Source organism: Lagenorhynchus albirostris, chromosome 3, assembly GCF_949774975.1.
Source record: "Lagenorhynchus albirostris chromosome 3, mLagAlb1.1, whole genome shotgun sequence".
NCBI lineage: Eukaryota > Metazoa > Chordata > Mammalia > Artiodactyla > Delphinidae > Lagenorhynchus > Lagenorhynchus albirostris.
Window position 1 is genome coordinate 63,674,884 of NC_083097.1, and position 288,358 is coordinate 63,963,241.

Consider the following 288,358-nt stretch of genomic DNA (forward strand, 5'->3'; position numbering starts at 1 on the left):
GTTGCTTTCAGTTTTGTTTCTAATTCAAGGAAATCATTTTGAGCATGAAATGTTAAAATGGATTATGAGGCCTTCGTACTAATGTAATATAGTCCATGTCTCTAAGTTCTGTGGAAAAATACACAGAACTTGTCAATGCTTCTTGGAAAAGAAAACCAACTTTTCTGTGATTTTCAGGTGGCTGAATTTTAAGTGTTCCTTGATCCCAGTTAAAACTGATTATGCTTAGGTTTAATATTGAGTATGCTTAGGTAAGAGAGTTCACCCAGGATATTCTCTGCAGACAGTTTTCAGGATCTTATGCAAGGTAAGGCAATGACTGAATTGTAGTTTGAAAAGAACAGGAAGATATTTCCAACATACTAATTGGTTCTGTTTTACCGTCATGAGCAGCATTCAGTAAGGAGTTAGTTACTGAGTATGGATGGAGTCACCGTCGCCACCGGTCAAGTCAATTCTTGGAAATGGACCAGACACATTCCTTCCACTGGCCCTTTGCTTGCTCATTTTGTCCTTTCTGCCCCCTCTTTTCCTCTCTACTTTTCTAACTCTTACATCTCTTTGGAAACCTAGCTCACCTCCTCTATGGAGCCTTGGCCAGCCATCCCAACCACCGTGGTGCATCCCTTTTTAGAATTCCTATGATACTTACATGGTAACAGTCATTTGGTCTTTAGTTTGTATGTAGATTATTCTTTATGTGCCTTACCTTCTTAGCAAAATTCTAAGCTCTATAAGTTCCAGAGTCATATCTTAGATCTCTGAATCACTGCTGGTGCCACCTCAGTACAGGCAATGAGCCCTGGATGACTGATCAACAACTCCATTCAGCATGATGGTTCATTTTAAACTCTGCAGAGAGAAGAAACCAGCATGCAGGGAAGAGAGCTGCCTTCAGATTTCCAAATCCAGACTCAGCCTAAAAGTCATGTTGGAATTCCTGAGATATCCCCACATAATAACTACCCCCTTAGCTTAAGCTAATATGAGAATGTTTCTGCTATTTGCTTCAAAGACACATGGAACTGACAAAATTAAATTAGGTCCTGGAATGTAACTGTAAAAGACAATGTACAACTTCTCAGATAATCTTTTTTTTTTATATAAATTTATTTATTTATTTTTGGCTGTGTTGGGTCATCGTTGCTGCGCACGGGCTTTCTCTAGTTGCATCAAGTGGGGGCTGCTCTTCCTTCCAGTGCGCGGGCTTCTCACTGCGGTGGCTTCTCTTGCTGCGGAGCATGGGCTCTAGGCCCACGGGCTTCAGTAGTTGTGGCTCAAGGGCTCTAGAGCATGGGTTCTAGAACGCAGGTTCAGTAGTTGTGTTGCACGGGCTTAGTTGCTCTGCGGTATGTGGGATCTTCCTGGACCAGGGCTCGAACATGTGTCCCCTGCATTGGCAGGCGGATTCTTAACCACTTCGCCAACAGGGAAGCCCCTCAGATATCTTTGACAATATCACTGTTTGGAGCAGGAAGCTTTGGGGGGTCCTGGAATAGATTAAATGACTTGGAAAGCTTTTACTGAGAGTCTTTTGAGTGTGGGGCAAGATTTTAGGTATGAGTATAGCAGATGCTTTTGGTGCCCCATGTCACATCCCGTTGGATCACCTCTAATTTCAGCCAGGTCTCCATTACATAATAGTGATCTTAGGAATGTGCCCTTTAAATACTTTCTGTCTTTTCTTGCTTTATTCTCTCACTTCTTCTTCCTAGGATCGCATTCCACCTGTTTCCAGACCTTGTTGAGGGGGAACTTGAACTAAGACAAATAAATATATAGGATATGATATTTGCCCATAGACATCTTACAAGTTTAGATGGAGTATTTGGACACACATTGTTGGAAACAGTAAAATGAAAATAAAAGGTAGACTTCAATTCAGTGACACACAAGTAGTACAGGGTCTAGTCCTTTATAGTTGATATAGATTTTATTAAATTTTAGTAGTAATTCTTACAGCTCTGATAACTCTAACCAGGAAGATTTGGTTCTTCCAGAACGATTATTTCTTTTGATATTTTATTAATCTCATATATCACTGAAGCACTCTGTTCTTAGCAAAGTATGAAGAGGTGGGATTGGGTACATTTTGTACTATATCCTTAGTGATCTGTAATTATATCCTGCCATTCAAATGCTATTCTATTCAACTTTACAGAGCTTAAACATCCCTTAACATTTTGCTTTTCCTAATACTAAATGGAACACTTAGGTCTTCATAAAATTATCTTGGAACATGTCATGGGAGTAACCAAATGAATTGAAGTTATTATTTTGTACTTGGGAGCAATTGTTTTAAAGGAAAAAGAAAAGGAATTTAATTTTTTGTTGCCAAACTAATATAACAATATTAAGAACAATTTGATGAATAAAAGCATCATCAATAGAGAAAACATACTAAACTTGTTATTTTAATTTTATAGATTTTTGTGATATGATGATGGCCATGATACGGATATATCTTTTACACGATTGTAGCATTCATAAAATTTTGTATTCAGTCCTTTATCGAGAGAATTTTGGAGCATTAAGAAGTCATCTTGAGAGATTTGCTAGTCGCATGTAGTTTCCTGGGATTATATACAGTCAGCAGTCCTTCATCATCAAGGCTATTTTCCTGATAACCTTTCTTGAATCACCTAATCTGTTTTATAGTCTCGTTTAGATCAGGGAATCTTGGTTTTCATATTTATGAAAGAGGTCACTATAGAATGCCTCAAAATAGCAAGCTTTCAAAATGTTTAAATTTTTTTTTACCTTTGTTGAAGAGAAATACGTATTACGAAAGCAGGACATTGTTTGGATTTGCATTTCAGAGTCTGGGCAAGACCCTTCTTTACTGCTACACTTTGATTTTTACTTTCTTCCAAATCCTATGATGATAACATCATCAGAGACAATGATGTGTCTTACTGTGGGTCTTTAAAATTCATTTTTGCTGTGCTTTCAGTGGTAGGATTTTTACTTTCTTCCAAATCCTTTGATGATAACTTATCATCAGAGACGATGATGTGCCTTACTGTGGGTCTTTAAATTTTATTTTTGCTGTGCTTTCAGTGGTAGGACCTTTTGCCATGAACACTCCCATCCTTCGATTCTAGGAATTTTTCTTTCATTATTTCTTTGATAATTTATTTGTTTCCTCTTCTCTGTTCTATTTGTCTGGGTCTCCTATTTTTAGCATGTTAATATTGGATTAATCATATATATAATTTCTCTCCTATTATTCATCCCTTTGTCTTTTTCTACTTTTGGTAGGATTTACTCATATTTATCTTTCAACTTCATAAGTGATTGTTTTCATTACTAATGTCATATTTTACATTTTTATTAGTTTTTTTTGGGTTTTTTTTTGTTTTTTTTTTCTTTTCTGCGGTACGCGGGCCTCTCACTGTTGTGGCCTCTCCCATTGTGGCCTCTCCCAGGCTACGGACGCGCAGGCTCAGCGGCCATGGCTCACAGGCCCAGCCACTCCGCTGCATGTGGGATCTTCCCGGACTGGGGCACGAACCCGTGTCCCCTGCATCTGCAGGTGGACTCTCAACCACTGCGCCACCAGGGAAGCCCTATTAGTTTGTTTTTAACAACTGAGGTTTACTGAAAATATCAAACGAAAGTACTTCATACACAGTTGTCAGCAGAACCCAAGCAGCTCAGCAGTATAATAAAAGGTGGTTTATCCAGAAGTCTGTTGAAGGGGGATGCTGCTAAGGATGCTTGAGCATAGCCATAGTACATTTGTGTTGTGTGTGTGTGTGTGTGTGTGTGTGTGTGTGTGTGTGTGTGTGTGTGTGAACTATCATCATATCTTTTAATTTCCAAGAACTCTTTTTTGGCATCTGAATATTCTTGTTCTATAGCATCATCCTCTTGTTTCACAGATATATTATCTTATTTAATCTCTAAGCCTATTAATAAGATCATTTTGAAATTTTCTTCTCTTCTTTTTGTTATTTCCAAGTTCATATTTTCCACATGACATTGTCACAATTTTGAATCTAATGGGAGAGAGTCTTCAAAAATGTAAGGAATATTCCCAGAGTTTAATCTCGTTACCTCTGATTGGCTCAAGTCGGGTTATTTGCTTATTCTCGAACCAGTCACTGTGTAGGGCAGTCACAGTTTTCCATTTGATTGGGAGTGGATCGATGTTCTTTTCTAGAGCTAGACAGAGAGTTGGCTCTATCAGAACTGAGAGTAAGATAGAAGTGGGCCTTCAAAGAAAACTAGGGGGCTGTTACTAGGAAAAGAACAAAGGGATATTGGATGGTCACAAAAATAGCAAATATGCTTAACACAGCACCTGGTACAGGGGTTTCCTCTGTAACAGCCTGGCCTAGAGCTCAAAAGTTAGTGTCAGGGGCTTCCCTGGTGGTGCAGTGATTGAGAATCCGCCTGCCAACACAGTGGGCATGGGATCGAGCCCTGGTCTGGGAGGATCCCACATTCCGCAGAGCGGCTGGGCCCATGTGCCACGACTACTGGGCCTGTGCTCTGGAGCCCGGGAGCCACTACTGCTGAGCCTGCGTGTCACAACTGCTGAGGCCCACATGCCTGGAGCCCGTGCTCCGCAGCAGGAGAGGCCACCACAGTGAGAAGACTGTGCACCGCAACGAAGAGTAGCCCCTGCTCGTTGCAACTACAGAAAGCCCCCATGCTGCAACGAAGACCCAATGCAGCCAAAAATAAATAAATAAAATAAAGTTATTAAAAAAAAAAAAAGCTAGTGTCAGAATTCCTGCAGTGACCAGCTACTCACAATTTCAAGGCAACCCAGTCTATTCCCAGATAATATTGCTTTTTTAAGAACTGAGGTATAGTTGATATACAATATTATATAGGTTTCAGGTGTACAACATAGTGATTCACAATTTTTAAAGGTTATACTCCATTTATAGTTATTATAAAATATTGGCTATATTCCCTGTGTTGTACACTATATCCTTGTAGCTTATTCATTTTATACATAGTTGTTAGTACCTCTTTATCTCCTACCCCTATCTTGCCCCTCGCCCCTCCCCCCTCCCTACTGGTAACCACTAGTTTGTTCTCTATATCTGTGAGTCTGTTTCTTTTTTGTTATATTCACTGGTTTGTTTTATTTTTTAGATTCCACATACAGGTGACATCGTACAATAATTGTCTTTCTCTGTCTGACTTTTTTCACTTGGCATAATACCCTCCCAAGTCCATTCATGTTGTTAAAAATGGCAAAAATTCATTCTTCTTTATGGCTGAATAGTATTCCATTGTGTGTGTGTGTGTGTGTGTGTGTGTGTGTGTGTGTGTGTGTGTGTCTGTGTGTTTATCTCCATTCCTTAGTTTGCTTAGATGGACACTTAGGTTGCTTCCATATATTGGCAATTGTGAATAATGCTGCTATGAACATTGGGGTGTATGTATCTTTTTGAATTAGTGTTTTCATTTTCTTTGAATATATGCCCAGGAGTGGAATTGCTGGGTCATATGGTAGTTCTATTTTTAGTTTTTTGAGAAACCTCCATACTGTTTTCCACAGTGACTGCACCAATTTATATCCCTACCAACAATGTATGAGGGTTCCCTTTTCTCCACATACTTGCTAACATTTGTTATTTCTGTTCTTTTTCATGATAGCCATTCTGACAGGTGAGAAGTGATATCTCATTGTGGTTTTAATTTTCATTTCTCTAATAATTAATGATGTTGAGCATCTTTTCATGTGCCTGTTGGCCATCTGTATGTCTTTTTTGGAAAAATGTCTATTCAGGTCTTCTGCTCATTTTTTAATCAGGTTGCTTCTTTTTTTGATATTGAGTTGTATGAGCTGTTTATATATTTTGGAGAGTAACCCCTTATTGATCACATCATTTGCAAATATTCTCTCCCATTTATAGGTTGTTTTTTCATTTTGTTGATGGTTTCTTTTGCTGTGCAAAAGCTTTTAAGTTTAATTAGGTGCCATTTGTTTATTTTTGCTTTTATTTCCTTTGCTTTAGGAGACAGATCCAAAAAAAAAATTATTGCTATGGTTTATGTCAAAGAATGTTCCACAGATACACTGCTTTTTAAGAAAGTCTTATATTGTACCAAAATATAGCTTCCTTTAGCTGTCATCTGTGACTCTAGCTCTGCCCTTTGGTGTACCCTTGAATTATGTGAAGGCAGCTCTTGGGTTCCAGGTCTTTCTTTTTGGAACCAACATCACCTGTTGCTATAGAAATTCCTAATCTGACAGCATTTTGAATCCTTTCTCCATCTTAGACCCTTTCTTTCTTCCTCTAGGTTTGTGCATTTTGGTATAGCATGAGTGGCCTAGATTATGAGTATCCACCATTTAGTACAGTTGATTCAAATTAGTTTCTGCATGTAATCTAAGAATATGTAAAGAGTTTACATATATGGTGCTTCTATTACAATAATTCCTAAACCTTTGTTGCATAAAAGAAACTTAAAAATCCTGATACCAGACCAACATTGGACTTTCTGGGATGGAGGATGGAAATTCTTGCACCAGTGTTTTGGTTTTTTTTTTAATAATAATTTCCAGTTCTCTGCTGAGATTTTCTGTCTATCTATCTATCTATCTATCATCTACTTGTTTTGGCTGTGCTGGGTCTTAGTTGTGGCATAAGGGATCTTTGTTGCGGTGTGCAGACTTCTTAGTTGTGGCATGAGGACTCATGTTGGGGCATGCATATGGGATCTAGTTCCCCAACCAGGGATCGAACCCAGGCCTCCTGCATTGGGAGCACGGAGTGTTAGCCACTGGACCACCAGGGAAGGCCCATAGCACCAGTGTTTTGTTAAGATCCCCAGGTGATTCTAATGTGTAGCCCAAGCCAGAAACTGCTTTACTATGTGACCGACCTCCTTAAAAATATGCTCTCAGTAGTTAGAGGTTTCTTTAAGGTGTGCTTTTAAGAAAATGAATTTGAGGCATATCTCCATTGTTTGCCTTCATCTAACCTTGTTCACTTTCTGTGAAGGATTATTCATCAAGTCACATCAGAGGAAGCAACCTGGGGCAAAGCAGTGATTTGGCCATATGTAATTATTGAGGTTTCTGGGAAAATTGTTTATATTAATCCTAGGTAAAACCATAATTTTTATGTAATTTTCTCAGTTTGTTTGATAACTCCTGGAGAACACTGCCTGAGTTTATTTAACTGACCTCATGCAGCATCAAAAGTAGCATTATGTTCTGGTGGGAACTTAAGAAGAGCTTTTGAAATTATTTTCAACCAAAAAAATGTAGCCTTGTCTTTTATGAGCGTGGATTAGAGGCCATCTGTGAAGCTGCTGAGTTTTACAGAAAAGCCTTCAGTTAGACTGACATTTATCTTGTAATGTGGCAGTAGAAAAAAATTCTGAAACATTTGCAGAACAAAGGCTAAGGCCAAACTTTCTCAGTATAATGTTTATAGAGGATAAATCTCCACAAAAAAGGGTAGATTTATTATTTATGTTTAACTACAGCGGCTATTGTGTGTTTAAAAATCTCATATTATGTGGAATCTAAAATATGACACAAATGAACTTATCTACAAAATACAAACAGACTCACAGACATAGAGAACAGACTTGTGGCTGCTAAGCGGGGTAGGGTGGTAGAAGGATGGATTGGGAGTTTGGGATTAGCAGATACAAGCTATATGGAATGGATAAACAACAAGGTCCTATTGTATATCACAGGGAACTATACTCAATATCCTGTGATAAACCATAATGTAAAAGAATATGAAAAAGAATGTATATATATGTATAACTGAATCATTTTGCTGCACAGTAGAAATTAACACAATATTGTAAATCAACTATACTTCAATAAAATAAATTTTAAAAAAATCTCATATTAAATAAAGTAGATTCACTGAGAAAAAAAGGAAAGGAGAGAGGTTGAGAATAAGAGGGAAAAAAAGGTAATGTCCCAGTTCAAAGACAGTCAGGCAGAAAGAATTCTCTTACTTGGGGAAAGGTCAGCTTTTCTGTTCTATTCAGGCCTTCAGCTGATTGGATGAGGCCCACCCACATTAGGGAGAACAGTCTGCTTTACTAGGTATACCTATTTAAATGTTAATCTCACCCAAAAACGCCCTCACAGAAATATCCAGAATAAAGTATGACCAACTATCTGGGGACCCTATGGCCCAGTTAAGTTGACATAATTAACCATCATACCTGTGTTAGTTTTCTATTACTACACAAAAATATCATCACAAATTTAACACCTTAAAACAACACATATCTGTTATCTCACAGTTTTTGTGATTCAGGATTTTAGCATGGCTTAGCTGGGTCCTGTTCTTAGCATCGCTCAAGGCTGCACAAGGTGGTGACCAGGGCCGTGGTCTCATCTGAGGCTCAACTGGGGAAGGATCTGCTTCTAAGCTCACTCAGGTTGTTGGCAGAATTCAGTTCTTTGAGGAGTTCAGTTTCTTTCTGGCTGTCAGCTGGAGGGCATCTTCAGATCCTAGAGGCTACCACAGTTCCTTGCCATGTGGGGCTCCCAACATGGCCAATTGCTTCCTCAAAGCTAGCAAGGGAGAGAGAGACTCCACTAAGACAGAAACTGGAGTCTTATGTAACTTAATCACATAATCATGTACACATAAGTATGTGCACCCTACATCTTTGCCATATTTTATTGTCTACAAGCAAGTCACAGGTCCTGCTCACAGTCAAGGACAAGGCATCACAAAAGAGCATAAACTCCAGGAGGTGGGGATCATGGGAGCCACTCCAACTGTGCACCACAATTCTCTATTTAGATTCAAGAATTGTTAACATTTTGCCACATCTGCTTTCTCCCTGTCCCTCTCTATATACATATATACATACAAACACATACACATGCATACACTTTTGTTGAACTGTTTAAAAGTACTTGTCATGATTAACATTACTCTCTAAATAAACATTTATCTCCTCAGAGTAGTACATTTTTACATAACTACAACACTATTATCAAGCTGTTTTCAAAAAATTAACAATAATTTCATTTAATCATTTAATATTCAGATCACGTTCAGATTTGCCAATCGTAAAACAGGTCTTTTGTAAATATTTTAAAACCAAGATTCAATACGTTTTCATGCATTACATTTGGTTATGTCATTTTAGTCTCTGTTAGTCTAGCTCAGTTATGCCACTAAACTAAAAGTTTTTTGAATTATACTGTACATATAGAAAAGTACAAAAATCATTGGAAGTTGTAGCCTGCATTATAAGCTAGAAAAATAAATAAATAGGTGTAAAGTTTGGAAAGGAAGAAAGAAAACTATCTTTATTTACAGATGATATGAATATATACAAAGAAAACCCCAAATAATCTATAAACTATTAGAATAAAGAAATTCATCAAGGTCTCTGGATATGAGGTCATTATTCAAAAATAATTTCTAGGGACCTTCCTGGTGGTGCAGTGGCTAAGAATCCGCCTGCCAATGCAGGGGACACAGGTTTGATCCCTGGTCCAGGAAGATCCCACATGCTGCGGAGCAACTAAGCCGGTTCACCACAACTACTGAGCCTGCGCTCTAGAGCCCATGAGCCACAACTACTGAGCCCGAGCACCTAGAGCCCATGCTCCTTAACTAGAGAAGCCACTGCAGTGAGAAGCCTGTGCATTGCAATGAAGAATAGCCCTTGCTCACCACAACTAGAGAAAGCCCGCGTGCACAATGAAGACCCAGTGCAGCCAAAAATAAATAAATAAAATAAATTTATATTAAAAAATCATTTCTATATACTAGCAACAAAAAATGAAAATGAATGTAAAAAATTTAATTATAACACAATCAAAAAACACCAAATTCCCATAAGCAAACCTAACAAAAGATGTAAAAGACCTCTCCTCTACACTAAGAAGTGTAAAATGTTGATGAGAGAATTAAAGACCTAAATAAATGGAAGATGTTAAATCTACATAGTTAATCTTTAGATTCATAATAATTCCAATTAAAATGGAAATTGACAAGGTGATTCTAAAATTTATGTGATACTGCAAAGAACCTAGAATAGTCAAGGTAATTTGAATAAGAAACAAATTTGGAGGATGTGTACTATAAGATTTCAAGACTTTCATTAAAGGAAGAATAATCAAGATAGTATGATATTAGCTCAAGGAAAGACAAATAGATCAATGGCATAAAACAGGGAGTCCAGAAATGTATGCAAACACATATTGTCCCTTGATATATGATAAAAGCACTACTGCAGTCATGTGGGGGAAAGTATTACCTTTTTAATAGATGGCCTTGGAGCAATGGGGTATTTATATAGAAAATAAAATAAAATTGACCCCTACCTCACACGACATACAAAAAGTAATTTAAGGTGGATCATAGACCTAGATGTGTCAAGTGAAACAATAAAGTTTCTAAAAGAAAACAAAGAAAAAAGTCTTTCTGTCCTTAGGAAGATAAATGTATCTAAAATATTAAACAAAAACATTAACCTTAAAAGAAAAAGAAAACCTGATAAATTGGACCTCATTAAAATAAAGACTGTTCATCAGAAGACACAATAAAGAAAGCAAAAAGAAAGCCACAGCTGAGAAGACAGCTTCAGTGCTTGTATTTGACAACTTTCTGAGTTTCAGAATATACAGAACAAGTACAAATAACCAAACAAAACAAAACCCAAGCTTTAGAAAAATGGACAAAAGCATTAACAAGTACCTTACAAAAAAGATATCCAAGTGACTAATAAACATATGTAAAGGTGTTAGACATCATTAGTCATAAGAGAAATGCAAATTAAAACCACAGTGAGATACGATTATCCACTCATCAAAATATCTAAAATTAAAAAGATGACAAATCCAAGAGTTGAAGAGGTTATGGAAATATTAGAATATCTCAAATATGTCATATATTGCAGGTAAGAGTAAGGCTGGTACAACTACTTCTGAAATTGTTTGGCAGTATCTACTAAAGCTAAACATAGGTCCACTCGATGACTTGGCAAGTCCACTCTTAGATTTATAACCAAAGAGAAATGAGTGCCTGTGTCCACCAAAGATATGTACAGGAATTATTCATAATTCAACACTAGAAACAACTCAAATATCCACCAACAGGAGAATCAAGAAACATAATGTGCTATATTCAGACAATGGACTATTATACAACTTAAAAAAAACTTGACACATGCAGCAGTCAGGATGAACTTCACAGGTGTTATGCTGAGCAAAAATAGATCAGACACAGAAGTCGGATGAAGTTCAGCACATGAAAAACTAATCCAATATGATAGGAGTCAGAATAGTGTGTGTGTGTGATTTTTAGATGGGAAATGGGCATCACGGAACTTTCTGGGGTGTTGAAAATGTTCTATATCTTGATGTGGGTGGTGGTTACAAGTTGCATATAATTGTAAAAAATCCATCTAACAGTATGTATTAAGATTATTACTTTATGCCCTTCACTGTATGTGTACACCACAATTTTTTAAAAAAAGTTTTAAAAGAAAGAAAAATATACAGAAGTTTATGACTGAATTTTCACAAACTGAACAGCCCTGATCTCTTCCCATCACTATCCCCCTCAGTGTAACCAGGATCCTGACTTAAAACACGATAGATTAGTTTTGCCTGTTTATGAACTTTATGTAAACTGAACTGTAGCGTAATGATTCTTCTGTTTCTGTTTCTTTTACTCATCATTATATTTGTGAATTTATCTATTCTCTTGTGTGCAGTTGAAGTTCATTCATTCTTGCTGTATAGCATTACAATAAAGGATTGTACCAACATTTATCCATGCCACTGTTGATGGGTATTTGGATCATTTCTAGTTTACGGCATTGACATTTTTCAGAGTCCAATCTAGTTTTCTTAAAAAATATTCAACACTCTGGTTTTATGATGGTGCGATTTGACTTGTTCCTTTATCCTCTGCATTCTAATAAATTAGAATTTGGGTCTGGAGGCTTGATTCAATTCAGATTAAGTTTTTTGGTGAAAGACTACATATGTAGTGCTGTGTACTTGACTCTGCCAAGTTTCCCTCCATGGGAGTTGTACCAGAGTATGCTGTCAAGTTTTTCAGTTTTATGGTGCAATTTTAATTGACATTTTTCTTATTTTTGGTGATGTGAGCAGCTTTTCACATATGTAAGATCCATTTGTTTTTTTTCTGTGACCTTTCTGTTCTTATCTTTTGCCATTTTGCTATCAGCCCTTTGCTCCTTTTCTTCTTTATTCTTCAGTACTTTTAATATATTATGGAGACTGAAACTATTTTTAAAAAGGTACGTGATTGCCCAAAGCTCAATCAATCCATGTGTTTTCTTTTAGTATTCTCTATGATTTATTCTGGGTTTATTAAAGGAGAAATGATGACTTTCCCTGCATCCTTTTCTACTGAAAAACTGGAATATATGAGATGTCTACTTTCATCCCCAACTATACATGACCTTGACAGATGCTGCATACACTACTGCAAATATAGGCTGGCTTGTTCTTTATATACCTATGACCCCTCGTCAGCTCCATGTCACATTGCTGCCTGTTCTGGAGCCCACATGGCATAAGCATGTGCTCTCTCTTCGCAGAGAGGCTTGCTCCATCTCTCCATATTCACAGGGATTTAAGCTCTGCATATGAACTATCTTCAGTTACACATATGACTTCCTTTCCTTCACTTACCCTGCGAGCTGGGCCCCCCTCCTGACTCCTTCCTCCTTGCCACCTGCTCTTCAGGACCAGCCCCCTTACCTCTGTTCTGAAGCCCTCAGGGCCGTCCTCCCTCTCCATCACTTCCCTCTCTCACTTTTGTCTACTTTCATTCTCGGCTTCACTGACATCTTTCCTTTCAGCTAATCTATAAATACATGTTCCCCCCACCCCCATCTTAAATCCTTCTCTAGAACATGTTTGCCAGGAAAGTTTCTTGTGTTCACAATGGGGATAGCCAAGTATATTACCAGGCAGAACACTAGGAGTTCTGGACTGGGCTAGAGACTCAGGGAGCATAAGAAAAACAGCACATTACTGAGCCTTTCAGAGAACATCTACCCGGAATGCTATGTAAACACACACACACACACACACACACACACACATATACACACACACACACACACACACGGCCTAAACTTTGAAACTACAGCTTATCCGTATGTTGGTCCAGATCAAATTCTTAGTTAAGGCAAACACCTCTAATCTTTGTCAGAGAATAATGATTTGTTCTGTCTCTGTCCAGAGCATACTCCTGAGTGGCAGGATGGGAGTGAGCAGCTAGTTTTAGGGACGGTGGGGTTTTCTTCCAATTAATGAGTCTCCCTCACTCCTGCAGACAGGTGTCTGCCCAAGGTCCCTACCATGGACCGTCCCTCTCACACTCTACCTTCTCTGGACCCATCGTCTCAGATGTTTTCACATTTTGATGTCTCCACATCTAGACCTCCATCGCAGCCTCCTATGATGAGCAACAGGCTGGCACATCCAGCTGCAGAGCCCTCAACATCTCTTCATGTTCCAGAGGCACCTCAAACTCCATCTGTCCCAATGGAGGTAGCGTCTCCCTGCTTGCTTCCTTTCTGAACTCCTTCTCTGGAGCTCAGCACTCCTCTCCTCCCTAGACCCTCAAGCTAGAACCCTGGGAGTCATCTTCTCATCCCTTCTCTTCCCTACTTTCAAAACGATCACCATGTTCTGCAAATTCTACCTTCTAAAACTCTGGAGATGCTTACGTCCTCTGCTACCCACTCTTCCCTCATCAGATCAGGTCCTCGTTGTCTCTCCTTGAGACTACTGTCTCTGTGTCTTTACCACATCTCTGCCTCTGTTCTTGCCCCTCTCCAGTCCAGTCTTGCTCTGTCCCCCAGCTTGCTCATTGTAAAAAGTAAATCTGAAATGACTCCGATTAATGACCGAGATTGATCCACTAATCTAAATTCTTTCATGACTCCCTGAAGGGCATGGGATAAAACTCAAACAACTTAGCAAGGCATCCAAAATTCTACATGATTATCTTGCCTTTGCTACTCTTCTGGCTTCATGTTGGGCCATATTTCTTAAATTTCAGGTTCCGGCAATCCTAGAGTGTTTCTGTTTTTGGAACTCCCCATAATCTCTACAACCACTGTGCTTTGCATGTTATTTTCTTTGCTTGGAATGTCCATAGTCCTTCCTCACCCTACCCGCCTCCACTGCTTGAACATCTGACAAATGTCTCCTCGTCCTTTATATCTCAGCTCAGGTGTCACCTTCTCTGAGAAGCCTCCTCTGACTTACTCAGCCAAGCTGAGGCTCCTTTTTCCCTGCCTCATCTGCTACCTGCTAACTTGTGCTTTGGCACCATCACTGTTTTCTTGCATGTTTGTTTCTCAAATAGACTGTGAGTTCCTTGAGATCAGAAACCATGTCTTATTTATCTTTGGATCCCTAGTGCTGCTATGACTTACAGTACATGCTTATGAAAAAGACTGAAGGAAGGCATCTTAACACTAAGTCTGCAGTGGGGCTGTAGGTGGGACGGTTGGGGCTGCTTTCACAGATACGATCTTGTTTGACCCTGGATGGTCAACTCCATGAGGGCAGATATACATCAGTTTTATTCACTCTTGTAACCCCATTGCTAAGCACCATGCCTGGAAAGCACTCAATCAAAGTGCTTCATATAGAAGCTCAGTAAATGCTTTTTTTTTTCTTTTAATTTTATTGAAGTATAGTTGATTTACAATTTTGTGTTAATTTCTTCTGTACAGCAAAATGATTCAGTTATACATATATGCAAATATATGTAAATATATATATTCTTTTTCATATTCCTTTCCATTATGATTTGTCACAGGATATATTTTTTAAATATCTATTTATTTATTTGGCTGTGCCGGGTCTTAGTTGCGGCACACGGGATCTTTGTCGTGGCATTCAGGATCTTTAGTTGCAGCATGTGGGATCTTTAGTTGTAGCATCCGAACTCTTAGTTGTGGCGTGTGGGATCTAGTTCCCCCACTAGGGATTGAACCCGGGCCCCCTGCATTGGGAGCATGGAGTCTTAGCCACTGGACCACCAGGGAAGTTCCTGTCACAGGATATTGAATATAGTTCCCTGTGCTATACAGTAGGACCTTGTTGTTTATCCATCCTATATATGATAGTGTGCCTCTGCTAATCCCAAACTCCCATTCCTTCCCTCCCCTACCTCACCTCCCGCTTGGCAACCACAAGTCTGTTTGCTATATCTGTGAGTCTGTTTTTGTTTCATAGATATGTTGATTTGTATTGTATTTTAGATTCCACATATAAGTGATATCATATGTTATTTGTCTTTCTCTTTCTGACTTACTTCGCTTAGCATGGTAATCTCTAGGTCCATCTCTAGGCCCATGGTCCATCCATGTTGCTGCAAATGGCATTATTTCATTCTTTTTTATGGCTGAGTAATATTCCACTGTAATATGTATACCACATCTTCTTTATCCATTCATCTGTCTATGGACATTTAGGTATTTTCCATGTCTTGGCTATAAATAGTGCTGCTATGAACATAGGGATGCATGTATCTTTTCTAATTATAGCTTTGTCTGGATTTATGCCCAGGAGTGGGATTGCTGGATCATATGGCAACTATATTTTTAGTTTTTTGAGGAACCTCCCTACTGTTTTCCATAATGGCTGCACCAATCTACATTCCCACCGACAGTGTAGGAGGGTTCTGCACATCCTTTCCAGCATTTATTATTTGTAGACTTTTAAAAAAAAATTAACTTTTTTATTTTATTTATTTATTTTTGGCTGCATTGGGTCTTCGTTGCTGCACACGGGCTTTATCTAGTTGCCACGAGCGAGGGCTGCTCTTCGTTGCGGTGTGCTGGCTTCTCGTTGCAGTGACTTCTCTTGTTGCGGAGCACAGGCTCTAGGTGCGCAGGCTCAGTAGTTGTGGTGCACGGGCTTAGTTGCTTCACGGCATGTGGGATCCTCCAGGACCAGGGACCGAACCTGTGTTCCCTGCATTGGCAGGTGGACTCTTAACCACTGTGCCACCAGGGGAGCCCTGTAGACTTCTTAATGATGGCCATTCTGACTGGTGTGAAGTGGTACCTCATTGTAGTTTTGTTTTGCATTAATACATGATTTTGAATGCACGAGTGATAACTCTGTTGGCTGCGCAGGTGCTAACATCCTAATACAGTTGAGGAACGGTGGTCTGGGAGAGGTTAACTAACCTGCTTAAGTGTGTTGGACAAGCCAAGCCTCAGAATGCCTGGCCCGCCACATCTCTTTAGAGAAGGAAGGAAGTGGGCTGCTCAAGGCAGCCGATTGACCAGGGGAGGGCCCTTGTCCCAAAGCGGCCAATCCTTACTGGGCTATTGTGAGGCCTGACTTTAAAAGCTGGAATAATCATATTATTGCTTGGGAATTTGAATTAAGAAATGTGGAAATTGAGGAGTTAGTTAGTAGTGGGATCCCAAAACAAGCCTTTGGGGATGGTAGGCTGGAGTTACAAGGGGCACACAGAGGAAATCAGACAGCAGGAAAGAAACCACAACTGACAACCAGCACAGCTCCATCCCCCCACCCCCTTCCCTACCCTGCTTCTGCTTCCAGATGGCCTTCACCTTCCTGTTGTAGTTTCTTAGGACAGGGCCGAAAGGAAGCTCATCACGCAAGATGAACTGTGCCGAAGCACAGCAGTAGAGGGCTGCTGCTCGCTCAGGCGAAACAGCGCCGTCTGTCTTGCTGTGGTAACTTTTATTAAAGCATTATCTAGGTTTACACTTTAAGACTTGTTTTCTTAACATTTCAGAAGTGCCAAAGCAGCAACCTATGTTTTTATTAATTATACAAGCAATAATTGGCTTTCGTGAGCACCTGCCGTGCTTCGTCCTTGAGCGCAAGAAGAGCACAAAGTTCCCACCATTATTTTGATTATACTGAACTAGCACAAGGACATCTCCTTGCGTTCCCACCACTCTGTTTATACTGAGGACATCTCATGGATCAGCGCCCAAAGCACTCAATGCTTCTTTTGCAGGCCCCCGGTTTGCCGGGGGGCGGGGGGGGGGCGCTCGAAGCATTCAGAACTGTTCACAACTCTGGCTTATTCGCATACCCCCGGTTTGCCGGGGGGGGGGCTCAAAGCAGTCAGGACTGTTTGCAGTTCTGGCTTATTCGCCAGCCCCCAGTTTGCTGGGGGGGTGGCTCATGGGTCACGTCTCCTTTCCATGTCCTCAGTTATCCCACTACACCTTCCCATGTCAATTTGTGTGTATCTTTACCGTCAATACCCTGTCCCACCCAATCACATGAGGTGATTCCAGTGAGGATCTGTTCCTTGTAACTAAGGTTTTTAATGAACATTCCAGATTGAAACCCAGGCCTTCTTTCCCTGAGTCCAGTGCTCTTTTCACAATTTCAGGGCTAGGGATGTTGCCTTTGTGCAGATTTTAGCAGAGGGCCATGCAAAAATGGTGCATATTAAATGTATTTAATGAAAATGAAAAGAGCTGTAACTGAGTATGAATGGGAGGAAACAGCCCGTAAGGAGCACCAAATCCCCTCTCAATTTAAGCTAGACCAGTAGGACTTCCCTGGTGGCGCAATGGTTAAGAATCCGCCTGCCAATGCAGGAGACACAGGTTCGAGCCCTGGTCCGGGAAGATCCCACATGCAGCAGAGTAACTAAGCCCATGTGCCACAACTGTTGAGCCTGTGCTCTAGAGCCTGCGAGCCACAACTACTGAGACCGTGTGCCACAACTACTGAAGTCCACGTGCCTAGAGCCCGTGCTCTGCAACAAGAGAAGCCACCGCAATGAGAAGCCCATGCACCGCAACGAAGAGTAGTCCCACTCACCACAGCTAGAGAAAGCCCGTGCGCAGCAACAAAGACCCAACGCAGCCAAAAAAAAAAAAAAAATATATATATATATATATATATATATATATAAGGTAGACCAGTAGGAGGGTCCCAAGAAACCAGAAACAGGCCTTTAACGGAGTGCTTATTTGTACAATGCATCCATCTTCTCTCTTTGGACCTAAATCCCTGGGTTTCCAGCTGCCCCCTCCCACCACTTCCACCTGCTACCCGGCTTGCCAGGCAGGCCGGTAGGAGAGGTTGATAGGTGGCCACCAGGGCACGTGGGCTTCTGCCCTTGAAGTCCCAAGGCTGCAGAGTGCAAAGAAATACCAAGATTATGGTTTCTATCCACGTGTGGCCTTTTGACACACAAGCTAATGAATATATTCCAGGTACAGATCGTTCTCTCCGATGAGCTATTTCTGCAGGTCTCCAACGAGACAATTACTGGTTCCACTTAACAGAGTGACTCAAGGGTGGATCTGACAGCTGGCTCGTATTGAAGCCTGGTTGTTTTCCTGCCCTCTTCCCCGGCTTTAGAATTTGTGTTGAAAGGTTACAGTACAAAACGCTGAAGCACCCCCACGCACCTGCCTATGGGGGAGCAGGCTCCACGGCTCCTGGTGGGCGCTCAGTGCCACTTTTCAAGGGCTGAATGGGCAGGTTCACGACTCTGGGCAGCGACAACACAGGCCCAGAGGGGTTTGCTCACCCCTGCGTTTCTCTGAAAAGATGCCTCTACTTGACGATTACCTACCTGGGGATCATCTTTTGAAACCGACTGAAGAGAGCTTATTTCATAATCAACATTTCCCAGAAATCACTCACAAGCCACAGGCTATGAAAAGAAACAGATTTTGACAAACTTCATTCAATGTACATTATTGTCAAAAGTTCGCAGAGCTGAAGGCCAGCCCTTTGAATGTTTTCAGATGTGATTTTCCAAAGGAATGTTTTTTGAAGCTACAGATACTTGGAGGCACTGATAAAAAGCAAGAGTGAGATGTTGTGTTGGAGCTGGATTTTCAGGGGCAAGGGGAGACAATCTGAAAAGTTCAAGTTCACTTTTTATTTTTACTCTAAGCTTGAAGCATCACTGAACTATGGAGGAGGTGACTATTAAGACCCAATCATAAATCAAAACCCTCCAATCTGGTTGACATTCCATTTAGACCGAACCACAAACTCTTTAAGAAAAATCATCCTGATAGACCAAGAAGTGTGACATTAGTGTTTAAGAGACTGTTGCCTTTATTTCAGAAAGCTTCCTGAAGTGAAAAGGAAATAACTGCAAGGAGGCATATGGCACAATCACATTTCTGATTACTTTGATGGTAAGTTTTCTGGGTTAACTTGGCCAGGCTGTAGTACTTGGTAAGTTAATCAAACATGAATCTAGGTATTGCCATAAAGGTGTTTTGTAGATATAGTTAACACCCACAATCTGTAGACCTTAAGTAACGGAGATGACCGTTAACAACGTGGGTGGGCCGGACCTAATCAGTCAGAGGTTTTAGAGCAAAAGCAGGTTGTTGTTTTTTTTTTCTGCCCTGATAATATTTTAAAATTGAAATATAGTTGGTTTACAATGTTTTTTCAGGTGTAAAGCAAAGTGATTCAGATATATACATATTCTTTTTCAGATTCTTTTCCATCTTGGTTATTACAAGCTATTGAATACAGTTCCCTGTGCTGCACAGTAGGGCCTTGATGTTTATCTATTTTATATATAGTAGTGTGTCTGTTAATCCCAAACTCCTAATTTATCCCCCCCAGTCCTTTCCCCTTTGGTAACAATAAGTTTGTTTTCTATGTCTGTGAGTCTGTTTCTGTTATGTAAATAAGTTCATTTGTATCATTTTTTTAAGGTTCCACATATAAGTGATATATGATATTTGTCTTTCTCTGCCTGACTTACTTCACTTAATGTGATAATCTCTAGGTCCATCCATGTTGATGCAAATGGAATTATTTCATTCCTTTTTTTTTGCTTTTTTGTTTCTTTAATTTAATTTACTTTTTTTTTTTTTTTGCAGTACGCGGGCCTCTCACTGCTGTGGCCTCTCCCATTGCGGAGCACAGGCTCCGGACGCGCAGGCTCAGTGGCCATGGCTCACGGGCCCATCCGCTCCGCAGTATGTGGGATCCTCCCAGACCAGGGCACGAACCCGCGTCCCCTGCATCGGCAGGCGGACTCCCAACCACTGCGCCACCAGGGAAGCCCTAATTTACTTTTTATTTGTTTTTTTACTTTTGGCTATGGGTCTTCATTGCTGCACGTGGGCTTTCTCTAGTTGCGGTGAGTGGGGGCTGCTCTTTGTTGCAGTACGCAGGCTTCTCATTGCAGTGGCTTCTCTTGTTGCAGAGCATGGGCTCTAGGCACACAGTCTTCAGTAGTTGTGGCACGTGGGCTTCAGTAGTTGTGGCTCGCGGGCTCTAGAGCGCAGACTCAGTAGTTGTGGCACATGGGCTTAATTGCTCCACGGCATGTGGGATATTCCTGGACCAGGGGTCGCACCCGTGTACCCTGCATTGGCAGGCAGATTCTTATCCAGTGTGCCACCAGGGAAGCTCATTTCATTCTTTTTTATGGCTGAGTAATATTGCATTGTATATATGTACCACATCTTCTTTATCCATTTATCTGTTGATGGACACTTAGGTTGCTTCGATGTCTTGGCTATGTAAATAGTGTTGCTATGAACATTGGGGTGCATGTATTTTTTGAATTAAAGTTTTCATCAAAAGCAGGGTTTTTTGAGAAGAAATTTTGTCTCAAGATTGCACCATCAACTCCTGGCTGGATTTCCAGCCTGCTGGCCTGCTCTGCAGACTTCAGGCTTGTCAGTGCTCACAATTACATGAGTCAATTACTTAAAATAAATTTCTCTCTCTCTCTCTCTCTCTCTCTCTCTCTCTCTCTATATATATATATATATATACATGAATTGACATATATATTTCACATTCTATGGAAAACTCAGACCAATTCAATCACATTTGTGTACCTGAGTAATAGCTGGAGTTTTTAAGATGGAAATTCAGAACCATTCAATCTGGATGAACTTTCTTCTTGCCCCTCTGAGTTTGTACTAAATGAATTGACAACATTCTTAATTTCAATTCAGATGCTACAAAGTCCTATCTGAGGGAAGTGAGAAAGATGTTTGGATGTCAGGCTGCCTGGAGATACACACAAGAGAACTCTAGGGAGTGAGAGGACCAGCAGGGAGCATTCACTGAATGAGACCCACAGAGTTCAGACCCGATTTCCACTCACAACCTGAAATCTTACTCCTTCCAGGAGTAAGTTTTGAGGACAGAATGTGGAGAAGTCTGTGCTACTAATGGCCTGTTGGGGAAGGACAGGCTTCCTAGTCTAGAGCGAAGAGCCAAACAAGAATATATTCCACAACAGAAGAACACTTTTTACCAAATATAATGACACAGGCAATGAGAATATAGGTAATATGGAACTAAATTACAAGCCCAATCTGTAATGTTAAAAAAAGGCTCTAAATGACAAAGTTATTTTCATGTGCAGACTGGTATTACTCTTTCCATTCTTTACAAGAGAGATCTAGTCTCTGCCTATGAATGAGTCACTTTCCTAAAATATGGAGTTCTTTCCTAAGAAGACCTGAACTCTGCTTATATTTCTCACAACCATTAAAGAACAATTAGCATTAACTCCTTCTAGCCTAATATTTTCAAAAACCTCAAGGACCCTTACTAGAAGCAAGAGGCATTTCCATACTATTCACCCAAATCTCTTAACCCCAGAACAAAGATGCAAAAATAGAAAAATGGAGAAGCAGAGGTCAAGTTATAATCCTGGTATCTTTCTCTTTTCCTTTCTACCTAGCTGTTCACCAAATCTGTTTCCTTTATCTCCTGCTCCACAGCTAGACTACAGCCTCCCTGCAGTTGGGTGTGGTTATATGACAAAGTTTTGGGCAGTGGAATGTGAGGGAAAGTCCTGTGTGCCACTTTGCAGCCTGCCCTCCCCGTCAGACCTCCCACATGTGACCCTCTATGCTCTTTCCTTTTTGGCAACAATCTTGGAAATCCCTAGTTGAAGATAGAAGCCACAGGATGGAATGACCTTGATCCCTGAATCACCACCTGGAGAGCTGCCTGCTGATCAGAAACACCTGTGTTGGACTTCATCCGAGCAAGAAATAAACTTCCATTGTGTTAAAGCACTGTGATTAGGGGTTTATCTGCTAAGGCAGTGAATTCTTAATCAACACAGTGAGTGAAGAGCATTGCTGTCACCTTTAATGTACTTCAGGGAAAGCCCACAAGTTTATTTTAATCTATTGATTGGGAATGTCATTTATAGCAATGTGGCTGATATAATGACATGCCAAATCAGCCCCAAATGCGGATGCCACATAGAACTTATTTAAATGAGATTGAATATACGATAAGTGAGATTGAATATATGATAGAAATTAAATATGACTCTTCAATTCTAGATTGCAATTCCCTCCACCCTCCAAGCGCTGTGCTGGTTAAGCCTTCATGGCCTGGAAATTTTTTATCAGCTGTGGAGAGCGGAGGCACTGGTAACCAGGGAGGAAAGTAGATGCAAGGTGGCTAGGGGCTGGGGGCAGCCAATTCTTTCCTCTCTGGGTGTTTTGCCTTCCTAGGTTTTCACACACGGCCACCAGACACACAGTGAATAAGAGAGAAATTAGCATGGTTTTCTCTACTCTGTTCTTACAGAATAAAACCAACTAAAGAACACTTCATTAAAAGAGTTGTGTGTTGATTGTCTTGTTGTTGTTGCTATTATTATTATTATTATTGCAAATAACTCATTTGTAAATTGATTGTTTAAAACTTGAAGCCCATTTCCCTAAAGAATCAATGTTATATAGGCTATGAGGTTTCAAAGATGATATACAAAATTTTATTTAACCCATTTTGTTATCTATCTGTCTATCTATCTATCTAAGTGTTGGGAAAGGCAGTCTCATATGTGCCTTTCAACCCAAACTGCTGTAAGGCACATATTTTGACCCCTGCTTAGGCATATAAATATGGGCCTCGGGCCTAGAACACTTCCTTACCAAGAGATAAGAGCCACATAGCCTGTGGTGGGTTTACCACCTTCCCTATCTCAGGCTCAATGCGGGCTCCTTTGTTCCGCTTAGGTATCTGCATCAGTGACCTCAGGCACACTCCCGGCATTCAGTATTTCAGACTCCACGGAGTAGAGGTCGGGGTCCTTCTAGGACAGCACAAGAGGGGTGCCAGTATGCCATTTGCCCTGCATTGGCTGCCAGGCGGACCTGCTTGCCATGGGGAACCATGTACACTATTGGAGCTGCTTTTGCTCTCTTTCTTCTCTATGTGAGTAAAGTGTTGTTCCGTCCAGTGCTTGACTGTATTGTGTTTTCCTTGGCAACTCTGATACTTAAGATGCTGTGGGCAGAAGCGTTTGGAGTTCTGTTCCTGGTGGCTGGCATTGTGATGATCTGTGCTATCCTCCATGCAGTTGAATTCCTCCCCAGGCATGGTCCTCCCCAGTGTATAGTCCTCCCCAGTGCATGGCATTCTGTTCATCCATCTGTCTATCGATTGATCGATCAATCAACCAGTATTTTTGAGATGTCAAAAACCAATATTTTTGAGATGTCAAAAACCAATATTTTTGACATCTTGAGGGCAGACAGAGGTGAATAAGATGTAGTTTCTGTCTTGAAACAGCTGTCAGGCAGAGCTGATGTAGCAAAAACACTGTTAATTGTAGTCTCATATCCATCTTCCTGTCTTACTTGACAAGACACCTCTGATTTTGTTGGGGTGGGGGCAATATACCAGCCCCAGGTGATAGATCAAGATTAGTTTTAAACCAGCGATCCTAAATTCTGATGTGCATGAATTAGAATTAGGCTCTAGTGCTAGGAGGATTTGGGACAAGTTTTGTTTTCCTGATGAAAGCAATGTGCCTGACATTGCTCCCTTTCTCTCTTCCTGCTGTGACCATGGACTTTGTTTCTGAAGCAGTATAAGCCATTCTGCAACCTTGAGCAAGAAACCAAATTGTTCTGAGTCAGCAAATCCCAATTTGTTTAAGCCACTGCCAGTTGGGTTTTCTGGTACTTGCAGCTGAAAACATTCCTAGTTGATGAAGGAGAGATGAGAATAACATATAGCTGTGAGGCAAACCGCATTTAAGGGCTGTAACAGACAGGTAGTGCTGGGTGATTCAGAGAATGGTGAGATGGAAAGCTTCATGAAAGAGGTAACATTTTGGATTTGGGCAGGGCTCTGAGGATCAGGTATGGCTTAAACTAGAGAATGCGGGGAGGGAGGAATTATAGGCAGAGAGAACTGCACAGGAAGGACATGTGTGTGGCAAAGCTTGGGTCTGTTTGGGGATTTGTGAGGAGCTGAGTGTGGCTTGTGTATAACATGTGGGGAGTGGAAATGGTAGATAAGTTTGGAGACGTTGACCAATGCCTTCTGCAGAGGACCCTAAAGGCCAAGGTGGTATTTGTTCTTAGCTGGGTGAGCTTTAACGAAGTGAGACAGCAACATAATCAGAGGTGCAGTTCAGAAAGCTGGTCTTGGTGGCCATGTTTATGAGAGAATGTTGGGGAAGGAGAGCAGATATGGAAAAACCACCAATTTAGGTTCCTCCAACTGTCTAAGTGAGAGAAAATAAAGACCTGAATTAGATATGGTTTTGAAAAAGAACAGATTGAGAGGCACAGTGAAGGTGGAGTAGGCCCTTGGCACTTGGTGGAGGCAGGGCCTATAACAACTACCTTCCTTGGTAAGGCCTTGTCCCGGCTTCTGGAATCTGGTTTATGGTCAGGCCATTTGAGATGGTTGTTCTCTTGCTCTCTGTATATCCCCTGCTCAACCACTCCCCGCTTCACTCACATGACTATCCAGTCTTCTTAATTATAGGGCTTGATTAGTAACTGGGTAACTGATGAGGCCACCTGACGTCAATGCCCCCTGTAAGTGGTAGCCTCCTTCTCCCCAGAGTACTGAAAGACTGCTGCCAGGTCCTGCCTGCCCTCTGCTGCACAGGGTGGGATGTCACTGTAGGACTTTGCTTCAGATATGTAAGATCCTCCTATCCAATAAACTGGTGATGTCTCTGTCTCTTTCTTCAGTCTTGAGGCTGGGTAACTACAAGGCTTGTGGGCCTGCAGGGTGCAGCCCAACATCTGGAGATGAGGTTTCTTCATGGCTTTCCCTCTGCCTGGAGCATACCTCTGCCTTCTGCCTGTCACTCATCACCTCTCTAGACCTTTCAATACCAGGCTCAAATCCCACCTTAAAAGAGCCCTCATGGGGACTTCCCTGGTGGCGCAGTGGTTAAGAATACACCCGCCAATGCAGGAGACACGGGTTTGATCCCTGGGCCAGGAAGATCCCACTTGCCGTGGAGCAACTAAGCCCGTGCACCACAATTACTGAGCCTGCATTCTAGAGCCTGTGTGCCACAACTACTGAAGCCTGCCCACCTAGAGCCTGTGCTCCACAACAAGAGAAGCCACCACAATGAGAAGCCCATGCACTGCAATGAAGAGCAACCCCGCCCGCCACGACTAGAGAAAGCCCGCACACAGCAACGAAGACCCAACACAGCACCCCCCACCAAAAAAAGCCCTCATGTCCATCAACAGAATGAACAGACTGTGGTACAGCCATACAGTGGAAGGTATTCAGTAATGAAAAGGAACAAACCAGTGATACATGAAACAACGTGGGTGAATCTCAAATAAATTTTGCTGAGTGAAATAAGCCAGACCAAAAGAGTACATACTGTGAAGTTCAGGAACAGGAAGAACTAATCTATGAGAAAAAAAGCCTAGAATAGTGGTTGCCTCTGGGGGATGGGGATTGACTAGGAAGGGATATGAGGGAATTTTCTGGGGTGATGGACAGAGGTTTGTGTCACAGTCATATGCTTTTGTTAAAACTTGTAGAATGCTCCACTTAAGATCTGCATTTTGCTATGTAAATTTTGCCAAAATAGAGTAACAAATATTGAAATATAGTTAATGATATACAAGCTGAAGAATCTATGAATGAAGCATACTGATACCTACAATTTACTTTTGAGATGCATCAAAATATAAGATGTATAGATGGATGTTTGGCAAAAAATGTGATAAAGCAGAGACAGCAAAGTGTTAACAATGATAGAATCCAGGTGATGGGTAAATTCTCTCAACTTTTCTGTGTGCTTGAAAGAGTTCATAATAAAATAAAATGCTGTTGGTGGGGGTGGGAAATGCCAGGTTTAAGTTATGCTAATTCACCTCTCAGAGAGTACTGGCAGTGCAAAACCAACCTGTGGGCAAGCTTTGGCCTTTTGAAGGGGGCTGTGACCAGAGGCTGAAAAAGGGGCAGTCTCATTCAGGGTCCCTTTCCCAAATGATTCTGGCTGGTAGATGGAGTAGAAAATCTTTGTTCTCTCCAGTTTTTCCTGAGTCCAGTATCACCATGTCTCCTTGCAGATTAACCCTCTATTCCTTCAAGTGTTTGTCTTCTGTGTGTCCTATGGCCCTGGGGCAAGGAGGTAGAGGACACCTAAAATTTGTCTTCCAATAAACACATTTCACATTTATTTACTTTTACTATTGACTGCAGAGTTATTTGAAATAGCACACAACAATGTGATTTGCTCTTTTTTTCGTCCCAAGGATAAAGAGGTTTAACAGAAATGTCAATGTACAGCAGCACCCCCTTATCCAAGGTTTCTTTCTGCAGTTTTAGTTACCCAAGGTCAACCACAGTCCGAAATATTAAATGGAAAATTCCAGAAATAATTAGTTTTAAACCTCACACCGTTCTGAGTAGTGTGATGAACTCTCACACGGTGGCCCACTTTGTCCCTCCCAGGACATGAATCATCCCTTTGTCTGCCTGTTAGGACTTAGTAGCCAATTCATTTATCAGATCAACTGTTCAGGTGTACATCACCCCTGATTATTTGGCTGAGTATAGATTTATCAGTTGAAAATAACTTCCCTCAATTTTGAAGGCATGGTTCTATTATTTCCGTTTTTCTTTTATTCCCTCTCTCCTTCCCTCCTTCCTTAAAGGTATCTCAAATTCAGTGGGTCCAAAGCCAAAATCAAACTCCAGAAAATCCCGTTACCTCCAACTTTTTAAAAAAATTTAATTTTACTTATTTTTGGCTGCATTGGGTCTTTGTTGCCGTGTGCAGGCTTTCTCTAGTTGTGACGAGCAGAGGATACTCTTTGTTGCAGTGCACGGGCTTCTCATTGTGGTGGCTTCTCTTGTGGCAGAGCACGGGCTCTAGGCGCGTGGGCTTCAGTAGTTGCAAGACACGTGTTCAGTAGTTGTGGCACATGGACCCTAGAGTGCATGGGCTTCAGTAGTTGCTGTGCATGGGCTCAGTAGTTGTGGCACGCAGGATCTAGGGTGCAGGCTCAGCAGTTGTGGCATATGGGCTTAGTTGCTCCATAGCATGTGGGATCTTCCTGGACCAGGGATCAAACCCATGTCCCCTGCATTGGCAGGTGGATTCTTAACCACTGTGTCACCAGGGAAGTCCCTACTTCCAACTTTTAAATCTATCCTTAATCAAATATTTTTACTATGCCCAATCCTCTAGTCTGAATTACCATCATTCCTCTCCTGAACTTCTAATTGATTTTCCTAATTCTGTATATTTTTAAATTGTAAAATATTTCAAACAAACTATGTGTGGCTTTATACTTTTTACTATATTAAAAAGTATGAAAATCTTACATACACAATCATAAATATATGGAATTGCTTTAAGTGTTTAGCATTCGCTGTTCCTATGCATGCCAGCAGCCTCTTATTGCAAATACCTGGGACTCTAGCAGCTGGAGCGTGTTCAATACACAGGTCAGGGAGCTGACAAACCTGGGAGCAGCCCCAAATCAACGAGTTCGGGATAAATACTCCGGATTTCCTCCCCTCCATTTCCCAGATATCTCAGCACTATTGAGTTTGTTGCCCAATGGGAATCTGCTCACTGACCTTGAACTGGCCTTCTTACCTTCTCGTTTTTACTTTTCCACATACCAATTGGTGCTTTCTGGTATCATCTATCAAATAAACTGCTTCATTCAAATTCTAGTCTCAGGATCTGCTCTGGGGGAAACCCAATATAAGACAGTAACATACTCATTTTGTCACTGGACTTGCAGGTTGTTTTGTTTTTCACTGTTACAAACAAGGCCGCAACATTTTTCTACAAACTTCTCAAGATTCATGTAGGAGGTTATCTCTTGGTATTGAGTGGAACTGCTGGGTCAAAGGGTATGTGCATCTTCATCCTTAATAAATATTGCCAACATTTTAACAGTCTGACAATGTTAAGTATTGGAGAGAATGCCACATCTGATGTGTATGGATGGAACTTGCTGTAGTTTCATTTATTTTTTAAAAATTTATTTTTCTGTTTTTGGCTGCACTGGGTCTTCGTTGCTGCACGCGGGCTTTCTCTAGTTGTGGCGAGCGGGAGCTACTCTTCGTTGCAGTGCATGGGCTTCTCGTTGTGGTAGCTTCTTGTTGCGGAGCACGGGCTCTAGGCATGCAGGCTTCAGTAGTTGTGGCACGTCGGCTCAGTAATTGTGGCTCGTGGGCTCTAGAGCACAGGCTCATTAGTTGTGGTGCACAGGCTTAGCTGCTCCAAAGCATGTGGGATCTTCCTGGACCAGGGCTTGAACCCATGTCCCCTGCATTGGCAAGCAGATTCTTTTTTTTTTTCTCTGCAGTACGTGGGCCTCTCACTGTTGTGGCCTCTCCTGTTGTGGAGCACAGGCTCCGGACGCGCAGGCTCAGCGGCTGTGGCTCATGGGCCTAGCCGCTCCACGTCATGTGGGATCTTCCCAGACCGGGGCACAAACCCGTGTCCCCTGCATCGGCAGGCAGACTCTCAACCACTGCGCCACCAGGGGAGCCCCAAGCAGATTCTTAACCACTGCGCCACCAGAGAAGCCCTTGCTGTAGTTTTAATTTGCATTTCCCCAATTACTAGTGGGAAGGTACAACTTTTTATATATTTTTGGCCCCTTGAGTTTCCTCTTCTCTAAATGGCTTGTTTCTTTTTCTTAGCAGTATCTGATATCTATAAATTCTGGATACTAATAGTTTTCTGGTTATGTTCCTTGCAGAGAGCACCACTGTCTTCTTGTGGTTGTAAGTCTTAGTCAGTATTGATTCCTATTCTTCTGTGTGATCTGTTTTTTTCCCTCTATGGAAGATTTTCGGACATTTCTTTTTATTCCTGATGTTCTGTAACCTAATTTTACTGCTAAGAGTAAAGGGCTCAATTTATCATTTTAAGTAGTTTTTCATGAAAATAAGTACATAATGCTACAAAAAATCTAATCACAACAGACATACCTAATGCAGAAAATAACACTCCCAACTTTGATACTGTCAACAGTTTGCAGCACACTTTTTCCCACACATGAACACTTACTAAATGTTTTGAGTATTATACACAATTTGCTTCTTTTATTTAGCAATTTTTGGCATTTTCCTGTCAGTACTTCATTCTTTTTAACTGCTGCAGATGTTACATTTTATAGACATATTGGTTAGTTATTTCTTATTAATCAACATTTGGGCTGTTTCTAAGTTTGAAAAAAAAAGTTGCAACAAATACTCTTGGGTCCATATCTTTGTTCAGGATTAATTTCTAGAAGTGGAAGTTCTGGGTCCAAACCCAGAATATTTTGAATTTTAATTGATATTGCTAACTTACACTCTAAAAAGATTGTACCAATTTATAAGGCAGAAAATGCTATTTTTTTTGGATACTTAATCTAAATCTTTGCTAACGTGATGGGTAAAACATGTTTTAATTTTCATTTTTTAATTCTGTGAAGTTTAGTTTCTAACTTACTAATTTTGGTTTCTAGCAATATTCATTCTCAATTTATTACCTCTTTGAATTTTTAATTTTAGATATTATGTTTGATATTAGATTCTTTTTTGTAAAGAGCAGCCAATTCTTGTTCTATCATTGTAACATGCCATGCCATCTCATTGAAGATCAGGAACAAAGTTTTTTAAGGTCTCAAACCTTCTCCTTTAACCACTGAAAAGGTAGTCTCGTACCTGCCTCTTTACTATCCCTGTGGAATATCCTGGATTTTTCAACTTATTGACTCCTAGTCTAAGTGAAGGGAATGTTTTTCAGAAGTGTGATATAAAGTAATTCACAGTCCCTCTTTTGATCTAATTTAAATAACTGAATGCTAGCTCTTCTGTTTATAATCCATTTCTGACCTTTGGACCCATCTGCCTAGCTCCTAGCGCTATATATAGGCTCTGGTTTCAGCTCATGCTACCAGGGCACTCTCCTACTTTGGGCTGTCTTGGTAGATATTCTACCCTAGGCAGGTGCTGGTCACCTATTCTTGACTCTTGATGGGCATTCAGGAAGTTACAGCAAGAAATGTTTCACAGATGGTATCTGATACAGTCTAGTTAAGATTAATGGGGAATAAAAGTACTTTGCTTAGAAATAATTATCCATAGATCTAAAGTCAACAAAAGTCTCTACAACAAAAAATACATAATTTTGCTGGGGGAGGCGGAGGCTTGAAATAGATCAGAAAACACTTTCACATTAATTGTTCTTTTCATATACTTCAAATTTGTACTTAATGCCTTTCTCCTCCTGGACATCAGAAGGAACACCTGGATATCTGTAAAAGAAAAAGATGTATAATTAAATATTATGCAAATACACTACACATGCAAATAGTAAGAAAAATTTCAAACTACAGAAAGTTAGAAAATAAAAAGTATAATTCTTCCTTTCCTTCTAACTCCTAGTTTTTCTCCCCCAAACTAACCACTGTTAGCAGTTTCTCTTTTATGTTCCCACTCTTGTCACCCAGCTAATATGAAATTTCTTAAGAACTTTTTGCAAGTCTTAAATTTGGTATCAAATCTCTTGTGTGAGCAAAGAAAAAATAAAACACAACCTTTAGCTGTTAGAGTGGAACTGAAGTTGTGTGTGGTGCATGGGGATTCCTTTTTTTTTTTTTTTTTTGCTGTACGCGGGCCTCTCACTGTTGTGGCCTCTCCCGTTGCGGAGCACAGGCTCAGCGGCCATGGCCATGGGCCCAGCCACTCCGCGGCATGTGGGATCTTCCCAGACCGGGGCACGAACCCATGTCCCCTGCATCGGCAGGCGGACTCTCAACCACTGCGCCACCAGGGAAGCCCGGGGATTCTTGATTTGTTTAATCAGTGGACACCACACTGCTCTAATTCCCCACTGTGTGGCTTATTTCATATCCTTTACTAGAATCACTGTTTATCTGATCTTTTCTACTCCTAACACTCACTTAGGTGTGTGTTTCCTTCAGCTTCTAAGTCAAAACCCAGGCCCTCCTTTGGGTATATACTTAGAAGTGGGATTGCTGGATCACATGGTAGTTCTATTGTTAGTAATTTGAGGAAACATCATACTATTTTTCATAGTGGCTGCATCATTTTACATTCCTACAAACAATGTACAAGAGTGCCAATTTCTCCACATCCTCGCCAACACTTATCTTTTGTAGTGATATTTGCACTTCCATGTTTACTGCAGCATTATCCACAATAGCCAAGATATGGAAACTACAGTGACAGATGAATATATAAAGAAAATATGTATATGTACAATGGAATATTATTCAGCCTTCAAAAAACAAGGCAGTCCTGCCATATGCAGCAACATGGATGAACTTGGAGGACATTATGCTAAGTGGAATAAGTCAGTCACAGAAGGACAAATACTGCATGATTCTACTTATATGAGAAATCTACAAGGGTCAAATTCATAGAAACAGAGAGTAGAAGGGTAGTTCACAGGGGTTGAGGGAAGGAGGAAACAGGGAGTAGCTGTTCAAAGGGTATATAAAGTTTCAGCAAGATGAGCAAGTTCTGGAGATCTTCTGTGTAACGCTGAGCCTACAGTTTAAAATAGTGTATTGTACACTTAAGCATTTGTTGAGAGTAGATCTCATGCTGTGTTCTTATGACAACAAAAAAATTATTTTTCATTGAACACCACTGCCCCCCCCCCAACAAAAAAAACCCCAAACCCGGGTCTTCCACTGAAGGCTGTTCTGACCACTCTTGTCCACTACCCTAATCTTGGTGCACTTCTGTAGGCTTGTGCTGGCTGTATCCACTGTGCTGGAGGTGAGGGGTCAGGAAGACTTGCTTTAGTCAGGCTTGTGTTTGAACCTGGTTCTGCTGTGTGACACTTAGCTATCAATAAAAAGTCGTCATCCTTATAGAGAATTTAGCACTGTGCCTGATATATTAAGTGCTCTGCAAATGTTACCCATTAATGATATTAGTTTGTTTTGTCCCCCTAACTATTTTCTAACCTCATCGTAGGCAGAGATAACATAGAAAACAAATTTAAGTCTCTTATGATACCCAACAGAATGCTGAGTAATAATAGGAATTAACCTTTTGTTGACCAATTAGAGATTATGCCATTTTGAAAAAATATATAATTAGAAACATGAAATAACAATAGCATAATAATATGTAAGAAAAAAAGGAGAATATATTTCAGAGGAAGAAGGTATGTTTGTATTTACTAACCATTTCCTAAGCTGTTTCTGTTCTACTGTTTTAGTAGCAACATAGTTTTTTCTTTGTTTAAAGAAATGATTTTACTAGGCCAACTTTAAACCACAATTTTACTTTCTTAGATGAGTCACCAAAAGCAACATTTACATTTGTGTGTGTGTGTAAAATTCTCAAGAGTATCAAGATTGTCAGCTAACAAGATAAAAGCAAAGTATCAAATCAAAGCTATTTCTAAAACCATGAATAATAATGATTTAGAAATAACTATGCTATGGGCTAGATATGGTGACTAGTCATGGTAATAATGTTTATTTTCTCTGTGAAACGAAAATTGAATTCTGCTTAAGATTAATTTTACTTTCCACAATATTCACATATTCAGTCTGTTTTAATAATGATAACTACCTCATAATCATAATTCCAAACTTTTCGGAAGAACAAACTGTCTAAGAGCAACCTTTGAACTCCAAGTTTAAGTCTAACAGGATTTGGAAATACCACCTATTTATTATGAACCACCCAGATAGATGGTCTTTTCTAGAATCTTCAAGCATTAAAGAAGCAAATGAATACAAATAATCATAAGATCTGAACTGACAAAGGAGCATGAGAATAATGCAGAGATGATTTGATGGAAGGTCTAAAATAGAGGTAAACAGAGTTCCTGGAACAGGTATCCATAAGAACCAAATCATAACTAAAAATGATGACTCTATAGGAAGCACAAGCTCAGGAGGAGAGGGATCCACAAATAATATGGACAAATATGCCAGGATCCTGTTGGACAGTCAAGAAATAATGGGAACAGAAGAGGAAACGTCAACCCATCTAAATCCTACTTCAAGTGTCTACTGGTGAGGGGCATCTGTCCCAGCTCTGGAGCCAATTACTGCCTCAAAGGCCTCTTCTGGTCTTCAATCCTATTTGACTACATGGTCACATGAAAGGTTGCTACCTAGAAGGAGAAGTCTGTTTGGGGCTCATTAAGTGGGAAAACTGCTGCTATAAAATATTTTGCTCTGATGGTTTGGTTGGATCCTAGTGTGAAATAGTCTGAGACAGAAAGACTTCTTCCAGGCAAGATGAATAAGGGCAGATTAATGGACAGGCTGGCATGGTGCTGTCAAAAAAAATGATTGCATTGACAATGACCCACTGGGAGAAAAAGGGAGACACAAAGTAAAACCATCTTACTTCATTAATATTCTGCTTTTAGACTCCTACCACTCCTACCACTCCATCTACATTTTAATTTATTCTCTTCTTTCTTCACAGTAGTCCTCTTTCATTTTTATTTCATTATACTCGTGCTTTTATTACCAGCAAGTTTGGTGTTAATAAAAGATACTGTGTTTGAACTGAAACCTATGTAACCACAAGAGGCCTAGGATAGGGATAATGGAAGACTAAACAAAGTGGGTAGCTGTGGGGAAAGAACGAAGGGGAGTAAAGAATGATCAGAACTCATTTCTGGACAGTAGGGAGCAATTCTAAGTTGCCCAATGTAGAGAGATTTGGAAAGAAAGCTCCAGAATTGAGCAGTGTTACAGATGTCCAGGGACAAAGCATATTCTCTTTGCTTCAGAGGTTTCCTTTTTCTCTATTTCATGAAAGATTTATACTACTTCATATCTCCCTTATCCCTTAGGGGATTCCCTCCATCCCATGTTAAAGAGGCTGTTACTACGTTGCTACAGGCTTGAAAGTACAGATGACTATGACGTGCTGCAGTGGAAGAAAGGACTTTTTGTTTTCTTCCATAGCCTTGTTTAGAATGTCCATTTTGGAGCAATTTCTTTGAATTTTGGCTTTGGATAGCAATTTCCTATCTCAGTCTATTCACCATTAAAAATTTCTCAGACATTTAAAGAAGAAATAATACCAGTCCTTCACAAACTCTTCTAAAATGTAGAAGAGGAGAGAACACTTCCCAACTCATTCTGTGAGGCTAGCACTATCCTGATAGCAAAACTAGATGAAGACGTTACCAAAAAAACCCTACGGACCAGTATACCAATATCCTTATGAATATAAATGTAAAAATCCCCAACAAAATATTAGCAAATGGAATTCAGCAGCATATAAAAAGGATTATACATTACTACCAAGTAGGATTTATCTCAAAAATGCCAGATGCGTTTAACAGAAAAATCAACTGATGTAATATACCATATTGATAGCATATTAAGTATTAATTATATATTTTGTCTTATTAATGACAAAAACCACATGATTATCTCAAGAGACTCAAAAAAAAAGTATTTGACAAAACCCAATACTCCTTCATGATAAAAACACTCAATGAATTAGAAATAGAAGAGATCTTCCTCAGTGTGATAAAGGGCATGTATGAAAGACCCACAGCTAACATCGTATTTAATGGATGCTTTCTCTCTAAGATCAGGAACAAGACAAGGATGCCTGCTCTTGCCATTTCTATTGAACATCATACTGGAGGTTCTAGCCAGGACAATTAGGCAAGAAAAAGAAATAAACAACATCCAGATTAGAAAGGAAGAAGTAAAACTATCTCTATTTGCAAATGATATATTCGGTATCTAGAAAATCTGAAGGAATCCATTTACAATCAGAATAAATGAGTTCAGTGAGGTTACAGGATACAAGCTCCATAAACAAAAATCAATTGTATTTCTATATATTAGCAATGAACAATCTGAAAATAAAATTAAGAAACAATTTGATTTCCAATAGTATCAAAAAGAACAAAATATTTAAGAATAAATTTAACAATGAAGTGCAAGGTTTGTACACTGAAAGCTACAAAACATTGCTGAAAGAAATTAAGGAAGATCTCAATAAGTTGAAAAGACATCAAATGTTCATGATTTGGCAGTTAATACTGATGTGATGGCAATACTCTCCAAAGTAATTTACAGATACAGGGCAATCTATCAAAATCCTAGCTTGCTTTTTGGCAGAAATTGACAAGCTGATCATAAAATTCATGTGGAAATGCAAGGAACATAGAGTAGTCAAAACAACAAAGAACAACAAAGTTGGAAGACTAGTACTTCCTGATCACAAAAGTTATTACACGGCTGCAGTAATCAAGACAGTGTGGTTCTGGCATAAAGATACACATGTAGATCAGTGGAATAGAACCGAGTGTCCAGAAATAAACCCTCACATTTATGGTCAACAGATTTTCCACAGAGGTGCTAAGACAATTCAGTCGGGGAAAGACAGTCTTTTCAACAAATAGTGCTAGGACAACTAGTGTGCTGCTTACCAAAGAATGAACTTGGACCTCTTCCTTATAGCATATATAAATTAAATCAAACAGATCATAGACTTAAGAGTTAAAACTATAAAACTCTTAGAAGAAAACACAGGAAAAAAATCTCTGTGAGCTTGGATTAGGTAATGGTTTCTTAGGTATGAAACCAAAAGGAAAATCGACAAAAGAAAAAAATAAAAAAATTGGACTACATAAAAATTAAAAACCTTTGTGCTGTAAATGATTAGGAAAAGTGAAAGTCAATCAGGAAAGTGAAAAGACAACTCAGATAATAGGAGAAAATATTTTCAACTCATATATCTGATAAAGGACTTGTACCAGAATATTCAAAGAACTCTTAAAACTCAGTAATAGAAAGATAAATAACCAAATTTTAAAAATGGGCAAAGGATGTGAATTGGTATTTTTCCGAAGAAGATACAGTATATAAATCTCAAATAAGCACCTGAAAAGATGTTCAACATCATTAGTCATTAGGGAAATGCAAATCAAAACCACTGAGATACCACCTCATCCCTACTAGGATAGCTATAACCAAAAAGGCAGACAATAACAAGTGTTGACAAGGATATAGAGAAACTGGAACCTTCGTATGTTGCTGGTGGGACTGTAAAATGGTACAGTCACGTTATCAAAAGTTCAGCAGTTCCTCAAAATGTTAAACTATATGACCCAGTGATTCTTCTCCCAGATTATACCCAAGAGGAATGAAAATATAAATCCCCACAAAAACTTGTACATGAATGTTCAAAACAGCATTACATTAACCAAAAAGTGGAAATAAATCAAATGTCTACTAATTGGTGAATGGATATATATAATGTAGTAAATCTACACAATGGAATTCTTTTTGGCATGAAGTACTGATACATATTACAACGTGGATGACCTTGAAAACAGTATGCTAAGTGAAAGAAGCCAATTCCATGAAAGAAGCCAATTCCAAGAAGGACTTCATATTATATGATTCTGTTAACATGAAATATCCAGAATAGGCATATCTATAGAGATAGAAAATAGATTTAGTGGTTCCTAGAGCCAGCAGGGGAAGGGAATGGAGAGCGACTGCTAATGTGTACAGCGGTTCTTTTTGGATGGTGAAAATGTTCTGAACTTAAGATTGTGGTGATGGCTGCACAGCTCTGAATATACTAAAACCATTGAATTATATACTTCGAATGGGTGAATGTTGAGATGCGTGAATCATTTCTCAGGAGATGTTAATATTTTCTTTTCTAAGAGTCAAAGAGCCAGAATTGTATTTGTTTTAAGTTATCAAGGATCTTGAAGGGTCATAGCTTTGGAAAGAGGTCTAATCGAGAGTGACAGGGTTTACAAAGGTATTTAATATGAAGCTGATTCACACAGTAATCTATTCTTTTTGTTAGTAGCAAAAAGAAAGGAAAGAAATGAGGGATAGCAGAGATCAATATCCACATAATGTGAGAATCAGCCATCTAAGCGGTACAAGAGAAAATAAGGTGGGACAAAGAAACACAGCTGATTTAAAAAAATATATATATATATATGAAATCAATGTGATTTTTCTAAGTAGTCACCTTTGGAGACTATAAGCAAAAGCCTGTACTTTAGCTGTTTAGAAACTTTTTAGAGTTCTTAGAATTTCCAGTTTTCCTTAGACCTAGTTAAGAGCCCAAGAAAATCAGTCACCAACTTCATTTGACTTGAGACCATTACCTATATTACTCTGTAAAGTAATATACTTTATTCTAAAGCTTGGCCATCCATTTATTCAGACTTAGCTCTGAATGCTGCTTTTAGGAGGTATTTCCAAAATCAAACTTGCACTCAAAGAATGACTGTTTTCAACTGAGTGTTTGAAAGAATGTGTTAAGAGCTAGTCTAAAAGTGTTGATATAATTAATCTTCTACTCTGCATAGCCAACAGCTGAAAAGCGCTTTTAAACTAACATGTTTTCAAAAGCAGACAGTTTCATGCTACAATCAAAGTAAACTACAGAGTAAATCAAGTGTAACATCTTCTTCCACCTCCACCACTAAGTTAGTACCTTCATCTTTCACCTGAACTACTGTAACTGGTCTCCCTGCTTCACTCTTGCCCCCTCCAGCCCATTGCCCATAAACAGAAGAGTATCACTCTCTATTCAGAACCCTCTAAACCTGCCCTGGGTCTGATCCCTCTTGGTCTCCCCCTCGCTCACAATGCCCACCATGGCTTTCAGGTTCAGGGAACACACCAGGCTTCTATCTGCCCTCAGTTCTCTGCGCTAGCTACTTCTGGTTTCTGGAATGCTCTCCTCAGCCCTTTGTGTGGCTGGCTTCTTGCCATTTAGATCAGGTGTAGACATCACTCTTCAGAGAGGACTTCTCAGACTACACAGTATCTACCACATCACAGTATTTCAATTTACCACACAGCGACTCTTTGGATGTTTATCTATTATTTGCCACCCTCCTCCTCTACCTTAAACGATGTAATCTCCTGGAGAATAGTGACATCATCTGTCTTGGTAAACACTGTATCCCCAATGCCTAAGACAAAGTCTGATGCTAAATAAGCACTGATCTTACAGAATGAACTAAAGCCTATTCTCTAGATTTCAGTGAAGTCATTAAAACCGGAACATTCCCAAGTCTTCAACATTAAAACATATCCAAAAATTCCTATAGTTTTTGTCTATAAAACACATTGCTACTTCAAATTCAATCTGAAGAGACATTCTCTTTTCTATAATTCTTAAGCAGGAAAGCCAAAGGTGCTTCAGACCAATGAATAACATTTTACTTACTCTGGGATAAGTTTATATTTTTCCAAATCAATTTCTGGAAAAAATGTGTCACTTTCAAATTCCTGCATGATCCTTGTCACAAATAGTCTAAGATGGCCTGGCTTGTTCATGGCTTCCTTTGAAATAAAACAAAAGGCATCAATTTCCTTATTTATCTGTGTCAAAAGTTATAGAAACTCTAATATTTTTGCTTTAATTACATACTGAAGTTAGTACTAGGTATTAGAGACATGCTACATATCTTTTTACCTCCAAAGCATGCTATTTAATTATCCTATTCTTTAGTTTGGGACCCTGCAAAGTATGACTTAGTTGGGAATGGCCCTAATCATTTATCAATAATTACAAGGGTGAGTTCAAACATACTCTGGGCTCTAGTTTGCTTACATGAACTCTTTTTTTCATTTTAAGCATTCAATTTTGTCTTTTATCGTTGGTTGTTGTTTAAGAATTAAAAACCCCAAATTATCTAGTTACCCTTCACAGAAAAATTTACATATGTATATATGGATAGGATAGTAATTTCATGAGACCTTGACTAATGAAAATCCCAAGGACATGCTTAGTACATATACATAAAATTTAATGCCTCAGTTTCTCAGCAGATAGTTACAATGCTAGTAGGTAATTTATTCTGTCTTTTGTTGCTAATGATTGCATTTGGCATTATATTGTTAATGACTTTTCTATTACTGCCTATAGTACTATTGATAGTTTATACAGAAAAAAAACTGCCCTGGAACAAATATCTTAAAATTCGAATACAAAGTCAGGAGTCCCAACTGCAACTCTAAGAAAGCAATAACTCTTGATTTTGAAATAGCTTTTGAAACAAAACAAAAACACATATACATATAAATTCAACTGTGTGTAATCCTTAAAATTCCATACAAAGGGCATAGAACAAATTTTACTTTTTATTTTCAATCCTATGGCTTACATTAAATCATTTATTCTCTTGCCCCGATCAAATCAGTATTCTACCAATTCTTACTATACCAAAAATTAGAAAAATTGAAGGGACTAATCACAGCAGCATTTGAAGATCTGTATCAAAGTTAATGATATATGGCCCAACTTTTCTTTTTCTTTTTTTAACATCTTTATAGGAGTATAATTGCTTTACAATGCTGTGTTAGTTTCTGCTTTATAACAAAGTGAATCAGCTATACATATATATATACCCCCATATCTCCTCCCTCTTGCATCTTCCTCTCACCCTCCCTATCCCACTGCTCTAGGTGGACACAAAGCACCCAGCTGATCTCCCTGTGCTATGCGGCTGCTTCCCACTAGCTATCTGTTTTACATTTGGTAGTGTATATATGTCCATGCCACTCTCTCACTTCGTCCCAGCTTACCCTTCCCCCTCCCCGTGTCCTCAAGTCCATTCTCTACATCTGCGTCTTTATTCCTGTCCTGCTCCATGGTTCTTAAGAACCGTTTTTTGTTTTTTCTTTTTTAGATTCCATATAAATGTGTTAGCATATGTATTTCCTTATTTATTTTCATTTTGGATGATCTGTCCATTGGTGAAAGTGGGGTGTTAAAGTCCCCTACTGTTACTGTATTGTGTTGATTTCCCCTTTTATGCCTGTTAGCATTTGCCTTATGTATTGAGGTGTTCCTATGTTGGGTGCATAAATATTTACAATTGTCATAACTTCTTCATTGATTGATCCCTTGATCATTATGTAGTGTCCTTGTCTCTTTAATAGTCTTTATTTTAAAGTCTATTTTATCTGATGTGAGAATTGCTACTCCAGCTTTCTTTTGATTTCCATTTGCATGGAATACCTTTTTCCATCCCCTTGCTATCATTCTGTATGTGTCCCTAGGTCTGAAGTGGGTCTCTTGTAGACAGCATATATACAGGTCTTGTTTTTGTTTCTATTCAGCCAGTCTGTCTTTTGGTTGGAGCATTTAATCCATTTACATTTAAGGTAGTTGTTGATATGTATATTCCTATTACCATTTACTTAACTGTTTTGGGTTTGTTTTCCTTCTCTTGTGTTTCCTGCCTAGAGAAGTTCCTTTAGCATTTGTTGTAAAGCTGGTTTGGTGGTGCTGAATTCTCTTAACTTTTGCTTGTCTGTAAAGGTTTTAGTTTCTCCATTGAATCTGAATGAGATCCTTGGTGGGTAGAGTAATCTTGGTTGTAGGTTTTTCCCTTTCATCACTTTAAATATGTCCTGCCACTCCCTTCTGGCTTGCAGCTTCTGCTGAAAGATCAGCTGTTAACCTTATGGGGATTCCCTTCTATGTTATTTGTTGCTTTTCCCTTGCTGCTTTTAATATTTTTTTCTTTGTATTTAATTTTTTTTTTTTTTTTTTTTTTTTTTTTTGCTGTACGTGGGCCTCTCACTGTTGTGGCCTCTCCTGTTGCGGAGCACAGGCTCCGGATGCACAGGCTCAGTAGCCATGGCTTACGGGCCCAGCCGCTCCGTGGCATGTTGGATCTTCCCGGATCGGGGCATGGACCCGTGTCCCCTGCATCGGCAGGCGGACTCTCAACCACTGCGCCACCAGGGAAGCCCTTTGCATTTAATTTTTGATAGTCTGATTAATGTGTGTCTTGGCGTGTTTCTCCTTGGATTTATCCAGTATGGGACTCTCTGCACTTCCTGGACTTGATTGACTATTTCCTTTCCCATGTTAGGGAAGTTTTCATCTCTTCAGATATTTTCTCAGACGCTTTCTTTTTCTCTTCTTCTTCTGGGACCCCTATAATTTGAATGTTGGTGCATTTAATGTTGTCCCAGAGGTCTGTGAGACTGTCAGTTCTTTTCATTCTTTTTTCTTTATTCTGCTCTGCAGTAGTTATTTCCACTATTTTATCTTCCAGGTCACTCATCTGTTCTTCTGCCTCAGTTATTCTGCTATTGATTCCTTTTAGAGAATTTTAAATTTCAATATTTGTGTTGTTCATCATTATTTGTTTGCTCTTTAATTCTTCTAGGTCCTTGTTAAATGTTTCTTGTATTTTTTCCATTCTATTTCCAAGATTTTGGATCATCTTTACTGTCATTACTCTGAATTCTTTTTCAGGTAGACTGCCTATTTCCTCTTCATTTGTTTGGTCTGGTGGGTTTTTACCTTGCTCCTTCATCTGCTGTATGTTTCTCTGTCTTTTCATTTTGCTTAACTTACTGTGTTTGCGGTCTCCTTTTCGCAGGCTGCAGGCTTATAGTTCCCATTGTTTTTGGTGTCTGTCCCCAGTGGCTAAGGTTGGTTCAGTGGGTTGTAGGCTTCCTGGTGGAGGGGACTGGTGCCTGTGTTCTGGTGGATGAGGCTGGATCTTGTCTTTCTAGTGGGCACGACCACGTCCAGTGGTGTATTTTGCAGTGTCTGTGAACTTATATGATTTTAGGCAGCCTCTCTGCTAATGGGTGGTGTCATGTTCCTGTCTTGCTAGTTGTTTGGCATAAGGTATCCTGCACTGTAGCCTGTTGGTCGTTGAGTTGAGCTGAGTCTTAGTGTTGAGTTGGAGATCTCTGGGAGAGCTATCGCCATTTGATATTACACGGGGCCGGGAGGTCTCTGGTAGACCAATGTCAGTCTCGGCTCTCCCACCTCAGAGGCTCTGGCCTGACTCCCGGCTGGAGCACCAAGACCCTGTCAGCCACACGGCTACTAGTGTTGGAATGCTCCTGCAGAGGCGGGGGGCAGCTGGGGCTCACTGCGGGGACAAGGACACTGGCAGCAGAAGTTCTGGGAAGTACTCCTTGGTGTGAGCCCTCCAAGAGTCCACCATTAGGCCCACCAAAGGGCCTGTAGGCTCCATTGCTGGTTTGCCTCAGGCCAAATAATCCTGGCCCACCTTTTCTGTACAGGGTCAGATGGTAAACATTTTAGGCTTTGTGGGCCATATGGTTTCTTACCTTTGTAGGCAAAAGCAGCCATAAACAACACTAAACCAATGGGCATGGTTGTGTTCCATTGAAACCTTATTTACAAAAACAGGCTGGTAGTCCCGAATGTTCTGTAAGTCAATGTGGTATGAGGCGGATAATGCAAAAGCCTACAGATTCTACTTCTTTATTATTTATATAAGTACAGATATATCAAATTATATAAATGTATTTAAGTACTTATATTGTTTAAAGAATACATTTTCAAGTGACTATGGTATTGAATCATTCAAGATGTGATCGGCACTCAGCAAAATAAACAACTTATTTTCTTAGAAATTCATTCTTGGCTGAAAAGATCAAAGGAAAATGTCCATTTTCCCCCTATTACAAATGGAGAATGTTAAAGATTGTAGAAACAGGAACCCAAGAAACAGAGTTTTTATAATGCCACCTAGGATCCTGGTATACTTCTTTCTAAAATAATTTGTGTTCATATATTATGACAAGCCACAAAGGGTAGGGGCTGATTTTTCCTCTCCATAAATGTAATCTTTCCTCAGTGTTATAAAAGAGTTATAAAATTCTATTTATTATCCTCAAAAATTTTTAAAGCTGGAAGTCATCTGGTATCAAGAAAAAGGAATATTTTCTATTTAACACAGTGTCTTCTCTTATGATACGAAATCATGTAACACTTTCCCCCTATCCTCACTTTATATGAAAATTGTTGAGGGAAAGTCTTGTGCTTTGAACAAGTTCACATACATCTAGTCAGTGTATCTCAACGGAGCCTTTCCTCAGTAAGGGACATAATATTTATCCTTGAGGAAAAGATGATAGCTTAGTGTATTTAGGCACATCCAGCGAGGAGAAGACAATGCAGTGCAAGTACAATTCTCAGGAAGGATTTAGAATGTTTTTAAAATTGGAAACATCAACTATTTTGAATTGAAAATAGACTGGTACAGACCTAAAAACTTACTTTTCATTTAGTTTGTATGATAGTATCAAAAAATGAATAGTGCAAATTGGCAATATGTCTAACTTCCAGGAGAAATAACGTGCTTCCTTTGCTCATGGCTTAATCTTTTAAAGTTGAGATGGCAGGGAAGCTGAAAGAAAGAGGGTAGACTATTTCCTTATAGTCACAGATAACGTTACTTACCTTATAAACAGAACTGCCTCCCACTATCCAGACCATGTCCACTGTATTTGTTAATTCTGGTTGCTCAATAAGTTTTAAGGCACCATCCAGACTTTTGGCAAGAAAATGAGCTCCCTGTGGAGGTTCCCTGAGATTACAAGAAAGAATTACACATAATTTCTATAAACCCCATTCATACTAGTCAAATAATCTGACTAGGAGGCAGTAATTATAAAATTAAAAGCATCGTAAATATGGAACCTTTCAATAAAAAGCATTTAACATCAGTATGGCTCATGGCCAATAATGCAACCCACATTTGTGTATGTATGGTCTACAATGAATCAAAAACAGAACCACTTGTGATACTGCATATTTGTGGTGGAAAAAAAATCACAACAGTAGTTGTTTCCAGAGGGATGGGGTAAAGATTCACTGGGAAGGGGCTTGAGGCAGCTTTCTGGGAGTGACAGTAATGTCCTATATCTTTGATATAGGGTTACATAGGTGCATATATTTGTTAAAATATAGCAAATGTACACGTAAGACTTGTACGTTTCATTGTACATAATATTTATTTCAAAAGAAAAAAACAGTAAAGTAATATTAAACTCTAGTTAATGAGATATATAATGAATTATTTAGGGGAAAATATACTAATGTCTGCAGTTTACTTGGAAAAGCATAAAAATAACAAGACTGATGGATGGTTGGATGGATGATAAAACAAGCATAGTATAAAATAATCTATGTGGTAGAATCTATGTTGTGGGTATACAGGTGTTTACTGTAAAATTCTTTCTATAGGCTTGACAGTCTTCAGGTAAAATGTTGGAAAAAGAGTGATATGTTTGAGTGACTTTAGTTTGGAATGATATTCAAACTCTTAATAAGTGGTTACCTTTGGGGTGTGGGGAAAGGATTCTCATGTTTCAAACAATATAGAAATAAATGAATTATCAAAAAATGAGCATGTTATTACTTTTGTAATTAAAAATCCCAAAGGGGAAAAGTCAATTAATTTATTGTTTATATTGACTAGCTCAGTCTCTCCCAACCTCCAAAAATGTTATTTTGGTGAGAGTTTGCAATTCCCTTTATAAATGAAGAAACATGCAGAATTGGCTTTCAGAGTAATTAGACACAACAGAAATTACAATTCAATGTCAAGTTCTTAGACTGATGCTTTTAAAAAATAATGTAATTGTCTTTGAACTAGTAGTTCTAACAATGATTAACTAAGAGCTAATGGGGACTACTCATTCTCTTTGCTGCCTCCTTTCTCACCTTCTTGATATCTATTTGACTTACTTCACTCTTTGTCATCTCTCAAGGAGTTAAGATAGCACAAAGAATGTATTTTGATTCAAAGCTGGAAGAAGACATGGAGACTAGGGTGAAGCTAAAGGAGCCAAGGGATCCCCAAAGGTATCAGGGCAGTTGCAGTGACTAGGATGGACCAGGCCATTCGAGGGGAGAACTGAATTTAGAAGAAACAGATTTGGAGTTGGGGGGAGAAGACAGTCTAGTTAATAAACCAAGTTTACAATGACTTTGAAAGAGTCAAGATGGTTTTAGTAACTGAGGATGTTTAAATCAGGACTGCTGACAGGAGTTAAGGTAGGATGTAAATTGGTGATTTAGGAACTGACATACAAGGAAAACCGAAAGAGGTATTCTAGAAGTAGGTGGATTACGGCAAAATGATTTAGAAGGTGGTATACGTGGTTGGTGTGGACTTCAAAGAAAGGGGACAATCTTTTTGTGAAGACTGTGTAACAATGGCTTGAGAATGATTCAAGGGATTAAGGTAAAGACTACTTCTTTGCCCTTTTGCAGTGAGTCTAAAGAGGAAAACAAAGAACAGATTAAGGATTTGTTTCAGATTTTAGACATAACAAAGACATTGAGGAAATGCTTCAGCACAGTATTGCTACTTAGTGGTATAGAAATGTTTCACAAGAAACACTTGACCCTAGATGGGCAGAAAATTAGCAAAAATTTGAGCCAATGGTTCATCAGCCTCTTCACAGCACAAATCCTAGAAACTAACACAATAAATACCATATGGCAAGCACTCAATATTGTTACTTATTTCATTGCTAAATTTTCTTTCTATAATTATCTCAATCTGATCCAGATTGGATTCCCTCACAAAGGACAGTTGGTATGTGGTAGCACACACACTCTACATCAAGAAGTGTGTGGCCATGCTTGATATTTTGCTTGTTACCCAGAATCTTGAATTCCCTGAGGGTTGGCATGAAGATTAAAAGAGATAATGCACATAGCAGGCACTCCAGTGATACTTCCATCCCTTTCCTTAAAAGCCCTATTCAAGGGAGGCTGCTTTCTACCTGATGGATAGCTCTATTACAAAGAAAATATCTAACAATTATTGAGTGCCTACTTGCTCTGACAAGTAGTAGGGTCAGGCAGTGCTTTATACTCATCATACCATTTAATGTTGCCAGCAGTCCAATGTAGGTACTATTATCCCTTTTTACAGATGAGGATGTTGAGGTTGAGGGATTAGGTTGCCAATAGTCACACAGCTAGGAAATGGCGGACCTAGGATTTGAGTTCCAGCAGCCTGACCTTGGGGCCTGAGGGGCACTTCTTATTCAGACAATAGGCTTTCAACTGGTGGTCATGGGCTACAAAGGTGTTAGATTCTGGTTCCCTCAGGCCTCAGATGGTGTGGCCTAGTTTAGGCAGAGCCCTCAGACCAGTGTTTTCCGGCCTTGAGCTGCCTCATTTGATTACTCTGGGGTATTATATAAACATTATCCTTTCCATTGTGCCTGATGAAAGAGGATGGCGGATAGAATTCTGCCCCAATTTCCCTGAGGACTGTTGGGAAAACCATTAAAAAGAAAAACCCTAGGCTAGAATCACATCTTAACCAGAATTCAGAAGTATGTTCACTTTAAGACCTTTAATACTCAGTCTTTAAAAATGTGATTTCTAACTATTAAAAATTGATTCAAATATGCTTCATCCTCATAATTGAATACTATGCGGCCACTAAAAATATTTATAGAAATTAATCTTTTAATATATTGAGTGGGGAAAAGGCAGGTTACAAAGTGTTGTTATGTGGGATGATTCTATTTTTATAAACTGACTACAGACCATTTATTCCATGAAAATTCTGGAACCCCTACTTTGCTAGGAGATATGCCAGGTGCTTGAAATAGAGATTTAAAAAAAAAAGCACTTCCTGTACCAAAAAGATTGTGATGGCAGGCAAAGAAATAGCTCAGCAGTGCCCATAAAAGTGAAAAGGACATGCACTGGGGATGTATGGAGGAGGCTAGATGGGCACAGAGGTTGTGCATCATCTGGCTGGGGTGACAGGAAGAATTCTCTTTGGAGTCTGATCCCTTAGCTGAGTCTTGAAGGAGGTAAAAGCATGAGCAAAACACAGAAGTGACAGGCCGCTATAAATATTATTGAGGCTTACATTAAGGTTATTTAACACAAGAAAGCTCCAGGAAAACTGAGAGAAGAAAAGTAGTCTGTGGTGAGGTTTAAAATACTAAAGGGTAGTATAATAGAGCAAGGTCCTGAGGACAGAAACAAAATGGAGTCTAGAATAAAACAGTGGAGGCGGGGGAAGGAATTGATTTTAAAAGCAGGGGATTCTTCTGTCTCAAGATTGAGGGAAGGAAGAACAAAGTGATACGTTAAGGTGAAAATAAGATCATGAGCCTGTCCATTGTGATCTCATTAATATTAATATTTTCAATAAGCTACAAAATTATCTAATTTTGGTAAAATAGCAAGGACTGGGGGAGTAGGACCTGGTATCTGTAGGGTACCTTCTGTGTGCCAGAAATTTAACATATAAAATATTAATTAACCCTCAAAATCACCCTAAGAAGTTGTCATTAATCCCATTCAGTAGGTAAGAAAGTTGAGGTTCAGCAAGGCTCAAGGTTAATAGGTGCCAGAGCAGGAATTAGAAGCCAGGCTGCTAAGTCTTTGCTACACCGAGTGTGTGAGTGGTGGGGAGAGAACTGAAGCTTTATGAAGAGAAGAAAGTTTTAATCACTGTGGAGAACATGATAGCACGACCATAAAAAATTATTCTGCCATGAAATGTTAGACAGCTTCATGGACTGAAGACAGTTTACAACATCTTATATCATGCAGGCAATTTTGGATTTTCTAAAGATGCTGCCAAAGCTGCAGCATTGCAGTAAAATTTCTTAATTTGGTTTTTGGTTCCAAAGACTTTAAAGCTTATTCATGTTGTAGCGTATATCAGTACTTCATTCCTTTTATTGTGGAATAATATTGCATTGCATGGATATAGCACATTTTGTTTATCCATTTATCAGCTGATGGACATTTGGGATGTTTCCACTTTTTGGCTACTATGAATGATGCTGCTATGAACATTTGTGTACAAGTTTTTATGTAATCATGTTTTCATTTCTCTTGGTTATATACCAAAGAGTGGAATTGCTGGGTCATATGATGATTCTATGTTTAACATTTTGAGAAAATGCCTGTTTTCCAAATGTGGCTGCATAATATTTCTTTTAAAGCCACAACTTGATTGTCTAGAAAGCTTTAGAAAGGCATTTTTCCTATACCTTATTAAGGGAACAGTTATGCAAAATGACTAGTATCTGGCAGCAAATTTTTGGATTACTTTGAGGATTCAGTTTCTTTTTACATTGTGGGGTGGTGGTGAAAAATTGAATATCTCTAAAAGCTTGCATGAGCTAGAGATTTACATGTATGTATCTCCCCCCTTTTATTTAGGACCTAGCAGTGCCTGGCACATAGCAGGTGCTCAGGATATGTGTGGAACTGACCAGCAAGTAGGGAAGCAGAAGGAAGGACAAAAAATAACTCTAATTTTTTTCTCTAACTGGTATCCCTATTTCCTTGGTGTGCTTGGTGATGAAGATTTTAAATTTTCTCTCGGCCTTAAAAAAAAAAGTGAAATGCACCAACAAATGTTACATATAAATACATAAGAAACAACTGAATCCAATTACATACACCATGGGGGGGGTCATAAAGAAGAAATAAGACTCATCATTTGAGGAGATAATGCTGGCCCAACTGAACATCTACCCCACTGAGATTTCTTTATGTTTGTTTTAGCTCAAGCTGGCCATAAATAAACTTGAGTAGTATTCAAGAATATGTTATTAAAGAGTCTCTGGGAATGGCAATACGGTCTGTGAATTTGGATTCTATGAAGTAAAGATATAATCAGAATATCCTAGCAACCAGGAGAAAGAGAACAGCATGAAGATCGGGGCAGATGGCAAGATGCACATCAACATATTCCCCATCACCCAAAGGCAATCAGTGAAATATTCTGGTATACTTTCTTCCAGGTTTTTAACCTATACCATTATAGGAGGGATTTAGGAGAAAATCTATATAAGCCTGAGTCCCCTTAGGCTACAGCTGTGTAGTGTTTTTCCTTCCGTGGTTGGATAGTCTTCAGGTGTTCACTTGCCTAGGCTATAGTACTGTTATCTAGACACTAATCTAGGTGTTGCTGTGAAGGTATTTTGCAGATGTGATTAAAGTTGATAATTAAATGACTTTTATCTGGGTGGACCTAATTCAAGGGGTTGAAAGGCCTTAAGAACAGATCTGAGGCTTCCTTGAAGAAGAAATTTCACCAGCGGGCAGTAGCTTCAGCCCCTTCTGCAGAGTTCCTCCCTGCCCTTCCTGATGGCCTGCCCTACAGATATCTGGACTTGCCTACCCAGCCCCACAACTGTGGAATTCCTTGCAATAAAATTCTTTTATCTATCTATCTATGTATCTTCTACTGGTTCTGCTGCTCTGGGTGAACCCTAATAATACCCATGGGAAAGGAATACTATGACCACCGTTATTAAGCAAGCAGTGCCCCAGGATGCTGCATTTTTTGTGTGATTATATTATTAGTTTAAGAGAGAATAATTACCATGCCAGTCCTAAACCTTCCCTTATGGTATAATTCAGGCTCCCCTCTCCCCCCCCACAGTAAACTCCTGTAAAACCCCTTGGGGTTCCAGAAGTTATTTTAGTGGGCTGGGACCAATGTAAAAAATAACAAAAAGAAACAAAATAGCAATCAGTTTGCACTACATGTAGAGTAAATGCCATGGAAGCCTCGGTGAAGGTAAAGCACTGGAGTTGACTTGATGATGAGTCTTAATGCTTTTACCTTAACTGCTTCCCCCTCCTCACCCTGCCAAGTCCCCAGGGCATTTCCAGGCATCCAGAACTATGTTACCTAATGTTAAATTGGTAAACAGGAAAATTCCTCCCCCAGGCCAACTAGAGACACTCCCTAGAATTCCTAGGAAATGCTTCCATTTCAAAACTTTGAAAATTTTAACCTTCAGATGCTGGGTAAAGAACAAAAGCACAAAATATTATTTGGCTGTTGTGGTAAACTAGAAATAACAGGGCACAAGACTAGGACCAGTTTTTAGCCCAATCCTAAAATTTACATCTTATTGCATTTAGGGCTAGGTACAGAGAGGGGATAACCACTTAAGTTTGGCAAGTTCCATAATATATGTATTTTGATTTTACATGAAACTAGAAAAGTTTATTAAATTACATTATATAACTGATATTTAAGTCTACTGAATAATGGTTCAAGGAAACGTGCAAATCTATTATTACCATAGTTAGATTTAATGTAATTTGTCAAGGTGATGAAATCAGTCACTTGAGTAACAGAATAAGTTACTGTCATATGGCATAAATAACTGCTTATTTTCTGTAATCACCTTTATGATATTAAGTAGCTTCATCCACAGTTACATTCATACTATTTTATTTTGTCCTATACTGACCTCTACCATAAGAAACGGAACATGATTTTCTTGTGGTGAATTTATGGTACAGTACTTACTTGAGTTCTCTACTGAGAACTATATTAATTCTGTCCTTTAATGGTCGATTCTTCTCTGGAATGGAGAACCAGGTTTTCCTACCCATAATCACCAAATTCTGTTTACCTGTAAAATCACACGCAAAAGATAAATATATTTTGGGAGTATACATATATATTTTTATATATTCATACATATATGCATAGATATGATTCTCATAGGGACACCTAGTGGATCTGCTTTAAAAAATTAAAATTTAAAACAGCTTTATCAAAATTTACCATTTGTCATCCATTATCTAAGTCTAGTAACTGTTACTTCCTTTGGCTTTAGCCAACTTATAACCAATATATAGTTTTCATCAACTGTAGTCATGTATATTATAGTAGTTAAGAGCAAAGATTCTGGGTTGAAGTGCTCAAATTGAATGTATTCTGTCATCTACTAGGCGAGTCATGTTTATCTCCTGTGTCTTATTTTCCTTATCTATAAAACGGAGATAATGGTAGTTCCTACTTGTAGAGTTGTTGTGGCGATTGAAGACTTACAATACTCAGCATCTAATATGTACTGTAATAACTGATATAACAGTATTATTCATATTTGCATACTTTATACATTTAAATTAGTCATTTTTTTAAAGACAGCTGCTTAATATTCCATGCAATTACCTTAAAACATTATCAATTGTGCCTCTGTGCATCTAGTTCAAGTATAACGCTTCTATAAAAACTATACACATGTAAAGCTTCCATTTTTGTTTAATTACTTAGGAGAAAAAAACCCTTGGGAGTCAGGTATCTGGATCAAAGGAACATACTCATTTCTATGATTCTTGATATGTTCTGATAGACTATCAAAAGGAGTGCATGTATGTTTTCTTTTTTTAAGGTAGTTTTGTTTTATTACTTTTTAAAAAAATTTATTTATTTATTTATTTTTGGCTGCGTTGGGTATTTGTTGCTGTGCGTGGGCTTTCTCTAGTCGCAGTGAGTGGGGGCTACTCTTCGTTGCAGTGCACAGGCTTCTCATTGCGGTGGCTTCTCTTGTTGTGGAGCACGGGCTCCAGGCGCATGGGCTTCAGTAGTTGTGGCTTGCGGGATTCAGTAGTTGTGGCGCACGAGCTTAGTTGCTCCGTGGCATGTGGGATCTTCCCGGACCAGGGATCGAACCCGTGTCCCCTGCATTGGCAGGCGGATTCTTAACCACTGTGCCACCAGGGAAGTCCCTGTATCTGTCTTCTTAAAGAATCATCGTTAGTTTGATTTTCTTTAAACAAAAACACTAAATTTACAAACTGCAAGTTGTAAGACTAAGCATTTTTCAGGTTTTGCTTCACTACTCTTACCAATTACCTCCAAGTGTTGGAAAAAAATTTTTTCCTCCAAGAACAAACAAAAAACCCCCTGTAATTCAGAGCACCCTTATACAATATGCACTATATTTTCAAAGACAGAGTTTTACGTGTTCAATAAGGAGATATCAACTATTAAAGATAATGGAGCTAATAGGTGAGGAATTCTGATGAGGAATATGGCACAGACCTGACCTAACAACTAAGGTAGAGATGATGAGTGAAGGACACAGGGAGGCGTTTAAAAAAAAAAAAGCCAAGACATCCTTGGTACCCTTTCATTCATTTATCCAAGTAATACTATATTTACTGAAAACCAGCAAACAGGTCAGGCATGGGATGCTCTTCCTATTAGCAGGCCATACTTAGGATTCTTGAGAGTGGTTCATGTCAATTTTTTAGCTTCAAGCTTTTGCCATCATGTCTCCAACTAGTGACTCAAGGGCCAAATTGAAGTACCTTTTATCTGTCCTGTTATAGTTATGCTGCATCTGCTCCTTTCTGATTTACTGTTTCCCTGTTTACTCTGCTATTCCTCCTCTAATGAATAAACACACATGTCTCTTAGGTTTTTTCTCCCTCATGCCCACATTCTTATCCTTGGTTATCCTCTTCTCTCCAGTGGCTCAATTCATCTAGTTCCCCGTGCCTGAAATTGTCCCGGATATACTACAAGCACTTTAAAATCATCATCATTACAGCTGCACACTATTCCCCATTCCTTTATTTTCCATGTCACCCAGACTCTCAAACTGAAAATCTGAGAGTTCATCTTTGATGCCTTCCTGCATCACCTTTGACTTTCTAATCTCCAAATGGAGTATCTTGTAACCGCTTTTTGGACTTTTGTCCTCTCCATTGCCATTCAGGCACTATCATCTCTTCCAGCAGCTATTTCAAAGGCCTGTTCTGGTTTCCTTTGCCAGCGCTAACCTCCACAGAAGCCTCTACCTAGCTTCCAATTTTGACCAATACCTGAGTTGTACGCACGCTCACATAAAATTTCAAAGAAATTAAAAAAAAAATGTTTAATGAATCTTGGGAACTGCATCCTCATTTATGTTAGGACAAAAGGTCCCAGACTAACATGAAAAACTTTTAATTTAAGTAAAATTTGCACTGGTAAGCTTCCTTAGGCAAGACCCTTCGCAAATTTGAATCACTTAAAAATCCCACATTACCTTCTACTGAAGAGGTTGTAGTCATTCTTTGGAAATACCTGTATTCATTCCTACAAGTTAGAGAAACACATGGAGTTACTCAGAATGGGATCCCGTGGGCTTCAGCTCTAACGCACCCGACAAACGGTGCGCTGGGGGGACCTCCAGGACTGGGACTTTGCTCTGGGGTAGGACGCGGGGGGAAAAGGCCTAGCGGGGCAGCTGGAGCGGGACGGAAATCAGTAACTAGCCGCCAGGCTCCTGACGCGGAAGGAAGTCTAAGCCTACCTCCCGCCAACTCAGGTCACGAGTCCGACCCCTTCTTTTCGCAGCGTCGACCCGGCCCGGCCCAGGTGCCCCGATTAAGCTCCGATCCAACACAATCGACCCACCTCCGGCCCAGCAGGTACCTGAGCGGGGGCCAGGGCAGATCCCCGTTCTTGCCGATGCCCATGTTCTGGGACACAGCGACAATGCAGTTTAGCGGACGAACCATGATAGCAGCAGAAAACACTTCCAAGCTAGCACGTCACACTGACCACGGGGATTACCCGCCAGCTCCGCGCGAAATTTTGGCCACCCCGCCCCCTCAGTCCTATTTGTGCAGGCGAGACCCCGCCCTCGTTCCGCCCCCCGCCCCGGCGCACTGCAGGGTTGCGACGTGCTCGCGCCCGCAGACGCCCTGGGAACGGCGGCCGCGGGCTCGCGCTCCCAGCTCGACCTGCTGCCGGGCTGTGGCTACGTGCTCCGCGATGTCGCGCCGGAAGCCGGTCTCTGGTGGCGCCGCTCCCGCCGGCCCAGGCCCTGCAAGGCAGGCGGTTTTGAGCAGATTCTTCCAGTCTACGGGAAGCCTGAAATCCACCTCCTCCCCAACGGGTACAGCCGAGAAGGCGGATCCTGACTCTGACTCCGCAGCGCCCCTAGCGGCCACTCTCCCGCCTCAGTTGCCGCCACACGTGGTGGGTTCGGTCCAGGGCGGGGCGGGGCCATCGGTGAGTGGGCGCGACCCTACGGCCGGGGGCGGTGCTTGTGGGTGGAGCTGGACGAGGCGGGGACTGTGCGCGAGAATATGCGAGATGGCTGGGCCAGGCGGGAAAGGGGCGGGGCTCAAGAAGGAGAAAGAGGGAAGAGGCAGGGCAGCATCCGTCATAGGTGCAGTTCAGACATTTTAGGGTAGTATTACACTTGGGGTGATAGATTTGAGGCTAAGGTCACACCGGCTCTTAATGGCAGACCTTAGCTCATTCTGATGCGGTTAGAGTCAAAGGATACATATTTTAATCTCCATCCTCTCCCCTCTCCCCCGTTTTTTTTTCTGGATTGAGGGTTGAAGAGGAGCATTATTTATTATTTGTATGTGTTTGGTTAGCTGACCAGACGAAAACTGCCATTAAATTTCTAGTTTTTAAGGCTGCAACAGCTTTGCTTAGTATTTCAAGCGTTTACGGGTCAAAGTCATGTGCAGTTCCCTGGTGACTGTACCCCTTGTAGTTCAGGTTATAAAGTCTGATACACAATTTGGGTGGATAAAGTTTCTTAAGATGATACAGATGTGATGGCTAGTTGTTGTATGCTTCCTGTTGCTTCAAAATCTTGTTTCCTTCATTTATGTTTCTTCCATAGATGATTGTTCCTCTCCTGTCTTTGTTTTTTGACCATAGCCTATATTTTCATGAATTCACCAAGATTTTATTTTATGCCTACCATTTAGAGGTTATTTGGTGAAGGACTTAAGTTTTTGACAGGTTTTCTGCCAGCATATAGTCCATAATCTTGTGGCATTTTCAGTGGTGAACATAAATCAAGTTTGAATGTGAAACAGTTAAATGACAATTAACATTTCAAAAATGATACTGTTTTAAATTATCTGTCTAAATTCAACTTTTCTAAATATTAGGTTTTTTTCTTAAAGGTATTCTATTTAACATAGGTAAGTAGGGTGATTCATAATCTGAGATAGGGGAAGACTGATCGAGTGAAGAAAAGTAGCAGCCTTGGTTCTAATTCTAGGAGGGCTTGAGGTGCTGAGGCTCATGACTTGCCAGTCTCCACCTTGTCTTTGAAGATGGTAAAACAGTTCACCCATAACTCTAAACAGATGATTCTATGAAGGGTGGATGGCAAGAACCTTGCTGTCATTCAGAAGTAAGGTTTAAATTATTTTGCATACATCAAGTTTTGAGATTAGAGATAATATCATTTTCTAACATAGGTTGCAGAAATCGATAGGAGTAAAAAGAGACCACTGGAGAGTGATGGGCCTGTTAAAAAGAAAGCAAAGAAAGTCCAAGAAAAGGAAGAAGGAAGTGATTCAGTAATGTCTGGGAACGCTGGTGAGTTCTGGGGCAATTTTTCTTCATTCTTACAAGTAATGACTCTGATATTCTCACATTCTCCTGAGGGCAGAGGAGACTGTTGGAGTATTGGGCCATTTTTTCCTTTGTGGAGAAAGGTCTCCATTGTGCTTGAGTAGACTAGCCCCTTCATAAGGGGTGGTGTGGGTAAGAGGTTGGGGGAGTGGAGGTAAGAGATGGAGTTCTGCAATTTGGCTGTAGTTCTCCCAATTTTCTCTCTTATTCCCTCTAGCAAATTTTTGTCTTGATTATAAAAGTAAAACGTTCTTGTTATAAAAATTTCAAGCAATACAGAAATGTAGAAGGTGGACAGTAAAAGACCTCATAATCTCTCCCTTTCAGTAAGGGCTACTGCTAATTTTTGGGGGTGCTGTACATTCTTCCAGGTTTTTCTGTTTATACACATCTATATGTACTCAAATAGACCCCAAAATAAGTTAACTAATAATAATATTTTATAAATTATATTATACTATATATACTAATTTGCAACTGTTTTTTTCCACTTAGCAGAACATTTTGAACAATTTTCAATGTCAGGACATGTAGATCTACCCTGTCCTTTTTAATCATGGAGCTGCTTTTTCTGTATGCTAAAGGGTTTTGGGTAAAACCACTACTCCTGAGCTGTTGGACTTCTAGGGGAGGTATTGGATACAGATGGTTGAGCAGATTTTTCTCTAGTTTTTGGCCTCAGACAATTTGTGATAGGGGAGGACAGAAAATGCTTCTTTCTTCATTATCCCTAGGAATTTAGGTAAAGAAAACGAGACAAAACCAAAAAAAAAAAAAAAGTTTCTATTTAGTGGATCAAGAGGTAAAGTTTGGATTTAGGGTTAACCTGAAAGCCTTAGTATGAAATAACTATAGAAATGGAGACGTATGGTTAAAGAGAAGGATAAATCTGATGATACCCTTTTTCTCCTCCTACCTGAAGGGGCCATGACGAGAGGCATGACTTGACAGAATTTGCATTTTCCAGGGTTGTCTACCTTTCTTTGCTTCATTACTCTACATAGATCTGATCTATTCAGTTTTTCAGTAAATTCGTCAAGCTGTTAATGAACCCTCTGTTTGCCTGCCATTGTTGTACAGGTTTTTGTAGTTCTTTTATTCTTCCAAACAACCTTTGCTGTCCTCCAGTGATAGGTGAGGTTGAGGGTTACCACACTTAAGTAACTTTTCCAGGCGCCCAGGGGAGCTGAGGTGGAAAAGGGGCAACAGACTTGGAATGTTTTGAAATAAGACCTTTGCTACCTGGTAAAAATCACACTCAGGAAGAAGAAAGAGCTTTCCCCAGTCAAACGCTGGGTGATTGCTCCACCTTGGGTTTTTTTTTTTTTTTAAATAACAGATTATTAAGATATAATCACATGTTATACAATTCACCCATTTACCATGTACAATTCAATGACTTTCAGTATATTCACAGAATTGTGCAGCCCTCATTAAGTCAATTTTAGAGCATTTTTATCACCCTCAAAGGAAACTCGGTACCCAATAGCAGTCACTTCCCATTTTCCCCAAGCAGCGCCTCCCTCACCGACCTAAGCAACCACGAATCTATTTTCTGTCTAAAGATTTGTCTATTCTGAACATGTCATATAAATAGAATCATACAATATGTGGCCTTTTTGTCTGGTTTCTTTCACTTAGCCTAATGTTTCCAAGGTTCATCCATGTTGTAACATGTATCAGTACCTCCTTCCTTTCAAAAGTTGTTTTGATTTGATTTCTTTTTATTGTGGTAAAGTACACGGAACATAAAATTTTCATCTTAACCATTTTTAAGTGTACAGTTCAATTAAGTGCATTCATAATTTTGTACAACCATTACCTCCATCCATCTCTAGAATTCTTTTTGTCTTGCAGAATTGAAACTCTATAGCCATTAAATAATAGCTCCACATTCCCTCCTCCCCCAGTCCCTGGCCATCAACATTCTACTTTCCATGACTTTGAGTACTCTAAATTACATCATTCCTTTTTATTGTTGAATAATATGCCATTATATGGATCCACTTCAGTTCTTAATTCTTCAATTTATAAGCTCATTTTTATACCTAGGATCCACAGGGGAAGGAAGCTTTTATACTCACAAGGAAACTTGATACATTTGAAAAGTGATTTAAATATGTGTTTTAAAAACAAATTGAATAATAATAAAAAGGTAAAACATACATTTGAAAAGAAATTCAAATATATATCTCTAAAAGAAGAGAAGTCACAGGAAACTAGGTAAAGTATATATTAGAAAAGTCCTATATTTAAGAAGAAAAGGAGTCATAGTATTCCTTCAAAGGTTCTTAACCTTTAACATTTGTGACATCAAGGTGTTTTTGGTGTTTTTTAATTATGGTGTTGATTTCCCTAATATGTCTTTTTTCCTCTGGCTGCTTTTACGATTTTATATTTATCACTGGTTTGCCCACATTTGATTTTTTTTAAACATCTTTATTGGGGTATAATTGCTTTACAATGGTGTGTTAGTTTCTGCTTTATAACAAAGTGAATCAGTTATACATATACATATGTTCCCATATCTCTTCCCTCTTGCGTCTTCCTCCCTCCCACCCTCCCAATCCCACCCCTCCAGGCAGTCACAAAGCACCGAGCTGATCGCCCTGTGCTATGCGGCTGCTTCCCACTAGCTAATCTACCTTATGTTTGGTAGTGTATATATGTCCATGCCTCTCTCTCGCTTTGTCACTGTTTACCCTTCCCCCTCCCCATAGCCTCAAGTCCGTTCTCTAGTAAGTCTGTGTCTTTATTCCTGTTTCACCCCTAGGTTTTTCATGACATTTTTTTCCTTAAATTCCATATATATGTGTTAGCATACGGTATTTGTCTCTCTCTTTCTGACTTACTTCACTCTGTATGACAGACTCTAGGTCTATCCACCTCATTACAAATAGCTCAATTTCGTTTCTTTTTATGGCTGAGTAATATTCCATTGTATATATGTGCCCCATCTTCTTTATCCATTCATCCGATGATGGGCACTTAGGTTGTTTCCATCTCCGGGCTATTGTAAATAGAGCTGAAATGAACATTTTAGTACATGACTCTTTTTGAATTATGATTTTCTCAGGGTATATGCCCAGTAGTGGGATTGCTGGGTCGTATGGTAGTTCTATTTGTAGTTTTTTAAGGAACCTCCATCCTGTTCTCCATAGTGGCTGTACCAATTCACATTCCCACCAGCAGTGCAAGAGTGTTCCCTTTTCTCCACACCCTCTCCAGCATTTATTGTTTCTAGATTTTTTGACGATGGCCATTCTGACTGGTGTGAGATGATATCTCATTGTAGTTTTGATTTGCATTTCTCTAATGATTAATGATGTTGAGCATTCTTTCATGTGTTTGTTGGCAATCTGTATATCTTCTTTGGAGAAATGTCTAGGTCTTCTGCCCATTTTTGTATTGGGTTGTTTGTTTTTTTTGTTATTGAGCTGCATGAGCTGCTTGTAAATTTTGGAAATTAATCCTTTGTCAGTTGCTTCATTTGCAAATATTTTCTCCCATTCTGAGGGTTGTTTTTTGGTCTTGTTTATGGTTTCCTTTGCTGTGCAAAAGCTTTTAAGTTTCATTAGGTCCCATTTGCCACATTTGATTTTGATGAGCCTTAGTCTAGTATTTAAAAAAATTCTTATTTCTTCATTAATCTTTATCCTGTTTGGAGTTCATTTAAAGCTTCTTGGGTTCCATCAGTTTATAGTTTTCATCAAATTTGGAAGAATTTTTTGGCCACTTTTTTCTCAAAATTTTTTTCTGTCTCTTCCCTTTCTCTTCTTCTGAGAGTTTATTAATAGGGATGCTAGATTACTTAACATTATCCCTCAAGTAAGGAAGCTCTTTTCATTTATTTTCCAGTATTATTTCCCCTTCTGCTTCATTTTGGATTGATTCTCCTGCTGCATTTTCAAGTTCAGTGATATTTTTTTCCAGTAGTATCTAATATGATATAAATTTAATTCAGTGAAATGTTCAGTTCAGATATTGTATATTTCATCTCTAGAAGTTCTGTATTGTTCTTTTTAAAAAATATCCCATTTTTCTATGTGAATTGTATTTCAGTAAAGCTGTTACCAAACAAAAACCTTCCATTCTGCTCCTCTTTATATTTTCCTTTTCATTCTTGATTATATGGAACATGTTTATAATATGTGTTTTCATGTCCTTATATGCTAATTCTGTCATCTCTATCATTTCTGGTTTGGTACACCTTGACTGATTTTTCTACTTTTTGCATGTTTAGTAATTAATTATTTGGATTGTGTTTTGTATTTTTGTTTTTTAAATTTATTTATTTTTGGCTGCGTTGGGTCTTCCTTGCTGCGTGCGGGCTTTATCTAGTTGCAGTGCGTGGGGGCTACTCTTCCTTGCTGTGTGTGTGCTTCTCATTGTGGTGGCTTCTCTTGTTGCAAAGCATGGGCTCTGGGCATGTGGGCTTCAGTAGTTGTGGTGTGTGGGCTCAGTAGTTGTGACTTACGGGCTCTAGAACGCAGGCTCCGTAGTTGTGGTGCACGGGCTTCATTGCTTCACAGCATGTGGGATCTTCCTGGACCAGGGATGGAACCCCTGTGCCCTGCATCGGCAGGTGGACTCCCAACCACTGTGCCACCAGGGAAGTCCTGATAATAAGTATTTTGAACTTTGTGTTGTTGTGTGCTGGGATTTGTGTTTCTTTAAAGAATGTTGAATTTTGTTCTGGCAAGTAGTTAAATTCCTTGTGGATCAGTTTGATCTTTTTAGGGATTGTTTTTAAGCTTTGGAAGAGAAGGTCTAGAGTAGCCCCGTTCTTAAGCCTTGACTTTTCTAGAGTTGGGAAAGGATGGATGGTTGCAATAGCACACCATTATATAGTATTTACACCATACAGAGACAATACATGTTAATAATCTTTAGATTATAGACAATAGTAAAATGTAATAAAAGTTTTAGGAAGCAATGAGGCCTGAGTATTTATTACCTTTGTTTTTTGGTTTTTTTAAGTAGATAATTGGGGTAGGATTTTTTATTAATTAATTATTATTATTATTTATTTTTGCTGTGTTGGGTCTTCGTTTCTGTGCGAGGGCTTTCTCTAGTTGTGGTGAGCGGGGGCCACTCTTCATCGCGGTGCACGGGGCTCTCACTATCGCGGCCTCTCTTGTTGCGGAGCACGGGCTCCAGACGCACAGGCTCAGTAGTTGTGGCTCACAGGCCTAGCTGCTCCGCAGCAGCATGTGGGATCCTCCCAGACCAGGGCTTGAACCAGTGTCCCCAGCATTATTAGCAAGCGGATTCTCAACCACTGCACCACCAGGGAAGCCCTCTGTTACCTTTGTTTTTTTTTTTTTTTTTTTTTAATTTATTTATTTATTTATTTATTTATTTTTATTTTTTTTATTTTTATTTTTTTACATCTTTATTGGGGTATAATTGCTTTACAATGGTGTGTTAGTTTCTGTCTTATAACATACAGAGTGAAGTAAGTCAGAAAGAGAGAGACAAATACCGTATGCTAACACATATATATGGAATATAAGGAAAAAAATGTCATGAAAAACCTAGGGGTAAAGCAGGAATAAATACGCAGACCTCTTAGAGAACGGACTTGAGGTTATGGGGAGGGGGAAGGGTGAGCTGTGACAGGGCGAGAGAGAGTCATGGGCATATACACACTAACAAACGCAGTAAGGTGGATAGCTGGTGGGAAGCAGCTGCATGTTACCTTTGTTTTTAATGTAATTCATTTAATTGTAAGTTTATATACTGTAACATAATAGCCGTGTTTTACAACTGGCTCACAAAGTTCTTGAAGATTTCACTTACCAGTATGAGCTGGCTCCCATTGTCTCTCTGTGTGGGCTAATTTTAGCTTCTTCATAGCAGTGGTGGCTGGTTTCCAAGAATGAGTATCGTGAGAGAGAGCCAGATGGAAGCTGTATTGTCTTTCACAGTCTAGCTTTGGAAGTTATATAGTATCACTTCTGCCATACTCTGTTGGTTGAATTAGTTACAAAGGCCTGTGTGGGTTCAAGGGGAAGGAACATGGATTCCACCTTTCAGTGCAGGAGTGTCAGCATCACATAGGAAAAACATATGGGATGGAATATATATATGTCTGGCTACGTTTGGTAAATAAAATCTCCCCAGATTCAGACTTGACTTTTTGTTATTATTCTTATTTTAATTACAAATAAACAGTGTAGAACTCTGTCTCAAATGCATTTTGATAAATACAAATATCCATTATCTTAATACTATATAAATGTGGGCTTTCCAAAATCAATTAAAGATATTATAAAATATAGCCAGAGTATATAAAAATAAGATACAATTTTTTAAAAAGACCCGGGAAATGTATCAGATATTATACCTTTAAACCATATGCAGGAAGTTCAAATTGAAATCTGACTTAAATTCATTTTTTCCAGTTTACCCTAGACCATTTTATAAAAGACATCGATTAATATTTATAATTATTTCACACTGCAATTAATATCCTAACATAAAGCTACTTAGTTATTTAAAATATTTTTTAAATTGAAGTATAGTTGATTTACAATGTTGTGTTAGATTCCGGTGTACAGCAAAGTGATTCAGTCAGACATATATATATATTTTTTTTTTTTGGATTTTTTTCCCTTATAGGTTATTACAAAATATTGAGTATAGTTCCCTTGCTATACAGTAGGTCCTCATTGTTTATCTGTTTTATATATAGTAGTTTGTATCTGCTAATCCCAAACTCCTAATTTATCCACACTGTGCCCCCCGCCCCCGGCCTTTCCCCTTTGGTAACCATAAGTTTGTTTTCTAACTCTGTGAGTCTGTTTCTGTTTTTGTAAATAAGTTCATTTGTATCACATTTTAGATTCCACATATAAGTGATATGATGATAAAAGATTTTGTCTGACTTACTTCACTTAGTATGATAATCTCTAGGTCCATCCATGTTGCTGCTAATGGCATTCTTTTTTTTTTTTTTTATGGTTGAGTATAAAGCTACTTAGTTTTAGTGAAAAAATCAAATTTTTTCATGGAATCAAATATGCCATTCCCCAAATTCCCATTTTTGCATTCTGTAATGACTACCTATTATACAGGGTAAAAAATTTTATCCAGCAAACTTTCCATTTTCATTTTATGCTCTTAAAAAAAGAATCACCTTTTGACGTTTAAAAACAACATGCCCTAATTTGGAATGAATATTTAAAAACAAGGGCACTAAGATTAAAAAATAAGTCTTTTAAAAGAAGAAGTTCTGCCCTTCACCTGGGTTTCTATTGTTAGACAAGATTTGAAACTGCCTCTTAAATCTATTTATTTTTCTTTTTAAGACTCTCCTCCTTGACTTGTGTCTTATTTTTATCTGCCTAAGCTTAAATATCTTCTTTTGAGCTTAAACCCTCAAAAACATTGGGTGTAATTTATCTTCCCAAACAGAGAATTCTTGAGACCCTGAGATCTATGAACATGGATTTGTTGATGTTTTTAATTCATTATAGATGTTTAACACATGTAGAGAATCATAAGCTTGATAAATTTCACAAACTGAAGTCACCTATATAACCATCACTTAGATCAAGAAACTATATTACTAGGACCCCCGGAAACCTCTCTGTGCTCCCTCCCACTGGCAACCCCTTCCCCCCACCAAGGATAACCACTATCCTGACTTCAGTATAGATTGGTTTTGCCTGAACATTGTGTTCAATTTAACTGATTTAAAATATGTTTGTAATATTCCAGAGGTTTTTCTTTTCCTTTTTTTAAGATGAATTATTTTATCTGTAAAACAGATTCTTATACAGATTAAAAAAAATCTGTTTATAGTGACACATATTTATATTTCAGCATCTACTCTGCTTCCTTCTAGATTAAAATTCTTTATTTAAAATATGATAATTCTTCTACCTCCTTGATCCTTCATAACCTAGGCCTAGAGGAGGAAGCCTGAGTAGAGAAAGTAACTATTATGTATTTACATTTTATGGTACACAAAAAATTAAAGCTTAAACAGTGAAGGTGTTAATTCAGTGAAAGATTTTTACTGAGAAGTTTTTGGCCTATTTAACATGTTGGGACAGCAACCGATGGCCTTATTTCTAGGGTATATCCTCTTAAGGGCTCAGAGACTTTAGTGATAATGCGGGCAAGTCTTAATCTCATATTGTGGCAATTTGATAGTTCATTTCATGGCATCTTCAGAAAAGGAAATAGTATAAGTGAGGTTTTAAGTATAGGAGCAGAATATGGAGGTTGTTAAGGTTTATTGGGGTACTGTTAAACTAAAACAGGAGAACAGCCAATTATTTTACCAGCAAAATGGATTTATCTGGGAGCAGGTAAGAACTGCAATTTAGGACATGCAACTATGGCAAACCACATGCAAGTTCAGCAAGGCAAAGGAGAGGAAACTCTTTTATAGAGGAGAAGAGGAATTTGGGAGGGTCATTGGAGGAACCTGGGAATTCAAAGTATAGTGGCTTTTCTTTGGCTGAGTTGTGACAGTCTCTCATTGGTTGTACTGTTGCCAGGCAAGGAGAAAATCTTCCTTCTGCTGGTGGTAGTAAGCTAGTGTCACTTCTATAGGAGATGCAAGGTAAGTCTCTTCCTGTTGGGATCTGTATTGATGCTGGGTAGTATGTCCAGGAGAGCTCTCCCTCCTGGCCTCCCAACTCCATTTTAGGAGGTTTCCCTTTTAATTTTCATAGTACTCAGTTTTCCATGAGCCAGGTTTTGCACAGTAGTTACAGTCTTCCTCAAGGCCTAATTGAGGGACTGGTGCCTGTATCTGTGTCCCTTCTCAGACATGAGGGTTTCATAGCTCTTGGGGGCTTTGCACTTGAGAAGCTTTCCAATTTAGTTTTCTTCATTGAGGGCCTTATGAGGTGTTAGAATCTCTCTTAGGTATCTGTGAGGAAGGCAATGAAAGATTTTGGTTTTCCTGTGTAAGCTTCATTCTTCCCACAGATAACATGTTCATATTTCCCCCTGGTTTTCTTTTAGATGGCTCAAGATTTGATGGTCCTAGGAGCATTAAGAAAAAATTGTAATTTTGGGTAATTGCTTGTGTACCAGTTCTTTCTCTTATTTTAGAGTTCAGGAATCATAATGGCTTGATATAAATGAACAAGTGTGGGACACCTTCTTTCCTAACTCTTGAGCTGTGGTGCACTCATAGAAAGTCATTGTAGCCTAAGGATGAAAGATGGCTATACAGAAAAAGGAGAGAAAAAACTTTAAGAGATGTGGAAGGGTAGCAGAGAGGTTGTACAGAAGCATGGGCTCAATCCAGGATCTTTCTGAACCGACAAAAACCTTTCTGTATTGAGCATAACTCAAGGATGGAGCTTCAAGGTGGAATCTTCTTTGGCAGTGGTGAGAGTAGGGTAGGGGAGGGAAGGATGGTAAGGAGGAGGGCAAGAAACTGAGCCATCAAGGGCTCTTACCACATGCACGCTAAGTCCTTGCTGCACATCCAGCTGAGCAAACCCTGAAGTTTGTGGAAATAAGGCCTAGACATGGAATTTTTTGAAATATGAACTTTACTGTTTACTTAAAAAAATAAATAATGGGAAGAAAAGAGCAGAGCGTTCACTAGCTAGAAGAGTCCCTGGCTACTTCACCTTAGTTTTTAACACTTCAGTTTTAGATATTCTTTTTTCACATGAGTGCAATTCTAAGACATACCCCACTCCCATCCCGGGAAAGTTTTTTTGAATCGATAGGGGGAAGTCCTTATATAATATAAAAACTTACACTATATGTTTGAAGAGTGATTCAAGTATACATCCTGAAAAGGGGAGAATAACAGTAAACAAGATGAATATATACATTTGAAAAGAGATTTCAAATATACATTTTTCTAGCTACAAGGTTAACAGGAGACAGGATAAAGTATAGATCTAAAAAGAGATTTGAATATTAATATGAAAATATTTAAACTTTTAGAAATGAACAAAACCCAACTCTTGCCCTCAGAGTGTTTTTGCTTTAATGGGAAAGTAAGAGATAATAAATGCAGTCCCAGTTTCTTTATATTAAATAATAATTACCTAATAGTATTGCTCTAAAGGGTGAAAAGATGTATTCTGGCATATAGTAGATACCCAGTACATGATAGTTTCCCTTATTTTATGGGTTGCTTGCTTATTAATAACTGCTAATTGGCAGAGTGTGATAAGTGCTGTAGAGAGATGCGATCTTGTTATAGGAACATAGAGAAAGAAAAGATGACTTTAAACTGGGAGAATTAGCAGAATTTCATGAAAAAGTAGTTTTGAGATGGGTCTGGACGAAGTGAGTACAATTTGCCATGTGGAAATTGGGGTCAAGGGCATTCTGGGGAGAAAGAATAGCATGAGCAAAGCTGTGGAGGCAGGAAGGCACATGTCCTGGGGGTGGTTTCCTTGGTGAATTCCTGGTGTCAGTATCTTTAGGTCTTTCCCATGGAGCTGGTCAGTTTCCCCAGTCCAGAGTCTTGTGAGCTCCTGCCTGGAGAGAGAACTCTGGCTGCCTGTGTTCTGGGAGCTGGTGAGAAGAGGCTGGTTTCTCCACATACAGTAAGCCTGTATTCACATCATTCTTATGGCTCAGGCACAGTACTGCGTCTCACCTGTGCCTGTTTTGCCTTTTCCAGAGAAATCTCCAGTCTTCTTCTGAGGTAGAAGGAGGACAGTTACCCTTGAGTTTGGAGTGGGGTAGGGGTCTAGGGATTAAATTGTTTTGAACCAGTTCTGTTTATTTTAGAACCTCCCTTTTTTCCATTTCCAGAGCTATTGGTGCCCTGATTCTTGAGCCATTTAATAAGCATTTTGTGTTCTAAGTGGAATTGGTTCCTGGTTTTATATATTACTGATTTAGGATTTAGCTTTCAGGTATGCTAAATTGGTTATTGCTTATCCATTTATCCTTCTAGCTTCAGATATTTTGTTTGCGGTTGTCACCTCTTCTTTTCTGTCTGCCCTGTTGTAGTTTTTAATGGGGTTTCAGGACCAAGTGAAATTAGATCTATGTTTCAATATGCCATCTTCACCCTGAACCCGAGGTTTCTTTATTTCCTTATCACATTATAGTTAGATTCATTGCTTTAGTGAGAAGCTCCCTCTTTAAAAATCCTATGCTAATTATGAATTGACATAATGAGATAAAATACTATTGTTATATTTTCTTCTGACTTGCTAAGAGCCAAAGAAACATCTGAGGACCAGGATCGTTTTAAAGTCTCTGGAAAAATTGAAAGAATTCTGCTGCGATTCTGCCCTTCCTCAAAATAGAGTCCAGACAGAGTCTCTTCAGAAGAGATTTGCAGTTCTGCCAAAATGTACTGATTTTGATGATATCAATCTTCTACGTGCAAAGAATGCAGTTTCTTCTGAAGATTCCAAATCTCAAACTAGTCAAAAGGTATGTAACTCTTATATAGATGAATATCCAGTTACTTAGAACTGTAGGTTCTCAAGTGCCATTAGGTTTGTGGGTTCACTCAGGGCACTGGTTCCCAAACTTGGCTGATCATCCAAATGAGCTGAGGGAGCTTTTGCTTTTTAGTTTTTAATTTCCTGGAGATTGTGATTTACTATGTATTAAGGCAGGATGAATTAGTTTTATTAAAACAACAGAAAACCAAGAAAACCTCCCAGCAGATTCTGATATACAGCCTGGATTAGGAGCCACTGACTTGGGGGGATTCTTTATTAATAATTAATACAAGCACAGTTTCTTATAGTCCTCCTTATAGTTTCCATGATTAGTCTGGAAAATCACAGTGAATAATTTGTAGAGATGTTTTGAGGTTTTTAGTTGAAAGCTTGGCTGATATAATAAATTCAGAGTTTAACCAAACGTATATGGCTTCCTTACTTCTTCCACTGTTCGGTGATTATTAGTATTTTTCACCATTGCAAAATCAGGGAATTTAACTCTTGATCCATCATTGAAATCTGTTATAATTCAGAATTAGTGGTTCTCAGCCCAGCTTTAAATTAGAATCACCTTACTGTCATAATTTTGTATGGTGACAGTTAGTTACTGGACTTATGATCACTTCATAATGTATTTGACTATCAGATCACTATGTTGTACACCTGAAACTAACATAATATTGTATGTCAACTATACGTCAATAAAATAAAATACCGATAGTAAGAACACTTCTTCAGAATCATGTTTAGTTAGTTTTCATGAAAAACTGGGCATGGATATCGTTTAAAAGCTCTCATTTTAATATGTAGCCATGATCGAAAACCATGGAGTTAGAGAACTAGTTCTTTACTTTTTTTTATGAGTCATTTAAATCTAATGAAAACTATGGATTTGTTACTCAGAAAAATACTCAGACCAACACAATTTTGTATCTAATTTTCAGAAGTTCACACTCCTTCCCACAAAGTCCAGATTCATGAACTCCTCCTTCAGCCAGGCCGTAAGATCCATTGACTTATTTTACATCATCAGAAAAAAAGTTGCTTTGTTTTCATTTTTAATCTTTTTTTAGTACTTAGAAGGAGTTCACCTGAGTGTAGTGGTCATAAAGTATAGAGGTCAAAAAGTTTGTCTGTGTATGTTCACTTTATTAATTGGAGAATTTATCCTAGGGTCTCATGAGATTTACTGCTGGTTTATACATAAAATGACCAACTTGGCATTTCTGATTCACAGCACATTAGAAGTAACCAGTTAGAAGGGACACCGAGAAATAGGTCCTGAAATTCCCATTTTATTATTCTGATCATCCTCAATTGTCAAGACAAAGTTAAATTGAGTTCAGAATGCTGTCTCTGGGAATATGAAAAAGAGTATATCTGAGAAATATTTTCACCAAAACGGTGGGGAAAAAAAGTTGCTTAATACTCAAGTATTCAGATTGACTTGTTTATTCGTATCCTGTATGCTTAAAACTATTTGCTGGATTCCTACTTTCATTCCCTATATGAATAAGGTATAAAGTAAGAACTTTCTTTTTCCAGGAAATATATTTTTTTAAGTATTCATTAAGTTTTGCAATATGTGGTTTTCTTGAATTTTAGATAAAAGTCATGGAAACGAAGTAGAAAATCCATCATAATTAAAAGCAAATGCATTCTCCAACCTGGTATATTGACCCACTTTTCTCCTGCCATACCTGTCCATACCTTACCAGATCTCATTGCTGATCTTTGGAGGTTTGCTTGGCTTCGCTATTCAGATATACTGTGTCTCTACCTGCTATTCCAGCTAAGCTGAATTTTTTAAACCTTTAGCAACTGCAACTGTAAAGAACGTGTTTCTGGGCTTTCCTTGGACTGCGGTCCCCTCCCTGGGCCATATAAGACATTTCTCTTTCTCTCTTCTCTGCCTCTGCTGGTCACTAGTCTTTTAGGCCATATTTTTAATTTCAGGGGTAGCTGGTAAGTTTTTAGATGTTGGCAGTGACCCAGTGACAGTTAATTAGAAGCTGGATTTATCCTTTTGACAAAAATAATCAATAGTCAATCTAAGAAAGAAGTGAAAAATTTTATTTGAGCCAACCTGAGGATTATAACCCAGGAGGTAGTCTCTCAGAGAGCTCTGAGAACTGTTCCAAAGAAGTAAAGGGCGGGGAGGCCAGCATATGTGTGATTTTGGTAAAGGGGGTATGTGCTCTCAAGCACACATCTCGGTAGAAGGTTGCTGCTAGTCACAAGGAACAGACAGTTAATGATTTTAGTGCTTTTCTAAGTATGGGATGATGCAAGAATCCAGGTTTATAAAAAAATTTCTCCTGAAAATATCTAACTATCTGAGGGCAAGTTTCACAAAAAGCCTCATCCTGATCTTCCTGAATTCCTTTCAGGGTGTAATATAGGTCAGCAACCACACTAGCTAATGACTTCATTCTTGTAGAATTGGTTGATGGGCAAACAGTCTTTATTTTATAATCGGTTCCCTTTCGGTCTTAATTTCAACCAAGGTTTGGGAGGCATTTTGTGATCAATTTGTCCTATGGGGCTAGGAATACTCATTCTCAGGTCAGGCAAGAATTTTGTTGATAGGCCACTCACTGTGGTGTTCCTGGACTAGGCCCTGTTAACAGTAGCCGAGAGCCTCTGAACCACCTGTCTTATAGTCTGTTACGGTCTAGAAAACGATTCTCTCTTGTTGCTTCTTCCCATATCTAGAGTTACACTATTAAAATCACTGATCATATAGGACTGTATATTTTGTCAATTGTTTTAAGTCGCCTAATCATTATTAATTTTATTGGAGGCTCAGTCATACATTTGGTAACGCAAGAAACAATTATATTATAAAATAGGCAGAATACAAGTAATATAGCTAGTAACATTAATAAGGTCATAAGTAAGTATTTAAGCTAAGAAGACTTCCATTAGGTGCCCAGTGTCTCCCCAGGTCGTCTGACCGGTATGTTATGCACCAATGGCTATCTTTAAGGGAAATGGTATGTTGGCATTGTATATAAAGTTCCCCATAGATGTCTGTGTGTACGAGGCGAGTGAGTGGGTCATCGTGACCCCTTAAAGGATTGAGAAAGAAATGTTAGCTTCCAAGGAGTTATAAGGCTGGCACCAGAAGGAGGAAAATTGATCTTAATGGTTGAGCAGGTATTTCTGCTAAACCTAAGCATAAGGCAGATAGATGCACAATGCACACTGAAGGGGAGGGAGGGGGCCAAAATGGGGAGAGAAAAATTTTATGTTTAGATTTTTCTTGCCTTTTCTTAAAATATGAATTTTTGTGTCATCAATTGTACAGATTTGTTTCATTTGACCTTAATAAGTCTCAGAAGCAAGGAATTCGCTCTAAGCTGTGAACTGGATTTAATTATGGTTTTCATATAGACAGGTGGATATCAGGAATACTAATGTTGAAAATGTAACCTTGTGCTTTATGCTTTCCAAAAGCTGTTTCTCATCTCTCTTTACCGAACAAATTGTGATTCTTTCTTGGAATAAAGATTATGGAATATACTATCTTTTAGACTGTACTTGGAAATTTAAACGTTGAGTGCAGCTTTAGCTGCTGGCATGCTTGTTGAGAGTGGTTTTGCCTTACCGCTGAGGGAGACAGATCGATGCCTGATGACTTTTTGTGCCTTATATATCTGGGAATAAAGAAAAGAAAATGGTTAATTATAATTGGTTTAATGAAATCCAATTTAAAGAGAAGTATAGAAAGCTTTTTTAGTTTAGGCTTTCAAAATTTGCTCAAATAATTATACAGTAGTTTAGTTTGGCTCACTTTTTTAAGTCATTTACTTTGAAAAAATTCCAAACCTGCAAGAAAATATGCCTAATATATGATATACTCTTGTAAACTTTTCACTTGGATTCGCCAATTATTAGCTTTGTGCCAAATTTACGTTCTGGAACTATTATTACAGTTAATACTTTTTAAACTATAAAACTCTTTCGGTTGCCAGGACAAGACATTCAGTCATTGTGGATCATCACATAGCAGTTGTGAAAACTTACAGAAGACTTCTGATTCTAAACCATCTAACAAACGGACCAAAAGCATCTACACCCCCTTAGAATTACAATACATAGAAATGAAGCAGCAGCAGAAAGATGCAATTTTGTGTGTGGAATGTGGATATAAGTATAGATTCTTTGGGGAAGATGCAGAGGTAAGTTGTTTTCTCAGACACTGTTTCCTGTTTTTTTGTCCAGCCTTAAATATTTTCCAGTGTTTTTATTTCATTTTCTGACCTCATGGAGAAGCTAATGTGATCAATTACCTTCAAAAATACTTTCATTTAAAGTAAAAACTAAAAATAGACACAAGCAGACTTGGTGGATGCTAGATTTGTGGGGAAGGAAGTGAGGGGTCCCTATTGGAATGTTCGTGCTTATTCTCCATGGTGCTGGCCCAGTACCTTTCATCCATCGAAAGTCAATTGTGAATGAACCATAATCATGTGAGTATTCCTAATGAAGACTCAAGCAAGAAAAAGAAAATTGAGATGTACAGATATTCCTCTTTTTACCCTTAACTTATGAATTTTCATAGCCAGGAACATAGTTAAATCTCAGTGGAAGAGCACATTAACTCTGCCAGCCACCAACAAGTGTGTGAAGTCTTATAGGTCTCCGTATATCAGCTGTCTTGCTATCTTAGTCTAAGTTGGGTTTGTATTTAATTTGGGGTGTTTGATATAGGCCTAAGTTAAGAAGGTTAAAAGTAAATTTGAGCATTTAGGGGCAAGCTTAGGCTTGGAATTGCTGATGGTGCTGTTGAAGTCACGAATGATTGTGATGATCCCTTAGTTTTAGGCCTGGTTGGATAGTACATCTTCAGAGAGTGATGAGGTGGCTCGTCTGCCACCTCATGAATGGGGAGTGGAGAACCTGGCCAACTTTTGTTCTTCTAGTGTCCTAAGTCCTGTGGCAGGAAAGTGGTGTTCTCTAGTTCAGATGGCATGATGCACTCTTCTGTGTCATGAAATTAGACTTTGAAACAGCATCCGCGTGTTTCCTGAGGACAGGAACCACGTGGTTGACCTCTTATAGATGAAGGGGTGAAAGGAAGTGCTGTTGTCTGCCCTTCTCTCTAGGTTGAGTGCTAAATTCAGCCTTGACCACAGAAAAGACTGATGTCTTCTTGCCCTGCAGTGATGAACTAATACAGTTCAGAGACGGGTGGTATAGGGGAGTGAGAGTGGAGGAATGACTCCAATTCCGTGGCCCCAGTGGGCAATATCTAAGCCCTGGGACTTTGTAGGAAAAACGTAGGGAATCAGGTGGTGCTGCCTGATTCTGCATTCCTATCATTCATGCATCATTAAGTAGCTAACCAGACCAGGGGGTTCTTTTCTCACTTCCTCAAAGATGCCCTCTGTCCAAGGAGGTTCATCATGTATGTATACTCCGTGGTATCTCCTAATTTTCAGTTATTTGCATGTGCTAAGTAGCAAATTCTTATTCTACTTCAGTCTCACGGTCTCTGTGTTGTGCAGGGAAAGCTCGGCACTTTTAAGGTTTTGATAGATCTAAGCACATAAAAGAAAACCTGTCATATTTTTCTGAGTTGTTTATAAATATAGATGTTGGCTTTGAGGTTAGGCCATGGACACTGTTAAAAAAAAGATAAAACCATAGGCTTGTACACAGTGAATGTCTTTTAAACTTTTTATTGACATACCGCACAGAGAAGTGCACAAATCCTAAATGTATACCTTGATGGATTTTTAACAAAGTGAAAAAACACTGCACAGGGAATCTAGAAGTAGAAATTTATTGATATTTTCTTCTTAAATTTTTTTAGATTGCAGCCCAGGAGCTCAATATCTATTGCCATTTAGATCACAACTTTATGACAGCAAGCATACCTACTCACCGGCTGTTTGTTCACGTACGCCGCCTTGTGGCCAAGGGATATAAGGTCAGCTTTGGCTTCAACTTGTGGGAAAAGGGGATTAGAGTCTCTTCCAGAGAGGGAAATGTTTTCTAAGATGGTAGGCTATAACTGGTTTTGGAATTTGATATTTTGGAGAAGTTAAAATTTGTCATAATTATTGGCAGTATAGCTCCATGAGTTTTTAACATACTAGATATTTAGGGTAAAAAGTTTTTTCAACTCTGTGATGGAGTGTTTCATAGTGATTTATCCACACTTGCAAGGTCCTTGTGGTACTTATTACTTAAGCCCTACCTCTGGACATTGTGGACTAATTTGTTTATTTTAAATGTTTCAGAATTAACCTTTCAAAGTCTAGAATTAATGTTTTGTTAACAAATTTTCCATCGTATTTGATATGCAGTATTTCTTACTTTTGTTGAAGGTGGGAGTTGTGAAACAAACTGAAACAGCTGCGTTAAAAGCCATTGGGGACAACAAAAGTTCACTCTTTTCCCGGAAATTGACTGCTCTTTATACAAAATCTACACTTATTGGAGAAGATATCCTTTTCAAATAGGAATTGTTTTTCTTAAATGTTACAAGGACTTTGTTTTAAATAGCATTTTTTAAAACTGTTCTTTGATTGGGTACCTTTTTGATGAGATGAGGCAGTATGGTTACCTTGACCTGTGATTCGTAAGGTACTGAAGAGAGAAGAGTTGATATTGGCTGGAAAGAAGCATTTTTCAAATGCCATAGTAAAAGGAGAGTTCATTGTATTTTAAGAGCAAGAAAAAAGAGAGCCTGATAAAAGATGATAGCAAGTTAGCAACTGATGTGAAATTGCATCTTTCCTAGGCCTTTGTGGGCAGTGGTTAGGTGCTTAGGGCTTACAAGCTCTTGTAGATCTTCCTAAGATGAGACCTAAAAAATAGCTTATTTACTTCAAAATGTGAAAAGAAAACTACCAAGTTAACACACAGTTAACTGCTTATAAAACATAATAGTAGGTCATCTTCATTAATTGTTAGCATCATAAGAATTTTATTACTTTTCAAAATGGATTGTAAGCTTTCTCACTTGCAAGAACCCTCAGTATATATAATGATTGCCCCCCAGTTTATAGTCATTGATAAATTCAATGAGTTACTCGAAGCAAAATGATTTTAACAGCAAAGTCATAAAATTCTATCAATTATTTAAAAACCAAATAATTATATATCAAATATGATAAGGAAGCATTTTGTTTACTGTGGAATGGGGTCAGGTCTCTCAGAATAAAAGAATGTAGGGATAAGGTCTTAAATGATACTGTGTGAAGGTATTGCTGTTATGGTTTATTACAGATGTGCTTATTTAGACGCCTGCTTAGCTTCTACCCAAATTCTGAAGGCTGTTTTATTCCATTAATACCATGAATATGGAACGATTATCACTCAGAGTGGACCCCAGACCATTAATAGCTCTTTGTTGTTTTAAGCTGATCAGGCTGTAAGAACTTTGCAATTTTATTGTTTCTTTTGCCTGAACTTGAGTCTCTTTTTCAAAGCCTGCTTCTAAAACAGCACCCCTCCGTGCTTCTCTTTTGCTGCTGCTGTAGCTCTTATCTGCTGATGCCCAAAGTGGATGTTCCCAGACTGACTTTGTCCAAAATCAGCTTTCATCCCTGAGAATTTATGTAATGGACTTACTGCACACACACACACACGTGCACACACACACACACACGTATGTATGTTTCTGTTTTCTTTTTTGGTTTTCTTTTCTCATATCTTTTAAAAATTCTCTTGCTATGTCTGAGAGCTGTTAGGTACTTTAACGGAGGAAAGTAATTTACACTATTTTAGTGTATCCATGCTTTGACTTGTGGAATTAAACATCATGAGATTGTTAAGGAGTCAAGGCTCAGCCTTATCCAAGTAAAGCAGAGGGTTAAACATTGGTGCTTCCACAGGATCTGAGGCATATCACAGGCCCTTTGGAAGTGAGAGGATAATAGTTGTCTGTTCTCATGAGTCTTATATCTTAGGGAAGATAAGTCGTGTAACTATGATCAGAATAAATCAGAAGAGTAAATGCTGTATGGAAGAGTTTTGCATAAAGCAAAAATGCCCAGGAAAAGGAACCATTATTTTAAGGGAGAAAAGCTAATGGGAATGTAGCATTTGTTTTTCTTTAATGATTATTACATGTAAATCCTTTAGTCAAGCTGGATGATGCTATTAATGTCGATGAGATAATGACTGATACTTCTACCAGCTATCTTCTGTGTATCTGTGAAAATAAGGAAAATGTTAAAGACAAAAAAAAGGGGAACGTTTTCATTGGACTTGTGGTAAGTACTTTGTAGGTGAAGAATGAATGATAGGGACTTCCCTGGTGGCGCAGTGGTTAAGAATCCGCCTGCCAGTGCAGGGGATACAGGTTCAAGCCCTGATCCGCGAAGATCCCACATGCTGCGGAGCATCTAAGCCCGTGAGCCACAACTGTTGAGCCTGTGCTCTAGAGCCCACGAACTACAACTATTGAGCCTGTGCACCTAGAGCCTGTGCTCTGCAACAAGAGAAGCCACCGCAATGAAAGGCCCGCGCACCACAACGAAGAGTAGCCCCCGCTCGCCACCACTAGAGAAAGCCTGCACACAGCAACGAAGATCCAACACAGCCAAAAATAAATAAATAAAATTTAAAAAAAAGAACAAATGATAGATGTTCAAGGAATCTTTAAATATGTGTAATCATGTATGGTTTATAATGAGGCTATCTGATGGGTTGTGTCCTCAAGTAATTATACTAGAAAAATATTTTCCTCCCAATTTTATATGTTAAGTTACTAGTTACAATTTTCTCAGGTGGCTACTTGGCACTCTGTGCTATGGAGAGATCCAGACAGTTTCTGTCCATGGGCTCTAGCAGTTTAGGGTTGAAGATAGACCCAGTGACAGGCATGCATGTGGACAGTGTACAGATAGCAGAATAAAAGTCAACACATGCATGGATAACAAAGGGTTTTACAAATTTCCTCTAGGGATTTGAAGTTAAACACAAATGATTATGGGATTGTCATATCTAGTTTAAAGGAAAGTTTGAGAGTTAAAGGGAAATGATAGCTGGCTAGTACAAAACTCTTTTTAATAAGGATTAGGAATATTTATAACCAGTCTTCCAGGTAAGTATAATTTGTGAATCATAGTTTTATTGATCTTGCCTTCTGGCAATTTGTGAGCAGATTTGCCCATTTATAGACTTACTTGGACTCTGCTTAAAATCTTAGGTTTAAGGGCCCTTTGGAACTATTAGACTCCCTTGTTCTGTTAAGCACAAGTAGGATCCTTTGCCTAATAATAACTCATTCTCTTTGTTTTTTACAAACTTATGCAACCAGCTACAATATCAACAAAAATTCTTACAACCCAAATGTCTCCAAAGTACCTTTTAATACCTCATTCTGACTGCATAACTTTGTGCTAACTTGACATTTGCTTAATCAGTAAGCCTTTCTCTCCGGACTTTGCATGACTGTTGGATGGCTCTAAATGATTTTTTTACCCTTGAGAAGCACTTTTTATCTAGCTGCAGGCAATTGAACCTACCTACAAATAGTAAGGTTACTTGCTTTTAAGCTTTATCAGATGTAATGTGCTATTTTATATTTACCTGGAACGCAATCTAAGGAGCAGAGCTGATAGTATACAACTCCTACTTTGTGCGGTTAGAAATATGCTCTGGCCTACTGCCAAAGTTAACCGTAGTGTATGAACTGGCATGCAAAAAAAAAAAAAAAACAAAGAAATGATAGTTTGCATCTCAGGCATTTTCTTGGGACCCATTCTTTACCTCACCAACCACTTTTGGGCTGATGACATCCAGAGGTCTGGTCCAGGCTGCACCTCTCTTGTGAGCTCCAGGCTCTTGCTCCCAACTCTTCATTGGACAAGGCACTCAAATTCAGTGTGGCTGAAACGGATCTCATCTTCCTTTACCCTGTTCTTGCTGGGTTTTTCCCTGTTGTGGTGAGTGTCACATGTTCCCCAGTCACTACCTAGGAGTCATCCTTTGGATACTGGTAGTTAGTCTGAAATCAAAGGCTTTTGTGTTGTAGTGCCACTGCCATCAGGCCCGCTACCGTCAGGCTGGGCAATGCACAGCTTTATACAGACTGACTATGGGTTTATCAGTGTTACATATCACACAGAGTAGTACATGTTGCAGGTTTTATGACATAGACCATTTCTCTGATTTAAAAAAGCAGAGGGGAATTTATCTGGCTGATAAATTTATTATAAATTTATTACTTGAACTTCTGTTAATAGCTTTTGTAAAAATTTGGTTGTAGATTGGGAGATAAACTTATATGTGTATGCTAATGTACTTACAGTCAGGCTATCTGGCCACTAGAGAAGGCCTCTGGACTAGAATTAAGGAACTTCCTTGAGCCAAAAATGAGTGATTTTTTAAAAAGTTATAAAATAATCGAGGAAAAAATGCATAAAACAGAAATTTACAGTGTAATATTGAGACAACCACCCAGGTTAGGAAATACAGCACTGCTCACAGAAGGGCCCCTTCCCTCTGGAGGTAACCATAATCCAGACTTTAAGGTAATAATTCCCTTGCTTTTAGATACAGTTTTACGTCCTTAAAAAGTATATAAATGTAAATATATTGTATGTATCCATTTGGGTCTTGCTTCTTTGTTTACCATTTTGTACATGGGATTTATCAGATATTACATGTGTTACCTTAGTAGTTTTTTTGTTGTCATTGCTACATTGTATTTCATTTTACAGTTTTTTTATTCTTGTGGATTCTTTCCAGTTTTTGCTTGTACAAAGGATACACTGTCACCCTTTTTGCACATGCCTTATACATGTGCCTGAGTTTCTCAAGAGTATATAGGTAGGGGAAGAGTTGCTGAGTTATAGGATGTGGATGTTTTGAGCTTTCTTAGAAAATGCCAGGCAGTTTTCTGGAGAGGCTGTGTCAGTTGACTTTCCACCAGCCATCCATGAGTGTAGGGACTGGTTGTTTTTCCTCCTGTTAGCTCATGCAGTCTGTTACTGGCCCCATGCCTTTCGTAATTGTCAGTAGTGAGTAAGAGTGTGGCTTGTGGAGTCAGACTATGTGAATCTTGCCTCCACCACTTTATTGCCCCTCGACCTTCAGTAAATTACTTAATCTTTTTCTTCTCTTCCAAACTATGATCTTTTCTAGGTTATCTTGGCTATTATTGGCTTGGGGTGATGGAGATGGCTTTTACTTATCATAGTTGTTTCCCTGGATAGACTATGTACATAGTGTTTATCAGAGTTTGTTACATTTGATTTTTTTTGCAAAAATTATACTTTTTTTTCCTTCAACGTTTTTATTGGAGTATAATTGCTCTACATTGGTGCGTTAGCTTCTGCTGTATAACAAAATGAATCAGCCATATGTAACATATATCCCCATATCCCCTCCCTCTTGAGTCTCCCTCCCACACTCCCTATCCCACCCCTCTAGGTGGTTACAAAGCACCGAGCTGATCTCCCTGTGCTATGTAGCTGCTTCCCACTAGCTATCTGTTTTACATTTGGTGGTGTATATATGTCCATGCCACTCTCTCACCTTGTCCCAGCCCACCCCTCCCTCTCCCCATGTCCTCAAGTACACTCTCCATGCCTACGTCGTTATTCTAGTTCTGCCCTTAGGTTCTTCAGAATCTTTTTTTTTTTTTTGGATTCCATATATATGTGTTAGCATACAGTGTTTATTTTTCTTTTTCTGACTTAGTTTACTCTGTATGACAGACTCTAGGTCCATCCATCTCACTACAAATAACTCAATTTCATTTCTTTTTATGGCTGAGTAATATTCCATTGTAAATATGTGCCACATCTTCTTTATCCATTCATCTATTGATGGACACTTAGGTTGCTTCCATGTCCTGGCTATTGTAAATAGTGCTGCAATGAACATTGTGGTACATGACTTTTTGAATTATGGTTTTCTCAGGGTATATGCCCAGTAGTGGTATTGCTGGGTCATATGGTAGTTCTATTTTTAGCTTTTTAAGGAACCTCCATACTGTTCTCCCTAGTGGCTGTATCAATTTACATTCCCACCAACAGTGCAAGAGGGTTCCCTTTTCTCCACACCCTCTCCAGCATTTATTGTTTGTAGACTTTCTGATGATGGCCCTTCTGACCAGTGTGAGGTGAAACCTCATTGTAGTTTTGATTTGCATTTCTCTAATGTTTAATGATGTTGAGCATCCTTTCATGTGTATGTTGGCAATCTGTATATCTTTGGAGAAATGTCTATTTAGGTCTTCTGCCCATTTTTGGATTGGGTTGTTTGCTTTTTTGATATTGAGCTGCATAAGCTGCTTGTATATTTTGGAGATTAATCCTTTGTCAGTTGCTTCATTTGCAAATATTTTCTCCCATTCTGAGGGTTGTCTTTTTGTCTTGTTTATGGTTTCCTTTGCTGTGCAAAAGCTTTTAAGTTTCATTAGGTCCCATTTGTTTATTTTTGGTTTTGTTTCCATTTCTCTAGGGGGTGGGTCAAAAAGGATCTTGCTGTGATTTATGTCATAGAGTGTTCTGCTTATGTTTTTCTCTAAGAGTTTTATAGTGTCTGGCCTTACATTTAGGTCTTTAATCCAGTTTGAGTTTATTTTTATGTATGGTGTTAGGGAGTGTTCTAATTTCATTCTTTACATGTAGCTGTCCAGTTTTCCCAGCACCACTTATTGAAAAGGCTGTCTTTTCTCCATCGTATATTCTTGCCTGCTTTATCAAAAATAAGGTGACCGTATGTGTGTGGGTTTATCTTTGGGCTTTCTATCTTGTTCCATTGATCTATATTTCTGTTTTTATGCCAGTACCATACTGTCTTGATTACTGTAGCTTTGTAGTATAGTCTGAAGTCAAGGAGCCTGATTTCTCCATCTCCATTTTTCTTACTCAAGATTGCTTTGGCTATTTGGGGTCATTTTTGTTCTGGTTCTGTGAAAAATGCCATTGATAGTTTGATAGGGACTGCACTAAATCTATACATTGCTTTGGGTAGTATAGTCATTTTCACAATGTTGATTCTTCCAATCCAAGAGTAAATCTCCATCTGTTTGTATCATCTTTAATTTCTTTCATCAGTGTCGTATAGTTTTCTGCATACAGGTTTTTTGTCTCCTTAGATAGGTTTATTCCTAGGTATTTTATTTTTTTGTTGTTGCAGTGGTAAATGGGAGTCTTTCCTTAATTTGTCTTTCAGATTTGTCATCATTAGTGTATAAGAATGCAAGAGATTTCTGTGCATTATTTTGTATCCTGCTACTTTACCAGATTAATTGATTAGCTCTAGTAGTTTTCTGGTAGCATCTTTGGGATTCTCTATGTATAGTATCCTGTCATCTGAAAACAGTGACAGTTTTACTTCTTTTCCAATTGGATTCCTTTTTTTGGTTTTCGTCTCTGATTGCTGTGGCTAAAACTTCCAAAACTGTGTTGAATAATAGTGGTGAGAGTGGGCAAGCTTGTCTTGTTCCTGATCTTAGAGGAAATGGTTTCAGTTTTTCACCATTGAGAACAAGGTTGGCTGTGGGTTTGTCATATATGGCCTTTATTATGTTGGGGTAAGTTCCCTCTATGCCTACTTTCTGGAGGTTTTTATCATAAGTGGGTGTTGAATTTTGTCGAAAGCTTTTTCTGAATCTGTTGAGATGATCATATGGTTTTTCTCCTTCAGTATGATAATATGGTTTATCACATTGATTGATTTGTGTATATTGAAGAATCCTTGTATTCCTGGGATAAACTCCACTTGATCAGGGTGTATGATCCTTTTAATGTGCTGTTGGATTCTGTTTGCTAGTATTTTGTTGAGGATTTTTGCATCTATCTTTGTCAGTGATAGATGGCCTGTAGTTTTCTTTCTTTGTGACATCTTTGTCTGGCTTTGGTATCAAGGTGATGGTGGCCTCGTAGAATGAGTTTGGGAGTGTTCCTCCCTCTGCTTTATCTTGGAAGAGTTTCAGAATGATAGGTGTTAACTCTTCTCTAAATGTTTGCTAGAATTCGCCTGTGAAGCCATCTGGTCCTGGGCTTTTGTTTGTTGGAAGATTTTTAATCACAGTTTCCAATTTCAGTGCTTGTGATTGGTCTGTTTATATTTTCTATTTTTTCCTGGTTCAGTATCAGAAGGTTGTGCTTTTCTAAGAATTTGTCCATTTCTTCCAGGTTGGCCATTTTATTGGCATAGAGTTGCTTGTAGTAATCTCTCATGATCCTTTGTATTTCTGCAGTGTCAGTTGTTACTTCTTTTTCATTTCTAATTCTGTTGATTTGAGTCTTCTCCCTTTTTTTCTTGATGAGTCTGGCTAATGGTTTATCAATTTTGTTTATCTTCTCAAAGAACCAGCTTTTAGTTTTATTGATCTTTGCTATTGTTTCCTTCATTTCTTTTTCATTTATTTCTGATCTGATCTTTATGATTTCTCTCCTTCTGCTAACCGTGGGGTTTTTTTTGTTCTTCTTTCTCTAATTACTTTAGGTGTAAAGTTAGGTTGTTTATTTGAGATGTTTCTTGTTTCTTGAGGTAGGATTGTATTGCTGTAAACTTCCCTCTTAGAACTGCTTTTGCTGCATCCCATAGCTTTTGGGTTGTCATGTTTTCATTGTCATTTGTTTCTAGGTATTTTTTGATTTCCTCTTTGATTTCTTGAGTGATCTCTTGGTTATTTAGTACTGTATTGTTTAGCCTCCATGTGTTTGTATTTTTTACAGTCTTTTGCCTGTAATTGATATCTAGTTTTATAGCATTGTGTTTGGAAAAGATAATTGATACAATTTCAATTTTCTTAAATTTATCAAGGCTTGATATGTGACCCAAGGTATGATCTATCGTGGAGAATGTTCTATGAGCACTTGAGAATAAAGTGTATTCTGTTGTTTTTGGATGGAATGTGCTATAAATATCATTTAAATCCATCTTGTTTAATGTGTCATTTAAAGCTTGTGTTTCCTTACTTATTTTCATTTTGGATGATCTGTCCATTGGTGAAAGTGGGGTGTTAAAGTCCTGTACTATGATTGTGTTACTGTTGATTTCCCCATTTATGACTGTTGGCATATACAGCACCTTATATATTGAGGTGCTCCTATGTTGGGTGCATAAATATTTACAATTGTTATATCTTCTTGGATTGATCCCTTGATCATTATGTAGTGTCCTTCTTTGTCTCTTGTAATAGTATTTATTTTTATTTATTTATTTATTCATTTATTATTTTTGGCTGTGTTGGGTCTTCGTTTCTGTGCAAGGCCTTTCTCTAGTTGCGGCAAGCGGGGGGCCACTCTTCATCGTGGTGTGTGGGCCTCTCACTGTTGCGGCCTCTCTTGTTGCGGAGCACAAGCTCCAGATGCGCAGGCTCAGTAGTTGTGGCTCACAACTAGTTGTGGCCTAGTTGCTCCGCGGCATGTGGGATCTTCCCAGACCACAGCTCAAACCCATGTCCCCTGCATTGGCAGGCAGATTCTCAACCACTGCGCCACCAGGGAAACCCAGTAGTCTTTATTTTAAAGTCTATTATGTCTGATATGAGAATTGCTACTCCAGCTTTTTTTTGATTTCCATTTGCATGGAATATCTTTTTCCATCCCCTCACTTTCAGTCTGTATATGTCCCTAGGTCTGAAGTGGGTCTCTTGAAGATAGCATATGTACAGGTCTTGTTTTTTTATCCATTCAGCCAGTCTGTGTATTTTGGTTGGAGCATTTAGTCCATTTACATTGAAGGTAATTATTGATATGTATGTTCCTATTACCATTTTCTTAATTGTTTTGGGTTTGTTATTGTAGGTCTTTTCCTTCTCTTGTGTTTCCTGCCTAGAGAAGTTCCTTTAGCATTTGTTGTAAAGCGGATTTGGTAGTGCTGAATTCTCTTAGCTTTTGCTTGTCTGTAAAGGCTTTAATTTCTCTGTTGAACCTGAATGAGATCGCTGCTGGGTAGAGTAATCTTTTTCCTTTTCATCAGTTTAAATATGTCCTGCCACTCCCTTCTGGCTTGCAGAGTTTCTGATGAAAGATCAACTGTTAACCTAATGGGGATTCCCTTGTATGTTATTTGTTGCTTTTCCCTTGCTGCTTTTAATATTTTTTCTTTGTATTTAATTTTTGATAGTTTGATTAATATGTGTCTTGGAGTGTTTCTCTTTGGATTTCTCCTGTATGGGACTCTCTGCGCTTCCTGGGCTTTATTGACTATTTCCTTTCCCATATTAAGGAAATTTTCAACTATAATCTCTTCAAATATTTTCTTAGTCCCTTTCTTTTTCTCTTCTTCTTGTGGGACCCCTATAATTCAAATTATGGTGCGTTTAATGTTGTCCCAGAGGTCTCTGAGACTGTCCTCAGTTCTTTTCATTCTTTTTTGTTCATTCTGCTCTGTGGTAGTTATTTCCACTGTTTTGTCTTCCAGGTCACTTATCTGTTCTTCTGCCTGAGTTATTCTGCTATTGATTCCTTCTAGAGAATTTTAAATTTCATTTTTTGTGGTATTCATCATTGTTTGTTTGCTCTTTAGTTCTTCTAGGTCCTTGTTAAACGTTTCTTGTGTTTTCCTCATTCCTTATTCCTGATCCATTTCCAAGAGTTTGGATTATCTTTTCTATCATTACTCTGAATTCTTTTTCAGGTAGACTCTGTATTTCCTCTTCCTTTTTTTGCTCTGGTGGGTTTTTACCTTGCTCCTTCACCTGCTGTGTATTTCTCTGTCTTCTCCTTTTGTTTAACTTACTGTGTTTGTGGTGTCCTTTTCCTAGTCTGCAGGTTCGTAATTCCCATTGTTTTTGGTGTCTGCCCCCATTGGGTAAGTTTGGTTGAGTGGGTTGTGTAGGCTTCCTGGTGGAGGGTACTGGTGCCTGTGTTCTGGTGGGCAGGACCACATCTGGTGGTGTGTTTTGGGGTGTCTGTGAACTTAGTATGAGTTTAGGCAGCCTCTCTGCTAATGGGTGGGGTCGTGTTTCTGTCTTGCTAGTTGTTTGGCATGGGGTGCCCAGCATTGGAGCTTGCTGGTCGTTGAGTGGAGCTGGGTCTTAGTGTTGAGATGGAGATCTCTGGGAGAGCTCTCACAGATTGATTTATATGGTGCTGGGAGGTCTCTGGTGGACCAATGTCCTGAATTGGGCTCTCCCACGTCAGAGGCTCAGGCCTGACAGCCTGCTGGAGCACCCTGACCTATCAGCCACACGGCTGGAGAAGATGAGCTGTGAGTTGGGTGTCAGCCACTGCCCTGTTGTAGTTCTGTCTCAGCTGTCTCCAAAGGTCACCCAGATACATTGGGTTATTCCACCATTCCTCAGAACTTGCATATGCCAGTCTGGGATTTGTAGATGTCTTCCTGTTACTCTTCATTGAAATACCTTGCATTGGTAGTGAGAGATATGCTAATAGTGTTAGTTCTCTTCAGTTCAGAGACTGGGACAGTCTGAGCCTTCATGTGGCCAAGTCAGGAGCAGCTGGCCAGCGGTCCCAAAGTGATAACATGTCAGATTCCAAGAAGGCTTTTGCAACTAGAGAAAGCCCGCGTGCCGCAACAGAGACCCAATGCAGCCAAAAAAAAATCTTTTTAACTAAAAAAACCAAAAGAATGTGACTCCAATAAAGAAATTAACATGCCAGAAAGAAAAGCTGTGTAGTGGATGCTGTGGTGAGCCACCCAGACCTCGCCTTCAGGACAGACATTCCCATCCCCCCTATATTTTTTATTTATTAATTTTATATATTGAAATAGTACCTTACTCCTACTCTTGTGGCCACGTTTCTAGAAACATATCACTTCTTACTCTCAGTATTGGCAGCCACTATTTGTACAGTACTTTATAGCTTAGAAGGTGTTCATTTATTTTCTGATTTGACCCTTACAATAACTCTGTGAGGGAAGTAGGCTGGTTTATCCCCAGTTACAGAGGATGACCCTGAGGCCCAGGAGGGTTTAATGACTTGTCACAGTCACTCAGTCCGGTGTGTTAGATCCAGGACTTAGTTGGACTCAGGGTGTCTCTCTAAAATCCCATCTAGCATACTTTAGATTGGTGAGTCTGACTTCTTATTTAAGAGTCTTGGAAAGCGGACAGGTTTTCAAACGTTTTAGAAATGCAAGTACATACTTGAGAGTGTCGTCTTTACTATTTCCATGTTTATTAATGCTGTGTCATAATTATAATGGGGAAAATATATATATTTTCTGTGCCATTATATTTTTGTTTTTAGGGGGTGCAGCCCACCACAGGTGAGGTTGTGTTCGACAGTTTCCAGGACTCTGCTTCCCGTTCAGAGCTAGAAACTCGGATATTATGCCTGCAGCCAGTGGAGCTTCTGCTTCCATCAGACTTGTCAGAGCAAACAGAGATGCTCATCCACAGGACCACAGCTGTGAGGTGAGTTGGCACATTGCTGGAAAGTCATGTTGATTCTGAAACTTAGATCTGATTCCCAAACTGATAACAAAGTTGTTAAAAATGATTTTTCTTTATAAAAATATTTCATCAGTAGCAGTGGAAATTCCGAAAAAGAAAACCAAAATGACCCTTAATGTCACCTTAATGAAGGCTTTCAGAAGTTGCTCTTTTTAAAGGGGGTTATGATATTTAATGAAATTTTTTGAAATTAAAGGGTTTATGATATTATTAAATGATATTATTTGGTAATTAATCTTCAGTTTCTGCAGGTAATCATTTCTTAGAAAGTTTATATAATTTTGGAAATGCCTTATTTGTGCTGCAAGTTTCAATTTGTGGCTGAGTCCACTAGTTAAATTTACTAGATCTATGGTCACTCCTCTTATTTATGAGGCAGTGTGCTAGGCACGATGGCGTATGTAGGGAGAAGATGTGCTTGTGATATGTGTCTGGCAGAGTTTATAATCCAGCGGGAGAAGCAGATGTGTAGAGACCTAACTGGATTCCCAAAACATGATGTATTGCATGACAGACAGGAAGGTGCCTAGGTGAGAAGATTCTGTACTGTTACCCAAGGAGTTTGGTGGGAGAAGAGACTGAAAAGGTGGGCTGGGGCTCGGGTGAAGAGGACTTTATATATTGAGGAATTTGGACTTTAGACCAGGCCGGAGAGCCCACGAAGATTTATATTTAATAGGTTGACAAATCAGTTGGAAAATCAAATTAATTGATTCAGTGAAGTTCTGTATGTTTCTTTGTTCTTCGAGTTAAATGTTCCTTTTTCATCTGACTTGAAATTCTTTCAAAGTAGCTTTCAAAATATGTTTTTCTGATTGTAACCCTAATCCATATTCATTTAGGAAAAGTTGAGAGTTAAAAAAAACCCATAAAAATAACAAGCTATAACTCAGAGATAACTACTGTTAAACATCTTGGTGTATTATTTCTGGATATAATCATTTTTTGTTTATAAACTTTGATTCATGTTACAAAATCAGTTTTGTATTCTGTTTTTTTTAAAATTCCCCATGTATTTTTTTACTTTATTATGGAAAATTTCAAACGTATATGAAATTATACTGAATAGTTTAGTGAACCCCATGAATCCATCAACCAGCTTCAGTATTCCTCAACCAGCCAATCTCATTTCATCTATAACTCTATGCTCTCCATCCCTGGATTATTTATCTGAAGCAAATTCTAGAGAACATCATTGCATCTGCCAATATTTCAGTCAGTATTTATGAAGACAAGATGACTACATAACATTCAGTCATATAAGTGGATCATACAGTAATTTATCTATTCCCCTTTTGTTAGATCGTTTTCATTTTTTTCAGTATTACAAATATTGCTATGATGAATATCCATGCATAGAAATATTTGTGTGCATTTCTGATTATTTCCTTAAGCTAAATTCCTGAAAGTGGAATTAATTGGTTAGAGAGTATAAACATTTAGAAAACTCTTGATTGCTTGCTAGAATTGGTAATATTAATTTATACTTCTACCACTATAGTATAGGCAGGTTGTTTGAGCCCTTGCTAGTGTGGGAAGTGATCACTGAAATAATTTCTGCCAATTGGATAGATGAAAAATTCTGCATGAATTCCCTTTATTTTGTTCTTAATCCTTTTCTGACAGTGTTCAAACTTGGATAATTAAAAGTCAGACAGGTAGACTGATAAGGGATGCTGCCTTTGGAGGGCTAAAAAAATTAATAAAATCTCTAAAGATTTTAAAGATAGTCTTCTAAAACTATATTTCCCATATTTTATATTTTTGATTTTGTTAATTTTCCTTCATACCTGAGTGTATATTTGATTAAATTAGATGTAATGGAGATTAAAATTGATCAGTTGAATCAACACTCTCATTTTTCTGATTTCCACTTATTTTTTTAGCTTTCATTTATTTTCATAATTTATGATTTATTTTTAGTAGAATACTATGATTCAAACCAGTACTACTGAACAACAGCTAGAAATGAAGACCATATTAAAATTTTGAAACAGCACATCATTTAGAAATCTTTCACACAAGATATAATGCTCAACAGACATGTATAAATTAATGTAGACAACTGGAAATTCTTCAGTTGGCATAGATTATCTATCCCATTTTGGTGACAAACACTTTTTTAACTAGACAAAATATTTGAGACTATGTTATCATATCTCATACCATGATTATTATTCATTCTCAGAAAATTGGATATATTCAATTCTAGCTACAGTATAATCACAGCATTCTAACTAGAAAGTCGTCTTTTTTTTTTAACATCTTTATTGGAGTATAATTGCTTTACATTGTTGTGTTAGTTTCTGTTGTATAACAAAGTAAATCAGCTATATATATATATATATACACATAGATCCCCATATCTCCTCCCTCTTGCGTCTCCCTCCTACCCTCCCTATCCCACCCCTCTAGATGGTCACAAAGCACTTATTTTTATAAAAAAATAAAGGCAAAATTCAATAAAACATTCCACAAAGACATTGCCAAAATGGAATTTTTTGGCTGGCAAGCCTGGGATTCCTAAATGTTTACTCATCAAATGAGATTCAAAAGCCATTTGGCATACCAAAGATAGTTTGGGTGTCATATGTGGGTTTTACCAAATTTGATGACTGCCTTTGTCTTGTTTTATTTTGTATTTTTCTGGTTAGCATTGGGAGTATGTAATTTTTTCTGTGTTTACTAACCACATGTAATTTTTTATTTTATTCACATAATGGACTAAACACTCAACAGTTAATCCACATTTCTGTGTAGTCTAAAGCTGATCCATATCTAGGTGTAGAATGGAGCAGTAGAGATTCAAAAGTCAAACGGTCAAGCAGTGTGGCTCTTGTGACATAGGGTTTGGGTTCGAAAATCGGCTTTCCTCATAGCGACTTTGGTTGAATCACTCAATTGTGTTGTCCTTCAGTTTCCTTTTCTGTAGAATAGAGAAAGTAAGAGTGTTTACCTCATAGGATTGCTGTGAGGATTAAATAAGTTAAAATAAAGGCAAAGTGCTTGAAACAGCACCCAGCATAGAAAGCTCTCTATAGATGGAAGCTGTTCTTTCTGTTACTCCCATCAGCCATTATCTCTCTGAATACTGCCTCTCCCCTCTGCTCCACTAGACCTCCTACTAGAAGTATGTTGGATCTTCATATTCTACTCTCTGTGCATGGCCCTTTATGGTGTCATCTCCCATCCACAGCTATGATTTTCATATGGTTTTTGGCTCTTGGGGATTTCCTTTTTTTTTTTTTGAATCTCTTGAAAAAACCTTTTTGATTATATATTAATTCACTATTTCTCTGTATTTTTAGTGTACTGCCTGGACCAGTTAAGCCTCCATACTTAATGGTAGCATTCCATTATTTTTATGCTTAGAAATATCTCTCCTTATTCTGAAAACACTTACACAATTACTTATATTTTATTTTAGTCGATTTATTATTTTAAAAAAATTTTTACATTCAACTTCTAATTCACTTTTATTTTGCTTTACTGTGTGAAGTGTGGTCCTACCTTAATTTCTCCCTAAATGCTAGTGGGTCCACTTTAACATCCATAAAATTTAGCTTTTATCAACCTGAGATACAATTCCTAGCCTTGTTTAAAAAAAAAAAAAAAGAAAAAGTTAGCAACGGGGATCGGGAATGCCTTTTTTTTTTTTTTTTTCCGGTATGCGGGCCTCTCACCGTTGTGGCCTCTCCCGTTGCGGAGCACAGGCTCCGGACGCGCACGCTCCGCGGCCATGGCTCACGGGTTCAGCCGCTCCGCGGCATGTGGGATCTTCCCGGACTGGGGCACGAACCCATGTCCCCTGCATCGGCAGGCGGACTCTCAACCACTGTGCCACCAGGGAAGCCCGGGAATGCTTTTAATTAGGGTATGAAGAACAGAGCTTGCCAAAACTCTGTTCCATATTTACTACCAGTAAATAACATAGCATTGAATTTTCAAGGAGAAAAGTTTGTTTTGTGTTTCTGGTGGTATCTTCTTCTTTGTTTTAAATAGTGATGGGTAGGTTCTTGAGTCTCAGATTTAGAATTCCTTTTTTTTTTCTTACACTATAAACCTGAAGTTAAAACCATCCGTTTTTGTCACTTAGTGGTTGATATTTTATTAATACTGAAGACATAATAAAGCTTTGTGAGAAAAGGCAGAATGTTTTGGAATTACAGAATATCCATTTTAAGTACGTATTAGGTTTTTTGTTTTGTTTTGTATTTTTTAACTTTGACCACAAGAGGTCTCCAAAGCATTTCATATACCATGGATAACAATTGAAAGACTACGAAAAGCTTTACTTTTATTTGTCTAGATACAGAATTAATTTGTATTGTATGATAATTTAGAGTAAATAACTATTAGTCAAAGATAGTACTAAGCTAAAGTTATTCTTTCTCAATAATGATAAGCTATCAATTTTTCTTCAGTGAATTATCTTTTATAGATAATTTATGTAAAATTTTATAGATCATTTATGTAAAGTGTGTTTATAGATTTCAGTTTGGTTCTTAGAAAATTAGTCTTACTATATTACTTGTTATCTTTTCCATTTGTTGTAAGAATGTATACATTCGTACATTCTCTATAGAGAGAAACAAAGGGAAAGTAATGATTTTAAGCACTGTATTAACTGCAGTTAAGATCACTTTAGCTTAGAGATGTTATATGTTTATAAAACTGGTCAAGGGCTTCCCTGGTGGCGCAGTGGTTGAGAGTCCGCCTGCCGGTGCAGGGGACACGGGTTCGTGCCCCGGTCCGGGAAGATCCCACATGCCGCGGAGCGGCTGGGCCCGTGAGCCATGGCCCCCGCGCCTGCGCAACCGGAGCCTGTGCTCCGCAACGGGGGGGGCCACAACAGTGAGAGGCCCGCGTACCGCAAAAAAAAAAAAAAAAAAAAAAAAACTGGTCAAGAGGAAAGGTATAGAAAACAATAAACAAATATTAATTAATATTTACTAGTTCTCAAAGAAACTGATTTTTGAGGCAAGTCAGATGAACAGAGCAGATGATGGTCAACTTTGAGTACAGAGGGAGAGCTTTCTGGGCCCTGACATAACCAAGGAAGGCCTGTTGGAGGAGGTTGGCTGGCATAGGGGCATTTGCAGGACAGGGGGCTTTGAATTGGTAGTGGGGAGGGAGGACAGTATGTTGTGTGTGTGGAAACGACATGAACTCTGGGGCCCACAGGCTGGAAATATTAGAGGAAGTGTGAAAACAGTGGGGAGACTTTTCTGATTGGAGGAGAAGTTTCGTGCTGAGAGTTGGGGGAAGAGAGAGTCAAGGACCTTAAAATCCAGCCAAGGGGTGTGGACTCCTAATGGAAGGCAGTTGGGTCTCTGGGCAAAGAATAGCATGATAAAAGAGAAGAGGCCTAGTGCGAGTGTTGAGATAAAAGAAATAAATAAACAGTTCCCATAAAAGAAAAAAGTGTACAGAGAAAAGGATAAGATCAAAGAATTTGGAGAATGTCAGTAGTTGGGAGTCGGAGGAAGAAGGATAGAAAGAAACATAAAGGGAGGAGATAAAGAGCCAGGTAGAGAACCAGGACAAGGTAGGGATATGTAGTTGTAGGCCATCTGTTGCAAATGATATGGTCAGTGGTGTGTATGAATTTTTTACAATATTAACTCTTAAAATTTTCTGAAGCTGCATGACATTTAGAAAATTATACTTGGCTAAAAACTAACCGTGACCAGTTGATACCATTTATCCATCTGGTGAGAAAGGATGTCTAGGTTCCCCCCTTGGCCTTTGCTAGCATGGGTGGAGTTGGACCACATTTTTTTACTGTGGTGTTTGGCTGGAGTAGAGTGGTTATTGTCTAAGAGTTTTCTGTCTTGCTTGGCTGCACCTTTCCTGGGTGTTTGGGGAGAGCAGGATTGTTGGACCTTTTTTGCCTGCTCCTGTTGTCCTTTCCCGATTGTCAGCTTCTTCACCTCCAAGGCTGGGATATATGTGGCAAAAGTAAACTCAGGGGACTCACCTCTAGGTCTCGAGTTCCCTGCTGGTCTGCTTTCTGTCTGCCTTTCAGAGTGTCTTCTGTTTGTTTTATGTATAATGTCCAGGGAATTGTACTCAGCAAGAGAAAGAGGGAAAAGTGTGTTTACTCTTCTTTCCCAGAGCAGAAGTGCTTCTAATCAAGATCTTATTTTAGAGATTGTTCTGAGTATGAATGAACTTTGCTTCCTTGATATTACTTTAATTTAATTAAAATAAAATTTAAAAAGCACTTGGATTATGTTGATAATCCAATGTGCAAATCTTTTTTTTTTTGCGGTACACGGTCCTCTCACTGTTGTGGCCTCTCCTGTTGTGGAGCACAGGCTCTGGATGCACAGGCTCAGTGGCTCACGGGCCCAGCCGCTCCGCAGCATGTGGGATCTTCCCGGACCGGGGCACGAACCCGTGTCCCCTGCATCGGCAGGCGGACTCTCAACCACTGTGCCACCAGGGAAGCCCCAATGTGCAAATCTTTACTGTAGTTTTGTATGTGGGGTGAGTCTGACTCAGGGAAAAAGAAAACTCCGTTTTCAAATTTTTTATAATTTAAAACAGTTTAAAATTTGTTTTGGTATCACCTAAAGTTTAAGCATGTGAGAATATTTTTAAAAGCACAACCAATGGGGAAAGTCCTTCTTCTGTTCTTTGGTGAATTAACAATCTGAGCAGACAAAAAATAACCGTAGTGAAGTTTTACCAGTCCTCCATCAGAGTGCTGTCACGAGGATTAAGTCATATTAGCTTTTTATAAAGTTTCTCCTTTATTGCTTATTACCAAAAAAAAAAAATAAGTATTTAAGTTAAAATTCGAAAAGAATTGAAGGAAACTCAAAACCAAGTGAATTCAGAGAGCCTGGAGAAGGGCATAAATCAGGTGTAGAGTCTTAGGTCAAAAGAGGAGTGGCCCTGGAACAGGGAAGGTTGGGAGTCGGTGATTCCGAGCACTGGCCACCACTGGGGGAGCCGAGTCACACTTGGTTTACTTACTTGATAGAATTCCAAGCAGTTCACAAATAAATATTTTTTACTTTCATAGTTAAATATTTATTTAAGGTATATTAAAAATGTATAATTAGTGAATCAAACCTGTGATTTCATAAATTTTTATGGCATAGTAAGATTCTTAAGTTGGTATTTGTGTTGAAAAAACAGTGGGTTGGTTTACCAAAAACTACTGAGTTGTAGTAGTGATGTACTTGCAGATGTGGGAACATTCTTGAAGGTGGAGGGGGAATGCCTGAGGTAGGGGGAACATGCTGGAGCACACTTTAGGGGCAGCATATGTCATGTTTATCTGCTTCTTGTCATTTAAGTTCTGTATGAGTGTTAGAGCTAAATCCAGTATAAATGGGACCATTGCTTGAATGAAAAAAATCCAAACCAGAGTTTAAGAGAAATACAGGTGATGTATTTGAGGTCCAGAAAGGGCATTTAAGCTCCTTGGAGTTGGGCTCATCTCCATTTTTTATAGTAGTTGACCTTTCTAATTGAGGTATTTTATTACACTTTCAAGTTTATTTTATTAATTTAGATAGCTGGCAGTAAATTCTGATTGATTATTCTTTTCTTATCCCTAAGAAATATTTGTATTGATAGATGTTTGCAGTGGATTCTCACCTTTTGATCCATCCTCTGATTTGCACGTTATTATTCATCCATCCATTCATTCATTCTTAAAAATATTCATTGTGTGCCAAGCTTATTACTAGATGGTGAAGATACAAAAATGAGTAAGGTCGCTACCTTCCAGATTCTTACAGTCTACAGGGCTGGTAGTCATGGAAACGAACAGTTACAACAAAAGTGCCAAATGTTATGGTCTTATAGAGTCACTGGTAGCATAAGAACATGAAGCTTTGTCTATGCAGTTAAGCGAGGCTTCTCAGAAGAGTATGCCAGAGTTGAGACTCGAGAATGACAGCCAGGCTGATGGGGGTTTGAGAGAGCGTGGCTTTCTCAGGGAAAAGAAACTAGTTTGGTTGGCTGCCCTGCCAGGGTGAGTGTAGCAGCCTAAGGCAGGACAGATGTGGGGTTTGGAGAGAAAGATTGTATAAAGTGGAACTGAAAGAGAATCAAGGTTGGAACAGTGGAGAGAGAGCAATATTAAGGAGGGGTTGGATTAAGAGTCTCCTCAGAAAAAGGCAAAGAAGGGATGGCTCGTGGCAGAAACTGTGTCATAATAATCTTTTGTGTCCCCAGGACCTATTATAGTAGCTTGAATATAGTAGGTACTTAATAAATGCTTGATGAGTGAATGACTAAACAAGTAACTTTTGGAATAAGGAGAATAATGAATATTTCCTGTTTGTTTTTCTTAGGAAAAATGAATTGGGTTTTATAAACGTGAAGGGATTGTTGTAGTAGCTGGAAATTCGTACAGGATATATGATGGTAAATGTGTATTTAAATGGTATGAGGATAGCCAACTCATTTTGGGAAGACCATATTAATTTCCTATCATTTGACAGCAAGGTTCCAACCTCATCTCTGGCACTTGAAACTTTTTCTACTGTGATGCTCATAGGAAATTTTTTTTTGTTTTTTTCTCTTTCTGTTCTGTTTTTCTTATTTTCTTTATTCCTTGTTTCTAGAGTAGAAGATAAAAGGTAAAGTTGGCTCCTTTTTCATTCTGTTTCATTATGTTTATTATGTAATAATTTTCACTTCACTATTTAGAAAATTCAAAATTAGAATATTGATTGTGGTAGTAGATATGGTAGTGGATTAAGTAGCAGAAATAAATCCAATACACAGTAGGAAAATGTGTCTCAAGGCAAACATTTAAAGAGGAAGTCTTAAATATATTAAAAATCTGTTTTATATTGATTTCCTTTTAAAAATTATATTAATTCCTTCTCTGGTAGAAATGCCATTGTATTTTCAGTAGTTTTCTTGGTGCAGATAGTTTTTACATCTCTAGCTAGGACTTTTAATGGGTAGCACTTAAAAGAAATTTTATATATTTATTTATTTTTGGCTGCGTTGGGTCTTTGTTGCTGCGTGTGGGCTTTCTCTAGTTGCAGCGAGTGGAGACTACTCTTCATTGCGGTGCGTGGGCATCTCACTGCGGTGGCTTCTCTTGTTGCTGAGCACGGGCTCTAGGCACGCGGGCTTCGGTAGTTGTGGCTCTCAGGCTCTAGAGCGCAGGCTCAGTAGTTGTGGCGCAAGGGCTTAGTTGCTCTGCGGCATGTGGGATCTTCCTGGACCAGGGCTCGAACCCATGTCCCTGCATTGGCAGGCGGATTCTTAACCACTGTGCCACCAGGGAAGCCCTTAATGGGTAGCACTTTTAACTCATATATATGAAAATCCAGATTTTAAAACACAATAAATTAATAGATATTCTACAAGAGTGTTTGCTGTGTGGTTTATCTAAATAGTGAGCGTCTTTGTGCATTTTCATTGAGTGTAACTCCTCAGGAATATCTCTATTTTAAAAGAATAATGGGGTGTACATGTTATAGGTTTATTGATAGTAGTCGAATAGGAAAAAACAGAATTTGAGGAGTCTGGAGGAATGATTACTACAGAGAACTCCCAAGGTGGGGCCAGTCTACTTGAACAGAAAAGTTGGGAAGCAGTTGTGTGAGATGTGCAGAATTGTTCTACTACTTTTACTTGATTTTTGTAAATCACCTGTTTGTTTGGGGTTGGAGATTTAATTTCATAAAGTCTCCTAATTAACTAAAACATTTTATTCTGAAGTTACATGATCACCAAGGTAATTAGTGGCAAAGCCCACTAGATCTCCAGTCCTATTTGATGTTGATAAGTCCACCTCCTGCCATCATTAAGATATAACCTGACAGCAATATGAAGTACAAAAATCTCCATAATTGAACTCTTTAAAAAGGTAGCCATCTTCCTTAGGATCTCTTCAATTATTTTTCTTCCCTTTCCCTCTTCATAGTTCAAAGATTCATTTCACGTTCTTCCCTTCTAACAAAGCTTCCTTTCATTGTCTACCTTAAACCAAAACCTTGGTTCAAAGCGCACCCCGCCTCCCCACCAGGCTTGCTTATGTCGGAGCCTTTGTGGTCGCAGACTTATCCATTAGTCTTTTCAATGACTCCTTCCTGTCAAACCATTCTGCTGAAAGGAGATTTCTTACTAATTTCCATTATTTTTGTTGATTACTCTGAAATTATTCCCTTATCTCTTATTTTCAGGCCAGGAAGTTCTTCTCCCTCCCATCCTCTTTTTGTGAATTCTTTTTAACCACTAACCCAAGTCTTCATCCCTAGAGCAATAAAAGTCTGTGAAGTCCTGGCTTGCCTTTTCCCTCTACCATTTTTCTTCTCTACCTCCCTTTCCCTCTTCCCTTCCTTACCCCTCCTCCCTTCACCTTTTTAAAGAAAATACCTGTCTAGTATTTGATTCAATATATAATTTGATTTAATATACATAATGCTAAGGTTGATGGCGTTTCTCCAGGCTTGCTTGGGAGCCCCTTCACACAACAGCAGCTCAGAAAACTCTGACAAGTTCTTAGGACTCTTTCCCTCAGCACCATCATGAGCTCTTTCTGTTACTTTGTACCTTCAGCTCTGATCCATTGGCCATGCTGAGCTGGGCTCTCCATCTCAAGGGAGTGGACATGGGCCCTGAACACATTGTACTAGATTGTGTACTAAATTGCCCCCAGCCCTAACAGGAAGGCTGGTGGAGAAAAGAATTCATGATGAGTGGATCTCTCTGTCTTCCCTGATGGCCATGTTGGACAATGACCACACCACAGGGTTAGTCTTTACCTGGTGGGGCCATTGAGATCAGGAGAGTGCTGAGTATCACATGACATCTTTAAGATGGTTTGTGTCCAGCCAGGGAGGCCTGCACCTGACCCACCCATCAAGGCAGTGCTTTTTGAGCTGTGGTCACAAATCATTAGCAGACTATGAAAGCAATCTTATGGGTTGCAATTACCACTTAAAAAAAAGAAATACAATAGTGTGGAGTCAAAGATAGATGGGTGCGTTGTATGTAATAAGCTAAGTATTGTTGTATGAAACTTTGTTTTGCCATTTGCTATACATCCTAATCATGATTTAACCCAAGAAAAAGTTGCTTCAAAGACAGATTGACTTCTGGTCATTCCTGTTAACAACAAATCAGGTAAGGTATACAAAACACATTAGCTAAATAATGTTTCCCTTTCCATTCAGCTTCATAAACAGTTATTGTACAGTTACCCTGGATCTTCTTGAGATTAGAAGATCCATGACCTTTGCCCATTAAAGGCTACCAGTCTACTTGGAAAGCCAGCACATATACAAATCGCTGCAGTACAAAGTAGATTATATAGTGTGTGTGATAGGAAAGCAAACTAAATACTGAGAGAGTACATGAGAGGGAGAGGATAATTCTGTGTAGAGCAACACTGCTCAGTAGAAATGTAATGTGAATCACATATGTAATTTAAAATTTTTGGTAGCCACATTAAAAAGTAAAAAGAAACAGGTGCAATTAATCTTAATAATATACTTTAATTCAGTATATCCAAAATATCATTTCAACAGATAACTGTTACATCCCTTTTTATATATTAAATCTTTACATTCCTTTTTACAAAGTTTTCGAAATCCAATGTGTATTTTACACTTACAGCACACTTCAATTCCAACCAGCTCTATTTCAAGTGCTCAGTAGCTCTGTGTGATTAGTAGCTGCTGTATTAGACAAATGCAGTTTTATGCAATGTAGGGAAGCATCATGCAAGAGAAGGCCTAGAAGGATAGGCAACACTTAACTAGACAGGTGTTGGGAAAATACATTGCACAACGAGAGAAAGGTTTAAACACAGATGAAATAAGAGTTTGTAGTGACTTCCCTGGGGGCTCAGTGGTTAAGAATCCGCCTGCCAATGCAGGGGACACGGGTTCGACGATCTGGGAAGACCCCACATGCCGCGGGTCAACTAAGCCCGTGCACCACAACGACTGAGCCTGCTCTCTAGAGCCCGCGAGCCACAACTACTGAGCCCGTGTGCTGCAACTACTGAAGTCCACACACTCTAGGGCCTGTGTGCCGCAACAAGAGAAGCCACTGCAATGAGAAGCCCATGCACTGCAACGAAGAGTAGCCCCCGCTTGCTGCAACTAGAGGAAGCCCACATGCAGCAACGAAGACGCAGTGCAGCCAAAAAAAAAGAAATTCTAAAGAGTTTGTAAAAAATAGTGAAGCTCTTACTATATACCAGGTATATTCCATGATGATTACTCATATTAACTCAGGTAATCTTCACAACAAATCTTTGAGGTAATTACTATTATTATATAGTAATTACTATGTAATTTATAAATTGTAAATTTTTTATAGTGAGGAATCAGGCACAGGTGGTCTAGTAGCATGTATGCATATATGCATGTATCTGTCTTTCTGTCTCCAAAGATTACCTTGTCCTAAACCCAGGACCTGTGAATATATGAGGTTAAATGACAGAGGGGAATTAATGGAGCTACTCAGCTGATTTTAAGGTAGGGAGAGTACCCTGGAGTATCCAGGTGGGCTCAATAATCACAAGTCCTTTAAATGTGGAAGGCGGGGGGGGGCAGAAGAGTCAGAGTGATGTGCTGTGAGTGTGTGATCCACCCATTTTGGCTCAGAAGATGGAGGAAGAGGCTACAAGCCAAGAAACGTAGCCTACCTCTAGAAACTGGAAAGGGCAAGGAACCAGATTCTCTGCCAGAGCCTTCAGAAAGGGAACACAGCCCTGTCAATACCCTGATTTCAGCCCAGTGAGACCAGTGTTAGAATTCTGACCTACAGAACTGTGAGATAATAAATGTGTGTTGTTCCAATAAGCCACTAAGTGACAGGTGTTTAATACTGTTGAGATATAATTTTTGCAAGTAAGAATGTAAAAACTAGTTTGCTTCTGACTAAAATATTGGGAGTTTGGAAGTATTTGATAAAGTGGTTACTGCCCTTTTTAAGCAATTCCTGGTTGCCAAGCCAGGCAGTCATTTAGGTATCGGTAAGGATACTTTACAGTCTTTATGTAACTTTTAACTCTCAACCCCCGGATATCACAGAGTTTACTTGTGGGTGATTAAATTGAGCAAGACAAGAGATTGCCCACCCATGGAGAATAAAATCCTATTTCTTCTCCCTTCTGGAGAACAGTGGGAACAGCCTGGCCTGTAGGTTGATTGTCATATTCTACCTCCTTCCCACCTACTTACTGCTACAGAGAGACACAGAACTTAGCCTCTCAACACATTCTGTCATTTTTCTGCAGAAGAAAGGGCTTCCTTAGGTTAGTTCCAAGGCCCTGTGAGCATAAAAGTATTTGCCTGTAAAAGGAGAGAAGCCTCTCTCTCCCTCCTTGTTTGCCTGTTTCCTTTCACTTTATCTTTCCCTCTGTACTGACAATGCAAAGATGTTACTTAAAGGGTATGTGTTTTATTCAGTTTTGCCATTACCCTGTATACTAAAATACTACCTTTGTCAAAATGCTGATGTTTTACAGTGCTCTGCGAATACATAGATAAAAAGCATTCTCTTTTTTTTTTTAAAGAACAATTCCAGAGTTAAATACTGGCTGAATATTGGAAACAATAGTGGAATTCATTCGTCCCCCCCCCCACACCCCGGGGCCTCGGTGATGTGAAGTGTTTATAGGTGTCTTTCCTATAACCTCAGAAGTGGAAAACTTAGGCTTTTCGTGTGTGGTGCTGTCTTTGCCCCAGGAGCTTAGTGAGTGCAGCCCCATCTTCCAGAATTCTCTTTGTGGCTTAGGGAATGTGTATGATTTTCCTGCATTCCTTGTCGGAGGCTCTAGGCCACGCTAATTGCTCCTGAATGATGACAGTTGCCTGCTAAGCAATCCTTGTGTCTAAATCGTATTTTCACATATAAATAAAGAGGTGGTGATTTTGTTTTACAGATAGATTTTCACTTCCAGACTTTTCTATTTGATTGGACGTCTTTAAACAACAAGTTATGCAAGAAGGTTAAATTGATTGATTTTACAAGAGTTTGAGTTGAAAACCCATTGCTTAAGTAAGGTAGCACGAAGCCAGGAAGATGGCGCACTTTCTCCTGTCTAGTCCCTTGTCCCTTTCTCTGGGCTCTTGTTGCACTAGACTAATTGCTGTGTTCTAAACATGTCATGTACAATGAGAGATGACACAGGACAGTGGTCTGAGTACAGAGTCTGGGGCCAGACAACCTGTGTTTGAATCCTAGCTTCCTTGGTTTTTTGTTTTTGTTTTCGTTTTTTAGCTGTGGATCTTATTAACCTCTCTGTGGCTCTGTTTTCTTATGCAAAACCAGGTATATAATAATGGAACTTTTTCACAGAGTAGTAGTGGGGATTAAGATAGTTAATACATATAATGGGTTTAAAACAGTGCATAGAACATAGTAAGTGCTCAGTAGATATTAGCTCTTTTTTTCATTCTTCACTTGTTATTTTGCCATTCTTAAGCTATTCTTATGTGGTGTGGTGTGTTTTCTCCTCATCTGTCTTCTAAAATAGTCTGTATTTTAACAGTCTTATTGCTTTTATGAAGCTGTCCTGCAATTTTCAGTTGGGATTCTAGCCTTGGCTGTACATTGAAATCACCTGTGTATTAAATACTGATGCCTGCGTTTTTGCTCTGTGCTGGATTTCGCTTGTAGTGGCTTGTGAGAATGGATGGTTATATTTCCATGGAATTTTCTTTCAGGTAAGCTTTGGTAGCTTAAAATCAGCCATGGTGAGAATATTTACACTCTTGAAATTGGCAGATACTACCACAGGCATTCTTTTCAATCTACTTGGTATTTTAGTGATTTGTTTATAAGCACCTCTAAATAGATACTGAGCCCTTTAGTAGGGTTGTGTTAGTTTGCTAGGACTGATGTAACACAGTACCACAGACTGGGTGGCTTAAAACACAGAAATTTATTGTTTTACACTTCTGGAGGCTAGAAATCCAAAATCAAGGTTCCAGCAGGGTTGGTTCCTTCTCAGGGCTGTGAGGGAAGGCTCTCCCAGGCCTCTCTCCTTGGCTCATAGATGGCCATCTTCTTCCTATGTTTCTTTATGTAGTCTTCGTTTTGGGTGTGTGTCTGTGTCCAGATTTCCCCTTTTCTTAGGGACACCAGTCATATTGAACTAGAGCCCACCCTAATGACCTCACTTCAACTTGATGACCTCTGTAAGCACTCTGTCTTCAAAAAAGGTCACATTCTGAGGTACTGGAGGTTAGGAGTTCCACATAGGGATTTTAGGAGGACATAATTCAGCCCATAACACACACACAGCAAGGAACTCCTTTTTTCCATGTATTCCTGTAGTGAAGATTTGTTGAATTGAAAAGGAAACATCAGTTAGTTATTCATGTACTATGAATTCCAGATCGTCAACTTGATTATTTTTTTTGAAGCAGCTGTTTCTTGGGATAATATCAGAGTTCGTTATTTGTAGAGAAAAATATCGGTTTAGGAAGATTGGTTATTTTAAGTTGTCTGAGGCAGGCTCGAGCTTGTTAATGAACTCAAAGGCATATGATCCGAGTGAAATGGTCTTGATTTTGTGTCTGTCACTGAGAGAATGCTTTTAATCATGCATGAAAAAAATGTTTGAGATGAATTTCCACTAAGCTGAGAATGTTTTAATGCTGATCATTCTCTTCAGGATTATATAAGACTCTCAGAAAAGTAGGATTTCTTTTGCTTTTTCTCTAGGGCATATAATGTCAGGTAAAGATTTTGTGATTTTTGTGATTAACAAAAATGTCTTTGAACCACAGGAAACGTAAATTATTTTGTAAAAATTTGCTTCGTGTTAGGATGATTGTGTGTATGTGAAATAGTGGATGACATTTAAACTATGATCATCTCAAAGCATATAAATATGGAATGTACTTTTTGAAGTTAAATGTTTTTCTTCAAAATGAGATACTTCTCTGCACCATTGCTTTTTGCTGAATAAATACTTGAATTAGAATCTTATTCCAAAAATGTATTTGAAATACACACTGGCACAGGAATTGGTTGGTCTAAATGTTCAGATTTTTTTTAGTTATCCATTTTATACGCATCAGTGTACACATGTCAATCCCAATCTCCCAATTAATCACACCACCACCACCACCCTGCCGCTTTCCCCCCTTGGTGTCCATATGTTTGTTCTCTACATCTGTGTCTCAATTTCAGCCCTGCAAACCGGTTCATCTGTACCAAAATGTTCAGATTTTTTAATAGAATATTTTCAGCTATAAATTATATATGGCAAATATCTAAAGCTTTAATTTTTTATTTTTTTGGAATAAAGCTTTAATTTTTAATAAACCTTAAGTATAATTTACATGCAATGCAATTTACACATTTTAAGTATATGAGTCAAATCAATTTTGATAAATATATGCATCAATATAACCACCACTCCAATTAAGATATAGAACATTTCCATCTTCCCGGAAAGTTCCCTGTGCCTCTTTGCAGTCATTTTTCTCCCCATGTCCACCTCCTACGCCAAACAAATACTGATCTGAGTCGACTGCTACAGAATTTCACATAGATGGAATCATTACAGTATGTACTCTTTCATGTCCAGCCCCTTTCAGCATAATGCCTGTGAAATTCCCCCATGCTTTGAGTGTATCGGTAGTTTGTTCCTTTTTATTGTTCAGTAGAATTGCTACAAACTTGTTTATCCATTCGCTTGCTGAACATTTGAGTTTTTGGTACTGTGACTGATTGAACGTGTCAAAAGTGGTTTGCGAAGTTTCGTGCTGGTGATTTCTCACTGGATGATGCTCCGCCATTGGGTAGACCAGTTGAAGTTGATAGCGATCAAATTGAGAACAATCAATGTTATACCACACAGCAGATAGCTGACATAATCAAAATATCCAAATCAAGCATTGAAAATCATGTGCACCAGCTTGATTATGTTAATAGCTTTGATGTTTGGATTCCACATAAGTTAAACGAAAAAAACGTTCTTGACCGTATTTCTACATGCAGTTCTCCACTTAAATGTAACGAAAACGTTCTGTTTTTAAAACAAATTGTGATGGGCAATGAAAAGTGGATACTGTACGATAATGTGGAAGAATGGAAGAGATTGTGGGGCAAGCGAAATGAACCACCAACAACCACACCAAAGGCCGGTCTTCATCCAAAGAAGGTGATGTATTTTGTATATCGTGGGATTGGAAGGGAGTCCTCTATTATGAGCTCCTTCCGGAAAACCAAACTATTAATTCCAACAAGTACTGCTCCCAATTAGACCAACTGAAAGCAGCACTCTATGAAAAGTGTCCAGAATTAGTCAACAGAAAACAAGTCATCTTCCATCAGGATAATGCAAGACCACATGTTTCTTTGATGACCAGGCAAAAACTGTTACATATTGGCTGGAGAGTTCTGATTCATCCACCTTATTCACCAGACATTGCACCTTCAGATTTCCATTTATTTCTGTCTTTACAAAATTCTCTTAGTGGAAAAAATTTCAATTCCCTGGAAGACTATAAAAGGCACCCGGAACAGTTCTTTGCTCAAAAAGATAAAAAGTTTTGGGAAGATGGAATTATGAAGTTGCCTGAAAAACGGCAGAAGTTAGTGGAACAAAACGGTGAATACGTTGTTCAATAAAGTTCTTGGTGAAAATAAAAAATGTCTTTTATTTTTACTTAAGAACTGAAGGAACTTTTTGGCCAACCCGTAGATTCTTTTCCCATATGGGTCATTACAGAGTATTGAGTAGTATTCCCTGTGCTATACAGTAGGTCCTTATTAGTTATCTATTTTATATATAGTAGTGTGTACATGTCTAGGTAATTGGTTTTAGAGTTTAGCAACTTTTGTTAATTTTTCTAAAGGTAAACTTTAAAATTAACCTGTATCTTTTGTTTTGTCATCTTTGAAGACCACTATTTAAGTGACCTTTGAGTGACCTTTTAAGTGACCTTTGAGTGACTTATTTGAGTCACTCAAAGGTCAGAAGTAGGTGAGGTGCTATTTTGGGGAGGGGTAGTGGTTTCTGAAATCCCACATTAGCTTTTCCTCATCTTCATCCTGTGCTCCCCTGGAGTGAAAAAGGTACCATTAGAGACATCTTGGTAGCTACTGAGAATATTTTTCATTGCTGATGTGTTCTTTCCTTTGTGCCTGTCCTGCCCAATTTCATCTATTCTAAAGCGCTCTCCCTTTTTTCCCTTTTCCTTTGAGCACATGACTATTCCTATCTTTCATTCTTAAGTAGCAGTAATAATGTTAATAATAACAGCAATAACTAACACTATGTATTAGACACTACTCTAGGGGCTTTATAATATTTATTGACTGATTTAATCTTCACAAACCCACTGTGAGGGAGCTACTATTCTTTTAATACAGATTTCCAGGAAACTGAGGCAGAGAGCTGTTAAGTCTGGGGTTATCCAACTACTAAGTGGCAGAACTGGGATTTGATCCAGACTTCCTGGCTCTGAAGCATAGGCTCTGAACCACTCCATTATACGGCTTCTCAGTAAAAACACACAAAGAAGCAACCATTCCCTTCTTTCACCTCTGCTTCTGGACTTCAAAATAAGTAATGTTTTATAGCACAGTTGACACTATTTTGGTTAATATTCCATGAAACTTTCATTCCTTTATAATGCATATTACAGTTTGTATTTCTATCTCTGGCAGTAAAGTTCCTGACAAAAAGCATGTGTGCTTCAAACAAAGTAGCTTTATTTCTGAAGGTATTACTTTACAAACTGCAGTCCCACATGTCCAGTAGAAAGCACAGGCTATCCTAGCATGTGGTTATTCTTCTGGGAAAACGTCTTAGAGGAGGTGAGTCTTGGCTGGCTTGTTAAATAAGTAAGCATATGTGCACAGGGCTGGGGGTATGGTATGTGGAGATGGGTGGCAAAAAGACCCAGGATTGGGATGGACTGAAAGATTAAGAAAGGATGGAGGTTTTAAAATATTGTTCCAGGGGAGTTCATCCTTAGAGAAGATTTCCAGGGTCAGGGAAGAAGAGCTGGGAGGTTATGACTGTGGGCAGAAATGATGGCCTTCTCTAGGCCCTTGGGCTTTCTGCCTCCATTCCCTCCCCCTTCGTTTTTCTCTTCCCCCTGGTTCCCCAAAGTTTGAGCACTCTAATCCTCTTAGTTCTCCTGACCTCATTGCAGATAGAAGTACTTCCCTGTCAGGTTAGCAATTTCCAGACATGAGCAATTTTTTGTTGGAGTGTTACCTTTTTTTTTTTTCCTTAAAGTAACAACTACTATAAAAGAAAAAGTAAAATCAAAAGCTAGAGAAGTTTAGAAAGACATGAGTTTACCTAGTGTAGACTTCCTACCTTAAGATAAGGTAAGATAAGATAAGACCTCCTGTCTTAGTCTTTTGAACAGCAGGCACAGCTGCCATTTGTGCAGGCCTTGGTTACTTCCTGGGCCTTAGGCCTCCTCTGTCTGAGGCCCCATGGAGTTTGCATAATGAGTGAGGAGATTCTCAGTTCTTCTTCTGGCTCCCCAACAGGCCTGTCCTCTGGGGCTAGGTCCTAGTGTTTCCTTACTTCGGGTCTTTCTAACCCTGTGGGGGCTTGCCCTAAATCTGCTTTTAATTTCTACCCACCCCCCGCCGCCCCCTGCCGGTGGTAACTTGTCTAAGGTCCCTCTGCTTGGTGGGAAAGTGTGCAGTGGTAGCCGGGGGCTTCCTGGTCTCTACAGTCTCTGACTTGTACTCTGTCTCCCTCTTGGTTTGGTCGGAAGCAGGCTCACCAGCTGAAATCAAACTGAGTCTTTCTCACCTCAGTTCACTATTGCCCATCTGGCCTACAGTAGAGGTTGCCATCTTTCTAAGATGCTGCCTGTGTGCTTGTGTCCAGTTCCTTCTCTGGACAGCAAAGACTCCTCTTTTGCTTTTTGAGAACTGTATACTTTATAGTGAGTTCTTATTGAATTTTTAAAAGTTAAAAATGAACATATTGGCTCATGTAAGTGAAAAGCTTGAAAGTAGGCTGGAATTGGGCATGGCTGGATTTAGGGGCTCTTCTCCTTTGTCTCTCCCTCTGGCGTTTGCCCTCTTGTGTTCCACAAGGTAGCAGGAAGGTTGCAGCCATTCCGTTTCCTGGACTCCTTAGCCTCCCAGGTTTAAGTCCAGGGAAGTGGACAAACATCTTCTCCTGGGAGCTCCTGTGTAAATCCTGTAATCCACTCTTTCCTTTTTCTTTCTCTCTTCTTTTTTTCTTTTTTAATTCCTAAGAAATCTGTGCCTATACCAAGTTCATAGGCGTATTCCTCCATATTTTTCTAGAAGCTTTATAGTTTTAGCTTTTTATTTATTTATGGCTGTGTTGGGTCTTCGTTTCTGTGCGAGGGCTTTTCTCTAGTTGCAGCAAGTGGGGGCCACTCGTCATCGTGGTGCACGGGCCTCTATCGCGGCCTCTCTTCTTGCGGAGCACAGGCTCCAGACGCACAGGCTCAGTAGTTGTGGCTCACGGGCCTAATTGCTCTGCGGCATGTGGGATCCTCCCAGACCAGAGCTCGAACCCGTGTCCCCTGCATTGGCAGGCAGACTCTCAACCACTGCGCCACCAGGGAAGCCCTCTTTCTCTCTTAAAAAGAAACAACTTTATTTTTTGAATAAGTAGTATATTCCAGTGGTTCAAAAATCTAAAACTCTTGTAAGGATATGGGATGAAAAGCTTTTCTTCCATCTTGTCCTTTTATCATTAAGTATCTCTTTGTCTTGTTATAATGCTTTCGTCCTGAATTTTATCTTGCCTGATAAGAAAATCTTGTCCCATGCTTTCTTTTTATTTGCACTAGCCTAATATATTCATCTGGGCAATTTTTTTCCAGCCAACCTTTTCTTTCTAACCTTTCAGAATTACTTTAAGTTTTGCTCCTATTGGTAGTGTAGAAAGTTTTTCTTCTTCTTTGTAAAATAAATTTATTTATTTATTTATCTATCTATCTATCTATCTATTTATTTATTTATGGCTGCTTTGAGTCTTCATTGCTGTGCGGGCTTTCTCTAGTTGCAAGAAGGAGAGGCTACTCTTTTTTTTTTTTTAAGGTGTAAATCATATAATCAATCTCCAAAATTAAATGTTAGCAAACAGAATCCATCAGTATACTAAAAAGGATAAATACAAGATAGCGTGATGCCTTAGCTGAAGAATATAAAAACAGTTCAACATAAAGAAATCTAATAATATAACCCATCACATTAGGTAAAGGAGAAAAATGTATGATCATCTAGACAGATGTGAAAAGTATTTTGATAAAATTCAACATCCAACATTCATCCATTATTTATTACAAGACAACACCAAAAATGACAGCAATGCTTCAGGAAACTTCTATACTGTGTAAGATTATACAACTGCAACAATAGCAAGCACTAATAATAGACCCAGAAAAGTCAATAGACCCAGAAGAATAACAAGAATAGTTACTATGACCACTAGTATTCAGCATTAGGGGCTACTCTTCATTGTGGTGCACAGGCTTCTCATTGTGGTGGCTTCTCTTGTTGCGGAGCATGGGCTCTGGGTGTGCGGGCTTCAGTAGTTGTGGCTCGTGGGCTCCAGAGTGCAGGTTCAGTATTTGTGGTGCACGGGCTTAGTTGCTCCGTGATACGTGGGATCTTCCTGGACCAGGGCTTGAACCTGTGTCCCCTGCTTTGGCAGGCAGATTCTTAACCACGGTGCCACCAGGGAAGTCCCAGGTTTTCTTCTTTTGTAATCCAATCCGAGGTTAATTTTCTTTAAATAAGTGAGTTTAGCCCATTTACATGTCATTGTGGTAGATATATTTGATATTAGTTTGTCCATATTCAGTTTTCTATTTTTATATCTTAAAGAATCTTCCACTATATGGTCTGTTTTCGTTGCTGTTCTTCTGGGGTTATTCTGATATTTTCATGCTAGTGGTTGTCTTTATAATTTGACATAATGCCCTCAGTCTTCTAAGAAAATGATGGCTCCCTATTATAAGAAGTAATAAATTAATGAATTTCATCCTAATTCTGATATAGAGGCATTGTAACTGTGTTACATAGTCTGTTTTATTCAATCTCGATCTCTATTGCATTCTGTCCTCAGAGGAAAGAATTAATCACTCAGCAAGCTTGGAATCAATCCGTATTATTATTATCAATAAGGACACTATCAGAAGAGGCCTTGGGTTTTCCTAGAGTAGATTGTCAGCCTTTAGCAAGGCTCTTTTTATCTATAAAAATTATAGTTTCAAAAGTCAGCATAGATCATAAATTGGTAAGTTGACATTTGGTCACAATTAAACATTATCAAAATCTTTGTAGGTAGTTTGCTACTCAGCACCAGAGAATCACCAATTTTATGTCCAAGTTGACATTACTGGGTCTAAAGTTCCCCCCTTTTTTAGTGTAGGTTCCACACTTGTTGAGAGTTTTATTGCCACTTAATTTTTCGAAAACAATATATTTGGCAACACAGAGGCATGTAATATATGAAAAGGATTTTTAAAAATTAGAAATCTTGGGACTTCCCTGGTGGTCCAGTGCTAAAGAATCCACCTTACAATGCAGGGAACATGGGTTCGATCCCTGGTCAGGGAACTAAGATCCCACTCGCTGCAGGGCAACTAAGCCCGAGTGCTGCAACTACTGAGCTTGTGTGCCTCAACTAGAGAGCCCGCGCGCCACAAACTACAGAGGACACGTGCTCTGGAGCCTGTGCGCCACAACTAGAGAAGAGAAAACCTGCTGCCACAGCTAGAGAGAAGCCCTCACGCTGCAATGAAAGATCCCACATGCCTCAACGAAGGTCCCACGTGCCGCAACTAAGACCCAATGCTGCCAAAAATAAATAAATAAAAAATAAATCTTTAAAAAAATAAAATAAAATTAGAAATCTTAAAACAGTCCAGCTTTGCATACCCCGTGTAGTGACTGAGACTCACATGCTGACATTAGTCCTCCCATCCAGTGCAGAAGGGCAGTTGCCACCCCAGGCCCACGGAGGAGGAGCATAGCCTCTGTTCAGTCTCTTTTCTGTTTAGAAGGCTTCAGCCTCTGGTCACAAAGAGCCTCTGTAGAGGGTGGGAAGGTGTTTTTTTAATAATTTTTTAAGTCCTAGGTCAATTATGGGACCATCGTTGACTTAATTTTTTGGTGAAAAGATATTTACTGCTCACCTCTAATAGAGCAGCTAAAAACATAGACTGTCTTTGGAGAAGATTTATATTTCCACTTTGTACTCTAGTCCTACAATGGCTGCCAGTATTTTTCGTGTAGATGAGTGTTTTCAGTCTGCAGTTTGCCTGCGAGTCACCCCGAAAACCCTGTTGAAAATGAAAATACCCCCTCTCCTCCAGCTTCTTGCTGAATTCAGATGGAACACATTTGGGGTGTGGCATCTGTGCTTTTAATGTGTGTTGCAGGTGATTCTGATGCAGGTATTTCACAGGCTACAGTTTGAGGAAACCAAGATTGACAGTTCTCTGTTGAATATAGAAATTTTACTAAAATGTAGTTTGACAAAATTCTGGTTGGATATTACTCTCTATGTATACAGTGTTTCAAGTAGACTTTTGTTTCAAAGATACAGTGATTTGATTTTATCATAAAGAAATCTAGGGAAACAGATAAGAGATTTCACATATAACTCCAATCAGTTTGTGGAAAAAAATGTTTGCATAAGGATATTTTATATACAGATTGCAGAATGTTGAATTTAACACTCTTGTAATGCTTCCACGAAAGCCTCAAGGGTAACTGACGAGTCCATTTTTATCAAAATTAATGTGTTTCTAAATTCTCATCTGCTTCTCAAACAAAATATTAGAACAGTAATTGAGTTACCAGCTGCCTCGTGTGTTCGCTCTAGGGACTTGTACAAAAGCATTGTGGAACTCACCTAAGGTCATTCATTGCTTTTTGAGTTACTAAATAGCTTTGCAGTAGGCTTCTAAAAATCCAGGTATTAAGGGTGTCTACAGGAAGATAAAAATTGATAAGAGATTTGCAATAGTTAGTCTGATACTCTCTCCATTGGATTAAGGTGGAAAAATCCTCTTCAGCACTACAGATGGGAGAAAATCCTCCCTCTTAGATTTCTTCCTGAAGCAGCTTATGCCTGTCTAGTCTTGCCGTAGAACAGAAAAAGCCTTAGGAGCTAGGTATGCTGGCACAGATTTTCTGGGGGAAAAGAAAAACACTAAGAAATCAAATTTATAACTTTATTTAAGCAACGCAGAACATCAGGACAAGTATAATATATTCCAGGAATGCAAAGATCATTCAGCATCAGAAAATATGAATAATATCTTACCAGATTAAGTGAGAGGGAACAATATGATTATTTTAATACCTATAGAAAGAACATTAGCTAAGATTCAGTAATCCTTTATGACTAATTTTTTTTTATGTTTGCAAAAACTGGGAAACTTACCAAACCTCAGGCTAATCAGTCATTTATTCCAAAACCCATTAGTAAAAATCATATTTAAGAATCAAAACTTTGGAAGCATTCCCATTAGTATCAGTAAGAAAACAAAGGATGGCTGTTAGCCTTACCTTTGTTCAACGCAGCCCTGAAGGTCTTAGCCAGTTGTGTACTGAAACAGGAAAAAGAAATGAAAAATAGAAATTTTCTTCTTGAAGATGATATTAATTCATGCATAGACAATACAGGAAAAAAGTGTTTAGCATTGTTGCTACATATAAAAATTTAGATTCATGTACACCAGTGATAAGCTTTTAGTCAATGTAATAGAAGAAAATATTCCCTTCACAGTAGTATTAATCTATAATATATCTAAGAGTGAGCACAACCAAAGATATATATAACATGGAGAAAAGTACAGAACATTATTGTTAGATATAAAAGACATGAATAAATAGAGACATTTTGCCATCTTTAACAATAGGATATCTTGATTTGTTAAGATATCATTTCTCTCTAAATTAATTCATTGCAAATCCAGTCAAAAGCCCAATAAGGTTTTTGTGAAACTTGACAAAATGAATCTAAAATTTCTAAAAAAAATTCAAAAGCCCAAGAATAGCCAAGACAATCTTGAAAAGCAAGGTAGGGGCCTTGCCACAGATATTGATACCAAGCCATGGAAATTACAATACTGTGGTCCTGATACAGAGATAGACAAAAAGATCAGTGGAATAGGATAGAAGCCAGAAACAGGGTCACACATATGTAGAAATGTGGAGGCAGCATTCTAAATTAGTAGGAAAAGATGGAATGTTTTATAGTGGTGCTTGATCCTTAATTGAGAATCATATGGAAAATAAAAGTGTATTTCTACCTTCACACCATCCCCCAAAATAAATTCAGGTGAATTAAATTTGAAAAGCAAATCTTAAAAATTTACTCAAAAATAAGAAATAATTGAAAATTTAAAAACAGATACAAAGAAACGAAATTGAGCTATTTGTAGTGAGGTGGATGGACCTAGACACTGTCATACAGAGTGAAGTAAGTCAGAAAGAGAAAAAAAAATACCGTATGCTAACACATATATATGGAATCTAAAAAAAAAAAAGGTTCTGAAGAACCTACGGGCAGGACAGGAATAAAGACGCAAACGTAGAGAATGGACTTGAGGACATGGTGAGGGGGAAGGGTTAGCTGGGACGAAGTGAGAGAGTGGCATTGACATACATACACTACGAAATGTAAAATAGATAGCTACTGGGAAGCAGCCGCATAGCACAGGGAGATCAGCTTGGTGCTTTGTGACCACCTAGAGGGGTGGGATAGGGAAGGGTGGGAGGGAGATGCAAGAGGGAAGGGATATGGGGATATATGTATACATATAGCTGATTCACTTTGTTATATAGCAGACACTAACACACCGTTGTAAAGCAATTATACTCCAATAAAGATGTTAAAAAAACATGTCCATCTTCATGTATAAATCTTAGAAATATAATTCTGAGTGCAAAAGCAAGTTGTAGAAGGATAGGTGTAATAAAGTACTGCTTATATGAAATTTAAAACATGAAATGGTACAGTGTATTGTGTAAAGATGCTAAAATATATTGTAAAGTATAAAAACATACATGGTGCTAATACACACCAAATTGAAGGTAGTGTTTACTTCTGAAGATGGTAGATGAATATGACTGAAGAGGGACGTGTGCAAGATACACCTGTATCTATAATTTTTTTTTAGATAAAAATATTCTAAAGCAACATGTGGCAAAATGTTAACATCAAGTGAATGTCCAATAGTAAAGAAATGGTGGAATAAATTATGGCTTTTACATACTATCAAATATTTTTCAGACATTAAAAAGAGTGAGTTGTAGCTAGGTCACTTTATATGGAGAGATTTCCAAGAGTTATTATTTAGTGAAGAAAAGAAGATGCAGGGAAGTTTGTATAAAGTCATCCCCATTTTATAAAACAATGCATGTATGAGTAGGTGTATATGACATACTTATGTATGACCATATGAACATGAAAAAGATGAGGAAGGGTTCCTCCTAGGCTGTTAACGGGTTGGGAGTGAGGTGATTAGGAAAGGGGAGGAGGGGAGGGGAGGGGAGGGGAATGGGGAGTCAAGCAAGCTAGAAGATGGAAGACAATGCACTACTAGCATGGATGATGATTTGATGATTTTGTTTATGTACTTACATGATCATTTATGTATATACACACACACACACACATATGCATATTTTTTAAAAGTGTGGAACCACTTATAGAAACAGTGAGAGTTGACTTAAGGGGAATTTACTATATTTGACTGGAGGCTGTGGTAGAAGAAATGGACTTATTAGCATAGTGCCAACCAAAGATGCCACTTCAAAGAAATTAATGATGTATTCTGTTTCTAGTGGATTTAAACAATTGATGCAATTAAATTGATGCTTTTCCATTTTTCTCCCTTTTGTGTTTATTAAAGTAACTGACCTTAATTTTAATGAGTTCTTAATAACAATATATATAAAATACAGTGTGCTAGATGATATACTAGTAGTAAAAGTAATAATATTTTATGAAATGCAGCCTTTTGACTGGGAAACCTTAGCTCTTTGTCTCTCTTTTTTCAACTTGGGAGAGAATAAGGAATGAGTCTTATTTATTTTGGTCAGGTCAAGGCCTAAATACAGATAGTGCAAGATTATGGATAATTAATTTTTTAATTTTGCATTTTTTTCTTTCAGCATGCGGGATGACAGAATTCGAGTAGAAAGGATGGATAACATGTATTTTGAATACAGCCACGCTTTCCAAGAGGTTACAGAATTTTATGCAAAAGACATAGTTGACGGTAAAGGTAGATATTTTATGCATGTTAGCCATGTGTCCTCAAATTTAACTGAGTTGAGATTTGGATAAAGGTGCAAGTTTGACTAAAACTCTAATAGAAACTAGATAGTTATTGATTAATAACTGGAAGTAGAGGGAAGAGTTCACTGTTCTTGCACTCATCAGAAGCACAACTGCAGCTGCTTCTTTGTAATTATGACCATTTAGTAACTTGATGTTTTTGGCATATTCATTGGAGTGTAACAAGTTAGTTACAGAAGAACCTTCCTTTTTGCTTCCTTTAAAAGATAGTCCATGATTTTCCTGCAATTTTATAAAATGTAAATCTCCTAATGAAGGCTAGCATTTCCAAAAATTGATGGCCAGAATTAAAATACCAGAACATTAGTGACAGGGTCTTAATATGTTGGATTACCATTGTTTGTCTAATTCACATTTTCTCAGCCAAGTATCTGTTTGATTTGGTCTGTACCCCTCATTCCTGCCAGTCCAGCTTATGCTAAGATCCAATTTTATCCCCTATCACAAGCTGCAGAGCTTTCACTGTTAGACCAGCCTCCCCCAGCTCCCTCTTAGGCATCAATGTCTTGTTGGCATTTCTTTCCCCATCCCTTTTAATCTCATGGTGTCTTGGCCAAATTGAATCAGGCGTCTGAGAGTGTAACCCACTTATAATGGCAGTCCGAGATATCACCAAGGGATCATCATCTTATGTTCAACTAAAGACAAGACTAAGTCAGGAAACTATCATAAGCCACTCTTGGCATCAGATTCACTTAGAAGGATATAGGACAGAAAATCCAGTTTGCCGACAGGACGCTGTTCCTCTTAGTGGGAGGAGTCCTCAGCAGTCTGCAGCAGTCCACAGAGTCACTGGGCGCTTAAAATCCCCTCCCTCCTCTAGTGACTGCTCAGTTGCAAAGAAAGCAGACTTTCATCAGGGGGATGCAGGATCTGCCCTGGCTTAGAAGCCCCATGACCTATAGGAAACCTTATCTCTTGCTGGAATTTCTCCAAAGGACATGCCAAGTTTAAAGAGTCAGTGTACTCAAGGAAGGCCAAAATTCTGGAGTCAGGTATTTATAATTTCCCCTAGTTCAGATGCTGCAGTTTACTGGTTTGAGGTCATTTTTACCATATGCAATGCTGCCTCATAACACAATGGCACTTCATCTTTGTCAGGTTTCCTGGGGAACAGAGCTAGACAGTTAAAAGGTGAAATTCTCAGTAGAAGGGAAGAGTTTCGTTAACTCATCATTTACACCTTGGTTTTATAAAAAGCTATAGTTGAAAGTAATATATTTTATATTACAGATTTGTAGAGGATATCTTGTAATTTTTTCTAAAGGTTATAAATACCTACTGCAAAAAAAGTTAAAACATAGTTGTGTGTAAGGAAAAAAGTACAAGTCCTTCCCCTCAAATCCTTAAGAATTTTTTGATGTACAGATCTACACATAAACATACATATTTCTATGTATTTGTTTAATATAACTTGTATTTATTCTTTCAACTAATTTTTATTGAATGCCTATTTGAGGTATTTTACGTACTGTAAGGAATTAAACAGACAAAAATGCCTGCCCTTCTGGAGTTTACAGTCTAATAGGGGGAGGTGTACAATAAAATAGTGTTTAAAGGTGATGAGTACTATACAGAAAGGCAGGGAAGAGGTGAATTTTTAAGTAGAGCGGTGAGGGAAGGCCACACTGAGAATGTGGCAGTTGAACAAAGATTTGAACGAAGATTAAAGGAGTTAAGGGGGAAAACCACATGGACGTGTGAAGGAACAGTTTCAGGCAGAGACAACAGTAAGTACAACATATCTTAAGTGCTTGGTGTGTTTAAAGAACATCAAGGAGCCTGGGTGCTGGGACAGAGTAACTAAGGGGGAGAATATTAGGAGGTGTGCTCAGAGATGAAAGGAGATGGAAGGCAGGTTGTGTAGGGACTTGTAGACCCTTTATGAACTTGTGCTGCTTCTCTCAGTGAGTTGGGAAATGTTGGAGGATTTGTAAGCACAGTAATCCAGTTATGTGACGCACATTTTAAAAAGGATTCCTTTGGCTACTCTGTTAAGAATACCCTATAGGGCACAGGGATAGAGGTGGGAGACCAGATGGAAAGCTAATGGGAAAGTCATTCCCATTAGTAGGTGCATAATAATCTGGATATACTGAAATTTATTTAAGTAATACCTTATTGATGTTCAATTAGGTTGTGTCTAATTTTTTAAGAGGGAAGAGATATGGGGATATATGTATATGTATAGCTGATTGACTTTGTTATAAAGCAGAAGCTACTAGAAAAGATTTTTCAACTCACTTTCTGGTATACACATCTTTAACAAGCATTTTGGAGTATTTCTGGGTCAAAGGGGATGAGCATTTTACACTTTGAAAATAGTTGCTCTGTTGCTCTCCAAAAAAGGGTCATCCACCGTCAGAAAATGCCCTTCGTACCCTAAGTATTTATAAACTTCTGTATTTTTCCGAAGGGTAATTTTGGGAGATAACGGTCTAAATTATTATTTCAAAAATCATAAACTAAATTTTATTTAACTTAATGTTTGTTTTTAATAAGGAATAATAACTTTAATGAAGGTGTATATTCTGTTTTTTTAGGTTCTCAAAGTTTTTCTGGCATCATTAACTTGGAAAAGCCTGTGATTTGCTCTTTGGCTGCCATAATAAGATATCTGAAAGAATTTAACTTGGAAAAGGTGCTTTCCAAACCCAAGTAAGTGATTTCTCAAAAATAAAAAAAGGGTGGTGGTATATTAAAAAACATTTCTTAAATTGAATTTGGTAAGTACTGTTGAATTTTGTTAAGTACTAGGAAAGAAGTTTACCTGCTCTGGATAGAATATTCTGGGGCAAGAATGAGCTGTGTGGTATTTTGCTGAAGAATACTAAAAATATTAATTGACATAAATTAAAAGAAAGCTTAAGAATTCTGTCAATTTGTATTCATGATAGGTATTGAATGTATTATAGCGTTGACCACAACACCATAATATAAAACTGTGCTTTATACTAATGCACAGTTAATTGAGAAGTAGTATTAAGAAGTGGTATTGAAAAGCATGCATAAAACTTCATCACCTTTCTTATTCTTGGTTTCAATTCTTATTTCACAGACCATAAAGTTGAAGATAAAGAGGACAGCTACTAACATAGACAGCTTTTTTAAAAATTTTTTTAACTTTTTTTACTTTTGGCTTCACTGGGTATTTGTTGCTGCACTCGGGCTTTCTCTAGTTGTGGCGAGCGGGGGCTACTCTTCGTTGCAGTGCGCGGGCTTGTTGCAGAGCACAGACTCTAGGCGCACAGGCTTCAGTGGTTGTGGCGCATGGGCTCAGTAGTTGTGGCTCGCGAGCTGTAGAGTGCAGGCTCAGTAGTTGTGGCACACGGGCTTAGTAGCTCTGCGGCATGTGGGATTTCCCGGACCAGGGCTCGAACCCGTGTACCTTGCATTGGCAGGCGGATTCTTAACCACTACGCCACCAGGGAAGCCCCTTACAGACAGCTTTTTAAAAGAGTGATTAACTTTGTAGAGTTGAGAGATTTAAAAGCTGGCAATTGACATTCTAGGAAAATGCTAGTTTAAAAGCCAGTGGAATAAAAAAAGGGTAGCAGAATAATTTTCTTGCCTTTCTGTATTCTACCTTCACTAGCCCCTTACCTTTGGCTCTGTGAAGAATTACCCTATATCATATAGATCCTGGATAAGTAAGCTACTTCCTCTTCTGCAGAGGTGGGGTGGACAGATAGGAGCTATCTCAGTAAAATGTCATTTAGTACCAAGATTGGGAAATCCTTGTCTATGTCTATTTTAATCCCACCCTGAAAGCAATACACTTCCAAGACTTCTACCCAATGTCCTAAGTATTTTGAGGTATTTCTACTCTCTTTAGTCGGAGAGCAAACTATTCTAAGCCCTATGTGAACCCTTGTTCGTCCTACTGTTTCTTGTGGTTCTTTCCCTGATCTCATGTGAGGTCCTCCGCATATTTAAGGATCAGTGCTTGGCCAAAGACTTTGATGGGACCCTTCTGCATCTCTCTGTATGCAGCTCTGTCGTCTCTGACATTCTCTCTCACAACTTCTACTTTCCTTGGTCTCTCCAAAGAGTTAGTCATAGTGTTTACCTCTTTTGTTTTTCTTCTCTCAGGGATCACAGTTCTATGCTGCCTGATGTCCAACTGCCCGAAAACAGTTTTAAATGTATATATATATATGTATATATATATACACACACACACATATATAGTGTGTGTATGTATATATATATTTGTATAATTTTCTAGTTGTGGTTAAAGGACAATACTCATGCATTTAATCTTTTACGAATGAAAGCAGAAGTGAGGTGCCATGATTGAACACCATAAAAAAACAACAGAAGAGGGAGATGTGTAAAGTAACATCAGCTATCCTAAAAAATGTCTGTGTTCTGAAACTTCTGGAAAACTAATTTTCACTTAAAAATTAGCAATGGGAAAAGAACCAAATTGGAATCCCATATAAAATTATAATAAAAAAGAACAAGGAGCAGGATAATGTCCTTACAGAAAGTGAACGCATGCCAGAAACACATGCCCACAAATTATTATTGTTGTCTGAAATATTAATGAAGTATTTTCCCATGTTACTTGGAAGATTTCTATGGAAGTTCACACAGGATGAATGCTAGCCAGGCATTGTTTATAAGGTTTATTTCAAAGGACATAAAATTTGGTTTTTTCCAAAAGGATAAATAATTTAGAATTGCTTGATCAGTGATCATATACTGTCGAATTCCTAAGGATGCTGGCAGATATAACCCTGACTTCAAAAGTATATATATAATTCCTAACTATAACCTACTACTTCAAAATGAGCTAAAAGGAAATGATGCTAAATGTGAAAGGACAAATGAGAATAGATGAGAAATAGGAAAGATTTGAAATGAGGTGATAGGATTTGAGAATGAACTATATATTAAAGAAAAAGATCAATTTAGGAATAAAGAGTAAACTAGAAGGAATACAAAAGTAAATAAATACAACAGAGATACTTTTAAGAGAAACAGAATTTGAAAAGAGAGATGCAAGAAAAGATTAACATGGCAAACCCGATGAGACAACTATCCTTAGGAAACCCTACATGCAAGCTTGACCCTTGACCGGCATCGGAGACCTTGCCTTTGGGGAGGGTTTCCCGCAGTCTCTGGTAAGAATGGCTCACTGTGCCTAAACGGTTTCTGCAGACAGTATGGTTTATGCTGAACACCTGCTTGTTTTCTGGGAGCTGGAATTTTGGTACACGGTGGGGAAGAGGTGCCTATGTGAATGCAGCCCCCAGTGAAAACCCTGGGTGCTGAGTCTCCAATGAGCTTCTCTGGTGGATATTTCACACATGTTGCCACAACTCACTGCTGGGGAAATTAAGTACATCTTGTGTGACTTTACCAGGAGAGGACTCTTGGAAGCTTGCCCTTGGTTTCCTCTGGACTTTGCCTTATGTACCTTTTCCCTTTTCTGATTTTGCTTTGTATCCTTTCACAGTAATAAATCATAGCTGTGAGTATGACTGTATGCTGAGTCCTGTGTAATCTCCTAGTGAATCGTTGGGGATCTGTTATACACCCTTCTTCTTATTTTCTTCTTTCATATGCATACTGGCAGCATTTAGGAATGCAAAGATATTTGTTTTAATTGCAAATAAATTAGAAGTGAATCTACAATAAAACTGAATTTTTGTCGTATGATACAATTTATAATTCATAAATTAACCATCAAAAGGTTAGACAAATGGTGAATGTATGAACTCTGAAAACTACATAGAGAACTATTCTCCACTATAAATTTCATATGTAATGTGGTAGGGTGTCTTTTTTTTTTTTTTTTGGTCTGTTTTCATTTTCAAATAATATTAATAGTATTTAAATAGAATCTTTGTAAGGGGTTGATCTTTCACATAAGGTCTACACCTTTGCTGCCTTTGTCTAAATCAGAAAGATTGGTTTTTGTTTTTTTGTTTTTTTTTTTAAGTAGTATAGGAATGATGTAGAATCTTAAATTTCTTTGGCAATTTTCAGCAAGAACATTTTTCTCCCATTATAAAACTTGAGGGGATAAAAAGCATCCTTTGTATTATTGTTGTCTGAAATATTAATGAAGTATTTTCCCATGTTACTTGGAAGATTTCTATGAAGTTCACACAGGATGAATGCTAGCCAGGCATTGTTTATAAGGTTTATTTCAAAGGACATAAAATTTGGTTTTTTCCAAAAGGATAAATAATTTAGAATTGCTTGATCAGTGATCATATACTGTCGAATTCCTAAGGATGCTGGCAGATATAACCCTGACTTCAAAAGTATATATATAATTCCTAATGGAAATAGACACTGACAGAAGGAGATTTCTTTTGTATTTGTAAGGAAGAGTCAGAACTCCAGAGTACATTATCATCCAAACATATGGGAAACCTGAAGTATAGTTAGTTCTTACAGTTGCTTGGTAATTATCATTCCACAGGAATCAGTCTAACTTAATATTGCCCAGTGGTTGATCTCTTTTATTAAGATCAGTGCAGATGTCAGTGCTGCTGAATTGTGGGTTCTTGATGCCAACTAAGCATCCTTCGAGAGTCTGTCTTATTAAGGTACTCAAGTGTTCATTAATCACCCCTAGGGTGTAGGTTAAACCTGTCAAGAACAGGGGAAGTAAATGACTTTTCTTTAAACACATAGGAACTGGTTAGATAGCAACTCAGAGTCCAGGCTAGCAATACTTCCAACTTGTATCTTTGACCATGAAGGTGTGTGAACATCTGTCAGCTGTACAGCAAATCACTGCCTAATTGTTTCTTCCTGAAAATAATGTTTTACATTTTATTACTGTCTCTGGGTGTTTCACATACATTTCTGGGCTTTATGACGCAAAGGAAACCAAACAAACCCAAACTGGCCTCCCCACAGAAAGATGGCAGACCTCTGCTGTGCATATACTTTCTGCTAGGCTCTGCAGGTGCTGCAAAATGTATAAGACACAGAGAACCCATGCCTCCAAGGAGCTTAGATCTATTAATGAGGATAGCAGAAGAAGATAAATTACTGTAATGCAAGGCAAATCAAGTTAACAGTTATAAGAAGGAGAGAATGGCCTACACACACCTACTATCAGTGTTGGAGTTGCTTCCCTCTAAAAATCATTAACAGGTCATCCTTTGGAAGCTAGGTCAAACCTGTTGCAGGTAAATTACACTGCCAGGGGACAGTGTTCAGTTACTAGGCAACATTCCTAATATGCAGTAAGTTATTTCTTTTTCAGGGCTCTGGAACCTTAGTTGTGGGAGTCATCTAGAAGTGGAGGCATCTCTCAATGAGCACTGGCTCCTTGGGCTCTGATTTTAGGCTCTAGATTCCTGGATGAAAGCTTGCTTCCATAACTGGCTTAAGAAACTGGATTTTATTTACATCTTATTATGGCCATGATGAGTGGGGTTAATTTTATGATGCAAACACCCATGCTTTCCTTCCAAATAGTTTAGTGACTTGCCGTTATTTTTCTTGCTTTGAAAAATGAGCCATCAAATCTGTAAGTGCTGTGGACAGAAATGTCAAAGGACTGGCTTATAAAGGAAATTAATTACTGGGTTAGTAATGCATTGATTAATATACTTTTTAACATGACAGGCTAATAAGGACAAAATTTGAATTGTGCATACATTTATTAATCACATTGAACTCAATAGTCAAGTTTATTTGAAATTTATTGAATTTTTAATCTAGTTTGGGATAGTTACAGGGACATATGGAGAATGTGAATTCTTTGAACTTAAGGAAGTAATTTCTACTTTTTCAGTTGTATACTCTACTAAAACATTAGCCACATTAATTTGTGGTCTTAATTATAGAGTAAATAACATTTGCACATACCAGAATGTTGATTAAAAGCTTTTAAAGTGTTTATCAGGATGATCTCATGCTAAAGAATAAGGAGGACGTTTTTAAGTATACTGACATATTTTTCTAGCAAATTGCATACCTTTTCCTGAAGAGACCACCACTTGCTCTGCCAATGATAAAAGACTATGTTTGGTTCTATTACTGGAAATATAAAAAAATTTTAAAATTGTTGGTACCATTACTTCCGTTCCTTGTTCTTGGTTTTGGTGTGACAACAGCTGTCCTTTCACATCAGTTTACCTAACAGCGCCCAGTGTCGATAGAAGATACTCTCATAATGATGAATATTCTTTTTGGCTTTTTTGGGTTCGATTTCCTATCGCAGGAAATCATGTTACTTGAGTATTTCTAATGCCTAAATTAGTTTTTCTCTTTCTTTATGCACTTGCATCATGGCTCATATTTCATTCTTTTACAGGAATTTTAAACAGTTGTCAGGTGAAATGGAATTTATGACAATTAATGGAACAACATTAAGGAACCTGGAAATCCTTCAGAATCAGGTCAGGTAAACATAAGTCCTATTAGATTCAAAATGGTTTTGAAAAAAAATGTGGGATAAGGTAGCAGTCTGTTCTTAGGTATGCAGGTGAAAACAGTGTTGTCTTCAGCTGGCAGCTCTGCCTGACATCTACTGGTAACTGCAGTGCTCACTTTTTCTGAGGACCAAATACATGAAATACTTACTTGGGGGTTACGTTGGGAGCTATAGAGCTGTGCTTTTTAATGATTGAAGCAACACGTCCATCCTGATAATTTCTTTATCAAATATTTCTTTGGAAAGGCATCATCTTTGGAAATTAATGTAAAGTGGATTTTTTTGGTCTGCTTGGTTATGTTTTTTCTACATACTTTTAACTGATTGTTGAAATGTCTGCAGTCTTACTTCATTATCCAGCATATAAAGCAAGTTTCTCTGATACTCAGTTTGACTGTAAGATGCATAATATTTCACTTTGCAAACTTCCATCATTGTTTACTTGCCTTTTATTGATGAATGAGAAGGGTAATGAAGACATTAAAATTATTGCTTTCATGTATTAAACTATCACTTGGAAATGTGAGATATTATATTGTAAAACTAATGTCATTATAACATAAAGTCACAGAAAGAAAAAGCAGTTCCAAGTCATTTGAGTAAGTAGTGGAAGAGCTGAACCATCTGCTGTGAATCACTAGAACTGCTGTGAATTAAAGTAAATGCTGAATTTATTCTCCTGACTCCTGGATTTGTATATTGCTGTCTAGTTTCTCTCACTTGGTTTCTCCCTCTGCCAGGCTGTCCTTGTATACTGGAGTCAGCCTTCCTTTTATGCAATAACATTTTTATCATGTCATTCTGTCATCCGGAAGTTGAGTATATTTCCCGCAAGTCTTTCTCATCAACTCTGTAAACATCCCCGAGGTAGCAGACAAAAGGGCATTTCTGGGGTGAAGAAGAGCCCACAGTCAAAGCCTGCAGACACAGCCCTGGTATTCCAAGATTTCTTTACTTCTGCCACATCCTCCCTGTTCATATCCTTTACAGTGGAGTCAGTTCTGAAATCAAATTCCTAAGGCAAAAATCATCCGTCATCAGAATACCCTCTAAAATCCCTTTCTTTATCAGGACTTGGGCCCTTGTAGAAATAGAAGCTGAGAATTAGCATCTTCTGCTTGTCTTTGTGCTTCGGCTTTGTCCTCCTTTACCATAGAGCAATGGAAAGGGGTCATGAGGAGGGAGCTGGTTGCCAGGGAGAGCAAAGGTGTAACAGGACTCAGGTCTCCCCCAGCCCTCCCTCTCTTGTCTGAGCCTGCTTCTCCAATGATGCCAGGTAATTAGAGAATGATTCCCCTCCACCGTACTCTTCCTGGGACCCTTTACTGTGGTCCAGGCAGTCGGGCTCTCGTCTCAGGAAGGGATGGTGCAGTCACTGATGTGGGTTCTCCTCATAGGTCTGCTCTGCTTGCCCAGCTCCTCAGGGAGCCTTCCATGACCACTGTAGTTTCTGTGTGTGCTCTGCTTTAAACTCCTAAGGCCTGGAGAGGTTATAGCACACTTTTTATAGTTGATTTCTGCCAGGTGGCATTGTGTCCTCATTAGGAGTCTTTTCTCCCACACTTGGATGTAAGTGCCCTGAGGGAGGGACCATGTCTTAATATACCTTTGCCAGTTATTCTGTTGAGCACACAGGAGGTATTCTGTAAGTACCTGCTCATTGATTTGAAGGAAAAGGAAAGAGTAAAAAAAAAAAAAAACAAAATCAGGTGAAAACAACTTTATGTTCCAAATAGAACTTAAACCTATTATTAGACATTTTATACTACAGTGAAACCTTGGTAAAATTTAATACCATCTCTAGTTAATTGTAAAATTTTTTTAATGGCTTAACTTTAAAGTGGCAAAGCATAGATAAATTTTTGCTAAGGATTTAATAAAACAGACTAAAATCAAACCCTTCAGGGGTACAGTCCTAGAGTGCAGTACAGGTTCACTTCTCTCCTTAAACTTGTTCAGTGTTGTCATGAGAGTATCTGTCTTTAGAATGGCAACCCTTAGGTAGTGGGAGATACTGAACTGCCAGAGGAAAATGAAATTATCTTCACTGTGCTTTCCAAGGCAGGAAAGGATGCAGTTATATTTTTGAGATGTTTAGGATAAACACTTCAAAAGAGACTTCTCAATAATTTATTGTTAGTTAACTAAAAACTATACATAGATTATATCTTTCTTGTGTAAAATATAAGTACTTTGTGTGTGTATATAAGGATGTGTGTATGTATACATTCATTCATCTGACATTAAATGAACACCTGTTTTGAGCTCTGTTTTATGCTAGGGCGTATCATTTAAAATTGGGGTCTATGGAATAATGAGGATGCATGAACAACTAGCAGTTTTGGTACAAATACAATCATCTAGTTAATAAACCTTGTTTTCTGGTCTTTTTTAGACTGATATGAAAACCAAAGGAAGTTTATTTTGGGTTTTAGACCATACTAAAACTTCATTTGGGAGACGGAAGCTAAAGAAGTGGGTGACCCAGCCACTCCTTAAACTAAGGTAAAAGGAATTGTCTTTTGTGTGTTTAATCTGAACACTGTTTTCGGTTGGGGAAGATTTTATTTTGTATCTGGCAATAGACTATTATCGGGAAGATTTTTTTCCTTGTCCCTAACAACGAGCCTGCTTTCAGTTGGAAGACATGGGGTCTGCCCGGAGAAAGTGAGTTAACCAGTTAGTTTGGGTCATCAGTAGCATAAGGGTGTAGGGAGAGAGAGGCTGGGGCGATGGGGCACTGCCTTTTGTTGAGGGCTTTGAAGGCTGGGCTGAGGAGCTGGTAGCCAGAGGAGGTTAATCCAGTGATTCTGCACATGGGAGTGATAGGATCAGAGCTGGCTTGTGTGTGGGAGCAGACAAAGTGGTCATGGGTGGGGAACAAGTTAGCAAGTTCACGGAGAGGTTCTGAGGACCTGAGCTAAAGAAGTAACAGTAGGAATCTGAAAGAGGGCTTAGATGTGAGATGTTTAAGAAGGTAGGATGAGTAAACTAGGTGTGCTTTCAGGGAAGGTAGGTGAGTCTGGTGCCTAAAACACAGTGGTTTCCAAGCTTGTCTGCACGTTGGAATCACCTGGGTAGCTTTGAAATACTTAATGCCTGTATCCAGCCCCCAGATATTGTGATTTCAGTGGCCTCCAGTGTGGCCTGGGAGTTGGAATTTTTAAAAGCGTCCAGATGATTCTGACATGCAGATAGATTTGGGAGCTGTGGCCTATGCCTGTCACATAGTAGGAGTCCAAATAATGTTGACTGACGGACTGAATGAATGAATGCTATTATTTATTGTGCTTTTACTATGTACCAGTATTTAATATTCAGAATCATCCTCTGAGGGTGGGTCCTTGAGATGAGTAAACAGATTCAGAGAGCTTCAGTAACTTGCTTGATGTTTCACAGCTGGTAGAGCCTAGATTTAAAATCAGCATTGAATCCATCTTGAACAGCTTCCCATATGGACGGACCAGAGAGAGTGTAGTGCTGGTGCTGTTAGTGGGCTCTGTCAACTGAGTCAGTCCCACTAAGGCTGCAGCTCACCACCCCCTAGCCAGCCCACTGTGTTCTCACCGTTGCAGTGGTACAGTAAGGCTGCGGTAAGGAATAGAATGAGGCAGTAATCTTCACTGCCAGTTTTGAGCTCTTTATCATATAGCAAGCACTATGCTAGGGGCTTTACGTGCATCGTCTCTTAAACTGCACAGCAGCCTCACTAATGGCTGCATCTTATGCTGTGCTTAGTAAATAGCCATCTTTGGCAAAGGATAGCAGATGCTGTTACTGTTAGTCCTAAGCTTTAAGATACTCTTCTGATGATGATTGGTTACTAAATCACTTCACCTTTTAGTGGGTCATTACGGTTTCTTTTCTTGACCATAAAGACCTTCGGACAGGGGTAACTGACTAGGTAAAGAAGGAATTCTGAAAATGGAAGTATCTACTTTGGTTCAGTATTCAAACAAGATAAAGATACCTCATGGAGCAAAAGCAGACAAGATGGCTTTCTGTAGATAGTGTGCGGACAGCAATATAAGGGGTGTTGCCTTCTGGCTGATAGAAAGGCATCTAAAGCATCCACGTTATTATTTTTATTTTATTTGGTTGGTTGAAATATTCAACAGAAACAGACTTGCTAGCAGACTTTTACATGCAAATTAAATTTTTTATTTCTGTTGTTAAATTTGTTTTGTATAAACAGGATTAATTTGAGATAAATTCAGTAGATCGTGTTGTATGCGATCAACATGTACTTGGGGGTTGATCATGTACTCTTTGGGACCCTCCTTTGGGGGTTGATCATGTACTCTTTGGGACCCTCCTTTCCCAAAAAGGCTGAGAGAAGGTACTCCATGCAGTGAACTCCAGTGCTTTCAAGTATGAACTTTAGACCAGCCTAAAACATATATAGCTGAAAACAGGCACACAAAACTTCTTCCTTTGCCATTTTTATTTTAAATCATAGTTTAAAAACGTTAAGCTTCCTAATCCATTAAAATTGAATTCAGGGACTTCCCTGGTGGTCCAGTGGTTAAGAATCTGCCTGCCAGTGCAGGGGATGAGGGTTCTATCCCTGGTCAGGGAACTGAGATCCCACATGCCATGGGGCTGAACTCGTGTGCCATAATTAGAGAGCCTGCATGCCACAACTACAAAGCCCATGCCCCACAACTAGAGAGAAGCCTGTGCACCACAACTAAGACCCGACACAGCCAAAAATAAATAAATAAATATTAATAAATAAAAATGTGCTTATAAAAAAAATTGACTTCAAAAGAATTTCAGTTATATCTTAATTGCACTTGCCATGTCTTCCAAACAAATACCTAGAGAAAATCTTCAGCTGATTAGTCAGTAGTTCAGCTATATATTTATTGTTGTTGTTGTTTTAGTACTAACATTAGGTGCCATGCATCCAGGCTAATATTCTGTCTCTGACATAGGCAGCCAAAGGTTAGTTTAAAGCCTAGTTTTCATCTATAGTGAGATCATACAGCAAATAATTGGTGACAAGGGAACTTAGCAAGCTATAAGGTGGATCTCCCAAAGTTCTTCAAGAGCCATTATTTGTCAGTCATCCATGAATTCTCTTAAATCCTTTAGGATCTTTTTAACATTTTTAACCTATTTTAGCTTCCAGGGCAATCACACAGTTCATAAATTCAGGACCAAGTGTTTCAAGTTTCAGAGGATTTTCCACTCCCACTACTTTTTATTCTATAAAATGGCCTCTTTGGTGCAAATTTTTCCAGTGACTTTCTAGAAAGTACAAATGGCTTTTACCCTATACTTACTGATTCAAAGAATTCACTTGGGTTATTGAGGTCAGATGTTACTCTACTGAAACCACATTGGCTTTTATAAATAGGCTATGCTTTCTTATGTGTTGTGCCCCATACATTTTATCAGTTCTGTAATTTTAGGCAAGAAGATTCTTCAGTGTAGGTCTCTGGCTTCTTATAACCGAATGCCATGTTGGCAAGCCATTAGTCCTAAGACCTTTTAAAATTAAATTATATTGAATTCATTTTTTTCGAGATTCCATCTTTGAATTTCTTCTGCTTCTTTTAGTTGATATGGTCTTGTCAGTCTTTTATACATATACCATAGGTACTTTATTGGTTTCCTCCACAAGCCCCAAAATGCAAATTCTGCTTGTAAATAGTGACTGGTTGGGAGGGGGGAGGGGCAGAAAACTTTGAAAAATGTGGGATGAGTATCTAAAATGGTATTTTAGGCAAAATATTAATTTCCAAGGCAGATTTGGTCATCTCAGAAGAGTATTCAAGATTCAGTAACTTACCCTGTGTTTTGAAATATTAAGCAAAGGTAAGTTCTGAGTTTTCTTCGTGAGTACCTCTTCTTCTACCTGCACCTTAAGTGTTGATGTTACCCGTGGTTCTTTCCTGGGGCATCTTCTTACTTTCAACACTACTTAGGATCTTATCTGTGGCCATGGCTTCTCCTGTAACTCATGTGCAGATGACTTTGTCTCCATTATCTCCCACAGCTCCAGACCCACACATCCACTAGCATGTCTCTGCCTCAGGAAATGTTCAACATGAGTATGCAGAACAAATTGGAAATAAGACATTTCCTTCAGTGAGATAGTGATTTCTTGGAAATGCAGCTGTGTGTGTCTGTGTGTGTGTGTGTGTACATGTGTGTGCAGGTGTGCATACACACTTATAGAACAGCAGATTATTAACCACAAAGGGAACCTGAGAAATCAGTTCCTCCCCTTCTAGTGGATGAACTATTTTGATCAATGATGAAAACATTCTCTCTCTGCAAGAAGTAGTAGTATATCATCTTGCCTTTTTGTAAAATCACTTTTTATGAAAGGCACTCAGATGAAAGCCCTTTCATGAAAGACTTTTTATTAAGGAAACTAAGCATCTCCATGCCTCTGTGTTGCCCTTCTCTGTTTCTATCTGCATAACCCAAAGACGATTTTTTTAAAAATGTATATCTGATTATGTTTTGCTCCCTACTATTTACCGTTCTCACAGCACACTAAGGTGTGATATATTTCTGGACCTTTGTACAGTCTGTTCCCTTTTTCTAAAGTGGAAACTACTCATTTTTGTCTCCCTTACTTGCTGGCTGCTTCTTCAAAGTTTCCTTTGCGCACTGTTCATCTTCTCTGTATCTTTCAAATGTTGGAGTTCCTGAGGCCTGAACCTTAGGAGCTCAGCTTTCTTCCTTCCCTTATCCTTCCCTCCCCTTCTCTTCTCTCCAATGAACTTACCTATGCCCATGACCATAAATATCAAAATGTCAGTGATTCTCAAATTTATATCTTTGGTCCTTACTCTCCTCTATTCTCCAGGCTTATATATTCAACTCAGGCTCCTAAACACATAGGTGTATCACAGGCATCTCAAACTTAACGTATTCAACCCTATTCCTCCTCCTGGTTCCCTGTCCCCTCCATCTAATGCGTTGCTGGGGCCAGAAACCTGGGAGTTACTCTGGACATTTCCTTTTGACAACCACATCCAATCTAATACTAAGTCCTATGCTTTTACCTCTAAAATATATCCAGAGACTGTGCATGTCTTGCCATCTTGACTGCAGTCAGTCCCACGTGGACTGCTGCAGTATCCTCCTAACTGATCTCTTTTTTGAAAATAAAAGCTGAATCATGTTACTCCCCTGCCTTAAACTCTTCATTGGCTTTCCATTGTGCTTCAAATAAAATTAAAATTCCTAAACATGGCTGTTCTGTCCGACTCTCCTCTGCATTCATGCATTCATTGTCGTCTGTTCACTCTGGCCTTCCTTTAGTTCCTGAGCATCCCAGAGCTTTTTCTCTTCTCATGGTCTCTGCATTTACTCGTCTCTCTACCTAGAATATTCTTTTCTTTCTCTTCAGTTTTTACACAGCTAACTGCTTTATTCTTTAGGTTTTACCTTAAAGTGTTAGTTCTTCAGAGAGCTTTTCTCTGACCTCCTGATCTAAATTATGTTCTTCGTATTATTCTTGGATAGTGTATATAGGACTTACTATGATTGGTATTTGTTTATCAGTGTTTGTTTAATATCTGCCCGTCTCACTCAACTGTGTGTTTCATTTATAACAAGCAATTGATAAGTATTTTTCCCCTGTGCTCATTTTTCTACATTTGCACTTTTTAAACAAAATCTGTATTATTAGTGTCAAATACACGTAATGTAAAATTTATCTTAATCATTTTTATGTGTACATGTCATTAAGTACAGTACATTCATTAAGTACATTTTAAGTGTATTAAATACGTTAGTATTGTGCAACCATCACCACAGTCCATCTTCAGAGCTCTTTTCATCTTGCAAAACTGAAACTCAGTACACGTTCATGAATAACTTCTCAGTACTCATTTCTCCTAAACTCTGGCAAACACCATGTTACTTTCTGTCTCTATGAAGTTGACTATTATAGGTACCTCATATAAGTGGAATAACACAAGGTTTGTATTTTTGTGACTATCTTACCACTTAGCATAATATCTTCAAGGTTCATTCATGTTGTAGCATATATCAGTATTCCTTTTTTTAAGTTGAGGTATAGTTGTATAGTAGATTCACAACATTATCACTGTGTTGTATACCTGAAACATATAATATTGTAAAACATAGTGATTGAATATTTTTATAGATTATATTCAATTTAAAGTTATTACAAAATAATGGCTATAATTCCGTTTGTACAATATATCCTTGTTTATTCTATACATAATAGTTTGTATCTCTTAATCTCATACCCCTATCTTGCCCCTCCACCTTTCCCTCTCCCCCTTGGTATCCACTAGTTTGTTCTCAATGTCTGTGGAGTCTATTTCTGTTTTGTTATATAAATTTGCTTGTTTTATTTTTTAAATTTCACATATAAGTTATAGAGTAGAATATTTGTCTTTCTCTTTCTGACTTATTTCACAAGCATAATACTCTCTAGGTCCATCCACATTCTTGCAAATGGCAGAATTTTATTCTTTTTTATGGCTGAAGAATATTCCATTGTATAAATATACTAGATCTTCTTTATCGATTCATCTATTGATGGACATTTAGGTTGCTTCCATTTCTTGGCTATTGTAAATAATTCTGCAATGAACGTTGGGGTGTATGTATCTTTGTGAATTAGTGTTTTTGTTTTCTTTAGATATATACCCAGCAGGAGAATCGCTGGATCATATGGTAGTTCTACTTTTAGTTTTTTGAGAAACCTCCATGCTCTTTTCCATAGTGGCTGCACCAATTTACAGTCTCGCCAACAGTGTATTAGGGTTCCCTTTTTCCATATCCTCTCCAGCATTTGTTATTTGTAGACCTTTTGATGATAACGATTTTGACAGGTGTGAGGTGATATCCCCTTGTACTTTTGATTTGCGTTTCTCTGGTGATGAGTGATGTTGTTCATCTTTTCATGCGTCTGTTGGCCATCTGTATATCTTCTTTGGAAAAATGTCTGTTCAGGTCTTCTGCCCACTTTGGAATCCGGTTGTTTTTATTTTATTTTTTTTGATATTGAGCTGTATCAGCTGTTTTTATATTTTGGATATTAGCTCCTTATTGGTCATATCATTTGCAAATATTTTCTCCCGTTCAGTAGGTTGTCTTCTAATTTTGTTGATGGTTTCCTTTGCTGTGCGAAAGCTTTTAGGTTTAATTAGGCACCATTTGTTTATTTTTGCTTTTATTTCTTTTGCCTTAGGAGACAGATCCAAAACAATATTGCTACAATTTATGTCAAAGAGTGTTCTGCCTATGTCCTCTTTTAGGAGTTTTACGGTTTCAGGCCTTTCATTTAAGTCTTTAATCCATTTTGAGTTTATTTTTGCATATGGTGTGAGGAATGCTGTCATTTCATTGATTTACATATAACTGTTCAGTTTTCCCAGTACCACTTACTGAAGAAGCTGTCTTTTGTCCACTGTACATTCTTGCCTTCTTTGTCATAGATTAATTGACCATACGTACATTAATTGACCATGGGCTCTCTATTCTGTTCCATGGATCTATGTGTCTGCTTTCTGTGCCAATATCCTACTGTTTTGATTACTGTGGCTTTGTAGTATAGTCTGGTAAGTATTTATTGAATGGATAATGAAAAGAAAGTCCTTAAAGTCATTAAAGTCCTAACTCAGACTCCTCCTTTGAGAAGTCCTCCTTGTTCTCCTTCCTCCCGTTATAGAAAGTTATCTACTCTCAATTATGTCCTGTTTCTTACTACTTCACCCCAAACACACACATAGAATACACTGGCAGCTCATAGTACTTTGAATATAACAGATGATTAAGAAACTATGAACAAATGAATCCATTTGAAAATCTTAGGGTTCTCAGTAGGCTTTGAAAATAAAGACAAACCTATATAAGGGAAGTTTAATTTTCTGAGAAAAACTTCTTGATTTTAAAAGAACCTTAGAAGCAGTTTTCTTTCATGTGATTCCTTGTTTTAGTGCCACAGACTTGGTTCTGAGAAATCATTTCTTCTCTTTTAGTGGAATAATTGCTTGTTCAGGTGTGAAAACATTGTACTTAACAGTGGAAGAAATGGTGTGGCGACATCTTGCATTCTTGTCAAACCCCTAGTGGAATTAAAATAGATAGAAGTTGACCAGAGAAAGTCATGTGACTTAGTAAGGAAGCCAGGCTGGGTGACAGGAAGGGGCTATCATCCACCTCAGGCATAGCTAGTTTTAAGTATCATGTAAAAAGGTCTAGCTCATAACTCTAAACCCATATGAATCAGAATTTATTTGCTTGGAAATATTTGGGGTCAACGTGATTTTCATATGGCTCTTAAAGACCATACCTGTAGAATCTGAATTACATAATTGGTGATTTAGACAGTGTATTAGTTTACTATGGCTGCTGAAACAAAAGTACCACAAACTGGGTGGCTTAAATGGCATAAATTCGTCTCACAGTTCTGGAGGCTAGAAGTCCAATATCAAAATGTCAGTGGGCCTGTGAGGGAGAATCTATTCAGTGTCTCTCTCTTAGCTTCTGGTGGTTTGCTGGCAATCTTGGGTGTTACTTGCTTGGAGATGTGTTGTCTTTTATCTCTGCCTTTATGTTCACATAGTATTCTCCCTGTGTGCATTTCTCTTCATGTGGCATTCTTTTAATAAGAATATAGTCAAATTGGATTGGGGGCCTACCCTATTCTAGTATGACCTCATCTTAACTAATTATATCTACAATAACCCTATTTTCAAGTAAGGTCACATTCTGAGGTACGGAGGTCTTCAACATATATTTTGGGGGGGACACAGTTCAATCCATAACAGATAGGCTCAATTATTTCATATCTTTCCTCCTCTTGGCATGGGCAGATCAAATGTACACATCTCTGGAATGGAAACAAGTGTTTTGATGATTATTTAAATGTATCACACATTTATTCAATATCTGTAGTGAGGTTGTAAAGAACACTGAATTTTGTAAATTGCAAACATTATGCAATTTTGCTCCTATAGTACAGTATTCTGAAAAATCTTTAATCTCCCTTACTTTTGAAAAACATTCTGGATTGTATCTGTCCAGGTGAAGGTATTTATGTAAAATGTTAGATTGATTTTAGGGATGAAAAGGAGACATATTTTTTTAAAAAAAGAAAGGGAAATATTTTGGTAGAAAGGAGCAGACGTCCAAATCTAAGAGTTGAGGAAAGAAGAGTAGCCAAGGTGGGAAGAGGGAAGTGCTGAGGCTTGAGAGGTGAGGTCTGTTCCTCTGTAAACTAGTCTCTGTGTGGGGGGAAGCAGAAGATGAAAACTCAAGAGGATCATATGAGTGGAAAGAAAATGGCAGAAAGGGAAACCAGTGTCTAACTGGTGTTTCATCTGGTTTTTCAGCTGCATTTTTCATCTGTGTTATCTCTGTTCTTTCAACTATCCTCAGGGATGGTTACTGCTTCTGTTTTATAGATGAGAAAAACTGACACTCAGGTTCATTAACCGAGATCATCCAGCAAAGCACATAGGGCCATGTCTGAAAGCACAGTTTTGGAGTTAATGAGACACTTGAGCTTGTTCTGATTCCCTCATTCAGTTGTGTCACTTGGGTCAAGTTATGAACTTTTATACACCTCAGTTTCTTTACCTGTAAAATGGGAATTGCATTACCTACCCCATAGTGGTGTTGTGAGGACCAAATAAGATGGTACATATAAAGGATTACTGTGGTTCCTGACATCAGTTGTGCAGTCAAGAAGATAGCTGTGAGCTTTGTGATACCAAAAAATTGTAAGCAACCTAGCTATTAGTAGGGAAATGGAAAAATAGTTATCTCGTCATACATTAGAATATCATATGGCAGTTAAAATGAATGACTCAAGTCTACATGTTTCAATGTGGATAAATCTCATAAAAACAATGTTATAAAAGAATACATAGAGCACAGTAACCATTTATCTGAACTTTGTAACACATTTGTGTTGTTTAGGGGTTCAGACATAAGTGGTAGAAATATCAAAATAGGAAGTAGAAAGGATATTTACTAACATCAGGAAAATGGTCACTTCTGGGAAGGGAGGAAAGGGAAAGAAATACAGCTGGGGTAGTGTTTTATGTGTGTTTGCAATGTTTTATTCTTAAAAAGTAAATAATATAGAGAATATAATACCTACATACACACACACATATGAATTTTTTAAATGGTACTGCTACCACCCCTTCACTCCCATTCTAATCAGGTGAAAGTGAGATTCAAACCCAAGCCCATCTCTCTGGAAAGCCCATGTTAGACTTGAGAGCATCTGTTTTCCACCACATCTTGTTTTAGAAAGATGGGAAGACAGTCATAGGATGACCTGGCTGGGGGGCTTCCAGTCGTGACAGGAAGGAGACTGTGTGCCCACGATGTCAGTTGTCCAGTATCTGTCCTGGTCAGTTCTGAATCTGGTACTTCCCTGTATTTTATCTTTTGCCTGTAGCTATAGTCAGAATCATGAGGAGGATTTTCAAGGACCACTGGTAAGGAGGTAGAGCCTTTGTGTGAGTCCCTTCTCAAATGACGCAACTATTAGCATTTGAGGACTGTCATTGTATGTGGTTGGGCTTGGATCACAGCCTTTCTCTTTTATTTAATACTTTAACTTGTCTGAGTCCTGGGAATTTAGGAAGCTCAACTTTCTGTTCTGATTGACCAAGTGCACATTAACACTTAGTAGTATAAGATAGTTATTTTAAACTTATTTATTTATTTTTGGCTGTGTTGGGTCTTCATTGCTGCTTGCGGGCTTTCTCTAGTTGCGGTGAGTGGGGGCTACTCTTTGTTGTGGTGCATGAGCTTCTCACTGCATTGGCTTCTTTTGCTGCAGAGCATGGACTCTGGGTGCACGGGCTTCAGTAGTTGTGGCACGCAGGCTCAGTAGTTGTGGCTCGCAGGCTCTAGAGCACAGGCTCAGTAGTTGTGGTGCATGGGCTTAGTTGCTCTGTGGCATGTGGGATCTTCCCGGACCAGGGATCAAACCCATGTCCCTTGCATTGGCAGGCAGATTCTTAGCCACTGTGCCACCAGGGAAGTCCCAGATAGTTATTATTAATTTTGTATTATTTAGTGTCAATGACAGTGTTCCTACTCTCAAGGAGTTTCTAATCTAATTTGGTCAAGGTGTAATCTAATGAGGAGAAGGAGATGCAAGTGATGGAAACTTTTATACCTAAAATAAAATGCTGCGACTCACTGTATAGCTCAATAATATAATTAGAACGAATGAAGAATACTTTTATAATTCAAATTAGATTTTTATAAAACTGCTTAAGAGAATTAAGCATGCTAAGTTTATTCTTGGCATTTAAATCACACCAATATTTAAGAAAATTGAAAATTGTTGGTTTTAGGAAATAGATCCTTGACTAGATTTTTGTGTAATTTTCTAAAGTACATTTTAGTGATAGTTAATTTTCTTGAATAATTAAATGACTTTTATTTTGGTAAACCCATATGTTTAGAGTATTAATATTTGTATATTTAATTTATAGCCCTGGCCTAAATGACAAAGTAATAGAATATTATATATTTGCTCCACTTAACATTTAGTTTATATTAGCAAAACTAAATGCCATTTTAACTCTGGAACTTCCTGAAATTAATTACACGAGGAGGCTCTGTTTATTCTTTGTGGTTTCCCATGTTCCATGAGCCTGCCAACAAATGTTCACCTGTGGTGACTCTGCTCTTACTCAGCCCAGTGAGACACACTGCTTCTCATAAATGGGAAGGAAGAGTGGTGGGTGAAGCATAACTGGGAGCTGTGACTGCTTGGTGTTGACCCCATGCCTCTTTTCCTTTGCTGTGTGGATGCGAGTGAGAGCAGAGAAGGGGACTGCTGCCACCAAGAAAAAAGTGACCCTAAATGCCTCTTACCCAAACGTCTGCCCTGTTATTGCATATGGATTAACCAGCATCTTTTGGGATGCAGTCTATTCAGGAACATTTAGCTGGTCTCTGCTTTGTACTATAGTTGCCAAGTTTCCAAGAATTCTTAACCACAGGCCCACCTTCACTCCGGTTTGTTATTTTAATTTGTTTTATCTCTGTGGTCTGGCAATTTCTAAGTTATGAAATTTATTTAAAATTGTCCCATTGTGCATTATGGTTCCTAGCGAAAGCAAATACGGGTCCTCCCTGAAGGGATACACTCTCGTCTAGGCCTCCTAGGAATTTCAAAGAGCAAGTTCTGCTGTAAGCTCATAAACCATAATTACAAAAGATCTGGAGAAACAAGTAATCATGAGTTGAGTCAGCAGAAATTATAAACAGTAGACTTAGAATCCCAAGACCTTCAGATAAGGGGATTATAAAGATAAATATTGAACCACCAAGTTAAAAAAAACACAAAAGAGAATAAAAACATGAGCACAGAACAAAAATACCATCAAAAGAGATCAGGTTGATTTTTTAAGAAGAACTACATACAACTTTTAGAAATGGTGGGTGGGTTAGACCAGAATAGATGCAATATCTGAATTCCAAGATGATATCTGAAGAAATTACCTAGAGTGTAGCACAGAAAGATAGTGTGATCAGAGATAGAAGAGATTGAAAGACAAATCAGGTCTAACATAATCCTCATCAGATTTCCAGTAGAAGAAAATGAGAATAGGAAAAGAGAGACAATATTCAAAGAGATAGAAGATGAGAGTTTCTCATATTTCATGAAAGATGTGACTCCTTAGGTTTAGAAAACACAGTTGAATCAAAGTGCAATTGAAAACAAACAAGAATTCCACATTTTGCTAAATCATGATGAACATGATACACATAACACTGAATCAGAGATAAAAATCCTATAGAGAGCAAGAGAGCAAAGAAAGATCACCTGTAAAGTAATGGATATTATATAACTGATTTGATTTCTAATTTCTACCTGTTCTGTAATTCATCTGCTTTCTTTTGACAATGTCTTTTGAATTTATTATTTTTTATCATTCAGCCCCACACCCCACAAAGCTTGGTAGTTTTTATGTCTCTTCCTGTTGTCTGTTGTTTCTATTGCTTCTTACTCATCTCATTTCTTTTTATGCTTGAATGCTGGTTATATTATTTAGAAATTTTATTTTTAAGAATAAAGTGAGAGAGCAGCACTATTTACAATAGACAACACATGGAAACAACCCAAGTGCTCATCATCAGACAATTGGCTTAAGATGTAGTATATATATATGCAATGGAATATTACTCAGCCGTTAAAAATGAGTGAAATAATGCCATTTGCAGCAATATGATTGGACCTAGAGAATATTATACTTAGTGAAAGTCAGAGAAAGACAAATACTATATGGTATCACTTATATGTGGAATCTAAAGATAATACAAATAAATCTATATATAAAACAGAAACAGACTCACAGACACAGAAAACAAACTTATGGTTAACAAAGGGGAAGGGGAGGGAGGGAGGGAGGGACAAATTAGGAGTATGAGATTAACAGATACAGACTACTATACATAAAAATAGATAAACTGTATAGCAAAGGGAATTATACTCAGTATCTTATAATAACTTATAATGGAATATAATCTGAAAAAAATGAAACACTTTGCTCTACATCTGAAACTAACACAATGTGGTAAATCAACTATACTCCAATAAAAATAAATAAATAACATGAGAGCTAAGATGAAGGTGTCTTTTCCCAAAGAAGATTTTCATTTGCTCCTGCCAGATTCTCAGTGATACTTCCAGTCTGGGATGTCTTAATCCAGGTTCAATGTTTGACATGTTTCAGTTCATCCAAATGATGCTCACCTACTCTACAAGTTTACCCTTACTATGAGGCCAGCTTATTTTTACAGCAGATGCTTCTGGCATATCTTTTTAGTGCAAAAGTGGTTTTGACTGCTGGATTATTTCTTTGGGTTCTTGCTTTCTTTTAGATTTTAGTATAGTTTTTCCTTACCATTTTTTTAGTCCTTTGATGCTTTCATGAACGTGTTTTATGTTTTGTTTGGCTTTTTGAATTGTCCGCAGTGGGAGGGATGGTCTGAAAATACCCATTCCCATTATCATCAAAAACACAAATCATATTCATGCTCTTTTCAAAGACTCAGATTTGTGGCCTGAACCAATAATGCAAGGTAGCTTTCAGAAAATTGTTCTGTTTAATATTCTGAAAAGGGTGAATTGTCTCTTGGTAAAATGATGCCTCATTTGAACATGAGTAATAAAAATCCTTAAAAACTTGGGTGATTTACAATTTGCAACAAAGTAAATATTGAGAATAGCTCTTTAGAATGTAATTTCATAAATAAAATAAACTCTTTCATGATCTATAAGATTTTGAGCATGATATTTGCACTCTCCATCTTCTATTTTTGCAATTGGTGCTTTATAAGCACTCAGTAATTGTTCATTGAATGAATGAGTGAATCGTGTATGTGAAAGGCAAAGCTAGGTGGATTCAAATAATGATGGTTAGGCCCTAGGAGAAGGCCTGTGATTCATGTTTCTACCAGAAAGTTGTTTAGGTAGTTGGTTTAGCCATATCGCATGAGTAATGTGTTAATGTCTGAATTTAATTTACTCATTTTATATCATCTGTCTTTAGAGCTAACCTTTCAGTAAAAAATCAGAACAAACAGCAACAACGAAAAACCTCTCCCCAGTAGTTTATTTCTTTCCTCCCCAAATAACCTGATGTTAGAATTATAGAGGCATCTCCACAAATAGCAACCAGCAGGTACAGACTGATCACATGTCCTTACTATGGCAGTAGCTATAGGTGATACACTGTGTTTCTGAGTGGCAGTCACATACAACAGATATTAACGTCATCACTCAGTTCATCTTCAAATGTGAAGGACTCCAGCGACACCCACATTTACTTGTTGGATCTTTGGTGGTAAAGAAGAATATTTGTCATCCCCAGGACCTCAGATTCATTGTTTTTTTGTCATATGGAATGAAATGAATGACTCAGGTGTCCTCTTTTCATTTGTTTAGAATGTATCATGTGATAAGATCAGTTGTAGAATACCATAGGGCATCTTGGAATAATATCTTTATCCTCGTTTAATTGACAGTGCTATTTCTTGTTTTGTTGATCTCTCTCATTGACTGCACCAAAATAATTGTTTTCTGTTCTGGTGGTCTGACCTATTGTTTTATTACGGTTATTTAGAAAGTCTTATACCTGCTAATTAAAGAACAGTTCTAAGATATGCCATTTTATTTAAAAAACTTGATTAGAAGTCATTTTTTATTGATTTGCATTCTGCTTATAGGAGATAAAAGTGGAAGTATAGCTGCCCCAGTGATGAGAAATTCATGGTGGTAAACAGTGCCTCACACCCTCTCCCCGTCTCCCCCTCTCCCTGACCGTGTTAGACATCTGTAGTTGGTTATGGCATTCTTTCTCAATGTACCTACTAACCAATCTTAGTACAGTACTTCAGGTCACTACTACCAGTCAGATGTAGCACTTGAGATGCCAGAACTAGCTTTCCTTGTGTAATCCTTTCCTGTTCACTTTGCACAAAACACCTTTTTGCATATCTATGCCTAAAGGCTTGTCTACACATAGTTATTTCCAAGCTTATGTTTTGGGTGCTGTTTCTCCCTCCCCTGAGCTGTTCTCTGTGATGCCTACCAAACAAATTTCATAACCAAATAAAGATCTCTGTAATAATAATGGTGGTAACAGCTAACATGTATTGAGTAGTTACTATGTACCAGGCACTGTGCTAAGTGCTTAATGTGTATTATTTCATTGAATTCTTGTAACAACTCTATGAGTTAGGGCCCATTATTATTTCCATTTTATAGATGGAGAAAATAGGGCAAGTCTAAATTACTGGTAAATGGAAGAGCCTGGATTTGAACTGAGGTCATTTACGTTTTCAGCCCAAATTCTTAACCTCTGAGCTGTTACCTCCCTAACAAGTAAAGGCTGGGTTAATGTGAAAGTGATTCATAGTGAACAGGCTTTTGTCTGGGCTGTCACAAGGCTAAAAAAGGCTACTACCTTTCTATTTTCCAAGAAAGTATTTTTTTAAAAGTCTTTTGGAAGACTTCATAAATGTGATTTAGGTTTTTATTAACCTCTTTTGCTTTTATCTTTCCATATTTCAGACAACCTTTATAATTTTTGAGGGAGTAGCTATCTGGCTGTCTTTTATACATTCACAGATGGCATTATTTTATCTGTCCTCATACCATCTGCAGCATCAACTTAATCTATTTCAATTGGTGTCATCTTTCATTTGTACAGGAGTGAGTTATTAAAATAAAACTTTATATTTGTATAGCATTTGGGGTAAACGTTGTGATAAAATAAATCAATGTTTTACCCTAACAATCTTATGCAAAGAAAATTTAATTTTTTATTTTTTCACCTCATCTTGATTTATTTTATATGTAGTCTTTGAAATTCAATTGAATCAAATTCAACAGCTACTTATTGAGCACGTATCATGATCTCAGAACTATGGGACTGAAGAAATGATCCCCATTCTCACCAAGCTTACTGTCTAGCAGTAAAGATAGTAGAGAAGTAAATACAGTTGTAAGTTCCACTATGTAAAGAAAACAGAGGGTTGTATGGAAAAGGATGGCAAAGGATGAAATATAGTCTAGTGAGTCTAGAAAGCCCTTTCAGAGGAAGGGTGAGAAGGAGTTTGCCAAAGTGGAAGCTGGTAGGCAGTAGGAAAGGGGAAAGGAGTCTTCAAGGCAGAGTGAGGAGCAGATGATAAAGCCCTGATGTCAGAGAACTTGGAGTGACCCTGATGTTGGGAGAAGTTCAGTCCAGCTGGAACTTAGAGCGAAAGGAAGAGAATGACAGGTGATCTGAGACGAGACTTGTGAGGTAAGCAGGGATCAGTTGTCTTAAAGGTCAGTTAAGGATTCTGGATTTGAATCTAAGATTAATGGCAGGTCATTGATGAGCTTAAGGCAGAGGTATGGCATGAACAAGTTTGGGTTCTAGGAAGACCACTCAGGCTACAGTGTAGAGAATGGATTGGAAAAAGGGACAAAAGTGCGCATGGGGTGGAAAGTTAGGAGGCTGATTTGGTAGAACATTTCTCTTTGTGAGAAATGATTTTTACTTAGACTAGGGTAGTGGCAATAGACATGGAAAGAACTGAATAGATTTAAGAGGTCATCCCATTGAGAATGGAAGAATCAGCCTGTGTGTCTACAAAGCTCTGGATTGTTCTACTTTGTCATGCTAAACCAAATGCCTGTTCTACATAGCAGAGGATGAGCCAGAGAAAACATGGAACAAAAATGAGACCTGGGGACTTCTCTGGTGGTCCAGTGGTTAAGACTCTGGGCACCCAATGCAGTGGGCCTGGGTTTGATCCCTAGTCAGGGAACTAAAGATCCCGCATGCCGCAACTAAGACCCGGTGCAGCCAAATAAATAAATATATTTTTTAAAAATGAGACCTGAAGTTAGTATCTGTTTTGTGAATTCACAGGATAGTTATAAGGATAACAAAGATAAAAGCACTTAATTAATTGTGAAATACTCAATTTAATAGTTATCTAGGCAGGATTCTGATATAGGTTTGCCCTTCACATCAGTGTATATGATATCAACAGAACTTTGATAGATGTGTATTCAACAGCTGATGGCCCCATTTCCCCCCAAATGTCAGTTCATTCTTTCATTTGCTTGCTTGTTTGTTCATTCATTGATCCAAAAAGCATTTACTAAAGACCCGTTTTCTACTAGATATGTTTACTTATTTCAGTCTTTTCACATATGGCCATCATACCCAGTGTAGGCCTTTGATGTGTATAGGTGCTGGATGGGCCTTATCTCATTTAGGACACATTTAGTCAGGTTTCCATGTTGAGTTGACAGAGTCTCACCATTTCTCCCCAAGCGGCCCATCACTTTGGGTGTAGCCGTTCATAAAATCCTGCAGCCCTGGCCTCCCGTGTCTCCTGATGTTTTTCCTCTGCACTTTCCTTTTTGTTTTTTTGGCTGTGCTGTACGACATGCGGGATCTTAGTTCCCTGACCAGGGATCGAAACCCGTGCCCCCTGCAGTGGAAGCGTGGAGTCTTAACCACTTAACCACTTCATGAGGTTGAGAAGGTTTAGCACCTTCTTACTGGTGGGAAATTATGTATATTGCTGTCTTTATATAATGCTAACCAGGGAAGTCCCATCCTCTGCACTTTCTATTGCAGCTCCCAGTCTTTGCCCAGGCTCAGTGTGCCTAGTCCCGTTTCAGTCAAACACTTGATCAATTCAACCACCACCACCAAGTATTCTCTCAAAAAAGTTGGTTAGCTGAAAGAATTGCTTTTTGATTGAGATGGTCCGTCCTTTCAGTCAGAGTAGAAAATTCATTTGCCCACTGTAGACCCATTTTATTAGCCAGGTAATACAAGCAATGGTAGCAAGTAAATTTTCAATCTCAGTGGTTTAAATACAATACAAGTTTATTTTTTGCTAATGAAACGTTCATTTGGTAGCAGATGTGGGAGTGGAGGGTTTTCTGCTCTACTCACACACCCATGCTGATGGAGTCAGCAGGTGAGGGGCTCACAGAATTGCCCTGGACTCAACATCCAGTTGGCAAAGGGGGGAAAGAGTGAATGTGGAAGATCACAGGAGGTTTTATGGGCCAGGGCTAAAAGTGGTGTAATCATTCCTACCCACATTTCACTGGCTAGAACTTGGGTACACGGCCATACCTCACTGCAGGGGAGGCTGGGAAGTGTAGTCTGTGTGTTTGCTCTGGAGGAAGAAAAACTTAAGGAGCCAGTCTCTGCTGGCTAGTTAATGACTAGCCATCTAGTTAATGACTTTCCTTGTGTGGTACCTGCTCTTCGATTTCGATGATAAGGGGCAGAGAAGGGCCAGAGGTATGGAGGAAGAGTCTCCTTTGTTCTTTTCTAAGTGGCTGCTCTCACAGTGCTGGGCACTAGAGTGGGAAATGTCTGCAGTCTGAGTTCCTAACATATCTGATAATTGCCATTACTCTGTTCTCACAGGGAGATAAATGCTCGACTTGATGCTGTATCTGAAGTTCTCCATTCAGAATCCAGTGTGTTTGGCCAGATAGAAAATCATCTACGTAAATTGCCTGACATCGAAAGAGGACTCTGTAGCATTTATCACAAAAAAGTAAGTGTGATAGAAATCGAATCTTTTAAAACTGATAATGTTCTTCAGCTTGAGGACACCAGGTGCTAATGGGAAACATCTCAGAGCTTTATTTTTATTTTGTTTTGTAAAATCTTGCAGCTAACATGAGAGAATCCTTAGAGATTTTAATTGCACAAACTGAGATTATTCCAATTTTTGCATTGTAAATAGTAAAGTTTGCCCACTTTTGTTAACTATAGCAATACATAGAGGCCCTTCTGTTATAATACAGGATGTTCTCCTGTTTCAACCTCAAAGTATGGACCATCATCAAAATAGGAAATTTACTTAGACCATCTACTTTTAGAAAGAGATGCCTTATTTCTTTTGACCTCAGAACAACTTCTTATTTGACTTAACTGAAGGAGAAATCTGCTAGTAAAATATTTGTGGTGGTATTAATATGCAGACAAGTTTGGATATTGAGTGTAAGTAAAAAGCATTCCTTTGATTTTCATCACTTAAGCTTTACAGTTTAAGTCATAACAGTAACAAGTGAGGTTTGTTAGAGAAATAATTTGCTTTATCTTCAAAATGTGCCTAAAATTTTTTTAAATTATCAATTATATTTATCGTTGTTAATAAACTTTTTATAGTGTCTTACCTACTGCAGAAGTCACCTTCTTACTGGTGGGAAATTATGTATATTGCTGTCTTTATATAATGCTACAGCAGCTTGCATTACCTTGACTAAATGATGATGCTAAGAAGAGGGTTAGTAACTTGTTACTAAGTGACAGAATTCATATTTAAATGAGGGTCCTTGATGGGGTTTTAGTGGCTTACATTTTTGGACATTACCATTTTTGATGTAGTAGCAGTTTTGAATACCATTGCATTTTTTTCCCTGGTTGTCCCTACATAAGCAAATTTTATTTTTTGCCCAAATGTAAACCCTTGCCAATTTAATAATTTTATTGTAGAACTTTTTTTATGTGCCCAAACTTTAGTTGTGACCAATTTTTCATGAGTCTTTACTTTTTTTAGGCCTTTTCCCCCACAAAGTTTTACTAGAATAATAACTACTGCTTCCAAGAATACTTGCAGTGCCCAAGAGGACTTACGTAACTGTTCCATATGCTTCGGCTACATTTGAAAAGAAAGAACAAGTTGAAACTGGGAAATACTAATCCCTAGGGAAAAAATGTGTGCATTGGTTAAGGGGTTTGCGGCATCTGTTGTACCATTGCTTGGTGCACTGTGTTGTTGTTTTGCTGCCAATACTAGAGGCTGCCCTGGTAGTTGAAAGTCTTATGGTCGACTCTTTTGAGGTTACAGAATGGATGTCAAACCATTTGTTATTTTGTTTTCGACCTTAACCCAGTGGCTGACAATCAGGGCTTATAACCGTTCATCAAGCAACAGATCTCCAAACACATTGCCTTCACTACTTGAAAGGATTCACTGACAGATGTTAGAGGTTTTTGTTTTTCTCAAAAGAAAATAGGAGCAAAGCTGAAAAAATTATCAATTGCTAATCAGAATAGCTGAATCAAACTATCCATGGCATCAAAATGGCTGCTGTGATTTCTATTATGCCTTCCTCCCTCTCTTTAAACTGTACTTTAATATTTGCATTTCATAAAGTTTGTGTACTTATAAAAGTTTTAAAACTCTGGTAAATGTCAGAATCTAGTTCTTTTTTAAATTGAGGTATAATTGATAAACAATGTTATTTTAGTTTCAGGTATCAATATATAACATAAGGATTCAATGTGTATATATATATATATATATATATATATATATATATAGCAGAATGATCACAACAGTAAGTCTGGTTAACATCCTTTACCATTGCATACTTACAAAGTTTTTTTTGTTTTCTCTTGATGAGAACTTTTAAGATCTACTCTTTTAGCAACTTACAAATGCTTTTCGACCATCTTCACTCATTTTGCCCACACAACCACCCCCTGCAACCACTAATGTGTGCTCTGTATCTATGAATTTGGGTTTTCTGTTTTTGTTTTTAGATTCCACATATGATGGAATATGATCCTTTTAAAGGTAACCAACAGGCAGAGTAGGAATGACTTTTTAGAGTTTCAAACTATACTAAAGGGACTTGTGACTCACTCAGAAGCTGTTCCTTGTTGCTGTTTCAGTGTTTACACAAGAATGTGCCTAAAGATTGATTTGAAAAGCGAAGATTAGAAATGATTTGGTAACAGACCAACTTTAGGAAGTCTGAATGCTTTAAAGCAAATTTTTATAGATTAGTTAGCTGGCTCTTGGAACATACCATCAAACACATGTCTGTTCTTTATCATTAGATTACTCTAAATAAGCTTCTGCTGTATGCACCAAATGGTGAGTGATATCCTGGGTACAGATTGTGCCAATTATGTGAAATTCAGAAAATGGTAAGGAACACGGTTTGGATGTTGTGGAAGTGGTAGGCCTAGGCCATCTGGCTGTGTGGAAAGTGTCGTGGAATAGGCACAAATAGGTATTTTTATGTTGATGATAATAGAGGATACCAAGTGGGCCGACTCTTAAATAAAATAAGCATTTCTTTTGATAGTAAGACTTCAAATTTAAATCTTAGAAAATAGTGGTAGTCATAGGAATTCATATTAACTGCTCAATAACTATTTTGTAAGAAAATGATACATAAGTGCTAAGGGTGGTGAATGCATTTAAAGGATTATAGCACTTAGTAAATGTTGAAAGGAGAGTGTTTCCAGAATTTTGTAGGCGAGAATAGTTTCATAGCTAGACTGGTAGAAGCCCAAAGCCATGTGTTCAGTATGGCGCTTAGGCTGGGGTTCTTCCAGTCCTGTGATGACCTGCCTCTGCACTTGGGCATGTGTTCTCAAGCTCTTCCACAGAGAAGAAATGGAGTTGAACATGAGCGACTCCAGGAGCAACTGTTTTACCCTTATCCTCAGCTTTCTTGCAGCTCCATTGAGTCATTTTGCTTAAGAAGTTTGGGAGCAACCTGCCATGGGCACTTAGGACTTGATTGCAAGCACTTCTGGTTTTCACTTTGCTTCTGTTGCTGACTTAAACTTTATATCATACCTGAACGTGAACCATCAATCCCCTTTTTTGCTTATCAAATTACAATAATTACAAGACATTATTATTTAGAAATTCTATTGAAAATGTTAATTTTTGCTCTTTTATTAGAATGTACTATTAAATGACTCTAGGTCAATTCTAGGCTGTAAATTAATTCTAGGCTGCACATTTATACAAACAGTGCAGCTTCCTGTATGTATCTTTCCCAGCAAGCCATGGCCTTTCTGGAGAAAAGGTGCTTTATGATGCATTTTCAACTCAGCTTTTGTTCAGGTAGACCTAACTTCCTTTTTTTTCTTTTTGCGTAATTTACTTCATTCCTTGTAGTTAATTATTATCTTTCTAAATATGTTCTTAGCATTCATCCATTTATACATATATGTGTATATATATGTGTGTGTGTGTGTATATATATATATATATACTATTTATGTTGTGTACTTATCATTAACTCAAACTTACATTGTCCTCTCATCTCCAGATATTTATTTTCATCAAATATTCTGTTAATTTCATTTTCTTGAGCCTTTCCTACCTGATCCAACCTGGACTGGTTGCCCTGCTATACCTGTTGAATAGCTGTCTTCTTAGATTCCCTTTATTTCCCTTGAACTGAATCTTCTGTTTTCTGTATTCCATAACTTCCTCTTGGTTTATTCCATCATTTTGGTAGAGTACGTTCTCTAGAAGCATCCTGAGAAAGGGCACTGGAAGTAAGTTTTGAAACATAGATGTCTGGAAATGTCTTTTTTCTTTTACTCTCACATTTGATTGGTAGTTTGGTTGGGTATAAAAATTCTAAGCTATAAATTATTTTCCTTCAGAATTTTGTGTTACTTCATTGTCTTCTTCAATAGCTTCTACTATTGTTGTTAAACAGTCTGAAGTCATACTGGTTCCTGATTCTTTGTGTGACTTTTTGTTGTTGTTGTTCTTTTTTTCTCTCCTTCTGGAAACGGAAGATTCTCTCTGTCTCCAGTGTTTTAAAATTTCATGATGATTTGCCATGATTTGGTTCTGTTTTAATTCATTGTATTGGGCCCTTTCAAGCTGGCAATCAAGTTCTGGGAAATTTTTCTGAATTATTATTATTTAAAGTTTGGAAGTACAATTATAAATTCAAAATTATTTTTTTTATTGAAGTATAGTTGATTTACAGTGTGTTAATTTCTGCTGTACAACAAGGTGATTCAGATATGTGTGTGTATGTATATATATATGTATATATATATATATATATATATATACACACACATTCTTTTTTTAATGTATTCTTTTCCATTATGGTTTATCACAGGATATTGAATATAGTTCTCTGTGCTATACAGTAGGACCTTGTTGTTTATCCATTCCATATATAATAGCTTACATGTGTTAACCCCAACCTCCCACTCCACCCCTCCCCCAACCCCCTCCCTCTTGGCAACCACAAGTCTATTCTCTATGTCCATGAGTCTGTTTCTGTTTCATAGATAGGTTCATTTGTGTCATATTTTAGATTCCACATATAAGTGATAATCATATGGTATTTGTCTTTCTCTTTCTGACTTCCTTCACTTAGTATGATAATCTCTAAGTCCATCCATGTTGCTGCAAATGGCATTATTTCATTCTTTTTTTATGGCTGAGTAGTAGTCCACTGTATATATGTAACACATCTCTGAATTATTTTTTGATGATTTCTTTCTTTCTGCAGCTCTATTATTTGGGTTGATTGAATCTTCTGGACTGATTATCGAACTTTCTTCTGTATTTCCATCTCTTTACACTTTTGCTTTACCTTCTTGGAAATTTTATCACGTTGATCTTCTGCCTGTTTTGTTGCATTTTTCATTTCTACTCTGATAGTTCAAATTCTAAAAATTTTTGGTGGTTTTCTTATTCTCTGAATGTTTCTTTTTTTAAAAAAATAACATGCCATTCTTACTTCATGATTCTCTGTTCATTTCAGTACTCTTATTTCAGTATTCTCTGTTTAACTGAGGATATTGTTAACATTTTTTTTAGAAGATTTCTTCTATCTGTATAGGCTCTATTTCTTCTAGTATTTGTTGGTCCATTAATTGATTGTTTTAATTTTTGCATTTCATGTTAGAATTTTTAATCTGTCTGATCATTTTTAAAGAGTGGGGAACTAAAATGCCGATAGCAAGGTCTGTGTAGTTGAATGTGGCTTGCAAATTATGAGGTGAACTGTAGTGTGAACTCAATGGTCCACTTATTGGGGGAACTCCTGGTATATGGTACCTTTAGAATTTTCCTCTTGGGCTTGTGAGATTCCCCAGGGACTCTTTCAGTTTTCTGACTGCTAATGTTCTGGGAGCTCAGTGGGGACAGCTGGGAATCTCAGCATTCAGTTTGTACTCATTCCTTTAATCCCTTGCTTTTGGTGGTACTCTCATCCTTCACTGTGCCTGAAGCTGGTACACACACCCTATGTTTTACCTTCTCCAGAGAAGAAAACTACAGTTGACCCTTGAACAGCGTGGGTTTGAACTGTGCGTGTCCTCTTATAGCAGATTTGTTTCAATAAATATGTACTACAGTACTACATGATCCATGGTTGGTTGAATCCATGGGTGTAGAAACACAAATATGCAGGGCTGACTGTAAAGTCATATTCAGATTTTTGACTGTGTGAAGGGTTGGCACCCCTAACCTCCACATTGTTCAAGGGTCAACTGTAGTCTTCTGTAGGGTAGGGAAATGGTGGTAGTTTAGTAGCATATAGAGGAATAGGGGATTGAGGGATTTAATTGCTGCTTAATTCACTTTCAACCAGTTGTTTTCTCCCCTCCCAACTCCCCTACTCCCAGCTTCCACTTCCACTTTGTGCCACCAGTTCCTGAGTCTTAGGATTCTGGGTATAACTCAAGTGGGGTCCTACTTTTCCTCATAGCTGCTTAAGATTCAAATACCTTGAGGCTTCTAAGTCAATTACTGTTAGTCCATTTTCTTTGTAGCTTCTAAGGGATTGTTGCTGTTGTTTTTTCTCCTAATCTTGAGGTTTCATGACTTTTAAAACAATCTTGGTCTGTAGCTTCAAGACAGAGTGAAATTAGATGCACATGTTTAGCACATACTCTTTATCCCAAGCTCCAAAAGTAAAAATTATTCACGTTCAAAGATGGAGTAGAAGGACGTGTGCTCACTCCCTCTTGTGAGAGCACCGGAATTACAACTAACTGCTGACCAGTCATCGACAGAAAGGCACTGGAACTCACCAAAAAAGATACCCCACGTTCCAAAGACAAAGGAGAAACTGCAGTGAGACGGTAGAAGGGGTGCAATCACAGTAAAATCAAATCCCATTACTGCTGGGTGGACGATTCACAAACTGGAGAACGATTATACCACAGAAGTCCACCCACTGCAGTGAAGGTTCTGAGCCCCATGTCAGGCTTCCCAACCTGGGGTCTGGCAATGGGAGGAGGAATCCCCAGAGAATTGGACTTTGAAGGCCAGTGGGATTTGATTGCAGGACTTCGACAGGACTGGAGGGAAACAGAGACTCCATTCTTGGAGGGCACACACAAAGTAGTGTGTGCACCAGGACCCAGGGGGAAGGAGCAGTGACCCCATAGGAGACTGAACCAGACCTACCTGTTAGTGTTGGAGGGTCTCCTGCAGAGGCAGGGGGTGGCTCACTGCCGGGAAAGGACACTGGTAGCAGAAGTTCTGGAAAGTACTCATTGGTGTGAGCCCTCCTGGAGTCTGCTATTAGCCCCACCAAAGAGCCTGTAGCCTCCAGTGCTGGGTCACCTCAGGCCAAACAATCAACAGGGAGGGAACACAGGCCCACCCATCAGCAGGCAGGTGGATTAAAGTTTTACTGAGCTCTGCACATCAGAGCAACACTTAGCTCTACCCACTAGTCGCTCCCATCAGGAAGCTTACACAGGCCTCTTAGATAGCCTCATGCACCAGAAGGAAGACAGCAGAAGCAAAAAGAGCTACAGTCCTGCAGCCCGCAGAACAAAAACTACAATCACAGAAAGACAGACAAAATGAAAAGGCAGAGGACTATGTACCAGATGAAAGAACAAGATAAAACCCCAGAAAAACAACTAAATGCAGTGGAGATAGGCAACTTTCCTGAAAAAGAATTCAGAATAATGATAGTGAAGATGATCCAGGACCTCGGAAAAAGAATGAAGGCAAAGATCGAGAAGATGCAAGAAATGTTTAATGAAGACCTAGAAGAATTAAAGAACAAACACCTAGAAGAATTAAAGAACAAACAAACAGAGATGAACAATACAATAACTGAAATGAAAAATACACTAGAAGGAATCAGTAGCAGAATAACTGAGGCAGCAGAACGGATAAGTGACCTGGAAGACAGAATGGTGGAATTCACTGCTGCAGAACAGAAAAAAGAAAAAAGAAAGAAAATAAATGAAGACAGCCTAAGAGACCTCTGGGACAACATTAAATGCACCAACGTTCGCATCATAGGGGTCCCAGAAGGAGAAGAGAGAGAGAAAGGACCTGAAAAAATGTTTGAAGAGATTATAGTTGAAAACTTGCCTAACGTGGGAAAGGAAATAGCCACCCAAGTCCAGGAAGCACAGAGAGTCCCAGGTAGGAAAAAACCAAGGAGAAACACACCGAGACACATAGTTATCAAATTGACAAAAATTAAAGAAAAAGAGAAATTATTAAAAGCAACAAAGGAAAAATAACACACAAGGGAACTCCCATAAGGTTAACAGCTGATTTCTCAGCAGAAACTCTGCAAGCCAGAAGGGAGTGGTACGATATATTTAAAATGATGAAAGTGGAGAACCTACAACCAAGATTATTGTACCCAGCAAGGAGCTCATTCAGATTTGATGGAGAAATCAAAAGCTTTACAGACAAGCAAAAGCTAAGAGAATTCAGCACCAACCACCAAACCAGCTCTACAACAAATGCTAAAGGAACGTCTCTAAGCGGGAAACCCAAGAGAAGAAAACAAACACAAAATAATTAAGAAAATGATAATAGGAACATACATGTCAATAATTACCTTAAATGTGAATGGATTAAATGCCCCAACCAAAAGACACAGATGGGCTAAATGGATACAAAAACAAGACCCATCTATATGCTGTCTACAAGAGACCCACTTCAGACCTAGGGACACATACAGACTGAAAGTGAGGGGATGGAAAAAGATATTCCATGCAAATGACAATCAAAGGAAACCTGAAGTAGCAGTACTCAGATAAAATAGACTTTAAAATCAACGGTATTACAAGACAAGGAAGGACACTACATAATGATCAAGGGATCAATCTAAGAAGACATAACAATTGTAAATATATATGCACCCAACAAAGGAGCACCTCAATACATAAGGCAAATGCTAACAGCTATAAAAGAGGAAATTGACAGTAACACAGTAATAGTGGGGGAATTTAACACCTCACTTACACCAATGGACAGATCATCCAGGCAGAAAATTAATAAGGAAATATAAGCTTTAAATGACACAATAGAACATATAGATTTAATTGATATTTATAGGACGTTCCATCCGAAAACAGCAGATTACACTTTCTTCTCAAGTGCACACAGAACATTCTCCAGGATAGATCACATCATGGGTCACAAATCAAGCCTCAGTGAATTTAAGAAAATTGAAATCATATCAAGCATCTTTTCTGACCACAACACAATGAGATTACAGGTAAAAAACCGTGCAAAATGCAAACACATGGAGGCTAAACAATATGCTACTAAATAACCAAGATATCACTGAAGAAATCTAAGAGGAAATCAAAAAATACCTAGAGGCAAATGACAATGGAAACACGATGATCCAAAACCTATGGGATGCAGCAAAAGCAGTTCTAATGGGGAAGTTTATAGCAGTACAATCCTCTCTCAAGAAACAAGAAAAATTTCAAATAAAAAATCTAGGGCTTCCCTGGTGGCACAGTGGTGGAAAGTCCGCCTGCCAAGGCAGGGGACACGGGTTCGTGCCCTGGTCCGGGAGGATCCCGCGTGCCGTGGGGCGGCTGGGCCCGTGAGCCATGGCTGCTGGGCCTGCACATCTGGAGCCTGTGCTCCGCGACGGGAGAGGCCACAGCGGTGAGAGAGCCACATACCACAGAAAAAAAAAAAAAATCTAACTTTACACCTAAAGGAACTGGAGAAAGAAGAACAAAAAAACCTCAAGTTAGTAGAAGGAAAGAAATCACAAAGATCAGAGCAGGAATAAATGAAATAGAGACAAAGAAAACAATAGCAAGGATCAATAAAACGAAAAGTTCGTTCTTTGAGAAGACAAACAAAATTGATAAACCATTAGCCATACTCATCAAGAAAAAGAGGGAGAGGACTAAATTAGTAAAATTAGAAATGAAAAAGAAGTCAAAACAGACACCGCAGAAATACAAAGCATCCTAAGAGACTACTGCAAGAAACTCTATGCCAGTAAAATGGACAACCTGGAAGAAATGGACAAATTCTTAGAAATGTATAATCTTCCAAGAGTGAACCAGGAAGAAATAGAAAATATAAACAGACCAATCACAAGTAATGAAATTGAAATTGTGATTAAAAATCTTCCAGCAAACAAAAGTCCAGGACCAGATGGCTTCACAGGTGAATTCTATCAAACATTTAGAGAAGAGCTAACACCCATCCTTCTCAAACTCTTGCAAAAAATTGCAGAGGAAGGAACACTCCCAAACTCTTTCTATGAGGCCACCATCATCCTGATACCAAAATCAGACAAAGGTACGACCAAAAAAAGAAAATTACACACCAATATCATTGATGAATATAGATGCAAAAATCCTCAATAAAATACTAGCAGACAGAATCCAACAACACTTTAAAAGGATCTACACCATGATCAAGTGGGATTTATCCCAGGAATGCAAGGCTTCGTCAATATATGCAAATTAATTAATGTCATACACCATATTAACAAATTGAAGAATAAAAAACATATGATCATCTCACTAGATGCAGAAAAAGCTTTTGACAAAATTCAACACCCATTTACGATAAAAACTCTCCAGAAAGTGGGCATAGAGGGAGCCTACCTCAACATAATAAAGGTCATATATGACAAACCCACAGCAAACATCATTCTCAATGGTGAAAAACTGAAAGCATTTCCTCTAGGATCAGGAACAATACAAGGATGTCCACTCTTGCCACTATTACTCAACATAGTTTTGGAGGTCCTACCCATGGCAATCAGAGAAGAAAAAGAAATAAAAGGACTACAAATTAGAAAAGAGGAAGTAAAACTGTCACTGTTTGCAGATGACATGATACTATACATAGAAAATCCTGAAGATGCCACCAGAAAACTACTAGAGCTAATCAATGAATTTGGTAAAGTTGCAGGATATAAAATTAATGCACAGAAATCCCTTGCATTCCTATATATTAACAATGAAAAATTTGAAAGAAAATTTAAGAAAACAATCCCATTCACCATTACAACAAAAAGAATAAAATACCTTGGAATAAACCTATCTAAGGAGGTAAAAGACCTGTATTCAGAAAGCTGTAACACTGATGAAAGAAATCAAAGATGACACAAACAGATGGAGAGATATAGCATGTTCTTGGATTGGAAGAATCAATATTGTGAAAATTTGACTGTACTACTAAAAGCAATCCACAGATTCAGTGCAATCCCTATCAAAATACCAATGGTATTTTTCACAGAAGTGGAACAAGAAATCTTACAATTTGTATGGAAACACAAAAGACCCCGAATAGCCAAAGTGATCTTGAGAAAAAAACCGGAGCTGGAGGAATCAAACTCCCTGACTTCAGAGTATACTACAAAGCTACAGTAATCTAGACAATATGGTACTGGCACAAAAACAGAAATATAGATCAATGGAACTGCATAGAAATCCCAGAGATAAACCCACGCACCTATGGTCAACTTATCTCTGACAAAGGAGGCAAGGATATACAACGGAGAAAAAGACAGTCTCTTCAATAAGTGACACTGGGAAAACTGGACAGCTACATGTAAAACAATGAAATTAGAACACTCCACTAACACCATACACAAAAATAAACTCAAAATGGATTAAAACTTAAATGTAAGACCAGGCACTATAAAACTCTTAGAGGAAAACGTGGGAAGAACACTCTGACATAAATCACAGCAAGATCTTTTTTGACCCACCTCCCAGAGTAATGGAAATAAAAACAAAAATAAACAAATGGGATATAATGAAACTTAAATTTTTTGCACTGCAAATGAAACTATAAACAAGATGAAAAGACAGCGCTCAGAATGGGAGAAAATATTTGCAAACGAATCAACGGACAAAGGATTAATCTCCAAAATGTATAAACAGTTCATGCAGCTCAACATGAAAAAAATAAACAACCGAATCCAAAAATGGGTGGAAGACCTAAATAGACATTTCTCCAAATAAGACATACAGATGGCCAAGAGGCAATAAAAAGCTGCTCAACCTCACTAATTATTAGAGAAATGCAAATCAAAGCTACAATGAGGTAACGCCTCACACTAGTTAGAATGGACATCATCACAAAATCTACAAACAGTATATGCTGGAGAGGGTGTGGAGAAAAGGGAACCCTCTTGCACTGTTGGTGGGAATGTAAATTGATACAGCCACTATGGAGAACAGTGTGGAGGTTCCTTAAGAAACTAAAAATAGAATTACTATATCACCCAGCAATCCTACTACTGGGCATATACTCAGAGAAAACCATAATTCAAAAAGACACATGCACCCAAGTGTTCATTGCAGCACTATTTATAATGGGCAGGTCATGGACGCACCTAAATGCCCATCGATAGACAAATGGATAAAGAAGATATGGTACGTATATACAATGGAATATTACTCAGCCATAAAAAGAATGAAATTGGGTAATTTGTAGAGACGTGGATGGACCTGCACACTGTCATACAGAGTGAAGTAAGTTAGAAAGAGAAAAACAAATATTGTATATTAACGAATATATGTGGAATCTAGAAAAATGATACAGATAAAGAGTTTGCAATGCAGAAATAGAGACACAGATATAGAGAACAAATGTATGGACACCAAGGGGGGAAAGTGGTGGGGCGGTGGTGGGGTGAATTGGAAGATTGGGTTTGACATACATACACTAATATGTATAAAATAGATAACTAATAAGAGTATGATATATAGCACAGGGAACTCCACTTCACTGTACAGTAGAAAGTAACACAACATTATAAAACAACTATACGCCCCTGAAAAAATTATTCACGTTCATGTTACAAAATTACAACAGTATACAGGAGTGTAAAATAAAGAGTAAAAAGTCTCCCTTTACCACCCTCCTACATATCCACTACCCAGAGGTAACTAGAGAAAGTTACATGTGTACTTTCCAGAAATTTTCAATTTATACTTTTATTTCTGTAGAATAATATATATAGTTCAAAGAATCACAAATGATATTTTACTGTGTAAATACATATATGGTATATAGTGTAAACATATACTATGTATATTTAATATATGTTGAGACTACAGAGTTCCATATCAACCTGCACATCAGTATTTACAGATGTCTAAGTTTTTTAACTGTTTTATAGTATCACATTGAATGAGTTTTTCCTAATATCTCAATTGCTGGATACTTGTTTCTTATTCATCTTTTTAATATTATTACCAACAGTGCTACTGTAAAGATTTTCACTACTTGTGAAAAATAATTTTAGTTAAATCCTTTAAAGTGGAATTGTTTAGTCAAAGGGTATATACACTTTTTATTATAAATATATGCCAAATTGCTCTTCAAGAAAGTTACGCCTCTACTAGTAGTATATAAAAGTGTCATTTTCACACTCTATGTGACTTAGCTATTGTCATACTTTAAAATCTTTGACATTCTGATGAGTGAAAAATGCTATCTTGTCATTGTAATTTGCTTATCCTAATTATATGTGACATTAATCATGTGCTCATTGGACATTTTTTTCTATGAGCTTCATAGTCAGTTCGTTTAGCCACTATTCTTTGGATTATTCATCTTTTCCATGTCAATTTGTAAAACCTCATTATACTTGAGAGAATTTTGCCCTTTATCTCTTAAATGTTTTGCAGATATTTTCTCAGAATTATTCTTTTTATTTGCGACATTGTTTACTGTATTTTTGTTATATGGTCAACATATTTTAAAATGAAAAAATACTGAACAAGTATTGGCTTTCCTATCCTTGACTCAAATTATTTTCTTTATAGCTTGAAAATATTATCTTATAAAGTGCTTAAGCTATTAACATTTAGGACATATCAACAAAAACTTTATTTCAATTAACTAATTTATACGGTAAATTAAAATTTTCTTTTATTCTGATTCTACCTTTAAAACTACCACTAACTATACTTCATTTTCACATATGTTATGCTATTTAGGAAAAATATTTCTATTTTCAGTGTTCTACGCAAGAGTTCTTCCTGATTGTCAAAACCCTGTATCACCTGAAGTCAGAATTTCAAGCACTAATACCTGCTGTTAATTCCCATGTTCAGTCAGAGTTGCTCCAGACATTTATTTCAGAAATTCCTGAACTCCTCAGTCCAGTGGAGCATTACTTAAAGATTCTCAATGAACAAGCTGCCAAGTAAGTAGCAGACCCTTAGTTCTTCCTTTCTAGCAGTGAAAGTAATGTATTTGCCATTTGATGTGTGGATACTTAAGCTTCTATAGAAGTAATGATAGAAGTTGCATGTAAAACTAGAAATGTGATCGGATACTAAAGGCTCTATATTACAGCTGGAAATAACACTTAGTGTTTAGGCAGTTCTGTCATACAGAACAAATGTGGTACTTCTCCAGGTATCAGGTGATGAAAAGGTAAAGTCCAGGCCGAGCAAGTAGTAGCAGTTTATTAATCCAAAAATAGATGGCAGATGGCATCTTGTGCTTATTTGCTAGATATCCAGAGATCCTCTGCTTTATATTCAGAAACTGTGGAAGGAAAGTTATCCTCTAAGGAGTAGTTGTTTTACAATTTATCCCACAAAGAACTCTATGTATAAGAAAAAAGATTTGGCAGTATTTACATTAGTGTTTATTTTCTGAATATACAACATGAAATGTTGAATTTCATCTCTTGGTTTCACCATGGCAAGCATGAACTTGCAAAATGAAAATAATGTTAGGGTAATTTTGTCTGTCTTCAAAGAAATTAAGAAACTCACCCATAAGTATTTAGTGGAAGAGCTGGAATTAAAATCTTGTTCTCCTGACTTCCTACCCTTTGGTCTTTCATTATGTTTTGAAAAATAATTGTTAATTGGTATAAGTAATATGCTTTAATATATGTATTTGCATTTTCTCATTTTTTTAGGATTGGGGATAAAACCGAATTATTCAAAGACCTTTCTCACTTCCCTTTAATAAAAAAGAGGAAGGACGAAATTCAGGAAGTTACTGACAAGATCCAAACACATTTGCAAGAAATACGAAAAATACTAAAAAATCCTTCTGCACAATATGTGACAGTATCAGGACAGGAGGTAGTATCAAACATACTTTTCTTTTACATTAGTTTTTCTCAATTGGAAAGGGTATTTTAAAATGTAAATAAAAATCTGAGGATAGATGAAAGTATTATTGTTTTCTTTTTTTCAGATTTTCTGTTTTGTTTCTTGGAAATATATTGTAATAGCTTGTTTTGATAAGAATTTTCTTTTAATAACAGTATTTGGTTTGCTTATTTACTTTAGTCTCGGTAAAACCATGGAACTTAATGTTACATGTGTTTTAATATTATCTATTGAAATTGTAGAGAACCTTGACTATTGTAAATAATAACTTTCAAGACTTCATTTGCCCTAAATCCGGGAGAGAGAAGTTAGTCTTTTTCTCCCGGCCTGCAGATGATGAAATGATACAAACCACCTAATGTAGTGAATAACCTACACTAATTGGATCACAAAGTGATTAAATGGCAGGGGTTCCTTTTGAAGCAGTATAGCTGCTGAAAGAACTGAAAAAAAAAACTATAGCAAAAACCTACATTTAGTGGATCTTCCATAAGATTATGGTGCTGTCTAGAATGTGTTTTTTGGTATGTGTATTTCTGTTTAAAGTTTGATATTAGTATCTGAAAGAGAACCAGGAATAAGTACGCTTTTTAAAGTGTACTTGTATCTGTCGGTCATATTCTGAGTCTTGACGTGTTGCTACTTCTACATCTTATGTTTAATAAAATATAAAGATTCCAACTGAGGGGATCTGAAAAATTCTACTTTGTTAAAATAGCAAATTAGGGAATTTGTGAATAATTTCTATAGGATGAACATTTTATTCTGAATTTTTAAAAATAGATATTTTTCTAGTGGGGAAAAGTGTAATTTCAAATGTTTTTAAAATATTTGCACTGCTTTATCTATTTAGCCAAGTGTTGATTTGTTTGATTACTTGAAATAAATTCTACAGTAAATTATAATCTTTATTAAAATATTTATTAATGTAACAGACCAGTGATTAAGTCAGCCTGTCTTCTAGACAAAATTAAGATATTATACGAAGGCAGACATTTCATAATGCATTCCACATAGAGCTCTATATAACAGAAAAATGACTTCACCCTACATATACTTACTTCTCATTCTTCCCCTGAACAGGCAAATACCAAATACTTAATTGTATCTCTTGGTTTCACTATATAATTATGACCTTGCAAACTGACAAGTGATCTCAGTGCCACTGTTCTGTTCTATTTGTTGAAAATGAGATGATCAAAATTGCTTGATACATTAATAAAAGATGTTTAGTAGAAAAGTGGTTACCTGGTATTACAGTGGGGAAAGATGCCATTTCTACCACTTACATGCTACATGACCATGGAAGAGTCACCTCTGTAGTGAGACTACTGTGAAGACCAATTGAGTTAAAATACATGAAAGTATTTTCTAATTGGAAAGCACTATGCACATATTATTCATATAATACTAATAATAGTAATATAGTTACCATTTGTCAAGCACTTGTTAATGTTCAGAATGGTGCTAAGTGCTTTGCATATATTATTAATCCTTGTAACAACACAAAAAGGGATTATTCCAGTTTTGCAGGAAAGAAAACTGAGACTTGGCATAGTATAGTGAGATAAGTTACCCAAGTTAGAAGCTCATTTCCAGCCCAGGTCTGCCTCCGATCTTTATACCATGTCGTTATTTCACTCAACTCACAAATATTAATACAAGGGATTATCAACATCATAGATTTTATTTGATAAAATCCAGACATTTTAGAGCTCATACTATTCAGACTTAAATAAAGCTCAAGGCTTTGGAAGACAGCCATGGATTCATTTGGCAGTTTTAAAGTAAAAATGGGGAAAACTGATTAGGAATTCATAAGGGATAGTAGATTAGTTATTTTGTATCAGTATAGCATTGACATTTAAGAAAAAGCGCAGAGTGGAGATTAAGTAATTGGATTACAAAGGATTAACAAGGAAGGTAAATTATCTTATTATTTTTAACCTTTACTAAGTTAAGGTGATAAGTTTGAGGCAAGAAATTTCTTAGTTTTTAACAATAGGATGGATTCTTGTTGTTTTTTTTTTTTAATCTGTAGAATCTTAATAGTACATCAATACAGAATCACTTTTATAACATTTTTTGGGAATTAGTGATTCTGTTCATTCGAACACCAAATGATAGTCAGCATTGTTATAATCAAATTCTGTTTAAATATTTGTACTGAAGTTATAAGCAAATTTAGAGATACTCAAAGGAATAAGAACAGACTCCATCAAATATGATTACCTCTGAGAAGTGAAGGAGGAGAGAAGGAAAACCCTTGTTTTATATATATGTGGTTCTTATTTTATACCCTTCGGTTCTGTCTGAAATTTTATTTCCATACATATAACTTTGTAATATATTTTTAAAAACCTGTTATAGCAGCCCTATGTGGTACATGGATCTTTGTAATATTAGTAAAAATAGACTGTCAAGTCAGTGTTACTTTTGGCACCATTCATTTTTTTCACCTTTGTTCCCAGTTTTTACGCGTTAGAATACTAAGCCTTATTGACTATGGTAAATTATTGTGTCTGACTCGGAGAGTATTGGTTTAGAAAATAGTGAAAGAAAGAAAATCCTGGAAAGAAAGTAATGAAAGCAGAAATTTACATAGCTTTACATAGTTAGTTCATTGCTTCTGTGGCAGTCTCTTTCATGTTTTATCTGTGGAGAGAATTGTTTCTTAACCTTGAATCAGATATGGAATAGGCATGGGATGATATTTAGACTTGAGGCAGTATTGATTAGTAGTTTTCTTAAGGAAAAGGAAAGAAATATTAGTGGAAAATCTGTAGAAACAATTTTATTAATTTGCAGCATATCCAAATATCTGCTTAGCAGGTTTAAGACGTAGAAAGCAATCTCTGTTATATTTTACATCTAAATAAAAAATATTTGCAAATTCCTAAGACATAGTGGGAAAGAAAGTGGGGAGAATAGGAATGGGTGAAGTGTGGCCTTGGAGAAAACGGAGAGCAGTTTCTGGAGTGTGATAAGAATTTCAGCAAACTTAACAATGATGCCAGTCCAGTGATTCCACGGGCTGTAGATCGAGTAACAATATCTGACATTTAACCAGGACAGAACTGGATCCCAGCAGAAGAATATGAGGGTTTGTTACAATGAATCTGGACAGACTTCTAGCATCCGCACCTGAGAAACACAGTCACGAACTATAGAGTGAGGGAAGTTGCTATGAGAACTCTCTAAGATTTCTGAAATATATGTTAATTTCCAATGTTTGTTAGTTTCCTTTTCTTTAGTAATAAAGTCTCTAAACAAAAGGCCTGTCTTCTCATTCTTAGAATGTTCATGAAATAGAAAATTTCCTATTCCATAGCTAGTGTAGAACAGAAAAAAATTTGCTAGTTGAAGACAATTCTGAGGAGAAACACAGGCTGAAAAGATGACACACAGGACCAGCACCTGAGGAAGTGACTCCAGGGGTTTAACAAGCAGGAGGTCCACGTAGCTTTCCTGATTCTCACTCTGTTTTCCATCCTGTATTGGCTCTATAAATGGCTTGCTTGAGGAGCTGTGGTCCTTAGAATGGATCCTGGATACTTACAGATTGAACAGTTATGGTCCAAACTATTCCCAAGGTGCTCCAAAGGGCTGTGACCAGTGGCAGTTGGTAATGAGTATAAGGCATGGATCTGAATCCAGAGCTGCCATGCTGCAGAGTTATGGTGAATAACTTAAGTACACTATCCTAGCTGGCTGCCTAGAGACCTCACTGAGGCAGTTGTAGCTTCTTTTCAAAATTTCCACCATCCTTAGGCAGTAATTCCTATGGAGCTCTGTGTTACCATGTCCTTCCCAAATATTAGTGATCTAACGTGGTCCTCAATTTTGCTGTTTGCCTTTGACATAGCTCCCCCCACAGTTAATTTTTAAAAAGACCAATATGTTTTCTCATAGAACATTTCAAAATAATATTTAAGCAGAATTTTTTAGCCTACTCTTAAAGTGATTTCTCATCAGTGATATTTATTTTGTGAATTTTTTTCCTTAGTTACTTTTTTTTTTTTAGCCAAGGGGACTTTTAAAGACTCTTCACTCTTAACTCTTTAACTGGATATATCAGATTTGAAATTGTATTAATTCCCTCTATAAAAGAGGACATCATTAGTTATAAAATCTTTGCTAAGGATGAAAATTCTTAAAATTAACCATTAATTCCTATTATAATTAATGTAAAAGCTACAATGTTTCTATTAATAGAAAAGTAAACTCAAAAGCTAGGCTGATACTTTTTTTTTTTTTGGCTGTGTTGGGTCTTAGTTGCAGTTGCAGCACGCGGGCTCTTTGTTGTGGTGCGTGAGTTTCTCTCTAGTTTTGGAGCGTGGGTTTTCTCTCTCTAGTTGTGGCATGCGGGCTCCAGAGTGCATGAGCTCTGTAGTTTGCAGTGTGCGGGCTCTAGTTGAAGCACACGAGCTCAGTAGTTGTCGCGCACGGGCTTAGTTGCCCCGCGGCATTTGGGATCTTAGTTCCCTGACCAGGGATCGAACCTGCATCCCCTGCATTAGAAGGCAAACTCTCCACCACTGGACCACCAGGGAAGTCCCAGGCTGATACTATTAATAATATGCCTATTATAAATACCTGAAATGTTGTAAAACATGTGACAAAGTTCCTGTAGCCATCTCAAAATTAGTGGCCGCCACAGAGCTCCTGGGTCCCATCCCATACAAAATAAGTGTATTTTTTATTTGTTTATTTATTTAAATAAAACATTAAGTTTCATTGCAATAATACAGGAAAGTGAACAGGAAGAAGAGATGATATATAACTAGTACTAAAAATGGAAGGTGTGATTGAAGTAGTGATTTCATTTACTTCCTGGATGATTTCAGAAAAGCTTGTAGAGTACAGTTGGATCTATAAAGATATGGTTCATATAAATGAAAACTTAAAGAAGACACTCGTGAAGAAATCTATTCCTCCCTTAATTGCTGAGGAAGTTAAGTGCTTTGTCTGAGTATACTTTTAGAGGACTTAGGTTTCTTGGATAAAAACTATTACGATGAATCCTCTTCTGTTCAGAATTAGGGACTGACCATATCTCAAGCTGATATAACATCTAATAATCAAATATTTTAAAATTTTATGCACTTAGAAATTCAGTCTTATTACTGAGTAATAGAATTCTTAAGATAAGTGGGTAGTAATAAATGAAAAAGGTCATTAAAGAAAAATCACCATTCGTAGTATGAACATAACAGTGTTACAAACATTAAAGCGCCAAGTTATATCCTTTATCACAAACTTTTTGCTGAATACAAATTGTACTTTATCCCAAGTATTGAAACCCTAATTAATAATATTTGGTTGTGCGGACACATGTGAACTCTCCCAATAACAATACTGGATTTATTTTGAATGTTTAAATTAATATTTGCTAGACTATTATAGCACAGTTTTTTTTTTTGAATTACAATCATTACATTTATTTTCAGCTATTATAGAACAATTTTGAGGAAGATTTAAAAGATTTAAAAATATAATGGTTAATCATTTAAATATCTAACCTTTATTTGTATTTATTTTAGTTTATGATTGAGGTAAAGAATTCTGCTGTATCTTGTATACCAACTGATTGGGTTAAGGTTGGAAGGTAAGTTTAAAAATACATGTTTTTTCTTATTAACGTGAATTATGACATGTGTTTACCTGCATGCTTCTGGTATGTTAATAACCACATCCTTGACATTAAAAGCAATTTTGGCCCTTCAGTTTCTTTATGGAACTTTAACTAGATAAATAATTATCTTAAACTCTTTTTATCCTGGATTTTAAAACATTTTTTCCAAAGGGTATCTTATTTGTGTACACTTTTCTTGTTTTGTGAACTACTGTTTTATTCTTATACCTCAGAGAACACTTTAAACACATGGAAAAAGAAAGTTGCAGAACCTTCAGTTATAAGATTAATTTGGTTGCTTGAACTTCTTGATGAATGCTATACCTGACATTTCTTTTAAGAAGCTGACATTTCATTTTGTGCCTCACTGAGCTTGCTTTCCATGGCACATAGTTATAATAGCTCTTTACATGTTCTTTTTTTTTTTAAGTTATATCATGAATTGATGAAAATAATCAGAAACAAAATTAGAGAACCGCGTTGAGACCCTGCCTTTTCTCCTTGGTTAGGCATTAATCCCCAAGAGGGGACTCTTTTAAAGAAGTGGTTTTATCGAAGTGTATTTCCTCTTGTGAGTAGCATCGTTTGTGAAATATTTATTACTACTGTTAATATGTTTGCATGAACTTGAGATGAAAATACTACATTTGCCTAAGATAGTAGAAGAGGGACTAGTAGCTGGTGATGGTATGAAGGAACTCTATGTTAAGAATGGAAGGAAATTTTAACATTATTTTGACATGATGTGTGAATGATTATGAATTTTAATTATTATTTTAATTAAAAAAGAAAACTATTTATTATCCATGGCCACTATCAAAGGATCCTGAAGGCACAGTCATGGGTTTCTTTACCCCTGATACCATCCTTTTTTTTCCTATGTTACCAGAAGCTATAATTGAATTTTGGGTATTATTGATTTTAGGGAATGTTTCCTCATTTTGCAGGCATTCTTTATCTGTTTTTGTCCTGTGCTACAGCTAATGAATGGTAATATGCTTTGTGAAGAGAAATTACTAGAAATCATGTTAGTGTATCTAGAACAATCACTAAAATGTCTCACTAAATGAGTTTTGTCAGAAGAGAACTATGATAAATATGTTTGCATAGAAATCTAGATGACATACTTTAAAAGCAATAAGCAAGGCATAAATCAGTACCAGCGTCTTTTGAACATTTCAATGATGTAAATTGAATGAATAAATAAGACGGTATGGGGGAAGTTTCACTGTTATTTTTTATCTGTTGTTTAGCTATCAGAACCTTGACAGGAATAGGTTAGAATATCAAGTCAGATTTCTAATGTGAAAGGCTCACTTATAATCCAATAACTTGCCAAATTAAAGGTAATTGTGACAGCATGTTACAGGAGTGAGGGTGCAAACAAAGATCAGGATACACTCTGTCATCACCTGCCTATCACTCAATCTTGACCTTTTCTTCTTAAAGTTCCCATCATAGTAATAGCATCAATAGCAGTAATCCCCACCACCATGGGACAACTCCTAACATTGAGTACTAATGACATAGGTACTCTGCTAAGCACTATCTGATCCTCTCAACTGTACCTATAAGGTAGATATTATTATTATCCCTATTTGATAGATGAGGAAGGTTTTTAGTTTAGAGAAGGCCAGTTTTATTGGCCCAAAGTCACATAGCTAGCAAGTAAGTGGCAGAGTTGAAGCCTTGGTCTGGATTCTCTGACTGGGGACCCATAGCATCCCCCATTGTGTTCTGCAGCTTCTTGAGGAAGAAGCAGAGATGATATGCAAGCCCAGAAGAGGAGTACATGATATTTCTTCCCATCCAGGGTCACTGTGAATCTATAGTTAGATCATGAAGAACTCTTCTTTGACTGCTTCCTGAATTAATACATTGCTATTCTTTGTAATGCTTTTTTTTTCACTGAAATACTTTAATCATACAAAACAGTATAAAATATAAAAAATAATACCACCCTCACCAATATGTCCAACTCCCCGCTTTGTTAGGACTTCCTTTGTTATATTTGCGTCTGATCTTTTTTTAAAAAAGCAAGCATTTTCATTTAGTATAATTTAAAGAAAAAAGCTCTTTACTTATGAAACAGAAATTCTAAACTTTGACTTTGCCATATGGATATAACTTGAAATGAATTTTAAAAGCTTCCTGAACAAAGTCCTGTGAACTTCAAGTATTTTATTTACAACAAAGATCTTTGGAGTCAGTAAAGTTCAGGATCATAATTGAAGAATGTTCTGTATTTACAGCTATTTACTTTCAACGCTCATCAGAGAACAATAACTACTTTAGTTTTCTGAAGTGATGGCATTACTGATTTCTTAGTAACCTTGATTTCCTATTTATGTTTTTTCTTCTCTTCCAGCACAAAAGCTGTGAGCCGCTTTCACTCTCCTTTTATTGTAGAAAATTACAGACATCTGAATCAGCTCCGGGAGCAGCTAGTCCTTGACTGCAGTGCTGAATGGCTTGATTTTCTAGAGTGAGTTTACAATGAAAAATATAATCTGACTTTTTGCTATGAGAAATAGACCGGAAAATCTTTCCATCAAAAAGAAAAGTAGAGATTACTGCTTGTGACCTGCCATAAAATAGTTGAGTACATGTGTTCTCTGATTTTATTTTTAATCCTTTGAAATGTAAGCTCATTTTAGTCTTTAGTAAGAAACCAAATATACTTTATTGTTACTGTACTAACATTTTGTTGCTAAGAATGTTTAGTAGTGTCACTTTGAAATTCTACCTTGGACTTTGTTTACTTTTCTTATATAAAGGCTTAACATTTTCAGAGTTGGACAAGTATGGGTTAGTTATTTTGTTTTTATCATTGCCATTTAATTTTTTTCTTATATTTTTACATCCTTTACATTTTCCCCCTAACTTTGTAATTTGAAAAATTTTACATCTGTGGGAAAATTGAAATGAAGATCTATATACCCTTCACCTAGGTTTATCAAGTGTTAACATTTTGCTACATTTGTTTTATATCTCTCTCATACACTTTTTTTTCCTGAAACGTTTTAAAGTAAGTTTTAGACAGTGTAATACTTCACACCTAAATACTTAAGCATACATCTTCTAAAAATAAGGACATTTTGCTTTGTAATCTTACATCATACCTAAGAAAAATTAATATTAATTTAAGAAACATTGAATTGCCTCAATTCCCCCTCCCCCCATATTTAATTTTTTAATTTTTTTTATTGAAGTAGAGTTGATTTACAATGCTGTGCCAATCTCTGCTTTACAGCAAAGTGACTCAGTTATACACATATAGACATTCTTTTTTCATATTCTTTTCCATTATGATTTATCACAGGATATTGAATATAGTTCTCTGTGCTATACAGTAGAACGTTGTTGTTTATCCATGCTGTATATAATAGTTTACATCTGCTAATCCCACACTCCTAGTCCTTTCCTCCCCCACCTCCCTCCACCTTGGCAACAAGTCTGTTCTCTATGTCTGAGTCCTCCTCCCCCCATATTTAACAAAAACTTTCACATGTTGCATTTGGTTATTATGTTTCTTTAGTGTATTTGAATCTAGAATAGGCCCCTACCTTTTTGGATTTTTATGAGATTTTTTTTTTTTGAAGAGTCCTGGATTTATTAATAGTCACGTGCTCATATTTAATTTAATTTGCTCGTGTGCTGGTAAATGGTTAACAGCCAACTCTCTGGAAGAGTAGTAGTGTGTGTTTGATTTCTGTTGTGTCACTACTCCCACCTGGACTGATTGCAGTCTCCTGCTGGACTGGATTGGGAAGAGATGTGCACAGCTGAGTTTCAAGAGTCAATGGGAGCTGGCTCCAGACCACCACACATCTAAGCACTTTATATATGTTGGCTCATTATTCCTCACAAGAACCCTATTAGTGAAATACTGTTATCATCCCCAATTTACAAATGGATAAAGTGAGATGCAGAAATGAAAAATAAGTTGCTCACAACAAGGGTAAGGATTGGAGCCCAGATGCAACCCAGGGTATCTGGTGGTAGGGTGTGTGCCCCTTACCATCAGGCTGTAGAGCCCACCCATGGTGAATCTATCCACGGGCATCAGTCTAAACAGAAATCTTTCTCTTTAAAAACTTGAACAGTATTCAGTGAAGTCTTCAGGGAGCTTTACTCCATTTAAATTAACCAATCTGACAAGTGGAAAAAAAGGAACAAAAAAGATAATATGTGAGTTTTTAAAAGGTAATAAATTGGTACCGTCTCTTGTTGCCCAGCAAAGTTTTGAATTATAGTATCAGAAAGAGATTTTGTTACCGACCAGGGTTTTTGGCCTCCTTAATCAATAGAAATTGATCAGAGGCCAGACAAGAAGTTCAGGCAAGGCTTTATTGGGGCCCCTGCTGCAGCAGGGGGGAATGAGAACAAGCAACAGTTTCCCTTGCTCGCTCAGGGGGGCCAAGCTCGTTCCTTATACGGGGTGAGGGTAGGGGTGTGGCCAGGGGTCAGGCCGGAGGGGTGGCTTAGGTGGCTTGCCCACCCCTTAAGTGATGTTGTGAGCTGGGGGCGTGTGCAGCGCCCTGCTTTTGCTCCTGACCCCGTGCTTTTGCTTGGGGCTCTTCAAAAGTGACAGCTGGGTTTTTTGGTCTCTTTGTATCTTTTGTCCAGAATTTGCCCCAACTGGGCATGTGAGCAGTTAGTTTTGGTCCCATATAGTTCCTTTGTATTTTGTTGCTCGAGGAGAGGTTTGTCCAGGTGTATATCTTTGGAGAAGTGTGTGTGTGGGGGTGGGTGGGGGCGTGTGTATCGTCTCAAATATTAAGTGATTAATTCTGGATGATGAGGTTACTGGAAATTTAATGTACTTTGCAGATACATGATATCAAAAGTTTCTATAATATACATATATTACTTTCAAAATGAGAAAAATATGTTAAATTTTTTATCTTAAAAAAGAGTATTGGCTGAAATTTAGCTACAGCATTTGCAACTAGAGCCCCAACTTGAGAATAGCATTGATTGTTATGGCATACTGTTTACTGAGGTGCCAGATGGTGTGAATGTAATGTCATTTCAGAAATGATTAACCTCATTGAACGTGACACCAGAGGATTGAATACCAGCTATACAAAGTGTTTTTGTCTCTTACTGAGATACTAACGGTTGTCCATTAGTCACATTACTTTTTATCAAAATATCGTAAGAAATCAAGGCTGAAACAAAGTCTGTGAATAGAAGCCTCTCTCAAAAAACTGTCTCTTCTTTTGTGTTCTAGAAGATGGGCTGTGGATATTGAATAATCTCAACTGCAAATTCTTTAAAAATTGAATTATAATACCTCTTACACAGTCATTTGATTATTTTAGAAATTCATTTGCAAATAAAAATAAAATATCCTCCTTTTTTATTAACTTCAGATATCATTGAGCAACATTTGATAGTAAACATATGATGGTAAACTGTCATAACAGCTTTAGAACACAAGTGTCTTAATCTTCTTGCCATGGACCCAGCAATATCTTTTGACCAGAAATTAAATCACAGTGTTTAGGTGAAGTTGTTTGGTGGCCTAGTGATAAAGTTGCACGTTGTTATGACATAAACCCAGTCTATCAGATTGTTATCTGAACTGCCCATTTTTCAGCTTGTCATTTTTCTAAGTATGAATGATCTCTTTGAAATTTGGCGAAGTGTAGCAAATAGACAAAGACCGAGAAGTCAAACAAGGCTTCTTAAGAATTATGAAGTTATGATGGTGATGTTTAAGGTTTATGACAGTTTGAAAATTTTTTTTCACATGCCGTATTTATACAATTGACATGAAAAAGAACATTGTCGTCCGTATCAAAATAATTACCTTCTCTCTCCTGCCTTTTTTGTTGTTAAACTGAAATGGTACTGACTGAGAGTTATGTTACTCATTTCAATCCCGGAAGATAGAAGGTCATCAGGGACAGTTACCCTCAACCTAAGGCTGTTGGGTAGTGGCAAATTAGGGTTTTAGTAGCCTGGACAGGACTTGAGAAGAATGGAGTGACAGTAGGAAAAAATTGGCTGCTTTTTTTTTTTTTTTTTTTTTAAGTGCCACAGGTACTTTGACACTCAGATCCAGAGAGGCAAGAGCAGAAACATCAAATGTGGCTGCTCTCTGGCAAAAGAGAGAGTGCCAGGATAGGAAGACCGGATGGGTCAGTAATTAGAATTAGGGACAGAATCAGCCACAGTCCAAGGGATAGATGAGTGGTCAGATCTAAAATTGAAGCCAGACCAGAAATGACAAGGCCTGATCACTGGGCAACCACTCAGGGGTGTTATATCTGTGCATCACGTGGCATCTTCAAAACTGAGTTTTTTTTGTTTGTTTGTTTGTTTTTTGCGGTATGTGGGCCTCTCACTGCTGTGGCCTCTCCAGTTGTGGAGCAGAGGCTCCGGACGTGCAGGCTCAGCGGCCATGGCTCACGGGCCCAGCTGCTCTGCAGCATGTGGGATCTTCCTGGACCTGGGCACGAACCCATGTCCCCTGCTTCGGCAGGTGGACTCTCAACCACTGCACCACCAGGGAAGCCCAAGAGTCATTTTTAAGGTGAAAACTTGGTGCTCCTGTCTGATGGCAGGGGCCAGTCTCCTTTGTGCTTGGGATTTTGCACAGACTCCTAATACTGTTAGTGGGATTCATGTTGTTTGTTTTGATTAACTTTAATTCAGGGAGAAATTGATAAATTGTATTCATTATGCTCCATCTACTCAAAGAAGTTTAAAATATACTGTAATGTAAAGATATATTTTTCAGTTCACAAATTTTTCAATTCACAAAGTTAATGCAGAAATAAAACTGGATATTTAACGTGTTGTTTCTAGTATCTGAAAAAGTCATTTACATAGAATAGTCTAATATTAATAAAAAATCAGAAATTACAGATTCTAAAAGATCAATACAGTATTATAGTAATAACTAATCACATAGTAGCTTAATCTGGATGTCATTTTCAAGCTAGGAAGCACTCTAAAAACCTTTGGATTTAAGAAGCAAACAGACTAAATCTCTGAGTTTCTGAAACCCATAGTACAATACAGAAATATTTTTTAAGAGAAGCATTCAGCATAACAGTCATCACTTTTGTGGGGACCTTCTTTAAAAGGGTATAAGGGACTCCTGTGACAAGAGAAAATGGGATAATCTAAGCAAAAAAAAAAAAAAAACAAAGAGAAGGAAACCCCCTGGATACATTCCTATATTTTTTCTTGAATAAGTCTTTCAGTAAAGTCTTTTAAGCTTTTAGATCACCAGCTACTTAATTGGCCAAAGATTTGAGTCAATGGCAGACCTATCGAAAAACAAGTCTAAGATTTAATTTCTATATGAATTATTAATAAGACAACTGACGGTTACTGAAAAAAAGTACCTTTCTTCTTGCTTGCCTTCTATGAAATTTATTACAGTGTCAACTCTATGGGCTAGATGTTAAATAAGTACATCAGATGGATTTGGGCTCTACCATCGAGAAGTTTCCAGTCAATGTGAGAGAAAGATAATAAGACTGTTATTCCTAGTTTGGATGATGCTGTGAAGGAGAAGCACAAAGGGAGGCTGACCCATTTGGCTAGTTCATGACATTATTTAAGCTAAATGAAAATGATCACTATATTAGTGTTCATTAGGTCTGAGTTGAAGTGTCATGGTCAGATGAAATGTGCAATAAGGTATTAATAGTAGACATCTTTTGTATAGAAACTTTTAAATATATATATTTCTTTCCAAGTGAAAGAAAAAGAAGCCTCAATCAAGTTATTAAACAGAAAAGTAGTTCACTGTAATTTCCACCTTTCTTAACTGCTAGGTATGCCTGGTTATTTTGTTTATGCTCATCTAAGCTAACAAAGTGATTACTTATTGTGCAGCTTTTACAGGTCTAAGAAATCAGTTTGCTCACCTTGTTGTTGTTGTTTCTGTAGGAACTTCAGTGAACATTATCACTCCTTGTGTAAAGCAGTACATCACCTAGCAACTGTTGACTGCATTTTCTCCTTGGCCAAGGTCGCTAAGCAAGGAGATTACTGCAGGTAATGTGTTTTTTCATTTCTCCCCTTTTCCAGTGCTTTAGAACAGATAGAATTATTCAATTAATTTCAGTGTTTTTATTGTAAGGTATTAAAATTACTCAAATATGTTGAACTCTTGGTAAAGCTGAATGTCATACACGTATAGCTTGATTTAAAATTAAGAAATTCCTTTCTTGCTGTACCATTGAGTGCAGTGAAAGCAGATATTCACTATAACTAGAGGGGAATGTTACCTATTTCAATTTTTAGGTTTATGTGGGTGACATTTTCATAAAGGAGCAATCCTTTCATTTGTTAGCATTCACTGGAACACTTTATGATATGTTTAACTTTATAATTATAAAAGTCTCATTTAAATATCATGTAAATCAGATATGGGGGAGAGTTAAGGTATGATTCATTTTGAGGCAAATTGCACTCAGTTGCTCTTCCTGAAGTCCAAATCTTAAGCATCAGCTAAATCTTTGACTCAGTGCTCTGTCCTCTAGGCCCACTGGGGCACAAGGGTCCTGCTTTCCTGACCCACTGGGGTGGCAGTCCTGTTCCTGTAGATTTGCTTGGCAAAGGTTGGGCCCCTAGGGCTCCAGGCCACCCAGCTGCCACAGTGGCTCTGTGCCTGGGCCCTGCCCATGAGGTAGGTCTCTTTGGTGGCCCCACTTCTGCTGGTGCTCTGTGCCTGAGCTCACTCTGGCAGCTGCCCCAGACCGGAATTTTTCACTGGTGGCTCTCTGTGACTCCTGTGGGCATTGCCCTATCAGGGGCTCTCTGGGGTCTCTTTTATAAGAATACTAGCCCATTCTTGAGGGTTCTGCCCTTATGACCTAATCATCTCTTAGGGGTATAGTTTTGAATACCAGCCTGGTTTTTGACAACTGACTTTAAACAAGTTTCGTAACCTGTCTGATCCTCAGTTTCTGCATTGACGAAATAATACCTGCCTCTTAGAAATGTTGTGCAAATTAAATGTGATAAAGACATTATGAAACTTCTAAGCAGGACCAGGTAGATGATAAACACTTAATAAACAGAATTGTTACAGATGTTTATTCAAAAATCAGAAAGAATTAAGTATTGTAAAAGTTTTTTGTCTTTAATAAAAAATATCTGAGCCTAAGGGTTTTTAATATGTTTCATACCTATAATAATTTATTTTTTAAAAGTCATTTTTCGTTTTCTATCAATTCGCAATCTTGTCTGTCTCTTTGAACATGGTAAGCATAGTTATCTTAAAGTCTGTGTCTGATGATTCGAATATCTGTAGTCCTTGTGGGCCTGTTTCTGTTGTCTGTTGTTTCTGTTCATTTTCATTCATGTATCTCCTTAAATGCCTGGTTATTTTGATTATCTTGTAGGCATTGTATTTGCAAAATCATTTTTAGAAATAATTTGATGTTATATTTCTTCTGAAAGAGTCACATCTCAATACACTAACGTCTGGCATCACTTAGTCCTTATCAGGGCTTGAGGTGATTCAGAGATTCAAAGGCTCAAATATTCAAAGGTTCAAAGATTCAGAATCTGCATTTCTCACTTCATATGCACTCTTATGCCTGATGCGCAGCCTTTGGTATCTCAGTCCAGATTAAAGCTGTCCATAGTGCTCAGTGTCAGCCGTTCTCTCAGTAATTGGCAAACAGTCTCCCTGACCCTCAGTTCTACCCCAGATCCTGCCCTGGTAATTCCTTGCTGTCCTGTTAGTTGTCAGGAGCCTTCAAGTAGCTGTTTTCTGTACTTTATCCAACCTCTTACTTGTCCTCAGTACGATTGTTCCAAACCACCTCTTCTATCAGTAAGACAATTTCAGGAAATGTTGCACACTAAAATACTATTCTAATTGGATACTATATATTTTATATTAAGAAAAATCCACCTGAAAAATTTAAATGAAAAATCACACCATAACCTTTAAGTAATATACTCAGTCTCTTTTTTAGCAGCCATAAAATTGAGTGTAAATAGCCATGAAATAGGAAACGTTTATCTAAAATACCTTTTAAACTAGTACTTAAGTATCTGAAGTTTATACTTTTTTTTCCTTAGATTTTCAACTTGTTTAAAGATTTCAGTGCATCTGAGTTATTGCAGTTAAAATTGATTATTTGGCTTCATAATTACAGTCTCTTCTTTCTAAATGCTATTAGGACACTTTATTCACTAGAGTCTAAATCTTTATGCAGAAGTTCTTATTCTAGGTCTTTCTATCCAATTCGTATTCTGGACATTATACTGTTTTATTAATATGGATTATGTTTTGTTTCTCTGGGGCGTTTAAAGGAGAATGATGCAATTTTAAAAATATAAAATAAGTAAATTTGTTCAAGTTCAATGTTTCATTCTTTTCAGGCAGAATCCAGATTTTCTCAGTTCTTTCTCTTCAGTGCCACAAAATGCCCTCAACATGATTTTCATATCTTTCTTGCTGTAACTGTCCTGTCCTAGTATATCATCTCAGCTCTCTGAATAATCATTTGCTTCTTACTATACCAGGAAGTGTTTTGTCATTATGTAATTTTGATAGTAACAGAATAAGTCAGTGTAGATTTTAGAGCAGAAAAAATCAAATTTTTATTCTAAAGTGAAAACCTTCCTGGGAAATCATATCAATGTCATGAATATATGTTGATTTCACTTGGCAGAGCACTTAGAATTTTATTTTAAAACTGATATCGCTTACAGTTGGTTTCATCTTTTTTCTTTTACAGTAGATTCATAACCCATTTAGGTAAAAACTGTATTTTAAAATTATACCCTAAAATTCAAAAACTGTCCTTTTCTTGTAATTTTAAATGTCCTTTTCCAAAGGATGATTTCGAATTGTTTACTCAGAAGATACTTTAGTGACTTTCTTTGAGACATGTGAGTGTACATTCTTGGGGTTTTGTTAGCCAGATATATTTAAGAAGAATTTAAGTATTTATTTAGGAAAGTAGTATTTCTTGGTGTTTTGAGTAAGTTCAGAAATGTGCTTATATGTGAAAGTTCTGAGTCTAAGCACTTGAGGAGGTCATTGATAGGATGTTAAGATGAAAAAGACCAGCAAGTGGCCAAGAAATTGATGAAAAGACGTTCAACCTTAGGAATCAGTGATTGCAAATTAAAGCAATGAGGTCACACTGTTAAAAATTAGAAAGTTTGATAATACCAACTTTAGATAAGGGTATGAAAAGTCACCTTTCATATCCTGCTGGTAGGAGGGTAAATTGATACAGGTATCTCATCTGTTAACAAATATGCATACCCTATGATTTGGAAATTCTGCTTCAGGAATTTCCTCTGGCTTAGAGAAACACCTGGAAATATGCACATGCACACGTATATATGGGTGTTCATTGGAGCATTGTTTATAACAGTGAAAATCTAGGCAGTCTAAATGTTCAACAGTGGAGAACAGCTAACTTATTATTCAGCACCTTCCAAAGAATGCTGAAGTTCTGACAAGGAATGATCTGTCATCTTCTGTATTCCATGCCATCAGGGTTCACTGGACCTAATTTCAGCTTTGAGTTCTTTAAAGGTCTTCCAAAGAACAAAGAGACAATTTACCTTTTTTTTTTTTAAAGGAGAATAAAATTTATTCTGTCTTGCATTTACCAGATGGGTCCATTGGACCCTTTTATAAATCAAAGATTCATTTTGGGATCTTTAATGATTTTTATCTTGCTTATGTCTGGAATGCTTTACTATTTCATCATCCTAGGAATGATTTCATCACTGTTTATCAATTTTTCCCAGTATGCTGTAAAAGTCTAAAATAAGAAGGAAGCTGGAGAATGATGATGCAAAATTAAGATAGAAAGCACTGTCACGTCATTCTTCATTTTTCTCATTGTATTTTCCGAAGAGTTACATCATCTTTCAAGAAGGTATATAAGAAGACTGGAGATGCCACTCTTGTAGTTTGCTTCTAACTTTGAGGCTACACAGTTGAGAACTCAGAATTTTTCATTTCTCACCCATAGTAGCAAAGAGAAAAAAACTGATGGGAGACATTTCATTGTTACTAGGTTATTCAAAAGATGAATGTGAAGGGAAAGATAGCAGTGCTCTAGATACTAATGATGGTGGTGAAATTTCTGGTGTAAACAAAATCTCAGATTATGCGTGTGTGGATAATAATATCCTAGGTGCACTGTCTCCAACTCAAGAATTAGTGTGTGAGTAATTTATTTGTGAGGGCAAAATGAAATGTAGTATTCTTATCCAGTTTGTTATTCCAAAGGAAACACACAGCATGCAATACTTAGTGACAAGAAACGGGACCATCCTGTTTTGCTAAAAGGACGTCTGGGAGTATTCTTTTATGATATTTGTGCGCTAAAATTTACTTGATGCTGTTTGCTGGTGGATAGGTGCTGAAGGCAGGAGATTGAAAGAAAATCGATGATATAAAATAAAAATACTCACTTGATTGATTATTTTAATTGTATTTATAAACGTAAGTGCAAAAATGTTTTGCAGTTATGAAACAAAGAAGATGGCTTGTCTTCTCTTTTACAATATTATGAGCTTTAAAAGATTTCAAAAAAATTCTTCAAACAGTGCATTTTTTTTTTCAAACAGTGCATTTTTGTTGCAAGTGGTAAAAGAATCAGAAATAATGATAAGCTAAAACCTATTAGAAATGTATTGAAATCTAGAATTAGTATTTATAAATGAATATGGTCCAGGTGCATGCATGACAGCTTATGAACAGTTATTTACATTCACAGTGTGTTGCCCATTCCAGGTATATATGCCTTCAAAACCAGGAAATAGAGAATAAAAATTTGAGATTTGCTGTATTTGAATTCTTACTAAAATTTGTCATGATTTTTTCACTATTCTTTTATTTGCATTTCTACATATTACTTGTAAAATGACTTAGAAATACTTAAAAAATAAATGAAAGATTCCATTGGACCCATATGGTAAATGGTGAAATCTGCCTTTTATATGTATTGAGGAATATTAAGGGAGAAAAAAAGTAGTTGTGGAATGATATCTTACAGTATGATTTTTTTTAAGAAGAAGAAATCACAAAGCAATACAATCAGTGTATATAAACTTAAATGCAGAGAAGAAGGTTGGAAAGAGTAGACTCCAAACTGCTCTCAGTGGTAACCTCTGGGGAGGAGACTGAGAGAAGGACAGTGCTCACAAGAGCTTGGATAGATAAAGCTATAGATAAAAACAGAAAGATAAAACCTTAAAAAACAAAACCAGCAAAACAAACAAACATTTTTTATATCAAAAAAAGTGAAAGATACTAAAGACCATATAAAGATGTTTTAATTAAACAAAATATGAAACTTTTAGGTCCTTCTGTCCCCAAGTCCAACACACAATTTTTATTAATGTAATAATTAAATCTAGAAATAATTTTGCCTGATTTTCTTTATTTTGCTTATTACTAAAAATGATTTAAGTAGCAATAATCTGAACTGTAGTTTCTATTAATGAAAATATTTTAGAGAATAGTAGAAAAATAAAAAGGATCTCATAAAGGTAGTTACGGAGCCATCGTAAGACTCTGCTAAAGTTTGTGCTTCGGAGCACTATAATTATAATTGTCTTTCCAATTCTGATTCTGCAGTTGAAATTTAACTTTTATACTCAAAGACTTATTCTGAACATATGTTCTTAAAGTCCATGTTTAAGGTTTTGTTGTGTGTCTGACAGACTGGCCACAAAAATTTTCATGCTCTTAGAGATTTTTTTAAAGGCTGTTTCCTTGCCTTGTAAATTGAAACATGCTTCTTTTCGCAGACCAACTCTACAAGAAGAAAGGAAAATCATAATAAAAAATGGCCGGCACCCTGTGATTGACGTGCTGCTGGGAGAACAGGGCCAGTATGTTCCCAATAGTACAAATTTGTTGGTAAGTACCACATCATGGCCAAAAATAAGTGAAAGATGATAACACTAATCTCAAACTTTTAAATACCAAATAATGTTTTAAAAATTTACACAAGTTTTACCTTAGGCTTTAAATCAACTAATCCTTGGCTGTAGTTTTATATTCACCGCCAAATATGGAATCAGTGCTATTTCCAATGAAAGACTATCTATAGAGGGAACAATTTAGCAACTAAAGGATTAGCCTTAATTAGTTATCCTTGGTAATCCAGGGAAAATATTTTATATTTATAAATGCTCGCAGATGCTAATGGGGTAGAATCATACCATGGTTTTGCAGATTCCTGTTGGTGTATAGTATAGGCTTTGTCTTGTGCTCTACTGTTTTCAAACATTCTGTTAAAGAATCACAGATGCTTCAGCTGATTTCAATGATAAGAATTTTTGTTATATGGGCTAGAGTTCTCTTATACTACATTAATGATTTAAAATACTTATTCATTTAACACATACTTACTGAGTTCCTATTTAGCCCCAGGTAGTGAAGCAGAGTATTAGGACAGAGAGTGGGAAGCAAGACAGAAATATCCCTGCCCTTAGAGAGCTGGTGGTCTAGCAGAGAAGATAGTTTATTACAATACAGCTGGGTCAGGCTAGGGTACAGGAGACCAGGTGTCATGGAGCACGTAGCAGGTTGACCTAACCCAATGTAGGGGGAGCATTTGCGAAGTTTCCCGGGGATGAAATATTGACTGAAGAGAGTGAGTCACTCACTGCAGGCCAGGGAAATGGAGAGGAGTATTCCAGGTCGGAAACCAGCATGGTAGAGTCTGGGAGTGAGACAGGGTGGGTTCAGGGAACTGAAAGATGTTGAGGAAGGTTGGGACATAGAGTGTAAAGAAAAAAGTGTCAGAAATAAGGAAGAGGCCAATTTGTTTAAAGCCATGTTAAGGAATTTAGATTTTTTTTTCCCCCTAAAGGATTGAGAATACTAGCAAGAGAATGATTAAAGCTGGGGAAAAAAGTGAACTCTGTGTGTATGTGTGTGTGTGTGTGTGTGTGTGTTACATAGAATTACATTGTCAAAGATAAACAGAGCTGTATACTACCACACACTAATTAAAGTGGCAAGGGTGGTTGTATTCAGTAATATTATTGCATAGGGAAAAGAGTCCAGCTTGAACTGAATTCAACTTCAGTTTGTACAGAGGTGACTGGGTGTCTTAAAGGGAGAATGAGGGAGTAGGGAGGAGTGGTGGGTGTGGGCAGGTTCAAGGAAGTGGGAACAGAAAAATTGAGAAAGGGGTTTGGTTAGTGTGAGACCCTTCTGGGTTTATTAACTGGCAACTGTTGCTAATACCCTCCCACAGGGACTGAGAAGGACAGTGAGAGTTATCTGCATGAATGTTTGCATTTCAATGAATGTTTGCATTTCACGCAGCTCTAGGTGGTAGAAGATTTACCTCTTAGAGGGGCAGAGAAAGGATTTATAACTGCAAGCTTTCTGAAGTAACTGCTCTAAGAGAAGGTTCGGGGTCTATCTGCCTATCACCACGTTTTTGCTGGAACAAGTATAAATTCTCTCTTGGCAGTGTTGTGCTTTTGTAGGCAGGCACTTTAAGGGGGACTGGGGTCATCCCAAGAATGCAGCCTTGAGCAGTTAGAAGCTCTGCTGGCTTTTGTTCTGGTCTCTTAGTGGGGAGGGTAAGTGAAGTCATTTGTGCTGAGAGGGTTGCAGTTGTTATAGGCCAAGGTTGGGGCCTAGTCAAGAAGAGGGCTCAGAGGAGCCTGACTAGAATTTAGTCAAGGAGGGAGTCTTTGTCAACACAGAGGAAAATTATCTGGTGATGAGATGAAAGAATTAATATGTAGGGAGTAGTTAAGTGAGAGAGATTGTATCAGAGAATGAGATGCCTGACTTCAAGATTTCAGAGGTAGTGTTCTGGGTGAGGGCAAGATCCTAGGTATGGCCATGGAAGGTGAGTAGTGGAAGTGGAGAAGGTCTTCGGAGATGAGGAGATCAGGGAACAGCATTTGAGAAAAAGGCAACCATATGCACATTGAAATCATCTAAAACAACAGGATTTGTAGTGGAAAGTGAAGGTGGTCCAGGTGTCAGAGATTGCGAGGGATGGAGACTGGTGACCTGGAGGTAGATTAGATGCCTGTGGTGAAGACAAGCAGAGATGGTAAAGCCCTGAGGAAGCAGATATGGGAGAACGTTTGAACCCTGAGATACATGTGACAGGATGTGGCAAAAAGCTCATCCTTGAAATGAGAGGACTGCAGGGGAATAACAGCCAGCTTTCAGTCTAAGTCAGCGTATGAAGGAAATGTTAAGCAAGGAAGTTAGAAACATAGAACTATTGCGGAATTTTTCAGAGGATAGTGAGAAAATTGAAATGTAGGGGAGCAGTTGGAAATTAGGTCAGAGAAAGGAAGCCCAGGAGAGCACGGGAGTTGGGAATATCACAGAGTATTCCATCTTGGGCTGTGAGCAAGGGTGACAGAGATGTGAGCCTGGTGAATTTGGTTGACCACAAGGGTGGTGAGTGAAAGGAAATGCTTTGAATTACATCAAGTTTAACGATACATTCTGATATTGCCGACTAAAAAAATGCATGCACAGTGTGAGAGTTGTGAGTTGAGTTTTATGTGGGACAAAGTGAGGGCTATAGCCTGGGAGACAGCATTTCAGATAGCTCTGAGAAACTGCTCCAAAGAGGTGGGGGGGAAGGTCAGTGTTACATATGACTTTAGTGAAGGGGGTGCGTGCGGTCAAGTACACGTTTTCGCGGAGGCTCGCTGCTAGTCACGAGGAGCAGATGTCACTGTTAATGATTTTAGTGCTTTTCTAGATATGAGGAGATGCAAGAATTGGGCTCAAAATGTCCTCCTGAAAACATCTAACTATCTGAAGTCCTGTTCTGCCAGTTTTTCCCAGAGCACAGAGTGCCTTATTCCTGATCTCCACCCTGAAATCCTTCCAGGGTGTGTTGAAGGTCAGCGGTTACAGTGGTTTGTGACTTAGTCCTTGTAGAGGCAGATGGCAAGTGGCAATTTTTCGTTGGCAATATCATCCAAAGACTTGTAGGAGTACATAACCAGATCCCCAGTGTCTGTAAACATGTTTATTCTCATTAGGGAATTTGTAAGTTACTTAATTTATCAAACCAAGTTAATAAGTACTTGGAAGTACTTATTACAGGAAGTCTCTGTGAACATAAGAATTTCTTTTTCAGTTTCCATAATACCAGTAGGGTGTTACTTTTCTTGAGAAAGTAATAGAGTTGTACCATATAGTACCTTGGTTTACTTATAAATCACTTGAAACATCATTTCCTGTTATTCTCATCCTCCAAAACACCAATCACGTATGTTATTCTTGACATTGAATTTGCTTTTTCCTTTTTTTATTCTTTTTTTCCCCCTCTTTTAAGTAACGTATGACACTATTTAAAAAAGCAAGATTTGAGAAACTAAATTAGCTGAATTACAGGAATGTTTCAAAGAAACATTGAACTCTTACTTTTAAATTTTTACAAAATAAGTGTAGTGATTTATTCCAGCAAGCACCTCAGAATATTCCAGAATATTCATTTCTTTTACATATGCTTTTTCTAACTTGAGTAGGAGTTGATATAGAACTGTTGCTATGGTGAAGTGCATTCTTTTTTGCAGGGTATAAATTTCTATATAGGGATACTGTTGAAAAAGAACTTACTATGTAAAACTCAATTTTAAATATTTTATAGGTGTTAATTATAAAATACACTCTGAAAATAATTTCCTGAAAGTCAGGTGGCATCGTTGCTTTTGATAGTCATGTAATTTTAAGAAATGGTCTTTTGCACATGTAATTATACTTTTCTGGATTCTGTATTATATGAACTCATTGTAATGCTTCTAAACAAGCCAACTTACTGCCTGCTTTTCCTCAACCGGTTTTAAGAATACTCATTTTTTTTCACATTTCACAATCTTGCATTGATTTATGAATTTTTTACTAGCATTGTTTTATGAATATTTTATTCTTACAGATTTTGACACAGTTACTTTGTGTCAATATTGTGCTTGATTTCAGGCTTACAAAGAAGAGACACAATACCGCTCTAATTTGGTGGGAGATAGATCCAATTAAATTAACACTGATGGAGTACTTATAAAGGCTATGAGGGAACTAACTGATTATCCAGTAGAAAAATTGGCAACAGACTTCAACAGGCATTTCAAAGTATAGGATATCCGAATGGTCAATAAACAAACTAACTTTTTTTTTTAACCTGCTACATTGGATTTTCTGGCAGGAATATAACAAAGAATCAAATAGAAAGGAACTGTGACTTTGAGGTGCTTGTGGGACATTTGGTGGAGATCCCAAGGTGAAGGTGGATATAAAAGCCAGGAGAGAGGGCTGAGCTGGAGTTAGGGATTTAAGAATCATCACGATGCATGTACAGGGAGTTTAGATTCTGGGTCTGTCACTCAGGGAGATTGTATAAAAATGTAAAGAAGGCTGAAGAAAAAGCCCTCTCAGGCATGACATAGAAGAGTCATTTCACTGAAAGTGGGTTTAGCTGAAGAGAATTTTTCAAGTATCTTTTAAATATATCCCTACCTAATTTTTAGCATTCAGTTATTGTTTCATCTGAACATCAAAAAAAATAGAAATACAAAAAATTTAAAAAAACAAGGTGCTGTTGTATATTCCTTTTTATCCTTTAAGACCTGGCTCTGCCTCCTCTTCTAGGAAACCTTGTTTGACTTCTGCAAGCATAATTGAAAGGAATACGCTTTTAAACCCTCCCTTTTTGGTTCCCTTCCCTGACTCATTACATAATCTGAGTATTTGTAGACTTAGCAGCCACTGAATCTGCCCACCTCCAGTTTATTCTCCACTCTGCAGCCACAGGGCTTTTCCTAACCTGTCATATCACTCCCTTATTTGAATTAATGCTTAAAATTCCAGTCGTATAGTTCCCAACGTACTGCGCCACTAAGGGACTTGGCAGATGGTCTTCCCTCTGCCTAGAATGTCATCTTCCCCCACACCGTCCGCACCCACCTCCCACACACCCACCTCCCACCCCACATGCCCTCCAGCTCCTGCTTTTCTTTAAGTCTGGTCCTGGTGTCACATCCCGCACTAAAGCTTCCCTACCAAAGCTGGGATGGGTACCCCTGTCACATACCCACAACACTCTGTATTTCTCCCCAGTTTAGTCTTTATGCCACTAAATTGTAATTGCCTTTTTTTGGTTTGTGGTTCCCAGTGGATTATAAGCTTGAAGAGAACAGGGACTTTGCTTCTCTGCTTTAGTTATAATCCTACTGTCAATCACGGCTCTCTGGCACGTAGCAGGCATCTAATCAGATTTGTTAAATAAGGATTAACTTGAAGTCTTGAGCAGTCTCCAAGTCTTACTCCAAATCTGTGCTTTTTTCTTCTTCACAAAATGTTATTTTTCAGGATGTTATATGGGAAGTTCACAACTTACACAGTAATTATACTGTAGAACTAGAAAGGGACATTAGGGATCATTTAGTGTAACCACCTCTTCATACTTGTGAGTAAACCAAGGCCCAGAAAGGGGACTTGACTGCCAGGGGTTAAGCTGAATAGTCTTGAACTATTTCCCAAAACATGAAAGTATGCTAAGGCAAGCCAGTGCTTTCCAACCTTTTTCACTTCGCAGCACACCAATAAAATGTTGCTAGTGCTGGTACACTGGCATAAAAGGAGAAGGAAAAGGTTGCTCAGAGCAAAAGGAGGTTGTCCTGGGAGCTCTGACTGCCCCAGCTCCACCTGCCACTTTGAGGGTCAGCATCTTGGAACACCTGTAACCTGTGAAGCAGACCAAGACAGTTTGCCAAGACATACTGTTACCAACCAGGGTTCTTAGCCTCCTTAATCAATAGAAATTGATAAGAGGCCAAACAAGAAATTCAGGCAAGGCTTTATTGGGGCCCCTGCCTCAGCAAGGAGGAGCGAGAACAAGCAACAGGTTCTCTGGCTCACTCAGGGAGGCCAAGCTGGTTCCTTATATGGGGTGAGGGTAGGGGTGTGTCCAAGGGATGGGCTGGAGAGTGGCTTAGGGGGTTCGCCCACCCCTTTGGTGGTGCTGTATGCAGGGGGCATGCTCAGTACCCTGCTTTTGCTCCCGGCTCTTCAGAAGTGGCAGTTCGGTTTTTGGTCTCTTTGTATGTTGTTATCCAAAATTTACCCCAACTGCGCATTCATGCAGTTGTTCTTAGTCTCATATAGTTTCTTTGTATTTTGTTTCTCGAGGAGACGTTTGTCCAGGTGCAAGCACTGCAGCAAAGGGTCCCAGGTCCCAGCCTGTCTCAGTACTGCTTGGGAAACGCCACCATAACCCACAGCAGTCTCAGGATTGTTTACTTTTTAAACCAAATGACTTCGTAATGGATGGATTTTTTTATAGCAAGGTGAAGTTTTTAGTTCGTGGTTTTTTTGTTTTTTTTTTTAATATAAATAATATAAATTTACCTTTTGGGAGGGAGAAAGGGAAAAGTGTGGTTGGTGGCTTCTAAATTTGTAAGAGGGAGGAAAATGAGTCAAATACGCACAGCAGGAAGATTCCCAGGAAGTGCTCGAACCCTGTGGATCTCTGTAACCCAAGGGAAATCCACAGCCCAAGTATTCTAGAGTGAGGCAGGATGGACACTAGAATCCTGGTCACAGTTTCTTACCCTGAGATCAAGAAGGTGCCTTAGAACCTACTACCATGTGGGCACATAGTAGGAGCTCAAATATTTGTTACAAGAATGATACTTGAAACTAGTCAAGTTGAGGTAGTGTGGGAGGAGAGCAAAGACCACAAACTTTCCATTTCCTCTCTTCTCCCAGAACAAATACTCCCAGAAATGCTTGTTTTGTCTATATAAATGTTAAAAGTAAGAGTGATTACAATAATGTGCATACCCTGTTGACTTTGTACCTAATGACAAAGCAGAGCAACAATAATGCATACCATAAAATATGTTTGAGTTGTAAGCTTAATTTAATTCTATGGCCAGATTATTCTCATGATTCTGCTATAAATGTGTTTTCTTTTTAATTGAAGTTTAGTTGACTTACAGTATTATATTAATTTCAGATGTACAATATATTGATTCAGTATTTTTATAGATTATTCTCCATTTAAAGTTGTTACAAAATAATAGCTATATTTCCCTGTGCTATACAATATAGCCTTGTAGCTTATTTATTTTACACATAGTAATTTGTATCTCTTAATTCCCTACACCTATCTTGCCATTCCCCTGTTCCCTCTCCCCACTGGTAACCACTAGTTTGTTCTCTATATCTGTGAGTCAATTTCTATTCTATTATATTCCTTCGTTTGCTTTACTTTTTAGATTCCACATGTAAGTGGTAACATAAAATATTTGTCTTTCTCTGTCTGACTTATTTTTCTAAGTGTAATACTCTCTAGGTCCATCCACATTGTTATGAATGGCAGAATTTCATTCTTTTTTACGGCTTAGTGTTATTCCATTTTATATATATGTACCACATCTTCTTTATCCATTCATCTGTTGATGGACACTTAGGTCTCTTCCATATCTGGGCTATTGTAAATAATGCTGCTGTGAACATTGTGGTGCATGAATCTTTTCAAATTAGTGTTTTTTTGTTTTCTTCAGATGCATACCCAGCAGTGGAATTGCTGGATCATATGGTAGTTTTATTTTTAGTTTTTTGAGGAACCTCCATACTATTTTCCATAGTGACTACACCAATTTACACTCCCACCAACAGTGTAAATGGGTTGCCTTTTTCAGCATCCTCACCAATATTTTTTATTTGTAGACTTTTTGATGATAGCCATTCTGACAGCTGTGAGGTGATATCTCATTGTGGTTTTGATTTGCATTTCTCTAATGATTAGTGATGTTGAGCATCTTTTCATGTGCCTGTTGGCCATCTGTATATCTTCTTTGGAAAACTGTCTATTCAGGTCTTCTGCCCAATTTTTAATGCGGTTGTTTGTGTTTTTGATGCTGAGTTGTTTATATATTTTGTATATTAATTCCTTATTGGTCATATCATTTGTAAATATTTTCTCCCATTCAGTAGGTTGTCTTTTTGTTTTGTTGATGGCTTTCTGTGCTGTGCAAAAGCTTTTAGGTTTAATTAGGTCCCATTTGTTTCTTTTGGCTTCTGTTTCTTTTGCCTTAGGAAACTGATCCCCAAAAATACTGCTATGATTTATGGAGTTTTATGGTTTCAGATCTTTAATCCATTTTGAGTTTATTTTTATATATGTTGTCATAAAGTGTTACAATTTCATTCTTTTAAATGTAGTTGTTCAGTTTTCCCAGCACCACCTATTGAAGAGATTGTCTTTTCTCCATTGTATATTCTTGTCTCCTTTGTTGTAAATTAATTGATCATTAGTGTGTGGGTTTATTTCAGTGCTCTCCACTCTGTTCCATTGATCTTTGTGTCTGTTTTTGTGCCAGTACCATGCTGTGTTGATTACTGTAGCTTTGTAGTATTGTCTGAAGTCTGGGAGGGTGATACCTCCAGCTTTGTTCTCTTTTGTCAAGATTGCTTTGGCAACTAGGGGTCTTTTATGGTTCCATATAAATTTTAACGTTATTTGTTCTAGTTCTGTGAAAAATGTCATGGGTATTTTGATAGGAATTACATTAAATCTGCAGATTGCTTTGGGTATCATGGACATTTTAACAATATTTTTTCCAGTCCATGAACACGGGATATCTTTCCATTTCTTTGTATCACCTTCATTTTCCTTCATTAATGTTTTATAGATTTCAGAGTATAGGTCTTTCACTTCCTTGGTTAGGTTTATTCCTAGGTATTTTTTTCTTTTTGATGCGATGTCAAATGGATTGTTTTCTTGCTTTTCTCTTTCTGATAGTTCACTATTGGTGTATAGAAAAGCAACTGATTTTTTTATATTAGTCCTGTATCTTGCAACTTTACTGAATTCATTTATTAGTTTTAATAGTTTTTTGGTGGAGACTTTAGGGTTTTCTGTATATAGTATTATGTCATCTGCAAATAGTGACAGTTTTACTTACTTTCTTCCAATTTGGATGCCTTCTATTTGTTTTTCTTGTGTGATTGCTGCGGCTTGGTCTTCCAATATTATGTTAAATAGAAGTGGTGAGAGTTGGCATCCTTGTCTTGTTCCTGATTTTAGAGGGTAAGCTTTTAGCTTTTCACTGTTGAGTATAATGTTAGCTGTGGGTTTATCATATATGGCCTTTATTATGTTGAGATATGTTCCCTATATACCTACTTTGAGAGTTTTATCATGAATGGATTTTGTCAAATGCTTTTTCTGTGTCTATTGAGATGATCATGTGATTTTTATCCTTCCTTTTGTTAATGTGGTATATCACATTGATTTTGTGAATATTGAGTCATCCTTAAGCCCCTGAAATAAATCCAACTTGATCATGGTATATGACCCTTTTTATATATTGTTGGATTTGGTTTGCTAATATTTTATTGAGGATTTTTGCATCTATATTCATCTTAGATATTGGCCTATAATTTTCTTTTCTTTTTTTGTAGTGTCTTTGATTTTGGTATCAGGGTAATGGTGGCCTCATAGAATGAATTTGGGAGTGTTCTGTCATCTTCAGTTTTTTTTGGAATAGTTTGAGAAAGATAGGTATTTGCTCTTCTGTGTATGTTTGGTAGAATTCCCCTTTGAAGCCATCTGGTCTGGACTTTTGTTCACTGAGAGGTTTTTTAAATTACAAATTCAATTTCACTACCAGTAATTATATGTTCAGTTTCACTCCTAGTGATCATTTGTTCAGATTTCTTCTTGATTCAGTTTGGAAGGTTGTCTCTTTCCAGAAATTTGTCCGTTTCTTCTAGGTTGTCCATTTTGTTGGCATATAACTCTTCGTAGTATTCTCCTATGATTTTTTGTATCTCTGTGATATCAATTATTATTTCTCTTCTTATTTATTTGGGCCTTCTCTCTTTTTTTTCCTTAATGATGTTTATCAATTTTGTTTATCTTTTCAAAAAATCAGCTCTTGGTTTCATTGTTCTTTTCTATTTTGGGGAGGGTGGTTGTCTCTATTTTATTCATTTCCTCTCTGCTCTGTATTATTTCCTTCCTTCTTCTGACTTTGACCTTTGTTCTTCTTTTTCTAATTCCTTTAGATGGTAGGTTAGCTTGTTTCTGTAACATTTTTCTTGTTTCTTGAGGTAGGTGTGTATTGCCATAAACATACCTCTTGTAGCTGCTCTTGCTACATCCTATAGATTTTGGAGTGTTGCATTTCCATTTTCATTTGTCTCAAGGTATTTTCTGATTACCTCTTTGATTCCTTCATTGATCCATTGGTGTCTTAGTAGCATGTTGTTTAGTCTCTGTGTGTTTGTGTTTCTCCCATTTTTCTTCCTATAATTGATTTTTAGTTTCATATGGTTGTCATTGAGACATGCTTGATATAATTTCTACCCTCTTAAGTTTGTTGAGGCTTATTTTATGGCCTAGCATGAGAACATTCCATGTGCAGTTGAAAAGAATGTGTATTCTACTGTTTTTGCATAGAATGTCCTGTAGACAGCTGGTCTAATGTGTCATTGGAGACCACTGTTTCCTAATTGATTTTCTGTCTGAATGATCTGTGCATCCATGTAAGTGGGTGTTAAAGTTCCCTACTATTATATTATTGTCAATTTCTCCTTTTATGTCTGTTAGTATTTGCTTTCTATACTTAGGTGCTCCTCTATTAGGTTCATATATGTTAGTGAGTATTATAGCCTCTTCTTGTATTGATTCCTTTATCACTATATAATGCCCTTTTTTGTGTGTTTTGTTATAGACATTGTTTTAGAGTCTATTTTGTCTGATATAAATATTGCTACCTCCAGTTTCTTGTTGTTCTATTAGCATGAAATACCTTCTTCCCAACCTGACTTTCAGTCTGTGTGTTTCTTTAGCTCTGAAGTAAGTCTCCTGAAGGCAGCATATAGATGGGTCCTTTTTAAAAAAATCTCAGTAGCCACACTATGTCTTTTGACTGGAGCATTTAGTTCATTGACATTTAAATTGATTATTGATAGGTATGTACTTATTGGCATTGCCATTTTGTTACTTGTTTTCTGGTTGTTTTTGTAGTTCTTCTCTGTTCTTTTATTATTATTTTAGTTGCTTCCCTTTTGGCTTGATGATTTTTCTTTTGTGGTATGCTTGTGTTCTTTTCTCTCTAGTTTTTGTTTACTTATTGTAGGTTTTTGATTTGTGGTTACCCTGGGATTTATTTATGTTGACCTATAACTATATCTACTTGTTTTAAATTGGTAGTCATTTAAGTTCAAACACATTCTAAAAGATGTGTTTGAACAATTTTTTACTCCCCTGTTAGAGGACTGTGGGAATGAAAAGTCCCACCCAGGGCTTCCCTGGTGGCGCAGTGGTTGAGAGTCCGCCTGCCGATGCAGGGGACACGGGTTCGTGCCCCGGTCCGAGAAGATCCCACATGCTGCAGAGCGGCTGGGCCCATGAGCCATGGCCGCTGAGCCTGCGCGTCCGGAGCCTGTGCTCCGCAATGGGAGAGGCCACAACAGTGAGAGGCCCGCATACTGCAAAAAAAAAAAAAAAAGTCCCACCCAACTGAGAAGGCATCCTGAGACCAAACGATGAGGCAGGCAGCCCCATATAATCAATGCGTCAGTTTATTATAGGGTAACTTACTCACAGGGTGCAATTGGGATTGAGGAGACAGTGATACGGAGGCATTCGTAGGTGCAGCCTGCACTGCCGAGGGACCATTGAGACAATTTTATAATTGACCTAGGGTGTGGGGGATAGGTGCTTGGAAACAGAATGTGCATTCCTAAATTAAATTTATGAATGGGTAACTAGTCTTGTGGGCACTAGGAATACATCAGTGAAGGTTTTCATCATTGTTTGGGGACTAACAGAGCATAGAGGCCACCTGATCCTAATTATTATTAAACAATATCTGTTAACTCAAAGCCCTTAGCGACAGAGAAGTGATTTACTGCATAGTACAGTCCTGGGTAGTGTCAGTGGAAGGACAGGAGAGAATCTAAGGGCCCAAGATGGCATCAGTTAGCCTAACAGCTATATATCCCCTCTCCCACATTTTGTGTTTTTGATGTCATATTTTACATTTTCATGTTTATCCCTTTACGGTTGTTCATTGTAGTTATAGTTCCTTCTACAATTTTTTGTCTTTTAATCTCATACTAACTTATTTAAGTGGTTGATCCTCAGCTTTTACCATATATTTGCCTTTACTACTGGGATTTTCCTTCCTATAGGATTTTCCTATAGGATTTTCCTATAGGATTTTCCTATAGGATTTTCCTATAGATACTTACTTCATGTTATAGTCTCTTCCACTTAGAGAAGACCTTTGAACAGTTCTTTTAGGGTAGCTTTAGTATTGATAAACTCTTAGTTTTTGCTTGTCTGAGAAGTTCTTTATCTCTCCTTCAGTTCTAAGTGATAATCTTGCTAGGTAGGTTATCCTAGTTTGCAGGTTTTTCTTTTTCAGCACTTTAAAAATATCATACCACTCCCTTCTGGCCTGCAAACTTTCTGCAGAAAAATCAGCTGATAACGTTATGGGGGTTCCCTTATATATGACTGTTTTTCTCTTGATGACTTTAGAATTCTCTCTTTAACTTTTGCCATTTTAATTATGGTATATCTTAGTGTGGGTCTATTTGGGTTCATCTTGTTTGGGAGTCTCTGTGCTTCCTATACCTGATTATCTGTTTCATTCTTCAGGTTCAGGAAGTTTTCAGCCATAATTTGATCAAATATATTTTTGACCCCTTTTTCTCTCTCTTCTCCTTCTGGGACCCCTATAATGCAAATGTTCGTTCGCTTGATGTTGTCTTAGAAGTCCCTTAAACAGTTCTCAGTTTTTAAATTTGTTTTTCTTTTTGTTCTTCTGATTGGGTGATTTCCATTATTCTATCTTCCAAATCAGTTGTGCATTCTTCTGTATCACCTAGTCTGCTATTAATTCCTTCTAGTATGTTTTTCATTTCAGTTATTCTTAAGTTCTGACTGGTTCTTTTTTATACTTTCTTGGTCCTTGTTACAATTCACACTGTGTTCCTCTATTCTTTTCCCTAATTCAGTTAGCATGCTTATTACTAATGCTTTAAATTCTTTATCTGGCAAATTACTTATTTCTGTTTCCTTAGTTGTTTTTTCAGAGGTTTTCTCTTGTTCTTTTGATTGAAACAAATTCCTTTGTCTTATTATTTTACTTAACTTTCTCTGTCTGTGTGAAATTAGGTGAAACAGTTACCTGTTGTGGTCTTGAAGGGGTATCCTTGTGTGGGAGTGACCTTATATAATCTGAATGTGCCCAGTGCCTTTGGTGGGAGAGCTAGATCTCACGTGAGCATGAGTCACATCTTTCCCCAGGGTGTGCTAGAAGCCATCACCTTGGTAGGCAATGGGATTGGAGGTGGAAGGCCCAGGGCCAGAGCCAAGTGAGAGCTGGAGCTTCTCCTCTGCTCTGTGGCCAACACCACCCTATTGGGGGCAGGGGCAGGTCCCAAGGTGCAGGAGCAGAAGCCCTGAGAGTTGGGTCTAAGCTGGCTCCATTCCCTCAAAGTGTGTGCTCTTGCTCTCCCCACTCCCGGCACCAGTACCCTCGCCCCAGAAGGGAGCAGTGCTGGAGCAAGAGAGTCTGGGTGCGGGCTGTTGGCCTCAGCCACTGTCAAATCCTGAGACTGCTTCTGGTGTGCTGCCTCTGTAAGTGCCAGTAATGGCTGCCCCTGCCCTGTTCAGATGCTGTTCCCAGTCTGAGCCGCCTTTTTGCTTTACAACTGAGCACTCCCCTCAGCTGCTGCAGCTCTCACCCTAGTGTGGAACTGCGCCGTAGAGCTGGCGGGGCCGTTGTGGGCACTTGGCCTAGATCTGGGCATGGTCTGTGGTGGTCCTGGCCACAGTCAAAGCCCAGGACCACTTCTGATGTGCTGTTTCTGTCAGCACCAGTAACGGCTGCTCTTACCCCATTCAGATGCCATTCCGGGCCTGGGCTGGCAGTCCCTTGCAAGTGAACATTCTCCTCAGCTGCAGCAGCACTCACCCTAGCATGGAGCTGTGTCACAAAGCAGGTGGGGCCTGAGCGGGTGCCTGGTTCAGACTAGGGCATGTGCTGGAGTGGTCGCAGGAAACCTTCCAGAGTCCAGTGTAGTTTCAATTTGCTTTCTGCACCTTGTTTCAAGAGTAAGGAAGTTTGTGTGCACTCTTCGTGAACGTTGTCTAGGTTTCTTTCAGCCTTCCTGTTAGTCCCACTGGCTTTCTAACTAGCTAAGGGGACTCTTCTTCCCTGTGTTGGACCCCAGGGCTGGGGCGCCCAATATGTGGCCTGAACCGCTCACTCCCCAGGAAGGATCCCCCTTCTCTTCTATGTCCTTTCCCAGGGGCATAGGTCCTGACCTGATCGCTTCTCTTCCCTTCCTGCTTGATTCTTTGTGGATCTTTCTTTTTGTTTATTTACTTTTGTTTAAAACAATATTTTTTATTGAAATGTAGTTGATTTACAGTGTTTCAGGTATACAGCAAAGTGATTCAGTTATATATATATATACGTATATGTATATATATTCTTTTTTGGATTATTTTTTGTAAAAGGTTATTAGAAGATACTGAAAATAGTTCCCTGTGCTATACAGTAGGTCCTTGTTTTTTATGTACTTTATATATAATAATGTGTATTTGCTAATCCCAAATTCCCAATTTATCCCCACCACCCCTTCCCCTTTGGAACTATAAGTTTGTTTTCTGCATCTATGAGTCTATTTCTGTTTTGTAAATAAGGTCATTTGTATCCTTGTTTTTGATTCTCTCTGTGGATCTTTCTTACAGCTTTGGTTGTACAAGAGTCTTTCTGCCAGTCTCCAGTTTATCCTCAGTGAGAATCACTATAAATGTGTTTTTCATATAGCATTATCATCATATATTGTTAATGATTGGAGGAAATATTAATGGCATTTGAATGTTATTTTCTATCATTTCTGTCTTCTCGTGCTCCTTTCTTCCTGGATAAACTGCTTTTTTTTTTCTAAACAGTTTTTTTAAAACTTTTTTTAATTAATTTTTTTTATTGGTGTATAGTGGATTAACTAATGTTGTGTTAGTTTCTGCTGTACAGCAAAGTGAGTCAGTTATACATACACATATATCCACTCTTCTAGATTCTATTTCCATACAGTCCTTTCAGAGAATTGAATAGAGTTCCCTTGCTAGGTTCTTCTTCTTATTATTATTATGTATCTATTCTATATATAGTAGTGTGTATATGTAGGTTCTTTTTTTTTAACATCTTTATTGGAGTGTAATTGCTTTACAATGGTGTGTTCGTTTCTGCTTTATAACAAAGTGAATCAGTTATACATATACATATGTTCCCATATCTCTTCCCTCTTGCATGTAGGTTCTTATTATTTATCTATTCTATGTATAGTAGTGTGTATATGTCAATCCCAGTCTCCCATTTATTGCCCCCCTTCCCCCACTGGGAACCACAAGTTTATTTTCTACATCTGTGACTCAACTTCTGTTTTGAAAATAGGTTCATTTGTACCATTTCTTTAGATTCCACATATAAGTGATATCATATGATATTTGTTTTTCTCTTTCTGACTTACTTCACTCTGACAGTCTCTAGGTCCATCCACATCTCTACAAATGACCCAATTTCTTTCCTTTTTATGGCTGAGTAATATTCCATTGTATATATGTACCACATCTTCTTTATCCATTCCTCCGTTGATGGACATTTAGGTTGCTTCCATGTCCTGGCTATTGTAAATGGTGCTGCAATGAACATTGGGGTGCATGCATCCTTTTCAATTATGGTTTCCTCTGGATATATGCCCAGGAATGGGATTGCTGGATCATATGGTAGCTCTATTTTTAGTTTTTTAAGGAACCTCCATACTGTTCTCCATAGTGGCTGTATCAATTTACATTCCCACCAACAGTGCAAGAGGGTTCCCTTTTCTCCACACCCTCTCCATTGTTTGTAGATTTTTTGATGATGGTCATTCTGAACAGTGTGAAGTCATACCTCATTGTAGTTTTGATTTGCATTTCTCTAATGATTAGTGATGTTGAGCATCTTTTCATGTGCCTCTTGGCCATCTGTATGTCTTCTTTGGAGAAATGTCTGTTTAGATCTTCCACCCACTTTTTGATTGGGTTGGTTTTTTTTTGATATTGAGCTGCATGAGCTCTTTGTATATTTTGGAGATAAATCCCTTGTCAGTTGCTTCGTTTGCAAATATTTTCTCCCATTCTCTGCGTTTTCTTTTTGTTTTGTTGATGATTTCCTTTGCTGTGCAAAAGCTTTTATTAGGTCCCATTCATTTATTTTTGTTTTTAATTTCGTTCACTCAGAGGTGGATCAAAAAAGATCTTTCGGGCTTCCCTGGTGGCGCAGTGGTTGAGAGTCCGCCTGCCGATGCAGGGGACGCGGGTTCGTGCCCCGGTCCAGGAAGATCCCACATGCCGCGGAGCAGCTAGGCCTGTGAGCCATGGCCGCTGAGCCTGCGCGTCCGGAGCCTGTGCTCCGCAACGGGAGAGGCCACAACAGTGAGAGGCCCACGTACCGCAAAAAAAAAAAAAAAGATCTTTCTTCAATTTATGTCAGAGAGTGTTCTGCCTATGTTTTCCTCTAAGAGTTTTATAGTATCTGGTCTTACATTTAGGTCTTTAATCCATTTTGAGTTTATTTTGTGTATGGTGTTAGAGAATGTTCTAATTTCATTTTTTTTACACGTAGCTGTTCAGTTTTCTCAGCACCATTTATTGAAGAGACTGTCTTTTCTCCATTGTATATTCTTGCTTCCTTCACCATAGATTAAAAATATGGAACACTTCATGAATTTTCTTGTCAAGGATAACTGCTTTTTAAAGTGTTCTGACCTGTGCAGAATGTTCCTCTTCTCTTTTCCTATCTCTTACTCATCTCCAGTGATTGAACTACTCAGCCTTCAAGACCCAAAATATGCTACTGCCTCCTTAGAGCCTTCCCCATCACTGTGGCCAGAAATAATTTCTTTCTATTCTAGCACTTTCTCTATTCCTTTTTTAAAAAATTCTTATCCTGTACTACTTTTTGGTACATGAGTGTAGTGGGAAAGTGCCTGACTGTGATGGGAGATGTAATTTCAAATCCTGCTCTGCTGTTAGTTTACTGTCATCTCAGATAGGCCACCATACTCGCTGGGTCTTGATTTCTTCATCTATAAAATGAAAGGGTTGGGCAGAGTAACAACTAGCTCTCAGTGGAACGTAAATTGGGAAGCATGTAGATGTTGGAAGGATTTGGACTTTTATCTTGGTATCTCACCATACAGCCTGTACTCCTCTCCAGCCTCATTCTCCCCCTTTCTGTTTGGAGTTTGCCTTGGGTTAAAAGTGCAGGGATTTGGCTGAGAGCTTGTCTGGACGAAGCTTTCACTGAGGAGTGTCTTACTGTAACGTGCCACTGATTGACGTTTTCAGGGAATAAAGCACTTTGATACCGTTGAACTTTTTCAGCAGTCTGCAGCTATTATAAAAGTAGTTCTACCATGATTTCTTTTTTTTTTTTTTCTCGGTACGCGGGCCTCTCACTGCCGCGGCCTCTCCCACTGCGGAGCACAGGCTCCGGACGCGCAGGCCCAGCGGCCATGGCTCACGGGCCCAGCCGCTCCGCGGCATGCGGGATCCTCCCGGACCGGGGCACGAACCCGTGTCCCCTGCATCGGCAGGCGGACTCTCAATCACTGCGCCACCAGGGAAGCCCTACCATGATTCTTTTTAAAGGATAGATGTCAACATCTGTACTTGTCAAGGAAGAAAGCAGTTTTTGCAGAAAATTAGGTGATACTCAAGTCTTGGAAATTAACATTGAACAATTTTATCTTTTTTTTTTTTTTTCTGCTATGCATCTCCTGACTTCAGGGATATTCTGACTGATCATCGCTGTAGTTTACCCAGTGAGAAATCCAAGGATGCTGGCTCTGAGCTAGAGCAGCACTCTCATGTGTGCTGATTTCTCAAGTGATTTCTTGTCATTGAGTAGGGATTCCCTTTGAGACATCTGTCAGGGTGGTCTTCACTTAGCATCCCAGTTCTACTACTTAGTAGTTCTGCATTACTGGGCAAGGTAATAGTTAGCTTCCCCAAGCCTTTCTTTCCTCACCTGTAACATGAAAATACAGTGATACTAGTATTACCCCATGAGACTGTTATGAGAACTGGATGAGATGACGAATATAAAATCTTGAGCACAGTGCCTGGCACTTGTTGTCTATGATTTTCTTATGATACCTTGAAGTTTACCTTTTTTTTTTTTATCTTTACCTCTTTTTTCTCCCAAAGAACATGGCATTAAATGTGGAACTTGATTAGCTATCTTAAAACTTACTGATTTAAATTCAGTGTTTTGACTCTTAGTACACAATACTAAGATCTTATGACATGCTATCCAGACATTGCCAATACTAAGGCAAAAACTTTAAAGAATGAAATTCTAGCCTCTCCAAAGGTTCATCAGAGTAATAGATGCTATCCAGAAACAGTCCCCTTGGTGCAATACTTCACCTTTTGTTCCCTGTCATTCATCCATCCATCCATCCACCCATCCATGTGTGGTTTCTTGAGAACTTGCTCTGTGCATGGCATCTTGCTTGATGCTATCACAGGTTTGGGCACTGTCTAGGCCAGTCCTGTTGGGTGCATTACTAGTAACTTTAGTAGGCTCCAGAGTGGGTAGTGGTTTTTTGCCAACTTTTGGCTTCTGGCTATTCTGTTAGAATGCTTACTCATCCAAACTGGTCTTCCAGATAGATTTAATGTATCTTTCATATCTGACACCCTTTGATGTGTGGTACCTCAAATACATATGATCCTCACTAAAAGATAGATAAACACATTAAATAGGTGAAATTCCTTGATCATGTATGTACTTGCTATGTCATCTTGGGAACTAGAGAGGAAAGGCAGTCACATATCCCTGACTAGTTTTACAGAGAGTACAAATGACTTTTTGAAATGTGAGTTCTGTATACTTTATAAACTTGGGTTATATATTAATCTTTTTGACCAATCTTTATAAAGTATTCACCTATAATTTCTTTTTTTTTTTTTTGCGGTACGCGGGCCTCTCACTGCTGTGGCCTCTCCCATTGCGGAGCAACAGGCTCCGGACGCGCAGGCTTAGCGGCCATGGCTCACAGGCCCAGCCGCTCCACGGCATGTGGGATCTTCCCGGACCGGGGCACGAACCCGTGTCCCCTGCATCGGCAGGCGCCACCAGGAAAGCCCTAGATGTATCTTAATACTATATAAATATTTTCGTATATACTTAAAATTTACATAAATATGTGCCACTGAACCTATCTTATTGTATTCTACCTTGTAAATAATTGTTTTAATAATTGTACAAAGTAGATCTTTTCATTTTCCTAGTGACAGACAATTTCTATTTTTTGTCTATTATGAATACAAACAGTTATTAGAGTGAACAGCTTTATAAATGTCTTTTTGAGCGCTTGTGCATTTTCCTAGATTTCTAAAAGAGGAATTGCTGTGTCATATGTACCAGTATATGGACTGTTTAACATCAGTTAAAGCGTAAATATTTCCAAAATTCCTGTCCACATTCTTGCCAACATGCTATGTAAACAGACTTTTAAACTTTTTGATGGTATGATGAAAGTAAAAAGTTATTTCTTAAAATTATTCCTTCAAAAGTTTTCACTATGGATATTTCTTTATTTTTTCATATGAATGTAAGGAATAGGTCCCTTGAAAAATACTGCTGATTTCATTTTCCTTTCCCTGATTAACATGTTTTTGGCCTTTCATGTTTCTTTTTTTTAATAAATATCATATTCATGTCCTTTGCCCATTTTTCCATTGTTTTGGTATTATTAATAAGTAGGAGTACTACTTCTTTGTTATATGCCTTTTCATTTTGTGTTTGATGACTGCTTTTAACAGCGGTTTTAAAAATTTAATCAAATGTATTAGTCTTTTCCTGTATGATTTATATTTTTGTGTTGCTTTTCCTGTCTTGTTCAGTAAATCATTCTCTACCTTCATGTCATTAAGTCGTTCTCCCATGTTTTCTTCTAAAAGTTTAAGATTTGCTTTTCACATTTCTTTCTTTCATCCATCTAGATTCGATTTAGGGACTCTGTGAGATTCAAGCCTAACTCAGTTATCATATGGATACCCAATTGTCCCACCATTGTTTATTGAACCATGGTATCTTTTTTGCTTATTTATAAAATAAGCAAAATACCAAGTGCCATGTATACGTTTGTGTCCGGGCTTTCTGCTACTGCTATGTTTACCTGTGCCTAAAGCAATATTGCACTTTTAATTACTATAGCTTTATTACAAAGTCTCCTCTCACAATTGTGGTTCTTCAAAATTGTATTGACTTTCCTTTGTTTTTTGTTTGTTTGTTTGTTTTTAATCTATCAAAGAAATTTCAAAATTAACTTCTGGAATTGTATTGCTTGGTAGATTAATTTGTGAGAATATATTCATTTCCTTTTTAAAATAACCTTTATTGAAATATACAGAATTATGCACAAATCATAAGTGTACAGCTTAGTGAATTTTCACAAAGTGTACCCATTTAAGTATCCCAAAACCAGGTTGAGAAGTAGAACAATAGAATGGAAATGAACAGATTCTAAAAGCTCCACTTGTAGAGTATGAGAGGGCCTCCCAGCAGCTACTTCCCCCCTGAAAGTTAATCACTGTCCTAATATCTTTTACCAAAGAATAATAATTTTGGTTATTTTTGCTTGTTTTTGAGCCTTATATCAATAGAGACATACAATATATACTCTTTGTGTCTGGCTTCTTTGATTCAACATTGGTTTTATACCAATGTTCATTGGTTCATCCATATTTTTTGCGTATTATTTATTTCCATTTTCATAGAGAATTTCATTGTATAAATACATGATAACTTTTCTGTTCTATTGATAAACATTTGAGTTACTTCCAATTTAGTAGTATTATGAAAAGTATTACTGTGAACATTCTTTTACATTTTTTTTAATATACATCGTATACATTTCTGTTAGACATGTACCTAAGAGCAGAATTGTTCAGATATGTTTACTTTCAGCTTTAATAGATTCTGCCAAACAGTTTTCCAAACTAGTGTTCAATTTACTTCCCCAGTAGCAGTATATAAAAATTCTAGTTGTTTTGCATCTTTGCCAAAGCTTAATACTGGCAGTTTTTGGTTTTAACTTTAGCCATTTAGTGAAATGATGTGGTCTCTCTGATTTGGTTTACATTTTCTTAATGATTTGAAGTAGAATGTCATCTTACTGGCCATTTGTGTTTTTTCTCTTGTCATTCATTAATTCATTACTTCATTCATTCATTCATTCACTTAGGCTGCATTGGGTCTTTAGTTGTGGCACTGCGAGGTCTTTGTTGTGGTCTGTGGGATCTTGCACTGCAGCACATGGGCTTCTGTCTAGTTGTGGCTTGCAGGTTTTCTCTCTGTAGTTGTGGCACATGGGCTCCAGAGCACGTGGGCTCTGTAGTTTGCGGCATGCAGGGCTCTCTGGTTGAGGCGCTCAACGAGCTCAGCAGTTGTGGCGCATGAGCTTAGTTGCCCCATGGCATGTGGGACCTTAGTTCTCCAACCAGGGATCGAACCCGCGTCCCCTGCATTGCAGGATGGATTCTTTACCACTGGACCGCCAGGGAAATCCCTCTCTTGTCATTTAAAAAATTTTTTTTCAGCCATATTTCTTGAGGTTGTCTTTCTTTTGATTTGTGGGAGTTCATTATGTATACTGTATTCAGGTCTTTGTGAAATAGTACATATATCTTTTATTCCATAATTTTTCATTCTCTTAATTACATCTTTTAATGAATAAAAGTTCTTAATTTTAATGTACTCTAATTTTCAGCGTTTTTCTTTACAGTTAATTGTGATTCATGATCAGCTTATGAAATCTTCGTCTACCCCCAAGGTCATATGTTATTGTCTAATAACCTTATAGTTTTTCCCTGTCTTTCAAATCTATAATCCACCTGGAATTGATTTTTATGATGTAACTTAAGAAATCAAGATTTAAAATTTTTCTATATGGATATCTTTTTGACTCATCACTAGTTATTAAAAGGAACATCCTTTGTCCACTGTGCTACAGTGTCACTTTTGTTGTAAGTCAGGAAACTGTATACATGTCAGTCTGTTCTGGACTGTATTCTGTTCCACTGGTCTATTTGTGTCTGTGCCGGAATCACACCAGTTTAATTATTGTAGCATTACAATATTGAGCCTTCTAGTCTATGAACGTGCGCTTTCTTTAATTTACTTAGGCCTTCTTTAATTTCTTTCAATAATGTTTTGTAGTTTTCTCTTTAGAAGTCTTGGTCATTTTGTTAGGTTTATTCCTAGGTATTTGATTTCTTTTGATACTATGGTAAATTATATCATTAAATTTTTAAAATTTGTAATTACTTGTTGCTAAAATGTAGAAATAAAGTTGGCATTTGAATACTGAACTTATGCCCAGAGCTCTTGCTCAATTCATTTGTCAATTCTAATAATTTTCATAGATTACTTTAGATTTTTCTGGAAACACAGTTTTTCCTGTATGTCATTATTCCTTTATGTAGGAATAATGACAGTTTCATAATTTCATCATTTTCTTTCCAATTCTTGTACCTTTTATTTCCTTTTCCTGCAATTTTTTAAATGAATGGATATTGAATTTTATCAGATGCTTTCTGTGTATCATTGGAGAGCATCATGATTTCTGTATTCTGTTAATGTGGTGAATTACATTGATTGGCTTTTGAATATTAAACCAACCTTACATTCCTCAAAGGTAAAAACTTTAAAGAATGAAATATTAAAACAACCTTACATTCCTCAAAAATTCTAAATGGTTTGTATATCTTTGGATTGTCTTATTAATATTTTATTAAGGAGTCTTGCATATATTATATATTTATGGATGAAACTGACCTGTATTTTTTTTTTCTTGTAATGCTCTTGTCAGGTTTTGATGTCAAGATTATGTTGGCTTTCTGAAATGATTTGGGAAGAGTTCCCTCTTGTTCTCTTCTCTAGAAGAGTTTTTGTAAGATTGGTGCTATTTCTTTCTTATATGTTTACAAGAATTCAGTGGGGAAGTTATCTGGGTTTGGGGTTTTTCTTTTGGAAGGGCTTTTAATTACAGATTTAATTCTTCAATAGGTATAGGATTATTCAGATTTTCTATTTCTGTCAATTTTAAAAAAGAAATCTGTTCATTTAATTTGAATTTTCAAAACATTTCATATGCCAAATGTTCATTTGTTTATAATAGGCTTATTATTTTTTAACATCTGTAGGAGAATTTTAAAAATTTTAATCATAAGTTTTATCATTCGACTTGTACCAAGTTTGTTTCCTTTGCTCTTACTGTGCTAGGCTCTTTCTGTTCCAAGAAACACAGATTCACTCAAGTTCCTTCAAGTAATGGAGATTCATGAGGCTCATTATAAAGCCATATGTAATCCTAAGAGAAAGGAATCACACAGGAAGAGCAAGATCTCTAGTATACCTTGGCTTTAGGGAGACTGGAAATGTATGGTTAATAAGGATATGGGATATCTTTAGAGATGGGAACAGGTTTACTTTTTAATACCTTTAATAGTAAGACTTTCTAATGCTTTACTTTAATGCCCCCATTATTTGCATGAAGTTTCTTATTTCCTCTTGGCTCTTCTGTATTTTTTCTTTCCCTGCCCTACCTTTTGGTTACTCATAACTTCTTACTCATGGTCCCCAGTGCCTTGTAGCCTCATTTTGTGTTTCTTTTCAACCTCTTCTCCAGTTTGACTGAACCTCTCCTTGGTTCTCGATTTCACCTCCCAAGAGATTAGTTGATTAGTTTCAGAAGACCGGTATGTGAAGCCACCTCTTAGGCTGTTGGTCAGTTACCGATTGGTTACTCTTGACTAGGCAGGTATTGCCAAGAGTGGTGGGTCCACATAGCATAGCACATGGATGCCTTAGGCTAACTCCTCTGTAGAGGGCTGCAGCTGGACAGTTTCTCTTAGGATGAGTCTATACATGGCAAGTGCTAGAATTAGTTAATACAGGTAAGTTCTAGAAATTAAATCATTGCAAGTGTTGCAGCTTTTCTCCCGTTTTCACTTATTCTGGTGAAATACCAGTGAGTAATTAAATCCTGATAAAACCAATATCTAGAATTTGGTATTATCCATCCCTTTAGCAGTTATCCCTCTTTAACTGAAAATATTCATGTGCTACCAACCCAGATTAGGGCTTTCTGCAATTAGATGTGTAATACCTATAATTTTAGTATGGACAAATGGAAATTGATAGATTTTAAATGTAAGTAATATAAAAAACAGACATAGGCAGATTAATGATTATTTAAAGAGAAAGCCATAGTATTTATCTCGTTTAGGTTGCTTCTTGTTATTTCCTTTTTTAAGTCCAGAAACAACCATGTGTGCTGCTAAGACTTCACTGTTCTGTAATAGCACAGGTCAAGTTGAAGACAAAGAGGTACTCTTTCCTTTTGTGATACTTAATGGGTGACATATTTAAACACCACACCTTAATCTTTTGCCTAATGCATTCTCATTTATGGAATAAATTGTAGCTATTACATAGAAGCCCCTCTAGTACAATAAGTGAAATTGCTTTTTAATTTTCTAGGGGGACTCAGAGAGAGTAATGATAATTACTGGACCAAACATGGGTGGAAAGAGCTCCTACATAAAGCAAGTTGCATTGATTACTATCATGGCTCAGATTGGCTCCTATGTTCCGGCAGAGGAAGCAACAGTTGGAATTGTGGATTGCATTTTCACAAGGTAAAAACATTAGTTCTATTTGAATATATTTCTGACAATAAATCAAGCCCACATCGTCACATGAATTTTCTTCTTACGTACATAGTTAGGTGAACAGATTTGCTATATAGGATTTTGCTATTTAGAATTTCGGAACTTAAAGAAATCATTTCATCATGAAATTAATATCAGAAGAGACCTAGGAGATCATTTTGTCTGGTCATTTTAAACTTGTTGTTAGTTACCGAGTTCTTTCTTAAAGGAAATTATTTGTAGAAGTTGAAAATTAAACAGATAAAAGCAGATCTGCTCTGCCTTAATCAGAGGTAGAAGGCTTGAACCTAAATGTCCATCGACAGATGAATGGATAAAGAAGGTGTGGTACATATATACAATGGAATATTACTCAACCGTAAAACAGAATGAAGTAATGCCATTTGCAGCAACATGTATGGACCTAGAAATTATCATATTAAATGAAGTAAGTCAGACAAAGACAAATATCATATATCACTTATATGTGGAATCTAAACAGTGATACAAATGAACTTATTTACAAAACAGAAACAGACTCACAGACTTAGAAAACAAACTTATGGTTACCAAAGGGGAAAGGTGGAGGGAGGGATAAATTAGGAGGTTAGGATTAACATATACACATTACTATATATAAAATAGATAAACAACAAGGACCTACTGGACAGCACAGGGAACTCTATTCAATACTCTGTAATAACCTATATGGGAAAAGAATCTGAAAAAGAATAGATATATGTATATGTATAACTAAATCACTTTGCTATACACCTAAAACTAACACAACATTGTAAATCAACTATACTGCAATATAAAATAAAATTTTTCTTAATTTCAAAAAAAGAGAGGTAGAAGGCTTGGAGACTTGGCTTCTAGGCTCTATAAAGCAGTCTGCAACCTAGTCTACCCTCCTTATTTTTATTGGTCGGGAACTGACAACAGACTGGAAAAGGCACTGGCCCAAGATAATTTAATTCATATTCTTTTTTGCTCTAAGGACATAACATGCAACTGGCTAAGATTTACCCTCAACCTTTAAACCTAAATTGCATGCCATATTAGGAATATAGGTGAAATATCGTGGTCTCACCAATTAGGATTCATAGTTTAATCTATTTACTCAGATTTATCAGTTCTTAAAATATTATTTATACTTCTTATACTTACATTTTTAGAAAAAGGTAAATATAGTCTATAGTGTATAGTCAAAGTATATGTGTAGAGTGTCTGATTTATTTTCCTGCTTATTTAATATTTGACCCTTGAACACATCAGAATATATCACATGCTAAGGTTCATGCAGTTGAGTAGACATTAAAACACTTTAAGGCTTGGGTTTTAATCAGAGAATGAACAAAGCAAAGCAACCTAAATTCTGTTGGGTTGGCTAAAAGGTTTGTTCCTTTTTTACCGTAAGATGGCTCTAGTAGTTCTTAGCTGTCTTTAACTTCATTTGAAACAATTTTGTTAGATTTTATTGTGACAGCTGTCACATCAGCATGCATTTAAAAAAAACATCAAAATTGGTGAATTTTTGTGTAGCCATTTTAATATTGAAGATGGAAGAAGAAAGCAACATTTTCAGTGTATTATACTTTATTATTTCAAGGAAGGTAAAAAGGCAACTGAAACGCAAAAAAAGATTTTGCATGTATGGAGAGGGTGCTGTGACTGATCAAATGTGTCAAAAGTGGGTTGTGAAGTTTTGTTGTGGAGATTTCTTGCTGGACAATGCTCCACGGTCAGGTAGACCAGTAGAAGTTGATAGCGATCAAATCGAGACATTCAATGAGAACAATCAACATTATACCACGTTGAGATACCCGGGAGATACCAGGAGATACCGACATACTCAAAATATCCAAATCAAGCATTGAAAATCATGTGCACCAGCTTGGTTATGTTAATCGCTTTGATGTTTGGGTTCCACATAAGTTAAGTGAAAAAAACCTTCTTGACTGTATTTCCACGTCCAATTCTCTACTGAAACGTAATGAAAATGTTGTGTTTTTAAAACAAGTTGTGACGGGCAATGAAAAGTGGATATTGTACAATCATGTGGAATGCAAGAGATCGTGGGGCAAGTGAAATGAACCACTACCAACCACACCAAAGGCTGGTCTTCATCCAAAGAAGGTGATATATTGTGTGCATCGTGGGATTGGAAGGGAGTCCTCTATTATGAGCTCCTTCTGGAAAACCAAACGATTAATTCCAACAAGTACTGCTCCCATTTAGACCAACTGAAAGCAGCACTTTATGAAAAGTGTCCATAATTAGTCAACAGAAAATGCATTGTCTTCCATCAGGATAACGCAAGATCACATGTTTCTTTGATGACCAGGCAAAAACTATTACAGCTTGGCCGGGAAGTTCTAATTCATCCACCGTATTCATGAGACACTGCACCTTCAGATTTACATTTATTTCGGTCTTTACAAAATTCTCTTAAAGGAAAAAATTTCAATTCCCTGGAAGACTGTAAACAATTCTTTGCTCAAAAAGATAAAAATTTTTGGGAAGATGGAATTATGAAGTTGCCTGAAAAATGGCAGAAGGTAGTGGAACAAAACAGTAAATATGTTGTTCAATAAAGTTCTTGGTGAGGGCTTCCCAGGTGGCGCAGTGGTTGGGAGTCCACCTGCCAGTGCAGGGGTCACGGGTTCAGGCCCTGGTCCAGGAGGATCCCACATGCTGCAGAGCGGCTGGGCCCGTGCGCCACAGCTGCTGGGCCTGCACTCTAGAGCCCGTGCTCCACAACAAAAGAAGCCACCGCAGTGAGAGACCCGCGCACTGCAATGAAGAGTAGCTTGCACCCGCGTACAGCAACGGAGACCTAATGCAGCCAAAAATAAGTAAATAAACTTTAAAAAAAAAAAGTTCTTGGTGAAAATGAAAAATGTGTCTTTTCTTTTGACTTAAAAACCAAAGACGCTTTTTGGACAACCCAATATTTGATGCCATATCACCAAACAGATGTTATTTTGATCTCCATATATTTGTAAATGAACTCAATATAATAAATTTTAAAAATATTTCTTTAGTTTTTAACATTGTAATTAATTTTCTATTTCCTAAGAAAAAATACTAGGTATTTCATTTTGGTTACATTATTAGGAGGAGTGACAAGAGAAATTTCATCAATAGAAAAAAGATAAAAGGAAGAGAAAAATAAAAAGAAAGAGAAAAAATATCTTGGGCAATGTAAGGTAATTTGTCTGGAAGAGAATCTTGTTAGCAGAGTATCAGGAATGTTTTTAGATACAAGTAATAGAAAAGAAAATAAGGGTTTACTTTTCTCATTTAACAAGGAAGCTTGAAGTAGGTGACCACTTCTGATGTTTCAGTGGCTCTGCAGTTTTGTTGTCTTCTCCTCATAGTTGCAATATAGTTGCTGTGACTCCAGACATCACATTGATATTCATATGAGGAAAAAGGGAAAAGGAATGCAAAAGCTTCTCCTTTTTTTCAGGAAATCAGTACCTTTTCAGAAGCCTCCCAGAAAACTTTCACTTACATTTCGCTAACCAGCGCTGTGTCTCATGACCATAATTACAAGCGAAACAAAGTATGAATTTGATTTTATCCAGCTTTTATAATGGAGCTAGGCAAGGGACAGGTGTTCAGGAATGGATTTATTGGTAACCAGAAAATAGTTTCTGCCACAAGGAATGAATTCAATGATAATAACAATAACTAACCTTTGTGATGATAACATATTTATAATATTAGTATAATAAAATTTTTACCAATGTATAGAACCTGTTCTATGTGTATAAAATATTTATATAAAGTATATTCGGTGAGAGCAAATATAAGCCTTCTGGAAAAGGACAAAGTGCATTAATTCAGCAAATTTGGATCTTTATCCATTCATTTTCATTTGTTCATTCATCCAACATATACTAACTTGGCATCTAACATATGACAAGCACTCAGAATACAAAGCAATCATAGTTTCTGTTCCCATGAAGTTTACCTGATGGAGAAGATCAGCATAAACCAAAAAATTGTATAAAGAAATGTAAAGTTGCAGCTGTGACAAGTCTACAAAGGCTAGGTATATGAGGCTGTGGCAGCCTGTGGTGCTGGGACCTGATCTGCTCAGGAACGTCAGGAGAAGGCTTCCTTTAGCAAGTGATGTGTAATCTGAAGGAGGCGTTAACTAATCAAAGGAAAGAAGAGCATTTCAGACCAAGAAAGCAGCATGTGCAAATGTTCTTTCACATTAAAAAAACCATAGTGAGACAACAGCTGAAGGGTGGCCCTCTAGGGGAGCAAGATTCTCCATGAAGCTGAAGACAATAGGTAAGGGCAAGTTATACAAAGTGTAGGCCGTGTTAGGAGTTTGTGTAAAAGCCATGGGAAACCATTGAAGGGTTTTAAGCAGGGCTTGGTATGATCACATCTACATTGGCTGAAATGCAGAGAATGTTTGGAGGAAGGACACAGTTGATCAGTGCAGTCTTATCAGTAGGCCCTTGCGGTGGCCTTGGTGAGAGGTGTCAGTAGTTTGGACTGGGTTGTAGTGTTAGTTTAAATGGAAAGGAGTTGTATTTGAAAGGTAATAAATAACAGGAAATAAATCAACAGGATTTGGTGATAGATGGGATATGAGGCTGAGATAAATGGAGTTTTCAGCGATGACAGTGCTTTGTGCATCTGGGTGGAGAATGCCGGCATTTACTGGAAGAGAGTGATTTTTTTTCCCTTGGATCCTGACTTTATTTTTGGTTTTTTGATTTACAATGTTGTGTTAGTTTCAGGCGTACCGCAAAGTGATTCAGTTATACATATATTCATTCTTTTTCAGATTCTTTACCCATGTAGGTTATTACAGAATATTCAATAGGACCTATACAGTAGGTCCTTGTTGGTTATCTATTTTATATATAGTAGTGTGTATATGTTAATCACAAGCTCCTAATTTATCCCTCCCCCACTCATTTCCCCTTTGGTAACCATAAATTTGTTTTTGAAATCTGTGAGTGTTTCTGTTTTGTAAATAAGTTATTTGTATCATTTTTAAAAATTAGATTCCACATATGAGTGATATCATATACTTGTCTTTGACTTATTTCACTTAGTATGCTAATCTCTAGGTCCATCTATGTTGCTGCAAATGGCATTATTTGGTTCTTTTTTATGGCTGAGTATTGACTTGGTTTTTGTATGTAGTAGGTAGCAATACTCTGAGACCATAGGGAAGCTGTCATGTAGTCAGTTGGATATAAAGTTTGAGTTCACAGGGAGAGATGAAAGGTAACAATATAGATTTGTTGTGAGACATCTTTGTATAAGTGGGAAGTGAGATCCTGGGTGTGGATGAGATCATGTTGGCAGAGAGTAAATATAGTGAAGAAGATAATGTTCCAAGGCTGAGCCTTAGAACTGCCAACATGTCATGGCTGAGTAAGAAGATAAGCTTGAAAAACCAACAGAGAAGGAGTACCCAGAGAGGCAGGGGAAAACCAGGACAGCCCAGTGTCCTGGGGGCACGGGGAAAAGTGCTTCAAGGAGGAAGGAAGTGGTCCACAGCACTGAAAGACTGAATGAGATGAAGCCTGAAAAGTCCACCTTGGTTTTAGCAAAATGGATATGACTAGTGACCTTTGCAAGAGCTGTTATGGTGGAGTGGTGGGGCCTCACTCCAGTTAAAGAGGGTTAGAGAATAAGTGAGAGGTTAGGATATAGAGTTTGTAGGTGACCCTGGAGCAGATTGGCTGGGAAGACAGGGTTAGAGATCCAATAAGGGACTTGTTTTATTTTTGAGTGGTAGACTTGAACATGTTTAAGAGGGGTATCCAGTGGAATATGTTATGTCCATGAATTTATGATTCTAAAAAAATGCATCAGTCACCTTAGAGGATATTAGAATGAATTCATGACACTTAAAACAAAAAATCACTAGTCACTTTGGAGAATAAAAATTGAAAAATAAAGGGGAAGAATCATGCAGCTACCATGCCTTTCCAAAAATATTATGAGAAGAATTTTCTCTTTATGGAAGTGTTCCAGCTAACAGAGAAGGAATAGTAGTATTAGAATATCACCCCTCTCTTTTTTTGCAATCCCTAATGTAGTTATAGATCTAGGCAATAATTAGAAATGGCTGCTCACGTCATGAAAAGAGAGACGACCAGACATTTGGCCAAAGTTTGTAACACAAGCTATGAAGTCTGTGCAAACAAATCAAACCTTAATCTATTTGAATATCTAGATCTATCTGAAACACAGAGAGATATTGATCTTTTATACTTCAGGATTTTTTTGTGGGGGAAGGGCTGCACTGGGTCTTAGCTGCGGCACACGGGATCTTTGTTGCGGCGTGCAGGATCTTTTTAGTTGCGGCATGCAGGATCTTTTTAGTTGCGGCATGCAGACTTCTTAGTTGCGGCATGCATGCGGGATCTAGTTCCCTGACCAGGGATCGAACCTGGGCCCCCTGCATTGGGAGCGCAGTCTTACCCACTGGACCACCAGGGAAGTCCCTATACTGCAAGATTGGTCACAACCTTAAAACATTAATTAGCAAAGAATCATTTCAGTCAGTTAAAGGATATAAAGATATAAACACTGAAATCTGGGACACTCTCTTATGCTTTACCATTTAAGTAGCTGTTGTTTCATGGACCTTAAGGTCATGTTTATAAAAGCAGTCTGCCATGGGCCCTGAGTGTCCCTGCATGTCCCTACTGAGTACACCAAGAAAGCCCCTGATTGCTCCCTACCTGGGCATTTGTCAGGGTTGGGCTTGCAGCAAGCAGTCTCGAGGGAAGAGGTAATAACATCTCCCCACAAAGAGGAAGCGTGCTTCTTTTTGTTGTACACGTAGTGAATCCTCAAGTTCAGTTTTCTGCCTTGTAATACAACCCACTGCATGCACAGCATCCGTGGTGAGCCCTTTGCCTTGCCCTTACGGGACTTGACAGCTGATGCAAACCAATATGGGTAAAAGTCCTTTGTTTCTGATTCAGGGTTTTCATGTCTTTTGCTAGCATCTGTGAAACCATATTGGCTTAACTTGATATAAATAGGGTAAAATCCCAGACTTTGCCCAGTTCTGCATGGGTCAGTAGGATTCTCTTATCTTTTGCTAATAATAAGTGCTACTAAAATGTGAGTAGATAGGTTATATGTGGGAAAGGATGGAAGCTTTAGAGCCAGAAAGGTCAGGTCTCAATACAAGTTCACCAATTTCCTGACTGTGTGCTAGTTACTTCATTCATCTAGAGCCTTGAAAGAAGTATGGTGTCATGGAATTTAAAAAAAAAAAAAAAAAGTATTATAGTTGGGTACAAATCCCACTTTTTCTACTTAACTATCTGACCTTTGGCGAATTACTTGACTTCTCAATGTCTCAGTTTTTTCATCTATAAAATGGAGATAATACTGCTTAATCACAGATTATTGTGGGAATTAAGTACATGAAGTGCCTGGTATGTAATAGGTACTCAATAAATTTGAGTTTTGTTCCTTCTTCTAGAGTCTGTGTCATTAGTATTTTGCATTTAAAAGTCTGTCTTCATATATATGTTAGTACTCCTTTTCTAAACTTAGCCTCAGGTCTCACATCTATAAAACAAAAAGTTTGATAATACCAGGTTTTGAGAATAATTTTTGAAGGGTGTGAAATCACTACGAATTGCTGGTCTTAGCTGTCATCCTTGAAAGAAGTTAACCAAATATTCCGCACTCTAAACCTTGCCAACACCAAATTCATTGTTTCAGTATAGTAGCATTCATTCTGAGTTAACTCCTGCAAACACATTAGTTTATTCATCTACTTGGGGATACATTTTATAGTTACCTGGTCCTGATGGGCCAATCCAGAAGTAGTATCACATGAAAGAATATTCTTATTACAATACATGAAAAAGAGCTGGTTATGAAACTTGGCATTCAGTGTGATTCCACTTTTGTATGACAAATTGTATATGTAAATATATGCAGAGAAAACCATCTAGATAGAAGGCTGCATTCCAAAATATTGTAAAAGATATAGGATTATGGTGACTTTTCTTTAGTTTGGCTTATGAACATTTTCAAAATTCTGAAATAAACAGGTAACAAAAATACTCCCCTGCCCAAAAAATGTTAAGGGTTATATCAGTCAAAATGAGATGTTTCATAGGCGTCTAATGAAATGCATATATGGTCATTGTCTGGGAATACTTTTTTCCTGGACAGACTTCTCTTCCCTACTCAGTAGCATGGAATTTGGGGTTCTAAGCTTTAAACCTTCCCAAGAGCATATCAGACTTTATTTTTCCGAAGTTGTAACCCAGCCTGTAAGTAGCCCTAGTTCTTCCTCCTTTAGGAATTGATGGCTTTCTGTCAGATCAGTATGCAAGACTGGTGTTTTTAATTTTCATAACAGAAACATTGCCCTTTGCACATTTAACATCTTTGATTTTTTTAACCCTTAACGTACATTGGATGTTTTTTTAATGGAGCTTTTAAAGTATATTGAAATCTGGACCCTGCCCTCAGAGGTTCTAAGTTGGCCTGGGGCAGGGTTTGGGAATTTGAATTTTACATGTGTCCAGGTGGTTTTGAAATGTGGGCAAGGCTGAGAAGCATTTCCCCAAGCCCTTGCTGGAGAGCTCAGTTATTTAATTCTAAAAGTAAGAGAAGCTTATTATGAAAACTGTTTACAGTGTAGTAAGGTATTAAGTGAAATGTTTACTTCTCTACAGGTCAGCATCTATTTATGGTTTTTCATTTAACTTTCCACAAGGTTAGAGGTGTACATAAGTCTTCTCTCTTAAGTGGTCTTATACTAAGCATTATTATCATGTAGCTTGCTTTTATTTCCTAACCTGGGGGAAACTGAATTCCCCTGTCAGTTCTTACAGATTAGTCTCACACTTTTATTGGCTGTGGTGTGTCTGCTGTGCAGAGGTTCCCTGAACTCTTTAACCTCTGAGACCTCCATCCGGGATGCACTGCTCTAGTAGAAGAACCCTGTTCCTTGTCCATTCCCCCTGTCCTCGCCTTCTCTTCCTATTACCATTGGAAAGGAGTCTATGTGGACCACATTCAGTTATATCCCTAGGATTTTAAATTTTTACTAGGATATGGTTTAATATTATAACCTCATATTTTTCATTTATTATGAAATTATTCAGACATATTACAGTCCCCTTGTAGCTTCCAACCTACTAAAGAAATAAAGCATTGCAAATCCAACTGAACCCATAACCCTCCCTGGTCCTGTTCCCCTCCACCCCATCCAGAGTAACCCTTTTTGACTCTGGTTTTTATCTCATGAGTTTCTCTATATTTTTACTACATAGGTATGTTTTGAAATAATATATGGAATTATTTGGTATGCTTTTAAACTTTATGTTTGGTATGCTTTTAAGCGTCATTCTTCTGCAAGTGGCTTTTTCCCCCTCAATGTTATATTTATGAACTTCATCCATATGGATGCATATAATTCTAGTTCACTCATTTTTCTCTAATTATGATAGTCCATTGTATGCATGTACCATAGTTTATCCATTTTTCTTGATTAATATCTAATATGATTCAAATTTGTTGCAAATATCAACAGCGCTGATACCTGTCTTACACACATCTAGTACACGTGTGAGTTTTCTGATTCTGGGCTTTACCTAGGAGTGGGACTGTAGAGTGTAAGGAATGTGCATCTTTCTTGTTCTTCAAGGAACATGGACCAGTTTAGAATCCCACTAGCAGTGTGTAAAAGTTTGTCCCTATGATTTAAATTAATTAGAACAAGAAATACCCATTTGATATGTTTCTATATAGTCTCAAAAATTGGTCATAAGGGCATTTTCATTTCTATTAATATGTTTTACATGAAGTACCATCTGATAAATGACATTTTATTAATGCTAAGGAATTTTTTTCTCTCCATGTGCGTGCTGTGCCTGTTTATAAAGAGATTTGAAGCACTTTATTGGCCTTCCCTGACAAACTGCCAGGCCTCATGTTTTCAGCCAATGGCTGCTCCCCCTTTAATTCCTTTTTGTCTTGACTGCCAAGAGGTTAAGAGCTAAATTTGAGGTGCAAGTGTAGAAACAAATTTGGTTTAATTTTCCCCATCTCTTCTTATATGGGAGTATTTCTCCATGAGTATTTCTCTAGCATGATTCTTAGAACAGCTGCATCAGAATCAGAGATGCTTGTTAAAAATGCTGCTTTCTAAGGCCTGTCACAGACCTATTATATTGGAATCTTCAGCGTGAGACCCTAAAATTAGCATTTTAAAGCTCCTGCTAAACTTGCTGTCTCAAATTTGAGCATCTACTATATGGCTTGTAATCTTACTTTCATATTCATTGTAACTCTTCTGTTATAAATATTTTGTTATTCTAAATCACTTCAGATCCTTTTTTGCGCTCAATGGAAAAAATATTAAAATCTAGCAGATGTGTGCATAAAATTTGGCTCCAAACTTGGTCTTTTTTTTTTTTGTTCATGCCGCGTGGCATGCGGGATCTTAGTTCCCCAGCCAGGGATCGAATTCGTGCCCCGTGCAGTGGAAGCATGGAGTCCTAACCACTGGACTGCCAGGGAATTCCCAAACTTTATCTTTAAATTGGTTATTTTTGCATTATTAATTGGACATTTACAACACTAGGTTTAAATTCATGTTTTCCATAAATATTCATTGAGTGCCTACTATGTGGTGTGTGCTGTGCCGTAAGAAGAATAAATAAATGCATGAAAAGCTATAAACAGGAGGCTTTGGGAGTCTTTTCCTGGATGTTGTAACCTCATGAACCTTTCTCTGAATAAGAAGGATTTTTTAAAAGTAGAATTTTGGCAAACATATACATTTGGCCCTAATTAGTGATATATGTACTCATTGGTGAAATATTATATTTCTAGACACATATTTCCAAGGATTATTAACATCTTTGAGTGCATCACTCAATTAAGATCTGTTTCTTATTATCCTGATAAGTGCAAACTTAAACCTCATTCAACTTTTTGGACTCAGTATTTAAGTTTTAGAAAAGCGATGAATTATTAAGTCTGGTTGAAAAAAAACAACAAAACAATTGGCTTCTCTCAGCATAATTTCTTTCTATTTATGTCAATTAAATGTTGGTAGAAAGGAGTATTTACATTAAGTGGCCTCTGGTTAATAATTTTCATGCCACCCTCCCCACGTAAACTCTTTCTTATGGTCCCCAGCTTCAGGAATGCTTTGTACTCAGAATCGCACCATTGTGTTTACTTTGAGAGAGAATTGGAAGGTAATAGGTCTTCAAATGCTTAAATTAAATTATCTTAAATGTTTGCTTTTGGCTGTGTGGATGATAACTGGTTTGTTTGCTGAATTTGGTTTAATTCAGCACATATTGATTGAGTACCTACTGTGGAGTATTTTTACTCTGTTAAAATATATGTATACTTCTTGGACAGAAGGAAAATATCTTGACTGAGTACATGTCTTCTAGTTGGTAGTAAATACCAGCACTAAAAACCACATTATATTTTACGAAATGAGTGGGCTGTTGAGAATTTTATTGGCAACAGAAATGTTGCCTTGTGAGTGCCTCTCTGGTTTATTTAGCTCCTGTAGCTGTGTCTGCCAAACAGGAGATATCTCACTTCATCTTTTTGATGGGAAGTGGTCGTATGAATTTAATGCTTCAAAGTCACCTGAGGGTTTGGTTTCGTTTAGTTTTAAGTGCAGATTCCAGGCATGTCCCTGGAATGTAGATTCCCTGGAGATACAGTTGTTATCGGTATGATGAAGGATACTCCTGGACTTTGTAATTAAGAACTCTTGCTTAGGTCTTCCCATTTTTGATTGGACTGTTTGCTGTTTTTATATTTTGGAAATTAATCCCTTGTCAGTTGCATCATTTGCAAATATTTTCTCCCATTCTGTAGGTTGTCTTTTCATTTTGTTTACAGTTTCCTTTGGTGTGCAAAATCTTTTAAGTTTAATTAGGTCTCATTTGTTTATTTTTGTTTTATTACTCTAGGAGACAGATACAAAAAAATTACTCTAGGAGACAGATACAAAAAAATATTGCTATAATATACATCAAAGAGCTTTTTGCCTATATTTTCCTCTAGGAGTTTTATAGTATCTGGTCCTACATTTAGGTCTTTAATCCATTTTGAGGTTTTTTTTGTGTATGGTGTTAGAAAATGTTCTAATTTCATTCTTTTAAATGTAACTGTCCAGTTTTTGGAGCACCACTTATTGAAGAGACTGTCTTTTCTCCATTGTATATTCTTACCTCCTTTGTTGTAGATTAATTGACCATAGGTACATGGGTTTACTTCTGGGCTTTCTATCCTGTTCCACTGATTTGTATGTCTGTTTTTGTGCCAGTACCATACTGTTTTGATTACTATAGCTTTGCAGTATAGTCTGAGGTCAGGGAGCCTAATTCTTTCAGCTGCAGTTTTCTTTCTCAAGATTGTTTTGGCTATTCAGGGTCTTTTGTGTTTCCATACAAATTTTTAAATTTTTGTTCTAGTTTTGTGGAAAATGCCCTTGGTAATTTGATAGGGATTGCATTGAATCTATAGACATTTCTCCAAGGAAGACATCCAGATGGCCAACAGGCACATGGAAAAATGCTCAACATCGCTAATTATTAGAGAAATGGATATCAAAACTACAGTGAGGTATCATCTCACTCCAGTCAGAAGGGCCATCATCAAAAAGTCTACAAATAATAAATGCTAGAAAGGGTGTGGAGAAAAAGAAACCCTCCTACACTGTTGGTGGGAATGTAAATTGGTACAGCTACTATGGAGAACAGTTTGGATGTTCTTTAAAAAACTAAAAATAGAGTTGCCATATGATCCAGCAGTCCCACTCCTGGGCATATATCTGGAGAAAACTATAATTCAAAAAGATACATGCACCCCAGTGTTCATTGCAGCACTGTTTACAGTATCCAAGACATGGAAGCAACCTAAATGTCCTTTGACAGATGACTGAATAAAGAGGATGTAGGGTGTGTGTGTGTGTGTGTGTGTGTGTGTGTGTGTGTGTGTGTGTGTGTGTGTGTGTGTGTATGTGTATACATACACAATGGAATATTACTCAGCCATAGAAAAGAATGATATAATGCCATTTGCAGCAACATGGATGGACCTAGAGATTATCATGCTAAGTGAAGTAAGTCAGACAGAGAAAGAAAAATATCATATGATATCCTTTATATGTGGAATCTTAAAAAAAAAAAAAGGTTCAGTTGAACTTACTTACAAAGCAGAAATAGCCCCACAGACATAGAAAGCAAACTTATGGCTATCAAAGGGGAAAGGGGGGGTGATAAATTAGGAGGTTGGGATTAATATATACACACTACTGTTTATAAAATAGATAACCAACAGGTACCTACCGTATAGTACAGGGAATTGTATGCAATATTTTGTAATAACCTATAAGTGAAAAGAATCTGAAAAAGAATATATACACACACACACATATATTTACATATATATAACTGAATCACTGTGCTGTACACCTGAAACTAATATGACATTGTAAATCAACTATACTTCAACTGAAAAAAATATTTTTAAAAAAAGAACCTCTGCAAGTGACTCAGAAACATATCCAGGTTTAGGAGCTATTATTTAGTTTCAACACTTGACATTTTACAGAAGGAAAAGCAGAAACAGAGATTGTGATTTGCTCAAGCTCATAGTGTGAGTTCAGTTATAAGAATGCCTCCTCTGGTTGTGTCGCGTTTCCCTGTATTGAACTTATTAATTAATCTGGTTAGTCTTTTCCCTCATGACTGATTTATCCTTGCTTTGATGGCCTTAATTATTTGTGTTGTTTCACAGAAAATAGTTAAGAAATAGTTAACTATTTTCCTTTGAATTTCTTGGGACTATCCCACTGAATAGACAAGTAGATGTGTTGGGGAATGATTTGACCAGTCAGCACACTGTGGGTTTCCTTTGATAGGAAAACACCTGTGTCCTTATGTGGCCTGCATGTGCTTTGTAGGTGGTTCTAGTGAACATGGTTTCATGTCAGCCAATACAAGTTTGGCATTTTCCTGGATTGCTGCCTTGATTTTCAGCTATGTTTCCATTGACACTGAAAGATTGTTGTAGTGTTTTTTTGCTTGGTTATATTTGCAGTTCACTGTAATAGCTTTAAATACCATAGTGTGATCTGATTGCAGCTGTTAGTAGAAACAATTACCCTAGATAAAGAAACCTTTTTCATTATCTATTATAATAATTTCATTGCTGCTAATGAGGTGTTTTTGATATTGGTAGAAGAAAGCTGGTTATTTATCTTGCTAATTGCAGTCATTTTGCCTTGTCTTAACACAATGGTACAGTAGAGTATAAAGTGTTTTAAATGTATCAATAGAGTATAAAGTGTTTTAAATGTACTGTGATTTTTAAAATAACATTTGTTTTTCTAATGATACTGTAAAGCTTATTCATTGTGCAAAATTTAAAACTATAGAAAAGCTCAAAAAGGAAAAAAATTTAAATCACCTGTAATTCCACTACCTGGAAATCGTCCTTTAGGTGTATGGCCTTCCAGGCTTTTAAAAAATGCACATATGTAGTGATAAATTATTTGTGATTTCATTCCATTGCTGGGTTAATGTTTATGTGTAAATGTGATACAGATCTACTACTTCACATTTTTTTATACCTTTTAAATACCATGCTGTATCTACACATCTTTCAATATTTGGTATTCTTTTGAAGCTTTTTTCTCTTCTTAGACTTTAACTTTTTTTTTCTTCCTTACACCATCCTTCTTAAGTTAGAGTACTTTGCTATTCAGGAGATTATTTCCTTCTGTAAAAATTACATAATGTGCAAAAAAAACCCAAGCTAAAACACCCATACTGTACAGAATTCTGCAAAGTTTTTAGCGAAATGAAGTGAGTAGAACATCTTCAATTCGAAAAAGAAGGCAAAATTAGCTAATATAAAAGCCCTCCTATACAAAACACTTAGAGGACAAATAGAGTATGATTTCACTTATCTGAGGAACTAGAAGAGGCAGATTCCTAGAGGCAGAGGCTGAGGGGAGAGAAGAACAGGGAGTTATTTTTTGATGGGTTATTTTGAGATGATGAAAAAGTTCTGCTAATGGATAGTAGTGATGACTGCACAACATTGTGAATGTGCTTAATACCACTGAATTATACACCTAAAAAGTGTTAAAATGGTAAATTTTACGTGTGCCACAACTACTGAGCCTGCGTGCCATAACTACTGAAGCCTGCATGCCTCGAGCCCGTGCTCCACAACAAGAGAAGAAGCCCGCGCACCGCAACGAAGAGTAGCCCCAGCTCGCCACAACTAGAGAAAGCACAGCAGCGAAGACCCAACACAGCCAAAAATAAATAAATAAATAATTTTTTAAAATGGTAAATTATAGTTATATATATGTAAAATATATGTACTTATATATTATTTTAAAAGCACTTAAAGTATGTCCAAAAAAATCCTGATGCAGTACAATAATCATTTCCTCTAGTTAACAGTTTTCATATTTAAGCTCCAATTACTTATCATTCAATATAAAGAATCCTTTTTTCCACCTGTTAATTTCAGAATTTCTCCCACATGCTAGCATTTTCCTTTCATAAGGCCCAAAGATTGTGGTTTGAAGGGACAGAGCCCCACCCTATTTGCTATAATTTAGAAACATCTAGAATGTTATCTCAAAATATCAAGACCTCATAAAAACAAACCCTTGTTCAAATTTTCATGAAAGTGTTCTTGATTTTAGAAACTGATTCAAAAAAGTAGTAATTTCTTTTCTCCATTAATGCTTTATTAAGCTTTGTTGACCTATATAAGGGTTAGACGAGGAGGGAGTAGGGGATTAGAAAGATTAGTCAGCCGCCACTCCTAAAAATATCAGAGTGATTTTTTTTTTCTTAATCACATATCTGTAACCTGTCAGAGCAAACTAACTCTGAGATGAAACCTAAAGAATGCATTTTCCATTTTTCCCTGCATTTGAATACAAATACAGGCAGAATGATAATAATGACATATGTTCTGAATTCCTTAAATCTCTAACATATTTTAACATTTGAAAAATTTCAGAATCATTGTCCAGTAGGATGTGTTGTAAATGCTTGTTGGATTAGTAGAAAATTACAGAACTTTTGTTAATGGTGTTATACCCTGCCTTATTTCCAAAACTTATTTTAGACAGTTTACTGGGATATATACAATAGAGCAGGACAACAAGAAAGTAAAATGGTATTCAAAGATCAAGGACAAGTAAGGATAGAAACCTAAGATAAAGTCAGTGTTGTTATTTGTCATTATAAGGTGCTATCCAGTTGTTTCCTAGTAACCAAGACCAAAAGGAAAATGGATTTATTGATAAAATTCTGTGTCCATCAGAATCATATAAAACCTTTATATTGCTGAAATTTATTGGAAAAATAAATTTAAGAAGAGGAATTCCTTAAAGGAAATTTCTTAAGAGAAGTTAACAGAAAAAAAAAATATATATATATATATATATATATTTTTTATTTTTTGGCGGTATGCGGGCCTCTCACTGCTGTGGCCTCTCCCGTTGCGGAGCACAGGCTCCGGACGCGCAGGCTCAGCGGCCATGGCTCACGGGCCCAGCCGCTCCGCGGCACGTGGGATCCTCCCGGACCGGGGCACGAACCCTTGTCCCCTGCATCGGCAGGCGGACTCTCAACCACTGCGCCACCAAGGAAGCCCCAGAAAATATTTTTATCAATAAACAGTTCCCACAGTTACAAACACATACTTCCCCAGTGGCCTCAGTGACTGGTTAAGGCGCCACCATTTCTTTAGTGTCTGCTGGGCAGCATTGCTACTTTATCATCAGGTGCTATGGAAAAATAGAATTGTGAAAAAATGTTTTGGCTCCTATAATGGAGTGGCTTTCAAACTGTTCTACAGGGTGTTAGGAATCCCACAGCGCCCCCTCTAGAAGGGAAGCGAGGCCTCAGTGCTGGGTTCTTGACCAAATCAGTGTTCCTTTGATCTCTTTGGCAGAGTGAGTTTCTTTGTAAAATTTCATGTGAACAAAGGATTTAACAGGTAAAAGGTATTTGAAAACTACTGGTCTAATAGTAGAGTTGGGACCATTGTTTAATAAAAATACACCCAAGATCCCCAGAAATCTGGCCTGACCTCCTTAAGGACAGAAACCCTGTAATACCGTAAGACACATTGGTACCATGGCGTTTTGCTACACACATGTTTTGATGCCATGTATATAAAGCCATCCACCCACCTGTCTAGAGATTAAATTTCATCTAGACTGCTTGGTATGTGTATGGTTTCTATTTTTACATTCAACTTTTAAATTCATATACATTGATTTTGGAATATGGTATAAGTAGGGACACATCTTTGTTTGTTGTCGTTTTTTTTTTTCCTGAAAGAACTAATTAGCCACCATCTTTTTTTATTGGTTGATCATTCAGCCTTCCCTCCTGTTTTGAAATCTCACCTTAGAATGTCTTTCCCCAAAGCATTCTACAATTCCTGCAGTTCCCAGTGAGACCACTTTGTATTTCTAGAAAGCACTTAAGTATATGTAAACTGTTTCATTAAAATCTTAGCCAGTGCTTGCTTGTTTTTCTAACTCTTGAATCAAAGATACCCCCCCCAGATATTTGCCTTATCAGAGCTATTTTATTATCAGCGAAAGATATGTTCTTTTTGTCAGTTCACAACCTGTCAGGAATAAAATCAAACATTGTTAAGTGAGAATCAAACACTATGGTTCTGAAGAATTCAGAGTGGTTGCAGAGATAGGAAAGTTTAATATTCTTGCTTTGTGGTAGGGAACATATTAGTAAAGTAAACATTGAAAATTGAGGTAAATAACAGGATTTAAACTTTGAAAAAGTAACCAGAATGCTCCTGAGTTAGCAACATTTCAGAAATTATGTTTTGTAGTTATCGATTTTAAAGGAGACGGAATCGACAGCACTATCACCTCCATCATAGATGTAGTTAATTACAGTTTCTAAATGCCACTGGTTAGTGGAGCAGTTCTCCTAAGGTGGCACCAGTCTTTGGAAGTTGAGGAGGTGGGCATTATACTCCATTGCCCCTGCCCAGTACGTGGCTCCAGCCACAGGATAGTTAAGGCTCGGTTTTACCATGAGTTTTTCCAGAAATAAGAGACATATTATGCTGCTGTAGGTCACATGTGAACTGTTGTAGAAAAACTAAATTGATGAAGGTATTTTGCTGAGAAAATAGTCACCAGCGTCCACAAAGCTGGCTAGTGGGTCAGAGTCTGAATTCTAGGTTTTGCTGCAAACTACATGACCTGGAGTGCAAATACTTAATTTTTCCCCCCAGATTTTTTTTTTACATCTCCCAAATGTGTTCTGTAAACCATTATTGTCAGAAGGTGCTCCAGAAGTTTCAAGGGTCCATGGTTAAATGAGTTAGAAATGCTGTGTACTAGATCAGGTGTAAGAAATGCACAATATGTAGTAATATTAAAGGCTCTAAGAAGTCTTACAGGAAAGAGCTCTTACAACTTTTGAACCTGTTTCTTGACATCTCTAAGAACACTGTTCCATGAAGTCCACTTTAGGAACCTGTATTAGGTGTCTGAGGTTATTTAAACCTCCATAATTCTAGTTCTAGTAAAAAAAAAAAGGAAAGTTTTATTTCAACATGGTACTTTAATTTGTAATATCGGTGTGGAATCTTCTTCAGGAAACACTGGAAAAAGCCTTTGATTGTACAGCATCCTAGTACTCAAGGATTTTGCACACAGTGATACAGAGAAGCGTTGTTTTCCCCTGTGAGTACTAAAACCTTGATTTGAAATGATTGGTCAGAAAGAGGCTGAGTCAGAGGTTTCCCTGCTTTTCAAGAGCTCTGTCCAGTACCTCAGGTTCTACCCAGAATGTTTCTATAAGGTGCCATTTGATGTTAGACACTCTTTATATCCAACATATTTTCTTTTAATACAATTTCAGCTGTTATTGGCTCAAAGTACATAGACCCCTGTAGGGATCTTTTATAGTTATTGCTCAGAAAATAATGTCTGGCTTCCTAATAATGAAGTTCAGAGGAAAATCAGGATTTTGTCATCTTGTTTATAGGATGGGGGCTGCAGATAACATATGTAAAGGACAGAGTACATTTATGGAAGAACTGGCTGACACAGCAGAAATAATAAGAAAAGCAACATCACAGTCTTTGGTTATCTTGGATGAATTGGGAAGAGGGACAAGCACCCATGATGGAATCGCCATTGCTTATGCTACACTTGAGCATTTTATTAGAGATGTAAGTATCTTGCATACCTTTTTGTACAGGAATGGTGCATACTATACAGATTGTTTTCCTGACCTCAGTTTCAAAATATTCAATATTATCCTGCAATTGATCATTCAAATGCTATATATGGAACTCAGGTAGATTGGCCCTAAGTAACGTTTGTAGTTCTTTGATGTGTCTTGCTTTCTTTTGCTGAGGCAGAATAAACCTGGTCAGTAGGAGAAAGGCCTCCTTGGCAATATTTCCACCTAGAACTGTATCTTACTCTCCTTGGCAAACTAAATCAAGAGCAGGGCCCATCACCTGCAACCCAATCCTTGAGAAAAGAACCAAATAAGAGATAGTGCCATTTTTGCCCTGTGAAATACTTTTTTCAACAGTATCCTAGAAGGTCTCCTTATAAGACCTTTGATCTGATCTTTCGGTGTCTCTATCTTAGTAACACCTTCAGTGCATGTGTCTTTTTTTTTTTTTAGAGTTCATTTTTTTTTTTTTTGGCTGCATTTGGTCTTTGTTGCTGTGCGTGGGCTTTCTCTAGTTGTGGCGAGCGGGGGCTACTCTCTTGCAGTGCGTGGGCTTCTCACTGCAGTGGCTTCTCTTGTTGCGGAGCACAGGCTTTAGGTGCGCGGGCTTCAGTAGTTGTGGCTCGCGGACTGTGGAGCGCAGGCTCAGTAGTTGAGGTGCACGGGCTTGGTTGCTCCACGGCACGTGGGATCTTCCCGACCAGGGATCAAACCCATGTACCCTGCATTGGCAGGTGGATTCTTAACCACTGCGCCACCAGGGAAGTCCCAGAGTTCGTTTCTAAGCATCTGAATGTGAACTTTTGTTTGTGTCAAACTTTGCACCTCCGTCATCTCCATCAAACTGTCCCCTTTATTAACTGTCTCTGGTTTTGTTCATTTTGATCTCTCCTTTTTTTCTTTCACCTTAGCACCTGCCCCTGAACCTTGTCTCTTCTTTGGTTTTTCTTTTTCTATTTTGTTCTCTACTTTTTAACTTTTCTTTGTCTCTGTGTCTTCCTTCCATTTTCATTTCTTTCTTTCTTCCTTAAATAGCCAATAAAAGCACATTTTTGCTCGTATATCTTTGCAAAAATAAAATCCCCTTTTCTTTAAAGTTTTGTGGCCCTCAGTTTTTTGTTTAAATGTTTAGTTAGATTACATAGTTAATGATGACATATTTTCTGTTTTAAAATAAATACTTTTTACTTTTAAAGAAATTCTGTATTTTCAAAAAGATATAGCTCAGGAACTTTTCTTTAATCATTGTAGAAACTACAGGTTCAGTATAGTTCTATATCTGCCTCCAAAACACACTTTTTAAACATTCATTTAAGAATACTACTCATGTAAGAGGGAGGAGATATGGGAATATATGTATATGTATAGCTGATTCACTTTGTTATAAAGTGGAAACTAACACACCATTGTAAAGAAATTATACTCCAATAAAGATGTTAAAAAAAAAAAGGATACTACTAAGCTGTAAAAAAAAAATGGAATTTTGCCATTTGCAGCAACATGGATGGGCATTATGCTAAGTGAAATAGGTCAGACAGAGAAAGACAAATACTGTATGATATCACTTATGTGGAATCAAAAAATACAACAAAGTAGTGAATATAACAAAAAAGAAGCAGACTCACATATACAGAGAGCAAACTAGTGGGGAGAAGGAAGCAGGGAGGGGCTTTTTAGGGGTAAGGGGAGAAAGGGTTATTATGGGGATATATGAAATCATGTGCGTGACACTTCGGAAAATTGTAAAGCACTACAGAATTTAAAGAATCTTTCATTTAATAAAAACTAGATTAATTAAGACATTCCTTTGTTTTGAGCCTTCAGGAACAAATTATGACAGAGCTGAATCTGTCAACTTCGAGTTTCCTTTAATTGTATCTACTCTATAGCAGTGTATCAGTTACTATGACTGCATAACAAAATACCCTGAAACTTGGTGGCTTAAAACAACAATAATCATTTATTGTCTCTCAGAGTATCTGGAGGTGAGAAATTTGGGAGCAGCCTGGCTGGGTGGTTTTGGCCCAGGGCCTCTTCTGAGGTTGCAGTCAAGTTATCACCCAGGGCTACAGGATCCTCTTCCAACGTGGCTCACGCACGTGGCTGGCAAGTTGGTGCTGGCGATTGGCCAGGGCCCTCAGTTTCTTTCGCTGTGGGCCTCTCCATGGGCTGCTTGAGTATCCTTACAGAGTGGCATCTGGCTTCCCCCAGAGGAGGCATTCCAAGAGGCCAAGGTAGAAGCAGCAGTGCATTTTATTTTGCCATCATGTTGTTGAGTACACAGGGCCAGCCCTGATCAGTGTGGAAGAGGCCACTCAAGAGCATGAGCATTGGGAAGCGAAGATCTCTGGGGCCATGTTGGAGGCTGGCTGCCAAAAGCAGTTTGTCGCAATTTCAAAGAGTCATTTAAGAACCTTCAGGAACAAATTAGGACAGAATTGAATTTGTCACTTATGTTTTCATTGCTTCTGTAGCAGTTTTTGGATATTTTAAATGTTGATGAAGAAAGTGTTAGTTTTAGATAAAGTTTACTTTGGAGTTAAGTCATTGAAGAGGATTCTTCAGGAACAAGAGTCCCTAACTTTTTTATGGATGAAAATCTTTATTTTTCATGATGTCTTTTGATTGCTGGGATGGGGAAGAGAGGAAAAGGAGGAGTCAGGGAGGCTACGTGTTGCTGCTGCAGGGTGAAAATGGCCTTGAGGGGGACAGTGGTGTAACCCAAACCCTTAGGTCTTCCAGCTAGAAATGCCCGTCAGCTCAGGGAAGGGACACTGGGGAGACAGCTGGTCCTAAGATATTTCAGGGCAGATTTTAAGAGCAACTTGTCAAAGAAATTCTGCCTTAATAGGTTTATTTGTAATTGTTTTTAGAGAAAAGACATATGTTCTGACTTTTAATAAGGCGAATAGCAGATGAATCAAAACTGGAGTTCTTCAATTTGATTACCCTCTGCTGCTAATGTTTAGACCAAGATTTGGTGTTAACTTCCCTTAAGATAGGGATTTCTAGAACACATATAACTGTGCTTTAAAACATTGCTAATTAAGTAATCCACAAGTCTGTATTGATACTAACAACACAAAAATAAATTTTAAAATGGTGAGGGTAGGGAGGAAGAAGGGAAAGCTCTACTTTACAAAATTCCAGCTAATAGAGAAAGCTTTGTTTTGTTTTGTTTTTTAACATCTTTATTGGGGTATAATTGCTTTACAATGGTGTGTTAGTTTCTGCTTTATAACAAAGTGAATCAGTTATACATATACATATGTTCCCATATCTCTTCCCTCTTGAGTCTCCCTCCCTGCCACCCTCCCTATCCCAACCCTCCAGGCAGTCACAAAGCACCGGGCCGATGTCCCTGTGCCATGCGGCTGCTTCCCACTAGCTATCTACCTTACGTTTGTTAGTGTGTACATGTCCATGACTCTCTCTCGCCCTGTCACAGCTCACCCTTCCCCCTCCCCATATCCTCAAGTCCGTTCTCCAGTAGGTCTGTGTCTTTATTCCTGTCTTACCCCTAGGTTCTTCATGATGTTTTTTTTCTTAAATTCCATATATATGTGTTAGCATACGGTATTTGTCTTTTTCTTTCTGACTTACTTCACTCTGTATGACAGACTCTAGGTCTATCCACCTCATTACAAATAGCTCAATTTCGTTTCTTTTTATGGCTGAGTAATATTCCATTGTATATATGTGCCACATCTTCTTTATCCATTCATCCGATGATGGGCACTTAGGTTGTTTCCATCTACGGGCTATTGTAAATAGAGCTGAAATGAACATTTTGGTACATGATTGTCTTTGAATTTTGGTTTTCTCAGGGTATATGCCCAGTAATCGGCATTTATTAACTACCAGAATAATAACTGATTCAGGCAATGATGATCAACAGATAGTAAAACCTTTGGATGCAAGATTGTTGGAAAAAATGATATTCACACAGTTTCAAAGTATCACCCCCCAAGTTATTTATTAATTACAAAGGAGAGAGGTGTCAGTACAGTGAAGGAATCTTCTGGGCACACACTTAAACCAAATAATCAGCTTTAGCATTCCCAATAATAGATCAGACTGACATCATGTACCTCCTGATGTGATATGCTGAAAAGGGTATGTCACCTACCTATATATGTAATATTGCTGGTAATAAGTTTTAATTTGAATTGAATGAGGCAAATCCAAATTGAGGGAGATTATGCAAAACAGCCCTCCTGGATACTTCAAAAATTTTAAAGACATAGAAGTGAAAAAAGAGAAGTCTGGGAACTGTTCTAGATTAATGGGAACTAAAGAGGCATGACTAAGTGTACCACATGAGTCTTGATTTTTTTTTTTAATATAAAGAAATTTCTGAAGAACATTATTGGGACAGTAAGGGAAATTCATGGACTATATATTAGTAAATAGTGCTATATCATTGTTAAGCTTCTTGAGTGTAATAATTTTATTCTGGTTATATAGGTGAATGTTTTTGTTCTCAGAAGATAGAATCTTAAGTATTTAGGGACCAAGTGTCATGATGTCTACAATTCTCAAATGGTTCAGGAAAAAAAGTGTGTGTGTGTGTGTGTGTGTGTGTGTGTGTGTGTGTGTGTGTGTGTAGAGGGGGAGGGAGGAAGAAAGGGGAAATATGGCAAAATATTAACAAATGGTTGTTTAGATAAAGAATACATGAGTGTTCATTGTACTTGTCTTGAAGCTTTTATGAAGGTTTGAAATTTTTCAAAATAAAGTTGGAGAAAAGTTTAAATTAAAATTTAAAAATAAAATAACTTTCATTGTGTCTCACTGCTTTAGGTGAAATCCTTAACCCTCTTTGTTACCCATTATCCACCAGTCTGTGAATTAGAAAAAAGTTACTCACAACAGGTGGGGAATTATCACATGGGATTCTTGGTCAACGAGGATGAAAGCAAACAGGACCCAGGTATGAATTGTTCTTGCAGTAAGTACAACTAGAATTCTGTTGGTTTTCATAATTTATAACTTGAAGTTCATAGGAGCATGAACTTATTGCTTATTAATCATGAAAGCTGTGAATGTTGATTGTAATTGACATTTGTCCCAATTCATTTTCTCTAAGCTTAGGGTCAGATAGAATTTGCATTTATCCTCACCATGTCTGAATCCTTCTCTGGCCCTCCTTATCTCATTTTTCTACAAGAAGAAAGTGGGGTGAGGGGGTCATTTAGGTTTTATTCTTAGATCCAATTCAGAAAAGATGCCCTAACAGTCAAGTGTATTAGTTATCTTTAAAAATACTCAGTACATTTCCCCAAATATCATTTAGCATTAATAACTTACTAAGAGCAATACTCTATACTGGCCATACATGTTATCTTAATTTGACAAGGAAAGTGAATCTCAGGTAAAGTGGGTTCCCCATGTCAGCCACCTGGGTGGGGGCTGAACTGAGCCTAGAATCCATGTCCTCTGCCTGCAGGTTCTCTTCTGCTCTGCTAGAAATGGTATATGGGAGCTACAGTATTTTTCCTAGCCTTCTGCTTACTACTCATGTCACAGAAATGAAACATTTCGTGAAAAAGTACATCATTAGCCAATAGAAAAAATTCAAGTGCTGTAAGTAATATAGTAGATTTTAGCTTTTTTTTTCCCCCTGTTCAATAATAATTTTTTTTTTTTTTTTTTTTTTTTTTTTGCGGTACACGGGCCTCTCACTGTTGTGGCCTCTCCCGTTGTGGAGCACAGGCTCCGGACGCGCAGGCTCAGCAGCCATGGCTCACAGGCCCAGCTGCTCTGCGGCATGTGGGATCTTCCTGGACCGGGGCACGAACCTGTGTCCCCTGCATCGGCAGGCGGACTCTCAACCACTGTGCCACCAGGGAAGCCCAATAATAATATTTTTAAGCTGTGGGCCAGTGATGGCTTATGCAGTTGGTGTGCTACAATGGAAAATCCATTATCAAAGATACTCCAGAGTCCAAATTTTATTTTGGAAAAGTAATAAGTAAGGATGGACCTGAAAAAGATATCAGGCAACTGGCCCAAATAAAACAAAGCACTGGACCTAAGATAAATGTAATGTTAGGCAGTCCTGGCCTTTCACCACCATGCGGTCTTGAAAAACACATCATAAATTCTCTCATGGAAGCAGTTTTGTATCTATTCATCTGCATCCAAAGTGACAGGAGGAGCTTATAAGCTAAAATCCAATGGGATAAACAAAACAGAGTTCACTAGCAGGGAAGGGTCAGTGGTAAGTGTTTGATGTGAACTGACTACTAACCCAGACCCTTACATCTTAAGTGTTTTGGCATTTTATTTTATTGATTTAGATTTTTATTCATGAACATAATTTTTAAAAACTAAATAAAGCTAAAGACTCATGCTAACAGGCAGTGGTCCCCTGCTTCCATCCTTTTATTACTCCACGGCCCCTCCCCATCCCAGTCCCAAGGCAACTGCTTTTGACTCTTTCATCCATTTCTTCCATAGTTCTAAATACTGTGCTTATTTTCCTATCTCTTGGTTCATCAACCTGACACAATATTTACTGACTTCTGTTAAATGAGGGTCTTCCGCCCTCCCTTCCCCTTCCTCCTGGTATAATAGTTTCACATTTTTTCCGTTTCATTCACATTCATTGTTTTCACTTACTGCCAGTAGGTATTGCTTACTCATGAGCCAAGTATGTTTTCTTTCTTGTACAACATTTTTCTTGAAGGTAATAATTGTTTTCATTCTTTCATTGTTTTATTTGAGTCTATTGTTGAAAATTCCTGCATCCTCCAATAGCTTTGCAAAACACCTCTCTAGACAGTTTTCCACATGACTGAACCTGTTGGTTCCAGTTTTCCCCACTGGTGTCATTCTTCCTGGAGCCCTTTGTCCTCCTGCTCATCTGAACTGGTTGTTTCCTAGGCCTGCTGCCCAGATGTTGCTGTCATCCTAGGAAGTCTCTTAACCTCTCCTCTGTGCATTGGATTGCACGTAACAGAACACTTGGGCTCACACCAGCTCAGACGATGAGGATACATATAATCTCGTATTACAGGAACCTCAGGAAGGGTGGGCTTCAGCTCGTCTTCTATTATAGTTCTCCAGGCTTTGTCTTCCTGCCCTGCTGGTTTCATCATCAGACTAGCAGCAAGATGGCTGCAGCTCTTTTGGGCATCGCATCCAGAATTGACGATGTCGGAAGGAAGAAGAGGGACCAGCTTTTCCTGTGACTCTTTCTTAGGAGCAAGGGAACTTTTCTTAGATACCCACTAGCTTCTCCTCAGTGTCCTATCTTATTTTCAGGATTGAATCACATGATCATTCTTAAACCAATTCCTAGAAGTAAGAATGGAAGGGATAACTTTGATCAGCCTAGACTAATTGGGGTCAACATTGGGAGCTGGATATGAGGACACTGCTCCCTGAGATAAATGGTCAGGGAGTTAATTCCTTTATAAATCAGGGTTTTCTTAGAGGTGGAATAGATTTTGGATAGGCTACTAATAATACCAACTAAAGAAGGTAAAGTTTTTAAGATTTTGCATGAATGAAAATGTCTCCATACCTTCACACTTGATTTATAATTTAGCTAGGGCTAGAATTTTAGGTTGAAAATAATTTTCACTCAGAAACTTGAAGCATTCCTCCATTGCCTGCTTACTTCCAATATTATCCCTGACTGTATCTGTGCTTCATCCTTTACCTCTGACCTGATTCCTCTTCTGTCTAGATTAGAGGCCATTGGTCATCAGTAAAATGCCCCAGTGACCTTCTGGGTGACTTCCAAGATACTATGCTTATCTATTTCCTTTGGTGTGGTAGATAAAGCAATGGACCAGCAGTAAGAAACCTGCGTTTTAGTCTCTTCCAGTCCATAAGATGTTGGAAAAGTCTCCTAACCTCATCCATCTCTAAATTTTTATGAATCTATCCTAAAAGTGACTTCAGAAACTGTTTGATCAGCACACATCTCTTTAATACCTGTCTAGAGGAGTTTTGCTTTAAAACAGTTTTGCTAAGTTTCCTTGTAACAAACAGAAACTTGAATGATTACTTTCACTGACTCTAAGCAGTGTCAGATAAGCTTTTCAGTAATACCTGTTTAAGAAATTGGTCATAGCTTACAAGTAGGGTCCTCACTAAGAACTTTTATTTGAAGCTGTAAAGAAGTGAGTCATTTTACCATCTGCTCTGCGACCTGGCTCTCTCCACCTCCATGTTTCCTTTGTACACGCACACACGCCTCCCTCTCTCTTTCTCTCTCTCTTCTCCCTCTTCTTCCCTCTCTCTCCCATGGAAGAGTGGTGAAAGATAGTCTTGAAGTAGAACGTAACTATAAAAATAGCTCCTTCAGGTGATTATGGAAGAGTGGTTACATTATTTACCTTGATGCTGTAAGAACTACCATAATTAGTACTAAAGTAGAGACCAGCATATGATGACAAATTCAGCAGTTGTTTGTACTGAGTTATGTTAATGAGTTTTTTGGGAGCAATATCATATTTTATATAATTTAACTATATTTAAGAAACATTTCTTAGCCAGCTATATTATATATACTACATCTTATATGTATATAAAGCAAAAAAAAAGGAAAAAGCCGTCAGCAAAGCAGTGTTTAAATGAGGGGGTTTTGTGGCATTTAGTAGGCTTTCAGAAAAGGATGGATGGATGGATGGATGGATGGGTGGATGGATGGATGGATGGGTGGATGGATGGATGGATGGGTGGATGGATGGGTAGATGGATAGGTGGATAATGAATGGATAGATGGACTGACAGATGAATTAATCTCTTTTTTAGAAAGGTCAGTGTGGAGGCTAGATTATAGAGGAGAGGCTGGAGGTGGAGAAATCAGTTAGGACTAACCCAGTTGAAGTGATAAAGGCAATACTTGTCTTTGAGATGAAAAGAATTGGCTTTTTTGATACCCCACTGCTGTTCACTTCAGTTTGGGTCTTGTGAGCATTGAAAGGTAACAAAAAACTATCCAGGTTAGCAGGTACTGGTTTCTACCTGCTTCTTTCCTAGTCTTTTCCCACCCACTTTGTCACCTATTCTTTGTGTTCCTTAAGTTTTATTTGGAGGCAAAAGGTATTCTTAGTGCTTTGTAATGTGAGTTTTAGTCTACGTATTTCTGAGAGTGTCAGCCTTCTTTTCACCTCCCACCTCTAGCACCCACCCTTAGAAAGGTATTATTTGTCTGTTGCTGAATTCTTAGAGGAGATTAAAGAAAATTCCATTATCCTTTTTCTCCGTTGTGTTCAGTCTTTTGGCTTTTTAGCTTTTAGCTGGATAAAAGAATAAAGCATACACATTTATCCAATGAAATAATATATGAGAAAAGCTCCTGATAAACTTATAATAAGTATACTAGGGTCTCAGAAGTCATTGTGAATCTGGTTCATCTTGGACATTTTTGCAATACCGTGCAATTATATTGAATTTTGTAATACAAGCTGCATAATCCCGAGCTGCTTTAGGTTTATCAAAGATTAAACTGTATGCAGCTGTTGGGGAAGAATTTGTTCTCTACCCTTCTTGGTTCTTTGGCTGGTCTAATAATCAAATTAACATAAGACAGATTAACAGGAGAAAACCAAATTTAATTATGTGTCTACGGGGGCCTCATAAGAATGTGAGGGCAAGTCAGGCAGTTGAGGCTTCTGTGCCATCCTGAGCTAAGGAATGGGATAGGAGACTGGGCATCAAAGGGGAGGACGGTAATTCACAGGGAAATAAGAAAAACAGATATTTGGTAATTAGATGTTTGTCTTGCCCTATACATAGGTCATTCAGATAAACGTTATCTGTGGTAACAGTCTGTCTCTGAGCCAGGGCCCCCCCTACCTCCATCTAAATTCTTTCAGGCCGTTGAAGGGGGAGCTAAAAAGCCTTTCCTGAGCCTGTGGGGCCTCCCCTGTCTTCAGCCCCAGACACTCTGCACGCCAGAGTGGCACATCTTGGGAAGGCTTGTTCTGAATCCCTTCACAGTCTTGTCTTTGTCTTATTGTACTTCATCATATCCCAATTCTTTAGAAGTTTTAACTTCATGTATATGTACTGCGTGGTAGACTGTTCCCCAGGAAGCAGATTCTGAGGTTTACATGCCGGAGTTTATTGGGGAGTGCTCTCACGATCAACGCTGGGTTACAGTTATAAGGCTTCAGCCCACGCTGCAGAGAGCTCTGACGAGGGTTGGTCCTTCAGAGTTACCTCAACTTCGGGTGAGAGAGCCAGGCCTTATACCTTTTATTAGTTATCTACTGTTGCGTAATAAATTACCCCCCAAAACATAGCAGCTTAGCACAGCAAATATTTATTATCTCATAATTTCTGTGGAGCAGGAATCCAGGGGCAGCTCAGCTGAACACCTCTGCCTCACAGTCTCTCACAGGCTACATCATGGTATCAGCCAGGGCAGCAGTCGCTTCAGGGTTTGACTGGGGCAATCCACTTCCCAGCCCACTCACATGCTGTTGGCAGACCTCAGAATAGCCACTTCCAAGTTCACTCACGTGGCTGTTGGTAGGCTTCCAGGCCCTCACTGACTTGTTGGCCAGAGACATCAGTTTCTTTCCATGGGACCTCCATAGGGCAGCCCACAATATGACCACTGGCTTCCCTCAGAGCAGACAAGCCAGAAAGAAAGTGAGAGTGCCCAAGACAGGCCACAGTCTTTCATGATGTAATCTCAAAAGTGACATGCCATAATTTTTGTCATATTCTATTCATTAGAGGCAAGTCCTTTGAACCAGCACACACTCAAGGAGAGGGAGTGACACAAGGGCTTGAACACTAGGAGGCAGGGAACTTTGGTGGCCATCTTAGAGGCTGCCTGCAAACCCCCATAGCAACCATTCACTGGACGCAGGTTTCCCAAGATGGGACGCGACCTTGGGTGAAGCAGTTCTCTTCAGCTGAGGACGTTCCCAAAGAGAGCACACCGCTGAGCGTTGCAGGCTTAACAGCCTTCCTGACAGTTGGGGCAGTAAACCCTTCAGTCCTGAGTGGGATTTGGGTGGTACCAGACAGCATCCACTTCAATATGTATAGCTCTTAGTTAACTAGGATGTTTAATAAGCCAGAATTTCTCGGTCTTGTTATTTAAACTGTGCAACATGTAATATTTCCTTATCTGTTTTTGTGGTTTTGTTTCTAGCACTCTTAGAAACATCTTTTATATATGTTAATTTACAGAGTGTATTACAAGACTGGTGCATATATTCTTCCACTGGAAAACACTTTTTTTTTTAAATCTATTTTTAAAGGAGAAATTGTATTGTACCATGTATGAGAATCACTCTTTTTTTGATATAGAAGGTCAGTGGAAATTTTTCAGCAAACAGCATAAAACTAAATACTTCTTAGCTTACAATGAGTAATTGTTAAAAACCATTTTAACTGAGCTAAAAGATAGATTCTAAATGCAAAAGCATTTTCAAAGCAGTATTTACCCTTTTCTAGATATGTAGTATTGATAAAAGGAGCTAACAAGGGATTAGGAACAATGGATTTCTTTTTCAGATTATAAATTTTAATTGAATAAAGTTATAAGAATTGTATGTTGTCTTTAATCCTCTAATTTCTTTCAACTTTCAAGCATGGTTTTCTTTCTCTCTCTCTCTCTCTCTCTTTTAACTCTATTTTTTAGGTGAAGAAGACCAGGTTCCTGATTTTGTCACCTTTCTTTATCAAATAACCAGAGGAGTTGCAGCAAGGAGTTATGGACTCAATGTGGCTAAACTAGCAGATGTTCCTGGAGAAATTTTAAAGAAAGCAGCTAGCAAATCAAAAGAGCTGGAAGGATTAGTAAATATGAAAAGGTCAGAATGATTGTGCTGCATTTTTTGATTTATAATGAAATCTTCCAAGTTGTCCCAGGAAGAGGATTGTCCTGTAAATGAACATCAGAACTTCCTTCAAGTGTCTCTTCAAGTATTGTGAAACATTTAATTACAATAAAATGAAAACAGCTCTTACCAAAGCTCACGTGAATTCACTCATGCCTCTCTAGTCAGGTCTTTATTAAGTTGATAAATTGGTCCTTTTAATCATTTTTCTAAAGAATTAACTCCTTAATATGTACCAACACATTCGTGGCCTAAAATATTCGTTTATGCAAAAAATTACTAATGGAAACCTCAATATATAAAATGTTTAGAGTGCTTCTTTTATTCATATATTGCATTCAGATATGCAGTAGTTGCATTCAGAAATGAAGAATTCTGTCAGGACAGGAATGAAAATAATAATATCACATAACTAGGTGATTAGAGTCAGTATCCACACGTCACTTACTTTGTGGATTTGTTTGTGACAAAGTTTTCATTCTAACCGACTTCTCCATCATCTAGGAACGCTTTTGTGAATGCACTCACTTTTTACCTTGGATAGCCAGCAAGTATATAGTCAGTATATATACTAATCTTCATATAACCTTGAGACATACTTTGGAAGGAAGATATTCCTAGGAAAATATCATACTAATAAATAATAAATTATAGCCTTTTTTCCCCAAATATAAGATTATATTATAAAACAACATAAGCTCCTCACCTACCTCCTACCCCACTCCTTCTCTGCTTGGAGAGTCTGATCGGCCTGGGGCAGGACATGATTGCCCTGGTCCCTAACCATATGACCAGGAGTGAACAGGCTGTTAGTCCAATAGAACATCTTGGCTGACCACTATACTGTAAGAATATGTTTTAGTTCTGGAAATCATCCCCTATTTAAATATTGAGATCTTAACACCTAATATTAGTTAAGCACTTGCCAACTTGTATACTGACGTACAGTTGTGCAACCAACTTCTCTTTCTCCTCTTCCTGCCTCTGTGGTTCTGCCTTGCACTCCACACTTTGCAGTGGTAAATGGTGGTGAACCAGGTCCAAAGTGCTGGAATACTATAAAAGACATGTCGTTTCCTCTGTTGACTTTCTCTTCTGGATCCTTTCCTCAATGCCAAGTTAGAAACAAATGTTATAATCAGTGACCGCTTGTTTCTAGTTATTTGTAACATAATAGATTAACATAAAATTTTTCTAGAGAGAAAAGTAATCATCTGTGAGAGTTTAAAAATAAGCTTAGCCCGTAGTTCTTTGGGCTGATTTAAATCCTCTCTTGTTGTCTTCTTATTTTTCTTTTTCCCTAAAGAAACTAGAATAAAACTTTACTACAAAAGATACATAAGCACGATGGTGATAAAATATGAGAGTTTATACATGTTGCTGCTATATAGCCTATAAAGCAAGAGCAGTGAAATTCACAGGTTATTTATAAATATTTTAACTCTTCCGACTAATATATGACATTTTGAAATCTAGAAAGTTATCTTAAAAAGACAGAATTATAGAAAGAGGCTGCATTGGGATGGAATCTGATGATTTATCAGGATACACTGCATTTATTGTTTTTCCTTTTCACTAAAAGTGCCTGTCACATCGATTCCATTGGCGAGATCAAAGAAAGCAAACTGAATCCAGTGCATTCATGTGGGTTTGGTAATAGCTAATATTTATTGAATGCTTGCTGTGTGCACCAGCAAGTCTGGGCAGTCAGTCCTTTGCAGCAGCCTAGACACTGTGCCAGTTACTGTTCTTATTGCTTTACGTACATTAACTCATTCCTTACGACAGCCTTGTGAGATAGGTACTGCTCTCATCCCCATGTTATAGTTGGGGAAAATGAGGCCAGGTGGGGGTAGGAAGCTGACCAGGAAACCTGGGTCACGCAGCTAGTTGGTGCTGGAGCAGTGATTGGAACTCATATACTCCCTCTTCAGACCCTAAGTAGGTCTCTGTTATGTTGGCATTTTACTCTTTCCATAGCCTGCATTATATTATTAAATCAATTTTACTTTTCATCCTGTGAGCACACATAGCCTCTGGCTGAGTTAGAAGAGGGAGGAAGCTGGGCTTTCCCCTCCCCGGAGTCAGAGAGCTGATCCACAGCTTTGGTCTCTTGATTATAATAGCAGCACTGAAAAACTTGTTTCTCAGGAAGGCTGATGCTTCCTGACATAGCTTCCCAACCACAGCTTCCCAGTCACCTTGCCTGTGAGTCTAATGTTACAGACTTTTCATAGCTTTCCATGAAATGTACTGGCCTCTAACAATTTCATTTATAAAAGAAATAGTATTTTATTTTCTCTCCAGGAAAAGGCTAAAGTGTTTTGCGAAGTTATGGACGATAAATGATGCAAATGATTTGCAAAAGTGGATGGATGAGTTCAAACTGGAAGAAATTACAGACTTCTCTTCCTGATGAAAATGAAGACTACGTTTTGGAACCAAAAAATAAAGAATTAAAAATACCAACTGTATAAAACAACTCTCTAGTAACAACCCATCTTTGTGTGACCTGAGCATAAAACCTGACCGTGGTATATTCCTTTTAGAAACAGGGAGCCCTTTTGTGTAGAAAGTCTGTTTCAGGTTCCTGCCATCCTTTTAAAAGTATAAACACTTTTGAATATTAAGATTTCTATCATGTCATTAGAAAATCTCATGGACGGTAAGATTCAAATAAAATCAGAAACTTCTAAGTAAAACCTGGAGTGGTAGAATATATAGTTCATGAACTTTTAGAGTGATATAAAAATTTAATGCATAATTTTATTTGTTTCAGTTCAGATAATTTACAGCTGGTTGAAATGTCTTGCAGGAATATACATTTTCATTCGAACTAAAATAATTTTATAATGCCGCCAGTTTATTCACTGTAAGCATAAGAATTTTTGAACAGAAATAGAAGGTATTATCAGGCTTTTAGAAACTAGAGCACAGAAAGAGTAAGGTCATATGAAATTTGAAAAGCTAAATATTGTCATAGTTTTAAGCAATTTGAAGGTTGTTGGATTAAATTATTTGTCATTCATTCAAGTAATAAACATGTGATGAATACTTGCTATAATATATGATTTTTTTTCATGTTGAATTTGGGGGTTCTCAACTATTTGGGACATTTGTTACTTTTTAGGTTTAATTGTGGAACCAAGGTTGCTGCTTCTCCCAAGTACACAGAACTGAGCTTTCCCATTTTGGACCTTTCTGCTAATTGATGTAGCAAATGTATGGTCTTCCCGGTATTGAACGTTATAGCCATGTTGATTCATAACAATGCTACCTCCCTGCATGTTTAGGGTGACAGTGCTCAGCTTTGTCCCTGAGCTTTTTATAGCACTTACAACCTGGCTTCTCATACCTATTCTTTTTGTTTCTAACTATATGATCTTGCACAAAGGCTTTCCATCCTGTTTCCCACTCGGTTTTCATTCCTACTCAGTGAAATGCCTTCACTTGATGGCCACATTTCTAATTTCTTCTTTAGATTCTTTCTTTTTTTTTTTTTTTTTTTTTAGCTGCACTGCGCAGCTTGCGGGATCTTAGTTCCCCGACCAGGGATGGAACCTGCGCCCCTTGCAGTGGAAGTGCGGAGTCTTAACCACTGGACCGCCAGGGAAGGTCCCTTTAGATCATTTCTTACAATGGCCCTAACAGTGAGCCCTGGACACAGTCAATTAAGTCTCCCCAAGTTGATGACGAGCGGTTGGTTGCTATACTTTTGGGTCACTCACGCTTTAGCCCTGTGATTCCCCACCTTTATGGAGTTAGAATATGATGTAGTCTGATTCCTCCATCCTTCCAGAAATATTAACATACAGTGAAATTCTCAAACATATCTCCAAATAGAATTAGTTGGGATTTACTCTTTAAATTTTAAAAATAACACTTTTTAAGCAATGTTTCAATACTCCATAAGACCATAAATGTTTTATATTAACAGAGGTAGTGCTGTAACCTTACTGGCAGGCCAGCAGAAAACGGAGATGAATCCAGGAATGTCACGCTCATGCCTGAGGGAGCTGCAGGGACCAGCAATCACAGGTCATATCCAAGTGGATAGTTGGGGCTATCTCTGGCTTGCCCAGGCCAGTGTAAACATTCAAGCAGGTAAGAGTTTCAGGAGCAGTGTGTCCAGGGAGTGACGGTCCACAGTGTCTGGCAAGTGACAATGTGGAATATTACAAGGTAGATTCTCTAACATAAAGCAGGATATCAGCCAGCCAGCCAATTTGCAGGAGGTCAGGCCTGCTCCAAGTTTGGAAGAAGATCAGCATTGCCAAACTGCAATTCTAAGTGAGGCTTCTTCCCAGCCAGGGTGCTGAGGTGTTGAAGGGAAAGTTGTGTCAGAGTCCTAGACATGAAGATTGCACACGTGCCATGGAGACTGGCAGGAAAGATGCCATTGATTGGGTATGTACTCCAGGTATCACACTTAAGGAGTGCTGCAGTTCTAACATTAGATATAATGTCTTTGAGATCCTGATTTGATTTCCTTTAGTTATATACCTGGAAGTGGGATTGCTGGATGATATGGTAGTTCTATTCTTTATTTCTTGAGCAACCTCCATACTGTTTTCCATAATGGCTGTACCAATTTACAGTCTCACCAACAGGGTACAAGGGTTCCCTTTTCTCCACACATTCACCAACACTTGTTACTGCTTGTCTTTTTGATAATAGCCATCCAAAGGGGTGTGAGCTGATATCTCATTGTGGTTTTATTTGCATTTCTCTGATGATTATAGTCAGTTCTATAACGTTTTTATCACCCTAAAATCTGTTCTCATTAGCAGTTACTCTCCATTCCTCCCCCAAATCCCCAGTCCTAGACAGTCACTAACCTGCTTTCTGTCTCTATAGATTTGCTATTTTGGACATTTCATATGAATGGAATTATACAATATGTGGTCTTTGGTGTCTGGCTTCTTTCATTTAGCTTACTGTTTTCAAGGTTCATCCATGTTGTAGCAGGTAGCAGTACTTCATTCTTTTTCATTACTGAAAACTATTCCATTATATGTATATACCACATTTTGTTTATCCGTTCATCAGCTGATACACATTTGGTCTCTCCATTTTTTGGCTATTATGAATAGTTCTACTGTGAACATTTATGTACAGATTTTTATGTGGCAAGCCACAAGATTTTTTTTTTAATTTTATTTATTTATTTATGGCTGTGTTGGGTCTTCATTTCTGTGCGAGGGCTTTCTCTAGTTGCGGCAAGTGGGGGCCACTCTTCATCGCGGTGCACGGGGCCTCTCACTATCGCGGCCTCTCTTGTTGCGGAGGAGCACAGGCTCCAGACGCGCAGGCTCAGTAATTGTGGCTCACGGGCCTAGTTGCTCAGCGGCATGTGGGATCTTCCCAGACCAAGGCTCAAACCAGTGTCCCCTGCATTGCCAGGCAGATTCTCAACCACTGCGCCACCAGGGAAGCCCCCACAAGATTGTTTTTAGAGCTCCCCCGCAATAATTCTAAAGTGCAGTCTGGTTTGTGAACCACTAGTCTCATAGATTACAAGTGACTAAACAATACTTTTCATTGGATTGACAGTCATTTGGTTTCTCTCCTCTGCTTAATCTATCATTTAGACAAAGCATGGCATACTGTAGAACCCCAATAAATATTTGTTGAAATAGAAAAGAAAAACCAAACCCTTTCATATTAGAAATCCAACGAAATGACTCTTCGTTTCATAATCAAGATACTATTTCACTAGGGATTCAAGATCCATATAGAAGTATACTATATCTTAAAACAAAAAAATTAAAATTTCTTCTGCCAATTTGTCCAAGTTAGAGCCTGTTGTCTTGGGGGTAGTGGTAAGGTAGCTGGTGAAATAGTGCTCACTGCATGAATTCCAGAGTAAAGACTAGATTGAATCCAATGTGGTCTACAAATTATTGTAGAGCTTTACTAAGTTCCAAGATCAGTATTAATTACTGCTGTGCCAAGTAATTATAAAAGTGTCATTTGATGTTTCACACTAAGAACATGGGTGGAGAGCAAAAAGAAATTGGATTAATACCATCTGCGGTTTTTAACTTTGTAATTACCATCAATTCCTCTTTGGAACATTGTGGTTAGTATAGATTATTATCGTTAGGTTTATTAATGTTCAAAGAGGTATTACCATTAGCGAGATATCCATTCTGGTTTGCCTGGGATGAATCTGGGACATTCTGGTCTACACCTGTTTTCCTGGTGTACTTGTTAAGAGCCTCTTTCACTCAAAAGTGTCCTGTTCTGAATAATAAATTACGTGGTTACCCTAGTTTTAGGTGCTCATTCATGGACACACTTAACGACTTGACGGATTTTTAATGTCGTCTTTAAAAATTGATTTTTTTAACCCACTGTATGAACTGCTTTTTATCTGAACGATCTGCCAGTTGTTTTTTGCTTGTTTATAATAAATGCTTTACATTGTGGCATTTAGAAACTACCACTCTGGTAATTGGCATGTTAGGGCTTTACTACCTAATCTGTTTTTGAGACTAAATCCCCAGAGATAAGTTTGTCATCGGCCTCGTCTCCATGAAGATGGTGAAGAGTGTGCACCTATATGATCATGAGACACATAGCAGGGCTGTCGTCTGGCAGAAATAATTATTGATCTCAGGACGAAGAACCCCTTTCTCTAGTTGTTTTGTCCTTTGCTCAAATCATCTTTTCATTGCCTTTGTATCCTTTTTCTTTTTAACATTCAGAACAGTCATTTTATTTTCTACATCAGAAATATGTGCCATTTTAACCTCCTTTTTAGCCTCATGCTCCTTTTTTTTAAAACCTTACTTCCATGAAGCTCCTTCATTGGATGTAGGGATGTCCCGCCCTCTATCAGAATCACCTAAGGAGGTTTTATTCTATTTTATTTTTTAAAATTTTATTGAAGTATAGTTGATTTACAATGTTATGTTAATTTCTGCTGTATAGCAAAACGATTCAGTTATACATATTTATATTCTTTTTCATATTCTTTTCCATTATGGTTTATCACAGGATATTGAATATAGTTCCCTGTGCTACACAGTAGGACCTTGTTGTTTATCCATCCTATATATAATAGTTTGCATCTGCTAATCCCAAACTCCCATCCTTCCCTCCCCTATCCCTCCCTCCCCCTTGGCAACCTCAAGTCTGTTCTCTTTATCTGTGAGTCTATTTCTGTTTCATAGATATGTTCATTTGTGTCGTATTTTAGATTCCACATGTAAGTGATATCATATGGTATCTGTCTGTCTCTTTCTGACTTAACTTCGCTTGGTATGATAATCTCTAGGTCCATCCATGTTGCTGCAAATGACATTGTTTCATTCTTTTTTAAGGCTGAGTAATACTCCGTTGTGTATATATACATATATATATATATATACACACACAGACAGACACATATATATATACACAATTATACACACACACACACATACACATACACACCATATCTTCTTTGTCCATTCATCGATGGACATTCAGGTTGTTTCCATGTCTTGGCTATTTTAAATAGTACTGTTGTGAACATAGGGGTGTATGTATCTTTTTAAATTATAGTTTTGTCTGGATATATGCCCAGGAGTGGGATTGCTGGATCATATGGTAACTCTATTTTTAGTTTTCTGAGGAACCTCGATACTGTTTTCCAATAGTGCCTGTACCAGTTTACACTCCCACCAACAGTGTAGGAGGGTTCCCATTTCTCCACACTTCCTCCAGCATTTATTATTTGTAGACATTTTGATGATGGCCATTCTGACTGGTGTGAGGTGGTACCTCATTGTAGTTTCAGAATCACCTAAGGAGGTTTTAAATACAGATTTCTAGGCCTCACTTTAGCTCTGCTGAATCTGAATCTTTGAGGTTGGTACACAAGAATATCAGTCAATGTTACTTTTTGTCCTCATCTCTTCTTTCCCATTTTCTCTCTCCTTTCCTTTTCTCACTTCTCCCTACATGATTAGTCGTCTTATCTCCAAAGAGATTTGCTAAAACTCATATTCCTCGGATCATAACACTTCTCCAGGATACTGTCTGATTCAGTAACTCTAGTATGGGACCCAGGGAACTTTTTTTTTTTGGATAGACTTTATTTTTTAGAGCAGTTTTAGGTTCACAGCAGAATTGAGGAGAAACTACAGAGACTTCCCGTGTACCCTCTGCCCACACAAGCACAGCCTCCACCACTGTCAGCATCCCCCACTAGAGCAGTACATTTGTCACAATCGATGACCCTTCATTGTCACATCATTATCACTCAAAGCCCATGGTGTATATACTAGGGTTCATTCTTGGCATTGTACATTATATGGATTTGGACAAGTGTTTAGTGGCATGTAGCCACCATTATAGTATCATATAAAATAGTTTCACTGCCCTAAAAATCCTCTATACTCTGCTTATTCATCCCTTTTTCTTCTCTAACCCCTGGTAACCACTGCTGTTTTTACAACCTTTGTTTTACAGTTTTGTCTTTTCCATTGCCTCTGTCATTTAGTTGGGATCATGCAGTATGTAGCCTTTTCAGATTGGCTCCTTTCACTTAGTAATATGTGTTTGTTTCCTCCATGTCTTTTCATGGCTTGATAGCTCATATTTTTAGCACTGAATAATATTTCATTGTCTGTTTTTATTACAGTTTATCCATTCAACTTACAAAGGACCTTGTAATTGCTTCCAAGTTTTGGTAATTACGAATAAAGCTGCTATAAATATCTGTGTGCAAGTTTTTGTGCGGACACAGTTTTGGGTAAATACCAAGGAGTGTGATTGCTGGGTTGTATGGTAAGAGTAAGTTTAGTTTTGTAAAAAGTTGCCAAACTCTCTTCCGAAATGACTGTGCCGTTTTGCATTCCCACCAGCAATGAAGGAGAGTTCCTGGTGTTCCACATCCTCACCAGCATTTGGTGTTCTCAGTATTTTGGACTTGGGCCATTCTGATAGGTGTGTAGGTTTATTGTGATTTTAGTTTGCAATTCCCTAGTGACATACGATGCTAAGCATCTTTTCATATGCTTATTTGCCATATGTATCAATATATCTTTGGTAAGCTGTCTGTATAGGCCTTCTGCCTGTTTTTTTAATTGCAAGGTTCATTTTCTTATTGTTGCATTTTAAGAATTCTTTGTATTTTTTTAATAACAGTCCTTTATCAGATGTGTCTTTTGCAGGTATTTTCTCCCAGTCTATGGCTTGTTTTCTCATTCTCTTGACAGTGTCTTTTGCAGAGAGAAGTTTTTTTAATTTTGATGAAATCCAGCTTATCAACTATTTCTTTCATGGATCGTGCCTTTGGTGTTATATCTAAACAGTCATTGCCATACCCAAGGTCATCTAGGTCTTCTCTGTTATCCTTTAAGAGATTTATAGTTTTGCATTTTACATGTAGGTCTGTGATCCATTCTGAGTTAATTTTTGTGACAAGTGTAAGGTCTGTATCCAGATTCATTTTTTAAAATAGACTTTATTTTTAGAGGAGTTTTTGGTTCACAGCAAAATTGAGTGGAAAGTACCAAGAGGAAAGTTTATTTTTGAAATGAGTCTCATAAGTGATCTTGATGCAGATAGTTAAAGAATTGAGTTATGAGAAGCATGCTCATAATGCCTTCAAATTCGTATTCATAAGAAGTCAGTTCTGCAAATAACGGTGGGCCTTTAATTTCTCCAAACTCCTTGCATTTCTTTGTAACAGAATATTAGGCAAAAGAAACACATAAAGTTACATTTTTGTGTTATGAAACTTAAAGGAGTGTCCATAAAGAGCATGCATGATGCCTCAAACTGTTCGTAAGCTCTCTGATATAATGGTACTTTATGTTCTAAGTAACATTCCAGCCAATGTAGAGCATAATCAGGAAAGGAGATAATGAAAATCTTTCCAAGCATCAGCTCTGCTTCATGACCTTGAGCACTATAATTTTCTAGTGAACAGTAGCTTTGATATTATTAGTACACAAGCTAAGTTCTAAAATATTCTTTCACTGTAGGCACAAAAACAAGATGACCTTAGAAAAGAGTTGTTGATGGAACCAAAAATAAACTCTCACTTTGTAAGCAACAGGCTTACAGGTCCCTGTGTAAATTAATGCTGGTCAGCAGTGGTTTAACAAACCTGCAGTATTAGAAGCTCCAGAACAATCACTCCTATGTCAGATAGAAACCTTGAGTGAGGTTTGAATAAAAAAGTTATTGAGTTAGTGTTCTCTTGCAGTGAGAAAATGCAATTCCGTATTTATAGGAAGGAGCAAGTTGAAAATATAACTTTTCTACGGAGGAAAGTACCAGAGACTTCAAGGCATCTTATTTAAATGTAAAAACTACATTTATTAGTAGCAGGTGAGTGTAGGTAGCCAATTGCAAGACATCTTACTATATTCAATTTAGCTACTGGCCTCAAAACAGAAGAAATAAAATGTTACGTAAATGTCTAACCACAGTTAAGATATTTTTTCGACTAAAATGATTCCTTCAGAACAGCAATTTATCATAAATTCATTGATCTGTGTTTAAGTGAATAACTGCAAACTTAGTTAATAGTGATAGATTCTATTTTAAGTTGCAAGAACAGAAAGACACTAGAGGATACATTGAAAGTAAGGAAAAGAGAAACAGCAGCCTAACTTGGGCTTATAGAAGAGGAGAAATTTGAATGATTTTCAGAATATAGCATATACAGTTCTATTTCTGTTGTTTAGTTATTTCATCAGCAGCAGGGTTCGTTTTCTCCCTATGTGGCAGCTGTTCCACCATTGTAGTGAATCAGCTTTTCTCTGTTTTTGCTGCCTCTGCCATTACTGACTTTGTACTCTGTTTCTCTCTGTTTTCTGGCCTCTGCATTTCCGTCACTTATGCTTACTGCCTTCTCTCCAAGGGTCTCTGTTTCTGCCCCCACTACCATTTTCTTACTTCCTTTTTTCTTCAGATGCCCTAAGAAGGCAGACTTGATTGGTTCAGTTTATCATCGTTGTTCCTGTTGGGTAGCTTGTCTTGGGCCACCACATGAGCCGCTGGTTGGCCTGGAGAGTAGCAACCCCAAGATCAAGCATCTACTCTGCTTAGTCAGTTCTGTCCAGAATGGCAGCTTCACTTTACCCAGCTTCACTTTACTATGAGCTTGGCAGCAACTTTGGGCACCAGTACAAGTGATTGATCTGATTTCATGAAAGTGCTGGAGGTTTGTGCAATATGTGAATACACTGGAAATCAGCCTTCTAGAAACAAAAAACCTCACTGGTTCAGCCTGGTTGGAGGAGTATTCCAACATACTCATCTGAATTAGTGAAATACCTGAAGTACAGAACATTTTGCACTATCTGTTTATAGATTCAGTAACATCTTAAAATTGAAAAGGAGACTATAACTAAAGAAAATATAAAAATATCTGATCAGAAATACCATATGGTGTCATTTATATGTGGAATCTAAAATATACTAATGAACTTATTTAAGAAACAGAAACAGACTCACAGACATAGAAAACAAACTTATGGTTACCAAAGGGGAAAGGGGGTGGGGGAGGGATAAATTAGGAGTTTGGGATTAGCAGATATAAGCTACTATATATAAAATAAACAACAAGGTCCTACTGTATAGCACAGGGAACTATATTCAATATCCTATAATAAACCATAATGGAAAAGAATATGAAAAAGAATATATATATGCATATGTATATGTGTTTTTTTATATATATATATATAGAACTGAATCACTTTGCTGTACATCAGAAACTAATCCCACATTGCAAATCAACTACTTCAATAAAAATAAACAAATACATATGTATAAAATAGATGACTAATAAGAACCTGCTGTATAAAAAATAAATAAAATTTAAAATAAATAAATGTATAACTAAAAATATCTGGTAGGTATGGAGAAACATAAGTGTTTTCATTACTACACAATAAACTTGATGAAATGTTAGTGTGTACATGAAGAGTTAAGATCTTCAAATGATGAATCCAGAGTTAATGTTGAAATGTATGTAGCATGACATGGAAAAGCTTTTTACATTTCTTCGGGAACGGAATAAAACTAGATACTGGTGGGAATACATGTACTAATGATAATGGCAGATCCTTATACTCTTAAGGTATTTAGGATTAAATCTCTGTTGAATGGGTTATAGAAAGAAATCCTGATGAAATACAAATAGGAGTGTGTTCTCTCCTTAGTAAATAAAAACCCTCTCAAATCCCATGACTCTAGCAGGCAGCCTAAAGATACTTCTGGATAAAAATATAAGGAAAATATTACAGTGAGTCTAGTACTTTTTGGTTCCTAACTGAGTTCTAAATTTCTGTGCCCTGCCATTTAGTATCTTCAAACAAGTCATATAAAATATCTCTGGAACTTGATTTTCTCCTCTGTAAAATTTTAATCAGTATAGTAACAAGTGACTCACTTAGCTTATTCGTAGGATTGTTCTAAGGGTCAAGTAGAAATGCATAAGGAAGAGCTCTATAATTATAACATGCCTGATAAATATCAAATACTGTTACAAATGACATGCTTGTTGTTTGAGTATGACTGATAGAGATGACTAAATGGCCCAAGTTAGAAATCCCACAATACTGGCATTGAATGTATTATGAACATACGTGGGGAGACTTAATTCAGTCTAATTTTGGATAGCCTCTAAAATGGTTTTAAAACTTCTCTCACCCAGAATCAGGCGATTCTAACACAAATTGTTTCTATGAGAAATCCTCAAGGATTTTTTCCTGGGGCAAGGTTCCGAATTCTTTCATTGCTTTGAATAGGGTTGTGACAGTCCTAGAGCCTACTGAAAGCAAATGAAGGGTAGATATGGAATTTCCTTCATTGAGAAAATTCTTAAGTTTTCTAACTCCCCTTTTACTCTCCCCTCCCTTTGTTTTCCTCTAGCAAGAGACTGGTTTATCCATTTTCTAACTCCTTATGATGATAATTAATATTGTTTGAGTGATTATGCTAAGCACTGAGCTGAGTGCTTTAGATATTTCCTATTTAACCTTTGTAACAACCTCTGAGGTAATATCTCCATTTTTAAAATAAGGAAATACAGGCTTGGAGGGGAACTAAGTAACTTGCCTGTAATCATACATAACTGAGTTCTGAGCACTGAGTTAAAGAGTCAATATTCAAACAAAGGCAGTTGACCCCAAAGTCCTCATATTTAATAATGATACTTGTATGTTAACATTTTACAGCTATGAATTTTCCTCTAAATACAGCTTTAGGTATAATCCCATAAATTTTGATATTTTCATTGTAGTTAATTTCCAAACATGATATAAGTGCAGTTTTTATTTCTTCTTTGGTCTAAAGTTGAGACAGTTTTAAAATCATCAAGTAGTTGGGGTTGTTTTGGCCAAGTTCTTAGTTGCAGACAATACCTTTCCTTTGCAGTTCACAAAAGATAATTACTAGACACCAGATGTTCTACTATAACTGCTGCAGAGAAACCACATTCCAAGACAAAACCTGCCTGAGGAGGCATGTGATCTTCACTTTACAAAGTCAATTCTGCTAAGTCTCACAAAACTATGTCTTGTTGGCGAAAGGTAGTCCATACATAACTTTAGCTTCAAGGGAATGGGAGAAATCCCTTTGGTCTTTGGCCTTCCAGCTCTTTTCTAGAGGAGGAAATACGACAGATGAGTTGAAGTTATATTGATTGAGCCAACCTGCAGCATCTGCTTTTGTTATTAATTCTGAGGGGTTTTTTTCATCGTGGTCTGAAAATATCAGTTTGAACTGAGTGGGTCTATTTATATGAGGATGTTTTTAAATAAATATATTGGAAAATTTTTGGAGATTTGTGGCAATTTGAAAAAACTTATAAATCAAGTAGCCTAGAGATATTGAAAAAGTAAGAAAAAGGGATGTTATCCATGTATAAAATATATGCAGACACTAGTCTATTTTATCATTTATTACCATAAAATGTACACAAATCTACTATAAAAAGTTAAAATTTACCAAAATTTAGACATGCAAACACAGGCCATATGGCACCATCTGCAGATGAGAGAAATGTAAGCAAACATAAAGATGCAGTATTAAGTCATAATTGCATAAAATTAACTGTAGTACATACTACTATAATAATTTTGTAGCCACCTCCTGTAGCTGTTGCAGTGAGCTCAAGAGTTGTGAGTATCCACTTAAAATGCTGTGTGACACTAGTCGTCTCTGTGAGCAGTTTGTTTCTCCAGTAAATTGTGTGTCACAGTAAAAAGTGATCTCTTGTGGTTCTTGCATGTTTTTTACCTTGTTTAATGCAATACCACAAACTTTGAAAAACACCATGGAACCCATACAAAGTGCTGTTAGTGACACTGGAAGTGCTCACAAGAAGCAGAGAAAAGTCATGACATTACAAGAAAAAGTTGAATTGCTTGGTATGTATTATAGATTGAGGTCTGCAGCTGTGGTTGCCTGCCATTTCAAGATAAATGAGTTCAGGGTAAGACACACTGTAAAAAAAAGAAAAGGAAATTCATGAAGCCGTTAGTGCAGCTACACCAGAAGACACAAAAACCTTGTACTTTTTGCAAAATACATTTTTAGCTCGTTGAAAATGCAGCTTTTATGTGGGTGCAGGATTGCTATAAAAAAGGCCTATCTATAGACTAATATGATTTGAGAAAAAGTGGAGTCATTATATGCCAACTTAAAGCAAAAGGAATGTAAAGGATCTAAAACTGGAGAATTTAATACCAGCAAGGGCTGATTTGGTAGTTACAGAGGTTTGGCTTAAAAAATGTCAAGTAACAGGAGAAGCAGCTTCTGTTGACCAAGAGGCAGAAGACAAGTTCCCAGATGCCATTATGAAAATTATTAAGGAGAAATGATATCTGCCTGAACAGGTGTTTAATGCAGATGAAAGTGCCTTATTCTGGGGGAAAAAAATTCCACCAAGAGCACTTATTAGTAAGGAAGAGGAGCGTGCGGCAGGATTTAAGGCAGGAAGAGATAGGCTAACTACTGTTTTGTGAAAATACAGTCAGGTTTATGACTAAGACTGCCCTTACCTATAAAGCTGCTGACCCCTGGACCTTAATGGGCAAAGATAAACAAGAGCTGTCAGTCTTTTGGTTGTGCAACAAAAAGGCCTGGACAACCAGAACACTTTTTCTGGATTGATTCCAACAATGCTCTGTCCCTGAAGTCAGGAAATACCTTGCCAGTAAAGGACTGCCTTTTAAAGTTCTTTTGATATTGCAAAATGTCCTTGGCCACCCAGAACCCCATGAGTTCAATACTGAAGACATCAAAGTGATCTGCTTGCCCCCAAACACACCTCTAACTCAGCCTCTAGATTAGGGGGTCATAAGGACCTTTAAGACTCATTATGCATGGTCCTCTATGGAAAGAATTGTCAGTGCTATGGAAGAGAACCCAGATACAGAAGGCATCATGAAAGTCTGAAGTGATTACACCATTGAAGATGCCATCATACTTATAGAAAAAGCTGTGAAAGCCATGAAGCCCAAAGCAATAAATTCCTGCTGGAGAAAACTGTCCAGATGTTTGCATGACCTCACAGGCTTTACAACAAAGACAGTCAAGGAAATCATGAAAGAGATTATGGATATGGCAAAAAAAAAAAAAAAAAGTTGGAGGGTGAAGTGTTTCAAGATATGAACCTTGGAAAAATTCAAGAGCTGGTAGACAGCAAACTAGAGAAATGAACAGAAGACAACCTGATGGAGATGGGTGCTTCCAAACCAGTGCCAGATGATGAGGAAGAAGATGTAGAAGAAGCAGCGCCACAAAACATATTGACATTAGACAATCTGGCAGAAGAGCTTTGATTATACAAGACTGCTTTTGACTTCTTTCACGACACAGACCCTTTCTATGACACTGAAACAAAAGCAAATGGTGGAAAAAGGATTGGTGTTGTATAGAAACATTCTTTAGATGCATGAGAAAGCAAAAAAGTCAGACAGATAACTGTGTTTCCATGAAGTTACACTGAATGCGCTTGCCTCTCCTGCCTCCTTTTCCACCTCTGCCACCCCTCAGACAGCAAGACAAAGCCCTCCTCTTCTTCCTCTCAGCCTACTCAATGTGAAGATGACAAGGATGAAGACCTTTATGATGACTCACCTCCACTTAATGAATAGTAAGGAATCATTGTGCCATGCAGTTAAACTTATCTGTTGTGTATGTTTGTGTATCTTTGTGTGGAAATCTAGTAACTACGGCAAGAATTATATGAGATGTTTTTGTGTCATCATGATCATCTTCACTGCCTAAATATTCATGTTGTAGAACACTGTGTGCAAGACTTGCATTGAAGCGGATAGCCTATCTTTCCATAGGCATAAGGTGAGTGATATTTAATATAAAATTAATAATGTGTTAGCTTTCTTACTGTTTTATAACTTCGCTGTCAAAAAAAATTACAGTACCATACAGTATTCCTCTCTTTTGTAACTGAAGAAACCGCATATCAGACTATCATCACAAGTAAGTGGTTTTTTAAAAAAATTAAAGTATAGTTGATTTACAGTATTAGTTTCAGGCATATAACATAGTGGTTTGTTGTTTTTGTAGATTATACTCCATTTAAAGTTATTACAGGGACTTCCCAGGCAGTCCAGTTGTTAAGCTTCTGTGCTTCCAACGTAGGGGACATTGGTTGGATCTGTGGTCGGGGAACTAGGATCCCACATGCTGCATGGTGTGGCCAAAAAGTAAAGTTGTTACAGAATAATGGCTTTATTTCCCTGTACTGTACAATATATCCCTGTTGCTTATTTGTTTTTTACATAGTAGTTTGTATCACTTAATCCCCTACCCGTATCTTGTTCCTCCCCGCTTCCCTGTCCCCGCTGGTAGCCACTAGTTTGTTCCTGTATCTGTGAGTCTGTTTTGTTATATTCATTCGTTTTATTTTTTAGATTCCACATACAAGTGATAACATAGAGTATTTGTCTTCCTGTGACTTATTTTACTAAGCATAATACCCTCTAGGTCCATGCACGTTGTTGCAAATGGCAGGATATCATTCTTTTTCTAATGGCTGCATAGTATTCCATTTTTTATATATATCACATCTTCTTTATCCATTCATCTGTTGGTGGACACTTAGTTTGCTTCCATATCTTGGCTATTATAAATAATGCTGTTATGAACATTGGAGTGCATGTATCTTTTTGAATTAGTGTTTTCGTTTTCTTTGGATATATTCCCAGGAGTGGAATTACTGGGTCATATGGTAGTTCTATTTTTAGTTTCTTGAGAAAACGCCTTACTGTTTTCCATAGTGGCTGTACCAATTTACATTCCCACCAAAAGTATACTAGGGCCCCCTTTTTTCCACTTCCTTTCCAACACTTGTTATTTGCAGACTTTGATGATAGCAATTCTGACTAGGTTTGAAGTGATATTCATTGTGGTTTTGATTTGCATTTCTCTGATGATTAGCGATGTTGAGCATCTTTTCATGTCCCTGTTGGCCATATGTATATCTTCTTTGGAAAAATGTCTATTCAGATCCTCTTCCCATTTTTTAGTTTTTTCTTTTTATATTTAGTTGTATGAGCTGTTTATGTATTTTGGATATTAACCCCTTATTGGTTGCATCATTTGCAAATATTTTCTTCCAATCAGTAGGTTGTCTTTTCGTTTTGTCGATGGTGTCCTATGCTGTGCAAAAGTTTTTAAGTTTAATTAGGTCCCATTTGTTTATTTTTGCTTTTGTTTCTTTTGCGTTAGGAGACAGATCTAAAAAAAGATATTGCTACTATTTATGTCAAAGAGTGTTCTGCCTATGTTCTCTTTTAGGACTTGTATGGCTTCAGGTCTTACGTTTAGGTCTTTAAAAAAGTAAGTGTGGGGCTTCCCTGGTGTTGCAGTGGTTGAGAGTCCGCCTGCCGATGCAGGGACACAGGTTCGTGCCCCGCTCCAGGAGGATCCCACATGGCACGGAGTGGCTAGGCCCGTGAGCCATGGCCGCTGAGCCTGTGCGTCCAGAGACTGTGCTCCACAACGGGAGAGGCCACAACAGTGAGAGGCCCACGTACCGAAAAAAAAAAACAGGAAGTGTATGTGTGTGGTTTGTTTTTTTGTTTGTTTTAATGTAGCAGTGTTTCCAGTACTGTATTATGAATATGATTGTAAGCTGTATGCCATAAAAATTTTATGATCATTCATTAGTGTATAGGCTAGGCTACTGTGAAGCAATTGTATCAGTTACACTAGGCTACCATAAAATAATCATATTGCTGCTTCCTCATTATCAATGCATGATTGTTACATCTGTAAATAAATGTGAATTTCTCTTTAATATTTTCTTTTCATTTTTCATGTCTAGTGTTAGTAATACATATAGCATCTATAGTGTTTTGTATCATATAAGACAATATTGATATAGGTACTGACAGATGACTCATCTTGTAAGCAGATGTAAACTTACAGTGTCAATAAATACAATACAGTACTGTAAATGTATTTTCTCTTCCTTATGATTTTCTTAGTAACATTTTCTTTTCTGTAGCTCACTTCATTGTAAGAATGCAGTATATAATACATATACCATGCAAAATATGTGCTAATTGGCTGTTTATTTTATCAGTAAGGTTTCCAGTCAACAGTAGGCTATGAGGAGTTTAGTTTTGGGGAAGTCAAAAGTTATATGTGAATTTTCAACTGCCTGGGGTGACGGTGCCCATAACCCTTGCATTGTTCAAGGGTCAATTGTATTTAGCTTTTCTTCAAAGAATTATAAAAATTATAGTCTAGGGGCTTCCCTGGTGGCACAGTGGTTGAGAGTCCACCTGCCAATGCAGGGGACACGGATTCGTGCCCCGGTCCGGGAAGATCCCACATGCCGTGGAGTGGCTGGGCCCGTGAGCCTGCACGTCCGGAGCCTGTGCTCCGCAACAGGAGAGGCCACAACAGTGAGAGACCTGCGTACCGCCAAAAAAAAAAAAAAATTATAGTCTATTTGGTATCTACACTTGACATGTATGTTTGTATTTATCTCTTTGTTTAAGTGAAAATAATGCTTATCTCCAGCTTTTTCATATCAAAACTTTTCTATGAGTTCTTTATTGTAATGCAGCAGCTTAGTTAGATTATAGTTTAACAATATTTTTTACAAAGGTTTCATTGGTTATTGTATTTCCTGAATTCTTGCATATATGGACATAGTTTATTTTGCACGTATAAATGAATGGAAGCTTGGCTTTTTAGGATCTCATTGTTTCATTCAAGCACCATAGACTTTGCATCCTTGCCTTTTGGTATCTAATGTTCCTGAAGAAGAATATGCGGTCAGTCTTATTCTCCTTTAGGATGACATTTTTCCTGTGCATAGATACTTGTATGATTTTTTCTTTATCCTTGAAGTTCATCAGTATAACCAGAATTTGTTTCATTAATGACCATATTCTATTATTTTTTTTAACATGTTGATCCCTTTCATTCTGCATGTTCTAGCTTTCCTTTCACATGGAAAATTTTTCTTCTATATATTTGAGCATATTTTTTTTTGTTTCATGCCCTGTTATCTTCTTTAGAAAACTCAGTTACCATATGTTGACTCTTTATCGTTTTCTGTATGGTTACTCATTTAATAATAACGTTCAAATCTGTATCCTCATCTATTATTTCTTATCCTCCATTACTATCCCCTTCTCTTTACTTTTGTTTTTTCAGATGCTAAGACAGCATAGGACACATTTTCCCCTAAAAGTTTATCAAATTGTCTGGAGGAATTCTTCAGATGTATATTCTGCTTTTATCTTTTCTTGTTATAACCCTTTTCTTAATTATAAAAATTATTTTTGCATGGATCATATACAATTTTTTTTTATCTTCGAATTGAGGCAATTCTATGTAGAACTGCTCTTTGCCCAATATAGTAAAAGTAATAATTCTTCTGCCTTTTTCTTTATGTTTTCATCTTATAATCTTTATGCAATCATTCAATTATGTTTCGGGCAGGCAGGCAGGGAGGAGTGACATTAGGCAGCAAGAAATCAGCCGACCCACTTCAGGTATGCTGTCTCCAAATATATAATCACATAGTTATTGCATCTTCCATCACTATCTAGTTTGGGGTCTATCTAGTTTGGCATAACGGGGAGAGGATTCTAACAATCCCAGATTTCTCATGTCCATCTCACTTCAGAGTGCAGGACAGTGTGAGGTCCTGCCTCTCGCAAGCCCTTTGTTTGGAAAGTCTGGTCTTACCTATTTCTGTACAGTCATCTTTGTTCTGGTAGAGCTAGTTTCATCATCTCCTCACCTTCCTCCCTGGTTAGGAAACCAGATAGGGGGAAATAAAAATGACATGGCTGACAGACAAAATCATATATATATACACACACACACATATATATCAAGTACAGAAAGAAACAAAACCAATATATGTTGTTAGAAGGGCTCCCATGGAAAAGGACAATAGGGGCTTCTGTAGTGATGATAATATTCTTTCTTGAGATGATGCTAGTTACATGGGTGTGTTCATTTAATTCATTTTGTGTGTGTAGTATACTTCAGTAAGAAGGTTTTGTTTTTAATAATATGCTGAAAGGTCATTCTTCAAATGCTTCACTGTAGGCTGGTGTGAAGGTGTGTGCTTACTACCCCTGCTGTGTTTATCCACACCCTCAATCTAGCTATATCTAGCTATATCCATATATCTAGCAATCTAGCTATATCCATATGGATATAGCTATATCCATAGCTATATCCATATCCATATATCCAGCATTGTTGAGAGGGCTCACCATATTTTCCCCTCCCTCCCTACACCTGTATCCTTGAGATAAGACTAGATGTATGTCAAATTTCTGCATCCTCCTTCAGTTTTTTTATCCCAATTTTACTGTATTTGACAAACATTCTTCAGAGTCTATTCAATGGGATTATGGCTGCACTGATTTCATTATAGATATTTCCTTCTTCACGTTTGGCCCTGTTTGTTATTTCTGGGTATCAGAGGGGAAAAATAGATGTATGCATTTTATGTTCCTCTCATGTTTCCTGGAACTTTAATCTTTCCTCTTTTTAAAATGATGAATATTGGCACAATTTTGACCCTAAACCAAATCATAGACGTCCTGCTTGGGATCAGCTCATTTTTTAAAAACAAAAAGTCAATCACTATTCCTTCTGAAGAATCCTTTAAATATATATCTAATGCACATGGTTTCTGAGGCTATTAGGTGTGTTCTGAGAAGAACTTGGCTTAAGAATTCCTTGTTAGTTCTCTGCTGCCTCTTTGTAGCTGCATCTTGCCCTGGTGGAGCAGCACATAGAACTGTTTCTTTGTGTAAAACATGCCACTAATTACTGTAGTCTTATGCATTTTAACGATTGTTGTGCTTTGTACGCAAGCTCTGAGGTATACTTGTTGTGAAGGTTGAGTCAAAATGAAGTAGAGGTATAGTAGTTTCCAATGACCAAAGCAAAGAAGAAAACTCAAGGATGAGAAAATCTGTCTTTGAAGCTCATACTCTGTTTGGGTTGTGATTGATTTTTTTTGTGCTCTATTGGTAATATTTTAACAATGTCTAATATTTATAATTAATAATATTAGACACAACTTACAATATTCATATCAACAGTTGTAAGATAGATAATAAAACATCTGACTACTCTCATGCTTATTTCCCCAAATATTCCATTTCCCTGATTAAGGAATAATATCAAGTCCCTTAAAAAATAAAAGTGAGTGCAGACTTTAATTTCCACTTAAGGTGCAGTAAGCACACTCCTCTTTGTCTTACCTGTGATTAGCAGAATAACTGAGGCAGAAGAACAGATAAGCGACCTGGAAGATAGAATAGTGGAAATAACTGCTGCAGAACAGAATAAAAAAAAAAAAAAAAAAGAATGAACAGAATTTAGGATAGCCTCAGAGACTTTTGAGACAACATTAAATGCACCAACATTCAAATTATAGTGGTCTCAGAAGAAGAAGAGAAAAAGAAAGGGTCTGACAAAATATTTGAAGAGATTATAGTCAAAAACTTCCCTAACATGGGAAAAAAAATAGTCAAGTCCAGGAAGCAGAGAGTACCATACAGGATAAATCTAAGGAGAAACATAACAAGACACATATTAATCAAACTATCAAAAATTGAATACAAAGAAAAATATTAAAAGCAGCAAGGGAAAAGCAACAAATAACTTACAATGGAATCCCCATAAGGTTAACAGCTGATCTTTCAGCAGAAACTCTGCAAGCCAGAAGGGAGTGGCAGGACATATTTAAAGTGATGAAAGGGAACATCCTATAACCAAGATTACTGTACCCAACAAGGATCTCATTCAGATTCAACAGAGAAAGTAAAACCTTTACAGACAAGCAGAACTTAAGATAATTCAGCACCACCAAACCAGCTTTACAAACAAATGCTAAAGAACTTCTCTAGGCAGGAAACACAAGAGAAGGAAAAGGCCTACAAAAACAAACCAAAAACAATTAAGAAAATAGTAATAAGAACATACCTATTGATCATTACCTTACATGTAAATGGATTAAATGCTCCAACCAAAGGATACAGACTGGCTGTATGGATAAAAAAACAAGACTCATATATATGCTGTCTACAAGAGACCCATTTCAGACCTAGGGACACATACAGACTGAAAGTGAGGGGATGGAAAAAGATATTCCATGGAAATCGAAATATCAGACAAATACTCATATCAGACAAAAAATACTCATATCAGACAAAATAGACGTTAAAATAAAGACTATTACAAGAGACAAAGAAGGACACTACATAATGATCAAGGGATCTATCCAAGAAGAAGACATAACAATTGTAAATATTTATGCAGCCTACATAGGAGCACCTCAATACATAAGGCAAATGCTAACAGCCATAAAAGGGGAAATCAACAATAACAATAATAGTAGGGGACTTTAACACCCCACTTTCACCAATGGACCGATCATCCAACATGAAAATAAATAAACATAAGCTTTAAATAACACATTAGACCAGGTGGAATTAATTGATATTTAAGGCCATTCCATCCAACAACAACAGAATGCACTTTCTTCTCAAGTACACATGGACAACTCTGCAGGATAGATCATATCTTGGGTCAATTTACCCATCAAGCCTTGGTAAATTTAAGAAAATTGAAATTGTATCAAGTATCTTTTCCAACCACAATGCAATGAGACTAGATATCAATCACAGGAAAAAAACTGTAACAAATACAAACACATGGAGGCTAAACAATATGCTACTAAATAAGCAAGAGATCACTCAAGAAATCAAAGGAAATCAAAAAATACCTAGAAACAAATGACAGTAAAAACACAATGACCAAGACCTATGGGATGCAGGAAAAGCAGTTCTAAGAGGGAAGATTATAACAATACAATCCTACCTCAAGAAACAAGAAACATATCAAATAAACAACCTAAACTTACACCTAAAGCAATAGAGAAAGAAGAACAAAACAAAACAAAAACAAACAAACAAAATCTTAGTTAGCACAAGGAAAGAAATATAAAGATCAGATGAGATATAAATGAAAAAGAAATGAAGGAAACAATAGCAAAGATCAATAAAACTAAAAGCTGTTTCTTTGACAAGATAAACAAAATTGATAAACCATAAGCCAGACTCATCAAGAAAAAAATGGAAAAGTCTCACATCAACAGAATTAGAAATGAAGAAGGAGAAGTAACAACTGACACTACAGAAATACAAAGGATCCTGAGAGATTACTATAAACAACACTATGCCAGTAAAATGGACAACCTGGAAGAAATGGACAAATTCTTAGGAAAGCACAAGCTTCCGAGACTGAGCCAGGAAGAAATAGAAAATATAAACAGACCAATCACAAGCACTGAAATTAAACTGTGTTTAAAAATCTTCCAACAAACAAAAGCCCAGGACCAGAGGGCTTCACAGGCGAATTCTATCAAACATTTAGAGAAGAGCTAACACCTACCCTACTCAAACTCTTCCAAAATATAGCAGAGGGAGGAACACTCCCAAACTCATTCTACGAGGCCACCATCACCCTGATACCAAACCAGAAAAAGATGTCACAAAAAAAGAAAACTACAGACCAATATCACGGATGAACATAGATGCAAAAATCCTCAACAAAATACTAGGAAACAGAATCCAACAGCACGTTAAAAGGATCATACATCCTGATCAAGTGGGGTTTATCCCAGGAATGCAAGGATTCTCCAGTATACACAAGTCATTCAATGTGATACACCATCTTAACAAATTGAAAGATAAAAACAATATGATAATAGATGCAGAAAAAGCTTTTGACAAAATTCAACACCCATTTATGATAAAAACTCTCCAGAAAGCGGGCATATAGTGAACCTACCTCAACATAATAAAGGCCATATACGACAAACTCACAGCCAACATCATTCTCAATGGTGAAAAATTGAAACCATTTCCTCTAAGATCAGGAACAAGACAAGCTTGCCCACTCTCACCACTATTATTCAACATAGCTTTGGAAGTTTTAGCCACAGCAATCAGGGAAGAAAAAGAAATAAAAACAATCCAAATCAGAAAAGCAGTAAAATTGTCACTGTTTGCAAATGACATGATACTATACATAGAGAATCCTAAAGATGCTACCAGAAAACTACTAGAGCTAATCAATGAATTTGGTAAAGTAGCAGGATACAAAATCAATGCACAGAAATCTCTTGCATTCCTATACACTAACAGCGAAGAATCTGCATGAGAAATTAAGGCAACAATCCCTTTTACCATTACAACAAAAAGTTAAAAATACCTAGATATAAACCTACCTAAGGAGACCAAAGACCTGTATGCAGAAAACTATAAGACATTGATGAAAAAAGTCAAAGATGATACAAACAGATGGAGAGATACACCATGTTCCTGGATTGCAAGAGTCAACATTATGAAAATGACTATACTACCCAAAGCAACCTACAGATTCAATGCAATCCCTATCAAACTACCAACACATTTTTCACAGAACTGGAACAATAAATTTCACAATTTGTATGGAATCACAAAAGACCCTGAATAGCTAAAGCAATATTGAGAAAGAAAAACGGAGCAGGATGAACCAGGCTTCCTGACTTCAGACTATACTACAGAACTACAGTAATCGAGACAGTATGGTACTGACACAAAAACAGAAATATAGATCTATAGAACAGGATAGAAAGCCCAGGGATAAACCCACGCACATATAGTCACCTTATCTTTGACAAAGGAGGCAAGAATATACAGCCCCTGCAGTAAGTGGTGCTGGTAAAACTGGACAGCTACATGTAAAAGAATGAAATTAGAACACTCCCTAACACCATACACAAAAATAAACTCAAAGTGGGTTAAAGACCTAAATGTAAGACCAGACACTATCAAACTCTTAGAGGAAAACATAGACAGAACACTCTATGACATAAATCACAGCAAGATCCTTTTTGACCCACCTCCTAGAAAAATGGAGATAAAAACAAAATTAAAAAGTGGGGCCTAATGAAACTTAAAAGTTTTGCACAGCAAAGGAAATCATAAACAAGAAAAGACAACCCTCAGAATGGGAGAAAATATTTGCAAAGGAAACAACTGAAAAAGGATTAATCGCTAAAATATACAAGCAGCTCATGTAGTTCAATATCAAAAAAACAAACAACCAAATCCAAAAATGGGCAGAAGACTTGAATAGACATTTATCCAAAGAAGATATACAGATTGCCAACAAACACATGAAAGAATGCTCAACATCACTAATCATTAGAGAAATGCAAATCAAAACTACAATGAGATATCATCTCACACTGGTCAGAATGGCCATCATCAAAAAATCTAGAAACAATAAATGCTGGAGAGGGTGTGGAGTAAAGGGAACACTTGCACTGTTGATGGGAATGTAAATTGATACAGCCACTATGGAGGACAGTATGGAGGTTCCTTAAAAAACTACAAATAGAACTACCATGTGACCCAGCAATCCCACTACTGGGCATATACCCTGAGAAAACCATAATTCAAAAAGAGTCATGTACAAAAATGTTCATTGCAGCTCTATTTACAGTAGCCAGGACATGGAAGCAACCTAAGTGTCCATCAACAGATGAATGGTTAAAGAAGATGTGGCACATATATACAATGGAATATTACTCAGCCATAAAAAGAAACGAAATTGAGTTATTTGTAGTGAGGTGGATGGACCTAGAGTCTGTCATACAGAGTGAAGTAAGTCAGAAAGAGAAAGACAAATACTGTATGCTAATATATGGAATCTAAGGGAAAAAAAAAAGGTCATGAAGTACCTAGTGGTAAGACGGGAATAAAGACACAGACCTACTAGGGCATGGACTTGAGGATATGGGGAAGGGGAAGGGGAAGCTGTGACAAAGTGAGAGAGTGGCATGGACATATATACACTACCAAACGTAAAATAGATAGCTAGTTGGAAGCAGCTGCATAGCACAAGGAGATCAGCTAGGTGGTTTGTGACCACCTAGAGGGGTGGGATAGGAAGGGTGGGAGGGAGGGAGACGCAAGAGGGAAGAGATATGGGAACGTATGTATATGTATAACTGATTCACTTTTTTATAAAGCAGAAACTAACACACCATTGTAAAGCAATTAAACTCCAATAAAGATGTTAAAAAAAATAAAAAGTAAAAACAAAAAAACCACAAAGAAAAAAAGAGTCATGTACCACAATGTTCATTGCAACGCTACTTACAATAACCAAGATATGGAAGCAACTTAAGTGTCCATCGACAGATGAATGGATAAATAAGATGTGGCACATATATACAATGGAATATTACTCAGCCATAAAAAGGAATGAAATTGAGTTATTTGTAGTGAAGTGGATGGACTTAGAATCTGTCATACAGAGTGAAGTCAGAAAGAGAAAAACAAATACCATATACTAACACATATATATGGAATTTTTTTAAAAAAGGTTCTGATGAACCTAGGGGCAGGACAGGAATAAACATGCAGACGTAGAGAATGGACTTGAGGACAGTGGGGGTGGGAAGGGGAAGCTGGGACGAAGTGAGAGAGTAGCATTGACATATATACACTACTAAATGTAAAACAGATAGCTAGTGGGAAGCAGCCGCATAACACAGGGAGATGAGCTCGGTGCTTTGTGACCACCTAGATAGGTGGGATAGGGAGGGTGAGAGGGAGATGCAAGAGGGAGGGGATATGGGGATATATGTATATATATAGCTGATTCACTTTGTTATACAGCAGAAACTAACACACCATTGTAAAGCAATTTTCCTCCAATAAAGATGTAAAAAAAAAAATGAGATCCAATAAAATATATGTACACATTAAATAAATAAATGAATAAATACATTAATAATTTAAAAATTTATTATTACAAAATCAATCGATGTAATCCACCATATTAACAGACTAAAGCATAAAAACCATATGATCATATCAATAGATGTAGAAAATGCACTTGACAATATTCAACATCCATTCTTTATTTAAAAAAACAAAAGAAAACAAACTGGGAATACAAGATCCTTAAGTTGATGCAGGGAAAAAAAACCACAAACAACTTACTGCTAACATCATTCCTAATGGTGAAGGACCAAATACTTTTCCCTAAGATTGGGAAAAAGGCAAGAATATCTGTTCTCAGCATTTCTATTTAGCATCATAAGTTCTGGCCAGTTTAATAAGACAAGAGACAGAAATAAGAAGCATGCAAGTTGGAAAGGAGAAAACAAAACTTAATTCAGAAACAATATGATTGTCTATGTAGAAAATCCACAGGAGTGTATAAAAAAGCTCCTAGAACTAATTAGTCAGTTTAGCTGCAGGATACACAGTTGACATAAAAATCAAGCACATTGCTGTATACTAGCCATTAGCAATTGAAAGATGAAATTTAAAAAGAAGTACCATTTACATAGTTCCACCCCAAATAAAATACTTTTGTTTAAGTCTAACAAGATATCTGCAGAATCTATATGTCGAAAATTAGAAACATTGATTAAATAAATCAAAGAAGACCTAAATAAATGAAGAGATACTACTCATGGATTTGGACATTCCATATAATTAAGATGTCAATTCTCCCAAATTGATCTATAATTAATGAATTCTAACCCAAATCTCAGCAGATTTTTTTTGTAGATATAGACAAGCTTGTTTTAATATTTGTATGAAAAGGCAAAACAACTTTGAAAAAGAAAAAACAAGTTGAAAGACTCATCTTACTTGATTTTAAGACTCAAAAAGTACAGTAATCAAAACAGTGACATTTGCAAAAGGATAACTGCATAGATCAGAGGAATAGAATAGACTAAGTCCAGAAATAAACCCACACAAAATGGTCAATTGATTTTTGACAAAGAAGAAAGGCAGTTCCCTGGAGAAAATATAATCTTAGGTGTTAGAACTACTGGACATCCATGTGCAAAAAAAAAAAATGACCCTGACCTCTACTATACTCCTTGTACAAAAATTAACTCAAAATTTACTGTAGACCTAAATGTAAATGTAAAACTATACAATTACTAGAAGAAAACATAGGAGAAAAATCTTCATGACCTTGGATTAGGCAAAGAGTTTTTAGATATGACATCAAATACAATACAATTTAAAAATGGACCTTCATCAAATTTTTTTAAAAACTTTTTTTTAACATCTTTATTGAAGTATAATTGCTTTACACTGTTGTGTTAGTTTCTGCTGTATAACAAGGTGAATCAGCTATATGTATACATATATCCCCATATCCCCTCCCTCTTGCATCTCCCTCCCACCCTCCCTATCCCACCTCTCTAGGTGGCCATAAAGCACCAAGCTCATCTCCCTGTGCTTTGCAGCTTCTCCCCAGTAGCTATCTGTTTTACATTTGGTAGTGTATATATGTCAATGCCACTCTCTCACTTCATCCCAGCTTACCCTTCCCCCTCCCAGGTCCTCGAGACCACTCTATACATCTGCATGTTTATTCTTGTCCTGCCCCTAAGTTCTTCATATCCTTTTTTTTTTTAGATTCCATATATATGTGTTAGCATACTGTATTTGTTTTTCTCTTTCTGACTTACTTCAGTCTGTGTGACAGACTCTCGTTCCACCCACCTCACTACAAATAACTCAATTTTGTTTCTTTTTATGGCTGAGTAACATTCCATTGTTTATATGTGCCACATCTTTATCCATTCATCTGTCGATGGATATTTAGGTTGCTTCCATGTCCTGGCTATTGCAAATAGTGCTGCAATGAACATTGTGGTACATGACTCTTTCTGAGTTATGGTTTTCTCAGGGTATATGCCCAGTAGTGGGATTGCTGGGTCATATGGTAGTTCTATTTTTAGTTTTTTAAGGAACCTCCATACTGTTCTCCATAGTGGCTGTATCAATTTACATTCCCACCAACAGTGCAAGAGGGTTCCCTTTTCTCCACACCCTCTACAGCATTTATTGTTTGTAGATTTTTTTGGTGATGGCCATTCTGACTGGTGTGAGGTAATACCTCATTGTAGTTTTGAGTTGCATTTCTCTAATGATTAGTGACATTGAGCATCCTTTCATGTATTTGTTGGCAATCTGTATATCTTCTTTGGATAAATGTCTATTCAAGTCTTCTGCACATTTTTGGAATGGGTTGGGCTTTTTATTTGATATTGAGCTGCATGAGCTGCTTGTATATTTTGGCGATTAATCCTTTGTCAGTTGCTTCCTTTGCAAATATTTTCTCCCATTCTGAGGGTTGTCTTTTCCTCTTGTTTATGGTTTCATTTGCTGTGCAAAACTTTTAAGTTTCATTAGGTCCCATTTGTTTATTTTTATTTCCATTTCTCTAGGAGGTGTATCAAAAAGGATCTTGCTGTGATTTATGTCATAGAATGTTCTGCCTATGTTTTCCTCTAAGAGTTTTATAGTGTCTGGTCTTACATTTAGGTCTTTAATTCATTTTGAGTTTATTTTTGTGTATGGTGTTAAGGAGTGTTCTAATTTCATTCTTTTACATGTAGCTGTCCAGTTTTCCCAGCACCACTTATTGCAGGGGCTGTCTTTTCTCCATTGTGTATTCTTGCCTCCTTTGTCAAAGATAAGGTGAGCAAATATACGCAGCAGTGAGAGGCCCGTGTACCGCAAAAGAAAAAAAAAAAGAATCCTTGCATTCCTGGGATAAACCCCACTTGATCAGGGTGTATGATCCTTTTAATGTGCTGTTGGATTCTGTTTCCTAGTATTTTGTTGAGGATTTTTGCATCTATGTTCATCAGTGATATTGGCCTGTAGTTTTCTTTTTTTGTGACATCTTTGTCTGGTTTTGGTATCAGGGTGATGGTGGCCTCGTAGAATGTGTTTGGGAGTGTTCCTCCCTCTGCTATATTTTGGAAGAGTTTGAGTAGGGTAGGTGTTAGCTCTTCTCTAAATGTTTGATAGAATTCGCCTGTGAAGCCCTCTGGTCCTGGGCTTTTGTTTGTTGGAAGATTTTTAAACACAGTTTAATTTCAGTGCTTGTGATTGGTCTGTTTATATTTTCTATTTCTTCCTGGCTCAGTCTCGGAAGCTTGTGCTTTCCTAAGAATTTGTCCATTTCTTCCAGGTTGTCCATTTTACTGGCATAGTGTTGTTTATAGTAATCTCTCAGGATCCTTTGTATTTCTGTAGTGTCAGTTGTTACTTCTCCTTCTTCATTTCTAATTCTGTTGATGTGAGACTTTTCCATTTTTTTCTTGATGAGTCTGGCTTATGGTTTATCAATTTTGTTTATCTTCTCAAGGAACCAGCTTTTAGTTTTATTGATCTTTGTTATCATTTCCTTCATTTCTTTTTCATTTATTTCTGATCTGATCTTTATAGTTTCTTTCCTTCTGCTAATTTTGGGGTTTTTTTTGTTCTTCTTTCTCTATTGCTTTAGGTGTAAGTTTAGGTTGTTTATTTGAGATTTTTTCTTATTTCTTGAGGTAGGCTTGTATTGCTATAAACTTCCCTCTTAGAACTGCTTTTGCTGCATCTCATAGGTTTTGGGTCATCGTGTTTTCATTTTCATTTGTTTGTAGGTATTTTTTTATTTCCTCTTTGATTTCTTCTAGTGATCTCTTGGTTATTTAGTAGCGTATAAAACATAACTTTTGACCTGCAAAATACACTGTTAAGAGAATGAAATGTCAGCTATATACTGGGAAAAATATTTGCAAATTCCATGTCAAACAAAGGACTCATAGCCATAATATATAAAGGACTCTCAAAACAGCAATAAGGAAACAACTCAGTACCTGAATTGCCAACAGATTTTAACAGATTGGTCACCAAAGAAGAGAACTGAATGGGAAATAAGCACAGAAAATGATGTGCAACACCATTAGTTATTATAGAAATGTAAATTAAAGCCACAGTAAGATACCACTGCACACCTATTAGAGTGTCTTAAAACACACACACAAAACACAAAACCAAATGCTGGTGAGAATATGGAGCAACTGGATTTCTTATACTTTGCTAGTAGGAATGCAAAATAGTACAGCCACTTTAGAAAACAGTTTGGCAATTTCTATTAAAGTTAAATATGCATTTGCCATGTGATTTAACATTCCTACTCTTAGTTATTTACCCTAGAGAAACAAAAACTTGTATCCACACAAAAACTTAGACATGAATGTTTATAACAGCATTATTCATTATGGCCCATTACTGGGAACAATCCAAATGTCTTACAGCTGGCAGCTGGATAAACAAACTATGACAGTTCCATACAATGGAATACTTTGCAGGAAGGAAAAGGAACAAATGATTGATACAAACAACATGGGTAAATCTCTCATGTATTATTCTGACTGAAAGAAGCCAGTTCCAAAAGGTTACATACTCATGATTTTACTTATGTGACATTCTGGAAAAGACAAACTATAGGGAGGGAGAACAGATTAATGATTGCTTGGGATTAGCATTGGAGGAGGGTAGAATGTAACAAGAGAAATTTCGGGGAGTTCTGTATCCTTATTGTGTTTGTGATTACACAAACCTGTGCATATACTGAAGCACATAGAACTGTACCTCAAGAGTACATCTAACTGTGTGTAAATTAAAAGTAAGACAAAACAATATTTAAGAACAATGCAGATCATTTTAAAGTACATTATCATCTATGTCAGTTTAAAAATTAATAGTCTTATAAATGAAGGAAATTCTGACACATGCTGCAACATGGTTGAACCTTAAGGACACTATGCTAAATGAAATAAGCTAGTTATAAGATGACAAATACTGTATGATTCTACTTATATGAGGCACCTAGAGTAGTCAAATTCATAGAAACTGAAAATAAAGTGGTGGTTTAGAGGATGGAGTAATGGAGAGTTACTGTTAAATGGGTACAGAGCTTCTGTTTGGGGTGATAAAAAGTTCTGGAGAAGGATGGTGGTGATATTTGCAGAAAAATATGACTGTACTTAATGCCACTAAATTATTCACTTAAAATGGTAAATTTTATGTATATTTTAGACACACACACAAAGTTAATAGATCACATAATATCGCTTTTCTGTAGGTCTTGACTGAGAAATACTAGGGGAAAATGCCTTACGTATGCCCAATTCACGTTAATTTTGAGTTCTTTAGAGAACAAAGAAGTTAATCTATTAACTGTTTCCAAAAAATCATATATGATTTCTGTATAATATATGTTGCCGTAGAACTTTGTTAATCGCAAAATAAGTTAAAATAAGCTCTCAGGGCAAAAACTTGCTTTAACTGCTTCTGCAAAACCCTAGGCAACAAGAAAAGCAATGTTTCTTCCCATAATTAAGTGCAGAGAAATCACAGATAGTTACATAATTGCCCTGATTCTCATCCTGCGGATACAGGAGCGGAATGAGAAGGAAACTCTCTCTGGAAGAGAGTTGCTTTGCAAGAACTTTATCAGGCTATGTCCTGGGAGGACTAGAATAGAACTTTAGAAAGTGTGGGATTTGTCCCCAGTATCAACAAACTTCTCAACAATAAAATATGCTTTTTCCAACTCGGCCATATCTGAACTGTGAAAGATTAGGCTATTGTGGTTGTGTCAGAACTATTTCTTGAGCCAACCTAATTCTAGATTTAAAAGAGAGAGAGAGAGAGAGAACATGAGGTGTTAGGAGGACAGTTAAAAATCTTTTCTGCACTCAGAATGAATTAAAGCTAAGGGGAAAAGGGGAGATGGAGCTCAGGAAACGGAACTGTTTATGGGTGTTTTAAATTATTTTTTATATGGTTGCATTATTCTATTGAAAAAAATTAAACAACAAATGCTGTTGTACATTTACTTGGTTCTTCAGGTGGCTTATCATAGGATAAATGGCAAGGACTGTCTTTAATGGTAACAGAAACATTCAAACTAGATTGTTGTTTTAAAAAAGCTTAATGCTGAGTCACAAATGTGCATGACCACATTGAAGTGGATAACGGGTAAATGACACATCCACCCTTTTGGTAGATTGCATTATCATTCAAAATATTTGTTGCCCTTCCCTGAGATCACCTTCCTGCAGGAGGATGATACTCCCTGGCTGTTGAACTCAGGCATGACCAAATGATTTCTTTTAGGTAATAAATTATGAGCAGAAATGACATGTGTCACTTTGGAGCAGAAACATTAAGAACGAGCATCTTGTTCGCCATGTCTTTTATTCCTCTGCTGTAAAGCCAGCAGCATTCCAGATAAGAGCTGCTCTGTGAGCCTTGGTCTATGGGTGGAGCAGACCCGTGATAGACATGTAACGTGAGTGAGAAATCAACTTCTGTTTACTTGGGGTTGTTTGTTCCTGCAGCATTACTTAGCCTATCCTGATCTTTGCATGTTTCCACCCGCACCACAGCAGCAGCATAAACGTTTATGTAGTCTGTATAACATTTTGCTTACGCTTTTTATTTACCTATTTATCCTTTCCTAAAGGACAAGTTTGTATAATTTCTTCTTCCTTCTTTGATAGCAGAATCCCAACTTCATTCTAGCTGCAATGTACCCAACTAATAGTTTGATTAGTCTAAGTCAATCATAGCAACTCTGTTCCTCCTTGAGAGTAAGTGGTCTAGGGATGAGCATCTGATCTAGTTCTGAACGATGAGATTTAAGGGGAATCTGCCAGAGAATTCAGGAGACTCTTTTCCTTTCTGATAAAAGGAGCATGCAAAGAGAAAGTTTTTTTGTCCACTTTTCTCCACTTCTAGCTTTGCAAGCTGTAATGTAAGAATGTGATGCCTGGAACTATGACCATGAGAGCAGTGAAATCAAAGATAGAAAGAGCTGGAGTCTTCAGTGACACAATTGAACCATCAAATCAACTTTAGGACTGCCTGCCTAGACTTCTTAGTGGACTATTCATCCTTATAGTTTAAGCTATAAGTCTGATTTTTCTGTTCCTTGCTGCCAAAAGCATCCTAACTGATGCAACACATGTGGACAAAGCATTGTTCACTTGGTCCGTTTCACAATTCATCTTCTTTATGACTACCCTAGATAGGCCTTAGGTTTACCAGTTCTTTTTTAAAAAGTACAATGGAAGTTAAAGGTATTTGGGGATTTTACTTAATTTGGCCATCCTATTGCAGCTCTAACCTTCATGAAGTCCTCTTTGGTATAGGCACTGAACGAAGCTCTCAGCTCCCTGTGGACTTTTGGTGTGGAGTCCTGTATCTCTAGGTAGTCCCAGAAGCTACCTGGGCCTTGGTTATTTCCCCAATGGGGACAACAAGTTTTTCAACCACCAAACCCCAATATGAGGTTTCTCCAATGAAAGCTAGTCAAGCCAGAAAAGCTGCCAATGCCATTGTCTTGATCTCTCTCTGTTATATTGTATCCTAAAGCTGCAAGTAAATGTGTGCAGAGGGACCCATGGCTTCAGCCTCAAAGAGTACTCTGTGGGTCATTCCTCTGAAGCAAGACTATTCCCCCACTGCCAGCCGCTGTCTCAAGCGACTGCAACCACCACAGGGTAGATCATGGGTTTAGGCAAGCAGGCCTGCCTTTCGATGCTCAACGTAAGCTTTGTCTTTTTATAGTTTCTTGGAACAACCTCCATTTTGGCATTCTGTTATCATGCAGTATTTCCAGATGTTTCTTGTTTTTATTCTAGTTTTCTATTTCGCAAACCATGTTTTATTATTTTTAATCCTTATGTCTGTGTTTGTAGATCCTCGAAAAGGTCTCAGAAATCTGATCATTCATTAATTTTTCTAGGTATCGTTTTCTTTGTTGTCATAGCTGAATGTGGCTTCTGGACATGATGTAGGAGCGTTACTTTAATTTCAGGTTTCTGGAAACACATAACAAATATCTCAATTGTTCTCGTGCTACTTTCCTTTTATCTCTGTTTTATACGTATTTCATCTTTGCCAAAAATGTTGTTTTAATATTTGGTGTCTCTCTTTATTGCCTATGCTACCATGTAATTCTTTTCTCCTTGTAAATAAGAGAGAAATATACAAAATTTGTCTCGTACAGTTATTTAAATCAATCCTGGCAGCTATTTTGAAAAATTCCACTAAGAGCAGTTAAATTGCTATTAAACCAATAGTTTTTGTTTTTTTTTTTCCTGAATGGTCCAAGTTCATAATCATCACAATAACTATCTCTTTTAGTTTGTATTTTCCTATTTTAATTTGCTTAGTATAGATAGTAATTGACTATATTTGCAATTTTTCTCCACTTTTTATGCCCTCCATTTTATAGATAGGTTGATTGCCCTTAGGTCGTTTTGTTGCTACTTGGCACCTGTGAATTCTTAGCATTCTTTCTTAGATTTATGCCCTGAATCAGAAAAGCTTCATTAAAAAATCTGTTTGTATACATTGTCCCATAAAATTTTCTTTGGATAGACTAACGCACCCAGTTCTCAAGGAGTTTAATGACTATTTCACCTTGTTGATTTATTGTGGGTTTTTTTTTTGTTGTTTCTGGAGAATTTCCATTCTTCCATCAGCTCACAGAAACCTTGAAACATCTGTGCTTGGGAGAACAGTGGTCACATAGAAATGAAAAACACATTTAGCTGCTTTGTTGCTGCATATCGTGTGGCAAATTAAAAGTCATAGGCCCTTGACATTCCAGACAGCCAATGGTGTACAAATGGCTTGTTTTCTAATCGTCTATATATCAGCTTGTTATTTGAAATGCATTTCCCCATGGAAACAAGGTTAAGAGGGGCACTTAAGTTTCTAGGTTAGTTCATAAAAGCCTATTTCACCCAAAATATAACTAAAATCCTATAGATTACAATAAGTAAGAGCAGAATATTGTTGTAATATTGGTAAGACTTACATAGCCAGAAAAGCGATACAGTTGAATAAGAAAGAAGTTTTCAAAACATATGTTGAATGCTGATTGTCAAGGTAAAACAGATTTAACTAGATGGAAATATAATTGGCAGGGGTGTTAGGAGGGCAGTGGGGATATGAAATAGGCGGGGAGCCCATTTCAGCACAGCCTGGAGGGAAGGGGCTGTTTTGCAAGGTGGATGTTAGAAACTATAGGAAGTGAAGCAAAGGGAAAGGTAGATGATTTGGCAGCAATTTCGCTCAGATAAATTCCATGGTTTCAAAGAGTAAATCATAAGGGATAATTTGAGAAATGTCCAGAAGTTTCCATTCAGATCTATTTTTTCACAATAAAAAAGCTATTTTATATTTGTTATAATGTGATAATGTGTGATTACGAATTGTCTAGTATATTTGGAGGGACAGAGTTGGAGAGAGCTAGCTAAGTAACTGGACCCCCAGGAATGAAGAACAAAGTGGCTCCCCATGCAGGTCGGGTAGGGAAACTGACACAAACTGACAGCTTGCTCACCCCTTTCTCAGCTTCCTTGAATTGCATTTATTTTTATTGAGATAGCCTTATTTTCACTTATTATCCTTATTTCGAGGTGTTCTTGACATTTGTTGTAAACGTATTTAAAGTAATGCACATCCACCCAGTCCCTACACCCTGGAAAGATAGCCCCACCACACATAGTTCCCTTAAAGGGCCAGAGGAGCACAGGGGTTAACAGCATAGACTCTGGAGTCAGAACATCTGAATTTGAATCCTGACTCAAAGGACACAGTCATTTCCTAGCTGTGTTGTGTGACTTTGGGCAAGTTACTTAACTTCTCTGGGCCCTAATTCTTTATATGTAAAATGGCATAATAATAGCACATAGGTCACTGGGTTACTTTAAAAATTGAGTGGGTAATGTATGTGAAGCTCTTTGAAAAATGCCTGCCTCTAAGCAGTGTTAGCTTTAAAAAGCAAAACAAAATACAACTTTAAAAAATTCCTGCCCCAGTTACTTATAGTTACCGAAAACAATAGCAAATGTTTCTGAGGACATATTCATTTGCCTTCAGAAACATTCTAGTAGGGCTTCCCTGGTGGCGCAGTGGTTGAGAGTCCGCCTGTTGATACAGGGGACACGGGTTCGTGCCCCGGTCCGGGAAGGTCCCACATGCCGCGGAGCGGCTGGGCCCATGAGCCATGGTCACTGAGCCTGCACGTCTGGAGCCTGCGCTCCGCAATGGGAGAGGCCACAACAGTGAGAGGCCCACGTACAGCTAAAAAAAAAAAAAAAGAAAGAAAAAGAAACATTCTAGTAAATGCCTGGGATCATGGAAATAGTTAGAAGCTGGCTTAGCTCCTTGGGCTCAGACCACCCCCAGCACCCACCCATCTGAGGAGCTCTAAGTCTGTCACATCTGAATCTGGTTCACTTGAGGTCCTTAACCAGGCTAAACTTGTTGGTTACACTTTGGTATAGCAACGTTAGGAACTGCATACATACATGCTCTCAGTCTTCCTACTCAAAGATGGTGATGATTTTTATCTGTTTGTGGATGTAGCTAAATTTCTTTTAAGTGGGTCATGGAATTTTCTTTTAAGTGGATCATAGAATTTTCCCTTTCTTCTTTGGATGCCTTCCCTCTAGCAGAGTTTATCTGGACCAAAAAAATGTCTCTCTAGCCAGATAAGGCCCCACACAAGACAGTGATGTAACCAAAGTTCATCCGTGGGGCATTTCCCACCTGTTTTAACCCCCAGTTAGAGCCCTGTTGCCACACACGCTCCATAACCACCGTCATCCTAAACTCTGTCTTAAGAAAAATCTATATTTGAACTTACTTTAAACAGGTGAATGTTAGAGGCCAAACACACAGCTCCCTACCTCTGAAAAACCTGCCTGTTTCTTGCTTGTCTCCCGTGGAAGGCCTGCCCTACTTTCTCTCTTTCTGCACTGACATAAAATATGCCACTGATTCCAGAGGGATTTTTTGAGGGAGAGTCACCATTAATGAAGCGGATACCAAATAAAATTTTTTTTCATCATAGTTGGGGAAAGAGGAAAAGTAGAAAAAAAACAAGCACAACAAAATAGTGGGGGAACCAAAGCAGAAAAGGCATCAGAGAGAGAAAGGGACTGATTGGGAATAAAGAAGAGAGTTAGCTACATTAGTGACTGGAGTCATGAGAAGCAAGTTGAATAGGATTCAGGAAAGAAGCACCTACTGGCCGATTTAGGAAGTCAGGTAGGGAGGGTTACTGAAAAGCCTTAGTCATCAGCACACTGAGGTGACAACATGCTCAGTCAGACTGGGGGTGCAGCAGAGGTATTAAGTCAATAGAGAATACAACCCAAATTGTTGGGGCAGGCTCTGGCCACTTAAGCCAATTGGGCAAAGGTCAGCACCATGGATAGTCCCAAAGGATGATTACTGCATGGACTCTGGAAAGAAGCAAAATGAACCCTAGGTATTTGGAGATAGACTGAAGTTTATTTTTTTAGCTTTGCCCCTAAGACCAAAGCCTTCTTGTCTGTCTATGTTAAAAAAACAACAGAACATTTGTTGAGTACCTACTCTTTGCCAGGCATACTTGCTAGTGCTGGAGGATGACAAAGGAATAAGATAAAGCTCTCTGCCCTCAAGAAGCTTACTATCCTGGATAAATTAGAAATTTTAAAAAACAACAATAATGATAGGTAATTTTTATGGATCAATTACTATGTGCCAAACATAATACTAATTTCTATAGACACATTATTTATCTAAATAATAAAAGCTAAAAAAATAAACTTCAGTCTATCTACAAATATCTAGGGTTCATTTTGTTTCTCAGCAACCTTATGCAAGAGGCATTATTATCATTATGTTATAGATGAGGAATCTGAGGCACAAAGAATTTAAGAAGCTTTACGTCACATTGTCTATACTAAACAAAGCCAGAATTTCAACCCAGACATTCTGACTTCAGTGTCCCTACTTTTAATTACCACACTACACTGTCTACGTGTCACAGGAATACCATGTAATAATGGCACCTATGGCAGAGATATACATAAAGTACAGGAGGAACATATGGGAGATGCACCTGAACCAAAACTGGGGTTGGGGGACTTCCCTGGTGGTCCAGTGGTTAAGACTCCATGATCCCAATGCAGGGGGCATGGGTTCAATCCTTGGTCAGGGAACTAGATCCCGCATACTGCAACTAAAACACCGCATGCCACAACTAAAGATCCCGCGTGCCACAACAAAGATCCCGTGTGCCACAACCAAGACCTGGCGCAGCCAAATAAACAAATAAATATTTTATTTTAAATTTTATTTATTTTACCTATTTATTTTTGGCTGTGTTGGGTCTTTGTTGCTGAGTATGGGCTTTCTCTAGTCGCAGCAAGGGGAGCTACTCTTCATTGCAGTGCACAGGCTTCTCATTGAGGTGGCTTCTCTTGTTACGGAGCACAGGCTCTAGGCACGTGGGCTTCAGTAGTTGTGGCACACGGGCTCAGTAGTTGTGGCACATTGGCTTAGTTGCTCTGTGGCATGTGGGATCTTCCTGAACTAGGGATGGAACCCGTATCCCCTGCATTGGCAGGCGGATTCTTAACCACTGTACCACCAGGGAAGTCCCTAAGTAAATATATTTTTAAAAAATGGGGTTGGGAACACGGAGAAATTCAGGGAAGTCATCTAGCAGACGTGGCATCCAACCGAAGAACGAGGAGAAATCAGTCATGGAGAATGACATGAAGCAGAAGGCACAGCTTATCTCATAGGACCAGGCCTATTAGAGGTGTAAGGAGACATCAACTGTCCCCTCCATTCTTCAGATTCTAAATGGTGGATAAAGGACCTAAACGAGCACCAAAGGATGAGCCTTACCTAATTCCTCCCAAAGTACAGGACTTCCTGGTGGAGGTCTGGAAAATACAGACAAAACAGAGAGAATGAGAGATAAGCCGTGCTGCTTTTGCTTTCCTGTCCCTCAGTCAAAAAAGAGTTGAGATTTCAGGTTAGTTTCTGGATACAAGATAACAATATTCAATAAGAAATACCTTTGCTACTAAAAAATCCTCAACAAAATATTGGAAAAATAAATTCAATAATATATAAGAAGGAAAATATTTCATGACCAAGATGGGTAATGAAGTAATGATGCCGAGTATATTTTTATGTGCTTATTAGCCATTTGTATAACTTCTTTGGGAAAAAAGTCTGTTCAAATCCTTTGCTCACTTTTTAATTGAGTTGTCCTTTTATTGTTCAGTTGTAAGTGTTCTTTATATATTCTGGACACTAGCTCCTTATCAGATATACAATTTTATATAATAAAGAATTGGGCTAGCCTTTGTCCCTGGTTCCTGGGAGGTAACCTCTAAACCCTTAGAGTTTCCCAGCGATAGCAGTGTCTTTATTATTCATGGTGGGCCCCTCAGACCATACCAGTTACACATTCAAGTTTAGAGATATTATAAATCATATTTAAATGACAATGGTTTGTGATCAGTAAATACTGTAGGTTCAACACAGTCCCACAAAGTAATGTTAAATAAACAAGGAGACCATTAGACTGAGTTGGTTCTAAAACCATAGTAGCCCACATAAGCAAACCAAAACATAAGCATGTAAATTCTTCAAGATTAAGAAATTGAGACCTAAGGACAACCAATCACACATCCCCAACTAGGCTTTCCCAAATACAAATGCTTAAGTCATTGCCAATCAAATAATCCCCTTGCTTTGCTTCCTCTTCTTCTGTATAAAAGTCTTTCCCCTGGCTCCTGTTGATGGAGCACTGCCAACCACTTCCAGTTTGGCCCTGCCGATTAAAATAATTTTTTGCTCAAGTAAACTTTAAAAATTTTGATATGCCTCAGTTTATTTATTTATTTTATTTTAAATTTTATTTATTTATTTATTTTTGGCTGCATTGGGTCTTCGTTGCTGTGTGTGGGCTTTCTCTAGTTGCCGCAAGCGGGGACTACTTTTCACTGCAGTGCGCGGGCTTCTCATTGCTGTGGCTTCTCTTGTTGCGGAGCATGGGCTCTAGGCACATGGGCTTCAGTAGTTGTGGCACGTGGGCTCAGTATTTGTGGCACATGGGCTTCAGTAGTTGTGGCTCGCGGGCTCTAGAGCACAGGCTCAGTAGTTGTGGTGCACAGGCTTAGTTGCTCTGTGGCATGAGGGATCTTCCCAGACCAGGGATCAAACCCGTGTCCCCTGAATTGGCAGGTAGATTCTTAACCACTGCACCACGAGGGAAGTCCCTGCCTCAGTTTATTTTTAACAGTTCCCCTTTATATCTCAAAGACAGTTTTGGTCACCTCTTAACCTTCTCAATCCAGGCAAAATAACTCAAATTCTAAAGGCTTTCAATTTCTTTAATAATTCTCTTGTACTTTTTTCCCAGTGCTCAGATGATCACATCCTGTTAAATTATAAAAATGGGCTCTAAATTCATGTTATGTAGTAATTCCTTAGTATAGTATGTTATGAGACGTAAAATATGCCCCTTTTTCACATAAGTAATACATTGTTTGGGTTATAGGTGCAGTTAGCCAGTAGCATAAGTAGAAAGCATGTATACTTGACCTTTTGTTAGCTTCTTAGATAGTTAATATTTCAACAACAATCAGTTGTCTCTATAAAAAATAAAACCTGTTTGTATGGAGAACAGGATGACTTTACTGGGTTTAGAAGGACAGCACTTTCCACCTGTACTGATATGTAAAATTGTCCTCTTTGCTCTGAAGTGTCTTGTTTCTTTCAGTCTCTTGATCAACACAATATTGTTTTGAACAGTGAGTCTTCTGGGTACAAAAGGAGAAACTGTCAGTTTAGGTGCAATCAGACTGAAGATTACAATGGATTTGTGTAACTTTGCCAGTACTTTGACTTTAATTCTTCTTTCCTCTCAAATATTAATGAAACTAAAATAAAAATATAGCAACAAACTGGCTAAAAGAAAAGCCAGCCATTCATGATTAACATTTCTAAGGGATCACTGTAGAACTATAGCAATGCAGAGGAATTTAAATTTGTTCAGGAACTCTTTATTATTAATTAGTTATTCCTAGATAAGAGAAGATTACTAGTGATTTCTATTCTGTGCATTATATTTGTGGTAATATCTATTTTTGTTTGTTTTTATAATGAATCTACCTTTTTGGTGATTTTTTATTGTGGTAAAATATACTGAACATGTACATTTATAATTATAAAAATTGAACTGTTTCCATTTTAGAATAATTGAAACGAAGATCGATGGAAGAATCTTTGCTGTGATTTGCATGAAGACAAGTTCATGTGAGTTATAATGGAGTAAACATACATATTCTACTGAAGAAATGATTTAGTTGCTATGCTTTTAAAAATATGTGTATGAAATAGTGTTTTGAGCCCTTGCTAAATGGCCATATGCTCTCTCACTCCCCACTTATGTCATCCTGGGCTCGTCACTCAACCTTGAAGGATGTCAGCATCCTAGTCTACAAAATGGAACAATCCTTACTTTGTCATGAGGGTTACAGCTCTTGGTAGTAGTGACATATAGAAGATACTAAAAAAAAAAATGGAGCTACTTTATTCTGACTGGGCAAAACCAAATGTTTTGTTTATTTACTTATATGGTCTAACATAGATTTCATATACTTATATGATCCCATGTAGAATTTCTTCCAACACTTTGAATTCTGGACAGTATATCTTCCTATATTTAATGTTTCCACATGGTCAGAGCCTTCAGGTTTCCTAGACATTTCTTTTCTTCAGAGGTTCTTGACCACTGTGTTGTAAAGAAAAGAAGTTAAGATGTAACTTTAATGCCATTGAGGTGTTCATTCAGCACAGATTTACAGCGACATATCTAAGTTGTACATTGGTCCAGTTTGCATGGAGGGAATATCCAGCTCCCAAATGGTGGCTTGTCTGTCATGGGGCTGCCCAGTGCCTGGTTCTTCTGACTCCTGCCTGAGGCTGGAAGGTTTGAGCATCACCAGACCCAGAACTAGAGCAGGCATGGGCGGAGTGCTTGGGCCATTCTGCCAGAAGGTGAGGAGGCTATTGACTTTCTTGGAAAGAGGTGATAGGCAGCAACATGTGAGCGGAAGATGAATAACAGCCAAGTAAAGGGTCAACCCACACATATTAATTATATGTAAGGTCCTGGTACTAGCTGCTTAGGGAACCACAATAGACAATGTCCCACCCTTCAAGGAACTTAGTCAAGATGGACATTAGGGGTCAGGTACATGAATTAATCAGAGTTAATATTAACATTAAAGATCCCGGAAGGCAGCCTGTGAATACAGTTACACTGCTAGGGTAATCCAGAGGGAAGGGTACTGTGGGCTGGAGGGATGTACAAAGGCTGCACAGAAAGGTTGGAATTGGACGGATAGTAGAAATTAAACAGCCAGAGGAGAGCGATGGCATGAGAGCCGGAGGGTCAGAGAGTGTTTGCGTAGGGATGTCAGATATTTTGTGAGAGGAAGCAGTGGGGTATGAGTCAACAGGGATGTTCGGAGTGCATGGCTTTGTTTGTATAAATCTTGAGACCTCAGTTTGCTCATCTTCCTGAGAGGATGGAGCGTTTGCTTCTTACACTCCTTACAGTTCCGACCCTCTACGATCCTGAGCGCTGAGCTGAGGAAAACAACTTGCTTGAAAAAAGGGGATCTATTGGCTCTAGTAACTGAGGAGGATGAGAGTGGACCTAGGGAGGCTCTGTTAGGACTTACTCTGCCTCCTGTCCCTCCACCTTGGAGCAGGTATGATGCAGCGGCTGAGATTCTGGGCACCTCTCAGACGGCCTGGGTTCACTCAGCTCTCCCTGTTACTAGCTGTGCCTCAGCTTTTTTTTTTTTTTTTTTTTTTTTGGCGGTACACGGGCCTCTCACTGTTGTGGCCTCTCCCGTTGCGGAGCACAGGCTCCGGAAGCGCAGCCTCAGCGGCCATGGCTCACCGGCCCAGCCGCTCCGCGGCATGCGGGATCCTCCCGGACCGGGGCACGAACCCGCGTCCCCTGCATCGGCAGGCGGACTCTCAACCACTGCGCCACCAGAGAAACCCTGTGCCTCAGCTTTATCCTCTGACAAATCAGGATGAAAATAACAGCACCTACCTCCCAGGCTTCTTGTGTGACAGTGCTTAGGATGGTGCTGGTGAATAATGAGGACTTAATAAATGTGACCCATTAGCTTTATCTCTTTGGCTGACTCCCTCAGGTTCCAACTACATAGAGGCATCTTCTATACAGAGGGGGCAGTGGCTGCTGGTTCCATACCCCATCTTTTTGATCCAGCCTTACAGCTGAGAGGTAGGGACGCTGTGATTGGCTGCCCTAGAATCATATGAGGGGACCCAGAGAGAAGCCTGGGGCGCGTCAGAATAGAGTTCTAGGTAGACAAATTGTGGTCTGCTACCCACACATCTGATCTCACGACTAACTTCACAGAGGAGCAAAGCACACATTCTACAGTTTTGGGTGAGGACACCAAGGTACCAAAAACTTAAGAGGTTCATGGGAAAGTGATGCAGCCAAGAATCCACCCAAGCCTGTCACTCCACACCTCTTTTTGATCTATTTCACTGTTACAACCAAATCTCAAACTACTCTATTACCATCAAATAAAGGCTGCCTTCCATTTCCCCTGGAGATGTTTTCACTGTGAATGGAGGTTGCCTCATAGTCAACACAACATATATTTATGGAGCGCCTACTGCATGCAGAGTGCCAAGTGCTCTCAGGGAAGTCAAAGCACAAAGATGAGTGAAACATGGCTGCTGTGCGTGCAGGATTTTTAAATACAGTGGAGAAGACAGCACCCCTGAAACTTGAATACAGTGTAGCTTTTGAAAAGAACAGATCAGTGGATCCAAAGTTATTTATTTATTTATTTTTTAAACTGGAGGTTGGAGGGTAGAGGACAACTTTTGTTGTCAGTTTCTTATTTTGCTAAGGATATGCCTTTTTTAAACATACTGTCAACAATAACTATCATTTATATAAAAATTATAGTTTAATTCCTAAAATAGGAAGGGCAAAATTTTCAGAATAAAAGACAGGCCTTTAAATTTTAATAAATGTAGTTGTACTACAGACTTACTACATTGTTCTTACTTTTCTCATTTCACAGAGAACAGTGAGACTTTGTAAACCAATGTTTAGAGAAACATGGTCTAGATGACTTCCTAAATGTCTTTTCTGCAAGATGACATATAGGCACACTTTGATATTTTTTGAAATGAAAGCCTGCAAAAAATATGAGGAAGTACTGTTGTTTTATTTTGTTGCCCAAGCAGTGTCCCGCCCGTTGCCCTAATGGGAATATTCCAGTGATCCTGGCCTCAGTGGGCAATGGCTCTTTAGGATGAACTTAGAATGGTGTCACTGCTGGAACCAGATGTGGCCCAGGAGAGGTTTAGCAGCTTCCTGTGGCCTCAGTCCAAAGTTAACCACAGAAGTGCCTTTGATAAAGGACTTTGAAAAATAATATTTTTTCTTTTTCTTGACCATTTTGACAATTTAGAGTCGAAAATGCTCAAGGGATAATGTTACTGTGGTCATATAGCAAAGTTAGCAATAAAGTTCCCAAGGGGGTTTCAGTGACTGGAAACCAAAGAATTTCCCAACGTCTCAGCAACTGTTCATCTGTGCTAGTCCTAATCAGCAAAACTCTCTTTCCAAATGCACCGAAGTCTACCCATCTGACCCTGTACAAGTCTAGTTTTTTTCACATCTTCAATTCAAAGCAATTTCAATATTAATTTTTGTTCTTAAAAATATAGCAGGGACTTCCCTGGTGGTCCAGTGGTTAAGACTTCCTGCTCCCAATGTAGGGGGCCCGGGTTTGATCCCTGGTCAGGGAACTAGATCCCACATGCCTCAACTAAAGAGCCCACACAAGGCAACAAAGATCCTGTGTGCCACAACTAAGACCCCGTGCAGCCAAATAAATAAATAAATATATATATATATATGTGTGTGTGTGTATATATATATATATGTATGTATAGCAATATTCCTTGCCATTAAGACAATTGAATATATTTTAAAAGTTGCCATGATCTTTCAAGTTTATTCCTGCAGTGATCTGACAAGCTACAGTAATGGCATAGGAAATAAAACCAGGAGATCATGAGCTAAAATTCAGCCTCTTAACTCCAAAAATGTCATCGTCAAAGTCATCAGAGTTGCGGCAATTTCTCATTTTTCCTCAGATGCTATGTATTTATTTAATTTTGATTGGAGTATGGTTGCTTTACAATGTTGTGTTAGCCTCCACTGCACAACAAAATGAATCAGCCATACACATACAGATATCCCCTCCCTTTCAGACTGCCCTCCCATTTAGGTCACCACAGTGCATTAGGTAGAGTTCCCTGTGCTACACAGTATGTTCCCATCAGTTCTCTATTTTATACATAATATTAATAATGTATATGTGTCAATCCCAGTCTCCCAATTCCTCCCACCCCACCCCTTTCCCCCTTGGTATCCATACATTTGTTCTCTACGTCTGTGTCTCTATTTCTGCTTTGCAACTAAGATCATCTATACCATTTTTCTAGATTCCACATATATGCGTTATTATATGATATTTGCTTTTCTCTTTCTGACTTACTTCACTCTGTATGACAGTCTCTATGTCCATCCACCTCACTACAAATAACTCAATTTTGTTTCTTTTTATGGCTGAGTAATATTCCATTGTATATATGTACCATAGCTTCTTTATCTATTCCTCTGTCGATGGACACTTAGGTTGCTTCCATGTCCTGGCTATTGTAAATAGTGCTTCAGTGAACACTGGGGTGCATGTGTCTTTTTGAATTATGGTTTTCTCAGGGTATATGCCCAGTAGTGGGATTGCTGGGTGATATGGTAGTTCTGTTTTTAGTTTTTGTTTTTGTTTTTTTTTTGCGGTATGTGGGCCTCTCACTGTTGTGGCCTCTCCCGTTGCGGAGCACAGGCTCCGGACGTGCAGGCTCAGGGGCCATGGCTCACGGGCCCAGCCGCTCTGCGGCATGTGGGATCTTGCCAGACTGGGGCACGAACCCGTGTCCCCTGCATTGGCAGGCGGACTCTCAACCACTGCGCCACTGGGGAAGCCCTGTTTTTAGTTTTTTAAGGAACCTCCATACTGTTTTCCATAGTGGCTGTATCAATTTACATTCCCACCAACAGTGTATGAGGGTTCCCTTTTCTCCACACCCTCTCCAGCATTTATTGTTTGTAGATTTTTTGATGATGGCCATTCTGACCAGTGTGAGGTGATACCTCACTACATTTTTGATTTGCATTTCTCTGAGAATTAGTGATGTTGAGCATCTTTACATGTGTTTGTTGGCCATCTGTATGTCTTCTTTGGGGAAATGTCTATTTAGGTCTTCCACCCATTTTTTGACTGGGTTGTTTGTGTTTATGATATTGAGCTGTATGAGCTGCTTGTATATTTTGGAGATTAATTCTTTGTCAGTTGCTTCCTTTGCAAATATTTTCTCCCATTCTGAGGGTTGTCTTTTCATCTTGTTTATGGTTTCCTTTGCTGTGCAAAAGCTTTTAAGTTTAATTAGGTCTCATTTGTTTATTTTTGTTTTAATTTTCATTACTTTAGAAGGCAGGTCAAAAAAGATGTTGCTGTGATTTATGTCAAAGCGTGTTCTGCCTGTTTTCCTCTAAGAGTTTTATAGTGTCCGGTCTTACATTTAGGTCTTTAATCCATTTTGAGATTATGTTTGTGTATGGTGTTAGGGAGTGTTCTAATTTCATTCTTTTGCATGTAGCTGTCCAGTTTTCCCAGCACCACTTATGGAAGAGGCTGTCTTTTCTCCATTGTATATTTTTGCCTCCTTTGTAATAGATTAGGTGACCATAGGTTTATCTCTTCCTCAGATGCTATTTATTTTTTTTTAATTTATTTTATTGAAGTATAGTTGATTTACAATGTTGTATTACTTTCTACTCTACAGCAAAGTGATTCAGTAATATATACACACACACACACACACACACACACACACACACACACACACACACACATGCTTTTTCATAATCTTTTCCGTTATGGTTTATCAGAGGATATTGAATATAGTTCCCTATGCTATACAGTAGGACTTTGTTGTCTACCCATTCTATGTATAATAGTTTGCATCAGATGCTATTTAAAAATAAGGTTTTAAGTATCCCAAGGATATTTTGTCTTCTAAAGGCAATTTATTTTATTTTATTTTTTATTATTATTTTTTTTTTTGCGGTACACGGGCCTCTCACTGTTGTGGCCTTTCCCGTTGCAGAGCACAGGCTCTGGATGCGCAGGCTCAGCGGCCATGGCTCACGGGCCCAGCCGCTCCGCGGCATGTGGGATCTTCCCAGACCAGGGCATGAACCCGTGTTCCCTGCATCGGCAAGTGGACTCTCAACCGCTGCGCCACCAGGGAAGCCCCATAAAGGCAATTTATAATCCCACTTCCTTGTTCTCTTCCACAATTACAGTGGTTGCCAATTTGTATTTGAGATTAAAATAACACAAAATAGACGTACTCTGTGAATGAAAATTTACTACGCTTACCAACAGGAGCTAATTTTGTCATAAATAATAATTACAGCAGTAGATATCAGCAACTATAATACCATGAGAGTCATATAAATAAATAAACCCATTGACAGTTAACTTCACACAACTCATGCAAACAAAGGCAAATGAAAGCAAATGAAAATGCACATATAACACAGTGTAAAAACTCTCAGGCTTGAATCTTCTGAAGTTTCCTCTTGCCAGCCTAGGGTATATGGATTTCTGAGCTTTCCTTTCTAATCTCTATGGTTCACGTTGCCTTCTTAATAGAAATATCGCAGAATTTATAGACCTAGTGAAGACCTAGAGGCTGCTGCTACATAGAACTGTACAATTTTAGAAGATGAATGTGCATTTCACGCCTAATTTTCACATTTGATTCTAGCACTAAAGGAGAACAGAGCTATAATTTGTACGAAATCTGAATCCTACAAGAGAAAATGAAATGTTCTCCTGTGCTCACTGCCAGGCAATATTCCTGGCTCCAAGGGCTAGCTGGGGGCAGTGCCAGATGGTCCTTCCCAGGAAATCGAGCTTATCCCCAGCATAGGAAATCCAGATGACTCTTTCCCACAGGAAATGCTTTATTGTCCATTACCATAAACTTTGTGAGAAATAAAAGAATGAGGGTGGCAATAGCTGAAGATTGATCAAAGGAAGGAAGCTGTTAAATAATTCAGGCTTCTGCTGATTTCTTGGCATTTTGGCAAAGACTGGGGATTGTGGTCTTAAAACAATAGGGTAGAATGATTACGTGGGTAAGAATAATAATAGCTAACTAATGAATCATACTATGTCCCTAGGACTGTATTAAAAATATGCATACCTTAGTCTTTACAACAACCCTATGAGGTTAGTTCATTATCATCATCATCCCTACTTACAGATGTGGAAATCAGTAGACACATTTCCACTGGATTCTGAAGTACCAGCTCATAGAGTTCCCCAAAGTCTTACTTTTGATGAATAGCAGAGCCAGGATTTGAATTCTGATCTGTTCGACTTAGAGTCTGATATTATGCATTACAGTATCATGACGTCCCCCAGCATTTATATGAAACAATACTGCCTCAGACGTGCTATCTTTTGAGTGTTAGGAGGCTCCATCGTGCTTTGCCTTTCTCAGATAACATTGTCAGGGAGCTTCTCTATCTTGCTTCTTGCCCCCCAGATCCTTACTGTTGTGTCTCATCCAGGTCTGTCTTCCTTAGTTCAAATTACATATGCTCTGGTTTCTGCTAAAAATCGGATTATGTCCATTGATCATTTAAAGAAATGGCTTCAGTGGTGACATTTATCTTCTGTTAAAAGAGCCTTTTAAGTTTCATGCTGCTGTGGATCGGCCACAGCTAAGCCTGGAAAAAAGTAAAACCTAAAGTAAACCGAACCCTATAAATTCTGTTGTTATTTGGACAACGGGGGACTTCCCTGGCAGTCCAGTGGTTAAGACTCCATGCTTCCAATGTAGGGGGCGTGGCTTCAATCCCTGGTTGGTCCGCATGCTGTGACATGCGGCCAAAAAAAAATAAAAAATAAAGCAGCCTTTACAGGCTAGGACTATTTGGACAATTGAGTTCTTATATAAATTCTGAAAGGTGAAAGGCAGGGTCATATTTATACTATTGTTCAATATACAGCCTGGAACCCACAGGAGAGATGTGACCGTGAGCTCCTTCAAGCCACCTTTCTTCTCGTTTGAACCTTTCCCTAGCAAAACTCCTCCTCTCCGATGGCCAAAGTCAGGTGCCTCACCTTCTTTATGTTCTGAGACCTATGGCTTCAGGTGAACTTTTTTTTTTCCGGTACGCGGGCCTCTCACTGTTGTGGCCTCTCCTGTTGCGGAGCACAGGCTCTGGACGTGCAGGCTCAGAGGCCATGGCTCACGGGCCTAGCTGCTCTGCGGCATGTGGGATCTTCCCGGACCGGGGCATAAACCCGTGTCCCCTGCATCGACAGGCGGACGCTCAACCACTGCGCCACCAGGGAAGCCCCCAGGTGAACTTTTAAAGGTGCCCTAGAGTTAAAAATAAGAATGAAAAGATTAACTACAGCTAATATGCATAATGTACTTAGTATGCCAGGCTAAGCGATGTAAGTGATCATTAACTACCCTTTAAAGGACGTCCTAGGGTCCTGAGTGGTTAATTCCCTTGGGTTATTCACTTAGCCAGCAAGTGGCAGATTTGGGATTTGAACATTGAACCTTGAACACGAGGGGTTTTTTTCCGTCAGAATCCGTGTGTCTACAAGTTACCAAACACTGTCTGTCTGGGCGGGTCCCTGTGCAATACCTTGCAGGGAAATTAGATCTATTATCAGCTATGATCGCTCTTCAAAACGTCCACAATATGACTAGTAAGATAAAATATAAAATGGGAGTTACTGACCTCCAAAAAAGTAATATTTCAAGAGATGTTGCCTGCAATACATATTGGTCGTCAACTACATCTTACCAATTCTCATTACCATGGGAGTTCAGAGGAGGCTAAGGGAGTATAGGGTTAGAGTAGGGGCCTCAGGGCAGAGGTGGGGCTTAGTTGGCCTGCGGAAAAGATCAGATTTCCCAGTTTTCCCAGATGGTGGACTTTTCCAGGTGAGAGCAGGGCCAACCCTAAGGGTTAGGGCAGGTGAGCACAGTGTGCTGGACACAGATTGGACTAGAAAGACCCTCGCAGGGCAGTTTAAGGAACTTAGATATTATTCTCCAGCCTACAAGGAACCACTGAAGGTTCTGATCAGGAGATGGATGCAAACAAAATGATTCATTTGCTCAATCACTTAACAGAGGGTGGAGCAGGTTGCTGATATTTATCATGTGTGTAGCTGCCCAACATGTTTTTTTTTTTATTAATTAATTAATTAATTTTTGGCTGTGTTGGGTCTTCACTTCTGTGCGAGGGCTTCCTCTAGTTGCGGCGAGTGGGGGCCACTCTTCATCGCGGTACGCAGACCTCTCACTGTCGCGGCCTCTCTTGTTGCGGAGCACAAGCTCCAGACGCTCAGGCTCAGTAGTTGTGGCTCACGGGCTTGGTTGCTCCGCGGCATGTGGGATCTTTCCAGACCAGGGCTCGAACCCGTGTCCCCTGCACTGGCAGGCAGATTCTCAACCACTGTGCCACCAGGGAAGCCCCCAACCATGTATTTTTAAGTAAACATTTCTGTTGAAATATAATGCGCATACAGAAAAGTGCACACATCAAAGCATACAGCTCTTTAAATTTTTATAACATGAAAAAACTGTGTAACCGGCAACTACATCACAATTTAGAAAACAGCCATCACCCAGAAGGCTCCCTCCTATACCCACCCAGTTAATAATTTCCCAAAAGTCAGCACTATTCTGATTTCTATCACCATACATTAGTTTTGCCTGCTCTTTAATTAATACATAAATGGGATAATATACTACATACTCTTTAGTGTTAGACTTTTTTCTCAACGTAATAAGAAATTTTGTGAGAACTATCCATGCTGTTTCTTGTAGCCATACTTCATTCATTTCACTGCTGTATATTATTCCACCGCATGAATATACATCATTTTGCATTTCTGATAGCGAAGGGCAGTTGGGTTGTTTCCAGTGTCGGGCTATCACGAATGATGCTGGCACGAACATTCGTATACCCAGCATCTTTTTCAAACCCAGGTTATGAGTTTCATCTCCCCAAAGTAGAAATCAGAACTCAATTATCCACTTCCCTGGTAGCACTGGCATGTGACCTCGGCTCCGCCAGTTAGACATACCTACCCATGACTTCAGGTAAGGAGAAAACCATGAGGAAGCAGCTGGCAAGAGTGGTGGAGAGTGACCAAGAGACTCTGCCCTTCCAGGGACAGAGTGGCAGTGGTGATGCCCTGTGGACGACACCTGCGAGGCCAGCACCAGATGTGGCATGTCTCACCTTGAGGCAGTCCTGGGAGGTCCCCAGCTATTGTTCCTGGCTCCATGCCCCAAACTTTGAAGCCTCGTTCTCTTACCAGGATTCTCTGAACCTCTTTATTAAAATCCTATTTTGCGGGCTTCGCTGGTGGCGCAGTGGTTGAGAGTTCGCCTGCCGATGCAGGGAACATGGGTTCGTGCCCCGGACCGGGAAGATCCCACATGCCGCGGAGCGGCTGGGCCCGTGAGCCATGGCCGCTGAGCCTGCACGTCCGGAGCCTGTGCTCCGCAACGGGAGAGGCCACAGCAGTGAGAGGCCCGCGTACTGCAAAAAAAAAAAAAAAAAAAAAAAATCCTATTTTGCTTAAAGAACCTAGAGTGTGTTCTATTACTCATGAAGAGAAGTACTATTAGAACAAGACTAGATAAGCCTCATTTGACTAGTATGGGAACAGGAGATGTAATGTCCCTTTTACAAATATGGACAAGTCCATAGAGTCAGACTGCCTGAGTTCAAATTCTATATGATTCATGAGCTCTGTGTCCTTGGGTAAGTTACTCAACCTCTCTGTGCCTAAAGTTCTTCTTTGTAAAATAGTGGCAATAATAAAATGCAGGTCAAAATGTTGTGGTGAGGATTAAGTGAGTTAATTTATGAAAAAGACATGGACTGACACCGAGCACATAGTGTGTTTGCTGCTATTACTATTACTTGTGACATTACCATGCCCCTGGGCTTTTTCAGATGAAAACTTACTTTGCAGGAAAATGCCAGCTAGGACTAAATGACTCACCTGAGCAGGGTTATCTGCACAGCAGGAATCTCCAGTATGTTTATTTTATTTATTTATTTTTAAACATCTTTATTGGAGTATATTTGCTTTACAATGGTGTGTTAGTTTCTGCTGTATAACAAAGTGAATCAGCTATACAGATACATATATCCCCATTTCTCCTCCATCTTGCGTCTCCCTCCCACCCTCCCTATCCCACCCCTCTAGGTGGTCACAAAGCACCGAGCTGATCTCCCTGTGCTATGCGGCTGCTTCCCACTAGCTATCTATTTTACATTTGGTAGTGTATATATGTCCACGCCACTCTCTCACTTCGTCTCAGCTTACCCTTCCCCCTCCCCGTGTCCTCAAGTCCATTCTCTACATCTGCATCTTTATTCCTGTCTGCCCCTAGGTTCTTCAGAACCTTTTTTTTTTTTTTTTTAGATTCCATATATATGCGTTAGCATACGGTATTTGTTTTTCTCTTTCTGACTTACTTCACTCTGTATGACAGACTCTAGGTCCATCCACCTCACTACAAATAACTCAATTTCGTTTCTTTTTATGGCGAGTAATATTCCATTGTATATATGTGCCACATCTTCTTTATGCATTCATCTGTCCATGGACACTTAGGTTGCTTCCATGTCCTGGCTATTGTAAATAGAGCTGCAGTGAACATTGTGGTACATGGCTCTTTTTGAATTATGTTTTTCTCAGGGTATATGCCCAGTAGTGGGATTGCTGGGTCATATAGTAGTTCTATTTTTAGTTTTTTAAGGAACCTCCATACTGTTCTCCATAGTGGCTGTATCAATTTATATTCCCACCAACAGTACAAGAGGGTTCCCTTTTCTCCATACCCTCTCCAGCATTTATTGTTTGTAGATTTTTTGATGATGGCCATTCTGACCGGTGTGAAGTGATACCTCATTGTGGTTTTGATTTGCATTTCTCTAATTATTAGTGTTGAGTATCCTTTCATGTGTTTGTTGGCAATCTGTATGTCTTCTTTGGAGAAATGTCTCTTTCGGTCTTCTGCCCATTTTTGGATTGGGTTGTTTGTGTTTTTGATATTGAGCTGCATGAGCTGCTTGTATATTTTGGAGATTAATCCTTTGTCAGTTGATAATCTCAATAGATGCAGAAAAAGCTTTTGACAAAATTCAACACCCATTTATGATAAAAACCCTGCAGAAAGTAGGCATAGAGGGAACTTACCTCAACATAATAAAGGCCATATATGACAAACCCACAGCCAGCATCATTCTCAATGGTGAAAAACTGAAACGATTTCCCCTAAGATCAGGAACAAGACAAGGTCGCCCACTCTCACCACTATTATTCAACATAGTTTTGGAAGTTTTAGCCACAGCAATCAGAGAAGAAAAAGAAATTAAAGGAATCCAAATCAGAAAAGAAGTAAAACTGTCACTGTTTGCAGATGACATGATACTATACATAGAGAATCCTAAAGATGCTACCAGAAAACTACTAGAGCTAATCAATGAATTTGGTAAAGTTGCAGGATACAAAATTAATGCACAGAAATCTCTTGCATTCCTATACACTAATGATGAAAAATCTGAAAGAGAAATTAAGGAAACACTCCCATTTACCACTGCAACAAAAAGAATAAAATACCCAGGAATAAACCTACCTAGGGAGACAAAAGACCTGTATGCAGAAAACTATAAGACACTGATGAAAGAAATTAAAGATGATACAAACAGATGGAGAGATATACCATGTTCTTGGATTGGAAGAATCAACATTGTGAAAATGACTCTACTACCCAAAGGAATCCAGTATGTTCAGTTCAAAAGAATGGAGAGAGGTAGCCACAGTGGTCAAAGCAGCTGGGTAGAGATGCCCTTGACTGAGGCTTGCAAGTCTCACTTCCAGAGTGCTAAAGGCTCACCCTGCTCGTCATCACTCTCTTCTCTTTATTTCTGCCCTCCTCAAACTCCAGTACCTGTTTTCTCTACATGAAATCAAGTGTGTGTGTGTGTGTGTGTGTGTGTGTGTGTGTGTGTGTGCATGTGGGCATGCGTGTGTCCCCGCCAGGCTCTGGGTCTTACATTACTATCTAGAGTCCGTACTTTTCCATTGAAGCCTCATTGTTTTTTAGTAATTTCTAAATCTAGAGAGGAGACCTCCTTTGTGGGACGCAGAGGCTTGCTCAGTAGATTTTCACCTCTTGGGCAGGGATGCCCTCATTTTGTGGGGTAGGTGGGGTTGCAGTATGGTAAGCCAGAGAAAGCATCAGAGACTCCTTCCTAAGAGCCAGGGTGCCTCACAGCAGGGATTGCCACTGTCAGGGCAAGTCCTACCATGTGACAAATCTGAACAAGGGTCTGGGTCTGGGATGTGGGGCAGAAGTGTACACTCCCTTCTCTGAGTTCTTCCCTTGGAAGTAGTCCAACTGCCCTGACTCAGATGGGGTAGCAATTGAGCAGTGAGTATAACCCTCTTGGGGGACCAGGACTGTCCCTCCTTCACACATTCCCCCCTGTTTTCCCTACTAGCAAACTCCAGTTTCTCAGTTTGAGTGGCCTGATTTCCACTTCAAAAAATGTGTTCAGCACAGGTGGGAGTTATCAGTCTGAGAGGGCAGAAAAGAGGGAAGGTGGTCCTCCCCTGAGCCTAATCTGGGGTGTGAGCTGCACTGAATTCTGTAGAATAGAAGGGGTAGGGCACATGGTTGGAGAAAGCACAGGGGTGGTTCCCACTGCCAGCGTACCAGCAGGTCTTATCCATATAAGTCCAGATGCTCCTTCAGCTGTATTGAGCCACTCAGCCTGAGACCATGGGACCAGCTGTACTGGGTCCAGGGGTGTCAAAGTTGAGAACAGCTGAGGCCCTGTCCTGGGGAAATTTGCACTATGAGGAAAGAACTGGACAAGAACACAAACAACTGCAGTATGAAGAAGAAAACAGAATGAAGTACCTATAAAGGGCTGGACTACTGATTGGAGAATCATGTAGTTTCTTCGACGCTGCCCTTTACTGTTTCCTGATTGTGTGCTTAACGCTAGAGATACTAATCTTTTCCTAGTGTATCACACCAACCTCGTTATACTGCACATGACAGAGAACCGAACTGAGAATGCAGACTTCAGTGCTGGTTT

General features: G+C 38.0%; 2 protein-coding genes across 5 annotated transcripts; one reads left to right on the forward strand and one right to left on the reverse strand.

The window, feature by feature from the left end:
• Positions 1 to 30,325: 30,325 nt before the first annotated feature.
• On the reverse strand, positions 30,326 to 53,716 carry DHFR (dihydrofolate reductase). 4 transcript variants are annotated; one of them, XM_060143217.1, is made up of 7 exons: positions 53,445 to 53,716; positions 53,086 to 53,207; positions 52,819 to 52,868; positions 50,304 to 50,409; positions 43,436 to 43,562; positions 38,417 to 38,532; positions 30,326 to 30,492 (listed from the first exon to the last, which is right to left on the reverse strand). In XM_060143217.1, the coding sequence occupies exons 3-7, from the start codon at positions 52,841 to 52,843 to the stop codon at positions 30,414 to 30,416; spliced, it is 453 nt and encodes a 150-aa protein (XP_059999200.1). In that variant the 5' UTR covers positions 52,844 to 52,868; positions 53,086 to 53,207; positions 53,445 to 53,716; the 3' UTR covers positions 30,326 to 30,413. The 4 variants fall into 4 exon arrangements, with proteins under 4 accessions (XP_059999200.1, XP_059999197.1, XP_059999198.1 ...); XM_060143214.1 differs by lacking the exon at positions 53,445 to 53,716 and having other exon boundaries at positions 53,190 to 53,347; XM_060143215.1 differs by lacking the exons at positions 53,086 to 53,207; positions 53,445 to 53,716 and adding an exon at positions 53,208 to 53,344.
• MSH3 (mutS homolog 3) lies at positions 53,490 to 234,799 on the forward strand. The gene is made up of 24 exons (XM_060143213.1): positions 53,490 to 53,789; positions 55,010 to 55,130; positions 66,331 to 66,551; positions 70,546 to 70,752; positions 72,390 to 72,506; positions 72,907 to 73,024; positions 74,654 to 74,799; positions 84,715 to 84,881; positions 112,026 to 112,132; positions 114,756 to 114,870; positions 120,503 to 120,587; positions 123,018 to 123,127; positions 141,559 to 141,691; positions 155,155 to 155,342; positions 156,072 to 156,240; positions 161,814 to 161,878; positions 164,274 to 164,390; positions 169,820 to 169,927; positions 175,673 to 175,784; positions 200,498 to 200,655; positions 219,744 to 219,930; positions 224,748 to 224,877; positions 231,565 to 231,736; positions 234,071 to 234,799. Exons 1-24 carry the CDS (start codon positions 53,550 to 53,552, stop codon positions 234,177 to 234,179), a joined length of 3,402 nt encoding a protein of 1,133 aa, XP_059999196.1. The 5' UTR covers positions 53,490 to 53,549; the 3' UTR covers positions 234,180 to 234,799.
• Positions 234,800 to 288,358: the final 53,559 nt, after the last annotated feature.

What these genes read in the sequence shown, in the direction of transcription:
- DHFR (XM_060143214.1), bottom strand. Translation starts at nt 53,293, where the DNA reads ATGGTTCGTCCGCTAAACTGCATTGTCGCTGTGTCCCAGAACATGGGC. An exon ending in TACAACCTCTTCAGTAGAAG is followed by an intron (nt 50,410 to 52,818) that starts GTAATGTGGGAT and finishes GTGATTTTACAG; the next exon opens with GTAAACAGAATTTGGTGATT. An exon ending in GTTCTCAGTAGAGAACTCAA is followed by an intron (nt 43,563 to 50,303) that starts GTAAGTACTGTA and finishes TTGTAATCTCAG; the next exon opens with GGAACCTCCACAGGGAGCTC.
- MSH3 (XM_060143213.1), top strand. Translation starts at nt 53,550, where the DNA reads ATGTCGCGCCGGAAGCCGGTCTCTGGTGGCGCCGCTCCCGCCGGCCCA. An exon ending in AATCTCAAACTAGTCAAAAG is followed by an intron (nt 66,552 to 70,545) that starts GTATGTAACTCT and finishes TTCGGTTGCCAG; the next exon opens with GACAAGACATTCAGTCATTG. An exon ending in TTGTGGCCAAGGGATATAAG is followed by an intron (nt 72,507 to 72,906) that starts GTCAGCTTTGGC and finishes CTTTTGTTGAAG; the next exon opens with GTGGGAGTTGTGAAACAAAC.